At 35.5% G+C, this 288,358-nt stretch overlaps 2 protein-coding genes across 6 annotated transcripts; one reads left to right on the forward strand and one right to left on the reverse strand.

Moving 5' to 3' along the window:
- Window positions 1-4,215: 4,215 nt before the first annotated feature.
- Window positions 4,216-213,208, reverse strand: PHF14 (PHD finger protein 14). Of its 5 annotated transcripts, XR_009533380.1 has the most exons (19): window positions 212,726-213,208; window positions 212,115-212,225; window positions 203,735-204,513; window positions 197,216-197,360; window positions 181,631-181,790; window positions 176,737-176,848; window positions 173,379-173,516; window positions 157,887-158,033; window positions 156,815-157,085; window positions 156,400-156,506; window positions 154,936-155,031; window positions 152,999-153,102; window positions 150,364-150,495; window positions 140,967-141,135; window positions 118,024-118,074; window positions 117,781-117,902; window positions 76,529-76,646; window positions 52,380-52,819; window positions 48,798-48,855 (listed from the first exon to the last, which is right to left on the reverse strand). XR_009533380.1 is itself a non-coding variant. In XM_060108506.1 (18 exons), coding segments are annotated over exons 1-18 (2,838 nt in total). In that variant the 5' UTR covers window positions 212,727-213,208; the 3' UTR covers window positions 4,216-4,281. The 5 variants fall into 5 exon arrangements, 4 of the variants coding, with proteins under 4 accessions (XP_059964489.1, XP_059964491.1, XP_059964490.1 ...); XM_060108506.1 differs by lacking the exons at window positions 48,798-48,855; window positions 52,380-52,819 and adding an exon at window positions 4,216-4,356; XM_060108508.1 differs by lacking the exons at window positions 48,798-48,855; window positions 52,380-52,819; window positions 76,529-76,646 and adding an exon at window positions 84,967-85,601.
- A 24,997-nt stretch (window positions 213,209-238,205) lies between these two features.
- Window positions 238,206-245,484, forward strand: NDUFA4 (NDUFA4 mitochondrial complex associated). The gene is made up of 4 exons (XM_060108418.1): window positions 238,206-238,360; window positions 239,996-240,084; window positions 240,782-240,842; window positions 245,267-245,484. Exons 1-4 carry the CDS (start codon window positions 238,319-238,321, stop codon window positions 245,321-245,323), a joined length of 249 nt encoding a protein of 82 aa, XP_059964401.1. The 5' UTR covers window positions 238,206-238,318; the 3' UTR covers window positions 245,324-245,484.
- Window positions 245,485-288,358: the final 42,874 nt, after the last annotated feature.

Genomic DNA, 288,358 nt, shown 5'->3' on the forward strand with positions numbered 1-288,358 from the left:
ACCTTTTATGTAATACCTCCATTAGAGTTCTATTGGTGCATAAAAATTATCACAAAATTTACAGCTTATAACAACACAATTATTATTTCTGAGTTTCTATAGGCATGAGCCTGATATGGCTTAGCTGAGTTCTTTGTAAGAATTCCAGTTGTGTTATAACCTCACCAACATTTCATTATCAGAGTTTAAAGGATCACCTGTGACTGTCCAGTAGAAATACAATGGAATTTACAAATCCAAGTTTCCTAGGAACCACATTAAAAAAGTGAAAATAGTTGAAGTTTCTTTTAGTAATATATTTTATTTAACCAAATCTATCCAAATGTTACCATTTAAGCTTGTAATCAAAAGTTAAGATATTTTACATTCTTTTTTCATATTAAGTCACCAAAATTGGTTATGTATTTTATTCTTACAGCACATCTCAATTCAAACTAGTTGTATTTCAAGTGCTTAATAGCCATATGGGGCTAGTGGCTGCTGTATTGGACAACACAGACATTTCCATGGGTATACAGTAGTCACTCACTGTGGTTTTAACTTGTATTTTTTCCTGATAACTAAATGATGTCAAGCATGTTTTCATACACTTATTGGCCATTTGTAAATCTTCTTTTGTATAATGTCTGTTCAAATGTCCAGCAACAGGTGGTATATTCACACAATGGTGATTCACAAATTGTGGTATATTCATACAACGAAAAAGTACTCAGTAATAAAAAGGAATAAACTATTGATTAATGAAATAGCCTGGATGAATCTCAAAATATTATGTTGAGTGAAGAAAAGAATACATATGAAATGATTCCATTTGCATGAAATTGTAAAACAGGCAAACTAATCAAGAAAAAAAATAGCAAATCCATTGCTATAGTAGGGGTGTGTGAATGCTTGCAAAACTGCAAAAGAGAACTTTCTGGAGTGATGGAAATGCTTTATATCTTGAAATGCTATAAATGTACCTATGTAGATATGTACATTTATCAAACTTTATTGAACTGCTAATTCAAAATAGGTGCATGTTGTTGTATGTAAGTTATACTCCAATAAAACTGATTTAAAGAGTAAAAACAACATATGTTAGTACCTGCTATGTAATTTGCAGGCCCAGTGCAATGTAAAACTGTGGGATCCCTTATTCAAAAAGTATTAAGAATTTTAAGACAGTGACAGCAGAGGGAGTTTGTTATGATTCCCCGGTGATAGACAGTGCATGGTATATAGTAAGGTTCCAGTACAATTTTGTTGGATGAACTTAAGAACGTGGGCATTTTAGTGCACAGCAACTTCCTTTCAAGGACAGCATTAACACCTCTTCCTACTTCTGCTGTGTGTTCCACAGACTGAGGAGAGAGTAGAATTCTGTATAGTTTTTTTTTTAATGATATATGTAAGTATGATAGAGACAAATACTGATTAAAAGTTGTTTTACTTTTAAATTCTTTGAAAATGTGAAGAAGTATAGCTCAATAACTAACATGAAGAAAATACAATTCAGTTGAGTGGGTGGAAATTATACAGGCATCATGAAGTATAAAGAAGTTTTGTCTTTCAGGTATTCTATATTGTTAGTTACAGGCTGACTTAGCTGTAACTAACTAAGCTAGTTACTTAGCTAACTTACCCAGTATGGGTCAGGAAACAAGCTAGGTAATGGGGATGTAGAGATAAAACACGTATATATAACTGTGTAGTGGTTTGTCTTCTTTAGAAATCAACTGTTAGATCATATTCTAATTGTTAATGTTTCTAAGTATCCTAAATATATATAATCCACATTGCCATAAACATTTCATTGGGACTTCACTCTAGTGTTCCTTAACATAACTGGAATTGTTACAACAGAGGCATTTGGACTTATTTAAATAAATTATGGACTGAATGTGCCCCTCCCCCCATCCTCACCTCTGCCAGTTCTCACATGTTGAAGCTCTGGGTCCCAGTATAGCTGTATTTGGAGTAAGGAAGTACTTAAGGTTAAATGAGGTCATGAAGTTGGGAGTCCTGATCCGATAGGATTAGTGTCTTTATACAAAGAGACCAGAGAGCTCACCTGTCCTCTTTCTGTGTGTACTCACCTAGGAAAGACCATGTGAGGATGAAGCAAGGCCACCATCTGCAAGCCAGGAAGAGAGTCCTCACCAGAACCCAGAACCTGCTGAATCCTGATCTGGGACTTCCAGCCTCCAGAAATGTGAAAAAATACATTTCTGCTTTTGAAGCCAACCAGCCTGAGGTATTTTGTTACGGCAACCTGAGCTAATACAATATGTTATACTCTATAAAAAACTACATAATATGCAAAATTTTATTCAAAGTGACCAGCGTAGTCATATAATGTGGGCAATCTTTTAGCACTATAACAAGATTTATGTGTATATACTTAGACATAAGTATATAAACCCTAAAAATTTGATAAATTCATATGGCAGATTTTCCCTAAAGGAAATTTACAGTGATTTACTTTATTACTCATTGTCCATAAACCAAGGGATACATAAATATTTAAAAATATTTCTAAAAAGGAAAACTAGAGTTTTACATGATTAAAGGTATCACAAATATAAATATTTAAAATGCCTGTTGGGTGGCTGGGTGTCCCTGTTCTTCTCATACTCAACAACTTATTTTAGAAATGAAAGTATTAAGAGATGAGATGACAGCACACTAGTAACTACATCAACAGTCTACTGAAAAATATGGCCAAAAAGTTACTGAAAAATTGTAGAGGAGCAGTAAGATGCTTTTACACTTGTTCCATCATAACTCAACGTAGAAAAGATAAAGCAGGATTTTCATGTTTTAGGGGAGCTGGAATAGTAGTTAATTATTTCACTTAAGCCAAAGTTTTCAAATTAAGCATGGCTAAGAATTTAGGGAAGAAAAATAATTAAAGGGGAGGTAGCAGGTGGTAAATAAGGTGCTAACAAGAAAGACTATGTTTTTGGGGAAGATAGTGAATTGAAAGAGGTATGACATTAATAGGTAGTTCACAATAATTAAATGTGATATTCTGGGGTGACACTGCTTGGGTTTGAAGTTTTGCTCTGCCAATTACACGCTACATAACCTTGGTTAATTTATTTTCCCTAAGTCTCAGATTGATCGTTGGTAACATGAAGAAAAGTAATAACTATCTTATATGCTAATAGGGATGATTAGTGGTATAAAGCATACTGTTTAGCACAGTACCTACAACATAGTATATGTAATAGATTTTAATGATGATATGAATCATGTGTTATTGTTTCTTTTCAAATGTGACGCCGCTAATGTAACTCCAATCTAAGTGAATATGGGTATTTTGAAATAGAGTAATATCTATTCCAAAAAATAGAAAAAAAAAAAGGGGAAAAAGTCAGATTAATCTTTGTATTTGTTTATTGCACAGGCCCTCCTCAGACTCTGACATGCCTACTCAGGCTTTTCTTTGGCTCAAACTCTGCTTCAAAATTCATCCAGGGAGTCTAATCTGTGGGATATAGCCGTTTTCCTGATATCCACAGTTACATTATTTGAGGCTATACATCAATGAATTTTCTATCTTGCCTACTTGCAGTTTTCCCCATTTCAGCCTACTGTATCATAGCTGCCAGCCTGTCCCACTGTCACACCTTTACTGAGCTCCTGAGATGCTTGTGATAAAACTATGGCTCCAGGCTAAGTATACAGATTTCATTCTCACAGGGAAGAAGTGTATGCTGGCATTCTCTTATAAGCCTTCCAAAGTTCTGCTTCTCATTTTAAGAAATTCTGCTTCTCATTTTAAGAAACTCTGCTTTAAATAACCAAAGACATCTCCAAAAACATTGGCAGAAATCAGAAAATGGTATTTAATCTTGTGGCAGAGGTTGGTTTTCAGTGTTTTCACATGCAAGCATTTCCTGTTCATTTTTGAACTATGTTGGACTTTTATATTAATTGGAATTCTGTTAAGGTCCTTGAAGAAGACAACAGAGGCTTGTAAGGGGAAAAGACTTTCAGTTTTTTTTTTTTTAAGTCATCCACATGTGTTAACACTTGGGTAACAGATAAAATTCTGTCTCTTATTCTCACGTTTCAGTAAAGAATTAAAAAAATATTCTAACGGTCTAACTTTTATATAAAAGTTTAAATCGCTCTTAAAAAATACAAATTCCAAACGCATGTTCCTATTTCATTTTCAATGACTTTATTGAGAACATTTTGCAAATTAGATTTTACAATTTAACATTTTACAATTAGAAATTTCATCTGCTACTACATAAGTTGCAAACCTTTCAAAACACTACAGAAAATCCTTTATTTCTTTGGATTTTTCTGTTCCATGTTGAGCTCCTGAGATGTATTTTTTCTTTCAGCTTCATTTTCATCTTCCTGTGAAATAAATTTTAGAAAACATTAAAATATAAACTTCAGGGCATTTTATCACCTATACTTAATACACTTTAACTTCATTTCTCTGAAGAATTAACTATCATGACTCCAGTAATCGTAGGGGAAAGGCTATAAACAAAATGGCACAATTATGCAACATTTAAACATTAACATTCACAGTGGGTGCTGTTTTATACTACACAGTGACTAAAAATTTCTGTATGTTTTTAAAAACAACTTATTTTATCAATGACCTAAGAATTACTTTTGAAAACACCTGCTACTAAAAAGTGTCATTTTTAGGGGGTCAATCAGATATTTTTACTTCACTATTTGATAAAAAACAGTAAATTTAACTTCTGAGACATTTTATGTATCCAGCATGGCATTTTGGTCTCACCCAGAATACTTTCTTGACAGGTCTGCCAATTTTCCAATTACTTGCACCACCATGTTATCTGAAGACCAGTCAGTACTAAAATAGGAAACTCTAAAATGGGCACATGAGGCGACAAAATGCTTATATTCTTCTACAGTTTCGATTCTAAGTGGTGGCCTCATAATTCATAGCAGGTTCCTGTGGAACATGGTGAATAAATAAAGTGACATCATAATGTCTGCTTCCATAGGAATGAAGTGTATCTTGTGTTCAATATTAAACGGTGACCTCCAAAGTATAAATAATGAGAATCTGGAAAAATATTTCATCTTACATTTTATAACCCATCTCATCATATATGTTCCTTCAACAACACCTAATGCTTTCCTAATATTTCTGATAGGCCTTTCATTTTTATTAATGGAAGTACAAAACACTGTCTAACTCTTTACTGAGTTAATTAAAGTATGAGTAGCTTAATTTCTTAAGTATCTCTGGACAGCAGTAATAACATCAATATCACTACACATCACCCTGCGTCTCTGTATAAAAACCAAATTCAATTAAATTATTATTAAGCTTTGCTTAGTAAACTGACTTTATTAAGTAAATGCAAATCAAGGTATATATATATATATATATATATAAAACAAATATATATTTGTTATATATATGTTAACGTTATATATATAAAACATATATATATTTATATATATATTATGTTTATACATAACATATATATGTTAAATGTTTTATATATATATATATATATATATAACAAATATATATATATTTGTTTTCCACGAAAAACCACACCCTTGCCCATAAACATTAAGGTGGAGAAAGCTTCCTTTATATACACTGTCTCTAAATTTCAACAGCACCTGTGATTTAGCCTTTGTCAACACCAGGAAAGCAGAGAAATTATCAATCAACCTGAATCATTACAGATATGTTGGCTGCAAGGAATGGGGTTTCTGACTATCAATTTTGGCAACGTAATTTTAATATATTTATCTAAGCATAATAGCCACTGTGTGCTGTTTAATTTTTTTTCCAATTTGTCTCTACTGAATAGAGATATTATGTTCAATTGACTCTTGAAAATCTATTAATGAACAGGTAGTTTCCACTTTAAGAGTCTAAGATAAGAGTCCCTAGAGATTACACTTTAATTACAACCCAATAAAAAGCAAATCCTATTCCACACTTTCCACTGTTGTCTTCTGTCAGTGAAACACTGACAGAAAGTGTTAAAACAGCAGGTAAAAGTGGCAAGAAATTTTTGTTAGGTAGCACTTAATTTGTTTATATGTTGTTCAAGGCAGGGCTTTATCTTCTTTATCTTATATTCCTACCACCTAATAGGGCACATTTAGTATATGGGGGGGTCCAATAAATGTTTCCTGAACTATGTGAAACAGTGGAATAAAAAATGAGTAAAAGAGAGGTCTGGGGCTTCCCTGGTGGCGCAGTGGTTGAGAGTCCGCCTGGCGATGCAGGGGACACAGGTTCGTGCCCCGGTCCGGGAAGATCCCACATGCCGTGGAGCGGCTGGGCCCGTGAGCCATGGCTGCTGAGCCTGCGCGTCGGGAGCCTGTGCTCCGCAACGGGAGAGGCCACAACAGTGAGAGACCCGTGTACCGCAAAAAGAAAAAAAAAAAAAAGAGAGAGGTCTGTAATTTGGAAAAGCATAATATCCTTCCTTATCCAGTAGTTACACTTCTGAATTTACTAAAACATTATTGAAAACAGAAATAAGCAAAAATATTTGAAACATCATAAGCCAAAATCACCCTTATCAAATTCATATTCTTTAATTTTTGAGAAAAAGTGGAGGCTTTATCATGTGGACAGTCTGCTAAGTTCCCACAGCAATATGACTTACTGGTTTAACAAGCTTGGTTACCCTGATGATCCTGAGTACTAGGAAGTATCTATAATATTTACTTTCATAATTAACTAACATTCTTCATATAATGTCAGTCTTTTTGTTGTTGAATTTTTCTTAGTAATAAAGTATAGTTAATAAATGCATGTCTAATACTGCTTCCTGTTCAGGACAGGTACAAAAGTTTATGCAGAGAAAATGTCTTAAAATATCTTGCCTTTCTATGCCTTTAAACTATTTGTGTAAGTTAACAAGATACAATCTCTTTCTTCCTTTGTATAAGAAGAATAGCTGTGATCTGGATACAGAAGAGGATTATGGAGGGGCAGAGAAGGCATTTAATCCACTGCTAGAGTCCAACACATCGTAATTGCTATGGTATAATATCATCAAAATAATAACAGCCAAAGACTTTAACCATTGTAAATAAAACACTGGAATTTAGATATATTAAAGCTCCAGAAAGGATTTAAGTTGCTTTGTTTTTTTCTTTTTGTTTTTTTGGAAGTGCTAATTTGTGTTTCTAAGTTTACTCATCAATTTTTTTTAACATCTTTATTGGAGTATAATTGCTTTACAATGGTGTGTTAGTTTCTGCTTTATAACAAAGTGAATCAGCTATACATATACATATATCCCCATATCCACTCCCTCTTGCGTCTCCCTCCCACCCCTCTAGGTGGTCACAAAGCACCGAGCTGATCTCCCTGTGCTATGCAGCTGCTTCCCACTAGCTATCTATATTACATTTGGTAGTGTATATATGTCCATGCCACTCTCTCACTTCGTCCCAGCTTACCCTTCCCCATCCCCGTGTCCTCAAGCCCATTCTCTATAGACATCAATTTTTTTTTTTTTTTTTTTTTTTTTTTTTTTTTTGCAGTACCCGGGCCTCTCACTGTTGTGGCCTCTCCCGTCGCGGAGCACAGGCTCCAGACGCACAGGCTCAGCGGCCATGGCTCACGGGCCCAGCCGCTCCGTGGCATGTGGGATCCTCCCGGACCCGGGCACGAACCCGTGTCCCCTGCATTGGCAGGCGGACTCTCAACCACTGCGCCACCAGGGAAGCCCTAGACATCAATTTTTATAAGAACTTTATAACAGTTCAAGATTAATAAAATCGTTAAAATAGCTCAGGCAGCAAATCAAATATCATTCACAAGTGAATGCATAATGAATGAAACTGCAAAGAAAGGAAATTTTTTTACCAAAGTATTTCTTCACTACTGGATATTAAAGGCAGGCAAAATTTTCTTCTGATAGATGGTAGGTTTTTGTCACTCTTTGCTAAGATAAGACATCTGTTTTTTTCCCAGTGAAAGAAGACCCTTGCTACACGGATCATTTTCTTAGTGACAGCCCTGACAAGTTTGACATTTGTTTCATGAAGTGTTCTGAAGCAGCCAACAAGAAAATGTACCCTTTGGGGCTGCTGGAAAGCAGACAGGTTTACCTCTTAATGTTTAAGCTTGTTAATTTATACTCCAGAAAACATGTTGATTATAGCACCCTTGCAGATCTGCTAGTTACATGTGGAATTTCAGGAATACGCACATAACAATAACGCTCATAATGCCAAATAGTTAAATGTGGCTCCTTGGCCTTCCTGCTCTTTGTACACTGACAGCATTGTTGTAGTGAGGAGAATGAAAATTTCTAAGCACACATGGACCATGTAATTATGGGCTAATGCTCCAGGTGGCAACATGAGACTAAAAGAGTTATTATAACAGAGAAGTAAGTAAAAATACTGCCATTTTTATCTAAACTAGATTCATTTTACCACCAAATAAAACCCACAAGAGTCTGTTTAAATACTACTCAGCTTGCAGCATCAATCTGTAAGAGAAGGCCCTCTATTTTCCCTTATTTACAAATTTGACTCATAACAGTTCAAAGAATTGATGTCAATTAATAAAACCTATCCACTCCTGCTTTTCCCTTCTCTTGAGGTAACCAACTCCAAACAAAGAGCAATTATTTTAGCAGCTGGAATTTCTACTGCTCAGGTAATATTTGGACTCAAATTAGTCTATGAATACAGATGACTCTGTATTTACCCTACAGACTGTCAAGTTTTAAATTATTTCTTTTAAAGGTTGGATTATACAAAGGGACAAACTTTCCCCATTATTTCATTATATCTTTAAAGATGACTTTATGAGTACCTTTAGAGTGGAGAAATCTGTCAAACACTACCTTAGCCAAATGATGAAGGTTAACATTACCAGTAATACATATTAACATTAACTCTTCGGTAAGATGCACTAAAAAGGGCACATTAATCCTGGTCTGTGGTATCCTTCCCAATAATGCATGATCCTAATTCTAGTAAGGAGAAAACATCAGATAAACACTCTATAAAATAATTGAACAGTAGAAGATAATAATACTACAGGAAGCTGGATGAAGGGCAAATGGGAATTATCTGTGCTATTTTTGTAGCTTTTTGTAAGTTTAAAATTATTTCAAAATAAAAAGATTTAAAAAAACAACAGAAATGACTACTTAATGAAAGATTTCTAAATTCAAAGTAAGTATGATGTATGCACAAAGATTTTATGTGGAAGAAAATTCAAGGTAACTGTCACCTCTACATTAAAAATACACAGCTAAAGTAAACTGCTTTCCATTTTTCTATTTAAAATTCCTTAAGTACCTCAAATGTTTATAATGGTGATGCTATTAATTTTTATTTTCTTGTCTGTGCTTCCATGCATTTATCTTACATCTCTACTCTGAGCACAGATTACTTTCACAATTAGAAAACATAAGCTTTATTTCCAGAAATAAGTAAGCATAATGGGAGTCTGTTTTCAAAGAGAATGGTGTCAGTTGTTTTTACTTTACAGAATTTGCTATTCACAGCAGACAAAAACACATGGTGGTATAAACAGTAAAATAAAGTAAGAAGGTACAACTAAGTACTAACTTAAAATATTTCTATTTTCTTATGATATTTTCTTTAGATTTTAAATATTCCTTTAATCAGAGAAAAGTTACTGTAATTGGATTCAAATTAATAGTTGAAATTATCTGTATGCTTTAATAATGGTCCTTTTAAAACTGTAGTATATACACAGCTTTTGGTGAAAAATATGAAGACACACTTAACCTGTTCTGTTAGTTGTAGACTAAGTATAGAAAAGCAATATATAATATATTGTTCTGATCTGAGGTCAAAAACCACTCTCTTTTATTCATTTAAAACATATATCAGAGGGACTTCCCTGGTGGCACAGCGGTTAGGAATCCACCTGGACACGGGTTCGAGCCCTGGTCCAGGAAGATCCCACATGCCGCAAAGCAACTAAGCCCATCAGCCACGACTCCTGAGCCTGTGCTCTAGAGCCGGCGAGCCACAACTACTGAGCCTGCGTGCTACAACTACTGAAGCCTGTGTGCCTAGAGCCTGTGCTCCACAACAAGAGAAGCCACCGCGATGAGAAGCACGCGTACCGCAATGAAGAGTAGCCCCTGTTCGCTGCAATTAGAGAAAGCCCACGCACAGCAACAAAGACCCAACACAGCCAAAAATAAATAAATAAAATAAACTTTAAAAAAAACGATACCAGATATAACTCTCAATAGCATTTAAGATTGTGCTTTTAGGGCCTCCCTGGTGGCGCAGTGGTTGAGAGTCCGCCTGCCGATGCAGGGGATACGGGTTCGTGCCCCGGTCTGGGAGGATCCCATATGCTGCGGAGCGGCTGGGCCCGTGAGCCATGGCCGCTGGGCCTGCGCATCCGGAGCCTGTGCTCCGCAACGGGAGAGGCCACAACAGTGAGAGGCCCACATACCGCAAAAAGAAAAAAAAAAAAAAAAAAGATTGTGCTTTTAATACAGAAAATATGCTAGTGCTGCAAAATAAGGAAAAAATTTTTCTTAATACCTGGAAAAATACGATAATGAAAATGTTTTAGGAAAAAATGAGCATGTTGCATGCTTCAGACTAAAATTAATTAGAGTTTTTAACATTTTACAATTCCACTCTAATTCTTTAAATGGTGCATTTACTTCATAGTAATAAACACTTGGATCATTAAGTAAAGTGCAAAATGTGTGTGATGTGCTACATTTAACAACCTTTGGCCCTTTTTTCTGTACTTCTGTATTCAGTTTTCCAATGCACTGAATAAGCAATTGAAGACCACAATTAAATTTCCTGATGCTGCATATTTGAGATTCTTATTTCATTTAATACAAAAGGCAATTAATCTACCATTTTACAACTGAATCTCAACTTCAGTGGGCCATGAGAGATGCTGAAATGAACTTACAAGAAATGCTTAATTAAATTCACAGTAAAAACCATAAGAAGTTCTTATGACAGAAGTTGCATATTTAATTAGAAAGTCTAGGACGTTCCTGGTGGTGCAGTGGTTAAGAATCCACTTGCCAGTGCAGGGGACAAGGGTTCAAGGGTTGATCCCACAAGAGCAACTAAGCTCGTGTGCCACAACTACTGAGCCTGAGCTCTAGAGCCTGCGAGCCACAACTACTGAGCCCACGTGCCACAACTACTGAAGCCCACGCTCCTAGAGGCTGTGCTCCACAACAAGAGAAGCCACTGCAATGAGAAGCCTGAGTACCTCAACGAATAGTAGTCCCCACTCGCTGCAACTAGAGAAAGCCCGTGCGCAGCAATGAAGACCCAACACAGCCAAAAATAAATAAACAAAAGATACATTTAAAAAAAAAGTCTAGGGCTACATTGTAAAATTAAAGTAACCTGGGATGTTCTTAGTAAACCTAGCTCAAACACGTAAGTCATTAAACAAAATGGAGCTATTTTGTAAATTTCTACCTTTTTTCTCTACTTAGTGACTCAAATGATAGTTAATCAAAGAAATATCCCATTACCTAATATTACAGAATCATGGCCTTTTATTTTAATAGCAAGTAGATAGATAAAAGGACAGTAATATATTTCTAATTTCACATATGAGTATATATGAATAATTCTATTTCATTTGTTGAGCAATCATCTCTCAATTTGTGATTCTGGAGCAGATCTAGTAAAGTAGGTTTGCTTTTCTAAGTCTTTAGTTCCTCCTGTTACTTTTTACTTCTTTGTGGTGGCTTTTGGTGGCATGGAAATGGGACAGTTAAAAATAAGACTTTGGATTTCCCATGTATGATTTCAGATCAAGAGAGAATCTCTATGACCTGGGAAGGAAGGCCCTAAGGATTGGTACAGTCATCTAGGGAGGGCATATTTATAGGAAAGGAAAGGAAGAACAGTGAGTGCAAGGTAAGAGTCCGGCAAAATAGGATTAGAAAAAAGAAAATGAATGATGGATGGTAAGTGTGAGTTAGGTTAGACACTTAATGAGCATAAACCTAATTCTATAAGCTTATATCTTCTCATAAACATGAAGAAAAGCGTAACTTTCATAATATGAATTTTTAGGTATTTAAGATACATTTAAGATGGTGCTAACCTGCTGGCGCTAAGAATACCATCACACTCTTTTCTTCTCTGACAGATGAGTTCCTGTATAAGGCTTATGTTTGATAACCCCTGTGGAACTTATGATCTTAAAGATAAAAATATTTTCCTTCTCTGGCAGACTATCTAATATCTAGGAAATAAGAATAGAGGTGTATGCTGGAAATGAACATTAGAGGCCCCTAACTTTCCTTCATCTGTAACACTTTGGTTTAAAAGATATTACTTGCTTTTGATGAAATGTACAGTGTGGGGAATATAGTCAATAACTATGTAACATCTTTGTATGCTAACATACGTAACCAGGCTTATCATGGTGATCACCTTGAAATATACAGAAATACTGAATGTTATGTAACAGGAACTAACAGTATTGGACGTCAATTAAATTTCAAAAACAAATAAACTCATAGAAAAAGAGATCAGATTTGGGTTGGGGGTGGGGTGAGGAGAAGTGAATGGGGAGGAAACTGGATGAAGGTAGTCAAAAGGTACAAACTTCCACTTATAAGATAAATAAGCACTAGGGATGTAATGTACAACATGATAACTATAATTAACACTGTATGTTATATATGCAAGCTGTTAAGAGAGTAAATCATAAGAGTTCTCATCACAAGAAAAAATTTTTTTCTCTATTTCTTTAACTTTGTGCATATATGAGATGATAGACGTTCACTTAAACTTGTGATAATCACTTCACGATGTATATAAATCAAATCATTTTGCTGTATACCTTAAACATATAGAGTGCTGTATGTCAATTATATCTCAAACTGGAAGAAAAAATGCTACCTGCTTTTGAAGTTGGTGGGTAGTCAGTACTGACTATAGAGAAAAATTAACAAAACCCCTCAAATTCTATAAGGGGGCAATATAAGTATATTTTCAAATGAGAATAGCACAAGTCCAATGTATATGAATTAAAAGATTATGGTATATTAAGAAATAACATTTAAAGAGGCTCTTTAGAAAATATTTTTGCATAAATCATCTATTATTCACTAAATGTAACATTTCAAAAATCCTAAATGTACTAATATTTGAAGACAATACATATGAACCTCTACTTTTCCCACAGGTACTCAAGGAGAATAGACATTTCTAAATTTATGTTGTTTTATTTTTTGTTCTAAACATACACATACAGGTTTAAATTCCCAGGAGTTAAAAAAATTCCATCAAGCAAAAATGAGGCAAAAATAAAGTCTAAAAATGTTTAAGATATGCAAGCTCACCAGTCAAATTATAGTTCCATAGCTAAGAAATTTCTAGGTTGTATAAAAATCAGTGATTGGCTCATTAAAATTTCCAGTCATACATGCACTGTTTTATGACTAGAAATTATTCAGCAATAACTGAGTTCATTATACAAGCTGGAAAATACTTATATGTAGCATATTTTATTTATTTATTAATATAAGCAATAGCCATTGATACTGGAACTGGCCATTGTGGAAGAAGTGCCCTCTTCAATAGGATGTGATAGCATTTTGTTTATCCTTCACAATACAATGAGGAGTTTAATGCAACATAGATTTAAAAGGCATTTTATATATATTAAAAGAATTTGGGTGGAGGAGATCAAGATGGCGGAGTAGAGGGATGTGGAGCTCACCTCCTCTAACAAATACATCAAAAATACACCTACATGTGGAATAATTCTCACAGAATACGTACTGCAAGGTTGCAGAAGATCTCATACAACCAAAGCTGCTGGAAAGATCCCTACATAACCAGTAAGATGAAGGGAAAAGGGAGAAGAGGAGGAATAGGGACAGGACCTGCACCCCTGGGAACCTCCTTCACCAGCTGGGAAATGTGCTGAAACACACAGGGAGCTTCAGAGGCTGGAGAGTGTGGGAACTGGCCTGCAGCCCACCAGGGTAGAGAGACCAGCACAGCTGGAGACATGCACCTCCTGGTGTGTGCAGTGGCTAGGTGCTGAAACTTGGGCTTCAGCAGACAGACCTAGGGAGAGGAACCAGTTTGGCTGTGGGGAGACAGCCCGAAGGTCCTGGAGTGGGCCTGGGCCACAACAGGGGGCACGCGCAAGATGGAGGGCAGATCTTTCATCGGAGTCACACTATCAACTCAGTAAGGGAGAGGTGTGGATCTGCCATAACAGCCTCATTATCAGTGTGCTCACAGCAGGGCATAGCTTCTGCTACCATGGGTTTTGCAAATTTCGCAGGTGCTCACGTGGAGGCAGGGCTGAAATCTGGACTGATTGATTACTAGCGCTCCTGTAGTGGAGGTGGCCCCTGAGTGCAGCAGCAGCAACAGTGATTTCTGTGGACACACACACCAGGTGACAGGCAGCATCACAGAGTCACACATCCTGGCAGACAGCTCCTGGGGAAGAACACGCAGTGGCTCCTTTCCCAGAGGGAGCACTCCAGTCCCACCTATCTCACACCACAGCTCAGAATTGGATCTGGGGCCTCTACTCCAACAATGGGGGAGTAGACCCTAACCCCAACAGGGCTGTGAGAACCACAGGGCAAAGAGGAGGCCCTGCCCAACATCCAGCACAGGGTCTGGTCACCAAAACACCAAACACACCATCTATCAAGGAGACAAGGGCCAGCACACCCCGAGGAAAGACTTGGCAAGCATCCATACCAAAAACAACCTTGGCACCAACGATACTGGACTCACATGGTCTACACAGGGTCACTCACACATAAAAACAGCCCTTTAAAACTACAGTAGATAACTGTTTCTCCTAAATTCATAAAGTCAGAGAAATATAAGTAAAATGAAAAAGTAGAGGAACTACTGCCAATTTAAAAAACAACAGAATCCCCCTAAATGAACAAACAATGATACAGACCTCACCAGTCTACCAGACCCTGATTTCAAAAAGGAGGTAATAAAAATGCTGAAGGAATTAAGAAAGACTATCAATAGAAATGTAGATCACTGTAACAAGGAACTAGAAACCATAAAGAGGAGCCAATCAAAATTAGACAACTCAATTTCTGAGGTGAAAACTGAGCTAAAGGCAATAAATAGCAAACTAAAGAATGTAGAAGAATGAAATAAGTGATCTGGAAGACAGAATAACAGAAATCACCCAATCAGAACAGCAGACAGACAAATTTAAAAAATAAAAGCAATATATGAGATCTATGGGATAATACAAAGCATGCCAATCTACACATAACAGGAATTCCAGAAGGAGAAGAAAGAGAAAAGGGGATCAAAAATATATTTGAAAAAATTATGGCTGACAACTTCCAAAACCTAAAGAAGGAAACAGATATCCAGGTACAGGAAGCACAGAAGGTCCCAAACAAGATGAACCCAAACAGCCCTACTGTAAGACATATCATAATTAAAGTGGCAAAAGTTAAAGAGAGGATTATAAAGGCAGCAAGAGAAAAACAGTGAGTTACAGTGGAACTTCCATAAGGCAATCAGCTGATTTCTCTACAGAACTTTGCAGGCCCGGAGGGAGTGACAAGATATATTCAAAGTCCTGAAAGGGAAAAGCATGCAACCTAGGATACCTAGATTATCATTTAGAACAGAAGGAGAGATAAACAATTTCTCAGACAAGCAAAAACTAAAAGAATATAGCAATGGTAAACCAATCCTAAAAGAAATATTGAAAGGTCTTCTCTAAATAGAAAAGAAGTAAGAATCTACAGGAAAGGGAAAATCACAACAGGAAAGGCAAATATATAAAAGGACTGAAGATCCCTTAAATAAGCCAGTACAAGAATAAAAAACAATGAAAAAAATTCAGTGAAGGCGATTATAACTACAATGAACAGCAAAAGGATAAACATGAAGACGTAAAATAGGACATCGAAATCACAAAATGTCAGGGAGGGAAGTAAGAAAAGGTAGACCTTTTAGAATGTGTTTGAGTTTATATGACTACCAGTCTAAAGCAAGTAGGTATAGTTATGGGTTAGCATACTTGAAAACCAGGATAACAAATCAAAAATATACAACAGCTTCACAAAAACCAAAAAGAAAGGAACTCTAGCATAATACAAAAGAAAACCATCAAACCACAAAAGGAAAATCAAAAGTAAGACAGGGACAAAGAAAAAATACAAAATCAACTGGAAAACAAGGTTTAAAATGACAAATACATAATCATCAATAAGCACTTTAAATGTCAACTGACTAAATGCTCCAATCAAGAGAGAGAGTGGCAGATTGGATAACAGAACAAGAACCTACAATATGCTGCCTACAAGAGATATACTTTAGGGAAAAAGACACATATAGATTGAAAGTGAGGGGATGGAAAAAAGTATTTCATGCAAATGGAAATGACAAGAAAGCTAAGGTAGCAATAGTCATATCAGACAAAAGAGACTTTAAAATAAAGACTAGGGACTTCCCTGGTGGTGCAGTGGTTAAGAATCTGTCTGCCAATGCAGGGGACATGGGTTTGAGCCCTGGTCCAGGAAGATCCCACATGCCGTGGAGCAACTAAGTCTGTGAGCCACAACTACTGAGCCTGCGCTCTAGAGCCCGTGATCCACAACTACCGAGCCTGTGCGCCACAACTACTGAAGCCCGCACACCCCAGAGCCCATGTGCCACAACTACTGAGCCCCACGCAACAACTACTGAAGCCCGCGTGCTCTAGGGCCTGCATGCCGCAACTACTGTGCCCGCGTGCCTAGACCCCGTGCTCTCCAACAAGAGAAGCCACCACAGTGAGAAGCCTGTGCACCACAAGAAAGAGTAGAACCCACTCAACATAGCTAGAGAAAGCCTGTGCACAGCAACAAAGACCCAACGCAGCCAAAAATAAATAAATTAAAAATAAATAAATAAAACAAAGGCCATAAAGAAAGACAAAGAATGACACTATATAATGATAAAAGATCAATACAAGAAGAGGATATCACACTTGTTAACATATATGCACCCAACAGAGAAGTACCTAAATACATAAAATAAATACTAACAGACATAAAGGGAGAAATTGATGGGAATACAATAATAGTAGGAGACTTTAACACTCTGCTGACATCAATGGACAGATCTTCCAGACAGAAAATCAATAAGGCAACAGAGATCCTAAATGACACAATAAAACAGTTAGACTTAGTTGATATCTACAGGACATTACATCCAAAAAAACCAGAATACACATTCTTTTCAAGTGCATATGGAACATTCTCTAGGATACACCACATACTAGGCCACAAAACAAACCTCCACAAATTTAAAAGGATAGAAATTATTTCAAGCATCTTTTCTGACCATAGTGGAATGAAAATAGAAATCAATCACAGAAAGAGAAATGAGAACAAAAAATGATTACATGGAGACCAAACAACACGCTGCTAAAAAACCAGTGGGCCAACGATGGAATTTAAAAAATACCTCAACATAAATGACAATAAAAACACAACCATACAAAATCAATGGGACACAGCAAAATAAGTTCTAAGAAGGAAGTTCATAGAAATACAGGTCTTTCAGAAAATAAGAAAAATCCCAAATAAACAACCTAAACTACTACCTAAAAGAATTAGAAAAAGAAGAACAAACAAAATCTACAGTCAGCGGAAGGAAGGAAATAATAAAGAGAGGAAATAAATAAAATAGAGATTAAAAAAATAGAAATCAATAAAACCAAGAACTGGTTCTTTGAAAGGATAAAATCAACAAACCTCTGGCTAGGCTCATCAAGAAGAAAAGAGAGAAGACCCAAATTAATAATTGAAGGAAGAGAAATAACAATAATGCATAAATATTGATAAAAATCATAAGAAAATATTATAAACAGTTACATGCCAACAAAATGGACAACACAGAAGGAATGGACAAGTTTCTAGAAACATACAGTCTGACAAAACTGAATCAAGGAGAAACATAATTTGAATAGACCAATCACTAGAAGTAAAATACAATCTGTAATTTTTTTTTGAAGTCCCTGCAAATAAAAGTCCAGGACTGGATGGCTTCACTGGGGAGTTCTACCAAACATACAAAGAAGAACTTACACTTCTTAAACTTCTTTAACTCCTCCTTAAACTCTTCCAAAAGACTGAAGAGGAGGGAACACTCCCAAAGTCATTCTATGAAGCCACCATCAGCCTGATACCAAAAAGACAGACACTAAGTAAAGAAAATTACAGGCCAATATCTTTGATGAATATAGATGCAAAAATTCTCAACAAAATATTAGCAAACTGAATCCAACAATTCATAAAAAGAATCATACACCATGATCAAGTTGGATTCATTCTAGGGTCACAAAGATGGTTCAACATACACAAATCAGTCAATGTGATACACCACATCAACAAAAGACACAAACCACATGATCATCTCAATAGATGGCAGAAAAAGCATACGATAAAATTCAACATCCATTCATGATAAAAACTCTTGCCAAACTGGGTATAGAGGGAACATATCTCAACACAATAAAAGCCATTTGTGACAAACCCACAGCCAACATAATACTCAATGGTGAAAAGCTGAATGCCTTCCCACTAAATTCTGGGACAAGACAAGGACACCCACTCTCACCACTTCTATTCAACATAGTATTGGAAGTCCTAGCCACAGCAATCAGACAAGAAAAAGAAATAAAAGGTATCTAAATCAAAAGGGAAGAGGTAAAATTGTCATTATATGCAGATGATATGATACTCTATGTAGAAAACCCTAAAGACTCCACACAAAAACTATTAGAAGTGATAGATGAATTCAACAAGGTAGCAGGATACAAGATTAGTATACAGAAATCTGTTGCATTTCTTTGCATTAACAATGAAATATCAGAAAGAGAAAGTAAAAAAAAAAGTCCTGTTCAAAATTGCATTAAAAACAAACAAAGAAAACCTAGGGATAAACCTGACCAAGCTGGTGAAAGACTTATACTCTGAGAACTATAAAACATTGATAAAAGAAATCAAAGATGATTCAAGGAAATGGAAAGATATCCCATGCTCTTGGATTGGAAGAATTAATATAGTTAAAATGGCCATATTACCCAAAGCAATCTACAGGTTTAATGTTATCCCTATCAATTTACCCATGACATTTTTCACAGAACTAAACAAATAATTGTAATATTTATATGCAATCACTAAAGACCCAGAATTGCCAAAGCAATTCTGAGAGGAAAGAACAAAGCTGGAGGTATAACCCTTCCAGACTTCAGATAATACTATAGAGCTACAGTAATCAAAACAGCATGGTACTGGCACAAAAACAGACATATGGATCAATGGAGCAAATTAGAGAGCCCAGAAATAAATGAATGGTCAATTAATCTTCAACAAAGGAGGCAAAATATATAATGGAGAAAAGACAGTTTCTTCAGCAAGTGGTGTTGGGAAAGCTAGACAACCACATGTTAATCAATGAAGTTAGAACACTCCCTCACACCATGCACAAAATTAAACTCAAAGTGGCTTAAAGACTTAAATATAAGACATGATACCATAAAACTAGAAGACAACAAAGGCAAAATATTCTCTGACATAAATGGTAGCAATAAATCAGTCTCCCAAGGCAAAAGAAATAAAAGCAAAGATAAACAAATGGGCCCTAATCAAACTTGTAAGCTTTTGCACAGCAAAGCAAACCATAAACAAAATGAAAAGACAACCTATGGACTGGGAGAAAATATTTGCAAAAGATGTGACTGACAAGGGCTTAATTTCCAAAATATACAAACAGCTCATACAACTCAATAAAAAAAAACCAAACCACAAACAACCCAATCAAAAAATGGGCAGAAGACCTAAATAGACATTTCTCCAAAGAAGATATACAGATGACCAATAGGCACATGAAAAGATGCTCAACATCGCTAATTATTAGAGAAATGCAAATCAAAACTACAATGAGGTATCATCTTACACTGCTCAGAATGGCCGTCATGAAAAAGTCTACAAATAACAAATGCTGTACAGGGTTTGGAGAAAAGGGAACACTCCTACGCTGTTGGTGGGAATATAAATTGGTGCAGCCACTAAGGAAAATGGTATGTGTCCCTTAAAAAACTAAAAATAGAGTTACTGTATGATCCAGCAATCCCACTCCTGTGCACATATCCAGAAAAGACAAAAACTCTAATTTGAAAAGATATATGCACCCCAGTGTTCACTGCAGCAGTATTTACAATAGCCAAGACACAGAAGCAACCTTAGTGTCCAACAGATGAATGCATAAAGAAGAAGTGTATATATATATATATATATATATATATATATATATATATATATATATATATATATATATACAATGAAATATTACTCATCCACAAAAAAAAGAATAAATAATGCCCTTTGCAGCAACAGGGGTGGACCTAGAGATTATCATACTAAGTGAAGGCAGACTGAGAAAGACAAATACCATATGATATCACTTATATGTGGAATCTAAAAAATAAAACAAATGAACTTATTTACAAAACAGAAGCAGACTCGTAGACAGAGAAAACAAACTTATGGTTACCAAAAGGGAAGGGGGCATGGGGAAGATAAATTAGGAGTATGGGATTAACAGATACACACTATCGTATGTAAAATAAACAATAAGGATTTACTGTATACCATAGGGAACTATATTCAGTATCTTTTAATAACCTATAATGGAAAAGTATTAAAAAAAGAATATATTGTATGTATGTGTGTGTGTGTGTATAAACAAATCACTTTGCTGTACACCTGAAACTAACACAATAATGTAAATCAATTATATTTCAATTAAACAAAATTTTTTTTGGCTTAGTCAAGCCCTACAGTTAAATTTTACCCAAACTAACTTCTATATTGCCATTAGAAAAAGCATAATCTTTGGCCATTTTAATTAATGCCATAATAAAAAATATGAGAAAATGCGGAAATTTTATATTTCCTTTGCTGAGTTTTGACGTTCTAAACAAAGGACAGTTATAGCTCATATGTATCAAATCACTGTCAAAGAAATAAACAGAATTTACATAAATGGTAATATCACAATCTTAGTGCTACTTTAGAGAAGAGGTAGAAGACATTCAAAAATTGAAAGGTAACACAAACTCCCTTAATGAAAATGATGTTATTTATGTAACTTGATGTTTAGGTTTGATAACTGTCCTATTACATAAGATGTTACTATAAGCAGAAGCTGGGTGCTTCATACTCTCCATACAATTTTTGCAATGCTTTTAAAATCAAAGTTATCTCAACACAAAAAGTAAAACCAGACAAGCAAACAATGAGCTTTGTTAGATGATTTAGAAATAAGTATACTTATGTTTTAAATACTATAAAGTTTCCCACCAAAATAGTATGCAGAGGTAATCAGAGATATGAATGGCAGAGTTTTGGCATTTCTGTGATATGGACAGCTCATTACAGATTCCACAATATAAATCAGTATTTACTGCTCACTAGTAAAATCACAGTCATTCAGTAATACTGAGTGATGTTTCACACATGAAACTCATTGCCGTGTTTTGTGGATTCATGAGGTTTAAGAACCATTAGAACCAGATTCAACTGTTATGGTAAATAATTTCCTCATTTTAGAAGAGTCTGGAATACATTTCATCCCTTGACTCATATTAAACATTTTATCTTTTTAAGATAATCTTAACTCTTGAAATAAATTCTATTCCTATAATCTTTCCTTTCTTCCTCCTGCAAAAATTTATTGAATAATGATTGTGTGTCGGACACTGGGAAAGGTATTGGAAATAACAAAGATGAATGAAATGTCTTGCTGCCTAGAGGAGCCCGTGTTCCAATGTGGAAGACAGGGAGGCACAGAATTACAGTGCAATGGAGAAAGTATATTATAAAGTCTATCAGGCATAAAATGTTAAGAGAAAAAAACTAAACCATGACAATACATAAGGAGAGTTTTTTTTTTAATGATTGATATTCTAGAGTTCGGGTATGGCATCGAAATAATATACCGTCCTTCATTCTCAAAGAGTGGTATTGTGAATCTTTAAAATAAATACCTCTCAATGTAACTTATACTGACTGCTCTTTTATTAAGATTAACTTAACATCAAAGGACTATATCTTTGAGAAGTAAACTTATGTTTAGAAAGTGAATTTTAAAAACTTTACTCACAAGTGAACAGATTAAGTTGCCTCAAATATCTCTATTTCAAGTTGAATGCTATTTTCCCTAGAGTGAATCCATTAATCTTCACAGTTTTATTGGAAATTAATAGCTCATTAGACATCCAAGTAACACATTTCTTATGGCACATTAATTTTTCATGGGTGACAAAAAGTAGATTTTGCTTCAAGAAAAATTAAAAATAGTATTTTAGAAAATTCCACACAAGAAAATTTCTCTAATAGTTGTATTTCATGATCAGTGTCAAACCTAACAGCCACATTTCCACATCTTGAATTCACAGATAACCATATAAACACTATTTTGCTTTTTAAAGAAAAATATTAAATGTTTTAAACTCCTTGTTTTAAACTGTTACCATAATGAAAACCATGAACTGCTATGTTCTTAAATGATTCCAAAAAGTAGACCATGTGGCAAGTACCAAATCACTTATAAAGCCTGCCTGAAAATGTACTTAACTAATGTTTTCTATGACCAGTGAGTTATTCTGTAAGTATAAAGTGTTTCTCAATAGTCCATGATCTAGGCTATACAACATTAGAAAAAATGTTTCATACAATGACATTTTAAAACCCTATTTGAAAAGAGCATTCAGAGAGCTACAGAAGCCATTTACATTCTTCCCTGACTATAAACTATGTGTCAGGTATTGTGATAGGTGCTAAACAGAAAAAAAGCTGATATATAAGAGACAGACTCCCAGCATTATGGAGCTTGTAATCTGTGTCCAAAACAATAGGTTACTCGAGCAGCTATGTAACTGCAATTATGATATGTTCAATGAAAGTATAGTGCTATGAGGGTTTTACTAGAAGGACCTAAGAATTTCATAGAAGCTCCTCCCCCTCCAGAAAATGACAGATACATTGAGACCTGAAGAATAAGAAGGAGCGGCAAACCTAAAGTCAGCACACAGATAACATCAGAAGACAAAGAAAATGTCCTTATTCACCTTATAACCATCTAATATTCTCAATTCTGAATCTACAAGGTATGAAATATTTAAAAAGTAGTTGTGCTTTCTACTACTTGCAGTTAAAGCATTCTTACCAATACAACATTGGCATCTTTCTTAATTTTCTTCTCCTAGTTCTCTGAATTTTCCCCGCATCTTTTATTTCTTTTAACTTCTTTTCATCCCTGTCTTTAGAACTCTGTTACTGTTATCTGGAGATGGCTCTAAAGGGCTTCAAATGCCTCTATTTTATGATGACTCTCCAATTTATATCTTCAGCCTGGTGTATATTCCATGCTTTAAACTTGTATGTCCACTGCTACTTGATGTCTTCACTGAACTTTAAATAGGCACCTCAAACATACCATGTACAAAGCCAAACTTGATTCCTCTTCCTAACCACTGCCAACCTCCCCAAACAGCCTTATACCTCTCTTGGTCTATAATTTACCCAACTGCTCAAATGCAAACTCTAGGAGTCATTCCTTGATTCTTTTCTTTCTCTCACACCCCACAGCCAACTCCTGTTGTCTCTATCACCACAGAGTATCTAAAATCTGTCTAGTGCTTTCCATCTCCATTGTTACCATCTTAGTCCATGCTATCATATTTCTTGCCTGGATCACTTTAGTAGCTTCCTAATCAGCCTTCTTGCTTCCATTTCATAGTTGTACAACCTATTGTCCATATAGTAGGCAGCAATTTTTGTAACACACAGAGAAAATCACATCCCACCTTTGCTTGAAACCCTCCAATAGCACTGTGTTTAAAGTAGAATCCAAACTCCTGCCATGGCCTATAAAGTCCTATTATCATCTGGCCCCTTCCACGTTTCTGGCTTCACCTTGGACAGTTCTCCAACTTGCTTAAGCAGCTCCAAACATGCTGGTCTTCCTTCTGATTCCTGAACAAATAGCACTAGCTCTTTCCTCTGCCTTTAATTTTATATGTCTAGGTTTTTTTTTTGTTTTTTGTTTTTGTTATACGGTCTTAATCAGTGAGTTCTCTGACTTCATGCATGGAACCTGCCCTTCCTCCAGATCATTCCTCATAACATTTATCACAATGAAATGATCATTTACTTACTTATATATCATCTGTCTTCCTTCACTAGAGTGGAAGCTCCATGATAGCAGATTTTCTCTGTCTTGTGTATTCTTACCCAAAGTATGTATGTGAGCACAGTGGAGAGTGTATATACATTAGGCCTCAGACAAATCTATCTGAATCCTGTTTTGGCACTTACTATTGGTGTGACCTTGGGAAAGTCACATGACCTCTCAGTCTCAGTTTCCTTACCTGTAAAATGTAAAAAAAATTAAAAACTAACCTCAAAAAACAGCCTTTGGGGATTAGAAGTACGATTATGCATGCAAATTATACTAGTAAAATGTTTACATTTACTAGTAAAATGTGTTACACAGTAGGTGCTCAAAACAATGGTAGCTATTATATTATAGAATTTAAAATACATTTCCAAAAACCAGGGTCGAAAGTTGAGCTCAGATGTACATGGTTGGAGAAAGTGCTTTTTCTTTTTACCAGGATAAAAATGATCAGTTTTGTTTCCTTTTCTAACTACAGTTTTAGTATTTCAATACAAATGGTAATTATAATGTTAAGAATTACTTAAACTTATAGGGAGACACAAGAGGGAAGAGATATGGGAACATATGTATATGTATAACTGATTCACTTTGTTATAAAGCAGAAATTAACACACCATTGTAAAGCAATTATACTCCAATAAAGATGTTAAAAAAAGAATTACTTAAACTTATAATATAGAAATGTTTTCTACTGTTTATTAACCTACAAATATGTGAATGTCTACTATGTGCCAGGTTCTGTTCTAGGAGACGGAGAAACAAGTGGTAAACAACAGCATGTCTTTGTCCTCAGAGATCTTAAACTTCAACAGGAAAGAGACAATAAACTGTTAACAGATCAATAATTTCATATTTTGATGTAGTAGAAAAAACAACGGAAAGGAATACAATGTGTGGGAGCACAGTTTTCCTTAGACAAGGTAGTGAGGGAAGTTCCTCTACTAGAGAGGTGACATTCAGGCTGAGACGTGAATGATTTGAAAGAGCCAGTCAGGTACTAATCTGTGAGAAGAGACTGTCCAGGCATAGGAAACAAGGGCAAAGGGCCCTATAGTACAAATGAGCTCAGTATGTATGACCACCAGTATATCTGGCAGGAGGCAATGTTAGGTTGCCTTTGTAAGCCACACTGGTTATTCCACTTACAGTGAGAAGCCACTGAAGGGTTTAATACTACTAATATGATTTTGAGCTTTAAGCTTATTTTAGTTGCTATACAGAAAAGGAAGGGTAGAGGTTATAGGTAAGAATGAAAATAGGGAAATAAGGCAGAAGACAACTGCAACAGTATAAATCAGAAATGACAGTGGTGTGGAGCACTGCAGTAGTGGTGGGAATGGAAAGATGTATGACATGGTTCTGAGTCAGGACAGGCTGCGAGGTAGAAATTGGGGGATAAAAAAAAGAGTAATTAGGAATTATTCCTGTTTGGGGCACACAAAAATGGTAGTAGTGAGTTAGGAAAGACTAAGAGAGAAGCAAGTTGTGATGGGAGTGAGAGTGAGGAAGGATCAGGAAAAAAAATTCTAGTTCAGCAACATTAAGCTTGAGACAATCTTTAGCTATCCAATGGGAATGTCAGGCAAACATCAGGATACATGAATTTAGATATTGAGGGAAGAGTTCAGGGCTACTAATAGAAATCTGGAAGTCCCCAACTTATAGATGAGACTATATGCATTCATCTAGGGAATGGCATACAGAGAAGAAAAGGGTCCAAGGACTACGCCATGATAATAAAACTTGGGTACAGGTGGAGAATTCAGCTAAGAAGACTGAGAAAGAGTTCCCATTTATGTAGGAAGAATATTAGGGGACTCTGAGGGTCATAGAAACCAAGATAAGAAAATGCTTCAAGGAAGAGGGAATGGTCAACATTGTCAAATGATGTTGAGAGGTCAGATGAGATTCAGGACAGGCATGACTACTGAGAAAGAGATAGCAAGTGATCTTAACAAGAGCTATTTTAATGGAGTAGTAGGGATCAAAGGCTGGCTGAAATAGTTAAAGAGGGAGATGCCATTTTGCACTTTGTTCTTCCTCTTTAATTTCAAGAACAAAGATGTAATGACTGGGGCTATAGCAGCCATCTTTGAACTATGATGGAAAAACCAAAAGAATCATGATAAAATTACTCCTGGTAGCCTGGGTTGCTGACAATACTATTTCTTTGGGCTTTCTGTTATGTGTTATATTTTATATCTCTACATTAATCAAACCTTTCCTGCAGCATAAAAATATCCCTTCCCTAAAAATAATATATGATATGTTTTCTCTCCTGGTCTCTAAGACTTTCAGTCTGAATAAAAAACAAAAAACAACTGCAGCACTGATTTGCACTAACAGTGAGTCTACTGCCTTTACTGTAAAAAGAATACCTTTTCAGTATCTCCTTTTAGGTTTGCATGTCCTAGTTATGCTGGAAATGAACATATGGAGCTGAATGTAGGTATGAAAGGAAAACTTTCACATGTAGCAGAGTTCTATAAATGCTTTTAAAAACAAGTGCAGATGTATTCCTTTATACCTTCAACCATAAACAGTCAAATCAGAATGATCTTTCCAACTTCAACTGAGTACTTTGAAAATTAACTACATGACTGTAATTAGGAGGTATATAATATTTTTGTACTCTTTCACTTATTTTTTAATAAACATTTCCAATTTTAGAGGAAAAAAGAGAAAATGGAGGTACTGAGTATAGACAACTATTTAGAGGTTTTGCTGAGTACAGAAATGGGCAATAACTGGAGAAGGGATGAGGTGAAGTTCTCCAAAAGATTGGGAAATGTTAAAACATGTCAAAGGAAATTAAGAAATTCTTCTTGAAGGAACTAAGATATTTTCTATCTGATATTCCTCTGGTACTAGTTTCAAATATAAAGTCTTAGATCATACCAAAATTATTTGCTTTCAAAATATAATTCTGTAACATGTAAATAAATATTCTGTTATAGGAATTCTCATATTTTAATTGTTAAGTACTAGAAACTGTGTCATAAACATACTGTCATAAGCCTAGATTTTCCAATGAAACATTCTAAATTAACACTAGAATTGATTTAATATAGTTAATAATAATTCATAATAAAGAATTTAGTCTCAACACATGCAAGAGCCTGTTTGCCATTGGTTTTTAAAAATTTTTTTCTTATGAAATATGCTTTTATATTTTCCCTAGTGGTACTATCATATATCTATAACACGTTAGTTTTCACTTTCATTAGACTATTTCATGATGATAAAAACAAAGCACATGATTATTTGATTAGAAAAACAGTCCTTTAATTGTTTGATTAAATTAATTATATTAATACAAAATTTTCTTTACAAAATGCTACAAAACTGTGCTGCTTTAGGCAAATGGCAGTGTTAAAACTGGATAAAATACTTCCATAAATTATAACAAGTGAATCAGCAACTTTTTATAGTATTATATATTTCATATATAATACAAATTGTAAGTTTATATATTTATATAAATATTTATAAAATATACTTATTATACTATGTTATTTTACAATATATATTATATACTATGTATATTTTATATATTTGTATCAAAAATAATTTAGAAATGCTAAATTCTTTTCTGCTCATAGTGAAGTAATTGCCTTGTAGACATTTTGGAAGTTAGCTCATTTTCAGTTTATTTAAGTTTGTAGAAATGACAATGATGCACAGTGGTTTTAAAATAATATGCATTTTTCAGATATGAAGGTATATGCACATAAGAATTGTTTTTCCTTCTAGATCCTCACTGAAATGGCCAATGGAATTTTAAAAACATGAGACACAGAGAGAGAGAGAGGGAAGGAGGGAAGGAAGGAGGGAAGGAGGGAAAGAGGGAAGAAGGGGATGTAAGTAAAAACATACACCTATAATAGTAGTGGAACTGAGGGAAGATTCCTACCACTTTCTAAAAATATCAAGAATATTTGCTGGGACCCATCAAACCAGGTTATTTCCACTGCTCCTGGTTTTAACAGTATCTTGAGTTCTTCCATAGTTTTCATCTCATTTGTCTATATTCTCTTTTAGACTATAAGCATCAAGAGGAAGGGGTTATGTCCTTTCATGGATACCACGGTACTCCCAACAACTATTACTGGGCCCTACACTTACAAGAGGCTCAGTAAATATTTGTAAAATGAAGGCAAGAAGAAACGCTAAAAAGAAATACATCAATATGCCAACAGTGGTAATCCCTGGGAAGTAGATTATGACTTTTGTTTTCTTTATCAATTTCTCTGCATTTTTCAAATTATCTATAATGAACATGTATTAGTTGCATAATGTGAACAAAATAATTAATACATTTAAAAACACAGTTCAAAGTAATTTTTCACTTAATTCCTTACACAATAGATATGCAAAATGAAAAAAGTAATTAAAATAAATTAATGCTACAGTTATTTATAGAAAACATTTATGCTAAATGAAGTTTATATATTTTATTTGTAAATTACTGTAACACACCGTCTTCAAAAAATTATCTAAGGATGTATTTTAGTATATAGACCCTAGTTCAATAAAATTTTGTTCTTCATTAGGAAAAGGCAATACCAAGTCAAAGTCAGGAAATGTAATCTGAAGTCACAAAGCATGTGAAATATTTCTAATGTAACTAACACCTTTTAATGTCTAATTTTTAAGTAATGCAGATTAAGTGTTATATAGCTTGTCCCTATCCTAAACAAATATTTAACTACAAAAAAACAGATAAGCAGCAATAGATAAGCAGCTAGCAGTACTAAATTACAGGGCTACATCGTGTGTATGAGCAGAAAAGAAAATTCTAGATTTTTCAAACAGATAACTTCTTTGACATTAGCCCACTAGCCATTAAGTCATTAATGTCTTATCACTGTATATCTATGAAGAATAATAATTTGGTTTTGAGAACTTAAAAGTAGAAAACTATTAATATAAGAACTATTTCACTTTTTTGTAGTTTTTGCATTTTAGGAATTTTTTGATGATCTTGTATAGTGAACATGTGACTAAAACAAAACCTTACCATTATTTTTTCCCTATCAAACATAACAGGATCTTCTTTAAGCTAGGTTTGTGATGACAGGTTGAGCTTCTCATACTATTTTTAATAAAATACTGCTTCCTTACTTTAATATAGGGAAGATACATTTTCAAGAAGGAAAATGCTGATGTTATCTTGGTTATAAGCTTGCTGCTGAAATGATTTAGATAGTTTTCTCTTCCATACAATATCAGTATAAGGCCTTACTTTTCAAGAAATGAATTATAGCTGATACTTCAAATCTCTTTTATCTGTACCTCTTAGTTGAGAAAAATGAGAAAACATAAATATTTATTCTATATAAACAGAATAGACGCAAGATGTAGATAAAAATGATCCATTATGGAACAGTGAATAATTGCTATTTGTATCACCATTCGAAGAGAAAAGGGCATCAAGTATTTCTACCAGGTTTAAATCTGAGGATACCTAAAGTTACTGAGAAAATAAAAAATCTGTAATTTTATGTGTTTGGGATAATGTGTTTGTGGTTCATGATTTTGCATTGATAATAAATTTAACATTGTTCTCTATAGCATACTTCGGAGGAAACTCAGTAAAACTTTGCTTTAATTGAGAAGCATCTGTAGCGGCAAACGAACCACAACCCGCAACAAAAACAAGTTTAAGAAATCCTAATGTAAAAATAATAAACAGTGAAGCTATTTAAGTAAATTATTCCTTTACTTTGCCATTTCTGATATCTAGATATTCAAAAGGTAACCACCAAAAAATGTGCAGGCAAATTCTCATACTCTGATAATTTGAGGAAAATATGCTAGCATTTTTTTTCTTTCATGAAGCAGTAGTTTTACACATTTGGAGAGACTACATGGAAAGGAGAAGGCACTATTAAGTAGAAACAGCAATACCATTAATAAAGTGACATAAGCATAAAAGCTTATAGGTGCTAGAAATAATTTTAAACTAGGTTTTAAAGAATGAAACACAAAAATACCTATAATCAGAGATTCACATACTACACTGATGCAAAATGAAGCTGATAATTTCAAAGAATGAAATCTGTACCTTGATTAAACCTCCTGGAAAAACTGTGTATCAAATTATGCTCTTGATGAAATTCAGACTATTATATAACACAATGCATGGAAAATATTTTAAAAACTTATTTTATATCAAAATGATAATATTTTTGTTTTGTCTACATATGCCAAACATTATAAGCTCAATTAGATAATTATGGAAGGTACATAATACTTAAGAATTATATAGGTGCTGTAAGATATTTAACCACAAACGTAAATAAACAAGCACTGGACATTAGTACTATATAGGAGAAAGACCAAAGGACTTGGAGACAGAAAGTCAAAGTCCTCATTGATGGCCCTGCCACTTATCATGGGTCTTCGACAATTCATTCACAAACCTCTTGGAACTCTAGATTTATTTTTTTTTAACATCTTTATTGGAGTAAAATTGCTTTACAATGGTGTGTTAGTTTCTGCTTTATAACAAAGTGAATCAGTTATACATATACATATGTTCCCATATCTCTTCCGTCTTGCGTCTCCCTCCCTCGCACCGTCCTACCACCCATCAAGGTGGTCACAAAGCACCGCACTGATCTCCCTGTGCTATGCAGCTGCTTCCCATTAGCTATCTGTTTTACATTTGGTAGTGTATATATGTCCATGCCACTCTCTCACTTTGTAACCGCTTACCCTTCCCCCTCCCCATATCCTCAATTCCATTCTCTAGTAAGTCTGTGTCTTTACTGCCATCTTATACCTAGGTTCTTCATGACCTTTTTTTTTTTTCTTAGATTCCATATATATGTGTTAGCATACGGTATTTATATTTCTCTTTCTGACTTACTTCACTCTGTATGACAGACTCTAGGTCCATCCACCTCATTACAAATAGCTCAATTTCATTTCTTTTTATGGCTGAGTAATATTCCATTGTATATATGTGCCACATCTTCTTTATCCATTCATCCGATGATGGACACTTAGGTTGTTTCCATCTCCGGGCTATTGTAAATAGGGCTGCTATGAACATTTTGGTACATGTCTCTTTTTGAATTATGGTTTTCTCAGGGTATATGCCCAGTAGTGGGATTGCTGGGTCATATGGTAGTTCTATTTGTAGTTTTTTAAGGAACCTCCATACCGTTCTCCATAGTGGCTGTACCCATTCACATTCCCACCAGCAGTGCAAGAGTGTTCCCTTTTTTCCACACCCTCTCCAGCATTTATTGTTTCTAGATTTTTTGATGATGGCCATTCTGACCAGTGTGAGATGATATCTCATTGTAGTTTTGATTTGCATTTCTCTAATGATTAATGATGTTCAGCATTCTTTCATATGTTTGTTGGCAATCTGTATATCTTCTTTGGAGAAATGTCTATTTAGGTCTTCTGCCCATTTTTGGACTGCATTCTTTTGTTTTTTTGTTACTGAGCTGCATGAGCTGTTTTAAGTCTTGGAGATTTTGTCAGCCTTTGTCAGTTGCTTCATTTACAAATATTTTCTCCCATTCTGAGGGTTGTCTTTTGGTCTTGTTTATGGTTTCCTTTGCTGTGCAAAAGCTTTTAAGTTTCATTAGGTCCCATTTGTTTATTTTTCTTTTTATTTCCATTTCTCTAGGAGATGGGTCAAAAAGGATCTTGCTGTGATTAATGTCATAGAGTGTTCTGCCTATGTTTTCCTCTAAGATTTTGATAGTGTCTGGACTTAAATTTAGGGCCTTAATCCAGTTTGGGTTTATTTTTTGTGTATGGTGTTACGGAGTGTTCTAATTCCATACTTTTACATGTAGCTGTCCAGTTTTCTCAGCACCACTTATTAAAGAGGCTGTCTTTTCTCCACTGTATATTCTTGCCTCCTTTGGTGACCATATGTGCGTGGGTTTATCTCAGGGCTTTCTATCCTGTTCCATTGATCTATATTTCTGTTTTTGTGCCAGTACCATACTGCCCTGATTACTGTAGGTTTGTAGTATAGTTGGAAGTCAGGGAGCCTGATTCCTCCTGCTCCATTTTTCTTTCTCAAGATTACTTTGGCTATTCGGGGTCTTTTGTGTTTCCATACAAATTGTGAAATTTTTTGTTCTAGTTCTGTGAAAAATGCCAGTGGTAGTTTGACAGGGATTGCATTGAATCTGTAGATTGCTTTGGGTAGTAGAGTCATTTTCAGAATGTTGATTCTTCCAATCCAAGAACATGGTATATCTCTCCATCTATTTGTATTTTTTTTTTTTTTTTTTTTTGCAGTAGGCAGGCCTCTCACTGTTGGGGCCTCTCCTGTTGCGGAGCACAGGCTCTGGACATGCAGGCTCCGCAACATGTGGGATCTTCCCAGACCAGGGCACAAACCTGTGTCCCCTGCATCGGCAGGTGGACTCTCAACCACTGCACCACCAGGGAAGCCCTATTTGCATCATCTTTAACTTCTTTCATCAGTGTCTTATAATTTTCTGCTTATAGCTCTTTTGTCTCCTTTGGTAGGTTTATTCCTAGATATTTTATTCTTTTTGTTGCAATGGTAAATGGGAGTGTTTTCTTAATTTCACTTTCAGATTTTTCATCATTAGTGTATAGGAATGCCAGAGATTTCTGTGCATTAATTTTGTATCCTGCTACTTTACCGAATTCATTGATTAGCTCTAGTAGTTTTCTGGTAGCATCTTTAGGATTCTCTATGTAGAGTATCATGTCATCTGCAAACAATGACAGCTTTACTTCTTCTTTTCCAATTTGGATTCCTTTTATTTCTTTTTCTTCTCTGATTGCTGTGGCTAAAACTTCCAAAACTATGTTGAATAATAGTGGTGAGAGTGGGCAACCTTGTCTTGTTCCTGATCTTAGTGGAAATGGTTTCAGTTTTTCACCATTGAGGATGATGCAGCCTGTAGGTTTGACATATATGGCCTTTATTATGTTGAGGAAAGTGCCCTCTATGCCTACTTTCTGCAGGGTTTTTATAATAAATAGGTGATGAATTTTGTCGAAAGCTTTCTCTGAATCTATTGAGATGATCATATGGTTTTTCTCCTTCAACTTGTTAATACAGTGTATCACGTTGACTGATTTGCATATATTGAAGAATCCTTGCATTCCTGGAATAAACTCCACTTGATCATGGTGTATGATCCTTTTAATCTGCTGTTGAATTCTGTTTGCTAGTATTTTGTTGAGGATTTTTGCATCTATGTTCATCATTGATATTGGCCTGTAGTTTTCTTTCTTTGTGACCTCTTTGTCTGGTTTTGGCATCAGGGTGATGGTGGCCTTGTAGAATGAGTTTGGTACTGTTTCTCCCTCTGCTATATTTTGGAAGAGTTTGAGAAGGATAGGTGTTAGCTCTTCTCTAAATGTTTGATAGAATTTGCCTGTGAATCCGTCTGGTCCTGGGCTTTTGTTTGTTGGAAAATTTTTAATCACAGTTTCAATTTCAGTGCTTGTGACTGGTCTGTTCATATTTTCTATTTCTTCTTGGTTCAGTCTCGGCAGGTTGTGCATTTGTAAGAATTTGTCCATTTCTTCCAGGTTGTCCATTTTATTGGCATAGAGTTGCTTGTAGTAATCTCTCATGATCCTTTGTATTTCTGCAGTGTCAGTTGTGACTTCTCCTTTTTCATTTCTAATTCTGTTGATTTGAATCTTCCACTTTTTCTTGATGAGTCTGGCTAATGGTTTATCAATTTTGTTTATCTTCTCAAAAAACCAGTCTTGGGCCTCCCTGGTGGCGCAAGTGGTTGAGAGTCCGCCTGCCGATGCAGGGGATACGGGTTCGTGCCCCGGTCTGGGAGGATCCCATATGCCGCGGAGCGGCTGGGCCCGTGAGCCATGGCCGCTGAGCCTGCGCGTCCGGAGCCTGCGCGTCCGGAGCCTGTGCTCCGCAACGGGGGAGGCCACAACAGTGAGAGGCCCGCATACCGCAAAAAAACAACAACAAAAAAACAACAACCAGTCTTTAGTTTTATTGATCTTTGCTATCATTTCCTTCATTTCATTTATTTCTGATCTGATCTTTATGATTTCTTTCCTTCTGCTAACTTTAGGGGATTTTTGTTCTTCTTTCTCTAATTGCTTTAGGTGCCAGGTTAGGTTGTTTATTTCAGATGTTTCCTGTTTCTTAAGGTAGGATTGTATTGCTATATACTTCCCTCTTAGAACTGCTTTTGTTGCATCCCATAGCTTTTGGGTTGTCGTGTCTCCATTGTCATTTGTTTCTAGGTATTTTTTGATTTCCTCTTTGATTTCTTCAGTGCTCACTTCGTTATTAAGTAGTGTATTGTTTAGCCTCCATGTGTTTGTATTTTTTACAAATCTTTTCCTGTAATTGATATCTAGTGTCATAGCGGTATGGTCAGAAAAGTTACTTGGTACGATTTCAATTTTCTTAAATTTACCAAGGCTTGATTTGTGACCCAAGATATGATCTATCCTGGAGAATGTTCTATAAGCACTTGAGAAAAATGTGTATTCTGTTGTTTTTGAATGGAATGTCCTATAAATATCAATTAAATCCATCTTGTTTAATGTATCATTTAATGCTTGTGTTTCCGTATTTATTTTCATTTTAGATAATCTGTCCATTGTTGAAAGTGGGGTGTTAAAGTCCCCTACTATGATTGTGTTACTGTCAGTTTCCCCTTTTATGGCTTTATCATTTGCCTTATGTATTGAGGTGCTGCTATGTTGGGTGCATAAATATCTACAATTGTTATATCTTCTTGGATTAATCCCTTGATCATCATGTAGTGTCCTTTTTGTCTATTGTAATAGTCTTTATTTTAAAGTCTATTTTGTCTGATATGAGAATTGCTACTCCAGCTTTCTTCTGATTTCCATTTGCATGGAATATCTTTTTCCATCCCCTCACTTTCAGTCTGTATGTGTCCCTAGGTCTGAAGTGGGTCTCTTGTACACAGCATATATATGGGTCTTGTTTTTGTATCCATTCAGCCAGTCTGTGTCTTTTGGTGGGAACATTTAATCCATTTACATTTAAGTTAATTATCGATATGTATGTTCCTATTCCCATTTTCTTAATTGTTTAGGGTTTGTTATTGTAGGTCTTTTTCTTCTCTTGTGTTTCTTGCCTAGAGAAGTCTCTTTAGCATCTGTTGTAAAGCTGGTTTGGTGGCGCTGCACTCTCTCAGCTTTTGCTTGTCTGTGAAGGTTTTAATTTCTCCATCAAATCTGAATGAGATCCTTGCTGGGTACAGTAATCTTGGTTGTAGGTTTTTCTCCTTCATCACTTTAAATATGTCCTGCCACTCCCTTCTGGCTTGCAGACTTTCTGCTGAAATATCAGCTGTTAACCTTATGGGGATTCCCTTGTGTGTTATTTGTTGGTTTTCCCTTGCTGGTTTTAATATGTTTTCTTTGTATTTAATTTTTGATAGTTTGATTAATATGTGTCTTGGCGTGTTTCTCCTTGGATTTATCCTGTATGGGACACTCTGTGCTTCCTGGACTTGATTAACTATTTCCTTTCCCATATTAGGGAAGTTTTCAACTATAATCTCTTCAAATATTTTCTCAGTCCCTTTCTTTTTCTCTTCTTCTTGTGGGACCCCTATAATTCGAATGTTGGTGCATTTAATGTTGTCCCAGAGGTCTCTGAGACTGTCCTTACTTCTTTTCATTCTTTTTTCTTTATTCTGCTCTGCAGTAGTTACTTCCACTATTTTATCCTCCAGGTCACTTATCCGTTCTCCTGCCTCAGTTATTCTGCTATTGATCCCTTCTGGTGTATTTTTAATTTCATTTATTCTGTTGTTCATCGTTGCTTGTTTCCTCTGTAGTTCTTCTAGTTCCTTGTTAAATGTTTCTTGCATTTTCTCTATTCTATTTCCAAGATTTTGGATCATCTTTACTATCATTATTCTGAATTCTCTTTCAGGTAGACTGCCTATTTCCTCTTCATTTGTTAGGTCTGGTGGGTTTTTACATTGCTCCTTCATCTGCTGTTTTTCTCTCTTCTCATTTTGCTTATCTTACTGTGTTTGGGGTCTCCTTTTTGCAGGCTGCATGTTTGTAGTTCCTGTTGTTTTTGGTGTCTGTCCTCAGTGGCTAATGTTGGTTCAGTGGGTTTTGTAGGTTTCCTGGTGGAGGGAACTACTGCCTGTGTTCTGGTGGATGAGGCTGGATCTTGTCTTTCTGGTGGGCAGGTCCACGTCAGGTGGTGTGTCTGGGGTGTCTGTGGCCTTATTATGATTTTAGGCAGCCTCTCTGCTAATGAGTGGTGTTGTGTTCCTGTCTTGCTAGTTGTTTGGCATAGGGTGTCCAGCACTGTAGCTTGCTGGTCATTGAGTGAAGCTGGGTGTTGGTGTTGTGATGGAGATCTCTGGGAGATTTTCGCCATTTGATATTACGTGGAGCTGAGAGGTCTCTTGTGGACTAGTGTCCTAGAGTTGGCTCTCCCACCTCAGTGGCACAGCCCTGATGCCTGGCTGGAGCACCAATATCCTGTCCTCCACATGGCTCAGATTAAAAGGGAGAAAAGAAAGAAATGAAAGAAAAGAAAAGAAGATAAAATAAAGATAAAATATAATAAAGTTATTAAAATAAAAAAAATTATTAAGAAAAAACATTTTTAAGTAAAAAAAAAAAAAACGGACGGACAGAACCCTAGAACAAATGGTGAAAGCAAAGCTATACAGAAAAAATCTCACACAGAAGCATACACATACACACTCACAAAAAGAAGAAAAGGGGAAAAAATAGTCTATCTTGCTCCCAAAGTCCACCTCCTCAATTTGGGATGATTTGTTGTCTATTCAAGTATTCCACAGATGCAGGGTACATCAAGTTGATTGCGGAGATTTAATCCGCTGCTCCTGAGGCTGCTGGGAGAAACTTCCCTTTCTCCTCTTTGTTTGCACAGCTCCTGGTGTTTAGCTTTGGATTTGGCCCTGCCTCTGCGTGTACGTCGCCTGAGGGCGTCTGTTCTTCGCTCAGACAGGATGGGGTTAAAGGAGCAGCTGCTTCGTGGGCTGTGGCTCACTCAGGCCGGGGGGAGGGAGGGGTACGGATGCAGGGTGAGCCTGCAGTGGCAGAGGCCACCGTGACTTTGCACCAGCCTGAGGCGCATCGTGCGTTCTCCCAGGGAAGTTGTCCCTGGATCAGGGGACCCTGGCAGTGTCGGGCTGCACAGGCTCGCAGCAGTGGAGGTGGGGATAGTGACCTGGGCTCGCACACAGGCTTCTTGGTGGCTGCAACAGCAGGCTTAGCATCTCATGCCCATCTCTGGGGTCCGCGCTGATAGACGCGGCTCACGCCCGTCTCTGGAGCTCCTTTAAGCAGCGCTCTTAATCCCCTCTCCTTAATCAATGTGATACACCATATTAACAAACTGAAGGAGAAAAACCATATGATCATCTCAATAGATGCAGAGAAAGCTTTTGACAAAATTCAACACCCATTTATGATAAAAACCCTGCAGAAAGTAGGCATAGAGGGAACTTTCCTCAACATAATAAAGGCCATATATGACAAACCCACAGCTAGCATCGTCCTCAATGGTGAAAAACTGAAACCATTTCCACTAAGATCAGGAACAAGACAAGGTTGCCCTCTCACCACTCTTATTCAACATAGTTTTGGAAGTTTTAGCCACAGCAATCAGAGAAGAAAAGGAAATAAAAGGAATCCAAATGGGAAAAGAAGAAGTAAAGCTGTCACTGTTTGCAGATGACATGATACTCTACATAGAGAATCCTAAAGATGCTACCAGAAAACTACTAGAGCTAATCAATGAATTTGGTAAAGTTGCAGGATACAAAATTAATGCACAGAAATCTCTGGCATTCCTATATACTAATGATGAAAAATCTGAAAGTGAAATCAAGGAAACACTCCCATTTACCATTGCAACAAAAAGAATAAAATATCTAGGAATAAACCTACCTAAGGAGACAAAAGACCTGTATGCAGAAAATTATAAGACACTGATGAAAGAAATTAAAGACGATACAAATAGATGGAGAGATGTACCATGTTCTTGGATTGGAAGAATCAACATTGTGAAAATGACTCTACTACCCAAAGCAATCTACAGATTCAATGCAATACCTATCAAACTACCAATGGCATTTTTCACAGAACTAGAACAAAAAATTTCACAATTTGTATGGAAACACAAAAGACCCCGAATAGCCAAAGCAATCTTGAGAACGAAAAACGGAGCTGGAGGAATCAGGCTCCCTGACTTCAGACTATACTACAAAGCTACAGTAATCAAGACAGTATGGTGTGGCACAAAAACAGAAAGATAGATCAATGGAACAGGATAGAAAGCCCAGAGATAAACCCACGGACATATGGTCACCTTATCTTTGATAAAGGAGGCAGGAATGTACAGTGGAGAAAGGACAGTCTCTTCAATAAGTGGTGCTGGGAAAACTGGACAGGGACATGTAAAAGTATGAGATTAGATCACTCCCTAACACCATACACAAAAATTAGCTCAAAATGGATTAAAGACCTAAATGTAAGGCCAGACACTATCAAACTCCTAGAGGAAAACATATGCAGAACACTCTATGACATAAATCACAGCAAGATCCTTTTTGACCCACCTCCTAGAGAAATGGAAATAAAGACAAAAATAAACACATGGGACCTAATGAAACTTCAAAGCTTTTGCACAGCAAAGGAAACCATAAACAAGACGAAAAGACAACCCTCAGAATGGGAGAAAATATTTGCAAATGAAGCAACTGACAAAGGATTAATCTCCAAAATTTATAGGCAGCTCATGCAGCTCAATAGCAAAAAAACAAACAACCCAATCCAAAAATGGGCAGAAGACCTAAATAGACATTTCTCCACAGAAGATATACAGACAGCCAACAAACACATGAAAGGATGCTTAACATCTTTACTCATTAGAGAAATGCAAATCAAAACTACAATGAGATATCATCTCACACTGGTCAGAATGGCCATCATCAAAAAATCTAGAAACAATAAATGCTGGAGAGGGTGTGGAAAAAAGGGAACACTCTTGCACTGCTGGTGGGAATGTGAATGGGTACAGCCACTATGGAGAACGGTATGGAGGTTCCTTAAAAAACTACAAATAGAACTACCATATGACCCAGCAATCCCACTACTGGGCATATACCCTGAGAAAACCATAATTCAAAAAGAGACATGTACCAAAATGTTCATAGCAGCCCTATTTACAATAGCCCGGAGATGGAAACAACCTAAGTGTCCATCATCGGATGAATGGATAAAGAAGATGTGGCACATATATACAATGGAATATTACTCAGCCATAAAAAGAAATGAAATTGAGCTATTTGTAATGAGGTGGATGGACCTAGAGTCTGTCATACAGAGTGAAGTAAGTCAGAAAGAGAAAGACAAATACTGTATGCTGACACATATATATGGAATTTAAGAAAAAAATGTCATCAAGAACATAGGGGTAAGACAGGAATAAAGACACAGACCTACTAGAGCATGGACTTGAGGATATGGGGAGGGGGAAGGGTAAGCTGTGACAAAGTGAAAGAGCGGCATGGACATCTATACACTACCAAACGTAAGGTAGATAGCTAGTGGGAAGCAGCTGCATAGCACAGGGAGATCAGCTCGGTTCTTTGTGACCGCCTGGAGGGGTGGGATAGGGAGGGTGGGAGGGAGACGCAAAAGGGAGGGGATATGGGAACATATGTATATGTATAACTGATTAAATTTGTAAAAAAAAAAAAAAAAAAAAATCCCCTCTCCTTGTGCACCAGGAAACAAAGAGGGAAGAAAAAGTCTCTTGCCTCTTCGGCAAGTCCAGACTTTTTCCCGCACTCCCTCCTGGCTAGCCGTGGTGCACTAACCCCTTCAGGCTGTGTTCGCACTGCCAACCACAGTCCTCTCCCTGCGATCCAACCGAAGCCCAAGCCTCAGCTCCCAGCCCCCGCCCACCCCGACGTGTGAGCAGACAAGCCTCTCGGGCTAGTGAGTGCAGGTCGGCACCGATCCTCTGTGCGGGAATGTCTCCACTTTGCCCTCCGCACCCCTGTTGCTGCGCTCTCCTCCGCAGCTCCGAAGCTTTCCCCCTCTGCCACCCGCAGTCTCTGCCCGCAAAGGGGCTTCCTAGTGTGTGGAAACCTTTCCTCCTTCACAGCTCCCTCCCACTGGTGCAGGTCCCATCCCTATTCTTTTGTCTCTGTTTTTTCTTTTGCCCTACCCAGGTACGTGGGGGAGTTTCTTGCCTTTTGGGAGGTCTGAGGTCTCCTGCCAGCATTCAGTAGGTGTTCTATAGGAGCAGTTCCACCTGTAGATGTATTTCTGATGTATCTGTGGGAAGGAAGGTGATCTCCACGTCTTACTCTTGAGCCATCTTCCTAAAACCTGTCTAGATTTCTTAAGTAGTGATAACCTTGAGGGAAAAAAGGTCTAAGGGAATTTGACCAGTTGAGCTGTAACTTTACAAAGTCACTTCTAGATTTAAATTCTAAGATTCCACTATTTTAAATGAATGAGAAGTAAACCATTATGAATAAGACTCAAGGTGAAACTCGTATTTTCCGCAAATAACCTTGGGGAACCAATTCTCTCCCTCGGTAAGTGCTTTATAATTCTAATAAACTGAATTTTTAAGGCAGACATTACTTTTTTAGGTAAGCCTGAGCACATCTGCAGTTATCTACTGACCTCTTTTATTAGCAATAATTTAATATCATATGAAATTCAACACTAAGAGCCTGAGTTAAAATTTGAGATGCTAGAAAATAAGTATTCACATAATCCTCTGTTGAAAAAACCATGAAATAGTACTATTTCCATATATGATTCCATCTTAATCTAGAAACCACAAGCTATAAGTCTATAATCAAATTTATACATGATCCTATTTTTCTCAATATTTTTTGACAACTATTATATAAAGAGCTTCTCTAAGTTCTTAGGCATCTCTTATCCTTTGGGTTATGAAAAATCAAACACACATGCAACAAAATAGTTTGCTTTTGCTCACAAATCTGGATAAAAATAACACGGGATTAATAACAATAGTAATGATTATAATAATAATAATCACGATGGTATTTGTGACAATTTATAGAGAATTTAATGGGCCAGTAATTATGCTAGGCATTCTACATATGCTATTCTCTGATGTTCAGAACTTGCCTACACAGTATTACCTTTACTTTACTGATGAGTAAATACAAACTCAGAAGGCTTAAGGAATTTGCCCCAGAGTGGCAAAGCTACTAAGTGGAGGAGCAGATATTCAAATCCAGGTCTATCTAATTATAAACCTGATGTTCCACAGGCATATTTTACTTAAGTTCAATTTTACAAAAACTGACATATAAAAAAAGAGATTTAACTCACAGATAATAAACAAAAGAAAACAATATTGGCTTCTTGACATTTTTATGAGAAGACTGACTGTATACAAGAGATGTTTCCCAGGAATTGAACATTTCTCAGTGTCAGTAAGTACTTGGGAACAATTTCAGATAATGCCAAAATCTGCAGTGTACTGCCATTTTACCAGCACGAAGCCTTTCATTTTATCATAAAGTACAGAAATATCAATCCTATTATATGAAGCTCTTTCAAATCATATAATTTAAAGCTTTTTGCTTGAACTCTTAGTTTCTTTAAATACTTCTACATAGAATATTCTTGTAGTTTGTCCACTGCATGGTTAAAAAAAAAAGGAAATTTACTAATCTATAGCTCATCCTTGCTGAACAATGAAAGATCACAACATAAAAGCTTGAAAAATATCTACACAAAATTAAGAATGTAAGCAAAATATTACTTCCTCCTAGATTATATTTTCTTCTGTATCTGTATTCATATACATAGACACCTAGCAAAAATATAGGCCTGTATATGTCAGGATCTACTGTAACAGCTCTAGTCTAGATGAAATGTGGGTTTAGTGAGTTTAGTGAGTTGTTTTAAAAGTGAAATTTAATTAAAAAAATAAAATCAGGTACATCACACATAGTAAGGATAACAAGGTAAGTTTTGTTTTAGTGTAGAGTGTGTATATATATGTACAGGGTGTGTGTATGATAGAGCCTTGTAAAGAGTAGGGGGTGTGTGAAGGGCTATGTGTAGAGCTGTACGTAGGAACATCTGTAGGAATGTGTGTGGGGGTGTGTACAGGGGTATGAGAAGGTTGATGTATGTTTATAATCATGTATATGAATGTGTGTAGGGTCCTCATAAGCCAGGTTATCCCCACACACAGACAGGTATCTAGAAGTCAATGTGTGGACTTGCTGATCACAATGATGCATTAGTACATTATTAGGAATAGTACATTAAGTTATATCCTATGGAAAATGTTACTCAATTCTCATCAATTCTGTTTTGATTTACTATACCTTTTGTACCTTAAAAGGTTCAAAAAATTATTTGTCATATATTTCATTTTTTGTAATTCATTTTTCATTTCTTTTGGAAACAAAGCTAAATGCCTGGCATGCTCCAGACATTTGTGTTTTAACATTTCAAATTACCTATACTTAGGGTTAGTTTAAAATAGATACATTCTTCATTTAAATTTACTACAACCTTGTAAAATCCTTTAAATTTGATTTCAAGCCAAAGGCTGATGATTTCTCTTTGTCTTTAATTTCCTCTGAATGTGAAGTTCATAAGAGGGTGACAATTAGTTAACTTCATTAGGCTAAGTTGATCATGTTCTCCCCTAGGTCAATATGTAAAGTTACTCAAATACAGAGCAGAGCTTAAAAAATTAATCTTCCTATACAATGAAAATAATACTAAATCATTATTAAACACCTCAATATCAGAAGAAATAAGTGAGTATACATTGAAATAAATACAGTGACTAAAAGGTTAAATATGGGTAAATGCTCAATTTTTAATAACAGTAACAACACAAATTACTTAAACAATTTCTCTTAGTATAACTCATTAATAAATCTGTAATTTTAAAATAAATGAATTCTTTGCTAGGGACAAATTTTGCTTTAAATTACTCAAAACTAAAAAATACTTAGAAATGAATGACAACGAAAATATGATGACCCAAAACCTATGGGACAGAGCAAAAGCAGTTCAAAGAGGGAAGTTTATAGCAATTCAAACTCACCCCAAGAAACAAGAAAAATATCAAACAATCTAACCTTACACCTAAAGCAACTAGAGAAAGAAGAACAAAGAAAACCCAAAGTCAGTAGAAGGAAAGAAATCATAAATATCAGAGCAGAAATAAATGAAACAGAAATGACGAAAACAATAGCAAAGATCAATAAAACTAAAAGTTGGTTATTTGAGAAGATAAACAAAATTGATAAACCCTTAGCCAGTCTCATCAAGAAAAAAAGGGAGAGGACGCAAATCAATAAAATTAGAAATGAAAAAGGAGAAATCACAACTGACACCACAGAAATACAAAGGATTATAAGAGACGACTACAAACAACTATATGCCAATAAAATGGACAAGCATGAAGAAATGGAAAAATTCTTGGAAAGGTACAATTTTCCAAGACAGAACCAGTGAGAATTAGAAAATATAAACAGACCTATCACAAGTAACGAAATTGAAACTGTAATTAAAAATCTTCAACAAACAAAAGTCCAGGACCAGATGGCTTCACAGGTGAATTCTATCAAACATTTAGAGAAAAGCTAATACTGATCCTTCTCAAACTCTTCCAAAAATTGCAGAGGGAGGAACACTCCAAATTCGTTCTATGAAGCCACCATCACCCTGATGCCAAAACCAGAAAAAGATATCACAAGAAAAGAAAATTATAGACCAATATCTCTGATGAACATAGATGCAAAAATCCTGAATAAAATACTAGCTAACAGAATCCAACAACATATTAAAAGTATCATACACCATGATCAAGTGGCATTTATCCCAGGAATGCAAGGATTCTTCAGTATACGCAAATCAATCAATGTGATACACCATATTAACAAATTACAGAATAAAAACCACATGATTGGGCTTCCCTGGTGGCGCAGTGGTTGAGAGTCCGCCTGCCGATGCAGGAGACACGGGTTCATGCCCCAGTCTGGGAAGATCCCACGTGCCATGGAGCGGCTGGGCCCGTGAGCCATGGCCACTGGACCTGCGCGTCCGGAGCCTGTGCTCCGCAGCGGGAGAGGCCACAACAGTGAGAGGCCTGCGTACCGCAAAAAAAAAAAAAAAACACATGATTATCTCAATAGATGCAGAAAAAGCTTTTGACAAAATTCAACACCCATTTATGGTAAAAACTCTCCAAAAAATCGGCACAGAGGGAACCTACCTCAACATAATAAAGTCCATATAGGAGAAACCTGCAGCAAACATCACAGTCAATGGTGAAAAACTGAAAGCATTTCCACTAAGATCAGGAATAAGACAGGGATGTCCACTCTCACCACTCTTATTCAACATAGTTTTGGAAGTCTTAGCCATGGCAAGCAGAGAAAAAAAGAAATAAAAGGCATACAAATTGGAAAAGAAGAAGTAAAACTGTGACTGTCTGCAGATGACATAATACTACACATAGAAAATCCTAAAGATGCCACCAGAAAACTACTAGAACTAATGAATGAATTTGGTAAGGTTTCAGGATACGAAATTAATGCACAGAAATCTCTGGCATTCCTATATACTAACAACGAAAAATCAGAAAGAGAAATTAAACAATCCCATTTACCACTGCAACAAAAAGAATGAAATACCTAGGAATAAACCTAACTACGGAGGTGAAAGACCTGTACCCAGAAAACTATAAAACACTGATGAAGGAAATCAAAGATGACATAAACAGATGGAGAGTATACCATGTTCTTGGATTGGAAGAATCAATATTGTGAAAATGACTATACTACCCAAAGCAATCTACAGATTCCATGCAATCCCTATCAAATTACCAATGGCATTCTTCACAGAATTAGAACCAAAAATTTTGCAATTTGTATGGAAACACAAAAGACCCTGAATAGCCAAAGCAATCTTGAGGAAAAAAAATGGAGCTAAAGGAATCAGGCTCCCCGACTTCAAACTATACTACAAAGCTACAGTAATCCAGACAGTATGGTCCTGGCACAAAAACAGAAATATAGATCAATGGAACAGGATAGAAAGCCCAGAGATAAACCCATGCACATATGGTCACATAATTTATGACAAAGGAGGCAAGAACATACAATGGAAAAGACAGCCTTTCGATAAGTGGTGCTGGGAAACTAGACAGTTATGTGTAAAGAATGAAATTAGAACACTACCTGACACCATACACAAAAATAAACTCCAAATGGATTAAAGACCTAAATATAAGACCAGACACTATAAAACTTTTAGAGGAAAACACAGGAAGGACACTCTTGAACATAAACCACAGCAAGATCTTTTTTGATCCACCTCCTAGAGTAATGAAAATAAAAACAAAAATAAACAAATGGGACCTAATGAAACTTAAAAGCTTTTGCACAGCAAAGGAAACCATAAACAAGACGAAAAGACAACCCTCAGAATGGGAGAAAATATTTGCAAATGAAACAACTGACAAAGGATTAATCTCCAAAATATGCAAACAGCTCATGGAGCTCAATATCAAAAAACAAACAACCTAATTAAAAAATGGGTGGAAGACCTAAACAGACATTTCACCAAGGAAGACACACAGATGGCCAAGAGGCACATGAAAAGATGCTCAACATCATTAATTATCAGAGAAATGCAAATCAAGTACAATGAGATATCACTTCAGAGCAGTCAGAATGGCCATTATCAAAAAATCTAGAAACAATAAATGCTGGAAAGGGTGTGGTGAAAAGGTAACCCTCGTGCACTGTTGGTGGGAATGTAAATTGATACATCCACTATGGAAAACAGTATGGAGATTCCTTAAAAAACTAAAAATAGAACTACCATATGACCCAGCAATCCCACTACTGGGCATATACCCTGAGAAAACCATAATTCAAAAAGAGATATGTACCACAATGTTCACTGCAGCACTATTTACAATAGCCAGGACGGGGAAGCAACCTAAATGTGCATCGACAGATGAACGGATTAAGAAGATGTGGCACATATATACAGTGGAATATTACTCAGCCATAAAAAAACGAAATTGAGTTATTTGTAGTGAGGTGGATGGACCTAGAGTCTGTCATACAGAGTGAAGTCAGAAAGAGAAAAACAAATACCATGTGCTAAAGGATACATATGGCATCTAAAATAAATGGTACTGATGAACGCAGTGGCAGGGCAGAAATAAAGACAGACATAGAGAAAGGAGATGAGGACACAGGGGTATGGGGAAGGGGAAGCTGGGGCAAAGTGAGAGTAGCATCGACATATATACACTACCAAATATAAAATAGATAGCTAGTGGCAAGCAGCCACATAGCACAGGGAGATCAGCTTGGTGCTTTGCAACGACCTAGAGGGGTGGGATAGGGAGGGTGGGAGGGAGGCTCAAGAGGTAGGGGATATTATGATATATGTATGCATATGGCTGATTCAGTTTGTTGTACAACAGAAACTAACACAGCATTATGAAGCAATTATACTCCAATAAAGATGTATAAAAAAATAAATGAAATAAATCAATTCTTTGCCAGGGACAAAATTTGCTTTAAATTAACTCAAAACTAATGGCTTTCTATTGTTAATTCCAGTGAGGCTGAAAGAACCTATCTAAAAAAACTTTCTGCTGTAAAACAAAATTTTTCTTATATATAAATATTTTGAATATAAAAGCAACAATAATACTTTTTCACAGATATTCCTGCTCCCTGAATTTTTTGTAATAAGAATATCTTCAAGCCTTTGGCTTCATTAGATTTTTTAACTCATATGTGGGAAAAATAAAATATTTGTTCTAAAAACAACATTCTCCTCAGGCTATAAAAGCAGGAAAAATATTACAACCATATGTTTCTGTTTGGATTACCAGGGCTCCAAAATCACTTGTTACATGGGCTCCAAATTCACTTAAAAAGGAGTACAATTTTTGAAAAGAAAGTTTTTATATTTTATGGCTCAAGTCAAGGAGTTAACGTTTTAGTGACAGTGAACCAAATGAAAATGGAGCTTGTATCTAAAAAATAGAAATCTTCAAGTTGTAAAAATAACAAAATATTAGTAGTGGTTATTCCCTGAATGATTTTTATTTTCATCTTTATATATTATTCTATAATAAGCACGTATGCTTATAACTTTCAAAAAAGTAATTAAAATTATGACCATTTACCATAGACAATATAATTAGTCTAAACAAAATCTTTTCATTTTAATACCTAAATATCTAGACAAGTTACACTGAAGAAACAAAAAATTTCTCAGTCTCATATATCTAACCTTACATTTATATCTATTCATTGACTTTTTTAGCTTTGATATATAAAACATTTGCAATATACAGTGTGATTCACATGGTTACTAATGGTAAACGCACTTCAACACTTTCTAGGATCCTATAATAATGGAATATAGCAAAAGATATGCCCATCCTCCACTGTTGTCTTGTTTTTTAAGGAAAAAATAACCATGCAAAAGATTTAAACATTAAAAAGGAAAATGTAATCCGTGTTTCACTTGTGAATGCTGACATGAAATTTCTGAGAATCAGGCTTCATACATAGTGCAGAATACTTTACTATCGTAGTTGTATTATTTGTGGGTCACAAGTGAATAAATATGCTAGAATAAAGAGAGCAAAAACAGCCCACAAAGGCAAAAGGACTAATCCTGATTTTTCAGCCCAAATAAAAATGAAGAGCCCTCACTCCTTCCAGCTTGCACCTTGAAAAAGATTATTTGTATTTAAAATGCCGACAGAGAACTATTTAGCAGCAGCATTGCCACTGCGGAATACAATATATTTGACGCTATGGAAGTCACAACAGCTGCTAACTGTACTCAGCCTCACACTGACCTTAATATGTCATGAAAAATGAAGGACTTTACAATATAAGAAATGCAAATAGAACTGATTTTACAAAGAAAGGACAAGAAGCTAGGTTTGAAATAAGACGGTGGGCAATTTAAACTGTTGTCAACAGTGTTACTTATGTGAAGCAAAAGATTACCAATTATTTTTTCCACCATCCCCCCACCTCTGTTTTTTTAATACCCGTTGACTTTAACAAGACAGGTCTGAATGTATCATGAGTTAATTCTTTTTTTTTTTTTTTTTTTTTTTTTTTTTTCATTTTTGCGGTATGTGGGCCTCTCACTGTTGTGGCCTCTCCCGTTGCGGAGCACAGGCTCCGGATGCGCAGGCCCAGCGGCCATGGCTCACGGGCCCAGCCGCTCCGCGGCATATGGGATCCTCCCAGACCGGGGCACGAACCCGTATCCCCTGCATCGGCAGGCGGACTCTCAACCACTGCGCCACCAGGGAGGCCCTCATGAGTTAATTCTTTATCAGTTTTCATATATCATCCTTTACCTTGGCCAGCTGAAAATTATGCAAGCTATAAATTAGCTTTAAACAAGCTCTGAATCAGGCTAGAACTGGTTTTTGAATTAAAGAGCCTTCAGTATATTACAAGGTGCTGTCATTTTATTACCTCAATCAATTCGGTGTGGCCTGAGGTGGAAGGAAATGAATACTGTCTTCATTTGCAATGGGTTTATCTCTTACAGCAGGCTCTGGAAACGTAACTGCAGCAATGAATTGAAAGCTAAAGTTACACTTAACATTACCAATGCAGGAAATTGTTGCTCCTTAACAAAATTGGAGTTTCAAAGGAAAAAAAGATGTCTCTATACTGTGAAAAATATACAAAAAAATAACACTTGATTAAAATTAAATTTTAGAGAATACTGAAGAAAAATAGTTAAAGCCAACATTCTATTAAAATAATTTTAAATGGTCCTCAGATAAAAAAAAAACAATGGATGTGCTATTCTCAGTGTTTCAGAAATACTAGACATAAATGTATATTTCATCGTTATCTTAGTGAAAACTATTTCATTTCTTTTTCCTGTGCAACTAAATAGAAAAGTGAATTAGGTATTAGTCAGGTTCATTGTCATTGTTACTAGACTCTAAACCACTGATAAAAGAGCCAAAAAAAAAAAAAAAGTCCTAACGAGTAGGTATTATTTATTGCTGTCTCCATTTTAAAGTGAGCAAATGAGGTACAGAGACATTAAGTCACTTGCCCAAATTTACAGTTACCTAGACAATTTGATTCCAAGCCTATTCTTTTTTTTTATTAGTTTCTGCTTTATAACAAAGTGAATCAGTCATACATATACATCTGTTCCCACATCCCTTCCCTCATGCATCTCCCTCCCTCCCACCCTCCCCATCCCACCCCTATTCTTAAAGAAGACTATTTGACTATGAGTACAGGGACACCAAGTACATCTAAGATACGAAGTTTTCAGGAAACTGTCTGTACCAGAAGTAGTAATGAGGGAGAATAAAATCAAGTTCAGAGACTTAGAAGAGTATGTCAAGTGAAGACAGAGGTGGGTTCCAGTGACAATAGACAAACCAGCACGTTTATGTGCAAGTACTCATATAACACGCATATAACACAAGAATGCGTTCAGTCTTTGACAAAGTTTAATCAGAGGACTATGTGTTGCTCTACCTAATCAACCACTGTGTACCCTTCCATAGTTTGAGTTTACTGATGATTTGCAAAATGATTTTAGACATCTATATTTTAGCACTAAACTTGTTTGAAATTACTGAACAGATTTAATGACAATATAAAATAATTTCTGAAGTGCTCGGTGATAGATTAATAAATGACTGTAAAAAGAGCACTAACTGGCACTAACCTAGTCATTGCTCTGACATTAACTAGCTGTGTAAACCTGAGATTAACAAGAGGTTACTTCTGTGAGTCTTACTTCCCTTAACTGTAAAATAAAGCACTTTGACCAGATAATATTTTTCAAATTATTTAATGCTACAAGTGGTAGTAAAATCAATTTAGTGGAGACTGATCAGCATTTTTTAATGTAAAAAGAAAAGAACAAAAATTATCAGCATGCTTTTTATTCTGTAAAATCTTTAGGTTATATGTAGCAAACTATATAAAATAAATCTCTGACTGAAAAAGCTTGTGAATCACTGGTCTAAATAATGTCTCCTCTCCTAACCCCTAACAACCTCTAAAGGGCAAACAGAACTTCAGTTGTTACAAATTCATGGTATAATATTTGTAACCCTTTATGATATGGTCTCCATCTAACCTCCCAACCACTTGCTTTGCATTAAAAACATATTAGCTGAAAAGACTACATTTTCTCCATTGAATTGCCTTTACTCCTTTGCCAAAGATTGGGTTATTACATATACATGGGTCTGTTTCTGGGCTGTCTATTCTGTTCCACTGATCTATGTCTATTCTTTGCCTATACCACACTGCCTTGGTTACTGTAGCTTTATAGTAAGTCTTGAAGTCAGATAGTTTCAGTCCTCCAACTTTGTTCTTCTTCAATACTGTCTTAGCTATTCAAGGACTTACATCCTTCCATATAAACTTTAGATCTGTTTGTCAATGTCAACAAAATAACTTGCTAGGAATCTGACTGGGTTTGCACTGAATCTATTGTTGAAGTTGGGAAGAACTGTCATCTTGAGAGTATCAAGTAAAGTCTTTCTATCTATGTACATGGAACATTTCTCCATTTGATTTTGATTTCTTTCTCAATTTGATATTGATTTATTTCTTTGCAGTTTTCCCCATATGGATCTTGTACATGTTTTGTTAGATTTATATATAAGTATATGATTTTTTTTTGGTGCTAAGGAAATTGGTATTGTGCTTTTAATTTCAAATTCCAATTGTTCATTGCTGGATATAAAAAAGTAATTGACTTTTGAATATTAAAAATTGTATGTATATGTATAGCTGATTCACTTTGTTATACAGCAGAAACTAACACACCATTGTAAAGCAATTATACTCCAATAAACATGTTAAGAAAAAAAATTGGCATTGGTACACTTGGACATCCATGTGAAAAAAAGAAAAAAAAAAGAGTCTACATACTGATCTTATACTTTTCACAAAAATTAACTCAAAATGGTTCAGAAACCTAAATGTAAAATGCAAAACTATAAAGTTCCTAGAAGAAACAAGAGAAGATCTAGCTGACCATGGATTTGACCATGACTTTTTAGATACAACAAAAGAACCACCCATGAGAGGAAAAAAAATTAAGTTGAACTTCATTAAAATTAAAAACTTCTGAAACAGAAGCAACCTAAATGTCTATCAATGGATGAAGGGATAAAGAAGATGTGGCACATATATATATATGTGCCACATCTTCTTTACATACATATATATATACACACACATACTTGGCCATAAAAAAGAATGAAACCCTGGGACTTCCCTGGCGGTCCAGTGGTTAGGACTCTGTGCTTCCAATGTAGAGGGCACGGGTTCAACCCCTTGTTGGGGAAAACTAGGATCCCACATACCATGCATGGCGCAGCCAAAAAAAAAAAGAATGAGATCCTGCCATTTGTGACAATATGGACGGACCTTGAAGGTATTACTCTAGATGGAGAAAGACAAAAACTCTACCATTTCACTCATATGTGTAATCTTAAAAAAAAAACAAAAACAAATGAACAAACAAAATAAAACAAATTCACAGATACAGAGATCTGTATCAGATATGACAAAGGACGGGCATCCAAAATATACAAAGAACTCTTAAAATTCAACAATAAGAAAACCAAATTAAGAAATTGGCAAAAGATCTGAGGAGACAGCTCACCAAAAAAGATATATAAATAGAAAATGAGCATATGAAAAGATGCTCAACATCATACGTTGCAAGGGAACTGCAAATTAAAACAATAATGAGCTATCACTACACATCTATTAGAATTGCTAAAAGCCAAAACACTGACAACACTAAATGCTGACAAGGATGTGGAGTAACAGGAACTCTCACTTATTGCTGGTGGGAATGCAGAATGGTACAGTTACTTTGGAAGACAGTTTGGCAGCTTCTTACAAAACATACTTTTACCATATGATCCAATAACCATGCTCCTTGGTTCTTCCCAAATGAGTTTATGTCCACATAGAAACCTGTACATGTATGTTTATAGCAGCTTTATTCAGAATTGCCAAAACTTGGAAGCAACCAAGATTGTTGTATTATACAACAAACTAATTGTACTCATACATTTTCTCTCTCACCTTCAATAGGTGAATGGATAAATCAACTGTGGTGCATCCAAACATACTGTATGGTTCCAACTATATGACATTCTGGAAAAAGCAAAACTAAGAAAACAGTAAAAAGATCTGTGGTTGCCAGGGGTTTGGGAAAGGGAGGGAGGAGTAAATAGGTGGAGCATAGTGGATTTTTAGGGCAATCAAACTATTCTGCATGATACTGTAATGATGGATATAATTATACATATGTCAACACCTACAGAATGTACAACACCAAGAGTTAACCCTAAAGTAAACTATGGACTTGGGGTGGTAATGATGTGTCAGTGCAGGTTCATCAATGGTAACAAATGTAACACTGAGGTGCGGGATGTCACAAGTGGGGGAGGTTGGCTGTGCATCTGTGGGAACAGGTGATACATGGAAATTCTCTGTACGGTCCACTCAATTTTGCTGTGAACCTAAAATGTAAAGGAAAAAAAAATGAAAGAAAGAAAGAAATGAGCTATCAAGCCATGAAAAAACATGGAGAAAAATGTGTATTACTAAGTAAAAGAAGCCAATGTGAAAAGGCTACGTACTATGTAATTCCAACTATATGACATTCTGGAAAAGGCAAAAGTATGGAGACAGTAAAAAGATCTGTGACTGCCAGGAGTTTAGGGGGGAGGGAAGGAGGGGCAAATAGGTGGAACACAGGGGATTTTTAGGCAGTGAAACTATCCTCTATGATACTGTAATGGTAGATATATGCTGTCACACATTTTTCAAAACCCACAGAATATACAACATAAAGAGTGAATCCTAATGTAAACTGTGGACATTAGTTAGTAATAATGTATTAATTGTCTCATTAATTGTAACAAATGTACCACACTAATGCAAGATGTTACTAACAGGGGAAACTATTACTATAGCTTCATATATTACAGGGGTGGGCGCAGGAATGAGGGGGCATATGGGGAACTCTGTACTTTCCACTCAATTTTTCTGTAAACCTAAAACTGCTCCAAAAAAGTCTATTAAAAGAAACAAAAAGAAAAAAATTAAACATATTAGCATTTATTATTAGTATAATCACTGCTTTTCAAATTATTATGCAGTTTCCCCAATACAAATTGTACACATACTCTCTTCAAGGATTCCCCCTATGCTGCTTCAAACACCGGAAAGGCCTCTAAAATATGGTAGCACATGGTAGCATTATACTTTCCTGGCCTCTGAACATTAGGTATAACTATATAATTTGTATGGAGTTAAATGTGTCAATTTCCAGATACTATTTTAAAAGCCATTTTATAATTTGCCTTATTTCCTGCTACAGTGCCTTGGACCACAGATGTTGAAATAAAACTGCCATCAGCTTTGGTCCTCAAGTGACTGTGATGTACAGAGTTGCTCTGTCAACCTGTATTGACATGTTACTTGCGTGAGAAATCAACTTGTGTTAGTTCACTGAAAATCTTGGATTTTTTGTGTGTGCTGCTTAACCTAGCCTATCCTGACTTACATTCCTATCAAATCTAACCTAATTTTCATAATTCCATTCAGATGTCACATTATCCACAATCTTTTTGATTCTTGGATCTGAAAGCAATGTTTCTAGTCTTCTAATTCCCAGTAGTTTATCTGTACCTTCTAATGGCATTTAACACTTTAAATCTTGTATTAACACTTTAAATCCTATAATTATATCCATACATGCCTTATCTATCCTATAGAACATAATTTTTTAAGGGTCAGATTTATGTCTGATTATTTTAGTACATCTCAAGCACCTAGTAGAGTATGTGGCATACCTTTTGAATACTACACAGATTTTTTGCAGTAAAATGAGGTTCCTATTGCAGATTATATTGGTAGGTCCATCAAGAAAAAGAAAATATCTGTATAAATAAAAGTTACTGTTTCTTATCAAATATTGTTTCTCATCAAATGTGCACAAAATATGAAATAGACATTTTATTTCAGATTAGTTTTAAACTCTTAGACAACCACAGTGTTCTTCATTCTGGAGGAGACAGTTTCTTTTTAATTTAAAACTATATCTCTATTCCAAGGAAATTTACTATAATCAATAGGTACTTTTAAATGTTAACAGAAATTCTGACTGATCTAGACAGAAACAATTCTAAGAAAGGATATTATTTTAAACTTGCTGAATAGATATTCTCCTATGTCTCTTATTGTAGGTCTTTTCAGCATATTTGGGTCATGGCTGGCAGAAATTTATGTTTCAGACATCCATCTGTTGTTCACCAAACAGCCTTGGGCATCTAAGGCAAAAACTAGAAGCTGTACCACTTCTACTGCCATTCAGCGAAATGAAAGTTTAAAAAATAATTTCAGGGCTTCCCTGGTGGCACAGTGGTTGAGAGTCCGCCTGCCAATGCAGGGGACATGGGTTCGTGCCCCGGTCCGGGAAGATCCCACATGCCGCGGAGCGGCTGGGCCCGTGAGCCATGCCCGCTGAGCCTGTGCGTACGGAGCCTGTGCTCCGCAACGGGAGAGGCCACAACAGTGAGAGGCCCGTGTACCGCAAAAAAAAAAAAAAAAAAAAAAAAAATAATAATAATAATAATTTCAATCACAACAAATAGGAAACAGGCTAGCAGTGAAGAACTACCAGGAGCAATTTTAAATCTATCTCTGAAAAAATTATGTGCAACATTCAGTTTTCTTGTCTTCAAGGAATTATGAAAAATATTCTTCTGTCATAAGAGTTTGCAATCTAGTTGGTAAAAAGAGCCTAGACATAAAAAGATGAACAACAATACAAAGAAACATCTACCAAATGTCAAATGAACAGTCTAGCAAAATGCAAAAGGATTTTAGCATAGTCCTACAGATTGCTGGGAAAACTAGGTTTTAAGCTGAGCATTCAATTAAACAAACAAACAAGCATGACACCCTGATGATATCTGTAAAAGGGAGAGGAAAGGAAGGAGGGAGGCAGGGAGAGAGACAGAGACAGAGGAAGACCTATCTGGAATATTAGCATGGGGCCAGATTATAGATGGCCTTGAAAGTCAGTGATAAAACTCTGATGTCTGTCTTATAGTAGTGGACAATGAAGAGCTCCTTCTTTGAGTTTTCTAACCTGGAAGGACATGTGAAAAGTGATCTTTCAAAAAGACTGATTTGGAAAACTCTGTAGGAGGGCTTAATGAGAATAGAAACTTAGATTCTGAAGAGAAAGATTTTGGGAATAAAGAACAAAAGTAAGTGATATATTTTTTTCTTCTGAGAAAAGAAATGAGATGGAGGTATTTTGAAAGTAACAAAGGTTGAAGTAGGAAAAGTAACAAGGACTATTTCTAAGGTTGGGAGGAGATAAGATAAGGATATGGCCCCTTTTTTCTCAGTGGAGACGGTCATCTAGAAAAAACGAGGATGCTGTAAATACAACTGAGACTTGAGGTATGTGGCAAATATCTGAAGTAACTGCTCTAAGAAATCTGATCCAGGAGCTCATAAAAGACAGCAATGAGCCTTGGTTTAACTTAGGAGGCATAAAATTTGTAGTGAACCTAAGTCCATGAATTCCTCCAGTTGTTTCTAGTCAGAAGGAAAAAAAAATTTGAGATGAAACAACACAGTGGATCCAGAGAAAGTTGAGGAATTATAATAGAGGGCTGTAATGTTTTTTAAAAGTATCCATTAAAATGCCAAATCATAGCTTAAAAGGGGGGAGGGAGGTAAAATCAGGAAGAAGATGATGTCCTGGCATCTTGAGGAAGTGGTGGAAAGTATCTGAAAAGTGGAAGAACTAAGAAAAAAGATGATCTGAGTCACGATGATTGGGTATTTGACATTTTCACAGTAAAGGACTACTGGGTAGGTGACATTCTACCTCTCATAAACAGTCTAAAATTTCTTTTTTAAAAGATATACACTGATAAAATACTTCAGAAAATATTTTCTTCAAAGCCTCACACACACAAAGATTGGTCTGGTAATTCATCAAAGGAGAAAGAAGCCTGAAGAATGAGGAAATGTGAGACTGAAGAGGATTTCTTTAAAAGAGGTACTCTAGAGGAAGTCCCTATATAAGAGAGTCTTTCTGAAAAGTATTCAAAGTGTTTGTCCCCTAGGAGTTTCAGGGACACAGAGACTGGTTGGAGAGCCTTCTGAAGAGTACTCAGAGAACTTGGCCTCTAGGAGTTTTGAGGGACACAGAGTTGAGCTCGTGATGCATGTATATAGTTGAGCAGCAAAGATGCAGGGGGAATGACTGCTCTTCTGAGCTTACAGGGCAAGGGGTTGCATGTGCTTATGTTAAGACCAATGAGAAAGACACATGAAAGAGAGCAAGACTCTGTTGTATAGAAAGGGATCTGGGCCAAAGAGGACAGCCTAGTGGGAGTGGGCTGATGCCAATCAGAGAGGAGCCAAAAGGGACTTACGTTAAAAAAATGAGTTACAGGCAACCCACAATAGAACACATCTCTCACTTCAAGGAAACAGCAGGTAGGAAAGCCCTAGCGATGAGAAATCACTAAAAACCCACAGAAGGAAGCAGGGACAAGAGTCAAACTGCAGTATGTGCCCCTTGCAAACTATAGATTTCCCAGTTTGAAGCAGGTCTGAGCTGGTGAGAGGAGAAGCTTTGAACTGGTTGAGAGACTGAAACCTTGATATTAAATTGGACTAGATTTTTGATATTGAAAAAGAAGACTATTAATACCTCAGAAGACTGGAAAACCCATGAGTCACTCAAAAAAAGAAAATCCATCAGAGCTTGTTTAAAGGCACAGGGATGGAAGAATTAAGTTGCTTTCTATGTGCATCTTGTCTTGAATTCAGGAACAAAATTTACTTAGATTGGAATAAAAAAGGAAAATTAGTCTTTTTAAAATAGTAGTCTGGGACTTCCCTGGTGGTCCAGCAGTTAAGACTCCGTGCTCCCAATGCAGGGGGCCCAGGTTACATCCCTGGTCAGGGAAGTAGATCTGGCATGTGGTCTCTTCCACAATTAAGAGCCCACGTGCCACAACTAAAAGAGCCCGCGTGCCGCAACTAAGGATCTGTGTCCGTGTGCAACTAAGACCCGGCACAGTCAAATAAATGAATAAATGAATGAATGAATGAATGAATGAATAAATAAATAAACAAACAAACAAATAAATAAATAAATCTTATTTAAAAAACAGTAATCTGGATAGTCCTTAAAGCATTTAATATAGAGAACAGATAAGACCATTTCTATTGTCTCCTTTTATTTAAATTAATTTTGTTTAAAGGTGTCAGTTTCAGACTGCAGGATTTTTTTTTCCCCTCAAATTGCCGTGGTGAGTTTTTAAAAAAGGCAACTAATTGTATTTGGCCCTATTAGGAAGGTTCCTATCTTAGGGAAGCTTTTTACTGATGAAGGAACACAAATACACTTGATAAATATACAGAATGTCATGTTTCCAAATGCTGCTTTCATTAAGTCTGGGAAAAATGAGGAGGGGAGAAAGAGTAGGAAAGGAGAAAATGTGGGGATTTGGGAACAGCTAAATCATGAAGAAAGAAAGTTTATCTCATAGAAAAAATTAGATTCATGAGTAGTAGAACTCAAAAAGAAGCACTCAAAAAGAAATGGAGGATAAGATGGTAGCTAATATAGTATTTATGCTGTAAATAGGTTAAAGCTTCTACATTGTCATTAAATGTCACAGGGAAAGGGTAGGAAAATGTCTAAATTATATACCTTTGCTTTCTTTAAAAGAAAAAAGAAAGTTTTCTAAAAATATCTACTTCATTCACAATCCTAAGATGACATGAAGTGGGGAAAAACTGATTAATGATAACTAAACTAATGACTGGATGCTGGAATAAAGTTTGAATTGAGGTATTAAGTAATGATTTTTTGTTGGTGTGTGTATGTTGAAACCACTGCATTAAAATAAGAAAATAATGCTGAAACATCCCATGTTCATGACTTGCTTTAGACTATATATCTATGCTTTGGATCTGGTTCACAAGTATCTGCTAATCTACATTTAAAAAACTGATTTTAGAAACAGAATTTACAGAATACCATTTGTCTTTAGAAGCTGAGAAAATAGTCCAGTCCCTCAGGAACACAAAAGTGAACTGATAAAATGCTTTGATGAAGTTTGAACTTTTCAAAGTGATTCTTAAAAAATTTAACCTCTATAAGCATACTCTAAAGAGTTTTCAAACCAGCGAAGCAGATAATCATTTGTAGCCATTACTGAAGGTACATTTAACAAAAAACCAACTTAACTTCAATGACGATATAACACTACAACATAAACCTTTAAGAAACCTTCAGAGAAAACATTAAAATAGATTGCATCTTAGGTGACCAGAGTTTAAATTTAGCATATGAATATTGTCCAGAGGAAAAAAGAGAACAATATATTAAAGCTAGCTAAAATAATTTGTAGAAGTCTGAAATCACAAAAGAACGTAGATGGCTGAGCTAGGTCACAGGTGGAAATACGGTAGAATAAAAACAGTTACATATATGGATCTTTATCTGTCAAGGAGGAGGGACACATTTTTTTTAACTTTTTTACAGGTGAGGTAATAATTTCATACTCTTTGGTTAACAAAAGAATTAACAAAAGAACTAACCCAAATGAATCTAAACTGCATGATAATTAGTATCTGATCCATTGACAGACAAGGTATTATTTTTGAATAAGAGGATTTTTTACTGCAAAATAATGCTAATACTGAAAAAATATACAAAATCTTCCAGCTTATACATAAAGTGGCTGACACTGCACAAATCAGAATATTCTTAAACTATCTTTGCAAAGAGATTGAATATGGTTGGTTTTAGTTTCTTTTTACAGTACAGGTTTTCAAAGCTTCACAACTCATCACAAACATTAGACAGTAATATTCGACTCAGCTAAAATACAATGCTTAATACCTAGTTAAAAAAAAATTCACTTCTAGATCCCTTTCCCTCACCTCCCTCCAAGTGCAACAGATTAGATTCTGCTGGGTCCACATAAATCATCTATGTTGTCAAGCAGCAGCTCCCTAAGCACAGACACATACTTCACTGAATTTTATAAAGAAAGGGCCTTGAGGAGTTATAGTCTATCTTTTAATACCTTACAGTAGGATCATCCTTAATCGACTCATTTAAGAATTACCTCCAGGCTTTAGTCTCCTATTCATTAAAAAGACCAAAATAGATCCCACTTAACAATAAAAGTATTTTTCCTTTTCCTATTACTAGTAGTGTTTATTTATAATAGAAAAATTATCTACATGAGTTTCTACATGATGAAAATCTAAAATGGCTTCAGGACAAAAACTAATTTGAGAAGCTCTTGCAACAAGGAATAGAGAATACCTATTTTGATATATGAAAAGTTTCTAAAATACAGGCTCTTGAATCAGGCAGATATGGGTTTGCATCACTGTTGTACCACTTACTAGCTGTGTAATGTTGAACTTCTTTGAACCTCATTTTCTTTAATCCACAGAGAGATGAAAAACAGTAACTACCATAAAGACTATGGTGAGGATTAAATGAGATTATACATTTTAAGTGCTTAGATAATACTAGGCACATAGAGGTACTCAATAAATGTTAATTACTAATATTATTACTAGTAGTGAGGCAGGAGACAGATGGGCCCCAGGCTGAACAGCTGGAGTTTCTCCCCTGTGGACAGATACTCCAAAACAGCAGGAGCGAGAGAAGAGCTGAGCCCTGCCCAGATAACAGATAAAAGACCACATATTCCTCATTCTCGAAGTCAAGGAGACGTTCCCAACTACACATGCACAGAAAGGCTCCTCAAAGGTCTAAAGGGATGGGGGCGTCACCTCATAGTAAGTGATGTCAGGCTACCCATAGGCCTCTTCACTGGAATCCATCTTGGCTAAGAGATGCGCATGCACACATGGGAGGTTCCTGACATATACCAAATACGGACTCAGAACCAGGCAAATCAAGATGATTGGCCAAAGGAAACCCAGAAGAAATGCCCCATAAAAGTGATTCAAACTACCATGAGGGTGCGACTCACTCCCTCTGAGCCCACCCATGTGTCTATCCACATGTACCCTTTTTCCTCCTAATAAACACTTTACTTGCTTCACTACTTTCCAACTCTGTGTGGAAATTCATTTCTACACAGCTGATGCGCCAGGGCCTGGTCCGTGGCCACTGGTCTAGTGGCTAGGATTCAGCGCTCTCACTGCCGTGGCTTGACTTCAATCTCTGTCTGGGAACGAAAATCCTGCTTCAAGCCGCTGCTGCAGGCCAAGGCCAACTGAGATCAGTAGGGTACTTTCTTATTTTTAAAATGTTCATTTTTTTGACCCAGAAATTACACTGAGAGTATATCTGAGCAAAAGAATATTGTATAGTACTTAAAAATCTCATTAGAAAAGAGTATTTAACACAATGGAAAATTGTCATATAATGCAGTTATATGAAAAAAAGGTATGTAACAGAATGTATAATATAATTGCAATTTTTAGAGAGTAGGTTGAGATAGAATATACCACTAAAATATGAGCAGAAATATAAATACATTTGGGTGCTATAATTGCAGGTAATTTTAAATATTTTTCTTTATGTTTTTAAAATTTTCCAAATATTCTACAATAACCATGTATTCCATTTCTAAGAAATTAAAAAACATGTAATTTCTAAGAAATTAAAAACATGTAATGTATGTAATTTTTTTCTGACTTCAAATTTCTCCAGAAAAGTAGAGTCAGAGAAAAGAAAAAAGGAGAAAAAAAGAGTACGAAGCATTTTTTAAAGCAATATTTTATATAAAGGATATTAGTTTTATTACACTAAAAATTTGCTATTCTGAAGTATTACTCTCTAGCTTTAAACAAAACTCAAATAGAGTCTGACACCTGTTATATCAATTTAATCATATCTCCACACGAATATCTCCCTTGGAAATCATGTTGTAATGTATTTTCCTAGTTAAGCAAATACTATTTAAGTTTTATAATAAAAGGATACTATTAGATAGTGGAAAGGGCCAACTAAAACTTATTAGTAAATTTATCACTACATTATGTCTTAATTATTAAAGGATAATATTTTAAAAGGCAGAAAGTCTCTCTCTTGATGAACATGAACTCAGAGAAAGTAGATGGATCATTTAATCTTAAGTCCCAGGTTTTCCTGTAGCAAAACTGGTACGGTAGTGAGCAGGTATGGATGCTGTCACCTGCAGAGTGAGAAGAGACTGAAAACAGGCCAAAGAAGTTTATCAAAAAAACCAAAAAAAAAACAGTCTGCTAAGAAGGGAGAAAACCAGGAAGAGAACAGGTTCAATGAAGGCAAGGAAGGAGTTTATAAGAAGGAAGACGTTACCAACAGTATCAACAGCCACACCGAAGTAGAAAAAAAGATGAAGCTGAGTAACTGAAGAAGATTGATGGGGACAAACTGAATCTATAGCTCAGAGAAGATCCTTGAGCTGTTGCTGGACAATTCCAGAACTTGGAAAGAAGAAAGGGAATATAGGATATCAGCAATCCAGAAATGCTATGGTACTGAACCTGAATCACAGGTCACCGACCTACCTTGAACCTGCCTGTGGGGTTGAAAAAAGTCCTATTAGAGAAGAGTAAAGTCTGAGAGTGAATGATATTCTGTAGTTACAATAAGTGAATACTTCAGTTAGAGACAAAACTATATGTAAGGAATTTAACAGAGATTAGGGTCACAGAAGTGGTTCTTTAATGTTAATAAGCATAATTGTCACCTGTGGTGCTTATAATAATGCTGATTCCTGGGAACCATTCCAGAGATACTAATTTAGCAGATCTTCATGGGCCTTCCAAACTGCCTACTTAACAGAACTACTCTGGACGATCCTAGTGCAGGTGGTATGTAGACTATACTTTGAGGAGAAATCACAGAAATTTGGGCTATGTAGATTGACAAGTGATGAAAATCTCAAACTATGATGTAAATCAGAAGATCAAAAAATTATTTTGATAAATAAAGCACAAGAAGAAATAAAGTGGTGTTCACCTAACCTATTAAAGTTAGTTACAGGTAGTTCATACGGTCCTGTCAAAATAAGAACTGAAGCTAACAATTTAACATAGAACAGAACTGGACTAAGCTGGGGCTATGGGGCAGTGGGAGGATAGTGTGAACCACAGTCTTATAATCTGCTTTACTTAGCATTTTACCAGCAGAAAATATGTTAAGAACAGCATATCTGATATTCCCAGAAAGGGATATTCCACTTTTAAAGTAACATAAAGATAAACAAATAGAGAAATTTATATGTTATGATTAAGGAAGTACATTATTAATGGTTTCTTCCACTGGGAATCAAGGGAGCAGGTGGCAGACAGAGAGAGGTATGGGGTGTAAAGATAGGGTTCTAAAGAATTTACATGTATAAATCACTACCTTTTAACTCTTACATATAAAGCACATATTGAGATTCTACATTTTTAAAAGAAAGACATTAGTAGAATCTGAGAATGAGTACAAATTTCCTTATTAAGAATGAGGATTTCTCTTGGCACAAATGCTTGTAAGACAGACTGAAGGCACATAATCATTTTATGACATTCTGAATGTATTAATACAGTATGCCCTAAGAGCTAATTACCTTAATTTCCAGATTCCACAGGAATGTAAAAGTACTAACCCGTAACTTCCCACATTTCCATCCTTAAAAGTATTCAAATGTTTATACAATAAAAGGATGTATTGCTTATATATATGCCTGTTCTCTAAAAGCTATTCATTAGGCTTGATGAATCTTCTGTTATCAAAAACTGTATACACATTGACAAAGTGAATTCATAAGTTATCTCAAAGCTGTCTTTTGTGGTTCATTACTTTTAAATTTTATTAACTTTTTATTTTCATTTCAGTTTCAAGTTTATAGTTTTCATGACCTTGACACAGAAATAATACCCCTCCTGTCTATGGGAAATTTCTTTGATATTTCTTCACCTATTAAAATATATCTGCAGTTAAAAACAAGTTTCCCTAAAAGGGAACTTTTGCCTGTATCAGTTATGTCTTTTCCTATTAGTCAATACTTGGTAGAGCCAGTGGTTTAAATATAATAGTAAACCTTTACTTTCTAAATATCATTCCTTCTACTTACAAAATAAACACATTAGTATATGATGAGTGCGATTCACAGAGCACCATAATTCTATATTTAATGCCAAATAGTCATTGTCATCAATATAAAAAATACCAACTATTTGCTAATGTTATACAATAAATTTAGAAGAAATACCTTATAGAATAGTATATAATTTTAAAAGTTTGGAGAGCTATAAGTGCCTTAGTTTAAAAATAGATTAAATATAAAAATAGCTTTCAATGCCTCTTAAACTCTAGCAAGAAATTAAAACAAATGGACCTTTTCATGAATGAAAAAGTTAGACATGACCTTACTCTATTTAGTGTGAAACTCTGAAAGAGATAAGAACGATTTTTACTTGGTATGTGTGAAGATAAAAAATAAAACACAGAAAACTGTTCTTCAGATTCCTTTTAAAAAACATTTTTTACATTTGAAAAATCAGAACATTATCACTGATTTTGAACTCTCCTCTCTGTGGCTAAAATTACTGCTTATTTATTTTTTTAATTAATTAATTTGTTTTTTAATTTTTTTGTCTGTGTTGTGTCTTAGTTGTTGCGCGTGGGCTTTCTCTAGTTGTGGTGAATGGGGGCTACTCTTTGTTGCACTGTGCGGGCTTCTCATTGTCATGGCTTCTCTTGTTGTGGAGCACGGGCTCTAGGCACGCAGGCTTCAGTGGTTGTTGCTCGCTGGCTCAGTTGCTCTGCCGCCGCATGTGGGATCTTCCCGGGCCAGAGCTCGAACCCGTGTCCCCTGCACTGGCAGGCAGATTCTTAACCACTGCGCCACCAGGGAAGCCCAATGATTGCTTATTTTTAAGAATAAGAAGATGTGTCATTTACTGAGTGCCTCTATTATTCTAAATATTGCCATTAAACCTTTCACAAATGAGCAACCTGAAACTCACTGAAGTGAAGCAACTTGCTGAAAGTCACAAACATTGTAAATGATTAATATCTGAACTCAGTTTGCTTCTTTTTCAAAGCTCATAAAGCTCTTTCCTCTACATCACACTGCATACTTTGACTTTCTGTGCATTTAAAATTACTCAATATTCTTACTCAACAATGCCTCAGATTATAACTCCATAAATTTAATGGCAAATTTTTATGGAAAAAAGAAATATTATTACAAAGAAATAAACTACTTATAGATACACATCCTAATTTGAGAGATGTCAAAAAATGAGTGTCTTAAAATGTAACACAGGGCTTCCCTGGTGGTGCAGTGGTTGAGAGTCCACCTGCCGATGCAGGGGACACGAGTTCGTGCCCCGGTCCGGGAGGATCCCACATGCCGCGGAGCGGCTGGGCCCGTGAGCCATGGCCGCTGAGCCTGTGCGTCCAGAGCCTGTGCTCCGCAACGGGAGAGGCCACAACGGTGAGAGGCCCACATACCGCAAAAAATAAAAAATGAAAATAACATAGCATAACACACTAACTCCTAATCTGTAGTTTCTTATTAACCTTGACAAGATTCTATCAGAAAATCAAGACTAGAATGCTTAAATATATTTGATTTCCAAACTCAATTTCATTAACTGAGTTCATACTTCTAATTTTCTTACCTTAGATTTAAAGAAGTCTAAGTTTTAGCAAAAGGGTACTTCTTAAACCACAATACATAGGTCAGAAAGACAATTTTTTAAGAGATAAGTAATTCTACAAAATGATGAAATAGTAAAACTAAATGTTAAAATTAGAAGTAACTATCTAACTGTATCTACATCTAGAATACATGAACTCTCACTCTGTTTTTTGAAGCTAGGATTTAAGTCATTCCTATCATTCAGGTGTTACTTTCACAACTCTGGGAATGGGCTCGCTTAATTCAACTAAGACCATCTCTGCAATGAACAATGTCTCTCACACTCACATTACATAGGAATACTAAAAATATGTTTACATAAATAATATATTCTACATTCCTTCTTGGTATATTATATAACCCAAAATTAGTACGTCAAATGTTGGGTTAATAAGGTAAAAATATTCTTATTAACTTTTTAAAAGCTGTAATGAAATATCCTACAGCTTAGCCATCAGGTTTTTAGTAGGTAACATTTTCTCCAAAATAAAAGTAAAAAGATAAATTTTTTAAACCAAAGGATAGTATGAAGTTAGTGAGCTCTAAAAGGTAGTCCTATATATGGCACCCTACGGTACTTTGATTATTTATCTCAGTTATGATTCAGTTTCTCATCATATGGTATTCCACAGCATGGTTTACAGCACGCTATGTAAACACATCAAGCCCACATGCCATCTGAATTAGAAAATGGCTTGTTTTTCCCAGTTTGTAGAAAGTGTAACTTAAAAGATGATGTAGTCTTTCCAATTTTTCAAAATATTAATACAGAAAACATCTGTATAATTTTAGAGGTTCTAATCATTTTCTTTCTCTATAATTATGCTGAGATATATAACAATGGATGTCATAAACACTAACAAATTTTATCTGGAGGAAAGAAATCCTGTTTTTGAAAAGATTCTTAAGGAATACCTGACCATGACTTATTGCAGTATACCAGTGTGCTTAATGTGTATTGCACAGTTCCCATGAAAATTACCCTAGGTTAAAGAACTAACAGATCAGTGTAGATTCCAATTCTGTTATAAAGAATAACCATAAACAATCTGTTTTGTTGAAAATTGCGACTTGGTGAAAATATTACCTAGAGACAGGGTTCAGAAACATGACTAGGACAATCAAGTAAACAACTTTTTTGAGCAGGCAATAATGACAAATAAAAAGTTCAGTTCAGTACATAAAGGTTCAATTTAAACAAATAACACTATTTTTTTTTAAAGCACAGTAGCATCTATAGTTAGTAGAACTGTTAATGGCTATTACTTTTTACTGAATTCACAAAACACTGTGACTAGTCTCAAAGTACAGCACTCTATTAGAAATTAAGACTTAAAAGACATTTATACAAACAATTTTGCCTGCCAGGAAAAATGCTAGCGTAACCAGCAACAGCCAGACTTGGCCTAGAATAAGATACAAGATCACGTGGAAGTGTTTGGGTTTTATACCACACACTAGCAAAGATGAAATCTAGAGTTTAAATATTTAACTATAGCCATCATCAAGGATAACCACACCATAGTTTTAATTCTCAGACTTTTCATAAGTCTACAAACTACCAAAGATTTTCCTATGGGATTCTAATTTAGGATACTGTATAAACAACTCTTCTCCAGACTTTACATAACTGTATCAGTAAAAAGGCAAATCAAAAAACTCAGTAAAGCTTGATAAAACATATTGTTATAACCTCTAATGTCACACAGGTCCTAGAAGAATACTGAATTAAGACAGTTAAGTGGTATAAGTTTTACCTGGAAATGACTTATCTGTCAACTGTGCTAAATTAGAAACTTAAAATCTAACCTAATGCCAGATAAAATCCCAGAGGTCAAATGAATAGTTAAAATATTAAAAAGTCCTTTTTTATGGGTCAGTTATATGATTCAAATTTAAAACAACTTTAAAGGATAATTCATTTTATATTTTTCATAAATCTTCATAATACATAAAACTCACACATTTAATTTCCAGTATCACCAGGTTCAATTAAATGTGCTTGTTTAATGTATTGTGGCAAGATACTCCTTGGAGAGATTGTTCTGTTCAGTTTTTAAAGAGGCAAATTCTCAATGACTATTTTGCTCGATAGTAAATATTTATATATGTCATTTGACACAAGCATTTCAGTTACAGAATTCTAGTTGCTCGATGCAAAAAAAATTGGAAAAATAGAACAAAAATTTAAAAAAATCATACTTCCCTACTCAGGGATTTCTAATACAAATGATTATCAAAAAGTACCACACTTGCCTGATCTGGTGTGTCATGCATTTGTAGTGCCAGAAAATCTTCCGTAAGAATTTAGATGAGATTTTTATGCATATGAAGTCAACTTATTACCACTCAAAAAGAGTACTATACTAGAAAGATCAAATAAGAGTGAACCAAATGGAGGTCTCCAAGTTAAGATAGCTCATCTTGTAGTATTCAGACAATGACCTGTCATGTACACCTTTTGGCTTTTCACAAAACAGAACGTGAACAGGGATGAAACGCTAGAATCGTAACTGGCACAGTCACTGTAAAATATATGATGTGTATTTAAATTCTCAGTGGTACCTGTGAATATATATCACTTGGATGATGTCCTTTTAAAAGAAATATTTATAGTAATACCTGTTCATTTAACCATGCCCAAAGAAGTTATCTTCATTTGGGGTGTTTCAGTACACAGAAGATGCTGAGATCTATATCAAGTATACCCTAGAAAAAAGAGAATAGTGAACTGTGCCCTATATTAATACAGAAAAAGAGGGAGAGGGCTCAGATCAATAAAATTAGAAACAAAAAAGAAGTTACAATGGACAACAGAGAAAGATAAAGGATCATAAAAGACTACTACAAGCAACTATATGCTAATAAAATGGACAAATTCTTAGAAAGGTACAATCTCCCAAGACTGAACCAGGAAGAAATAGAAAATATGAACAGACCAATCACAAGTACTGAAATTGAAACCAGGATTAAAAAACTCCCAACAAACAAAAGTCCAGGACTAGATGGTTTCACTGACAAATTCTATCAAACATTTAGAGAAGAGTTAATGCCTATGCTTCTCAAACTATTCCAAAAAAATCTCAGAGGAAGGAACACTCCCAAACTAATTCTATGAGGCCACCACCACCCTGATACCAAAACCAGAAAAAGATACCACACACACACAAAAAGAAAATTACAGGCCAATATCACTGATGAACGTAGATGCAAAAATCCTCAACAAAATACTAGCAAACCAAATCCAACAATACATTAAAAGGATCATACACCATAATCAAGTGGGATTTATCCCAGGGATGCAATGATTTGTCAATGTCTGCAAATCAATCAGTGTGATATACCACATCAACAAACTTAAGAAAACCACATGACCATCTCAATAAATGCAGAAAAATCTGACAAAATTCAACACCGATTTAGGATAAAAACTCTCCAGGAAGTGGGCATAGAGGAAACATACCTCAGCGTAATAAAGGCCATATACGACAAACTACAGCTTAACATCATACTCAACAGTGAGAAGTTGAAAGCAGTTTCTCTAAGATCAGGAACAAGACAAGGATTTCCACTCTTGCCACTTTTATTCAACATAGTTTTGGAAGTCCTAGCTATGGCAATCAGAGAAGAAAAAGAAATAAAGGGAATCCAAATTGGAAAAGAAGAAGTAAAACCGTCACTGACTGCAGATGACATGACACTATACACAGAAAATCCTAAAGATGCTACCAGAAAACTACTAGAGCTCATCAATGAATTTGGTACAGTTGCAGGATACAAAATTAACACACAGAAATCTGTTGCATTTCTACACACTAACAACAAAAGATCAGAAAGAGTAATTAAAGAAACAATCCCATTTACAGTCACATCAAAAAATAAAATAGCTAAGAATAAACCTACCAAAGGAAGCAAAAGATCTGTACTACGAAAACTATAAGATGCTGATGAAAGAAATCAAAGATGACACAAACAGATGGAAAGATATACTGTGTTCTTGGATTGGAAGAATCATTACTACCAAAATGGCTATACTACCCAAGGCAATCTACAGATTCAGTGCAATCCCTATCAAATTACCAATGGCATTTTTCACAAAACTAGAACAAAAAAAATTTTACAATTTGTATGGAAACACAAAAGACACCAAAGGGACAAGGCAATCTTCAGAAAGAAAAATGGAGCTAGTGGAATCTGGCTACCTGACTGCAGACTATACTACAAAGCTACAGTCATCAAAACAGTATGGTACTGGCACAAAAACAGAAATATAGGTCAATGGAACAGGATAGAAAGCCCAGAAGTAAACCCATGCACCTATGGTCAGTTAATCTAAGACAAAGGAGGCAAGACTATACAATGGAGAAAAAACAGCCTTTTCAATAAGTGGTGCTGGGAAAATTGGAGAGCTACATGTAAAAAAATGAAATTATAATATTCTTTAATACCATACACAAAAATAAACTCCAAATGCATTAAAGACCTAAATGTAAGACCAGATGCTACAAAACTCTTAGAGGATAATATAGGCAGACACTCTTTGACATAAATCACAGCAATATCTTTTTTGATCTGTCTCTCCTAGAGTAAGGGAAATAAAAATGAAAATAAACAAATAGAACCTAATCAAACTCAAATCTTTTGCACATCAGGAAACCATAAACAAAACAAAAAGACAACCCACAGAATGGGAGAAAATATTTGCAAACAATGAGACTGACAAGGGATTAATCTCCAAAATTTACAAACAGTTCATGCAGCTGAGTATCAAAAAAACAACTCAATCAAAATAACAGGCAGAATACGTAAATAGACACCTCTCCAAGAAAACATATACACATGGCCACTAGGCACATGAAGAGATGCTCAACATCACTAATTATTAGAGAAATGCACATCAAAACTACAATGACGTACCAACGCACACTAGTCAGAATGGCCATCATTTAAAGTCTACAAATAACAGGGACTTCCCTGGTGGTGAAGTGGTTAAGAATCACCTGCCAATGCAGGGGACATGGGTTCAAGCCTTGGTCTGGGAAGATCTCACATGCCGCGGAGCAACTAAGCCCGTGTGCCACAGCTACTGAGGCTGCACTCTAGAGCCCATGAGCCACAACTACTGAGCCCACGTGCCACAACTACTGAAGCCCGCACGCCTACAGCCCATGGTCTGCAACGAGAAGCCACTGCAATGAGAAGCTTGCTCACCGCAACAAAGAGTGGCCCCCACCTGCCACAACTAGAGAAAGCCCACATACAGAAACGAAGACCCAATGCAGCCAAAAACAAACAAATAAATAAATTTATTTTTAAAAAAGTCTACAAATAACGAATGCTGGAGTAGGTGTGGAGAAAAGGGAACCCTCCTACACTGTTGGTAGGAATGTAAATTGGTACAACCTCTATGGAAAACAGTATGGAGGTTCCTCAGAAAACTAAAAATAGAATTGCCGTATGATCCAGAAATCTCACTCCTGGGCATATATCCAGACAAAACTATAATTCAGAAAGATACATGCGCCCCAATGTTCATTGCTGCACTATTTACGATAGCGAAGAAATGGAAGCAACCTAAATGTCCATCAACAGAGGAATGGATAAAGAAGATGTGGTGCATATATTCAATGGAATATTACTAAGCCATTAAAAAGAATGAAATAATGCCACTTGCAGCAACATGGATGGACCTGGAGATTATTGTACTAAGTGAAGTAAGTCAGACAGAGAAAGACAAATATCATATGATATCACTTATATGCAAAATCTAAAAAAAATGATACAAACAAACTTATTTACAAAATAGAAACAGACTCAGAGAATGGACTTATGGTTACCAGGGGGGAAGGGCTGGGGGAAGGGATAGTTAGGGACTTTGGAATTGACATGTACACACTGCTATATTTAAAATAGGCAACCAACAAGGACCTACTGTATAGCACAGGGAACTCTGCTCAATACTCTGTAATAACCTCAATGGGCAAAGAATTTTTAAAAGAATAAATACATGTATATGAATAACTGAATTACTTTGTCCTACACCTGAAACTAACACAACATTGTTTATCAACTCTACTCTAAAATAAAATAAAAATTTAAAACAAATACAATATTAAGTCTATATCTTATATATAAGTATACAACATAATTTTAAAGTATCAGTTTGTTGAAATTTGCCTTGGGTTATATGCCTTGTGTATATTTGTTTTAAAATTGCAAAAACATTAATTTTTAGCTTAAAAACTTTTTTAATAACTGAACAATTTGTAAAATACATAAAACAATGGTTCTTATTCCTGATCGCTCATTAAAATAATTTTAGAAGCTTGTAAAAAATAAAAATGTCTGTCTTCGATCCCTCTCTCTCCCCTCCTTCCTGAATAATTCAATCTAAAAGCCATCAGGTTATGGCAAGCAAAGAAGGTGTCCATGCAGCAGGGGAATGGAGGGTGATAGGAGATTAGTTTTACATCAGGGGATTAATCTTATAATATATATCAAGGATAATGGGAGCCAGTTTTCAGTGAGGGAGTTATAAACATGAAAAGGGAAAAAACCAGAATGGTTTCCAATATCTATGAAGACAAAGAAAAGTAAATGTGTATGTCTATGAATGTACATACGTACATTTAGTCCTTGGCTATGTCTACTGAGAAGACCTAAGAGAAGCAACATCCCAGTAACAATGAGCACATCTAGTACCATGATCTTAGTTTCTAAATACCATTTTCAACTAAAAGGGAAGCAGAGCTCCTTGGAGAAATCACTGGTTCCAGGAGTAGGGAAAGGGAAAGAACAAGTTGAGCCTAGAACACCTTTAGTAAGGAAGCACTCAAAGATTTCTGGGATCATATGAAAAGAACACAGAAGCCAGCCTGAAGTGGCTCTCATTAGCCAAATTTGAGACAATTCAAACATCAAAATAAATAATGATAATAACCAATATAACCCACTGAAAACAGAAAATGAAAGTCTGATAAGGAATAGGATATTTACACAGTCTCAAGGTTCTTCCCTACAAATTACTTATTAATTAGAAAGGGGAAGAGAATGGAGAAGACTTGCAGAGAATTCCTCAGTCAAGTGATTAAAGTTAACATCACCATTTATGGTTCATATTGAAATCATGTGTCACCTGATAGAATGCATACTGCATCATATCTGTGGTATTTTTATCAGAGATGTACAAAATAAATCTAACCACAAGAAAAGATCATAAAAATGCAAAGTAAAAGACATTCTACAAAATAACTGCCCTGTAATCTTCAAAAGTGGCAATGAAATGACAGTCAAGGAAAGCCTAAGGGACTTTCCAGATTAAAGACTGAAGAAACATAAAAATTAAATGCAACGAATGATTCTGTATTGGATCATTTTGCTATTAAGGACGTTACTGGGTCAAATAGCAAAACGTGAATGAGGTCTGAGGATTAGACGGTAACAGTGTATCAATGTTAATTTCCTGATTTTGTCAGTTATATTCTGGATATGTAGGAGGATGAGAAAACACTGACAGATGTAAAGCAGTAGTGTGTCAAAAAGACTTTCAGGAAAATTACTCTAGTAGCAGTGTGGGACTATGATCTCCAAACACTGTTGTTGACGTACCCCAATACTAAAATATTTTAAATACATACCTTAATAAGTATATATGTGTGAAGTTATATACTTATTCTACAGCAGTAACCTGTTACATTAGAAAACACACTCAGACATAGAAATTAAAATGGGATGCTGTATAGAATTAGTTTAATTAGTCATCTTGTCTATCTCCTGAGGTACAAACTTCATTTTGAAGAAACCTAGTGAAGAGAATGGATAAAAGAGGAGATGAGTCTGGTAGACTTATTTAGATAGCCTCTAAAATAGGAGGAACTGATAGAATGAGGAAAAGGTGAGGCACCGAATCAAGGCAGTAACGGTGGAGAAAAGGAGCAAAGAGTAAACCGGAGAAATATTTAAGGAAGAACACTTTTACAGGACTCAGCAAGTGATTTTCTATTTGGGACAGGATGAAGAAGACTTGAAGATGATTCCAGGTATTTGGCTTGAGAGAATGGATGAAAGCAAAGATGAAAGAAAAAATAAAAGATGGGTGAGGTGGAGGAGAAAGAATAAAATACATTGCTTTTCCAGGCATACTGCATTCATTTGTAACAGTATTTTCACAACACAGTAAAGAGCAAGAGAAAAAAACCTAATGCATGGTGATCAGTAGCAATGAACTAGCCCCACTGAATAAAAACATAGCACACTGTCTTGGATAGCTGCTGCCTTAGTCAAGTATCTTTGAAGCATAGCCTATGGGAGAAAGTATATTTTGTGCATGTGTTTGTATGTGTGTAGATTTGTGTCTCCGTGTGTGTATATATCTGAATCCATGTAGCTGGTCATTTTTCATGAAACCTAAAGTGACTACCTAGGTTTATGAAGGATTGATAAGGCAGAGAAAGTCTTATCATGCCATACTTTGTGGGTCTGGGTAGAATAAATGTCATTCTATATACAAATATTGAATCATTATGTTGTATATCTGAAACTAACATAATAAGTCAATTATATCTCAATTAAAAAATCATTCTACTGTTAGCTAAATTGTTATGAAATAAATATCATTCATTATCATTAATTATATATTATTAATTTAATATAGTATATTTTATCTTTCATGAGCTAAAGCTTAATATGGACTGAGATATGATGAATCTTGTTAGACTTTTGTGGAATTTCTATACTTTCTATAATTAAAAGCAACAGGCAGGATTAGCGACAGATTTTTGCTCTCATAAAGGTTACAGCAAAAAAACCCATTACTTGAAAGACAAAGTCATATATCAATACATTATGCTGCTCAGAGTATACATGGCAATATTTTAGAGTTTCCCCTGATATGCAAAATTTGGAGACAATGTCAACACTTAAATAATATTTAAAGTGCAATGCATTTTCAAGTACATTTTCAACTACACACCCATACCATATATAATCTAAAATTCTAAGCAAAATAAATAATTTATTACTTGGGAATCAAATTTTTATAATAAAAGTTAAGACTTCTTGGACTTAATAATCCTGACTACCATAAAGAAAGAAAGTTGGATACATATTTTATGGCTATAACGATTTTATATTCACTTTTCCCCACCTAAATTTATTGGCAACTGATTCCTTTCTCCTGGCAATAACTATTTCTACCTTAGCTTTCCATACTCTTAAAATAAATAAACATGGCAAATATACTTAGTATTACCTAAAAAATACCATTCCACCAAAACAAACAGAGCAGAATGAAGGACAAGCAAAATATATGAACTTTTATTGTGGATTTCTTTTAGGCCCCAAGATGATACTAATTTTCTTGACTCAGGTATTAATAATATACTGCTTTCTGAATTTAAAAGCTTCTGCAGCAATTTACTGAATTATAAAGCATGACATTATCTACCAATGTTTTCTTCTTGGGACCCAATACTAGCAAACACCTTACAAGAGAAAATGTAAACAGAAATTTACTTGTCAGGTATAAAGTTTTCAAAGTGAGCAAAACAGAGTTGATGTAACACAAGTATTCAAGGGAATGAATTAATTTTCCTTAACTTTCAGCTTAACTATTATATTAAGCTTAATTTTTCATTGGAAAAAAGTAGAAGTATGTAATATTCATCTTGATATGATAAAAATACAAATCCATTTCACTGCTGTAATCCTTACAATAAACTGCTGTGACATTCGTCAGTTAGATACCATATTTGGATATTTTAAAAGTCTTGGCTGTTTATATCTGGGATTCATTCAATCACAAGTCAAACAGAGTACAGCTAATACAATGCAACTTTTCTAGCAATGTGCCTTCCTAATGGATTTCCATTCTGAGTCCAAAGATCTTATTCTCTGGTAGACAGGGAAAAGCAAAATACAAGAACATCTCAATGGCTACTGGCATGCACCTACTGAACTTACAAAATATTCATTTTGTATATTCGCAACATATGTGAAATGTCCTCTTGCATTTTCAATGTTCATTAACAAAATTACTATATAACTTAACAAAGGCACTCTGCAGTTAATACAATGCTACATATTTACAGTAGTATAAAACCTTTTCAAAACAATGTACACAAAAAGGCTTATTTATAAAATGCAATAAATCTTTTTTCAAAAATTGCTCTCCTAATTGCTTTTTGAGGGTAGAAGAAAAACCCAAACAAAAAACACACTTAGAAAAATTATATTATACCATAAAGAGTCCCATAAAACAACTATTTAAAATCTATAGTACACCATTATTTTTTTCTTATTTAAATACAGTTTCTGGAAAACATTTTTTAATTATGTAATAAAACTTTTTGATATTAAATATGCTCCCTCTTAAATCTGGGTCTTAATAAAATAACTGTAAAATAATTCTTGATATTGTGTAGTTTAAAACCTTGAGCAAAAATGCTTGATTATTAAATAAAATGCATAAGATTCTATATTAATCATTATACAAATTTGTAAAATTTTTAATAAATTTGGTTATTTAAAAAAACCTTTAAATAGCTTTTTTTTTCCTATAGCCAAATGCTTTTCTGCAGCTTTTAATAAATAAATGTTTACAGATGGCTTCTGTGGTAAGCTGGAATAAATCATTTTAACTGATAAAAAGAATTTTTTTGATTCCATGATCAGACAGGAATTCAGTATCAATTTTAATTCACTCTAGGAAAAACAAATGCACTTAAGTGGCATTTAGGAGAGATGGCTTGAGGTCCATAATACAATAGACAGTTAACTTCTGTTGTCTATTTAAAGAAGAATAATTTGATTAACCCACAGGTGATCATATTATCTTAGTTCAAATATATTTAATATTTCTGTCAAATAAGTCAAAGCATCAGGGGTCCAGCTATTTACTCACACACTTAAAAAAAGCATATAATAATCTTAAAATGTCGATTGTCACAATTTAAGGTTATAATATTGATATTCAAAAGATTTCAATAGTTTATTATTGAAGATTAACTACGAAACAACCTTATTAGATATTTCATCCTTTCTACTTATCTAAAATAATTACCAGAAAAAATTTTTAGGATATAAAAACTAGTTTTCTCAAAGAGCAAACCTTATAGAACATTCACAATATACCTACTATATCTTAAGATGAGTCGTCTGTAAAATTAAATTGGATTTTATTGGTTATTCCCTAGGGGTGGTAAATTAGCAGAGGGTGACTTCTTTGACTACTAGAGAACTATTTAACATGCTACAGTAATATAGAGAATACACAAAACAGCTAAAATATTTCATAGAGAAAATTTATATAATTCAGTAGAGCTCTTACTCCTTAATTTAAGGGCAATAAAATCATCAAGGCAATATATTCTTAATATATTGCATAGAGTAAATTGTTGGTCCTTCATATTCCAATTCTCTTTAAAGTTAGGAAGCTGTTGGTGAGATACAGAAAAGCTATCAAAATAAAGAGAAACAACACTTTTTCTTATAAGTTTCTCCCCTTACCTTAGAAGATGAAGAATCACACTCCTGACATATCCATCCATAGCCTGTTTGTTTAGGAGACTTTTTCAAAGGAGGATCCAAACAACCAAAATGGTAGCACAGTCTACATTCATCACACCTGCAGGGTAAACAGATTTATACTATATTTAAATAATATTAAAAAACACTTTTTTCAGAGAAAAACAGCAAGCTACTGTATATTTCAACTGTAACACTGTTAATTCTATCCTTAGCTGACAAGATTATTAAATTAACATTTATGAAAAAGACAATCTAAACCTGAAATAAATGCTTTAAGAAAAAAATACCAAAACAATAAAATAAACAAAACAAATATCATTCAGAACATTTTGATAGTAGAAATGTTAACAGCATAGGAATAAATTTATGTGTATAACCCTATGTGTTCAAAACTAACAAACATTAACATTTTCAATTTTGAACTTCAATAATAATCACTTGCCCATTAGATGGTTTTAAAACTAATATGATACATATAACTCAAGATTATGAATTCAATCTAATATATTGTGATTATTTAAAAAAAGTTTTAAATCTAATGAATTCTACTAGGCTACACTAAGCTTAATTCTGTACAATTGATATACCTCATCACTCTCTTTCTCTAAGTTAAGGTAGATTGTAAATAAAATTTCTAATGTGTATAGCATGCTAACAATCTACAGCAAATAAAAACCATTCTAATAAGTTTATTTTCTAAAATATAAATTTTCTCAAAAATTTACCTGTCACTTTCAGTGCAATTGGTTTTTCAAAGTACCTCCTAGTACATTATAAAGCTTATTAACAAATGTTTTGATAGTGTCTTTGCCACCTATGATGTACAAAATCTAAGAAAACTATCATACCTATTCTTCGTTTCAGACAATCTCATCCTGCTGACAATGAAGAAAGATCTGTATTATTTCAATGTTTTTTAAAAAGAATTTTGCATCAGTTGGAATAACAAGACCAAAATTTAACAACAAATAACAAAGATGTATACATTTTATAGAAAGGGTTATATTCCTCTTATTCTTTGTGCTCTGTTTTTGTAAGTTAAAAAAAAATACTTTCTCCAAACCAATCTGTCACATTCTCTTTATATATAGTTACTCTTACTGATTTAAACCTAAAAAGTTGAGGAATCCATAACTAAGAAAGCAAGGAGGGTATTTTATAGGACATATATTACTTAAAGTACAAAATTACTCTTAAATAACTTTTATTAGAAAAAAGGAGAAGGAATTATTGTGATAAACAACATGCAAAGAAAAGCAATTTATTTTCACAATAAAGGGAACTATGAATCTACATTTATAGTAAAAATTTCATGTCATTCTATAAAACCCAATCTCCCAAAGACCCATTTCAGAAATCAAAAGTTTCAGAAAGTTTAGCAACTTAGCTAAGTTATTCAGGTATAAAGAAGTTTAAAACACAATCATATGTCTTAAGTTTAGGCACTCCTTCCTCTACAACTTCCTTCTCATAGACCAAATAAACTTATGTACTTTTCCAAAAACCTTCACTTAGACTCAAGAGATGGACTTGAATAAAAATGTTTACTATAATAATTCTAGCTATACAAAAAATCAAATCAAATAGTAATAACAAACAGTACTGTGCCAATATTATAAATAAACCATCCAAAATATATTTAAAAGCACTTAAAATGTTTAAATACCTGTTGTTCTAGTATTAAGAAAAAATAATAGATAATATATAGCTAACATCAAACATTACATAAAACTAAATGGCAAGCCCACAAAATTTTGTTCTTCTCAATTCAACTTATTTACCCTTCAATAGTTAAAATTCCAATTACATTAAACACATAGAGGACCCTTCAGCATATAAGCATTTATGAGTTATGAGAAGGTTGAGATTTCTAGTTAGCTGAGGGCGTATTCCTTCAAGCATGGAAAATAGTATTTCAGTCATCTTTAATGGGAAATTTAAAGAGAATCACATTCTTTGCTTCATCAAGAAAATCCATTAAATATAATTTACTCTATCTTTATCATTCCAGGGTCACAAGTATGAGTAATAGATGCTGCTACATGTCTAACAGTGTGACAGCCTTTTGTGTTTGGACATAAGTATCATCAGTCTGCTGTTCTGTTTGAATTCTTGTATTCAACTTTTATAGGTCCTCCTCACTTGCTTAAAAAATATCAGTCACTACTTTCTGATATTGTCAGTGTCATCTGTCTAAGCAGCATTTCTCCGACAATAATTCACTGTGGATGCAGAAACCAGATCACTGGACTTAAGACTATGCAAATTGACAGTTTATAAAAACATGAAAATGAGGACTACTAAGTACATGGACTCAATTTGGGTTAACTATAGTCTTTTTTGCTTAACTTAGGGTTTTTAAGCAAGTTTAGATTGCCAATAATCTGGGCTTTTGGTGAGTGAAGAGTTATAGTATTAATGCTTTCCTAGTTCATATCAAATTACACCCTAATTACTGCATATTTACAAGTCTGTGCCATAATAACTTGCAAATTATGGTTTCTAGTGTACAACTAGAGTCAAACACTATGATGAATATAAAGGTAGATCATAATTCATTACCTTTTACCTTCATGTACTAAGGTGGTTCTTGCTGGTGTGTGTGTGTGTGTGTGTGTGTGTGTGTATTATGTATATGTACATATATATATTTCAAGCTAATAAATTAAGAACAAGTTTGCTACATTGATATAGTTCAAATTTGTAGCTGATTTCAATTAATTGTAAACTCAAGTTATCTTTCAGCTCAATAATAAATGCAAAAGGGAAAAGAAAGACTTTATATGCTAGATTTGTTAGAAGGTAATGTTGAAGTATATGCCATTTGGAAGTGACTTAATCCTTACTGATTCCTTCATTAGTGACACTTTTTAGAATGACTTAGTCTACACATGGAACTCATGTATTAGTGATGGGTTCCAGAGAAAAGGAAGAATCTGCTTGTTAGAATCTGGGGTGATATGGGAGTTCTCTCAAGTTATAGCTCACTCAGTGGTAAATAAAAACTGTAATTCCCAGACTAAGTAGCAAAAAGGAGTAGTTAATACACTTAGGAACTGCCAAAATCCAGGAGAGGAAAAAACAAAAACAAAAAGAAATAACCCAATCTTGAAATCAATAACTGTTAATAAACAAACATATAAATATTAGCCTTTTCTAAAAATGACTAAAATTATTTCCATGTGGAAAAAATATAGTTGTTTCTACACTAAAATATTTAATTGAATAAATCTATAGCTTCATGTGCTGGTAACAAAAATATCCTGAGTGATACAAGGGAACTCCAGCAGAGTTTGCAAGAATTAATTCACCATAGACAAATGTAAGGGATGCCATTAAGAACCCTAGAGATCAAAGAACAATTTAGATGGTAAAAACAGTGAATTATTTATTTCATGCACACACACACCATTTTGTAAACTTTAGCAAATTTTGTCAGCCAACATATTATGGCTAAGTTACAAATATAGATCATTTTAAAACTCAAAAATCAGAAGCTCATAAGGATCTGCAATCATTCTGCTACCTAAAAGCTGAAATAGAGTTGAAGTAGTTATTGATCAAATTATTATTTATGACCTCTACCATCTACTTCTTACATATACTTGGAAACACGTAATTACAACACATAATATAGTACATATTTAATGTATCAAAATAATAAATCTTGTGCAAAAGCAGTCATTGACCCACAAAAGCAGTGATATAACACAATATACTTTATTAAATAACACAAATGTCTACGTAATAAAAACAGACTATTATACCAATAGCACATATATTAAATAGGAAGACAATGTCTTAAAATATTAAAAGATAATATAAAACTAACCTATAAAGATACACTATGCTTTTTAATAAAATGCAAACTGGATGCTTAAAGAGTATCCTCTAAACATCTAATAAAACTGTACACATTAACATATTATGGGACATTCTAAAATTACAATTGTAAGTGAGATAAGATAAATCCCATTTATAAGAAAAGGAAACCTCATTGTTTAATTAGATTCTTACTAAATACAACTTCCTAGGAATCAGATTCATAATGGATACAGATGCCAACAATAAAGCAGCTATATGTATATGGTCTTTTACACATTCATTTAACAAAATGCAGTGACCAAATAAACATAGTTCTATATGTATTTAAAATACTTACTTAGATATGGTTAAGTATAGCACCCTAGACATAGAATAGGAAGAAAATGATTTATGTTCATATGTCCTATGATCCATGGGAGCAATCAGTCATGTGTTTATCTGATTACTGAGAATATGCACACAAGTAAAAAGAGACAACTTATTTATTTCTGTCTACACCTAAGAGACAGGCCAGTGTTCCAAAGGGTTTCTTAAATTCCCTTAATTTCCAATTGATAATTTCACTAGAAGAGTACACTAAATAACTACTTTTCAAAACTAACCAAAAAAAGTATACCTCCTATATATATAATTTATAGCCAGATGATCGGCTAAATTTCAGGAAGAAGAGAAATCCATAACATGAGACTTGAAAAGTAATGTACATGTTTTATGACCAGGTTGATCCATAATCATAGCTATTTTTTATGTCAATGAACATTTGATTTAGGTCCCTTCCAAGTCTATATAGAGTAAAATAAAGAACCAACCTTGAAAATATATACTGTTACATCCATTCAATTAAAAAAAAAACTCACAAATAAATATCAAGAGAATTGATGGGTTGGATTTTCTTACTTTTTCATCATTTCTACGCAAAAATTCCATAGAAGAATGACCAAAAGAATTGGTCTTAATATTACTTACATAAAATCTTACTAGCAACTGAAACACCCACACAAATGTATTAACCAGTAGTGACAGACTCTTTCATTGAACAGTAGCCAATTATTTCAATTATTCCTTTTAACAGATGGAGAAAATGCAGGTTTGTGGCCAATGAGTTAAATCACTTTTAAAATAATACAAGCTTGCACAAAATTCTGCATTCTACCAATATTAGAATAACATTTAATATCAATAAAGGCAAACTTTATTCCTTTTTACAACACTTTTAGTGCAAATCACCTATATGAGCATTTTCTAAAAAATTAGAAAATGTCTTTTATATGATATTTCACAAATAAAGGCTAATGTGGAGGTCTTGAACATATTTTCATTAATGTCACTATAGACTTTCATCACATGCAATAATGAATGAATGAGTGGTAGGAAAGACAAAAATATTCTTTAAAGTATATTAACTGGAAAAAATATTTGGATAATTATTGAAATCCAAATTCATGTTTAATGATCACTTAAATAATGGGATCAATGCAGTTAGCTACATCTGCAGTAGTCAAGTTACAAGATTAAAAGTGAAAGGCAAAACTAAAACATGAAATAAAAGAATTCATACAAAAATACACAATAAGGTCAAGTACCTCTTCACAGCATGAGAGAATGATTAGACATTTTCATACCTGAAACACATCTGCTTTGTTCTTTAATAAAATGATCTCCATCTGCTCATGCCCTTGGAAATTTTTCAGCAGTACAACCTGCTGTGCTCAAACCCCACATAACTTTGTATTTCCCTGCTCATAATTAACTAATTATTCTCTAATCAATAGTGTAGATCTTGATTTTACAATGTAAATCAGAAAAATGAGATAATGGCTGGGGGTCAGTCTCATTTTATTCACAAAGCCCAGCATGAACATCCAGTTTCATTATATCTTATGTACCTGAACAGCAGTGAATCTTACAGCAGGCCTGCAGAAAGTCTTAAGACTGTGTACTGGGAGAAAGAGGTCTATATGTTTATTAAAAAAAAAAAAGTATTTGCAAAGCATGTCTATCTCAGAAATATTTTTAATTGCAATCCTTAGTATTATGTAAATTGATAAAGTGTTGACTGGGTAGGAAAAAATTTCTGCCTTCATATGCCATGCAACTCTAAAGCTGAGTCTCTTAAACAAGTTTTAATTGTCAAAATGATTTCAGAAAATTTAAAGAAAAATTAGTAATGTTAGTATTCCATTCTGCTACAGAGTCCTTCTGAATTCCTTGAATAGATTTTGGTGAAATATTAATAAAATAATAAAATATTCCCATACTGAGAATCAAGTAAAACAGTGGTAAGTTTTGTCAAATAAAAAACATTAAGTGTTTAAAAAGAGTGATCTATTAAGTAATAGGATGTAAAAACAGGGAAATAGGATAATGAGTATGAATATCCTTATTATTTATTGGTCAGTGATCTATTTTTAACATTATAATTGTAAAATCAGATAAACACTCAAGAAACATATGAATAACAATGATATATAAATGATAAATAAATTTCATTTACAAACAAAATGGATAAAGGTTAAGGCTAAATTTTTGTTTTCATGTTAAACATAATCCTAATTTCAAATCTTTTCCTAACAAAGGAATTAGTGAATTATGGACAAAGGCTATGTTCCTTGATTAATTTCTGTGCCTAAAATAGTGCTGTCTCCAAAATAGGTATAAAATAAACACCTGTTTTACTAAATTTATGTATAATAAAGAAGTTATACTCTATGTGCTATAAACTACTATAATCTCTTTTACCTAGAAACAAATATTTTTGAAAATTTAAGGGCCCTTTTAACAAGATTAAAGCCACATTCAATCAATCAGTGTCATCCACAACACCATGATTCTTTTAAAAATATTATATACAAATGGTGCTCAAAGGATGTCCCTGGCCAGCTTCAGCATCACTTGGGAACTTTTAGAGATGCAGATTTTCAGGCCTTATCCCAGACCCACTTAATCAGAAACTGCAGGGAGAAGTAAAGGGAGTCAAATGAGGAGGAAAATAAGGAGGGGAGTAGGTGAGTGATCTGCTTGTAAACAAATCCTTGATTCTGATGTACTATAAAGCTTGAGAACCACTGCTATATACTGCCATGTCGTTCTTCTTGTAGTTCAGAGTTACTTAGTTTACTTCTTGATATTTCAGTGTTTTTTTTCTTTCCCTATCATGCGACAAATAACCATCATTTACCTGTCGGACTGTTTTCTCTTATACATGTATGTAAAATATGAACTATTTAGTGTATATTCTCTTGATATACACATTAGTATCTCCTTTGAATAACAATTGGACCAATTACAGAAAAGGGTTAATTTTGTACCATGGAAATATGAGAGTGTCTACGAGATTATTAGGAGAAAGTGTTTCATTCTACTCTCTTCAAAAGTTCTACTCCAAATACACATCTGCAGGACCAATGATCTTATGAATATTATGTGGTTTATATTCGTGATGTGTGACAAAGATTCTTAGGGCTAGCACCAAATATGGAACCATATATCCACCACTGAAGAGTAAGATGGAGAATGATGATAATATGGTATTCTAAATAGAACCAGGTGGAAAGGACTTAGATTAATAGTGTCACCAAAACCACAAGGTTTAATGATTTTTCAAAAAAAATCTAAAATAAAATGACCACTAGTAATATCTTACCATATATCAAAGGAGAGTCAGGTCCAAATGCACTAGCATATTCTTTTTTAACGAAATGGCAATCTGACATTTTTCTTAAAATCAGCTGGAGTTCAGCAATAGTAATAACTACCAACTTTTTCTTAAGCTTATGCAGGGATAAATAATGAGTTCTTTTTCTAAAAAAAAAAGCCTACTGGTTTTGCTACAGGTTATTAATATTTTTCCTCCAATGTTAGAAGGTCTTTCAATAAGTTAATAATCTCAGTTTATACATATTTTATATACATACTGCTTTTATTAAATATCCAATAATATGGTTCCTTAGTATAACTAAAGATTACTAGCATACAGCAACTTTATATTTACACTTGCTTTTAATTATCTAGAACATTTCCTACTCTATTCCTAATGTTTGAACTATTTTCAATGCCACTATACCTGAAAAGATATCCCAAACCACATTTATAAATCAGGAAATTCCAAGAGACATGTTGACAATTTACATGTATATATGTATTTCAATTTCAGCAAAGAGTCTCTTCTAAATCAGTTCAAGATGAAGTGATGAAATATTCAACATATTTCTGTCGTTGATTTAAAACTGGTTCATTAAAGCTTGAAGACCAAATTTTAATTCTGTAAACCTTTGGAAAGATACAAATGTTGATGAAGATCTTTCAGTTGGCAGGTTGTATAGTCAAAAGCTTTGTATCTCTCTCCTTATTTTGTAACCTCATACTTAAGGTTGAGAAAAATAAAATTATACTGAACAGAGAAAGTTCGTATTAAATCAATAAAGAGTGAATATATTTGGTTATAACTAAAAAATATCTAGAGATCAACACAGATATATTCTTATTTACAAGCTTAAAATCTGAAGTTGTAAAAACTGCATGCTACTAATATTAGTGCTTTCACACTAGAACTAATGAGTCAAAACTAGAATGGCATACGCTTTCACAAGTCTTTCACTTTTGCTGAATATTATAAATAGAAGTAACATTTAATATAGTCTACAGTTGTTTCCCAATGCAGCATTTCATATATGAATATATGTATTAAGTTGGATGAAACAGAATAGCAGACTAATGGAATGCATTGTCTTTCTTGTTTGTTACTAGATTTGTTCAACAACGAGTAGCACATTGCATGTAAGTCCCACAGGCTTCTGTAACTCTTAAGTAAGTCCAAATACTGTATATCATTTGCCAAAGAAGCAAGAGGGGAAGACATTACTTAATAGGACAATTTTGACAAGACATTATCTAGTATTTTTCAACAATGCACATATCAAATGTTTCTGATTAGTGCAAAAAAAAAAAGTTGAAGAAGAAAAAAAGGAGAAAAAAATCCACACAGGCAAATTAACTGCCTTGTCAGTCCAAGTAACAAACCAATCAATTACATTCTATCCAAACCTGACAAGCAAAGGCAACTTTTTGCAGTGATAAGCTTATGGGAAAGACAAGATAGCTGTTCTCCTTTACTTTATATACTCTATTGAGAGTGTTATCCACATTTTTAAAATCACACTTATAAAAGAGGTTTCCAGGATTGCCTCCGAGGATGAGCTGTGGCAGAGTTGGGTCTCATGAAGGGTATCTACACAGTAAAGTGATAAGAAAAGAACATTAACATTTAAAGATCACAGAAGCTCTGCACTATGTCTTATGAAACACACTAACAATACCATAGTAGATTCAAATAACATATGATCTGGTCCAAAGAGACAGGTGCCCTAAACCTAAATGCCATGATCTTGTAAAGGTTCTTACTAGTTGAAATGGAACTATTTCATCGTTTGAAACACTGAGTTGCCTCTTCTATTATTATTACTTTTAGTTGTCACAATAAATCTATCTTAGTAAAACAAAAAAGAAAATATAAAAATGATGAGGGGTTTGTATTTATATAAGCAAACATGTAATTTGATTAATAGATGTTTTAAATAATAGCAGTTTGCTATTTTTTCATCAAATATGGCAATTTAAAATGCTTGAGAAAGCATGCAATATACTGAAAACAAGCACACCTAATCAGTACATTACAGGAGTGGTTCTACTCAAGTACAGAGTCTCAGGGAGGAAATGTTCAGATGATTCTTATTCCCTGGGCCTATACTGCCTTCCTTTTTTAAAAGACTATATTGGAAACGTTTGGTTACAATTATGAAAAGTATATCCCTAGCTAGCTATTTTAGTAGATTTGTGCAACAAAAGTGACAGAGAATACACCTCACTGTAAAGACCTGGTCATTGATTATAAAACACTAATTTTGGCCAAATTTTCAAGTCATTCACTTGCATTTATTTTTCAAATCTTTCTTTAGTGTTTCTTGTATTTATTTCCCTACCAACGCATTTTCAGAGGAGAAATTTTAGATGCCTAGTGATGAGCAGTAACTTTCTTTTTGATTGTGGAAAACAAAATTTTATCATTTCCTTCAGATATTTACATCTGTGTAGATGAGGTTAAATTACCAACTAGTCACACATCATAGAAAAAGTTCATTTCAATATTTAAGTATTAGAGAGATGTGTTTAATGCTTCTAAGTTCTACTGAGAAAAAGAAAGTGAAAAGTGGCACAATCACAGATAAATAAAGCACTACTATGCCATCGATGAGCTACCATGCCAAACTGAATAACCTCCAAAGAAAGGAAAAATAAAACTGTACAAGAAAAAAAGAATATAACGTGAAACATAGTTTTCAGAGAAATGTACTTATCAACATATGAGAAGTAAACAGAAAGAACAGAATTCCCTCGTTGAGTAACAAGGAAATAGATAGGAAGAGCTGAATTCCCTTGTTAAATAGTCACATGTGCTAACTTTTCTCAGTGCTTCAGGTTCCAAGTGATGAAATTTAAGCACATTCTAAATCTGATATTCTGAGAAGTGCTTTGCCTGCAGGTTAAGCACTACTAGATAAGCAAAATGAAAAAGGAAGCAACCACATCATTTACCACAGAAGTACATTTAAGTTTTAATTACATGCACAAACGATAGAGAGTAGCAGACAACCCAAAGATTTATTTGTAGTTAACACTGATAGGAATTTAAATATATATTGGGTTGGCCAAAAAATTCGTTCGGTTTTAAGTAAATATAAAAGGCATTTTTCATTTTCACCAAGAATTTTATCGAACGATTCACTAACTGAATGAACTTTTTGGCCAATCCAATAGATACATTAGATGTCACAGAAATCTGCTTTAAATTCTAATTAAATCTAAATTTAACTTTGAAAAAAACTAAAAAGCTATAACTAGTATTCTTCCATCCTAAAATTTCACTTAATATTCAGAGTAAGCATGACTTGTCTTGGCTGCTACCTTCTTAGGACAAAAGACTACTATGTGGTCTTTTATATCAGAGTTCATGTCTTGGCTTTGTATTTATTCCATATGCTTCTAATAAGCTTACTTACAAATTAATGTAGAAAAAAGGGAATTAACTATTTTCAAAGGGCTTCCCTGATGCAAGCACCAATGGTCTGTTATCCTGTATAGTTGGATGCCTACCAAGAAGAAGCACCTACTTTTGCCCCAATGAAGTCAAATATGCTAAAGGAGCATAGTTTGGTGAGCAGTATGCCTAATGATTAGAGCATCAGCAACACAGTCAAGATTGCCTAGACTCAAAACTCTAATTCTACCACTTCCTAGTTGTATGATCTTGAACAAGTAATACTTCTCAATTTCCTCACTCATAAGATAGGGATAAAATCAATATCTGTGTAATGGAGTTTCCTTGAGGATTACATGAGATCAACTACAGAAAGCATTAGCACATTGGCCCTTAATAAGCACTCTATAAATCTCAGCAACTAATATGAACAACAGTAAATTTATCAAACACTAGTAGTATTTACTGGAAGGAAAAAACTGTATTCTAATATATAACAATTTATATAACACAATTTCAATATATAATTGGAATAATTTCTATTTCATGATGCTTAGTGCCTCTGTACCTCAGCTACCTAATCTCCAAAATGGAGATGGCCATACCTCAGAGGACTGTTGTTAAAAACTGAATGAGATAATACACTTAGAAAGCAGAGAATAGAGCCTGGGATATAGTAAGCATCTAACACTAGCATTATTTTAATTTCCAGTTCATACAGACTTTTAACATGTCTATGGGGTTCAATTAAAATGTTAAAAATAGGGGCTTCCCTGGTGGCGCAGTGGTTGAGAGTCCGCCTGCCGATGCGGGGGACGCGGGTTTGTGCCCCGATCCCGGAAGATCCCACATGCCGCGGAGCGGCTGGGCCCGCGAGCCATGGCCGCGGAGCCTGTGTGTCCGGGGCCTGTGCTCCGCAACGGGAGAGGCCACAGCAGTGAGAGGCCCGCGTACAGCAAAAAAAAAAAAAAAAAATGTTAAAAATATGAGATTCTTATACATTATTACCTAGATATCAAAATCCATCATCAGCTCCAAAATTTATATCCCATCTTATCTACAAATTCTAATTCCATTAATATGTCTATTTTATATGCCTGAAACTATAAAAAACCAACACAAATCAAAACCTTGTTATAGGAGGAACAGATGAAACAGGATGTTTCAAAAAAAAAAAAGAAAAAAACCCCCAGAAAACAATATAGTTGGTTTCTAATACTAGAAGCTGGATTATGCTTGTTTTATATGATTCCAAGGATTGAAATTATTAAGAAGAGATATGTTAGCTCACTTGGAGAAAGAAATTGCCAGTGGTCAGAGCTGCCTCAAGAGGGAATGGGTTACTTATACACTTCTATCCCTGGCAGTAGCTTTTCCCCTGTGGCTTAGTAGTGATACTGAGCAGATGATTCAAGTGTCAAAGAATAGTGAGATCTTTTTCAGAACTGTATAGTATTAATACTTGTTTTGAAATTGCTTTGAGTTACAAAAGTTACAAAATCTGGGAAAAAATTGAGGTTGATGCCTTCATTTTATAGATGAGAAAATGACTATAATGGTAACTTAATTCAAGGTCATTCATCTAGCCAATAGCAGAACTATGGGTGGAGTCCCAGTCTTTCTTAACAATAGATAATCCCTTTTGTGTAAGTTAACAAGTTAACAGTATTACCACATTGCAATAGAAAATGAGTTTGAAATTACAAAAAATAAATTTTACTGAAAAATAAATGAGTAAAATGAGAAATATTTCATTGCTATATATGCTAGAAATTATGATGTTTACTACTCTAAAACTGCATACTCCAGAAATACCACACTTCACTATGTAATTAATGGTTACCATGTTCAGGCTTCTGTTTTCTTTAAATACAATTTACTTGTCTATAATGCACTTATTTAAAAAAAAAATTAAAAAATTCAAACACTGATAATGTAACATAAAAATATTTATAAATCACACTAAGTTACTTAAAGGTTTAATGTTTTAATATAGATATGAAAATCAAAGAATGTCATACATTGAATATTAAATGTGTGAGGCAGGTTAGCTATTCCACATGTCTAACAAATCGTCAAATCAACTTAATTATAAAGGAAAAAAATATACTGAATAAACATTTTCTTTTCAATCCAAATTTTATCAGAATACCACCTTAATAAGAAAGATTCAGTGGCAGCTTGTCTACTTTCATTATCCAAATATAAATATTTTGAATATTAAACATCTCTTTCCCAATTTTTACTAATAGAAAAGCATTCTTACAATGTAACTTTTAAGTTGTTTCCTTCACAAGACCCAGTTTATTTTCTAATTTCCTCTTTAGAATCTAATCTCTTCATGATGTACAATACAGCATCAATTTAGTTCTAAAGACATTAACTAAAATCATTGATCACTGCTTTTTATAAAGCCAGGTCTAGGGCATAAAGGGAACACTCTTAGTGTTAGGGATGGCCAATAACTCCTAAGAACAGTGGTATAAAGCATTTAATTTTAAATTTTAGACTCTTTTACCCTGAATGGTTCAGTAAATATTCAAGACAGCCTTGGAATAATTGTATTTGGAGAATACAGAACAGCTAGGCTCAATAGAAAATGAAGAAGCAGGAGAATGCATGGCCTGCTCTGAAAGTTAGGGAGGATTCTGGTAGAATTTCTTCAATGACTGGAGTTCGGGTTTAGGCCATTTAATCAGGCAAGAGAAAAACCCAGAAGGTTGGAGGAATCAAGATACATTAGAGCTACAGAAAGCAGTTATACTCTAGCAATAAAAAATGTGGACAGCCAAGGCAAACAGAGTGGGATCCGAGGAGGCCTAATCAGAAGTGAGAAACATAGAAAGAAGGCAAGAGGAAACATTGAAGCAGCTAAGGTGTACAGAATAACATTGTAGAGAACAGTGTAGACACTGAGAAAGGTCTTAAGTAAGCTGAAAAAATGGAAAAAAAAGAAATGGAGATCAAGAAATGTTATGATGGAAATGGTTCCCCAATTACTCTGATATTTTTAGTTTTCAAATAATGCATAGCAGGTATATTTTTTAAAATTTTTGAACAAAATTATTTAAATTATATGAATAAAAGTAAATATACTAAGATGCTATAAGATCATAGCAATTCAAACTTTTTTAATATTTTTGATTTTTTGTAAGCATATTTTTATAACAAAATTTTTAAAATATACATGAAAATTTCACTTACCTGCCTTTAAATTTTAATTGACTTTATTTTTTAGAAGTTTTAGATTTACAGAAAAATTGAGCAGCTATAAAAAGATTCACATACACTGCCCCACCCCCTCCCCCCAACACATCTCCCTTTAAATTTAAATTTAAATGTTAAAGTCTTCATTTTCACATCATGGTGCCTTTGATAGATCAGGGGTACTGAAATTTTAAGGCAAAGAATGCCAGAAAGACAGAAATAGAGGAAGAGACAAATATGCCAAGATCTGGGAGTGTTCACTTTACTGATTCTTATTCAGTGTGATGATATTGAAAAAGTTGCTGAGTTAGATGCAATGGGGATAAACAATGAACTTGAGAATGTGAAAGAAAGGGAGACTTTCAGATGAGGACTAAGCTAGCTTTAACTCTGCCTCTGCCAAACTCTACTCCACAGATTTAGAACCTACTGATTCAGAATCTCCGAGAATAGTTTTATGATTGTTGTTGTTTGTAATTCTTCCTATGGGTAACTTGCATCTCTAGCCAAGCTGAGAACCACTATCTTAAAGCTTCAGCTAAAGGGCTTCTGGAACAAAGCAGTGGTTCTCAGAGTATGGTCCCCGAATCATCAGAATGAGCAACAGTTGAGAATTTATTACAAATATAAATTCTTGGGCACCACCCCAGAGCGTCCAAAGCAGAAATTCTGTGGTTTAATAAGCCTTTCAGGTGATTTCAATGTACCCTAAAGATTAAGAGCCTTAATTTAAAGCAGACTAAATTCAGCTGGTGTGAAGAAATCGCAAAGAAAGAGGCATAGAAACAAAAGCTAAAAAAAATAAAGGGAAGTAGGAGACAAATTACAAATATTCCACAACTTTACTTAAGGTGGACCAGTTGACATTCAACTAAGCAGAGACAAGTATTATTTATACACATAGATACTTTGGTCACCAAAACAAAGCTTTAAAAAAACCCCACAGAATATTAAACAATCTCATCTTGAGGATCTCCTATGAGATAATTCAATTTCTCTGGACTCAGCCTGTGGTCCAACTAAACCAAGGACATCTACCCAATTCTTTCAGTTCCTCTGTTCTTATGGAACATGATTCCTTACCAGACCTTCAGAGACACAGAGACACAGTCATTTACTTAAAGTAAAGGTAGGAAAATTAGGATTGGATACTTGAGTTGTACAGAACAGATCTGTAACAGTTACTAGATCTATTTCCAGGGTTTGGATTCCTCTCTGTATTTATAAACACGTAACTTTAAATGCATTCTGAAAATTTCTAATTCAACAACTCCTAAAAAGAAACCTCACAATTCCCTATGATGTCATTTACCTATTGTATTTCTCTCCAAAAAATAAATATAGCCACTAATCTTTCTGTTATTGGTACCACCATTCTTTCAAATTAGTTATCTTAAAGTCGGATAGTTTGGTTTAACACTCCCCTTTCTTCCTTGCCTCCTCATTTTCGCTAATTATCTGCTGTAACTTCTAGCGTGAACTTACGTCTCCTGAATCTATTGAATCCTTTCCATTTATTTTTCCATCAGTCTAAGATCTAGGCCCCCAAACTGGTCTATCTCCAGCTGCCCATTCATTCATCACACAGGCCACCACAATATCAATCTCCTAAAGGACTATTCTCCCTATTATCTTTTACCTTCAGTGAATCCCCATACTCCAAGGATCCCATGTTATTTCTTTATTCATATTCATTCATTCTCTTGAAGGATTTGGTACCTCCCATCTCAATCTTCTGAAACCTGCTCATACATACTTCAAGATGCAACTCAAATGTCTCCTTGGTTTACATAAGATTTCTCCCTCATCCTTTTAGGAATATTCCCATCATCCTCTAAATTCTTATGTCTCATATACCTTCCATATAACAGTTTGATGGATGAATAAATAAATGAATTTTAATATCCTTAATAAATATTAAATAATTTAGAAAATAAATTTGATGAGAATAAACATAGGAATCTTATTTTTAAAAAAATAGAGGGAAAATAGATTCCATACTTTCTTTACAAATGAAAGCGTCAAAAGCACAGTCAAATAAATTTTTGGTCAGAGTGCTCAAGGCTCTCACTACATGAAACTCAACTTTCCTTTTAAAAAGATCTACATTTACAGGTCATGTCACAACAAGGTTCTTGATATAATCAAGCAATTTTTCAATTCTTTAATAATTGACACCAATGAGTAAACTGACAAAAGAAATGGGTCTGGAAGATTCCAGTCACTTAAAAAGAAAGTCATTGACTGATATAATTTCACTTGGATGTGACTGAACCCCACTTATTTAGTCTTTCCTAGGCCTATCTTCCTTGTGCAGCTGTGTCCATCTGATTTACTGAGCGCTTACAGGGAGTGCCTAACAATTTCACTCAAAGCAGAAGTCCTCCTCCACTTGCTATTATTTGGAGAGAAAGTACTTAAAGAGTTACTTTTATGTAGTTCAATGTATCAAAACTGGCTAAATCACACTTAGGGCCCTTCATGTATTATCATTGTATCAAAAAATGACATATACACACACAGAATACATGAACAATATTATACTAAAGTCAAATCATACAGTTGTTTAATAGTATAGTCATGAGGTAATTTTTCTCAAACTTGCCTAAGTATTTTAGGAATTAGACATACATTAAGTACCTCATTAAAAAATGTTTCCAGAGTTCTGAATTTCAACTCTTAAAGAAACTATGGAGTATTCAGATAAGGTTCAGAGGAAAACTATAAAGAATTATGTAACTGATAGAGTATCTATGAAAGAAAGGCTGTAGAAACTGGGTTATTCATTTCTTTTTTCCAAATTTCTTTCTTTACTTTCATTCACCAAAGAATTAAAGGGTGTAATAAAACAGACTTTGGTTAAATGACAACATACCCTTGCCTAGCATAGAATTAAATATCATAATAACCAATTTGGGTAAATGAGAAAAGGTATTGTTTTGGCAAGGGAACAAAGATCACAAGAACCTTTTCTCTTTCTTTTAAATATGCAGGGTTTTAAAATGAAAAAAAAATCCTATTTAACAGTAAATGAATCTTTTGAAAATTCTGGCAATTTTCAGAAGACTCTGGTAATTATTTCACTTACTGTGTTCTAGTTTCTAACTCTAGTTCTATTAACTAATAAAGTCAGTGTAAATCAAAATTGTAGTTGATAAAGATAAAAAAAAACAAGATGAAAACAATCTAATTCCTTTTTTTGGCCGCACTGCACGGCTTGAGGGATCTTAGTTCCCCAACCATGGATTGAACTCTGGCCACGGCAGTGAAAGCACCAAGTCCTAACCACTGCACTGCCAGGAAATTCCCCCAAATCTAATTTGTATCTTCAAGTACTACACGTTAAGAAGTGAAGTATAAAGGGAGCAATGTTATGTATATTTTATGTATATATATGTGTGTGTTTATATATATTTATATATAAAAGAAGTTATTTTTATTTACCAGTATAAAAAGAGGCTTAATGAGACTGAAAAGTTTGCCCACAGATAACATGTCTGTTTGATATCAATAAACCACACATGGTTACCAAAAATTATTTTCAGGGATTTAAGACAGCCAAACAACATCAGAACAAGAAGAAATAGGAAATTTATAAAGTGAGCAATTTTATATATGGGATATACTACTACTACTATAATGGGTGCAGAATTTAAAAAGATGTGACTGTGAAGATTAAAGGTCAAGCAATGTATGAAGAATTAAGTTTTTTGTACCATTTCCACTCAAGTGACCAGACTAAATGTCACAGAATAAAAGTAGCTACTGTCACAAAAGGGAAATGTGGAAACCCAATGACATACAGTGACATGACACTGCAAAAGGTTTAGTTATTTCCAGTATTTAAACAATGAAAAGACTTGTGCAGTTAATCCAGAGGAGCTATATTCTCTAAAACTAAAATGACAATTAAAATGATGAACAGTCCAGATACTAGAGTAAAAGTGTTAAAAAGTACAAACATTTCATTAAAACTAATAATACTGTTAATAGGGCATGTAAGGACACAATTGTGCACTATAATAGTCTCTTTAAAAAGAGTAGGATTATTGTAAGGACTTAATAACACAGAACCTATAGAAACAGTATGATAATGAATGCTGAAGTCAAGAGGTCTGGGTTCTAAACCTAATTCACACTAACCAAGTGATCTTCTACAAACTATATCCAAAGAATTATGGAAAGTTTTTAGTATGCCAAATTTTATCCCAGCACTTGAGGTATAAAGTATAACTCTTCATTAAATTCACAGTCTGATGGAGGGGTCAAGTGAACAAAAGTATAAGACTCTGAATAGGAGAGATTCAATAAACTAGTAAGTATTATTAGCATAGAGGCCTATATAAACTGCCAATGAAGCATATCAGGTAGACAGACTATCTTGCTTGATGAGTAGGAGAGAGCAGGTTAAGGAAAGGATTAACAAAACAAAACAAAAAAAGATTAACAAAGAATTAAAGCAAGTGTTAAAAGGTAAGTAGGAATTTATCAGGGAGAGAATATGTGGGGTAAAATTTGAGGCAGAAGGAAAGTACAGAGGAATTTTTAAAAAGAGTATGTCAGAAAATCCACATAGTTTGGTAGGTTGGAGTAAAGAGTACTTATTGGATAAAAGTGACAGGGAACACCTCTTCTACTGTACTGTTATGAAAAGAGGAGAGGGAAGGGTGGTAGAAGAGAGACGCCTATGGATATCAATAAGGTTATATGTAAGTTACAGGTTCCATGTCAGAAAGTTTAGGCATTTCTGTCTGATGGCTTCTGTTTTCTATTGTGAAGCAGGAGATGAGGTCATTTGTTAAATATGAAGAAGAGAAGAGGTGATGAAATAAGGAGCATGAGAAGAATGGAAATAGGTGCTGTCAGGAATGAAAGTTCAAGTTTCACATCAAAAAACAAAAACAAACAAACAAAAAAAGGTAAAGAAAGAACCACAGTGTCTTTTATTGCTATAGAGTTACCCCAGAAGCCAAATTAGAAATTCTCAACCTGTTAATAATTTTCTTTCAGATTAAAATGGAAAGGAAATCCAGACTGTTAAAATTATAAAACAAAGTACAGTCTTATTTCCTCTACTCTGACTAAAATTAGATCATGACCTAGTCAGATCTAACTTAACTGACTCTGCATTGCCCAAGCAGTTAAAATTAGCAAAAACTAATGGTAAACATACATATTTTCAGATTAAAGATAATTCAGATTTCAATGAAGTAGGTACTATCCTTAGAAACACAAGAGGAATATTAAGGTTAATAAAACTCATTTAAGAGTTTAAATATATCTTAAACAATACAGCCATGAAGAAAAAAATGAACTGAATTACTACACAAATTATAATAAAACAAAGTATGACAAAAACTACCATCCCAATCTATTGGGTGGGCCAAAAGTTTCATTTGTTTTTTTCCATAAGATGGCTCTAGTAGCACTTAGTTGTTTTTAACTTCATTCGAAACAATTTTGTTAGAGTGTATGTGGCCGCTGTCATATCAGCGTGCATTTAAAAAAAAGACATCAAAATTGGTGAATTTTTGTGTAGCCATTTTAACGTTGAGGATGGAAGAAAAAAAACAACATTTTCAGTATATTATGCTTTATTATTTCAAGAAAGGTAAAAATGCAACTAAAACACAAAACAATATTTGTGCATTGTAGGGAGAAGGTGCTGTGACTGATTGAATGTGTCAAAAGTAGTTTGTGAAGTTTCGTGCTGGAGATTTCTCGCTGGACGATGCTCCATGGTCAGGTAGATCAGTTGAAGTTGACAGTGTTCAAATTGAGACATTAATTGAGAACAATCAACGTTATACCATGCAGGAGATAGCAGACACACTCAAAATATCCAAATCAAGCACTGAAAATCATTTGTACCAGCTTGGTTATGTTCATCACTTTGATGTTTGGGCTGCACATAAGTTAAACGAAAAAAACCTTCTTGACCATAGTTCCACATGCGATTCTCTACTTAAACGTAATGAAAACGTTCCGTTTTTAAAACAAATTGTGATAGGCAATGAAAAGTGGATACTGTACGATAATGTGGAATGGAAGAGATCGTGGGGCAAGCAAAATGAACCACCACCAACCACAACAAAGGCCGGTCTTCATCCAAAGAAGGTGATGTTGTGTATATATGCTGGGAGTGGAAGGGAGTCCTCTATTATGAGCTCCTTCTGGAAAACCAAAGGATTAATTCCAACAAGTACCACTCCCAATCAGACCAACTGAAAGCAGCACTTGACGAAAAGCGTCCAGAATTAGTCAACAGAAAACGCATAATCTTCCAGCAGGATAACACAAGACCACATGCTTCTTTGATGACCAGGCAAAAACTGTTACAGCTTGGCTGGGAAGTTCTGATTCATCCACCATATTCACCAGACATTGCACCTTCAGATTTCCATTTATTTAGGTCTGTACAAAATTCTCTTAATGGAAAATTTTCGATTCCCTGGAAGACTGTAAAAGGCACCTGGAACAGTTCTTTGCTCAAAAAGATAAAAAGTTTTGGGAAGATGGAATTATGAAGTTGCCTGAAAAATGGCAGAAGGTAGTGGAACAAAAGGGTGAATATGCTGGTCAATGAAGTTCCTGGCGAAAATGAAAAATGTGTCTTTTATTTTTACTTTAAAAACCGAAGGCACTTTTTGGCCAACCCAATAAATAAGGCTTTGATATTTTGTACATAAAAATAACGTAACTAAGCCAAGTTACCACTAATATCTGATGACTGTTACTCTAAAATATTAAATACGAATGACTTTAATTAAAATCTGTAGATTCTCTATTCTCTACAGTTATGTAAAGGGCATACTATGCCATAAGCATGGAGCCTGGAACTGGGAATATTAAAATTAACTTAATTATTAAGATATGGTACTTATACATTAAGAATCATGGGTGGAACAAGAAATATAGACTAAATATAAATGACTGAGAAGCCCTCATTCCAGAGAAAAACAGGCGATCATTTTAGATAAGAGCAAGTTAAAGTTAAAGCAAGATGGCATGAAACTAATAGGAAAGTTTTAGGAAGGAGAACTAGGTTCTCTGGAGCTGTGAATAACTGAAATGAAGATAAAAAGACTGAGGTCAGGTTTGGAGGGCCTTAGAAGCCATGTTTTAAACTCTGGATTACCTTATAAGAAATGAGGAGCTTCTGGACAAATTTAAGTACAACATGAACAAATTCTTTATACAACTAGATGGAGACTGGTGACATTCAAACTAGTAAAGATGCTGGTTACTGTAACAGACTAAGAGGGAGTTAATGAAGGCATATAACTTCTATTTCTATTCATTTAATCCTCACAGCAATTCTATGAGATAGGAGCGATTACTATTCCCAGTTTATAAATGAGGAAACTAAGGCACAGAGAGAATATAACTAACTCAAAGTCAAAACTAATAACTATTGGCTGAGGATTTGAACCCAAATAATTTGGTTCCCAAATACAACTATTTGAACCACAGTTTTGCCACTGATAAGAACTAGAATAAAACACTGAAACTATGAAAACCAAAAGTTTTAAGAAGGAACGTTGGTCACCAATGTTAAATGCTGAAATGAGACCAAATATGAAGAGTACATAGAAAATTAAAGGGCCATTGAATTTAGCAATTCAGAATTTGCCAGTGACTTCTTCAATGAAAACAATAATTTTTGCCTCTGTAATCAACCACCAAACATATATTCAACTTCCTCAAGGTCCAATCACCAAACATGTATTCAACTTCCTCAAGGTCTGAAACATCATACAAAAGGTTACAACATTGACAAGTAGCTTCAACATGCTTGAAAATTTGCATTCTCAATACTTAAAAATTAAGAAAATACAGTCTCTGTAAAACAAATTATGTTTTTAAATCAACAGAAGAATTTGACATATACTAGTAAAGCAAAATAACAGTTTTATATTATGCTACTGCAAAAATGTAAAATAAAAAATTATTTTTAAATGACATAGTAACTCAGATCTTTAAAAATATTTCAAGCAAAACTGCATAAAGATCATCTAAAGGGCAAAGACAAATAATATGCACTGCCTGCCTAAATAACGTATGAGATATTAGTTGGTTATGTCATAATAACACATTGTATTAGTTTTTTTAGACATAAATAACAAATAAAAATTAAAATTTCAATTTTGCAAAAAGTACCATTAGCAAGCAAAGTACACATACAAACACACACACAAAATACCTGAAAGAAAAGATCTGCAACTTATACAAAGATATGTGATAAACTCATTTTTAAAAAAGAGAAAACATCTCAATAAATAAAGAGGCACAGGATGTGGAAAGACAACACATGGATGAGAAATTCCAGATGGCTAGTCAATATATGAATAAACACTCAACCTCACAGGCAGTCACAAAATAAAATCAAAATGTCAATTTCTACCCACCAGACTGTCAAAAACTTATGCAATAACATCCTCACACAATCATGTCTATTGGGAAATGAAATAACAGTATCCATTAAAATGTAAAACATGCATATACTTCGGTCTAGCAAACTCAGTTTGGGATAGAAATCAAACAGAAAAAAACCCCATGAATTTCCACTTATAGGGAAATACTACAATTAATTATGGTACATCCACATTATTTTGTAGCTATTTAAAAGACTGGCTTAATTCTATATTTACTGAAAAAGTCCATTATGTGTGCTCAAGTTAAAAAAAAAGAACAAAACAAATTTCAGAGTAAAGCCTACAAAAGCTATAAAAGGGAGAGAGGGAGGAGGCCAGCCAATGGGCCCTGAATTTTTTGTTTGCACATAGAAGAAAGAAGTATGGATGATTATACACTAAACTATGTCTGTTATCCCAAATGGACAGGGTTTTGAGTAAGTAGGGTGAAAATAACATTCCTCTATACACTTATTATTTGATTACAAACAACACATATTGCTTTGGTACTTAAAAAACAATCTGATAAATTAATAAGTGCATTCTAAATCCAGTATGACAGTATCTCCGAAATAAAAGGCTATCTGTATATGCAAAACATTTGTTTTACTAATGGTTTTTATTTTTTTCCAGAATATATGTGTATTGTATGTGTGTATATATTTTCTTCCTGAACATGTTGAAGTTTTGTAATTATTTTTAACTACATTTTTAGCAAATAGTAATAGCTATGTAAATAGCATCTTATAAAGTATCTTTTTATATCTTACTTATGTAATGTTACAATCTCCCAAAACAACCATAAATTGTGCTATTTTAGGCCAAATAATTCTGCACAGATCTCTGCTTGAATCTACCTACTGCCATAAAAGGACTTCCCATCTTACTGAGTATGCTTACAAAGTCTCTTTTCTCTTCTGGAATGTCTTGCTCCATTCTTCCCTACTTGCTTAAACCTACCCATTATTTTACAACTTCATTGGTTTTATTGCTTACCACTGTTTTGTTTTTTGTTTTTTGTTTTTTTTCCCAATTATCTTTCCGGTAATCCTATACTGAGTTCCCATTACATGAGAATTTTCAGAAAACACATTATTTCTATGTAACAAATATCTGTGGCTTTCTGGTCCTGATGATGGAGAGAGTGGGTGGGTGGTGGGACCGGGGGAGGAAGTGAAGGAGGAGAAAGGAAGAAGGAAGAGGGAAGGAGGGTGAGAGGGAGGGGAAGAAAGGAAAAAAGGGAGAAAGAGAAAAAGGAAAAGAAAGAAAAATAAAGGTATTTGTTCAGTAAGGTATACTTTAATTATATCACTAACAAGCCCCTAAGTCACTTTTAGTTGAAAACATATATCCACACTGCATATTGTTCTGATTACTTCTTTTGATCTAGGTAACAGTTTGAAGATAAAGAATTGTTGAACTCAATGTAAACCCTTCCATTTTGTGACATTTGGAAGAAAGAGCAGCAGAATTAAAGCATGTCAGGAAACTAAATATAATGGACGCTTATATTAAATATAATGGACGCTTAACAGAGTTCATAAAGAGCAACAGTCTCCTGTTTAAAAAGTTGGTCAGCTGGGAAAAAGGGCATACTGAGTGAGAAATTCCAAGTCAAATTTCCATTTCTTTGGTTGAAATTGCACCTTTTATGAATATTCTTATAATCCTGGGGGTTGGGGGGGACCAAAGTAGTGTTTAGTCAAACACTATCTGATGTATCTTTTTTTCAAAAGTGAGATTTTAAGAAATATGTATTTGCAAAATAAATTCCCAAGTTTTTGTTTTTGTTTTTTAAATAATTGTATGGCTAGGTCCATATCCAGGCACTCCATATTAACATTAAAACAGAAAGTCCAGGGGCTTCCCTGGTGGCGCAGTGGTTGAGAGTCTGCCTGCTAATGCAGGGGACGCGGGTTCGAGCCCTGGTCTGGGAGGATCCCACATGCCACGGAGCAGCTAGGCCTGTGAGCCATGACTGCTGAGCCTGCGCGTCTGGAGCCTGTGCTCCGCAACAAGAGAGGCCGCGATAGTGAGAGGCCCGCGCACCGCGATGAAGAGTGGTCCCCGCTTGCCACAACTAGAGAAGGCCCTCGCACAGAAACTAAGACCCAACACAGCAAAAATAAATAAATTAATTAAAAAAAAAAAAAAAACAGAAAGTCCAATGCTGCAAGTTTTACAAAATATATTTTGGCAAGTTTCTTTCTCTTTCTCAGCATGTTTTCATAGGTGCAAAAAAGCTTTGTACTACTTTTGCGTGGGACAACTTTATGACTTCATTCCCAATAGAAATGTGTCCTCTCAAAGTTAATAGGCATTGATCTTTTAGACCAGTGATATCCGTACTTTGTTTCTCTGTAAAATCAGCTCTAGTAATATACATCTAAAGTGACAATAAAAAGTAGGACACTTTCTGGGTTACATGAAATACGTGCAGTCTATGTAATTACTGAACAAAGCTTTCCTATTTATTGACATGTCATTTCTGATCAAGAGTTACTAGGAAGACAAAAGAAGAGGGGAGAACAATGGAGGAAAAAAATTAACTTTAAAGAACAAACAACATTGTTTTAAAGATATAATAAAAATAAATGATTTGTCTATCACAGTTAACATAAAATGTTAAGGGGTAAAAGCCATGTTCCTAAAACAAATTTAACTTATTTATTTTGAAAACAGATTCCTGTAATAGAATTCAGTGCTTGGTCACTCTTCCCCTACATTCCTATCCTAAACTTTGGTTTCTTTTTAATGAAAAAAAGGAGTCAGCAAAACAAAATGCCACCATTAAATCATTCTGCAACATTTTGTGTCAAAAATGTAATGGGAAATGCACACATCAAGGGAAAGGTTACTTTTCTGCCAGAACATCTTTTCACTTGGTTCATAGCTCATCCTTCTACATAACCGTGCAGGCACTACTGATGGTTTTCTCTCTCAGTTTAATGTGGCATTTGAAGGATTATGGCATTTTCAGGAAACCACAGTGCAGTGATTTTAGTGGTTATCTGACCGAAAGTGATACTGTGACTTAGAATAACTGTGCTGTTTATGTGCAATGATAAAAGTCAGCTACCAAGTCATTTCACAATGTCAACCTAATTCTTGATTGTGTATTTTCTTACAGGAGGTCAGTCTAGAAAGTGAGGCCAGAATTGGAGAAAACTCTTTTTAAATGGGAGCCTGCTGTATACAGGTATACTATATTTAACTTTAAATCCTATTAACTGCATTGTAATAGGAAGAGCTAATTCAGAAACTGATAATATTAATTCCTTCCAGTTTAGGACAAATGTAATTGCTTCTTGAAACTGTTTCACAAAAAGGATTAAAATGAAGAATTAAAAGAAAAATTAAGAATTAAAATGAAAAGGAACCATACACCATACATGTAAACCTATTAGGAGCCTTAAAGCTACAGTAAATATGAGATATGCTATAAATATTCAGATAGCATGTTATTTTTATCTACAAATATGTTTTAGTCTATTTAAAAGCTGAATCTATAATATTTTGCTTTACAGAGTTAAGAAGAAAACAAAAAACTTTTCAGATTGAAAGAAAATATTTTCTACTATAAACCATTCCTCACAAACATACATCTCAATTAGTAAAAAAAATGAAAAGTGGCTGCCTTATAATTAACTCATATGTTTCTGGTAGGCTATGACCTATAAAGTATATAACTGAATTAAAATTAAAAAATAGGGCTTCCCTGGTGGCACAGTGGTTGAGAGTCCGCCTGCCGATGCAGGGGACACGGGTTCGTGCCCCAGTCTGGGAAGATCCCACATGCCGCGGAGCAGCTGGGCCCGTGAGCCATGGCCACTGAGCCTGCGCGTCCGGAGCCTGTGTTCCACAACGGGAGAGGCCACAGCAGTGAGAGGCCCGCGTACCACCAAAAAAAAATAAAATAAAATTAAAAAAATAAAAAATATATTATGGGTTAATACAATAAAAAATAGCACTGTTGGTGGGAGGTTTATGCTGTAAATTATTCAGAATCCCAGAATTTCTTTCTCTTTTCTTCATTCCTATGGTATAATAAAATCATAGAATGTGAAAATTAAAAAGGATTTTCAAATCAATCTAATACACTGCTCATTTTATGAATGAGACAACTGGTTCCCAGAAAAGTTATCTGCATCCTCATGGTTGACACGGTCTTCAACCTCCCAATTTTAGCCCTATACCTTCCCCACCATTTTTCCTAGTTAGTTACCTAATTAAGTTGTCAAGTGAGGTTCATTTTTTGAGGCTATTAAGATAAATACTAAATGCACTACCACAAAAAAAAAAAAAAGAGAGAAACTGTCCTTAATAAGAAAATTATATTCTTGGTTTTCCTAATTAACAACCTCTCCATATAGGTCAACAACATTAAGTAGAAAAGTAGAGTTATACTAACGACACATACCACATCTAAAGAATAAGTGAATCAGGTTAAATGAGGGAAAAAATGAGGCTTGAAATCTTCTCATTTTTCTTGAATCGTAAAAGAGATAGAAATATGAAAGCATTGTTCAAATACAACAATGTTATAACACACACACACACACACACACACACACACGTTTTAAAACCTGAACAAGATCACCCTAAGGTTATATAATTCTGAGGTTATGTATTTCTTGAGATTTAAGTCTCTGTTTCACGAATGCTGAAGAAGGAATCGACCTGGTGCAAAACTTCTCAACTAAGGAACAAACTGACATTTATTTTATGAAGATTCTGAAATAACAATGTTCTTATTTGCTAATAAGCTCACTAAATTTCAAAGGACTGCAATTCTTTGTCTATTATCTTGTATTGTTCTACTCATTTAAATTACCTCTTTTCTCAAAACAAAACAAAACCCTCAGATCACAAGTAATCAAGAGGCTGACTATCTGTGAGGTATATCTATTCTCCAAATTTAATCTACCAAACGTAATTACACTGTGCTGTCATCTTTCCCCCCCCACCCCAACAACTGCTGGTTAATGCAAATACTCACCTCTCTAAAATTTCACATCATTGTGCCTATATACTCAGATTTCTTCACCTATAATTAGGGCGATGTGTGTTGTTCTTCAAGACAGTGGGACTACAAAAGCATTCAGTAAATAGATGATCACAATTAAAATTACTTGTGACCAAAAAGGTAAAAATATAGATGGCATCACAGATCTTCACAAACAGCAATTTCAGTTAATATATATGGTATTATGCATGTATCATATGTGTGAATTAAGTATGTACACACATGCCATTTAATATGTGTGTATATATAACATAAATACAATGTAAATATATTATATTCATTCATATACATGAATGAATATAATATTCATATACCCTTCAATCTTCAAGTTATTTGTAAAAGATGTAACTTGCACCTAAAAAAGGACAGAGTATATTTTGTTAAAAGCAGATGTCCCAGGGACTTCCCTGGTGGTCTGGTGGTAAAGAATCTGCCTTCCAATGTAGGGGACTTGGGTTCGATCCCCGGTCAGGGAACTAAGATCCCACATGCCACGGGGCAACTAAGCCCGTGTGCCACAAACTACAGAGCCCACGCACTCTGTAGCCCACGCACCACAACTAGAGAGAAGCCCATCCACGCACCACAACTAGCGAGAAGCCCGCGCGCCGCAATGAACAGCCCGCGCTGCAGTGAAAGATCCCGCATGCCTCAACTAAGACCCAACACAGCCGAAAACAAAATAAAGAAAAAAACCCCAAAAAAACAAAAAACACAAATGTCCCAGAGATAAACATCTACAAAGGTCAGATTTATTATGAGTGCTATGATCCTCATTTAATATAAATACAAATAAAGGATAATTTAATAACATCTAAAGTTAAAAAGGAAAAGTAGTTATTTAAATAAGTCATTTTAATATCAAAGAAAATCAAATAGCATAGTTAGAAGAATAAAGATTATAGCACTGCAATCTCAACGAACATCAAATAGTCTTGAAAACCATAATATAAACAGAACATTAGATATGATCTTGAAAAAGATGTCATCATTTAGCCTGAAACAAATACATTTAACAAAGGCAAGTTTTATTCTACCAGGGAGCTGAAATGTAAATTTATGTTGAGACTGTATAGGTTAAGAGCATAGGCTCTGGAGCCAGACTACCTGAATTTGAGTATCAGTTTCACTACTTTCTTTTGGGAAGTTATTTAAGCTCTCTATGCCTTAGTTTCCCCAACAATTCAAAGGAGATAATACTACTGCTCACCTAACAGGGAAGCTGTAAGGATTAAATGATTCAAAATGTATACATGAGGTACCTGACCCACAGTAAGCATTATCTAAATGGTTTATTACAGCTGTCATTTGCATATATAGGGCATTTACAATTCCCTAACACTTGTGCCAAGCCACTTACTTGTATTTATCTCAATTAATCCTCCACCAATCTATGGGTTAGGTACTACTGATTATGGTTATTTTACAGATAAAGAAACTAAGCCACAGGGAACATAAAGGCAGAGTTCACAAATAACAGAAACAGGTTTCAAACCCAGCGGAGTGGCTATAAATCCCCAATTAATCATTCATTATATAAAACTCTCTCCCAAAATGTAGAAAGACTTTAAAGTTTAATAACATTTAGGCTCTTCACATAAATTTAGCAGGCTTGTTTTAAAAACATCCAATGTAAAATACCAAGCTGAAGAAGGAATAAAATGGAATAATTTGTTCACATTTCAAGACTCACTTTAATTAGAAATATCTCTTTAATTAGAAATTCCTTTGTTAAAGAAAAAACATATTCAGTGACAGTTGTTCAAGATGGTATGGCAGGCTTTATTTAGGACCATCATGATAGATTTAAGAACCACTGCAATGGGATTTTATATTGGGGGAGAAAGATTGGGCTCAACTCTGAATACAGTACGGGCAAGTGGGAATTTATAGCCAAAGAACACAGTGGGGATCAGTGGATAGAAAATTAGTAAGCGGAAACATCAGGGCTAAGGGGGGTTCTGGCTAAACTGACCTAAAAGGATTTTTGCTTAAGATAGGGCAAAGTATCAGAATGGTAGAGGATGTGGAACCTGATCAGATATCTAGGGTGATCCGATATCAAGGGTGGGGGGTTCTGGTTAAAGTAACTTAGCAGGGTTCTCACTAACACTGGACTTTATAAGGAAGTATACAGATGAGCTTAGGAGAAAGTTCAGTAATGTGACTAAAGTTTCATCTAGAAAAGAATCTTTGTTGCCTTTAGTGCATTAAATTTTTTTGAAAAAAAAACCCCAAAACCAGAAACATGTATAAGAATAATATTAAGATGAAAAAAAAAAGGATCAGGAAAGGAATAGGCTATGAGGAACCAGAGACAAGAGAACATTTGCCATGGTTGTCTGGGGCTGGGGTGGAAGCTAGGATTGAAAGTGTAGAGGCACAGCCCTTTTTGAGGTGATGGAATTGCTCTAAAATAGGATTGTAGTGATAGCTGAACACTTCTATAAATTTATTAAAAATTACTACAGTCTACACTTAAAATGGCTGAATTTGTATGGTATGAAAATGAGATCTCAATATAGTTATTTGCTCTTTATCAAAGGAAGTACGCTTTATCAAAGGAAATGACTTCCACTCCTCTCTAGCTAAATGAGAGAAAGGACAACAAGAATGGCTTCCACTCTAAGAGACTTGATCATTAATCATATTCTACACAGTTACAGAATACTCTAGCAAGATTCTGAAAGTAGGTGTTTACAGGAGAGCTGTGACGGAATGTAAACACATAGGCAGTATTTATTTGGGAATTTGGAACATCACATAACCTTTGAATATCAGAGCTAGTGTGTTAGACCTCAGAGATGATATAGTCTGGTATCTTCTCCAGTAAAATAAGAAAACTGAGATCCATAGAGATTAAGTGACTTGCCAGCACTGGCAAGTGACAAGCTTGGACTAACTGAGATCTCCTACTCTGAGTGAAGTAATCGCAGTCAATCAGAAACCATTATTTACCACTCTTTTTTGCTGTTGTTTGCAATATATATATACTATTTTTAAGTTTGTTTTTAATAATTAAAAATGAAAAAACCAATCAATTTGGACTTAAAGAAATGTCTCTGCCCTCAAAAAGATTACATACTATTTCAGTGTATAAAGCTGCAATGCATACAGATTTAGCAATGCATCGGTAAATAATTTAATAAGCATTTATTCTGAATTACCTTCTTGTGCCATATTGTGTAAGACTATGAAAATCATCATGACTGAATAGAAGGCCTGACCTAATCTAGTGAAAAAAGTAAAAATTCATAGACAATTTGCAAGCAAGTGGATAACAGCATGATGTGCAATTTTATGTGGGTCCCAAGGGCAATCAAAGTAAGAAAAAGATCATTATGGGATCATGTAAGTCTGGAAGGATACATGAAAGAAGTAAATATTGACCTAGTCTTAGAAGGAAGAAGAGAATACGATCCGAAATATTACAGGAAGCTGGAAAGTCTCAAGCAAATAGTTGTAGTGCACATTCAAAATAAAAGCAAGACTAAAGAAAAGAAGCAACTTCCAACTGAAATGAAATGAATAAATTGCTTGAAAAAACACAGCTTACCAAAACTAACATAAGACAAAAGAAAAAATTTCAATAGCTCTATTACCTATTTTAAAAATTGAATTAATTACCAAAAACGTCCCAACAAAGAAACTCTGGTCCAGATGGTTTCATTGAGGAATTCAATGAAAACTCAATGAAGAAATAAAATCAATCAATAAATGCTTTTAAAAAAAAACAGAATACTTCGTAACACCTTTTAGAAGGCCAATATAACCTGATAACAAAACCTGATAAAGACTTAAGAAATTAAAAGAATAATACTTTCGTGAATAGAGACACAAAACCCTTATCAAAATATTAGCAAATGAAATCCCCCCCAAAAAATACACATATAAAAGAGGCAATACCTCACGACCTGGAGGGGTTTATCCCAGGACTGTAAGGCTGATCCAACTTTTGGGGCCTCTTTCCGTGGGGGATGGAAAAGCCAGACTGAAAGACTGCTTGTGCACCTATGCCAAGATCTCCTCATTGAGGGGTCTTAAAGACACTTTGCTCCACTGACTCAGTACTGTTCTACTGCCTACCACTTCTCCTTTTCCTCCCCTCCAGCCCCTGGGTCCATTAAACAGCAAGGACCTTCTGTCCAGGCTGCCTCAGTAGTGACCTTAATGCCCCCCACCTCCCCATTTTGGCACCGATCCACTAGACCCTTATCAGTGGGGGGAAATAGAACATTCCGGGAACCAGCAACCTTTCCTGTTTGGCCTCTTGCTTATACTACAGCAACAAATTAATAATTTTAATTTTAACTTTCAGCTTGGCTTGTGATCCTAATTGACTATCTCAACTCCTGGTAGCTCTCAACACTTGCATAAACAGTTAAAAGAAATTGTATTTTATTCTTATACAATAGCATCAAAAAACATTAAATACTTAGGAATACATATAATAACAGACATACAAGACTTCTACAATGAAAACTACAAAAACATCCAATGAGAAAAAATAATGGATATTTGAAAATCTGAATAAATGTAGAAATATACCTAGTTCATGGATGAGAAAACAATACTGTTAAGATGTTAATGTTCCCCCAAATTCATCCATGTATTCAACACAAAGCTAATCAAAATCCCAGTAGGCTTCTTTTGAAAAATTTTGGTTAAATATACATAAAATTTACCATTTTAACCATTTTTAAGTGTATATTTCTGAAGCATTAAGTATTTTCACACTGTTGTGCAACCATCACCACCAACCATCTCCAGAACTTTTTCATTTTACCCAACTGAAACTCTGTACCCATTAAACACTAACTCCCCAGTCACCCTGCTCCTGGCAACCACCATTCTATTTTCTTTCTCTATGAACTTGACTAAGTATCCCATATTAAGTAGAATCATACAATATTTGTTCTTTTATGACTGGCTTATTTCACTCAGCATAAGGTCTCCAACGTTCATCCATGTTATAGCATGTGTCAGAATTTCCTTCCTTTTTATGGTTGAATAATACCCCACTGTACGCATATACCACATTTTGTTTATCCATCCATCCATTGATGGACACTTGGGTTGCTTCCACCATTCGGCTACTGCCAATAATGCTGCCATGAATATGAATGTACAGTATCTCTTTAAGTCCCTGCTTTCAATTCTTTTGGGTATACACTCAGAAATGAAATTCCTTCTTCTCCACATCCTCCCCAAAACTTGTTATTTTTCTATTTTTGTTTGTTTGTTTGTTTAATAACAGCCATTCTAATGGGTCTGAAGCAGTATCTCATTGTGGTTTTGATTTGAGTTACACTAATGATTAATGTTTAGCATCTTTTCATGTGCTTATTACTCGTTTGTATATCTTCTTTGGAGAAATGTCTATTCAAGTCCTTTGCTCATTTTTAATCAGGTTTTTTCATTATAGCTGTGGATGATTTCTTGTGCTTTTTATACTCTTGATATCAATACCTCATCAGATATATGATTTGCAAATATCTCTCCCATTTTATGGGTTGCCTTTTCACTCTGTTGATAGATTCTTTTGATACACAAACATTTTTAATTTTGAATGAAGTCCAACTTATATATTTTTGTTGTTGCTGTTGCTGCCTGTGCTTTTTTGGTATTATACACAGACTTTCTTCTTTTTAATGAAAATAAAAAGCTCTTTCTAACACTCATATGAAAATGCAAAGGATCCAGAAAAACAAAAGAGCTTACCATAAGGCCTCAAGAATCAAGACAACTGGTACTGGCACTGGCACAGAAATAAGTACATACCTTGATGAAACACAACACAAAGTCTAGAAATCGACCCTCATTTAAAAAGTCGATTGATATTTAACAGTGGAACCAAAGCAACTTAATGTGGAAAGGCAAGCGTTTTCAACAAATGGTGCTGGAAAACTGGAAACCCACATGGGATAATAAACAAACCTTCCTTAACTCTACCTGAGACCATAAAAATTAATTTCAGATGAATCACGTATCTCGATATAAAAGATAAATCATAAAGCTTCTAGAAGAAAACAAAGGAGATAATTTTTGTGACCTGGACCTAGGCCAAGACTTCTTAGATAGGAAACAAGAGCAATAATCATAAACTGGACTTAGTAAAATTAGTAACTTCTGCTCTTTAACACCATTAAGAAAATGAATAGGCAGGCCACAGATAAGGAGCATATGTTTGAAAAACATGCATTTGTAAAAAGCTTAAATCCAGAACATATTAAAAGCTCCTATAACTCAATACTAAACATACAACCCAATTTTTTTTTAAATGAGCAAAAGAATTAGTTCACAAAGGAAGACATACAAATAGCCAGTGAGCATATGAAAATGTGCTCAACATCATTATACATCAGGGTAATGCAACTAAAACCACAGTGGGATTCCCTCACACACTCAATAAAATGGCAGACATCAAATAAATACTAAACATGCCATTTATATGAAACTCTACAGGAGTCAACTTGTAAGGGAAAAAAATAGAAAAGTGGTTGCCTTTGAGAAGAGGGACTGACCAGGAAAGGGCACAGCTTTTGGGGAGTGATGAAAATGTTCTATATTTTGATAGAAATGGGGGTTACATGAGTGCATGCTTTTGTTAAAATTCACTAATTTATTCACTTAACATTTAGGCATTTCATTGTATGTAACTTTTACCACACACACACACCCAAACAACTACTGAACTTAGATTTACTTTTTTGCTGTGGTTTGGGTTGGCAATTCTGAAACTACTTCCTATATATTCTAAGCTTGAGCAAATAGGAAAATATTTTGTCCTGAGACCTAAATCGGACAAGACAATTTATAAATACATTTTAATAATTGAAAAAAATATTTCCATGAAACTGTTTAAGCTTGTTTCATCATTAATTCAGAATTTACAACTTTTGGGAAGTTGAATTATTGTTTCTCTAAGTAGTTTACACAGTCTGGATTTAAAAACACTGAAACAAAGCACATGTAATTATGTTTCTAAGTAGATACAGCCATTTTTGTTACTTGATTTTTAATATTTTATCTATACCGAAATTACTAAGATATTTCGTCAAAATACCTATTTAAAAAAACATATCAGGAAAGGTGATACATTATGAAACTTTAAATAGTTGTAATATTTGTATTTTTTTCCTACTTATCTTTGACAAAAAAAAAAGAAAACTATCTTTTGTTTATTAATGCTCAGGCTGATTTCTTCACACATTCTAACATTACTCATATATTAAATATTGGCATTCTTAGAGAGTTTTACTTCTGGTATTAAGCTGATTCAATTAACTAGTTTTTTTTAAGTTAATACAGTTAAATGATCTGGTTTTCAAAAACTATAATAAACTTTCAAAACTAAAGTAGACCTGATAATTTATTGTTTTTAAATCAAAAATCTTAAAAATAAACTGTTAAACAAAATGAAAATTTAGAAATATTGTCTCAAAATAGGGACATAATTATGTTAAACCCTCCAGAATGTGACAGAAATAGGTGTTTGAATTTTATTGAATTTCAATTTTACTTAAGCATTAGATGATGTTATTGTTTGGTATTCATATCAGAATTTCCTTGAAAAGCTGTTTCTATAAACTATTTCTTATAATGCTTATTTAAAAAATAACGTAAATGTAAAAGTTTTTTAAACAGTTAAAAAACTAAGAAAACAAAGTATCAGGTCATAATTAGATTCCTTTGTTTAAATTTTCAAATAATTCCTAATGCTTCATCAGCTTGTATTTAGAATGCTACACTTATCTTCCTTTTTTTTTTTTTTTTTTTTTGCGGTACGCGGGCCTCTCACTGCTGTGACCTCTCCCGTTGTGGAGCACAGGCTCCAGACGCGCAGGCTCAGTGGCCATGGCTCATGGGCCCAGCCGCTCCGCAGCATGTGGGATCTTCCCGGACCGGGGCACGAACACGTGTCCCCTGCATCGGCAGGGGGACTCAACCACTGCGCCACCAGGGAAGCCCTATCTTCCCTTTTGATGTGAACCCTGTTAAAAGAATTAGGCAGCATATTTCCTCAGGCTATGGGTTACAAGAAGTCTATATGCTTTCTGAGACATTTTGATATGCTACTTTATCTTTGCCTTGTATATTAAATCTATTTTTAGATTAGATTTTTATTTTAAATCTATTTTATATTAAAAATAAAAATTAGGAAGATTTAATATCTGGCCAATGATTCCTTAACGCAACCTCCTATGAAGTATGTAAGTCACTAACCACCATGGGGAGGCGCCCCTTGCTCAGTGACTTCGAGTAAGAACATGGGAGCTGTAAAGATAAGTAAAACAGAGACCTTGCCTTTAAGATGGTCATACTTTCAAGAGAGAAAAGCCAAGTGAAACATATTCCAGAGCTAACAGCAGTGAAACCTGAAGAAAGGCATATCACAGAGGACATCAGGGTGACAGGAGGGGATATATTTTACCACACATAATTGAAAGAAATATTAGAAATCTAAGCTTTGGAAACAATCCTTTAGAATACAGTAATTTGTACTATACCAATCACTGACTCAGGGTTACAAGACAAAACAAAACAAAAACCTAAAACCTATCCTTGAAATTGTTGGTAGAAGTAAGGAAAAGAAACAGAAGATTAGCCAGAAATGTCTTTGTGCAGGAAATGTTTTTAATAATTTGAAATTTATTAGATGACAAATCATTTTTAAATTTCTATTTGTTTCTAAGTTCTAATTTATAAGTATCCAAATAATATACATTTGCACCATCACTTTACAATCATTTGATATTCCTACATGAATAAGCAAATTTTACCATTTAGAGTGATTATTATGTGCTAAACTGCATAAGAAACAGTAAGCTGGTAAGTGTATAATCAAAATAAAATAAATCATTCTATTTGTTTTAAGCAACCTATCAAATGCAATCTTAATTGTTTTAAAAGAAATGAAACTAGGTTTCATTTTTTTAAAGTAATTTAAAACAATCTATTTAAAGCGATCTTATGTTCTGTGAACATAGTAACTAAAGTTACAACTAAACCTTGCTCTGTTGATCTAATCAAATCTCTGGGGGAAAACACCCCTTACTATGACCCAGGCAATCTATAAGCATCCATACCAGTGAGAACAGGAAACATAATTAAAAATTTAAAAATCTGATTTATCAAAGAGACTAATATTTGAAATAAAAATCTGATAAATATGAATCTGTGCTGGTGCTCCTAATAACTTATGATACCATCAAATTCGGTTTTCGGGAAGGCACTCAGAAGCTAGATGTTTAAATTGTGAAATAAATAAAAATGCTAACAACATTGTTAACAGACCAAACAAACATCCTAACCTTGTAACCAAAATGGTTCAGTATCTATATAACTTGCCATATCTTCAAATAAGGAAGAGAACACAGCAAACATTTAATGGTGTAGACTTAGCTATAAAAGTAAAATAGCTTCATAGATCATTTCCTACCTTCACTGCTTCTAAGTAATGACCACAATACAAGATAAAAATTAAAGATGCTATTTAAGAGGACCAATGGATTTTAAGGTTCTTAGTTTTAGGAGACCTTTTTGCTCCCTCCTATCTCCCATTAAGTAATAAAATGTGTCACAATGAGTTTACACAGTTAAGATAAAATTTGAGGCCTAAAAGTTTGGTCTTATTCCTAATTTGATAGTTTAATAAAAACTTATAGAGAAGAAAAGCCTACCTACCTCTAAAATCTATCTTTTGAAAATTAAATATGTTCAAAAAGAAGAATCATTTCTATTGCCACATGAGTATATCAACTAATCTCAACTCTGTGATTCCTAGTTCTTTACCTAATACACAGAAAAAACTCATCCACTATTCTTCAGTGACATGAAAGTAATCCTCCTTTATTAAGCCTTTTAAACGTCTTCATCAAATAGTTACACTGAGTGACCAGTTTGTTCTAGGAATAAATTATAATAGTAAAAGTTTTTTTTTATTAATTCAGCAAATAATAATCAGTCACTACTTATGTGGCATAGTCATTCATTTACCAAGCATTTACTGAGCATTAAATGTCCCAGGAACTGTGGAAGCAAAACCAAGTAAGATATCACTAAGGGCTCAAAACTATCTCCAACAATGAACATCCACAGCAAGGAGATAAATACCCGCAAAGACCTCAAAATTCCAATACAGTTTCAATTTGGCCTTCAGCATTTAATTGCACTAAATAACATAAAGGAATATATTTTCAACTGGAAACTTTGCAGACAAATTTTAATTAAGTTTAAAAAGTAGATGGCAAAAAAAGGAAGTGCTATTTTTTTTAAAATCCATATGATACTGTAAACCATCTTTCTCTTTAACACCTTGTGGTAACTTTCATATTTCCCATGTTAAGCAGAAATAGTTTATTAGTCTAATCATTTTAGGGAACGTGTTTCAACAAATTCAAAATTTTTGTCCTCCATATTGCAGGAATAATTAAATACAAAAACATGCACATTCTCTGAAAAGTAAAAAATATGCACTTATATTATTACTGTATCATATTTACCAACTGGAACCCTTATTTCAGAGCCCACATATATGTATTCTTTTTTTTTTTTTTTTTTTTTGTGGTACGGGGGCCTCTCACTGTTGTGGCCTCTCCCGTTGCGGAGCACAGGCTCCGGACGCGCAGGCTCAACGGCCATGGCTCACGGGCCCAGCTGTTCCGCGGCATGTGGGATCTTCCTGAACCGGGGCACGAACCCGTGTCCCCTGCATCGGCAGGCGGACTCTCAACCACTGCACCATGAGGGAAGCCCTGTATTCTTTAAATTACTAAGTAATACCACTGCCCTACTATTTCATAGAGAATTACTCACAAAGCCTGCAATGGAGCATAGTACAATTCTGATCATGTACAACAGAGGGAAAAACTAAGACCCAGAAATACTAAATTACTTGCCAAAGGCCTGAGAAAAACTTAAAGACAAAACAGAAATAACATTTGGAACCTATTTTTACAGTTAACTGATAAATTGAATGCAATTTCCTAGTGATATTAAAAAATTATACATGTAAATTAGCGTATACATATATACAAATAACTGAAAAAGAAAGGAAAAAAATGGAAAGAACTTTTTTATACAGCCTGAATTACATAGAGAAGTGTGGTTTCAAAATCAAAACTGCTAAACTGCTGATTCTAAAGAGTCATGTACATTAGTTCAAAGGAACTTGAGAGAATACAGTAAATTCAATAAAAGATTAGTAAATTAAATTATGATCCAAGAAGTTTAATTTTATAAGAGAACTTAATAGACATACATAGTAAATATAATGATCAAGCACTGAAATATATCTTTAGGGAAAACAAAGTGTAATTTAAAATGTCTTAAAATAAAGTTAAAAATAGCATGTATTTAACATAATATTTAAGATGCAACTTAATCATAAAAGTGTGGGCTTTGGGGGCAGATTTGCAAAAATGATGGTGCCAATTACTAAATAAAAGAGATGTTAAGGGAAATGGCAGATATTAGCTTATAAGAGTACCTTTTTAAACACATGAAATTCTACATAAAATTCTTCTTTATCCCAAGAGCAATGTGCTTAAACTGAATGTGTATATATGTGTGTGTGTGTGTGTGTGTGTGTGTATATTTAAAGAACAATCATATTATAACCATAAAACACTTGATGGCACTGCTTTATATCCAGCTTGTTTTATCCTCAGAAACGTTATTAATATACAATATTTATAAAACATTTAATTCCCTCTTCATAACCTCTTTAAAACCTTTGCATAAAATCTGTGATGTTATCTTCTTAACAAGGCAAAACCAAGGAAAAAGACTTTGTATATCCATCATTTCTAGAGTAACAAAAATATCTTTACCTTTCACGAGACTTTCACAAAAATCCCAGACACTGGAATGTTATAATAATGCAATTAAGGATGAAAATTTTATAACAGGAACTAATTAAATGAGGAAAGTATAATATTAATTAAAAATCTTATCAAGAATCAAAGAAAGATGATACCTATTTTTTTAAAAAACAACTATATAATACAATGTCTTGGAGATGCTCTTGTATTAAGTGGCTTTAAAAATAAAATTTTATTTATTTCCTAGGTTCTTTCTTTCAAATACATGACCAAAAAAATAAAATAAAAACCTGGCAAATACATATAGGGCCTATAGCAACAAGGCCTGAATCAAGCTACTATCTTAAAAAAATAAATTAGAGGTAGATATTTACATAGGTTTAAGTAATTAAAGAGTATAACCAGGTCTCTTAAGTTTTTAACTAGTGTTTCAAAATGATCATGCCCTATAATGCCACCCTCAACCTCCATGGGAATTTTCTTCTAGACTGAATTTTTGTTCATTACCTAAGATTGTTTTTACAATTTTTTCTTTTGTTTATTTTTGTTGTTTTATGTACTCCACTCTGTTATGCTTATGCTTTCTTTTTTTACATAAATCAGAAAATTATGTTGCAGTCAGAATTATTCATGTATATCTTCTGACATTAGAACTAATTTACCTTAAACTTAAAATTTGAGTTTAACCTCCAGGAGAGCTCTCATGATATTCTACATAAACTACTTCAAAAACCAGTGGCCTAATATGATAGACTTTCTCAACTTTGTTGAAGCACTTTGTATTTCTTTACCGGAATTTTTACTTTCTCATTACCTTTCTCAGTGACGTTATAAAAACCTCATGAAATTGAAAACCAGGTGCCTTTACTTGAGGAATTAAAACAAACAAAATATACTTTTAATGACAAATAAATGACATCATTTTGGAAGCAAATATTTAAAATCCTGTAACAGTACTAATACGCATTTTATCAACTTACTCTTTTTGAAACATTTAATTTCTGTGCCATGAGTTAGTTTAATAGGGCTTTATCAAAAGACAATTTTTGAAGGAAATCAGAAAGCGTTCCTGTAACATACTAAAAGATTCTTTGTGTCACTGTCCTTTGAAAGAGGATACCTCTTTTATTTAGATGAGGTCTCCTTTTGATCACCCCCCAACTCCTTCATCTCACCCAGGGCTTTGAGCAATTTCTTCATCTCAGCAAGAGAGGCAAATGGCTAAAATTAGCAGTCTCTGGACCCTCAGGAATAGCCACTGCGCCATATCAGCTGAGATTCCTGATTAGAATTATGTCTGATTTAAAAAAAAAAAAAGTAACAAAACAAAACCAAGAAGCAAAGAAGAAAACCAAACAAAAAACAAAAAATGTCTATCTAGGCCATCTTTTCACCTTTCTTTATTTCATAAGAGAGAAGCATTTAACACATTGTTTTGAAAAATGATAAGGAAGTGCTAACGAAGTTTTTGTCAAGAAAAAGTATCTGTCATCATTCTCTCTAATAAACTTCAACTTTTATAATATGCTAACAGAACTTAGTAATTTTATTGTTTTATGAGATAAAACATAATAATCTTAGCACAAAGGGTTTGGATCAAATTATGTATTTTTGTGGCCTCTATATGTAGAGCATGGTCAACTTCTCTTGTCAATGGGAAATTAATTCTCTTTTGTTCAAAATCCAGATAATCACTCTTAGTTACATCTAAATCCAGAGAATAACCATGTGTGGCAGGTTACTAAGTGGATGAAATCTGTTTCTGAAGTACTGTTTCCACTAAATAAGACTTTAAGAAAGGCCCTATGCTGTTATTTGTTTTCCCCATTATATCTGTGATGAGAAAATGATGAAGATGGAGCCTTAATCCCCCAAAGACAAGGTCTCAGCATCCAGCTTACCTGACAAGGTTTTCATTGTCTCCAGTTCCCTTGCAAGTTGCACATTCAGTTCGCAAATCCTCAGCCTTGGGCTTCTTTTGTAACACAGACTGCCTTTGTCTCCTCTCTCTAGGAACTCTCTCCTGCCACACAAGGGAGGATGAAACAAAACATAAAATCAGGATATGAGGAAAACAGAAATAATTTTAAGCCAGAAAGTTTCTCAAATTTAGATTGTGTAAAATATGCTTAACTTATTCCAACCTCATGTTTTTCTTCCTCAGGAATGAAGCTTCGTTTTCGTCCTCTGGTTCTCTAAAAAAAACAAAAAAAGAAAGAAAAAAAAAGAAAAATCCACAAAAATATCTAATGTTTAATTAATAATAAAAATAAATTTTCTCTGTTAAATGTTACTGCTTCAGTTAAGCACTTGGAAAATCAGCATTTCTAATTAATGCTGTACTGCTCTATTGCACTTTATTACAATTTATGTCAGAGGAAATAAACTCAAGACAAATTAATACACTCTACAGTGACAGTGTTTTACTGTTAAATAACACAGGCATCTGATAAGAAAAATAAGTTCTACAAAATTAGCTTGAAGATTTCTGAACACCTCATACACATCACAAAATGATGATTTATGCAGAACATTTAAATTTTCATAACTTACACGACTTCTAGAGCTAAAATGCTAAACCTGGACTCACATCTATTGTATGCCTCTGTGTGTGTGCATGCGTGCACAAACATGTTTGAAATAACATAAACAATCTTTAACAGCTGTAAAAAAGTGGGAGGCAAAGGTATCAGATGTCTCCCAATCCTAGTTAAAATAAAACTAACTAAAAAAATCATGGTATAAGTGACTCAAGCTTATTTACTTAAAATTATGTCCTGTACTTCAGAACACATTTCCCATTTGAAAGATGACATCCATATGTTTGAAAGTAATATAAGTACAATAGGATTTTCAGCCAATATGTTAAAAATCTCCACCCATGTAGCACAGCCTCTGGAGGTTTATAATCCCCATGTGAAGATCACTGCTCTTTAGAGAGACTGGAAGAAAAAGGAGGCACCATTCCCCAAAATTACTTTACCTGACTGTTGAGATCAAAGATCATTCCCACGTTAGAGTAGGTACCAAATAATTCTAAAGAGAATTGCTGTCCAATATAAAAAACATTAATGTTTTTCTAAATTACTGTCATTTCAATTCTCTACAATACCGAGTCACTTGTTATTCAGTACCCAGGCTAACTGCACTCTGTTTAATCTGCCCCTAGATAACCAAGAGTTGACTAAATTAACCTTTCAAAATAAGTAAATTTATAGACTACATATTCGTTTACATTTATATTGCCAATCAGTATGTTTTAATTACATTATGGAAGAAATAAGGAAGAAAAAGTAAAACTATACCTAGGAAAAGGTTTTAAATGCAGGCCCTACATCTGTTCTTACTTCCAAAGAATTAGTACTAAGCCTTGCTCCTCAAAATATCAATCATGGTTCATAAGCACTGGCATCCCCAGGGAGTTAGAAATGAAGAATCTCATGCCCAGAGCAACATACTGAATTAGAACCTGCCATTTAAAAAGATCCCCAAGTAAGTCATACACACATTAAAGTTTGAAAACAGCCCTTAATATTCGCAACACTTCTCCAAGTCCTAATTAAAACCTTATGGCTAGCCCTTTGTATAATCATCTTTCCCCTCTGTGACGCTCCTTTCCTCGTGCTTCAATTTCTGTCCTCCAGTGCAATTTATCCCAAAACTGGTAAGGACCATGTCATATTCATCTTTCTAGACTCAAACTTAATACAATACATATTACATAAAAGTTCAATAAATTTGTTTTAATAAAATAAATAATAAGTGTTTCGATTGAAACTCACAGATGAACACACTAGATAATACAAATGATAAAACAACTGACAAAAAGGGTAAATTATTGTTCCCTTCTCTGGTAATCTATTTTCAATTTGCATAATTTATGCATATAGCCATCCATTTCAAAAAGGTGATCAAAATTAATAACCAATATCAAAGGGAAAATATTGAAATTACTTATCTTAATTCTATAAACATCTAAAGAATGCTCAAAAGGCCTTCACACATTTCCATATTTCTCTTCATTCAACCCATCTTTTGTTGAGTCATCGTTTTTGAATCATCTAATCACTGAATTAATTTTTGAAGTATATGTGTGAATGCTCCAAGTTCATGTTTTCAATTCTTTTGAAGATATATAATTATTTACCATTTCTGATTAATACTTTAAATCTCTGAACATCTGGTTTGATTCCATCAATTGGAAGTTCTTCAAACCCATACTGCAGTTAGCATCAAAAAGCATAATGCCACAGAATGATCCTATCACACAATGACAGTTACATACCTCAGCATTTATAAATTCCTTTTTATTATATTTTATTAAAGTAATATTTTCAAATGAATAAACATATATATAATTATCTAAAACAGTCATTTTAAATGTATGCATCAATATTACAAAAAGGTAATCATTGATGTATTCCTGCAGTAATTTTAAATAACTAAACATAAGCAACATAAACAAATTCTAGCCAGAAAACCAGAGTTGTTACAAGCAATACGAAATTACAGCATCTTAGAGCTCTGAGATAAGCAGTCCAGGGAAATGACTTGATGATCACACAGCTGATAACTGACAGAGGTAAACTTCAACCCAGGTCTCTCAACTCTCAATTCAGTGATTTTTCTTGCATGACAAATCCAAGATTAATAATTTAATCCCAAGTAGAGATGAGCAGATTATCATAAGAAAGCAAATCTCTTATTCTCACTTGAATATGTAAATAAACTGTAATACCATGAGGCGTAAATGAAGAGTTTTTATATTTTGAAACAATGAGACAATTTACCCAATGGAGAGGAGACCTCAATACCTCAAACTGACACTATATTCTATCCAATTTGGTACCTTATACATACAATGACAAACATGATCCATTACCGAAATAACTTGCAGCAAGCCTTAGCATTTATCACACAACTAGTATTTCCATAAATTGAAAATAAGAGGATTTAATCCAAACACAGTGTTTCACAATATCAAGTTCCCCAACCAAGAAAATGCTGAGAGTTGTGGGGTTTTTTTTCTAGTTTTAATGAAGTGGCAGCAACTGTAACTGTTATACCTGCCTACAATCATAACAGATAAGATATCTTAAACATGGTATCCCTGAATGTATCAGAAAATATAAGGGGAGTTAAAAAGAGGGAGAAACAATGGAAAAAAGAAAAAAAAAAATGCTTGGCTCATCCAACAAATTTCAATAATCAAATAATAATTTCAATAATAAAAGAGCTTGCCCCATCTTACATGTACAGAAGTATTTGTAACCAGGTTGTCATTTCATGGTATACATTGAGGCTGACACTATTTTAGAAACAAGATAAATAAAGCAGAAGGGAGAACACAGGGTGTAGAAGAAGGAAAAACATTATTTAACAAGTATGTGCTTTAGAACTTAACACAGATAAATTATCTAGACATTCCAAATGATTGAAGGTATATTTCCAAACTGTGCTTCCTTTTGCAATTATTAAACTGTTAAAAGTAAATGAAAGTTTGAAAATCATTCCAAATCTTGACACATTCCTATTTTTTTCTTCTTTGTTAATTTTTAAGAACTTTATTTTCTTAGGGAACACTGACATTCTGAGCTGCTTAGATCATCTGGCTCTTTATCTGTCTTTGGTACATTTACTTGAAAACAGGATGTGATAAAATCATCCACAAAGAGTGGCATGATATTAGAGACAATGTATCTAAGTTAGGAAAGAATAAAACATTTTTAACTATAGGCATCATTTTAATAGCTTATTCATCTGAAACAAATAATTAAATGTTTCAATAACTTCACTCATTTGGACTAGAAAACATGCAACAAATTTTAATTAATTGTTTAGAGCTGGGTTGTTTTCATTTACAATTAAGTCAGATGCATGATGATTTTTCCAAGGTTAGAATGATTCATTTCACAAATGAACTAAACTTAAAACTAGAAGACAGTGTCTCAGCATCTTTGACATCACTAAGATGGATTTCACATATTCATTTGTACACTGATTTCTCTAAATTCAACACTTATTTTTTTGATGACAAATCAATATTTATACAAGTGACAATAAATAAGCCATACATGGTTAGATGAAACATAAAGATACCCTTCTAGGGCTTCCCTGGTGGCGCAGTGGTTGAGAGTCCACCTGCCGATGCAGGGGACGCGGGTTCGTGCCCCGGTCTGGGAAGATCCCACATGCCACAGAGTGGCTGGGACCGTGAGCCATGGCCGCTGAGGCTGCGCGTCTGGAGCCTGTGCTCCGCAACGGGAGAGCCCACAACAGTGAGAGGCCCGCATACCGCAAAAAAAAAAAAAAAAAGATACCCTTCTACGTAATTTATATATAAAAAGAGAAAATGCTTATTTATGAGAAAATTCCAAATTCAATGTTAATTAGGACAATAGTCAAACCTTGAAAACCTGTCAAGCTAAAATATCTTCAGATTTATGCTGAGGAATAAATGTTGGGGCTGTCTGGCAGCTGTTCAAAATGCTTCAATGAAATATATACAGTATATATATTTCCTTAAAATATAAGTATTTGTTTTCCAATTATAAAACTATATTGAAAACAATCATATATTAAAGCTAATAAAATATTCAAAAGAAAAATGTTATATATATAAACAAAGTGTGAACAAAAGCACCACCTGTTTCCGTTGGGCTATCGGCATACAACAGATGGAATGGTGATCCCCCAAAATGAATGTTTTCCCTTCTTGTCAGTTGGCTGTAGAGTTTATTTTTATCTAATCTAATTTATATTAACAAGGTTAGGAAAACAGGTGGAAAATAAAAAGAATATCATGATCTAATTGGATTAACACTATAAATTAAAATAACCACAAGCCTAAAAATATAAAAGATACATCCTACGTAATAAATGTTTCTATAAAACTCTTCTCATAGATAACGGTATATTCAAAATAAGTAAAATCCTGAAGCTCTGCCTCGTCCTTGTTCCCTTTATTCCATGCTCCTGGAAATAAATAAAAATGATGAATTTCCAAGAGGCAAAAAGCATAGGAGCCTTTGGGTTCTGAATACGATTACTTGACCTAAGGATACCCACAGTGGATCTCTTCCAAGTGAGCCAAAGTGACTTAGGTATGGTTTAGTTCACCACAAAAATTTTTGCTAGGGTTTCTTCTAAGGTTCTGTGACAGACACAGGTTACATAATCTGTTTAGTACTTCAGATCTCACCTTGGGTCTGATAATAAACTCAATAATAACTCTGATATCTAAAGCCCCCATGTATAACCCTTTCTTCCCAGAACTGCATTAATTTAATCAAAACAATTAGTATAAAGATAACAAGTAAATTAAGACATGGGCATCATGAATGCCTAGTACACTTTAGCATTTCAATAGGGCTGAATCTAAATGTTTCTATATTTCTACTGAACTAGCATCTAAAAAATATTTTTAAAACAAACATAATGAGGGCTTCCCTGGTGGCGCAGTGATTGAGAGTCCGTCTGCCGATGCAGGAGACACAGGTTTGTGCCCCGGTCCAGGAGGATCCCACATGCCACGGAGCGGCTGGGCCCGTGAGCCATGGCCGCTGAGTCTGCGTGTCCGGAGCCTGTGCTCCACAACGGGAGAGGCCACAACAGTGAGAGGCCCGCGTACCGCAAAAAAAAAAAAAAAAAAAAAAAACATAATGAAAGCAGACTCTAGGATATTTGATTATCTCTCAAATGAAGACTGCACTTTAACAGGCTGTTGATTTATACTGTTAAATAAAATGGAAAATAGATTAACGATGTGTTTAAGTCTATTTCCAAAATAATGATCTATAAGAAAAGGTGCATCCTGAAAAACAATATGGTTTCAGACAAAGCTGCTAAAAAGTACTTTGACTTTTTACCGCATTTATCTTCCCAAAAAAGGAGAGATACAAAACAATATAAAAATGTATGAGACAGGAAGAAAGATCTGACAACTTCAAAGAGAGTAGAAGATGATACACTGTGTAAAAGACTATGGAAAGATAGGCTCAACAAGTCCCTTTGGCACTTGTATAAAAGGTGAAAAGTCACTAGATGACACAGAGTGAAAAGAAAACGAAAAGAAAATCTGAAAGCTTTCAAGTTACCTTAAAGTTATTAGAAAATATGCCAAAAAGTACAAAGGTCAATTTTAAAGTAACTTCAAAGGGAACATTAAGCTAATTTATATTTTCTTCAAAAGTAATTTCCTTCTCTAAAAGCAAGTGAAAAGTTTCTACATTTAAAAAAAAAATGCAGAGAAAATGTCTAACAAGGTACTTAAAGAGAAGTATCCCAGGCTACCTTTAGAGTAATTCTATAGTTTCACCAATGAAATATGATTAATATACAAGGAGAAAGGGACTAATTCCCTTCCTAACTATAAAGGGCCAGAAAAAAAGACTCTTTCAAAGTACACTGTCTTCAGATGCATAGCCACAGTGGAAGAGAAAAGAACTCATTTGTGAAATACAAACTAAGTATCTCCTGTGGTAGGTAATGAACATATAGTGGTGAACAGGACAGCTCCTGTCCACCAGGGTTCAGGTCCATGAGTCTACAGATACCAAACAAATAATTAAATGGATAATGATTTATAAATATTGTAAGTGCAACTAAAGTGAAGGATAAAAACAGTCACGTACTGCTCAAATCTTTCAAAATCTCACTATAATCAAAACTGTTCTTAAATTTAAGAATCAGACAAAATTTTAATGCCCTTAATAATGATATAAAACTACATTCACCTTAAAGATGCGTATGGAGAAAATGCCTAACAAATTGGAAAAAAAATTCTCAAAGGAACACACTTACGTGTGACTCTAGCAACCCTCAGGCAGGAATGGAAAAAGAAAGAGTTCAGATTGGTAAGAGGATAAAAGAATCAAGGACAGTAGCAAAAGCATTACTAAAATAACTGAACATAGGATCCAGAAAAGATACTGGAACTCTAAGTGAAGGCATGAGGTACCTAGATAACCAGGCTGCTGAGTAACTGTGAAAATAAAGATGGCTATTGGACTAGAAATGTAAAGAAGAAACCCACAACATACTGAGGTCAAATGAATTTAATCATGGTTATTTCACACGCATCTTAAAATTAAAATCAAATATTATTTCATGTAATACTCTCTACCCAATGCAGAAAACTCTTCCAAAAATATCCCTGATAGTCATATAGCCTCAATTATTCTGGATAACAAGGAAGCATGTTCCATATGACACAGTTCTAATTGTTGGTCCCAGTTTTACTATCTGAACTTATCCTAGCATTCATGTAACAGAAGTTTAAATATTTAAAGATAAATGACCAGGTCTTTGTTATGTAAGGAGTCTCTGTTTATTCATTTATTAAACTAATAAACATACCAAAAAAACATAATTACACTGTGACAAGGGCAGCAAAATAAAATAGTGTTATGTGTACAATGTTTCAATTAATTACTCCTCAGAGTGCTTTTCTAGAACTTCATCATAGTATCACATTAGGTTTTGCTTTCTTAGTTCATATGAGCTAAAATTAAGGGATGATGGCAATAATGACAGAGGATTAATTAAGGCTTTACAACAGATCTACAATCTCTGTCATTTTTCATTTGTTAAAGAGTCCAATTAGAACATCATTTTTGCACTATGTAACATAGCATAGATAGCAGAAAGGGAAAAGGGCCTGCACCATTTTTTTTTACAATATCAACAGTACCATTAGCCAACAAAGAAATGCATATCAAAACCACAGTGAGGGCTTCCCTGGTGGCTCAGTGGTTGAGAGTCCACCTGCCAATGAAGGGGACACGGGTTTGTGCCCCGGTCCGGGAAGATCCCACATGCCGCGGAGCAGCTGGGCCCATGAGCCATGGCCGCTGAGCCTGCGCGTCTGGAGCCTGTGCTCCGCAACGGGAGAGGCCACAACAGTGAGAGCCCCGCGTACCGCAAAAAAAAAAAAAAAAACCCACAGTGATACAACACAAGTGTTGCTGGGCTAAAATCAAGGTGTTGGCAGGCTGCATTCCTTTCTGGAGGCTCTAGGAAGAGAATCAGTTTGCTTGGTTATTCCATCTCCTAGAGATTGCCAACATTCCGTGGTCCAAGACCCCCTTCTTCCATCTTTAAAGGCAGGGATGCTGTATATCTCAGACCCATTGTTTGTAGTCACATCTCCCTCTTACTTACCAGTCAGGGAAGGTCCTCGCCTTTTAGGTCCGCATGTAATTAGATTGAGCCCACATAATACTGCTTAATCTTCCCATCTCAAGGTCCATAACTTTACTCATACCTGCAAAGCCCCTTCTGCCATGTAAGGTAACACATAAACAGGTTCTGGGGATTAGGACACGGATATCTTTGCGGGGGGGGCATTATTCTGCCTACAACACTCAACACTGTGGAAATCAAATGTATACACTAAATGAATTTATTAAAGCTATCATCCTATAGATGGAAATGGGGCATTTAACAGTAGTAACACTTGAAAAACAAAATCCCTAAGTATATTACAATCACACAAACTTGCATAGGTAAGAAATAAAATGCTACTTTGGGTTAAACTTCAATAACATAAAAGTATAAGGATTTCACTCCCTCCCTATGCAGTCAAGAGATTACCCTTTTCCCATAGTACACAGGAGGCATATCCTCTGGAGAAAAAGAACCAGAAAGACTCTGTACAAGGGTTTAAAAGGCACAGAGAAGGGAGCAATGAGGTAGCAAACAGAAACCAGGAAGCTTAAATCCAATTCTGCTTTCTAAACCATGAGACCCTTAGCCCCTTTCTTCTCACCTGTCCAGGAGTCTGACAGTCAAAATTATACCTATCAGTTAGGAGACGAGAGAATACTTCTACTGAATTATTGTGGAAAAAACCTACAGATACTGACATTAAGGAGGTTCCCAAAGAAAAAAACCCCTGATCATAAAATCACCCTACAGGGAAAACAATGGGTTTATCAGCCCTACACAAACTTAATTACCTTTTTTAGAACAAAATAGGAGTGGACATCCAAAGATCCTTAGGCATCTGATAGCATCAACATGAAAGAGATGAACGTGAATAGAAATAATGAAACCACAGGAAACACAGACGATGCACGATACAGAAAAAAATTTTGAAAATATAATATTCATAAAGATATAAAAGAAGTCTTTGCAATCATGAAATAAGAACATCTGCTATTAAAAGAAACAGTGAAAGTACATACTCATCCTAACTCAGAAAGAGAAAATCCTAAGAGTTTCAATAGAAGGGGAATAAAAAGTTAGAAATGCAGAAAGCAATACTGGAAGCCAGGAGTCAGTCAAGTGATGCTTTAAAAAAATATGTAGTATTTTATACACAGCCAAATAACTAATAAAATATAAGAAATTAAAAAAATTTTTAGACATGTAACATCTCAAAAAATGTACCTCTCATTAATCTTTACTCAATAAGTCATTGAAAGCATTGCCCCATCAAGATCAGGGACTAAATGAAAAAAGAAACTGAAACGCAAGCAACAGGAAATTCCACCTACCAAAGATTAAAAGGAATTCCCAGGATGATGATGAAATAAAGTTCAAGGATAACATAAAAAACCCAATCCACATTAGAGCTGGAGGAGAGAGGGCTCAGAGAAATTATCTAAGAAATTATCTGACATGTCTGACCATATGGTAAACTGTCTATCAGAGATATTTTACAAGGTAGTTGAAGGCTATGAGAAGACTCAGTCTTAGATTCAAAGAAGCTAAACAAATTGAAAATACAATGAAGGGCAAATGGTTTATTTTTAAAACTATTCATTCCTTTCTTTAAAAATAAACTGAGGGGCTTCCCCGGTGGCGCGGTGGTTGAGAGTCCGCCTGCCGATGCAGGGGACGCGGGTTCGTGCCCCGGTCCGGGAGGATCCCACATGCCGTGGAGCGGCTGGGCCCGTGAGCCATGGCCGCTGAGCCTGCGCGTCCGGAGCCTGTGCTCCACAACGGGAGAGGCCGCAGCAGTGAGAGGCCCGCGTACCGCAAAAAAAAATAAAAAAAAAAAAAAATAAAAATAAACTGAATGAATGAGGATCATCAAAACTTAATTAGTGAGACAGTCTGACTGTATTCTTTCCTTCAGAATCTGCCTCACTCCTGCCTACCCAGCCTTAGACCAGTAATAGAGTAAAAAGTGTGCTATTGTTTAAAAGTTCATAAAGTGTTCAGAGAGCACGGCTCTGTTATTCTTAAACAATATTTTATCTTTGGGAAGTTTCTATCATGAAAAAAATGGGCTAAGCCAATCAAATGTCACTTGTAAATGAAGCAAAAGGAAAATTTCAAAAAAATAAAATCTTGAAAATAAGGTGCCCTGCAGTATATACATCTGGTGGCTCACTTGATCACAAGTGTTTCTTGTAATCATTCATATGATTTTTTCAGAAGACTATGATTATAATAAAGGTAAATGCCAAAAAGGGAAAAAATAAAGGTTACCAACCAATGTGATCTTTAAAAATAAAACAAAACTAAAAACCCTAAAGTAAAGTAAAATAAAATCACAAAGTATTACCATTTCACGTTGCATGCGGGATCTTAGTTCCCCAACCGGGGACCGAACCCACGCCCCCTACAACGGAAATGCGGAGTCTTAAACCACTGGACTGCCAGGGAAGCCCCTATACCTCACATTTGTAACAGATTTTCCACAAGAATGCCAGGACAAACTACTATATCAAAAAATGGGAAAGGACTTGAATAAGCTTTTCTCCAAAGGAAATATACAAATGGCCAATAAACACATGAAAAGATGCTCAACATTATTAGTCATTAGGGAAATGCAAACCAAAACTAAGAGATACAACATCACACCCATTAGGATACCTATTATCAACAAATTAAAAAATTTTTTTTAAAGTGTTGGCAAGAATATGGAGAAGGCTTCCCTGGTGGCACAGTGGTTGACAGTCTGCCTGCCGATGCAGGGGACAAGGGTTCGTGCCCCGGTCCGGGAAGATCCCACATGCCGCGGAGTGGCTGGGCCCGTGAGCCATGGCCGCTGAGCCTGTGAGTCCGGAGCCTGTGCTCCGCAACGGGAGAGGCCACAACAGTGAGAGGCCCGCGTACCGCAAAAAAAAAACAATATGGAGAAATTAGAACCCTTGTGTAGTGCTGGTGATACTGTAAAATGGTGTAGCTGCTGTGGAAAACAGTTTGGTAGTCACTCAAAGAGTATAACATAGAATTACCATATGATCCAGCAATTATACTCTTATGTTTATAGCCAAAAGAACTGAAAGCAGGAACTCAAACAGGTGTTTGTATACCCCATGCTCATAGCAGCATTACTGACAAAAGTCAAGAGGTGGAAGCAACCCAAGTGTTCACCAACAGATGAATGGACAAACAAAATGTGGTATAGACATACAAAGAAATATAATTCAGCCTTAAAAAGGAATGAAATTCTGACACATGCTACAACATGGATGAAGCTTGAGAATATTATGCTAAGTGAAATAAGCCAGTCAGTTACATGAGGTATGCAGAAAAGGCAAACTGAGATAGATAGAAAGTAGAATGGTGGTTGCAAGAGGCTGGGCATAAGAAGGAATAGGGAACTATTGTTTAATGGGTATGGTGTTTCTGTTTGGGATGATGAAAAAGTTCTGGAAGTGGATGGTGGTGATGGTTGCACAACCCTGTGAATGTACATAATGCCTCTGAACTGTACATTTTAAATGATTAAAGTGATAAAATAAATACATAAATAAATTAAAACCCTGAAGTGTAATTACAAAGTATTACCGTTTCCAGATTATTTGAATATCGATGTGTATATTTTAACCCTCCCATAAACAGTCTTAGGGATAAAAAATGAATACAATTGTGAAATTTAGAAAGAGACTTTCAGTTCTAGAAAAGATTGCAGATCATCTAATTTATTTTATAAATGAGGATACTGAGCGCAAACAGGGTAAGTTAAATTACTTATCCAAGGCCACATACAGGGTTATTGCCAGAGTATGGACTAGAATTCTAATTTATCATGTGCTAGTCCAGGTACTTTCCACCACACACTAGGCTATCTTACAGGTTTTGATGCTGTCTAAAACACTCAAGAATTTGATTTTGTACCATTTATCTTTTACAGGGAATAATGCTACAAAAAAATTGTCCTAGAGAGGAAAATACCATTACATTTTAAATGGTTGATTATTTTCTCAAGCATAATTAGAAGTCATATCCATATATATTTCTAATTAAATAAATATGAGAAAGTTATTTAAGTTTAAAAAAAACACTTCAATCAATCAATATACTAATGATCAAAATTTCCTTAACACAATAAAAATTTAAAGAGAAATGAGCTATCCTAAAAATTGTTCACACCTATTTATCTGAAAAAACTGAATGAATGAAATATTAAGTGATTTTTTGCTGAAGGTGCTCTAAGTCATTAATCATCAATAACCTTAATTGATAAGTGAATCTGTACTAACACTAAGCTATTAAGATTTGATCCAATTAACTTCTTTAAAATTTTGCCAAGTTACTAATGTAAGAAGCTGTTGCCAGCCATCAAGATGCCTATCATAAAAACATATTGTAAGAAAGACAAATACGGGTGCTAGATGATATCTAAATGTTGTTCAAAATTTTTACACTAAATTTTATGCTAAAGGCTCCAATGCTTTTACAGGTGTTCAGCTTGCTGTTACTTTAAAAATTTCAGCTTCTTAATACAAAGGTTTGGGGCAGTGGAAAATAAAGACTTTCTCAGCCAGTAGAATACTTTCCTACTAGTATTAATAGTCAACTTCTAGTTTTGTTGCTCACCTCAGTCTTCTGTCTTTCCTCTTCCATTTCAGTTATGCTACCTCTAGGGTAATTTAATGTACCTCTCATATGGACACTCTACCTTCTAGTTTATATTACATTATTTGAGGGTCAACTTTCTATCACCATAATTCTTTGAGGACATAGACCATGTCTTCATTTTAGTGTTCTATTCAGCATCTACTGCCCAGTGCCTTACCTCGTTAGTTGCTCAATAGGTGTACACTGAAAAAATTAACCTGATCCATGGTTCAAGAGTAGGACAAGGAGTCACAAAAGACCAGAGAGTATGGAAAGACGTGGATTCCCATGCAGGCAATTTTTACTGCTCAACTATTAAACTCAGGAATAAATATAAAGCACTCACACAAAAGATAATTACCTACAATTTTGACAATTGTGAAGAAAATATAACATCAATTCATGCTTCTATACATTATAAACAGAAGTTCATCTTAAAGTACTGTCTTCCCTTCACTGGACTCTGAAGGTTTACCCAAGAGGACAAAATAAAGATCAAACCACTGAGGCTGAGAATTGTTTTGTATGCATTACAAGTCACTACCCTCTAAGTGATGTGAGATAAAGCTGAAAATTAGCAAAATCAGGGGAGATGAAATAAATACAGAATTACTGGGATCCATAAAGGTGTAAAAAACAAAGCAATTAAGTCTTAAAACTAGAATACTATAACATCATAAAACAGACTGTGTGATACTAGACAGTGAATACATCACATATCACTAAAACAGCAACCTACAACGTCAGTGGTATTACAAGTTGTTCTGGCTTGATGCCAGAGAAACAAACTGGAAAAGTGGAAGGAAAAAGATACTATTTTAAACTAGTAGAAAGTACTATAATAAAAATTCATAGTTGAAAGATTAGAACCACATAACATTTTAAGAAGTTCGAGAAAAAATATTTTATCTAATATAGGAATCAAAGGAAAACACTATATATGAAGTATGGTCATTTTACATTTAAAGGTGGGCTAGGTATATAAAACTAATACCTATAAAAAGGCTTTCATGTAGGAGAAGTAAAGCATTCTTCCAGAGCAGAAGAAGCTGAATTATATTATGATAAATGAGATCCCAGTTCCCAAAACATTTTCATTCCTACAATAAATGAAAACTATATTTAAAAATTATCCCTGGGCTTCCATGGTGGCGCAGTGGTTGAGAGTCCGCCTGCCGATGCAGGGGACACGGGTTCGTGCCCCGATCCCGGAAGATCCCACATGCCGCGGAGCGGCTGGGCCCGCGAGCCATGGCCGCGGAGCCTGTGTGTCCGGAGCCTGTGCTCCGCAACGGGAGAGGCCACAGCAGTGAGAGGCCCGCGTACAGCAAAAAAAAAAAAAAAAAAAAATTATCCCCAATTATTATTATTGGCTAATGCAGAAGTTAAAACCATTAGAGAAAACTGCTAGCTTTCTCCAGAATGTATAATTAGACATATGACAGTTATTATTTTATAAAGTGGTATTATACTATTTATACTGAATATATGGATCCAAAGCATAGGCTCAACCACTAAAAAATAAATAAATTACATCAAAGCCAACTTCTGAAATATACATTGGCAATGGATAGTATAAATTGTAGGAATTCTGGAAGAAAGAAGTGCTTAATGTAATCAAAATAAAAGGGGCTCTCTTTGTCAAAATCTCTAATGAGAAAAGCCCTATATTCATTTGTGTAGCTTTTATAAATAAGAGGAACAGAGGAAGAGAGTCATTGGGTTAACAAGGCTGACATCTATCACAAGAACCTTTATCTTTTAAGATTCTCTACTTCTCTCATGCTTCCTTTTAATTAACTAAAAAAAGAAAGAAATGAAAAGAAATACAAGGGTGAGAAAAAACCTGTGACTCACCTGTAAATCAACGGCAAACACTTTGAGGGCTCCACTGGATATTCAGCAAGCTAGGGAAGGACTTAAACTTCTCTCTCTTTTAAATACTGCTAAGCCTGTAAAAAGCCCACTTTCACCCTCTTTGGCCTACACTGAGGCTATCTTCTTGGTACTTTATAACTCTTCAGGTCACTGTCTGTATTTATGCTGTCAGTGATTCATATAACCGTTTTATTAAGAACTTCATGCTTGCCTTGCAGAGGGCTCAGAGCTGGGAGAATATGGATGAAGAAGACGGTATCACAGTCCTCTAAGAGGAAAGGAAAGGGGGCAGGAGTGGAGGTGGGGAAAGGAGTCTGGAAATGTTGCTTTTTAGGGCACCCACCGTGTGCCGAGTAAGCACTACATTAAAAGCACTTTTTAAGCTGCAGTTAGTTACTATGCTAGATTGTCTGTGGTCAATCTGGCACACACCCCCACCCCCACCAACCTTGCTTACTCTGTCTAAGGGTGGAAACCACATTCCCCACAGTCCCCCTTCCCTGGAGAGTTCCAAGTCTGTAACCTCATATTTGAAGCAGATAAGTAAAGTGAAGGCCATTTTTTCTCAGGAGGTCATGGGAGTCAGATGCTTGGCTTTCTCAGATGCTGTAGCCTTGCTGACCTTTCCATCAGCTCCGACTTCACAGTCCTGGCAGGCTTTGCAGACTTCCCCACAAACTCTCACTTTTCTACCCACTCACCAGTGATGTTCAGGCTGAGGTCTTCACTGTCAAGTTCTCTGACCTAATATCATATCAGCTCCTACCACCTGCTTGGTGCTTCAGGATAGATATTTCATTGACAGTTTCTCTGATGTTCAGTAGAGCTCCTCTGACCTATGGTGACAGCCTTCTTGATATCCACGCCCTAAGCTATGCCAACAATAGTATAAGGCCATAATTCTCCATAGAGTGACTTCCATTTTCCTGACCAAACCCTTAGTCACTAAGCTGCTGGAAGCATGAAGATACTGTGACTCTAGCCCAAGAAATACCAGGAACAACTACTAGTAATCTTGTCTAGAAAGGCAGCCTAAAAAGGTAGTTAAAGTATAGGCTCAGGAGCTAGCTAAATTTGATTCCTGTCTCTACCACTTCGAAGCTGTATGTCCTTATTAGATAGGTTACTTAAACTCTCTGCCTCAGTTTCTCATTTGTAAATGGCAATGATATTAGTTACTGCTTCATAGGGTAGCTAGGACAACTGAATAAATATAAAATACACAGTAAATAACAGGTAAAGGTTAAATAGAATTATGCTTTTCAACACTTTTTCTTCTTTAGACTTAGTCCTCCTATTTGTACCCAGTAATAAAAGAGAATAATGGCTACTGAGATGCTTAAATACTGGAGATGGGATATTTGTGAGCCAATCTAAGAAGATGTTACAAAGTCTTATCTCTGGAGCAAGAAACAACATGTGAAGAATTTTCTAAAACCAGGTCGTTCCTCTTTTATTTATTAATACTTGAATATTTCTATGTTTTTTGAACTGTCTCCATACTACTTTTCCATATGGCTCATTCTTTAATTTTTTTCTTATTTTTTTGACAGATATACCTATAGAAATGTCAGATAATCAAAGTTTAAAATATGTGCCTTCATAATAAAGATAGATTCAAGGCATGTGAATTGGGTTGGAGAAGGGGAATGTTGGGAGAAAAGTTAAAGAAAACTTTAATTCTATTTTTAATTTATTAGAACAAAAAGTATTCACATATTACTTTTATAGTTAAAACTTAATTTAAAAATAATTCTAACATTCAGGATGATAAATTTCAAAAACATTGATAACTAACAATTAAATATGATAACATTAAAGTTTGAAACAGAGAGAATCTCCATGTTTGTTTAAGAAGGGTATTTTCTGAAAGTATACTATTTTCATTCTTACACAGATAAATAGCTCTTTTAACCCATTTAAAAAAAAACACTAAATCTTTAGTGCTATAATTTTTTCAAACAACTTTTCTGGCTAATCTTTTTATGATCTTTGGGTAAAAATAATGTAGGCGAAAAAAGTAACACCAAGACTATTCACTTTGAAAAGCATCTATATCTTATTAAATCAACTGTCTCAAAATATGCTGTATTCCTTCAGAAACCTATAAATCCTTATTAAGGAAATCAGAGTAGAATGAAATAAAAAATGCCTTTCCTCAGTATCCAAATAATAAAAATATAGTAAGGTTTAACAAAGTGTTCTACTCCCGTTGCACACTTTGGCCATGATAAATGGCAACTGCCTCTCAGCAGGAAAAAGTGGATGCCATTTTTCTAACAGCAGCCTTGTTTGGCACAAAAGCGGCACTGGAGCACAGAGACTGAGTCTATGGGCTCATCTCTCTTAACACTGATCAAACCAAGTGAAACAATCAAAAAGATATTTGTTGCTTAATCAAAAAACCCTGAGATGCGGTAAGCCAAATGTTTTAGGTAGATTTGGAGAGACTAGTTAGGAAAGAAAAAAAATAGTAAAGAAAACCACTATGTACTTCTCCAACTTCACTCGCAATGCAGAGCATACACTCTTTTTTCCCACAGCAGGTTTCACAGTACTCAATTTAGTGGGGAAAAAAGCAAACCAAAATAGAGAACAGCAAAACAAACATATACTGGCAGTTCATACATACACATGCTGTCAGTGTACTATTGATTTGCTGCTTCTAATTTTTTTCTTTTCTTTTTGTTTGATCTTTTTAAATACCAATTTCCTCAAGGTAAAATAACCTTCAAACATTTTATTAACTTCTACACTATTACTCTGTAACTGACAAGATTAATGCCAATGCACTTGCACAAGCTTGAAAAGGAAAATTGTTCACACCTAAATGAAAGTACAAAGAAAAGGAGTGTTAAATGTAATATTTAATGTGAATGAACTCAGTTACATGAGTTAGTAAGTGGATATATGCCTGGCTTCCCACAGATAACACTATGGTATGGAACGACACATGACCATTTTGGTATCAGATTAGAATATCACATTCCCAACTATGCTATCTAATGATCAAATGGGGTTTTTTTGTTTTTTTGTGGGGTTTTTTTGCGGTACATGGGCCTCTCCCTGTTGTGGCCTCTCCCGTTGCGGAGCACAGGCTCCGGACGTGCAGGCTCAGCGGCCATGGCTCACGGGCCCAGCCGCTCTGCGGCATGTGGGATCTTCCAGGACCGGGGCACGAACCTGTGTCCCCTGCATCGTCAGGCGGACTCTCAACCACTGCGCCACCAGGGAAGCCCTTGATCAAATGTTTTTATAACTACTCCATTTGTACCTCAATTAAATGCTCTTCTACAGACCTCAGAAAAGACACTAGTTCTTAATTCAGGCTGTCTGGGTTCAATTCCTATTTCACTTACTATCTGTAAGATCACAGGTAAATTACTTAAGGTTTCTGTGCCTCAGATTCATTTTGAGTAATATAGGAGTTATGATAGTTAAAAGTAACTTATTTTTTTAAAGAGGGAGTAGGGTGGAGGATTACTACAGTATCTGATATATGATCAATCCTCAGCAAATGTTAGGTATTATTATTATTAAACCATCTTATATAAAAGTAAACTAGGGCTTCCCTGGTGGCGCAGTGGTTGAGAGTCCGCCTGCCGATGCAGGGGACGCGGGTTCGTGCCCCGATCCCGGAAGATCCCACATGCCGCGGAGCGGCTGGGCCCGCGAGCCATGGCCGCGGAGCCTGTGTGTCCGGAGCCTGTGCTCCGCAACGGGAGAGGCCACGGCAGTGAGAGGCCCGCGTACAGCAAAAAAAAAAAAAAAAAAGTAAACTAATTCCCCACATCCACTTCTGACTTACCTACCTTTGAAAAATGTAATGAAGTAAAATACACAAAGGTCAAATAATAGGAAGAAATACAGAATAATAAAATGGTTGGATTTATCAGCAATATAGATTAAAAAGATGTTAAATTAATAGTAGTAATATAGCAGGATTTACTCAAATATTCCAACACGTGAATCCCTTCCTTCTCCCTTTCACTCCCTTACTACCACCATGATGTTAACTTTAAACATAAAGATATAAAGTATAAAAGGAGAGAAAGTAATAACAGATGGTAAGAAAAGATATTCAATAAAAATGGAACTTCAATCTATAGTAGCTCTGATCATTTTTTGTTTTTGATGATTCTTGGACAATCCCACAGAGACAGACTTCAAAAAAACAGATTAAAGCGCTATATATACTTAATTATACTCCAAAGTCTGAATTTTTAAAAATAAAATTATTCTAACAGAATATCAATTCATATATTGCACAAGATAGATTTCTGAAACAAGATGAAATCATTTTTACTAGCATGAAATAACCCCAAACTACTTTTCTAAAAACTGTGCTATCACTATAACCCAAGGGAACATAACAAACTTAACAGAAATAGAAAGTTTTAGAACAGATGATCATTTCAACAGTTTTACTGAGTGAGATATTACTTTGAAATGAGAACCTGGAGTTTAAGTTCTGTCATGAATCCCCTATGTCACAAGGGTAAAATTTTCTTGAGAATTCTGATAGAATACCATGACTACTGCGAAATGAACTATATTTTGATGAATAATGGCAGGAAAAACAAAAAACTAACAAAAGCAAAAATACTATTAGAAAGAATTTAAGGATGAAATATCCCAAAATGTTAACATATGTACTAAAATAAAACGTGTAAGTAGGAAGATACTAGGAACAACAATTAAAAACTTAACAAAGGGAGAGATAAATCAATTATTTATCGTGAAAGGTACTTGGTTAGACAAATTATTATTAGGCAGTAATATACTTGAATTCCCATAATTAACAGAGTGCTAAGAAAAGAAACTTTAAAATGTTAATACAACTCAAACAAAAATGACCAATAAAAAATTAAGGTAGGGGCTTTCCTGGTGGCACAGTGGTAGACAGTCTGCCTGCCGATGCAGGGGACACGGGTTTGTGCCCTGGTCTGGGAAGATCCCACATGCCGCGGAGCGGCTGGGCCCGTGAGCCATGGCTGCTAAGCCTGCGCGTCTGGAACCTGTGCTCCGCAATGGGAGAGGCCACAACAGTGAGAGGCCCGCGTACCGCAAAAAAAAAAAAAAAAAATTTAAGGTAGGGACTTCCCTCATGGTGCAGTGGTTAAGAATCCACCTGCCAATGCAAGGGACACGGGTTTGAGCTCTGGTCCGGGAAGATCCCACATGCTGCGGAGCAACTAAGCCTATGTGCCACAACTACTGAGCCTGCGCTCTGGAGCCTGCGAGCCACAACTACTGAGCCTGCGAGCCACAATTACTGAAGCCCACGCGCCTAGAGCCTGTGCTCTGCAAAAAGAAAAGGCACTGCAGTGAGAAGCCTGTGCACTGCAACGAAGAGTAAACCCCGCTCACTGCAACTAGAGAAAGCCCGCGGGCAGCAACGAAGACCCAGTGCACCCAAAACAATAAATAAATAAATAAATAAATTTAATAAAATAAGGTAACAATAGAAACTCAGCCAAGATCAAGATCAAGAGACTGATCATTCTCTTCTACATCTCTCAATTCTTAAGTTCCTCGATCTGTTACCTGACCAACTGAATATGCTCATCACAAGTTTTCTGAACTGCTGTACAGACTGACGGAGCAAAGGCAGAGAAGAATGAAAAGAGTAAGAGTAATAATCATAAATGTTATCCAGAGAGTTACTTTCAGACTTTAGTCTGCATAAGACTAACACCTAAGATATCTGCTTAGGTCAACCCCCTAATTCTAATTCATTAGCTCTAGGATGAATCCAAAGTCTACATTTCAACAAACACCCCAGGTGATCCTGATGCAAGGAATCTGTGGCCTCTAGAATACCATTTCCAAAGATGGTACCTTATGGTGATCTATGCCACAATAAAATATTGTCTTGAAAAAAAGTGCTCTTTGATAAAATAAGTTAGGAAAAAGGATAAATAAGGAAAAGTAATCATTTTTCTAAACATTAGTATTTCTCAAAGCTTCAATATGCATTTGAATTCCCCCCAAAGAAAAAATAACCATACTATATTTCCTAAAATTACTGCGTATATAATCCTTTCTCATCTTTTACCTACCAACATCTACAAGAAGACTAAAACTTTAACACAAGAAAACAAGAGACAAAGAATAAGATGAGGGCCTCCCTGGTGGCGCAGTGGTTAAGAGTCCGCCTGCCGATGCAGGGGATACGGGTTCGTGCCCCGGTCTGGGAGGATCCCATATGCCGCGGAGCGGCTGGGCCCGTGAGCCATGGCCGCTGGGCCTGCGCGTCCGGAGCCTGTGCTCCGCAACGGGAGAGGCCACAACAGTGAGAGGCCCGCATACCGCAAAAAGAAAAAAAAAAAAAAAAAAAAAAAGAATAAGATGAGAGGAATTGCACTAAATTAGAAAATTTAACAGCTTCCTTGTAATTCTAAGCTGGAAAAGCAGACAGGTAAATTAGAAAAAAAAAAAAAACAGAATCCTCATTTATCTTAAGTAATACTAAACTATGGGCACATAAATATCACTATAATATGTACAAAATTCCCCTCTATATGATAACTCCAAAGTTAAAAATGATAATACTGTTCCTAAGGATTTCTTTAAACAATAAAGAAACTAGAAAAAATGTTTCATAAGAGGATAATTTTGTAGACAGACATAAGAAGAAGTCTTTCTCTAAGATTTTAAGAATAGCTTCAGATAGTAGCAACAAACAGTTATAGAAAATATTTTAGAAATAGAAACAAACAGGCTTACTTAAAGAAGGAAAATTCTCTCTAGTTCATCTGTAAACAAAATATATTTGTGAAGTCTAAAAAATGTTTTAAACTAGTGGAAACTATAGATAAAACTATTTCAAGTTGATCAATTTAGAGCACTCAAAATTAACTACTTCAATTATCTAAAAGATAAAAATTCCCAGATTTGCCTCTTTGATTTCAAATGAGTCCGTAACACAAAACTGAATGAAATAATCTAAGTGATTTCTCTTAAACAAAATCTTTTAAGTGATTATATTGTAATAAAGACGGTTACTACAGATTAAAAAAAACTTTTGAGAGAACTGTTAGTTTAAGGAAAAAAAATTAAGACTCTCTAAAACCAAACAGATAAAACAAATGAATGATGATAACTAACCCTAAAAACATATTTACATCTCCCTCAGGGGAAGGCTGATTTTTTAATTGTGCCTGCCTTGGCTCAAGGTAAGAAGGTGAAAAATGTCTCCCCTTAGAATTCATAACTGCAAGCCACCCCTCATGGGTTTGGAGTAGAAATTAACACTACTCATGTAATGGAAGAGACACACATGCTAAACTTTTATTTAAAATGGTCTTAGGTTGGTTGGTAGAGCTCCCAGGCACCTGGTAATAACTCTGACCTCAAAGAATTTTCAATGAGAAATAGGCTAACAACCTGATGGAAAAGCTGAATAAGACTTGCACATACATATCCTAGAAGAGGAAATACAACCGACCAAAAATATACAAATACATGCTCTAAGTCATCTAAGTGTTGAGGGAAATGCAAAATAAAATGTCCATGTACTATTTTACATGTATCACACTGGAAAGCATTAAAACATTGGACAAAACATGTTTGGGAGCAAAACTTATACCACTTATTCATTACTGGTGTAAGTGTAAACTGGTTTGGAAAATATTGGAATTACCTAGCAAAACTGAAGATGCAGATATCCTATAACTAAGCAAATCCATGCCTTGCTATATACCCTAACTCCCTGTTACCATGCTGCAGGAGACATTCAGAAAGATATTTAAAAATGAGTTGTTTATAAAAGTAAAAAGATGGAGACAACAAAACTGCCAAACTATAGAACAAATGATAAATTAATAATGATCTATTGTTTCAATAAAAAACTACATATTAGTGAAAATAAATGAACTACAGTTACACAGATCAGCATGTGTGAATCAAATCAAGATAATGTTGGTCAAAGTATCAAATAACAGGAAAAAAAGTCTGACTCCATTTATACAAAGTTCAAACTCTGAAAAACTATGCATTATTTATGAATACATATATACATACATATCAATATGTATAAAAAAAGGAGTGAATGAGAAATACAAAGTTGAAGAACGTGGTGACCTCTGGGCTAGATGGATGGTGAAGTGAGTACTGAGGGATTCAAAGGTGACTTCAAAGGCCTTGGTAATATTCTATTTTTGAAGTGGGTTTGAGAACACAATGGGCCTTCATTATTATTATGCTTTATGTTGAATATAAAAACTGTACATTCTCATGTATGATTGGTATATTTCATAATATGAAATAAACTTTTAAGAATAACCAATAGCAATATACATGTATCTTTCATTGGCTACTGAGTATATGTTTACCCTTTGTCTTTCTCACCCCTTAAATTTTGACCTCAGAATTTTGTAATGGCTATGATAACTAGGGAATAAATTACCGTGTTTCTTATTGGAATCTTCTTGGGTTCTGGAGGCATATCCTGTGGAACAAATTTCACTGGTTCCTTAATCTGCCTCCTTGATCGTTTGGTCCCATCTGGTAAGGTTTCCATGGCCATGTCCGCTTCCATGTCACTGCTCCCTGCCTGGTCACATTCCGAACACTGCCTACATAAAGAAAAAAATATAAGTTCATACATTTATTTTTACCTTCCAGCATTAGCTATGTTTTCTATAAATACAAAATTCAGATATATGTTTAGAATATATGAAAATATACACAGGAACATGTGACCATAGGGTATACAATGACTATACATACAGAAAAGCACATACATTCTTGTAAGAGAAACAACAATAAGTATAATGCATCAAGCAATTCCATGTATCCCATAAGTATAATAAAAACACATGTAATACTGCTACATGTTTAAGTGAACCAACAAAAGAGGCCCAGTACTGATTAAAAAGATAGTTTCCATTAGGAAATCATGATTTTTCCTTAAGTGACATACACTGTGACACCAGAAAATCAAAGTATTCATTGACCCTGACTCTACGTCTTGTCACAGCTATAATATCCTTGAATCTTAATTAATGGCAAGCTGTGCTGAATATACCAACTAAGGAAGTTCTGTAAAAACAGACTCTAAGAAGTGCTGAACAAAAATAAATGGATCATTTTGGTTGGTGGCCTATACTATGTATAAAAGAAAAAATATAAATTTATTTATGAAAAGAATGTATTAAAGTAGCATTTTTAGGGCTTCCCTGGTGGCACAGTGGTTAAGAATCTGCCTGCCAATGCAGGGGACACGGGTTCATGCCCTGGTCCGGGAAGATGCCACATGCCACAGAGCAGCTAGGCCTGTGAGCTACAACTACGGAGCCTGCAAGCCACAGCTACCGAGCCCGTGTGCCACGACTACCAAAGCCCGCACACCTCAAGCCCGTGCTCCACAACAAGAGAAGCCACCGCAATGAGAAGCCCGCACACCACAACTAAGAGCAGCCCCCGCTCGCCGCAACTAGAGAAAGCCCGTGCAGCAACGAAGACCCAACACAGACAAAAATAAATAAATAAGTTAATTAATTAATTAACTTTAAAAAGTAGCGTTTTTAAAAATATGGGGCGGGGGGAAGATGGCAGAATAGAAAGCAATAGAAATCTGAATCTCAACCTAGACAACAATTACATTAGCAGAATCTGTCTGACTTATCTATTTTGGAACTCTGGAGTCTACTGAAGGCTTGCAACTTCCAGGGAAAGGCTGGCACAAGTAAATTACAGTTAATTTTGGTCAATTTCAGCTCTTAGTACAGTAGCAGCTACCTATCCCCCATCCTAAGCCACATGGCAGGCAGCTGTGCACATGTTCCTGCAGCAGCATGTCACAGCTTTCAGGAGCCAGGTTGGACAAAATGAACCCTGTCCTCCAAATATTGGGGATATGTGCTCTGATCACTAATTGCTGCTTCTCATCATGTGATGGCAGACAAAGAGGTGGGTGACCCCTCCTATTATTCCAAACCCCACCCGTTGGTCCAAAGTGACTTCCAGGACTTAGCAGACTGGTACCCTTTACCCCCCACCTTCATTTTTCTTTTTCCCCTTTTGGGAACCAGACATTAAAGACTAGGACCTTCCAAAGAAAATGCATATATGGGAAAAAATTTTAAATGACCACACTTGCCCAGGGAAAGGCTCAGAAAAGACATGAGAAAACCGTAAGTTTACACTTCAGGCTGTTACCCAGAACAAAGACAGCCCGCTACAATAAAAAGAAACAAGCAAAAAAATAAATAAAACACAGCAAGCCCTGCGGATGGAGGAGAACCTCATTTCCAGGAAAATGGACATCTCATTTCCATTATTTCCATTGTTTCCCCTCTGTTTCTCATTTTGTAACTATAATCTTTGTCAGTACATTCTCCAACTTCTCATGCTCATTCTCACCCCCACCAAAAGTAATACATTTAGGTGACAAAGAAACTTGCTTTAGAGCACTCAGATAATAGAAATGTTATGCTCTGAAAACCACAAAACACTGAACTCAGAAAAATCTAAACAAAATGTAACTGCCAAAGCAGAACTTTATCTATTCCTATTTCAAGACAACTGCCACATGATACTTGCAGTACAAAAAGCCAACACAGATAAAAACACTACCTGCAACTCTTTCAGCAATCTTTTAAACTCTATAGACCTCATCTTTTTTTTTTGTTTTTTTTTTTGTTTTTTTTGACATGGACCATTTCTAAAGTCTTTATTGAATTTGTTACAATATTGTTTCGGGGGGGGTTGTTTTTTGTTTTTTTGACATGGACCATTTCTAAAGTCTTTATTGAATTTGTTACAATATTGTTTCTGTTTTTTGTTTTGGTTTTTTGGCCACAAGGTATATGGGATCTTAGCTCCCTGACCAGGGATCGAACCTGCCCCTGCATTGGAAGGTGAAGTCTTAACCACTGGACTGCCAGGGAAGTCCCTATAGTCCTAATCTTATAAATAGCCTTTAAGATATGAAAAAGCATCTCTGCTACATTAACCGGTACACAAGATCCTAAGAAATAATAACTGAGGATAAAGCCATGGCCTGTCCAATTCCATGGAATTACATATATTTGGGGTAAAGTCATAATTATCTTTCATAATATCAAAACACATACCTGGCTTCTTTTAGTAATCCACTAAAAAATAAATTAATTTAAAAAATAGAAAAAAAAATAATCCACTAAGCTGCTGTTATCTATGAATTAAGCTAAACTCACCTTAATCCTGTATATTTTTACTTAATATATTCTATTAGGGAAGAGAATCTATAAAATCTATAATTCCTATGCATAGTACTAAAGATAACCTTAAGTAATCAAAAAATTCCATTAATTAAAAATGGATTTTTAAAGTATAAATAATGAAAATTCAGGTAAGAAATTTATGCCAAAGCACTACCTTCATACTGAAATACTAAGAGATTTTCCTCAATTTGCTGTACCTTCTTGATCCCCAGCACCCTACACTACAACTTATGTTCAGAATAATTACGTAAGGAGGTTTTTAAAATCTTAATTACTAAAGAAAAATAATTTTTATTGTATAATGCTAAAACAAGGAAGAATACTAATTTAATCTATAGAAAATTTAATTTGCATAAGGCAAAGAAAAAAAGACTTTATGAATTTTTAAACATAATAAATCCAGTAACACTGTATTTCCCAAATATTATAAATAATTTATGATTTACTCTTTTTCCTTTATAAATTACCTCTTTCGGTCTTCAAAGATTTCACATCATAGTTTTTTTTTTTCTTATTTCTAAGCCTTTTCCCATGCTTTCCCCACTTTTTAGAGGGAAATCTTCAAAGGTGCCTATAGAAAACTACATCAGGGAAATACAAATCAAAACTACAATGAGATATCACCTCAAACCTGTTAGAATGACTGTCATAAAAAAGACAAGGGATAACAAGTGCTGCTGAGGATATGGAAAAAAGGGAAACCTCATGCACTGTTGGGAATATAAACTGGTACAGCCACTCTGAAAAGCAGTGTGGAGATTCCTCAAAAAATTAAAAATGGAACTATCGTATGAGCAATTTCACTTCTGGGTATTTATCCAAAGCAAATGAAATCACTATCTTGAAAAGATATCTGCACTCCCATGTTCACTGCATCATTATTTACATTAGCCAAGGCATGGAAACAACCTGTGTCCATCAACAGATAAACGGATAAAGAAAATGTGGTCTATATATACAATAGAGTATTATTCAGCCATAATAAAGAAGAAAATCCTGGCATTTGCAACAACATGGATGGACCTTGAGGACATTATGTTAAATGAAATAAGTCAAAGGCAAATACTGTATAATCTCACTTATATGTGAAATATTAAAAACAAAAACAAACTCACAGAGAATGGACAGGTGGTTGCCAGAGGCAAGTGGAGGGGGTGGGCAAAATGAGTAAAGGTGGGCAAAAGGGACAGACTTCCAGTTACAAAATAAATACGTCCTGAGATGTAATGTACAGCACGGTGACTACAGTTAATAATACTACACTGTATGTTTGAAAGTTGCTAAGAAAGTAGATCTTAAAAGTTCTCATCACAAGAAAAAAAAATTTGGTGATGGATGTCAACTAAACTTATTGTGGTAATTACTTCACAATATATCTATATCAAATCATTATGCTGTACACCTAAAACTAATAAAATGTTAAATGTCAATTATATCTCAATTTTAAAAAAAGAGTTAATGGGAGAAAGGGAAGACAAATTATGAAGACAAACATGGGAAAAAACTACTTGCAAAATCCTTCACAGAAAGGTTTGTGCTACATATTTTCTTTTTGTCTTAAAATAATAAATAAAAGTATATCCAGAGAATAAAAGGATAAAAGAAAAAACGATTTTATGAATTTTTAAACGTAATAAATCTAGTAACGCTCTATTTCCCAAATATTATAAATACTTTATGATTTATTTTTTTCCTTTACAAATTACCTCTTTCAGTCTTCAAAGATTTCACACCACAGTTTTTTTCATGGATGGACCTTGAGAACATTATGCTGAGTAATATTTTTTAAGTAATATTACTCAATTCTGTCAAGTAATACTCTTCATAATATTCTTTCAATAATTAGAAAACGCAAGACAAATTCTGATCAGATGGGTGGTGGAAACATAAGATTAGTACCCCAAAATTAAAATAAGTATTTACTATTTGAACTACTCTAACGAATCAAACCCTTACTATTTATTTATACCTTACCAGGCTTGTCTTAGAAAGAATGTAAGGTAGTGTTCAAAATTATATATTTAAAAAAACAAAACAAGATAACATAAACTAAAAGTGAAACAAAATACATCTCAAACACTGGGAGTAGGTACAAACAAAACAGAGCCTAGATTACACCTTTACTAGTCCCTCTACCCCCTGCCAAATGCCTCACCCACCTAATATTCTTCTTCATCTGATTTGCCCACCTCTAATCTAACCTAAGAAGTCCTTGGGTCTTCCCCTCTCCTCCTCCTGGTCAGCTCAGCATTACTGGAGAAAAATCAATTAATCACACTTACTAAACAAATTCACTGAACATTCTTGCTATATAGCTTCAGTAAGTCAGTTATCTCTGATTTTTTTTTCCCACAGTACCTGGTGCAAACTATTTCCTCTCTTCTCAAGCCCCTATTATCATCCCAGGTCCTTTCCCTCTCAACAGACTACTTCTATTTCACTGAAAAGTCTATCTAACATGCACTCACTCAAGTTCCCTATTCTCCACCAATAAATTACTTCTGTAGCTTTAACCATCTCTTCTTTCCTGTCACATGTCTTAACTCAGTCCAGCATAGCGCTGTGAACTATTGTGGAATGGACCAAACAGAAAGCATCCAGATCTAGAACTAGTGTCTTCAGGAAAGCAGTGCTGATATTGGAAGAAAGACCTAGATAGAATAGTCCAGCTTAGACTGGACTATTTGCTTAGAATAGTTGACTGGACTATTGACTGGATTAGTTGCTTAGAATAGTCTATCAAGCAGAATATGGTATTTGAGGGCCTCCCTGGTGGCGCAAGTGGTTGAGAGTCCGCCTGCCGATGCAGGGGATACGGGTTCGTGCCCCGGTCTGGGAGGATCCCATATGCCGCGGAGCGGCTGGGCCCGTGAGCCATGGCCGCTGGGCCTGCGCGTCCGGAGCCTGTGCTCCGCAACGGGGGAGGCCACAACAGTGAGAGGCCCGCATACCGCAAAAAAAAAAAAAAGAATATGGTATTTGAGAAGTAAAGCAACATACTGCATAGTAATTCTAGCTGGCAGCAAACATAAGGGGGATATAGCAGTAAGGGTGTTAACACAGGCTTGTATAGCATAAAGACAGCAAGAGCAGAAACTGGTGACATCAGAAATGTATACCAGTGGGCTCTGTAGAAATTTAAGCCCGAAACTAGGGTTTAGTCATGAAATAAGGATCCAGTAACAGGACCTCCTTCCCTAAGTAAAAGACTGAAAACTAAGGTAGAGATTAAAGCAGAAATTAGGCAACGGTGTGATGGTAAATATGGGCAAAAATCCTAACTTGTAGCTTTTGCCAATTTCTGTGGTAGGAATACTCCTACCTGTGGTCAATTTCAAGGTATCATGCACAGAATGGGGAAAAGATGTAGTAGCACACCATTACACAGTTTTTCTAACATATATATACAATAGATTTAAATAAACTAAAAAGCATAGTTAATGGTAAAGTATGTAGGAGGTGAAGTGTTTTTTTAGTATTTATTATTTTTAATATAATTTCAAAAATAAACTGGAAATGTTAAAAAGCAAAAAGTAAAAACTGCCTCCCACATTTGAGAGCACTGAAGAAAAAATATTCTCCAAAAATTATTCCAAAAGTAATACATCCAATTAATTGCTAAGCAAAGCTAAGTTGACTTTAGAGGCCAAAGGAAATTTGATCACTAGAAGCTACAAGATAGTGAAGACTTCACTTTGCTGCAATATTAGCTTCTACTTTTACTTTAAGACATTGCAACTAATGCATAGAACCCTAAGTAATTTAGGTTCTCTGGGGGGAGCTTTCACTAAAACATCCTAGGCTATGCACTTTCATCTGATATTCTTCCAGAAACTCTTACACACTGGAAAACAAAGCTCTGCAAGCACAGTGGGATTAGACAAATTAATAACCTCATTTAAGAAGAGAAATGCATATCTACACTTCCAAGATCATGACAAAGCTTCCTGGCCCTGGAGACTACCAAACTGGCTTTCAATTTAGAAACCCACATAGGATGTTTATTAACACTGCTGGCATTCTAATAAGTGACAGCAAGTCTCCCTTAAATTCTGGTTTCAAAAGCACACACGTATCAAAAGTAATACATTCCACTATATTTGAAAAAGAGTTGATCAGTATGACTGGCTCAAGACAAACTGATAAAAGAACACTATGAAAAAGCAATCATGTGAAAATGGTGAAAGAATGTGTGAGCTTCTTAATAAAATGAACAGAGGTAGGTTTATGAAATAAAACAATGAGGTCAGAAAACTTGCTTTAATGTGTTTGAAGAATACACACTTTTTTGTACAGATTACCATTTAAAACTCTGGGGTCCAGTCTTTTCTAAAACTAGAATTTGTATAAAGTTTGTATAAAAAGAATAGTCATGTTCATTCCAAAGCTTTCTGTGGCCTATATTCTTCCTGTATGGAATCAATCTATTAGAATTTGCACATCTGTCTCTTCCTTGGACTAAAATTAAGAATAAAACTTATAAATATCATAAGCTTTTATCAAACATCTGTAGTGATTCAACATGCCTAAGTTAATGAAAAAAATAATTCAGAAACATATGTCAAATGTTTCTAGATTTGCAAAGAATGGCTGAACTTAAATATACAACTAGCACAAATGACATGTACCAGAAGTAAAGCCTTCGGTGACACTAATTTAGAAATAAAATACTAAATTACAAATAAAAGCATGAATATGGAGGCAAATTCTTGATAAATTCATTCAATTTCAAAACAAAATTAAAGCATTTAAAAAAATTTATAATAAAGAGAATTATAAACAGAATTCATCCTTTAAGAAACCATTGCTAAGATACCAAAATAGCCTCAATTCATTTATCAAAAAACTGCTACATCTTTATTCATATAATGCTATAATAAATATTTATGTCTGAAATGTTCTCACAAAAAAATGGTAACTATGTGAGGTGATGACTATGCTAATTAGCTTGATTGTGGTGATTATTTCATAAGGTATACATATATATATCAAATCATTAAGTTGTAAACCTTAAAACTACACAATTTTTTTAAACATCTTTATTGGAATATAATTGCTTTACAATGGTATGTTAGTTTCTGCTTTATAACAAAGTGCATCAGTTATATATATACATATGTTCCCGTATCTCTTCCCTCTTGCGTCTCCCTCCCTGCCACCCTTCCCATCCCACCCGTCTAGGTGGTCACAAGGCACCAAGCTGATCTCCCTGTGCTATGCGGCTCCTTCCCACTAGCTATCTATTTTACGTTTGGTAGTGTATATATGTCCATGCCATTCTCTCACTTTGTCCCAGCTTACCCTTCTCCCTCCCCGTATCCTCAAGTCTATTCTCTAGTAGGTCTGCATCTATATTCCCATCTTGTCCCTAGGTTCTTCATGACCATTTTTTTTTTTAGATTCCACATATATGTGTTAGCATACGGTATTTGTTTTTCTCTTTCTGACTTACTTCACTCTGTATCACAGACTCTAGGTCCATCCACCTCACTACAAATAATTCAATTTCGTTTCTTTTTATGGCTGAGTAATCTCCCATTGTATATATGTGCCACATCTTCTTTATCCATTCATCTGTTGATGGACACTTAGGTTGCTTCCATGTCCTGGCTATTGTAAATAGAGCTGCAATGAACATTTTGGTACATGTCTCTTTTTGAATTATGGTTTTCTCAGGGTATATGCCCAGTAGTGGGATTGCTGGGTCATATGGTAGTTCTATTTTTAGTTTTCTAAGGAACCTCCATACTGTTCTCCATAGTGGCTGTACCAATTCACATTCCCACCAACAGGGCAAGAGGGTCCCCTTTTCTCCATACCCTCTCCAGCATTTATTGTTTCTAGATTTTTTGATGATGGCCATTCTGACCGGTGTGAGATGATATCTCATTGTAGCTTTCATTTGCATTTCTCTAATGATTAATGATGTTGAGCATTCTTTTTTTTTTTTTTTTTTTTTGCGTTACACAGGCCTCTCACTGTTGTGGCCTCTCCCGTTGCGGAGCACAGGCTGCGGACGCGCAGGCTCAGCGGCCATGGCTCACGGGCCCAGCCGCTCCGCGGCATGTGGGATCTTCCCGGACCGGGGGACGAACCCGTGTCCCCTGCATCGGCAGGCGGACTCTCAACCACTGTGCCACCAGGGAAGCCCGTTGAGCATTCTTTCATGTGTTTGTTGGCAATCTCTATATCTTCTTTGGAGAAATGTCTGTTTAGGTCTTCTGCCCATTTTTTGATTGGGTTCTTTGTTTTTTTGATATTGAGCTGCATGAGCTGCTTGTATATTTTGGAGATTAATCCTTTGTCAATTGATTCATTTGCAAACGTTTTCTCCATTCTGAGGGTTGTCTTTTGGTCTTGTTTATGGTTTCCTTTGCTGTGCAAAAGCTTTTAAGTTTCATTAGGTCCCATTTGTTTATTTTTAAAACTACACAATTTTTAACTGTCAATTATATTTCATAAAATTGGAAAAAATTATAAAAATATCAATTAAAAACTTACTGAAAACTTTATATGAAGCAATATGATATAACACTTACACTGTTGAAACTATGAGCAAAGCAGTTCTAACATCTAAATCCTCTCCATTTTACTTACCAATAACTGTTTTTGGTCTTTCTTGGCATCCTTGTAAGAGGAGGGTCCAGACATCCAAGATGGTAATGGAGTTTACAGGTATCACACAATAAAAGAAGATGCTGATCATGGTTCTTCTTACAAATTCCACAACTTTGAATAAAGGCAGCAAATAAAGGATTAGAATAATAATCATCATAGTGAACAGTTAACTTATAGCATATTTTTAAAATTTCAAAATTTCACCATAGTAACTTTTCTTTTATTGAAATCAAATATTTTTTCATAACATGTCTTTTTATAATGTCAATAACTATTAGTTCTATATACTTTTGAGAATGTAGAAAAATAGCCTGGATCTAGTATCAATTTAAATATTGCTGGTGTCATACTTTTCAGAAGGTCATATGTTAGATACTTATGTTAACGTTGTCTTTATCTTAATTTTAATTATCACTTTAAAACCCATTTAACATTAGACCAATTTTTTTCTAGAAACAAATTATTAAACAAAAAAATCTTTCAATTTTCTACGTCTCTAAAACTACAAAAGAAGTTACTTTACAAACAAAATTCTGTTTATTTTCTACCATTAATTATAAATCTTTCAAAGAAACTTCAACATGTAAATAAGCTACATATATAAGTCTCTTTACAAAATCAGACTTTGAGTCTTAAAATTATATCAATTGATTATTTATTATAAAGAATGGGAAGTTTTACTATTGTTGTTACTGTTATGTTACATTATGTTATGTTATTTATTTACTATATGGACCATTTTTTAAGTCTTTATTGAATTTGTTACAATATTGCTTCCAGTTTTTTTTGTTTGTTTGTTTTGTTTTTATGTTTTGGTTTTTTGGCCACGAGATATGTGGGATCTTAGCTCCCCAACAAGGGATCGAACCCACACCCTCTGTGCTGGAAGGCGAAGTCTTAACCACTGGACCACCAGGAAAGTCCCTGTTACTGTTATTTTACATTTTTGTTTGTTCTTAAGAAATCCAACTTTTCTTGTGCAGAAGGACAAGTTAACTACTCCTGACAGCACAAACATCATGACCTAAAAATCTAGGGTATATTTATAGTAAGAATGTGAAGGTTGAGGAAAATGTTTTTGAGAACCTAAAAGAGCTATATATATACAGAAACAGCAACGATGTTTGAATTTTTAAATAATCCTAGAAAAAAAGATTACATACACACATATACAACAATGACAACAACGACCCGTACTGGGTCTCAAAGTTGCTCAGAGTAAAAATGGACAATTACTTAAAGTATATTCTGAAATAAAAATGAACTGTAGTGATAAAAAGTCAGGAGCATAAGTGATATGCCTGATGGTTCCAAATGAAGCAATTTTATTTGGAAAAGCTACGCTGAGAATGTGCTAGTCTTCATAAAGTACACTAAAACACTAGTGGGCTTCCACAGTTCAAGGAAGTTATCTGCTATTACCTATGGAGAGAGCCTCCAACCAAGAAGAGAAAATAATTATAGAGATTGATATTGTTGCTATTGCTGCTATTTCTAAGAAAGGAAGAGGTTGTGGGGAGAATATTTATAAATTTACATAAGCATATATACTTGTGTATGTAAATAGATAGATTTGTGTATGTACACACACACACAAACATATACTAGGATCTTCTAGACTTTTCTCAATATCATCAGTTACATGGAAAAAATAGTGAGATCCAAACCTACTGAAGTATGGAAAGAAGTCTTAATAACTATGTAAAATTGCTATAATGGTGAATACTGTAAAATACTGAGCCAAGAACAAAAATATTTGGGAGAATGAAATTATTACAACTGAGCCAAGAGAGAAAAAAATGTAGACAGATTCAAATCTAAAACTTATCTTCATTATCCACCACTGTGCAAAGGCAGTAATTCAAGCTATATTATAATACCCATCACTACCTAAAAACACATGTAAACCTCTAAAACTCATTCAAGTAAAATAAAATATAAATGTCCACTTATCTAACATATCATTTTAACTATTTAAGAAAATAATCATCTACATTATTTAAAGTCACTTTCCAATTCCCCAGAGGACAGTTCATTTCCATGGAGCATATGCACACATAGACCCAGTTACTTAAAGGATACAAAAAGTGATTTAGCTTGCTATTAAAAGAGGAGCAAAATCTATTCTATCATCATTCAATCTGGAAAGCATATCTGATGGTTTTAATAAAATGAACTTCAAATGCATTTAACTTAAATTCCAATATAAACATAATTCATTCGCAAATATCTGAAGCATCTTGTTACTAAAAAGTATTAGTTTAAAAATACACAAGGGCTTCCCTGGTGGCACAGTGGTTAAGAACCCGCCTGCCAATGCAGGGGACATGGGTTCAAGCCCTGGTCAGGGAGGACCCCACATGCTGCAGAGCAGCTACGCCTGGGGACCACAACTACTGAGCCTGCGCTCTAGAGCCCGCGAGCCACAACTACTGAGCCCGTGTGCCACAACTACTGAAGCCCATGCACCTAGAGCCCGTGCTCAACAAGAGAGGCCACCGCAATGAGAGGCCCACGCACAGCAGCCAAGACCCAATGCAGCCAAAAATAAATAATATTTTTAAAAATGAAAAAAAAATACATAATATTAATCTATCATAATTTCATTACTTGCCTATAAAGTACTGCAGGAAGAGTAGATGTCTTTTGTGTGCCTCCTTCTTTTTTACTTGGTTTTCTCTCCTTGGGTGCTCGCAAAATTGCCGGTATGTTCAACTTCTATTGATTTGAACAAACGCAGTTTATTTTGTTTTAAAGAAAAAATATAAAGCAACTTTCCTCTATGCACCGCTCAAGTCAACTAATATGCTAGGACTGTAAGGGGGAAATCTTTTACAAGCTTTTACATTGGCCAAAAGGGACTAAAATGAGTTTTTGTCTCAGTCACTGCCGTTAGAAGCCTATAATAACATACTTTCATCGATTTTCAGTGGACCACTAAAACATTATGAAAATTAAACTTTTACTTTAGCTTTAAAAATGAAAGACAAGGACAAGAATTTAAGAACTTAAAAAAAAAAAGTACACTTGACAAAAAGAATATTGAGGCCGTTTATTTTCCTCAACATCCCAGCTACACTGGTGCTCCAAAGGTTAATTAGAAAAATTATCTTATTGGACCAAACTCTCCAAAAGCGAAGTAGATTCTCTTTGGGTTTCTACTAATCAGTAGTATGCTGGCTTCCCAGACAGCAACCATCTATCAAAGTCATTTCTCAGTGGCCCGGTGGGCTGGCATCTGTTTAACCAACTGGAAAAAAGTGTCCTGCAAGTGGTACAAATGAATTCTACTTCTGCTGTGTATTTTACATTTGCACAAGGAAATGCATGCACTTCTGTTACAAGTGATTTAATAAGTGAAAATGCTCTCTTATTGTAGATAATGTTTTATACTAAATAGGAAATTCTTATGAGACAAACTTGCAAACCAAGTCAAAAGATAATGCTAGCTTGCCAAATAAACTAATAATAGGCTTGCATTCAATATTAACTTATCTAAATATAAAACACCATAATCTTCCAAAAATTCATCAACCTATCAATAGAAACAAAGGTCAATTATCCATACGTGACTATTCATTCTCACCTTTTATATTATGTTATTCATTATAATATAAGCCATATACACCTTGTTCACAAAAGCAGCATCTTCAAAGCCAGCATGGCACAATACATATCAGTATGCATTACCTTCTAAAATATGTCTACACAAATTGTTTAATGAATTTGCCTCTTTGTAAACCTTTAAAACAAGTACAATGAAAAATATCTGTTTTTTGAAAACCTTCCTTCACAAACAAAACTATTTTCATAGTGAAAGGACCACAGTGAGTCTCCATCATCCTTAAAAAAATAACTGAAATTATTCAAATGAATTCTTAATTTAAGAATTATATACACAGTACCAAAAAAAAGCATTCAAAGAAATCCATTTGGCAATGATTCTTCTTTTCAATACCAAGAACTATAAAAAGCTAAATATGTTCAAGGATAAAGTTAATTTTTTTCATAACTACAATAACAGTTACTGAAGGAGAAAAACTACACTTTAACATTAAAGTTTCAAAAACCATTTCTTATGCAGTTCAAAACCAAATCAACATGAAAATAAATCTCTCTAGTCTTCTGTTTAAATTTTACACACTCCCCCAGTCCAAAAAAAAAAAAACTAATTATATCACAAGAACAGGACAGAAGAAATGTGGCAAGGAATCTAAAACCGCTACATTAGAGACAGAAGAATATGGTAGAAGTAACTCATGCTTCAAATCTTAGCTTCATCACAAACAACAGGTCAATCAGTTAGAGCAAATGAAAAAATCTGCAAACCAGATAGCTGTTAAAACAACCAAGTTAAGCTACAAGTTCTCAGAAGGCAGCTTCCAAAGCTCTAGATGTACTTCAGGCAGGAATCATTATCCCAGAGGATTAGTTGGCCCTGATTAAACTGAATTCTTTAGTTAGTGAAGCGACAGTTGTATTAGAGTTCTGATCTTTGAAATCATATAGAGAGCAAGAAGAGAAAGAGATAGCAACTGGAAAGAAACTAACCTGCCCTGTGATTCTGCCTAGTAAGGCCCATATTCCTTGTCCTTCACTTCGAAGTTTTCCATTCAGGTTTTGTAGTTCTTCTAAAGATTCACACAGCTACAATGTAAATAATTCAAATTAGTAAACCATTAAAATATACAGTAAAATATGCTAAAATGTAAATAATTTATTAATAAATGCCCCAAAATATCTATATTTATAGTCCATATATTTTTAACACATTCAAGTACAATACACTGAAAAATGAGGGTCTCCAATTATCTAAGCAGCACCAACAAAATGTAAGCATTTTGTTTTATGTTACCATTTTTACTAATGATAATAATGATGCCTACATTTATATATTCTATTATAGTATACTATATAATTTCAGAAACATTCTGCTAATTAATCCTTATGAGTCTATCAAGATGCACTCCCACCATTTTCCCAATGAGAAAACTAAGGATCACAAGGTTTTTGTGACTTAGCCAAAATCATAAAACTAGCAAGAATCCTTAGGTCTTTTAAATTGAATCCCAGTACTCTTTTCAATACAGTATGGCTGATTATTGGAAATTTACTTCCTAGAAATTTTTTTTTTTTTTTTTTGGCGGTACGCGGGCCTCTCACTTTTGTGGCCTCTCCTGTTGCGGGGCACAGGCTCCGGACGCGCAGGCTCAGCGGCCATGGCTCACAGGCCCAGCCGCTCTGCGGCATGTGGGATCTTCCCGGACCGGGGCATGAACCCGTGTCCCCTGCAACAGCAGGCAGACTATAAACAACTGCGCCACCAGGGAAGACCCCTACAAATTTTTTTATCACTTAAAATATTATTTATCAATAAGTCAATCCTGGTTTTATATGCTCATGTTACTTATTACCTAAAATTTAGTCGCAACTTGGTTTTACATATTTCTTTTTGAACTTCCTCATCTTTAGAATGAAGGGGTAGAGGGAAATTTAAATTAGGAGTTGCTTTTTTTTTTAATCAAAAGTAACAAAACAATTCAAGAAAAAAAACAGTAATTTCAAAATAAGTTTTAAAGTTTTCTACAACTCAGAGAGAGAAGTTCCATAGTACAGTGGTTAGGAATAAGGAATGGAGTCAGACTGCTGGGCCTCAAACCCCAACTCTATGACTTGACTACCTATGTGAGCCTGGGCAAATTACTTCCCCTGTTCAGGACTCAGTTTACTCCTCTGAAAATGAGAGCAGTAATCCTAATCCATATTATAAAGCTGAAATGAGAATTAAATGAGCTAATACAAGTAAAAGTGCTCAAAATTGTGCCTGGCACATAGAAAGTACTTAGTAAGTGTTAATGATGGTAATGAAAATAATGAGGGGTCGGAATTGTAGGCAAGTTGTAAGAACTCCAGAGGAATTTCAAAATAAAACATAAATAAAAATGTTATAAAATCAGAAAAGAAATCATCAATAAGATGTAATATATTATGTTGTTTGTTTTATAGCCAACTTACCTTATTATATTCCACATGAAGCTTTTCTTGTTCATTCTCTAATTTATCCTTTATATTCTTTTGTTCAGCCATATTTTCTTGAATTTGAATCATGCGCATATTTCTCTCTATTTAAATTAAATATCCAATTTTACTTTAGTAGAAAATAAAAGGTGATATACAAAATACACAAAGGAAGAAGCTAACCATAGGGATGATCACATGGATAAATCTACATTATTCAAAACACTTTTAACTCTATTCACAAATTAACTTAGCATTTTACAGCAACCCACAACTTATTAGGAAAATAAACATGCTTTTACTTGATATATGTAACATTGCTAGTAAATTTCTAAAAATTGACAGCATATCAAAATCTCCATCGGCAAATTGTCATCAATGAAAACGTGCATGCATCAGTGTCTATACTGACCAAAATAATAATTCACAAAATCAGCAGTGAGAGCAGGTTGCTTATGTTTTCTCCTTCCATCCACACTAGAACTAGTATCTGAATTGTCCACTGGGAAGATATCTGTACTGATCCCCATCAGTTCTGCTTTCCGCATAAGTTTACGAATGGCCGAAGCACTGCTAGTGAGTGGTCTGGGCAATTTTTCCCTTGGAACCCAGGCCTGGGGTCTGGTGGATCGAGCTAGTTCTGCTTTGGCACGATATTGCTGAAGCCGGGCATTGATCCTTGCCTATAAAAGAAATGTATACAAATTTTAAAAGATATTAAAATAGAACATACTCCTTATGATTTTTACTTCCACATTTAGAAAAGGTAAAGATAACCAGAATTTCACATATCAAGGCAAATTATATCTATCCACAGTCCTTAAGGTATACTGTATAATTCTTGGGCAATAATAAACCAGGTCTACCCCTAGTAACAACTGTCCTAGTCTATGATCAGAATTGTCAAAAACTAATATGATTAAGCTGAAGTTTCTCTTCTCAACTAGCCTTGCACTAGTCTCCATAAATGTACTTAATTTACATAAAAATACATTTTATATGATGGGCAAACTAATCAAATTCTTTGCATAAAAGAACATTAGAACAGACTGAAAAAAGATGTGGTCAACATATTGCACTGATAGAATAATTTCCTCTAAGCCACATTCTTTAATGTACTGGAAGCATGCTTTACAAATGACTGCTTTGTTGACTAGGTGACGAGTAATATATTCAACCACAAACTATACTCACCATTTATCTTAATGACAAGCCACTTCCTAGGTAACTAACTAAATTTCACAATTATACTTCACATGTCATTGGCAAACACATGAGATCTGAAATTTATAACCTTGATTTTTTTTTTGTTTTTTTGGCCATGCTGCGTGGCTTGTGGGATCTTAGTTCCCTGACCAGGGATCAAACCCAGGCCCTCAGCAGTGAGAGCGCGGAGTCCTAACCACTGGACCGCCAGGGAATTCCCTGAAATCTATAACCTTGAAAGAAAAAAACATGAGTTTTGGCATGAATCCCATCCATACCTGTGCTTCTGGTGACAGTTGCTTCTCTCTTTCTTGTAAAGACATTTTACAATAGGATTGTAGAGCCAAGTAGTTTTTTCTCTTCCACTTTCTGTCTAACCTATCTGCATGTTGCTTACAATAAGCAAAAAATGGATCTGCTATATCCTATATCAAAAAACAGGGGAGAAAAAGTAAACATTTTTACTTCAAAGGGTCATAAAAAAAACAATAATAGATAATATTTCCTTTTTGAAGAATATCCCACAGTGTTGGTTATTCCTAAAATAAATTACAAAAGTAATATTTATACATAATGATAAAAATTGCTGCTTTAGAAACTTAATCCTATATATCAAGTTCAAATTAGCAATTTTTTTTTAAAGGGCCTTGTGGATTTAAAAATACTGAAATCAAATCTTAGGTATTACCATTTATTTATATTTGTTACCTAAAAAATAATCACGGTTTAAAACAAATAAGGTTTCAATAATCTTAGGTAGAAACAATCATTAAATATTAAAGTTATGCATATAGATTAATATTATAAAACAACAGTATATCTAGAAAATACAGGACTAGCCAACACAAATAAGTAGGGCACTTCTAATTGACTAGAAATGCACAGGCAGATTCCACCTGGGACAAAAATGGATTAAGAAGGTCAGGCCTTGTCCATAAAACATTTTAGATATTCCCTTTAACTCTTCATGAAACCCTAAAATCTCAGATGGAAACGCAGCTCTCTCACAGTCATATTTCATGATACTACCTTAATGGGTACATTTTTTATTCATAAATAGTAGGGTACCAAAAATAAAAGAAATCTACTATCAAAAATAGAAATAAATTGTAAATATGTAGCCAAAAAAAGTAATGTGCAATGTGATTGCCAGCAAAGTAACAGGCAGTTCATTCTTTAGGTCTGTCCCAAAGAGAAAAATAAAGATAAGCTATCCATATAGGTTTTTATCTAAGTTATGTTAAAGGGTCTCTTAGTAAGGTGGGGTTTTACAGCCCAAAGAGAAATGATGACACTAAGAAAAGAAGAAACAAATGAGAAAGTACAAAAAGAGAAATCATCGTAATAAAACTAAAGTGTCCTTGACATTAAAAAAAAAAAGCATATGATGCAGTTCTGTAGTGTGATATCCAAAGATGTCACAATATAGCACCGTGAACACTGTGATCACAGAATTTTGAAATATAAAAACCTGGAGATAAATCCTGGCTCCACCATTTACTGATTTTTGTGGCTTTAAACAAGTTGTGAAACATCTCTGGGTCTCTGTTAACTCATTAGTAAAACAGATTTAATAATAACTACTTCATATAGGTACACAATACAAAAACATGGGCAGAAGATTGCATTAAAACGTGCACACACACATACACACACAGTTGCTTTCTCATAACATACTCCATATCCTGGTCACAGAATAGGCTAATGGAAATAAAGAACACATTGAAGCACAGTCAAAATGATCTGGAGAACTATTCTACTGTTTTAAAGTAGTAGGTAAGGTTGAAATTGACTTATCAGAGATAGGATTCATGCTTCCATAGATGAGTTAAGCATTAGGACCTAGACTCTGACTCGCTAATAGACCAGTCATCTCTGGTCAAAAAGGGGACTAGGTAGCCCAAGTAATTTTTTTGTTTGTTTTCGTTATTTGGGATTGGGGGACAATAAACCCTAAGTCTAAGGGTAGAATGACCAAGGGATTAACCTTGTTTAGACAGTGGGACAGATATACCAAGCAAATATTAACTGTGACAGAAACCACTGTCTTCTAATATCTATCCTCCCCTTCTTCTCCTTAGTACTAGAATCTTCTGAGTTTCTACTGGGTACTTGACGACCTTGCCAGAAAATCTCTGCTCCAGACTCTCAGCATCTGGATATGGGTATGTGATAAGTTCCAGCCAATGAGGTTTGTGAAATTTCCTAACCATACCTTTGAAAGGAAACTGCCTACTCTTAACCTTTTCTTCCTTCCTTCCAATGGGGTGGAACCCAGTCAAGGTGTGATAAACCATCTCTGACCATGTAAGAAAGTGCAACAGACTAAGGGAAGATGAAGCAACAAGTAAGAAGGCACCTGGTCCCTGGAACCAAACTCCCCCAATATCAAATCAGTCTGGAATGTAGAAAGAATTCAACTTCTTCTTTGTTTAAGTCATTGGCTATTTGGTTTTGTTAAACCATTCAAAATAGTGTCCTAATTAATGCATTGGTTGACTTGGAATATCCCTTCAACTTGCCTAGAGAAACTTTCAAGATCCTACTCCCAATGGAAAATAGAAAGGGAAAAACATTTTTCTGAATATCTACCATGTACCAGGCACAGGTGCCTTTTTTCATACTATCTCATTTATCCTTTAACACTACCACATGAGGTGGGTTCTATTATTTTAATATCAATTTTATGGATAGAAAACTGAAAACAAGAGAGGTTAAGTTGCTGACCCAAGATCCACTGCTAGAAAGTTAAGATCTGTCTTTTTCAACCACTACCTGTCATCAGATTTACTTATGGACGTTTCCAAACAGAAATGACAAAAGCCCAACTCTGGAGATTGTGATTCAGTAGGTCTAAGGCAAAGAGTTTTAAACGTGAATGCCTTGAGAAAAGTACCAGTAAACGTGAATGTGCAAAGGGGCCTAAAAGACGCTGGAAGATTATAAGACAAAAGTAATGATGGGGTTGGGGAGGTGGGGGGATGCAGGGTAAAGGTGGGGACTATGAGCAATGTGACAAAGTGGAATTCCCCTCAAGGTTGTCTTTTTTTTTTTTTTTTTTTTTTTTTGCGGTACGCAGGCCTCTCACCGTTGCAGAGCACAGGCTCTGGATGCGCAGGCTCAGCGGCCATGGCTCACGGGCCCAGCCGCTCCGTGGCATGTGGGATCCTCCCGGACCGGGGCACGAACCCGTGTCCCCTGCATCGGCAGGTGGACTCTCAACCACTGTGCCACCAGGGAAGCCCCAAGGTTGTCTTTTTATAGCACTATTCTTATCAAAAGAATGTATCCACAGGTCTAGTTTAGGCTGTGGACCTCTGGATTGCATGATTTGTTCTAGAATCTTAAAAGAAAAACTTTTTTTAAACGAAGCTCCCTGAGTAATACTGATACAGCAGATCAAAGGAGTATAAACTGAAAGAAACTACTGGGAGTCTTGTACACTGAGAACAAACTGGCACTTGTAAAAAGTGTATTTTTAAGAAAGTAGGGATGCTTTATTGGTACCTTAATAAAACTGAAGTGTTTACTGAAATCCTATAATGAGTTAGGAGCATATCGTATTTACCTTCTCAGTTACAACACCATCAATGTTCTTATCCACCCCACCTCAGCCATTTAACTGCCATGACTGGACCTAGATTCTGTACTCTTTCCATAATTCAATGCCTAAAATATCATTCTCTGAGCATCATCTTTTTAGAGGCCTCTCCCGCTGCGGAGCACAGGCTCCGGACGCACAGGCCCAGTGGCCATGGCCCATGGGCCCAGCCGCTCCGCGGCATGTGGGATCCTCCCGGACCGGGGCACGAACCCGCGTCCCCTGCATCTGCAAGCGGACTCTCAACCACTGCGCCACCAGGGAAGCCCTCTGAGCATCATCTTTTATCCTTCCTGATCACTCTCTCTAAGACTCAAACAAGTTTCTAACACCTTTCAGGTCTCCAATGTACGGACTTTCTGTCTTCTGACTGTCCTAGAGCCCATGCACATGACTGCCCTCTTTACCTGATTATTTCATGGTCCATCAATTAATTACTTCTTTGCATGGCGCATCAATTCGCTTGTTCCTCTCTTCCTCAACTAGCTTCGCCTGACAAACCTAAGGCACAGGTAAATCCAGCTCTTCCCCTATTTTGTACCTGTACCTGAGCATCTGAACACATTCTCAAATTAATCTGTATTCCATTTTTGTAGATAATTATTGAATAGCTTTATCTCTCTGTCAAACCTGCAATATCTCCTCCCTATTCCTAACTTGCAGATGATGACCTTATTTGTTTATTTCACTGGAGAGGGTCTCAAAGAGAAGAGAAAAGCAACAAAACAAAAACTTCCACAACCTCGAATCACTACATACCTCAACCTATCTGCATGTCTACACATATCCTCTGACTAATCTCCTGTTACTATGGATAAACTGCCCAATGTTCCTCTCTAAGGTTAACCTTCAGTTGTGATAATATCCCACCCTGTCTTCCCTCCAGGAATTCTCTCTCTCTTACACATTTTCTTCTCTCCACTGGCATGCTAAACATACTGTAATATCCTTTAAAAATACTTAAAAGACCTTCCTTGGGCTCCCATTTGTTGTTCCACTTCTAAGCTCCTCTTAAAAGGAAAAATCTAAAGCCCTGTCCATATTAGCTATCTTCAATTCTATTCCATTCCTAAGTTTTCATTGTCTACTCCCAACCACTCCAATAGCTCCTGTCGAGTGAAAAATGACCTTCATTTTGCCAATTCCAATGGTCATTTCTCAGTCTTAATCTTACTCCTTTGACACAATTTGCTCACTCCCTCTTTGAAACACTTCTTTGAAATGCCTCTCTTAGTTCTATTTTTTACCTCACTGATCACTCCTCCTCAGTCTCCTTAGTAGATTCCTCCTTATTTTCCCAAATTTGAGTGCTGTTGAATGCTGAGGTAGCCCTATGACTGCCATCAGACCTCTTCCCATCTCCTTCTACTCTTATAACCTAGATAATTTCATCTAGTCATCCCACCATAAATACTATCTATACCCTGACAGCTCCCAAATTTATATCTGTAGCCTTGACTGCTTCCCTAAACTTCAGACTCTGATAGCTAACAACCTACCTGATCTCTCCACTTACATGTCTAATAGGCATTTTGAACTCAACATGTCCAAAACTGTCCTCAGTTTCCTTTTCTCCTTCAACAGATCTGCTCTTCCTTCAGTCTTCTCCACCTCAGTAAACCACAACTCCATTCTGCTAGAAGCTCAGGCCAGAAAGAAGTCACCCTTTTTACCCTCTCTTTCTGTTACATTCCACAATCCTTCAGCAAATACCTATAAAATTTGTCATTTCTCATTACCTCCATCCTAAAACCTGTTACAGTAAAAGTTCTAACTGGTCTCCCTGCTTTCACCCTTGCCTCCCTACTGCCTGTACTCAATACAGTTATCAGGGCAGTCCTTTTAAACATCAGTTGGTTCATATGTACTCTATGCAACTCTTATGGTCTTCCATCTCACTCAGAGTGTAAATCCAAAGTCATTCCCATATCTTTCCAGGCCCCACATGAAGTAGCTCCCTGCTACCCCTATGACCTCCTCCTCTCCTCTTACCAAACCCCAGCCCCTAACTCTGTACCAGGCTTACCAGTCTTCTTCTTGGTCCTCAAACCAAGCATGTTCCTACCTCAGAGCCTCTATTTCTGTTCCCCCTGCCTGTAATGCTCTCCTCTCAAATAAACATATGCTCCCTACAATTTTCCTTACATATTTCCATAAAATGTCACCTTATTAGAGAGCCCTTCTCTGATCTCCCCATATAAAGCATTGCCCTACCTCCCTTACTCCCTAAATACTTTATCCTGCTTTATATTTCTTCACAATACTTATCACAATATTTTTTTTGCTAACTTTTTCACTCTCTGTCAGAGGAGAGCCCACCTGCCACTAAAATGTAAGCTACCTTAAGAGCACAGTTTGTTTTGTTCACTGTTATCTCTACAGGGTCTATAGCAGCAGTCCCCAACCTTTTTGGCACCAGTGGCCGGTTTCATGGAAGACAATTTTTCCACAGACCGGGGGTGGGGTGGGGTGGGGTGGGGTGAGGGGTGTGATGGCTCAGGCGGTAACACAAGCGATGGGGAGCAGCAGATGAAGCTTCACTCGCTCGCTGTTCACCTCCTGCTGGGCGGCCCAGGTCCTAACAGGCCACGGACCAGTACTGGTCTGCGGCCTGGGGGTTGGGGACCCCTGGTCCATAGCAATGCCTAATACACAGTAGGTCAATATATCTGTTGAATAAATACAATGAATGAATGACAGTAAAAACATTAATTTGTAATCCTTAGATAGTTCAAAGGTAAGAGACAGATAGGTCAAGAATGTCCAGCTGAAGTTTCTGATTCTTCCAGGGAACCTTCTTTCTGTATTTACACCACTTCTTGTCCATACTAGGCACCTGTGACATCTTTTACTGCCATCTTGTAAGACTGTTGAACATTTTATTGTGTTTACTATCTATTCCCACCTAGGTTGATACTGTGACTTAAAGCTATTTTTATGCTCCCTGACAAACTCCTCCACCTCATACTAGAGTTTAGTGTCTTGCACATATGCACATGCCCTCAATCATGGTTGACTGATTTCACAGAGTACTATGAAGCTTTGTTTGAATATAAATCTCACTGTTTGCTAAACGAAGTTTAGGTCACCCCTTAACACAACTGAGTTTCAGAACGTGAATCCAATAAGGACTTACTCCTTATGGTCATGTTCTACAAATACTTGCTGAGTTACAATTCTGTCAGCCCTCAGCTGCAGTGCCTTTGCAGACATTATATGATTAACTTGTTTAACATACAGCTGTAATTTATTTTTTAAAGAGTCTTGTACTCAAATCTGAAACTCCCAGATGATGAAGACCAAAGAATAAAAACAATAAATCTGAGCAAGATTTCTTAATTTCTTATTCTAGTGCTTGAAATTTCTAAGACTTTTTACAGATGAAAATTTTAAATGCAAATTCAATGCCCAAATGCCTAGTGTCTAGATACCAAGAGAGAAAAATTAATTTGACAATGTACATATTTTGTCCTTTATATATTTCTGAACCATAAACAAAACTATGTCTATAGCTGTTTAGTATTTCTTCCTATAAAAACTGAAAGTAACCTACTTAGCTTTATTGATATCTTGTATTTGGGTTCTATCTAAGAATCTGTATTCAACTTGATCTCATTTTTGAAGGTATATTTTTCCCATTTGGCATTTATCACTTTTTCATTTTCCACTTTTATGACTTAAGTATTTTATCAATTCTTAAAACACTCATACACACTGTATGCAAAATATGGCTGTCTAAAACCAAGGTGAACTAAGTTTACATTAAGTCTTTTTATGTATTTAAATTATATTTATTTTCAAATATATAGCAGTTTCTTTATCCATCATTAAAATATTATCTTTACCTTTACCTTTTATATAAAAAATTAATACTAATCTAGCTAACAGAAAAATAGGCTTTGTACAGGAAAGCAAAATTATCCTTTGGCATCAGATTCCACAAAAGCATTAAAAGGTATTAACTATTTATGTTAAGCTGATTAAAATCTGACATTACTTCTTTCTAGCATGAAAATATATATAATTTAATGATTATATAATACTTTAAAGTATCCAAATCTACTCTTCATTTTTTAACCATATGTGTTAAAACACAGAGAGTAAACCTATGTTAATTTATTCTGCAGCTAAAGCTCAACTTATCCAATATCAGTTTATCTAGGAAAGTCCTAATACTCTGCTCTGCCCATATTTAAGAATTACCCATCTGCATTTATTATTATATTTTATATTTCCTTACACTTAGTTGGACCATTCCAAATTCACTATTTTCAACTGTGGTTTATAATACAGATAAAAATATGGTCTTATGGTAGATATTCAATTTAAACACTGATACATAACTCATAAAGTTAATTCAAAAATAATGATATAAACTCTTTATTAAAAACAAGACTGGTGTGTTTTTATCCTATATGTTATTTATCATTTATATTATTCAAAAAGGATTTGAGGTGGCTCGTTAAAATATTCAAAGTATAAGATAATTTTAATTAAGTTTTAATTATTAATTTTAAAAACTAAGTAAGGAGTGTGTGCGTATGTGTGTGTGTAGAAGGTGAGAGTGAATAATGGAATGAGGGGAAAAAAGAGGTAGGAAAAAATAAGAGGAAGCCCAGACATACAGAGTATCCCTCAAAGCTCTGTGTAAGATTATAGAACTAACTTGGGGCTGTGATGATAAAAGATAAAGCCAGTACTATTCAGTCTATGGAATTATTTTTTCAGTGTAGAATGTTGTTTTCTTTCCTTGAGTAACAGATGCTAAAGCCATACTAATGTTTGGAGTTTAGACAGGTGATCTCTTTTGACATAAAATGTACCATAAATGAAAAACAACAATAATCTTGACTAAACAATGTTCTGATTTATTAAACTGAATTCCCTTAAAAAACACAAAGTAATTGAGCCAGTATTAACTTGACCCCCCCTCTGATTGGGGTAAAAAGCCAATGAGAACAAAAAAGCCTTGGAAAGGAAGGACTACTGAGAAGCCAAGTCCACTGTGATGAGGGAGGCTGGAAGGAGAGGGTATGACACTATTAAAAGGCAAAGACCAGGAAATAGATCAGATCCAGAGAAAAGAAGGCCCAGAATATTAGAATTCTTCTACTCTGAAGCAAAGAAGGGAAAAACGGGAAAGGTGACATTTTTACTTGTTTTTTTTTAATTCAAAACACCTGATTCTTCTTTTCCTTCTTTTAATAGCTGATATAAAGACGTCTTCATTTGTTCTAGGTATGAGCTACAGTGAATGGAAATAAACTGACAACTTCTTAGGCTAGTTGTAGCAAACTGTTAGTTGCTGACCCCCCACCCCCACCCCCCCCAGTCATCCCCTTCCAACATATTCCTTTTTTGTAAAATCCATTTTCTTTGACAGAAACTAAAAATGTCAGGTTTCACCTTCCCAACTTATCTCATTGCTAACGATGGCCATAATGACTGTTTCAATACATGACATGATGGGAAAATCTAGTGGCGTGAACATATGAGAAAATTTTTCATTCCTAATAATAAGAGAACCCTTTCCCTTCCCTTTGGCTTTGAATTCTATAATGAAAGAACACAGTGCTAAGAGCTATTCCAGCAATGTTGAGAGCATGAGACAACAAGGTTAGGAACTAAAAAGAAAAACATGTTGATGCTGGTGGGAGAGAAGGATAAAATAAGACTTCATCATTTAGCTGCTGAAACAACCCCAGAACTACTTATGTTTATGCCTCCTGTCATATGAGATAGTTAATAACTACTTAGGCTATTGCAGTTAAGTATTCTATTACTTGCTGCCAAAAGCCTAGGTAAGATACAACATCAAGAAGATGAACAACCACAGCATTTATCTTTTTTTTTGTGTGTGTGTGTGATATGCGGGCCTCTCACTGTTGTGGCCTCTCCCGTTGCGGAGCATAGGCTCCCGACGTGCAGGCTCAGCAGCCATGGCTCACGGGCCCAGCCGCTCCGCGGCATGTGGGATCTTCCCAGACCGGGGCACGAACCCGTGTCCCCTGCATCGGCAGGCGGACTCTCAACCACTGCACCACCAGGGAAGCCCAACACAGCATTTATCTTAAAGGCCACATGTACATTGGGAGTAGACTCCAAATGTGGCTCTGAAACTTCCAGAAAATTAAAGAAGTTATTAATACAATCAGTTACATAATTCACAATATCACAAACCAATTAGTTACATAATTCACAATATCACAAACCAATTAGTAAGCAAACACACTGCTATACCTACTATTGAGAACTGAGAGAAAGAATACTGTGCTGAGAAATAGGCTCATCAACATTCCCAGTTAATACAAAAGAAAAAAATCAGTAAGGCTTTCAACAACAACAACAATGTTAAAAGCACACATCAGCAAAAGGAATAATAGTAAGAATCAAAATAATTTTGTCCAGGTATGTAAGCATCTAATAATATGGCTTACATAGAATGTTTAGAGGAGTTGATATTCTGTATATATTCCAAATAAATCATATTTCTTACAAATTTCAAATAAAGGTTAAATAAGATTCTTAGAAAAGTACCAAAGTGAAAGTGATCTATTTGCTAACACACGCTTTAACAGGTAACTGAGCTGGGGTAGCAGTGAACATCAACTTATGCAAACCAAAGAGATAAAGAGACACGTGTATGTAAGAGATAAAGTTATTCCAATACCACAAGAAAATGTGCCAAGGAAATATTCTCAGTCCATGCCCGTAGATAAATAGGAAATCAAAACAAGGAAAAATGGTAAATCAAATATGCAAGGCACTATACTTAAAATGATGGTTTGAAAACTAATTTTACCCTAGAATTCATTTTTAAATAAAATCTTTTTAAAAAAAAAGACCTTAAATGCTAAAAAGCTGACCAAATAAAAGCTGAATGACAGAGAGATCTTGTCCCTCAACTTGTATTCTAAGCACTGAGGATACAGTGAAAAATAAAAAAGAACAAAAAATCCTGTCCTCATGAATCTATATCCTAATGAAAGTGACAGACAATAAACAAGATAAAGAAGAACCATATATATTATCACACACCATGATCAACTGGGACTCATTCCAAAGATGCAAGGATTTTTCAATATCTGCAAATCAATCAATGTGACACACCACATTAACAAATTGAAAAATAAAAACCATATGACCAGGACTTCCCTGGTGGTGCAGTGGTTAAGAATCGGCTTGCCAAAGCAGGGGACACAGGTTCAAGCCCCGGTCTGGGAAGATCCCACATGCCGTGAAGTAACTAAACCCGCGAGCCACAACTGCTGAGCCTGCATGCTACAACTACTGAAGCCCACGTGCTTAGAGCCCATGCTCCACAACAAGAGAAGCCACCGCAATGAGAAGCCTGTGCACCGCAACAAATGAAGAGCAGCCCCCGTTCACTGCAACTAGAAAAAGCCCAGGTGCAGCATAGACCCAACGCAGCCAAAAATAAATAATAAATAAATTTATTTTTAAAAACCCATATGATCATCTAAATAGATGCAGAAAAGGCTTTTGACAAAATTCAACATCTATTTATGATAAAAACTCCTCAGAAAGTGGGCACAGAAGGAACGTACCTCAACATAATAAAGGCCATATATGACAAATCCACAGCTAACATCATACTCAGTGGTGAAAAGCTGAAAGCATTTCCTCTGAGATCAGAAACAAGATAAGATGTCCACTCTTAGCACTTTTTTTTTTTTTTTTTTTGCGGTACGCGGGCCTGTCACTATTGTGGCCTCTCCCGTTGCGAAGCACAGGCTCCGGATGCGCAGGCTCAGCGGCCATGGCTCACGGGCCCGGCCGCTCCGCGGCATGTGGGATCTTCCCAGACCGGGGCACGAACCCATGTCCCCTGCATCGACAGGCGGACTCTCAACCACTGCGCCACCAAGGAAGCCCCACTCTTAGCATTTTTATTCTACATGGTTTTGGAAGTTTTAGCCACAGCAATCACAGAAGAAAGAGAAATAAAGGGAATCCAAATTGGAAAAGAAGAAGCAAAACTGTCACTGTCTGCAGATGACATGATGTTATACATAGAAAATCCAAAAGACACTACCAGAAAACTACTAGAGCTATATTAGATAGTGGTTAGGTATTTTTAAAAGGGAAGAATAAAGCAGGAAAGGGGAATAGAAAGTGTCATGGGAGGGAGAGGGTTGTAACTTTAGACCAGTGCGTAGTAGACATGGAATGAGGACCCGAAAAAAGTGAGGGAATGAGCCATGTGAGGGAAGAGCAGCCCATGCAGAGAAACAAGTACAGAGGCCTAGAGTAGGAGCTCACCTGGTCATTCATTAAAGGAGCAGCAAGTAGGCCAATGAGGCTGAATGAAGGGAAATGATGAAGTCAGAGAGGTAATGTGAAGCCAGATCACAGAGAATCTTATAAATCAGCAGAGAAACTGGCCTCTAGTCTGAATCAGAAAGAAAGCCACTGAAGGGTTTTGAGCAAAGGAGTGACCCGATCTGACTTAGATTTTAATGGGATAATACTAGCTGCTACTGAAAATGTCCCCTATTCTCTGGAAAAGGATGGGCAAACTATGACCTGAAAGCCAAATCTGGCGCTGCCTGTTTTTGGAAATACAGTTTTATTTGAACACAGCCATGTTCATTTGTTTATGTATTGTCTATGGCTGTTTTCATAATCAATGGCAAAGTTAAATAGTTACACACAAACCATAGGCCCACAAAGCCCAACATATTTACATCTGGCTCTTTGTAGTAAAAAATTGCCACCCTCTGCTCTAGCAAGGCAAGGGTAGAAAGAGTTAGGAGGTTGTTATATTAATCCAGGTGACAAAAGATGACAGACTAGGATAGCAGCAATGAATGTGGTAAGAAGAATTTGGACATATACTAGATATACTTTGAAGACAGGATATGCTAATGGATTAGACATGGAGTGAGAGAGAAAGTGATCTCAGTAACTCTCATAGAGTTCATCCAGAATAATTTTTAAAATAATGCCTAACAGCCACATAAAGGTATCACTGAAGATCTGATATAAAATGTCTAACTTCAAGTAACATAACTTCTTGATGAATTCATTTAAAAAGTTTTTGATCCACCACAAGCCATTCCTATCCATCCTGGTTCTTCTAGCAATATTAAGGCATCAGTTCAACAGCTAAAGATCTAATTTGAGCCTTTGAAATTTAATCCATGAATGATTTCAATGCATTATCAAAGGCTGTGGGAAAAAATTGATAAATTATCTTACATGTTTCAAAGAGAATTTTCTACATGGTAACAAATTATAACAATGTTCACAGTACCAAAATCATACTTTATCATACTACCATACTACCATATGGTTTAAATGAAATATAAGTAACCTTAAGTCTAACTATATGATGTGAACCATAATAATATAAGTTTCAGTCATAATTGAGCCTGTGCTATAGTTCAGTTTTAATAATAAGATATGTTATAACATGGTTAAATATTCTAAATAATCTAGAATTTTCACAAAGTGGATCAAAAAGAATAGAAACTTCAAATGCATTCTCACCAGTAAGACAAAGTACTATGTCAGAAGACTATAAAAAAAACATGAAAATATGCTACGGTATATGATGTCATTGGATGAAACTGAGGTACTTATTCTCTTTTTCAACCTTTCTTTTACTGCCTATATAAAACAGCCATTAAGAAGTAAGAAATCTGGGCTTCCCTGGTGGCATAGTGGTTGAGAGTCCACCTGATGATGCAGGGGACACGGGTTCGTGCCCTGGTCCGGGAGGATCCCACATGCTGTGGAGTGGCTGGGCCTGTGAGCCATGGCCGCTGGGCCTGCGCATCCGGAGCCTGTGCTCCGCAGCAAGAGAAGCCACAACGGTGAGAGGCCCACGTACCACAAAAAAAAAAAAAAAAAAAGAAGAAGAAATTCAACTTAATAAACCAGTCTTTAAAAAAGAAATAAAAAATGCTTTCTAGAATGTCATAAAACTGAAACAGAAGACAAGGTGTACCCACAAAGAGTAGATCTATTTTAGTTTAAAATTTGTTTTTTAATCAAATATACATTACATAAATCTTAATCTACAGAAGTACAACCATGAGAAGTAGCCAAGAACTTCAATTTAACAGAATGCTTACTGTCAAGAGCAAACCTCACTGATACTGATTCATGCAAAGTCTTGGGTTTTAAAACACTGTTCAGAAATCTTTATGATTTTCCAATTCTATAAACTGTTTATAAGAGGAAACCATAAACATATGTAAATATGCTTTAAATCATTTCCCCAAAAAGAGTTCATTTAACAAGACAGCAAATGGGAAGAAAAGTCATTATTCCAGAATCCAGGATTCCTACCTAATCAATCAAGGGAGGGAGCAAGGTAAGGAAAAAGCCTCAGGCCTACTTTCCACATCCAGATCTATTTAACTTTCCCTGTAAATTTCTCCAGATTAGCCCACAGATATAGACATAGAGACCACAGACTACAAACTATTTATTTAGTGTAATATTGTGTTTTGTTTGTTTCAATTCAATTTGAATGCCTTTAGTGTGGGGATACACTCTTTAAATCACTATAGACCCCATTATACTCCACTGTCCCATACATGGCTACTTCACACATTTTCATTAATTAAATGGCTACTGTCTACCAAAAATAATGATGGATGGTGCTATACAAAGAGATCCAAACTACCATAGCATAAAAGGCAAAGCTCTCTCTACAAGTTCTAAAAAAAATGGCTACAAAGGAACCCTTCTGGTGGCAAAACTCAAAGTTTGCCAGTAGAGTAATACCTTAACCTATGGATTCCCTGATCCAGCTGTTCACTGAGATTTATCTGATCTTGAGTCTTACTTGTATTGTCTCTCTGAACTTTTGCCCACCATCTTGAGTTATAACCATGACTAATCCACACAACCCTATTTTATAATTGTACCTCTATGAGTACCACACAGCTGTGAAAATGCTCAGTGTTCATTTAGTGCCCTTCTTCAATTAAAGTACAACTCATCAGAATCAGAGACTGACACAAAAACAGATTTATGTACCCAAAATATAATTTCAATAGGATCCCTATATTGATAAAATATATCCTTCAAAATTTGCTCAACAAATTTTCTTCATCAGATTATCTTTTTTACTTGTTTCCTGTCTATGAAATAAATGGAATAAGATGAAAGCCCAACATAAAAAACCTATTTTTACATGACACTGAAAATTTACCCAATAAAAGATGGAACATAACATATATACATAACAATATATCCCAAATATAAAGTAAGAATTACAGAATACTCAATTACCTGCCTATATAAAGTGCTTAAAGAATCAACAAAATTTGCTCTCAGGACTCCTTACAGTATTAAAATATTCTGAAGACACCAAAGAGCTTATGTGAGTTATATTTATAGACAGCATATTAGAAGTTAAAATTGAGTAATTTTTAAAATAACAATAAGGCCATTACATGTTAACAAAAATAACATTTTTATGAAAAATACTATAACTTACACACAAAAAAATTTAGTGAGAAGAGTGGCACTGTTTTACATTTTTACAAACCTCTTTAATATCTCGATAGTGGACATTAAAAGAAGATAGCTATATAATCTCTAGAAATCTCCACTATTACATGTGAGAATATTAGGAGCAAAAAAAGTATATACTATTTTAATACTGTTATGAAGACAGTTTTAACCTCAAAGACCTTGAAAGAATATTAAAGAGTCCCGAATACATACTATGAAAGCAACTGATTGCTTAATCTAAATTTCTGGTAGGAAAATTTTAGAATTAAAAATAATTGTAAAGAAATAGAAATGCAAATACTGAAGACTGAAGACAGGGTAATGATTTTATTTAAAGAGTAACAGAGCAAGGTTATTACTCAAATATAATTTCAGATTCTCATATAAAATATGCTGACATTATAATGCTTTAAAACACCTTAAATTATGTTTCATTTTATCTGTCAGATTTCACTATAAGATTTTTAACATGTTTTCTAAATGTCTGGCTAGGTTTAAGACTGAAGAAACTCATATATATTGTTTACTCTTAAAGTTTTAGATCTGTGACCTAGACAAAGATTTTAAGAATAAACTCGTAAATTTATTTTATGATGCATACCTGTTTGTAGGAAAAAATGGAGTCATGAGAAGTTTCATGAACATATTCACCAACTACGGATTTAAATCAACCTACCTCCTCTGCTGCTGCCTCTGAAAGCAGACCTTCCTTCTGAGCGCAGGTCACATGGAAATAGGCTCTGCACATCCCTGCATCACAGCTAATGCAAACTCCAGTTCTAGCAAAACGAGGGTCTTCACAGAAGCTACACTCCTACAACAGAATAACAGGAGAAGTCTCAGAGCAAAAATATTTCCAGAACAGAAACTGCATTCTCATACAAAGCATCTACAAAATACAAATAGTGAACCAACAGTATATCAATACAAACAATAACTATAGGCAAGTATTTATATGAAAAAAGTAATTCTCTATATAGTTCTAAAAAAACAAAATTCCACTGATACAGTAATGAGGATAATAATAATTAATATCATTTGAGGGCTTACCGTGTGCTAGGCACTATTCTAAGCACTTTATAAATATTAATAAATATAATCATTTGACACTGCATTCCACAATAATATGTGGAAGAGGTACTATATTTCCATTTCACATATGAGAAAATTTTACACATGAGAAAACTGAGGTAAAGACAGTTTTCAAACCAGGATAATCTTACTTTAAGTTCATGCTCTTAACCATTAAGCTACACTGATTTGAACAATGTAATACTATTTGGAAAAATTAAGGAAAATAAATAAGAAGCCAGAGAAAATTCACTGAAAGATCTAGGCATTGCAACCAAAGATATAATGCATTTTAAAAATATATTTAAGAGAATTAAAAGTAATCTTAAGTAAACAATTTTGTGAAATTGGTAGTAATACACAATATAGCCAATTATTTACATTCTTTCTGTATACAAAGGGAAAACCTGTAAAACTAAAGGCATAAGCTGTTGAAATTACCCCAAATGCCACCGCTCCGATTTATTTTTTTATACTTTTAACTAAGCCACAGAGAGAGAAAAAGAAAAACCTAGTCTCAAAATATACACTACTCTGGTAATAGGAACCTTCACAAAAAAACCTGCTAAATTGTGAAAGACTGCCAGTAGACAATTAAGGAAGAACTGCTTAATAAATGTATTCTACGTAAATTAAATGAGAGAAACATTTTTTTAAAAAACTAAAAAGTTTCAATAGGCACTAAAAACATCATATTAATACTATAACAGTTAGTGAGTACCTACTTGGTATACAGCACCAAACTGATACATCAGCAATGAATAAAAATAGCAGGAACAGGACTCTGGGTACAGATGTAAAAACATTCCCAACACCTGACACTACTGCCTAATTATGGGTCTTTTTCCACCAACAGCAGTATATGTATGGTAAAAATTCCAGCAAATAGTAATCTAAACATGAAACCAAAAAATTGAGAAAGAGAGAGAAAGAAAAGAGATAGAAGGAGAGGGGGTCAGAGAGGGAGAAATGGAGAAATTAAACTATTTAAAGGATGTCAATACTATGAACAGAATCAAATTGTTTAGGATAGTCCCCTGAGTAATTTAATGTAGTATGATGAAATTGGGCAAGGGATTTCAGAGTGAACACAAAGAAAAAATTTCCAACAACAAAGTCTCATAAGACAATACAACAATCTAATAAAGAAAATAGAATCTTCCTCAATTGCTCGAATCATTTAAAATGCAAGGGAACGGGCTTCCCTGGTGGCACAGTGGCTGAGAATCAGCCTGCCAATGCAGGGGACACGGGTTCAAGCCCTGGTCTGGGAAGATCCCACATGCCACGGATCAATTAAGCCCATGTGCCACAACTACTGAGCCTGTGCTCTAGAGCTTGGGAGCCACAACTACTGAAGCCCGCGTGCAAGAGAAGCCACCGCAATGAGAAGCCTGTGTGCCCAATGAAGAGTAGCCCATGCTCGCCGCAACTAGAGAAAGCCCACACACAGCAACGAAGACCCAACGCAGCCAAAAATAAATAAATAAATTTAAAAATAGGTAAATAAATAAAATGCTAGGGAACTAAGCAACTGAGAACACAGGGGAGAAAGTAACCAGGAGGAGGAAATGGATAGACTATGTGATCTAGAGAGCTATCCCAGATATAATTCACAGCACTGGTTTTGATTTTGCAGATGAGCTAGAGAGTATGTAATTTTTTGACTCCATGTCCCAGTAATACTTCAAAACAAAAGCAGGTGATAATGAAAATAATCAGCTGATAATTATACATTTAATGACTCTCCTTTTCAGTCCAGAGGTCACTGCTGGTCTCAGTTATATGAAGTAATATCTGGTTACTGTTCTTTAATTGCTTCTAGATTTATATTTATGGTAAAAACATGTGCTTATTGAAAAAGATGGAAGCTACTCCCTTCTAGGCTCTGTGCTTATGAATTATGAAACTGCCCTCAAAAGGTAGTAACTTCCATTTCCAACACTGGTGGACCTGGTAATTTGTATTACTCCTACTCAACTAGAAAATGTGGACAAATTATTTTGTTAATTATAGTTTAAAGGCATTTAAGAGAGGTAACAAGACAGTGTACAATTACTTGAGCACCAGGAAAGTAAGTTCAATACTAGGGCCTGGAAGCTTTATCTAATTCTGGAGAGGGAAGCTGCAACCTCCCAAACTAAAGCACAGATTATTCGAGGTTAGAAGGTGACGGGTGGGGATAGTGTTTAAAGCCCAAATAGGATATTCTGGATATAACAGCAGAAACTGTGAAATTTTAAAAATTTCCAATCAGAATTTTCCAACAATCTGTAAGTTTCCCACCCCACCTTTAATATGTTACTAATGCTCTTCAAGAGTCTTCCTTCCCAATTGCCCAATACATAGTAATGGAAAGAGAAGGTATCATTGCCTAATTAGTTCTAGTATTCCGAAGATGTTTTCAATAACTATATACTTAAGTTTAAATTCATAAGTGGGTAATCTTAGCACTTATAATCCTAAAACTCAGTCATAATTAAAAATCTATTTATAAACTATGGAGGCTGAGAATCATTTGCTAGTAAAAAAAAATTTTTTTTGTTGGCCTTCTGCAATGGAAGCAAAATAATGGATGCTTCTTGTACTCTTTTCATAATTTTAATAAATTCCATTTCAAAAGTAAAGTCAGAAATTAAGCTTGTATTTGATCCAACTGATTAAAAATAAAGATGCAGTCTGAGAATTCATTATGCACTAAGCAGTGTGCTAAATACGAGGAAAACAGCAGTAGCATTAACTACCATTTCACCCCACAAGTTATACAAATATATAGAAGAATTTATACATTATTGTCTCTCTGGGAAAATTACTATCAATACTAAATGATTTAGTGCTAACTGCTCTCCAATAGCACAATTAGTAATAAGCATTTCTGTAGTCAACAATGATATTAGTAAAAAGTCATGTAAACTAACAAGTAAAAACTTTCTCTTAGACAATCAAAAAACACTTTGTCTTACCTTGGCACCATATTTGGAATAGTTCATTTCTGTTAGTGTTACTGGTCGCAATTTGTCGATATCTCCAAAGGCTACACCAGGAACATACAGGGCACAAACAATGTGAACCCATCTATAAGGAGAAAAGATATGATTTTGCTATCAGACCTTTGGAAAAAATGCCCACAGGAAAATAAATGTAAAATTATGTGTCATCTCAAATAACTACTCCAAGAATTTTATGAGCAGATTTCAAAATCTCAGACACACAACTAAAGAATATGGAACACCTATACAATGATATCATTTATAGAAAAAGGCACTGCAATAAGCGCTACTTTTCCAGCAGCTTAGCCAAAGGTGAGAGTTAACATCTATAACTGCCTTTCACTTAAAATTCATCGCACTTTGCACTTATCTGTTATTCTTAAATATTTGCACAAGACCACTATTCAAATGAAACATCATCTTCATATGCATAAAAAGGTATTCACATTCATTATTTTAAGCACTCTGAGAATTAAGGATCCTAATTTAAGACTTATGAAGTTACTCTGCATAAATCACATAAAATTGCTCTTTCCTGTTACTTTTTTCTAAAAGCTACTAGATAATCCTTAAGGACATATTTTAAAACAATTTTTGGTGTGCATCTTAACTTTCTTTCTTCCCAGGTTGAAACTGATTGCTAGAAGACTGTACAGAACAGTTGTAATAATATAAGAAAGTCATATTTTATTCAACTTATCTGTTCACCATACAACCTATGTACTAAAACGTATGTGCCCCACATATATTTTTTGAAGTCTGAATGATGTTACAACACTAAACAAAGAATGTACAGTTTCAGTATACTAAACAGAAGAAATAAATAGGAGTTGATTCTAATTCCATTTTTTAAAAACTGCTCTGAACATTTTAAAAATATATTAGGCACCCTGTTTGCTTACAAAGAAAACACAGGATCACTAGATTTTGAAATGTGAACAGATCTATATCACTTCTGCAAGACACAGGGTAAAAATGAGAAGGCAAATATCTCTTAACCTTGTGAAAATATTAACAACAAATTTTGCTTTATCACAGCTTGAGAGGCTATCATTGCTACATGGTTCTGTTTTGTGATGCATTATGAGTTTTAAAGAAATAAGACTAAGAATCACTTTATAGATGTACTGGGGAAAATAGTTACAAATCTTTAAAAATTATCTTTTTTATGGGAAGAAACTCCAAGGTTTTGAGATTTTCTTGATAAAATGTTTTAATCCAACCTCCCAAATGCATCCTGTGGAGTTCAATACAAAGAAACACATCTTCAACAAGCAGCTGCTTTCTCAATTTAATTTGCACAGTTTTCTCATGCTCCACTGGTGTGTTAAATGCTGCTGTACTCTGTACAAGTTCATCTTTGATAAACCCAACAGCTGGCTGCTTGCTTCCTACTGACCTTCTTAAAAGGTTTTAGTACAAGTCACACAAGTACTACAGATTTAAACTGCCATTTCAGTGTGATTGGCACACAAGTGTATTATTTCCCCCAACCACTCATGTGAGGATGCCAACTTGACTCTTTTTTAAAATACATATCAAACAGCTGAGACAATTTTGGTCCTTTTTAATATATGTTGTATATAGTTTTTTGTTCATTTGTTTAGCCGCACATACTTTAGAACCTTGTAATTAAGACAAACTGAGAAATCAAAAAGGAATAATTTTCAATTTTCCTTGTTACTTTACCATCCATTCTGCTTGGAGTTATGAAGACAGATGTTGATTAGGGACAGGAGCAGAAAACAAGCATCCCATAAATCCACCAAAAAACAAAGAGTCAGAATTGTCATTCTAGCATAGAAGCTATTAATAGATTCTTTTAAATTTACATATTTTAATAAAGTAAACTAAGTAGAAAGCTACTTCTCAAAAAACTCATTTCAGAATGGGAACGATATTCATCAATCAAATTTGATTTTGAAATGTCTTGTATTTGTAGTACCTTTATAATATATTTAAAAATTCACTTCCAGGATGTTATTTTCATTCCTTCATTTACTCATTCAGTAATTAATTACTAAGTGTCTACTAGGAACGGAGCACCATGTAGGCAGTTTAGAAGTTACAATGATGTATGTGAAATGTTTGCAGCATAGGGTGTGGTACCCTATTATATTAAAGTATGTCTAATACTTCCTATAATCAGGTTTTTAATACCATTAACACAGGATAAAACACTCTCCCTAAGAAAAAAAATAAAAATTTAATGATAAGAAGGTGTTGATGGTCTTCTCACATTAAACCACATCATCTTCTATTGTAGAATTTGTGGCTCCCGTCAGAAACAGAGGGGGGAAAGACTAATTAGACTACGTAATCGAAGTCAATTTCAAAATCTTTTTCATTCTTTCCATGCATTGTTCTTTCTTTTCATCTGTTTTGCATCTTAGCTAGAATACTAAATAGCTTGTCAAATTTCTTGGCTTTTTTTGCCTTGATTCAACTAGTACTACATCCTTCAAACTATATCAAGACCTGTAATTTCCACACTAGCCTACAGGTGAGTGTGAACATCAACACAAATAAAATGTTCAAACAGTATAAAAAAAACTTGCCAGGCTGCGCCATGAAGGGAGGTGTCTACATACATGTAAGATCCACAGAAGTCAATACAAATATCTCTCAGTAAAACTAAATGGTTAAAGAGGCCTCCCTTTTCTTCATTCAGAAAAACTTTCCAAGTTATTCTGTGGACTATGTATTAGTACATATTATATATTAGTGTGATAAGAGAGCTACTTTATAGTTGCTTTTCAATAGAAATTTCAAATTATTGATGAGAAAAAAGGTAAAATAAGTGCTTTTTCCTAAAACGAAGCTCTGTGTTTTCCAAAGCTGCCATACTTATTCACAACAATTTATCACCATAAATTTCAAATCTCAGGACTAAAGAGTTACTAAAAAAGAATTTATGCAGTTGGTATTCTATGATTACCTTAAGTAAGTAGAATAATATTGGTAATAAAAATCACTAGTAGTAGCAGTAGCAGAACTAAGGAGATATTTATTAAACACTTACTACACTCCAGAAACTACACTGTTTACAGAAATCATCTCATTTAATTCTCTCAAAAGTGCTAGGAAACTGAGGCATAAAATGGTTAAATCTAAAATCATAGTTAGTAAGAAAAGACAAGAATTCAAATATAGGCAGTCCAACCTGAAAGTACACGTTTTTAATGTTGTATTAAATTCCCTAATTCTAGGCCAAAGTCACTCCAAACGTAAAATAATGCTTATGTCCATGATACAGACCAGTCTCAAGTCAATACATCAAATAATTTGTTACATATTTATTTTATTTTGGGGATGGGCAATGACAGACACGAGGTAAGATTTTTAGTCATTTTTCCTAAACATCAACACAGGGTTCTCTAAGATTCCACGGTAGACCCTATGCAATCCCAACAATCTTGTATGGCAATACTTCTCAAGGGCCTGTCTGCCAATTGAGGTAAAAATGAGAAAAATAAGAAAAATATTTTTTACTTTACTAAAAAAAATTTATTAAATTTAAAAGACTGTCCTTTATTTTGGGATAAAATGTATCCTATCCTTTTCAAGATGTTAAAATATGAAAAATAATGGTGATAATTTGTACAAGTTATTTTGTTATTCTTGTTAAAATATTAAATGTTTAGTAAAAATACTGAAATATAAGTATGTGGCAAAATAAAAAATTGAGCACCCCCTCTTACATGGGGGAGGAGGGTAAGTAGTGATCCATAAAATATAAAAGGTTAGGAACTACTCTTATATATCAGTCACCCATCCCAGTTGGTAGTCTCCTTAAAAAAAACCATGAAAGATGCCAACACTATGATGATGACAACTGCTCAAATGTGGTAATAAAGATGAGTGTGAGTACAGTGAAAAGAACATAGGTCTTTGTGCCAGTTATCAATTTACTGCCTCTCAGCTCAAATCCACCCTTCAATATCTGCTTTGCAACAATGGACAGAATCCCTTCAGCATTTCTCCTTTACAGTGAGCATCATATCGTACTAAGCTCTCTCAGTAGGGAGAGGTAGAAGGCACTGTCAGAAGAAGGGGCTTCTCTGCAGGATGGGAAGAGGACATCCGCCAGTGCTCTGCCCCACCACATGCATCGTCCCTCAGTGACCCTGCAGGCCCAGGCTGGAGATCGCTTTTCTGTGGGCCTCTCAACACAGACACCATACACTCCAGGCTTCGAACCACGGCCCAGACACCCACTTGCCAAGGACTGTAGACTCGGTAGTGACCCAGGCAAACCAGCCAACTTCTCCGCCATCCAGTAGGCTGGAACTACACTTTCTCTAACAAGGCCTGAACCCCAGCCTTGGGAAAGGTGTCTTCATTCCAAGTTTGTCATTCCCTGGATACTCTCCCTCAGCCCTACGGTATTATTCTTTAGAGTTCTTTTATATCTTATGGTTACTGTTTATCATAGCTTAGTAATTCTTTACAGTAAACATCCCCTTTTAAAATCACTGTATGGGTTCCGTTTCCTGATATACGCTTGAAGTCAAACAGATCTGAGTTCATATTTAACTATGGACTTGTTCAAATTAAAACTATGTAATGATCTGAGCCTCAGGTACTACCTATAAAATAGGAAACTTTACCATCTCTCTTATCATATGGTCATTACTAAGATTAAATGGGATTATGGGCTATAAAGGCAAATGCAGATCCTCAATAAATGATCTTTTCTCCTCCCTGCCCTGATCTGTAGCCTCCTGTCCATTTACTCTATGCCAAAAAGACACAAAGAAGCAATCAAATGAAAGTGTGTAACTCAGAAAATCATAAATAGAAAAATAGTCAGAAGCATACTCATTATAAAGCAGGCATATTAACCCAACAGAATTATGACATCAACCTTCCAGCATCTGTCTCCTTGAAAATTCCATCCTGATTGGGACATAGTTCACAGCTAGGGGAAACACCACATTTACAGGCATCACAAAACCAAGGTTCAGTGGAGTTTTCAGAAGCTGAACTCATAATAGAGTCACTCTCTCCATCAACTCCATAACAACCTAAAAGAAAAAAAGAGTATGATTAAATAGAGTTTATTTTTTAAACTCACATTTATAAAGTTACAAAAGAAAAAGGGAAAGGAAGTAGAGAAAAATTCTGAAAAATTAATGGTTTATAAGAATGATATTAAAGTCAAAACACAGAAGTGAAATCATTTTATAAAAATATTTTTTCACCTACCATAGTATATGCAATGAAATAAATAACTCTTGAAGATAGTTTTAGACCTACTGGAAAGCATTACAGAAGGGGGAAATTTTATGGTTCTTTAAAATTTTTTTTAATTAAAAAATACATAAAAATATGCGTTTTCATTAAAAAGAAATCAGAACTATTTAGTCTAGGAACTATTAATTAGTAAATATTTTTGAGCTGCCTTTGTACTGAACACTTATATATAAAAGACCATGATCATGCAGAACATACGAACAAAAAGCCTCTGATCTAATTTTGGAGGTGGCAGATTAAAACACAAATTCACACAACCACAAATGCAAAGTTAGTATTAGTAAAAGGAAAATAATACAGAAACACGCACACACATAAATTAAGGCTATAGAACAATTTGAATATTTCAGACTAGAGTTAGACAAGTGAGTTCTATTCACAGCTGAGCCAACCTAGAGCTATACAAGGTATCTGATCTTTTTTTTTTTTTCTTTTCTCTTTTTTAAAAAAAAAATTTTTTTTTGCTTTATAACAATGATCTTTTTAAACATTTATAATTCTTCTATCTTCTGTAAAAATGTACCCATAGCTGAAATGAATGAAAGAAGAGAATACTCTTTTTCCTCTTTTCATTCACTGATAACTCGATATTCTGAGGGTTAAATTATTTAAGCAGCTAATGTGATTTAAATAATTTTAAATATCCTCATGAACATACCAAACAAAGAAGATAATGTAGCATAGTTCTTTACATTTTAGAGTAGGACATCAACTATTATTGATGGCTTGTAATAAAGAGTACCTCCCTGGTGACTACAATAGTCATGACTCCTAAACTGTTTTCTTTTACCTAAATAGTGCTAGATACACCACAAACTTCATATTATCTAACTCTCTTTTTCCAGAAAGGAAGACACTGCCCTAATGACAAAACATACTTAAGAAAAATAATTTAATGTATATGTAATAATTAAATAGATTACAACCTTATTCTAGTTCCAATGTATGCCCCATCATCTTTAGGCTTGGGCATTTCTCTGATATCCTAAGACACATTTATTTCCTGTCAAGATAGGTCACTTCTACATATAGCCTATAATCAACCTTCCCAGGATACTTTTCACCAGGTTTATTCTAAGAAGGTAGTCTTAGTGCCAAATTTGAAAGGGCACTAAGTACCCAAATTACCCTTCAATAAACTGAAGCCATTAAACAAAAACCACTATGAGAAACATATATAAGTAACAAGCATCTCTCAAAAGAATTCACCACGTAGGTAAGTTTATATGCATCCAATGTAAGATCATGTGATTACTGAAACTGGTTATACACTACACAGACAACAGGAGCCTGTTGAAAACCATCTTCTCATAACCACTAAAGACATCCAAGTTAAAACAAATAAATAAGTATGTAAATAAATACTGAGTTGAACAAATCACCCAGAAAGAAAAAGAACCATACACATTAATAAATAATTTTAAACTACCAAAATTAATTTACTAAATGTTATTAATAGGTCAACAGTCATGCATAAGTATTTTATTCACACAGTAGTACCACTCCATATAGATTATAATTAAAATATCCTAGTAGGCAGAAAACTAAAAAGTTGTTTGCAACTATGACTTACATAAGCTGCCTCATGCAAATCCCTTAATTAATTGTCAAGCTTATGTTATTCAAAGGTTTTATAATGGTGAACCTTAACATAATCTGAAAAGTCATATGAAAGAATGCCAGAGAAAAGATTTTAAAGGAGCTAGACTATCATGTACAAGATCAGAAAAGGAATCAAAATATTAATTTCTTTAATATCATTAAATTGTGCTTGGTAATAATTATCAACTTCATCACTTCTGTTTAGATATACATTTTTAATATGATAAATTATAAAATGAAAAAGGAATAAAATTTTCTTCTGGGAGTAGTTATTATTAACCATCACCAATAGAAGAATATTCTTCAGTAAAGGCAACAGTAAGCAAAACATTATATTCAAAAAAATCATAAAACAATAAAAACAGTCAATTTGATTTCTCAAAAGGTTATGCAATACTACAAAGAGAAAAGTCTATTTTCTTTACAAAATAATATTCCTTTGAGGCAAATTCTTTCATTTGTATTCACACAAAGTCCCAAGATAATAAAATCCCCAAGTGACTATCCATTTTATTCATCTCATTCACCAATATCAAGGTAAATCACAGCAGTTCACTCTTTTAGAATAAAGCAGTTTCAATTCTGATTTTTAAAGAATATACCACACACCTGACAAACACCTGCATAATGATCAAACCACCTACAATCAACCTGAGAAGTGATTTCTGAGGGTCTCTCCTGGGAAATTCCTACTTTGTAACCTAGAAGACTGGTATTATATAAGCACAAAGAACAATCAGCAAGTGGGTAAGTATTTCTTCTTCAGCTTCACTGCCCTTGAAAAATAATCCACACTGTGTTATTACCTTTACAGAGTTCTTTACTTGCCACTTTCCCCTCCCACTTTTCCCCTATTTCTCTGCCATACCTGTTGGGTTTACTGAGCTCTAGACCAAAGTTCTAGCATTTATATCCACTCTAATCCATTTTAATGACTAAATACATTTTTAAATATTTTTTTCCTCCATAGATAAAAGAATTTAAACTACCATAAAACAAGGTTTATTCTCTTCTACCTATCTAATTTTGAGTAAAAGATGCAAAAAGTACACTTTCAATATGATTACAGAAAAAAAGCCTTTTTTTATATGGGTAAACATATAAAATAAAAAATTTATAGATATATAAAACCTATTTCATATAGGTTTTTCATGTTTTTAAATGGGTAAACAGAGAAAACATTGTTCTATGGCTGTCTAACAATCAACCCCTGGGTAGTACATGCAACTTATAAAATCATATTTAATGCAAAATAATATAAAATGTGCTTACAATTGTTTTGAGTTATACAAGAATACGTATAATCCAAATCAGTGGAAATATTCCCATTCAGCCTGGCATGGGAGACCAAAAGACCTACAGTCTTCTACTTTCTAGCTATGTAACTGTAGACAAACCACATCTCTGAGGCTGAGTTACCTCATCTGCAGTAAGTATTTAACATCTATTCTAACTATCTCTCAGTATAGAAAACAAAAAAACAGGACAAAAAATTTTCCATTTTAAAATTTAAAACATTTTTCCGTACTTAACATCCTATCACTAGACCTCTGATTACAAAACCCACTAAAATAAAAGATTTTAAATTGAGTAATATTGTTGTTTACGAGAAAAGAACTTATAACATGCATGATACCTGTCACAAATATATCCTAAAGCATAAAAGAGCGGAAGTGCCTGCTCACATATAAAGTCCAAATGGTTATAACTTGAACATACTTTACTACCCAGTAAATACTCATAAGAATATATTTTTGCATATGCTAAGAAATAAAAATAGTCTAGGGCTAGGCTAACAGCAGACTGAAAAATAAACAAATGGGGAAAAACATCTTAGTAGACCTTATTTAATGCATTGCTGGCAAGTGTGCTACCTAATGCTCTGTCATGTACTATGACATGTAGGTGACATTTTTCTTCAGACACAGTACAATCAAAACATCAGGATAACTGACATCACAGTCAGGGGTACCCTACTATTACAAGTCAGTTACAAGATCTTGTCACAAAGGTGCTTATACTAAGTGACAAGCTGCAAAGAAAAGAAATTCATCTACATTTAGATGAAATAAGTACTCTGAAAAATAGACAGTTATACATTTAATAAACACATTTGGAAAACTATCTTTCAGCAAAATCTCAACTTAAAAACTTACCTAGGGCTTCCCTGGTGGCTCAGTGGTTAAGAATCCGCCTGCCAATGCAGGGGACACGGGTTCGAACCCTGGTGCAGTAAGATTCCACATGCCGTGGAGCAAATAAGCCCGTGCGCCACAACTACTGAGCCTGCGCTCTAGAGCCCGAGCCACAACTACGGAGACTGCATGCTGCAACTACTGAAACCTGCGCACCTAGAGCCCGTGCTCCGCAACAAGAGAAGCCACTGCAGTGAGAAGCCTGTGCACTGCAATGAAGAGTAGCCCCCACTCGCCACAACTAGAGAAAGCCCGCGCACAGCAAGAAAGACACAACAAGCCAAATATAAAATTAATTAATTAATTAATTAAAGAAAAAACTTACCTAAATTATAATTACTTAAGTCATAAGTATTTTTTTAAAAGGGAAAAAAGAAAAATAAATGATAAAGGAAATACACAAAAGCACTAACTATGGTTGTCTGGATATTAGGACTGTTAAAAATGTTTTATCTTCTCTCTGTTCTATAGTTCCCACATTTTATTTACTATTCGTGCAATATATTATAAAGGAGAATTAGCTTTCTCTAAAATAAAACATTTAATAAGTTCATGTTTAACCATGAAATGTTTAAGGAAAAGTTGTATGGCCGACTTACAATATGAAAGTCTGTCACTTAGGTACCTGATTTAAAACCAAAACCAAAAACATAAAACCTAGCAACACTAGTTTCCTATTATGCCTTAGAAAATTTCACTTCTTCTGAATTCATTAATTTTAGAAAAAAATTCATTTTGGAACTTTAAAAGTATCAGAGAAATATCTACATATGTGTATAAAAATGAACATTCTGAACAGTGAAAAATATTACAAAGTTAAAAGGTACAGGACAGGGTGGAAAAAGTATTCGCCAAGGATGAAAACTATTTGTAACACATATAGCTAACAAAGGATTAACATTAAAAAGAAAATTCCAAGAAGTCAATGAGAAAAAGACAAGAAATGACAAGAGAAATATATAGAAAGTAACAGAAAAAAAGGAAAAAAGAAAATAGCCAGATACCAAACTTAAATACAAATAAACTGAACACATAATTAAGAGATAGTCTCCAAAATATTTTTTAAATTTATTAATATGCAGTGTTGCAGAGTTATCAAGTAGTTTGTACACTGTTGGTAAGAACACAAATAAATAGTCTTTTTGAAGGGCAATCTGGCAAAGTTTGTTAAAAGTTTAAATGCACTTACCTTTTGATTCATTCTAGGAATCTATCCCACAGAAATTATTACATGTATATGACATATTTGTTAGCACTATATGTAAGCGAAAAACTACAAACAAAAAAAGTAAATACATTATAGTTGAACCATTCTGTAGCTAACTACATACCATTAAAAAATAATAATAAAATATCCATATGTACTCATATGAAAAGAATCTCAAGATTAAGAGATGAGTGAGTAAAATAAAGAGATGAGTGAAATAAAGTGAGTTATAGGGGAGGAAAATTCCATGGAATTTATCATATTTATTTACTTATTGCAGGGCAGGGACTGTGCAAATATGCATATGCATATGTGCACACGTGCATGTAAGTAAGAACCTGACGAAAGGGGCTTTTCACTGGTCAAATCTGGACAATCTAAGCATCACAAAGAGTAATGAGGTTATAGATGATAATGTGTGAGACCACAGCAATACTGAAAAGGATAGAAGGGAAGAAGTTCTCTACAAAATAAACTCTGCCTGATAAATGTAGAAGGAATGATAGAATTAGAAAATCCCCACCCTTCTGAGACTGAACCAGAAAGAAATAGAAAATATAAACAGACCAATCACAAGCACTGGAATTGAACTGTGATTAAAAATCTTCCAACAAACAGAAGTCCAAGACCAGATGGCTTCACAGGTGAATTCTATCAAACATTTAGAGAAGAGCTAACACCTATCCTTCTCAAACTCTTCCAAAATATAGCAGAGGGAGGAACACTCCTAAACCCATTCTATGAGGCCACCATCACCCTGATACCAAAACCAGACAAAGATGTCACAAAGAAAACTACAAGCCAGTATCACTGATGAACGTAGATGCAAAAATCCTCAACAAAATACTAGCAAACTGAAACCAACAGCACATTAAAAGCATCATACAGCAAGGTCAAGTGGGGTTTATCCCAGGAATGCAAGGATTCCTCAATATACGCAAATCAATCAATGTAATAAACCATATTAACAAACTAAAGGAGAAAAACCATATGATCATCTCAATAGACGCAGAAAAAGTTTTTGACAAAATTCAACACCCATTTATGATAAAAACCCTCCAGAAAGTAGGCACAGAGGGAACTTACCTCCACATAATAAAGGCCATATATGATAAACCCAGAGCCAATATCATCCTCAACGGTGAAAAACTGAAACCATTTCCACTAACATCAGGAACAAGACAAGGCTGCCCACTCTCACCACTATTATTCAACATTGTTTTGGAAATTTTAGCCACAGCAATCAGAGAAGAAAAAGAAATAAAAGGAATCCAAATCAGAAAAGAAGTGAAGCTGTCACTGTTTGCAGATGACATGATACTATACATAGAGAATCCTAAAGATGCTACCAGAAATCTACTAGAGCTAATCAATGAATTTGGTGAAGTAGCAGGATACAAAATTAATGCACAGAAATCTCTTGCATTCTTATACACTAATGTTGAAAAATCTGAAACTGAAATTTATGAAACACTCCCATTTACCATTGCAAGAAAAAGAATAAAATATCTAGGAATAAACCTACCTAAGGAGAGAAAAGACCTGTATGCAGAACACTAGAAGACACTGATGAAAGAAATTAAAGATGATACAAACAGATGGAGAGATATACCACGTTCTTGGATTGGAAGAATCAACATTCTGAAAATGGCTATACTACCCAAAGCAATCTACAGATTCAATGCAATGCCTGTCAAACTACCACTGGCATTTTTCACAGAACTAGAACAAAAAATTTCACAATTTGTATGGAAACACAAAGGACCCCGAAGAGCCAGAGCAATCTTGAGAAAGAAAAACAGTGCTGGAGGAATCAGGCTCCCTGACTTCAGACTGTACTACAAAGCTACAGTAATCAAGACAGTATGGTACTGGCACAAAAACAGAAATATAGATCAATGGAACAGGATAGAAAGCCCAGAGAAAAATCAACACACATATGGTCACATTATTTTTGATAAAGGAGGCAAGAATATACAATGGAGAAAAGACAGCCTCTTCAATAAATGCTACTGGGAAAACTGGACAGCTACATGTAAAAGAATGAAATTAGAACACTCCATAACACCATACACAAAAATAAACTCAAAATGTAAGGCCAGACACTATAAAACTCTTAGAGGAAAACATAGGCAGAACACTCTATGACATAAATCACAGCAAGATCCTTTTTGACCCACCTCCTAGAGAAATGGAAATAAAAACAAAAATAAACAAATGGGACCTAATGAAACTTAAAAAGCTTTTGCACAGCAAAGGAAACCATAAACAAGATGAAAAGACAACCCTCAGAATGGGAGAAAATACTTGCAAATGAAGCAACTGACAAAGTATTAATCTCCAAAATTTACAAGCAGCTCATGCAGTTCAATATAAAAAAAAAAAAAACCAATCCAAAAATGGGCAGAAGACCTAAACAGACATTTCTCCAAAGAAGATATAGAGATTGCCAACAAACACATGAAAGAATGCTCAACATCATTAATCATTAGAGAAATGTAAATCAAAACTACAATGAGATATCATCTCACACCGGTCAGAATGGCCATCATCAAAAAATCTTGGAGAAAAGGGAACCCTCTTGCACTGTTGGTGGGAATGTAAATTGATACAGCCACTATGGAGAACAGTATGGAAGTTCCTTAAAAAACTAAAAGTAGAACTGCCATACAACCCAACAATGCCACTACTGGGCATATACCCTGAGAAAACCATAATTCAAAAAGAGTCACGTACCACAATGTTCATTGCAGCTCTATTTATAATAGCCAGGACATGGAAGCAACCTAAGTGTCCATCAACAGATGAATGGATAAAGAAGATGTGGCACATATATACAATGAAATATTACTCAGCCATAAAAAGAAACGAAATTGAGTTATTTGCAGTGAGGTGGATGGACCTAGAGTCTGTGATACAGAGTGAAGTAAGTCAGAAAGAGAAAAACAAATACCGTATGCTAACACATATATATGGAATCTAAAAAAAAAAAAAACAGGGTCATGAAGAACCTAGGGGCAGGATGGGAATAAAGACACAGAACTACTTGAGAATGGACTTGAGGACATGGGGGCGGGGGAAGGGTAAGCTGGGAAGTGAGAGAGTGGCATGGACATATATACACTACCAAATGTAAAACCGACAGCTAGTGGAAAGCAGCCACATAGCACAGGGAGATCAGCTCGGTGCCTTGTGACCATCTAGAGGGGTGGGTTAGGGAGGGTGGGAGGGAGGGAGACGCAAGAGGGAAGAGATATGGGGATATATGTATATGTATAACTGATTCACTTTGTTGTAAAGCAGAAACTAACACACCATTGTAAAGCAATTATACTCCAATAAAGATGTTTAAAAAATAAAATAAAACAGAAAATAAGATGATATCATGGAGGTAAGTAATAAATAAATAAATTAATAAATAAATAATTTTTTTAAACTAAAATAATTAAGTAGTGATAAAAGCTCCTATTTGGATAAACAACTGAAGGATTGAAACTACTTCTGAGAGGCTGCTGACCGTGTTTTAGAGAAGGAAGACAAAATTAAAAGCTAAAAAGGAGTAAGAACATGGTCCACCTAGAAAAAAGACAAAAAACAAAAAAACTACATTATTTGGACCAGGTCATACATCATTACTTATCTTTTCAACCCAAGTTCCAATTAATATGGGGTGGCAACAGTGCATAACAGTATCAGTAAGACTTGACCCAAAACTGCTCCAGGATATATATATGCTGATCAGGCTGCACATTACTGTACTGAGGATTATTGTTACTTTTCCTCAAAAGAGAAATTCAACCATGTAACCAAAGATTATTAAGCAGGGTTTGATGTGTTTTTTTTTCTTTTTCTATTTAGTAGACAAGACTGCTACACAGCTAGTTTAAGATGAAAAAGTCTTCACAGATCTACTAATCAACACAATTTCTTAGTGATGCCATCCAAATGCTACTAAAAAAACTTAAATGGAAAAGTCAGGAGTATATCCATATCAAAACAACCCCTTCTCAAACAAATAGTGATATCTGGTAAGGAATCTTTTGGACTAGTAGTCAAATAAAAATGAACTACAGGAAATTACATTAAAAAGGATCCCAAATACCATATTTGGTATGTTTACTAACAAACAGGGAATAACAATTTTATTAGAATACCATATTAATCATAACTTTAATTCATTGGATTTATGAATATATACATTGATGTTTAATAACACTTCTCCCTTAAACTGAAACAGATCATTTAAAATCTCCAAAACTAGGAATCTTTCAAGATATTAGCTCTAATACTACTACTAAGAAAGAAAGAAAAGCTACTAAGAAAGTGAGAAAGAGAATTATATAATCACAATCATACAACAGAAACCCCAAAATTAATGAGAGAAAGGGAAAATTATTTATACTAAAGGAAGAAAGTAGTAACGATAAAATAAAAAACTCAAGATTTATTTTTTACTTTGATTTACAATTTGCATGTTTAACTTTGAATGTATCTGAAGTTCACAGAATTAACAATACTCCCAACAAAGCAATTATACTACAACATAAAGATTCAGTTTCTGAATAGAGGAACTACTCAGTTTCTCTATTTACTGTTTTACCTATTTATTTTTTCCACATATTAGCTTGCTCTCAAAAAGCTTATAAAGCATCACACTCAGGAGTATTAATTTCCCTTTCCATGTCTTCCCTTCTTCCTTCTCTCATAATAAAAATAGTTCCCCTATTCTAATGAGTTAGTCTTGGGAGAAAAATGAGCAATCATTAGCAAATGCCCAAATGCCATCAGAGCCACTTAAATGAATAACACAAGAAAAAATGCTACATGACTTTATAAACACAACTTGCTTTTGACCTAAATGAAATTACCACTCAGTTTGATAATCTTCTTTGTCTGCCTTGACTCAGAAAGATTTTTTGGTTGTTTCTAAAAAATCAAAGCTTCCTTAGAAAGAAAGTAGATTTGCCATTATTGAGACTATTCATCTGAAGCACAAGTATCATTATGAACTTTTAATAGCTCTAGACACATCAGGAGAACTAATGGGGTGTCCTTCCAGAAATCTACATTCATTTAAACAAGAATCTATTGGGAGAGAACTCATACTAAGAATCCAAGAGGTACAAGACTAAATCAAAGACACAGACAATGTTGGTGAGGATACAGAGAAAAGGGAACCCTCATACACTGTTGGTGGGATTGTAAATTGATGCAGCCACTATGGAAAACAGTATGGACGTTCCTTAAAAAACTAAAAATAGAACTACCATATGAACCAGAAATTCCACTGCTGGGTATATATGCAAAGAAAACAGAAACACTAATTCGAAAAGATACATGCACCCCAATGTTCATAGCACCATTATTTACAATAGCCAAGATATGGAAGCAACCTAAGTGTACATCAACAGAAGAATGGATAAAGAAGATCTGGTATACACAATTGAATATTACTCAGCCATTAAAAAGAATGAAATTCTGCCACTTGCAACAATGTGGATGGACCTAGAGAGTAAATATTATGCTTAGGCAAATAAGTCAGCCAGAAAAGGACAAGTACCTATGTTATCACTTATATGTGGAATCTAAAAAAATAAAACAGCAAACGTATGGAACAAAACAAAAACAGACTCAATATATAGAAAACAAACTAGCAGTTACCAGTGGGGAGAGGGAAGGGAGGAGGAGCAAGATAAGGGTAGGAGATGAAGAGATACAAACTACTATGTATGAAATAAATAAGTAACAAGGATACATTGTACAGCACATGGAAATACAGCCATTATTTTGTAATAACTTTAAATGGAGTAAAATCTATAAAAATACTGAATCACTACTTCATACATCTTAAATTAATATAATATTATAAATCCACTATACTTCAATAAATAAATAAATAAGACAAGAGGTCAGAGGGGAGGGTTCATTCTGATTTGTACATGGTACTAGTCCCCAGGAGACTCAGGCCTGAGTCCAAAATGAAGGACCTATAGTACAATAAAACAGTTGCTTTACTACCATAGCTGTGGGACATTGAGACCGCATGGCCGTAGCAGCCTGCCTACCAGCAGCAAGACACAGTCAAACACTTCTAGGGACCAGGCAACTATCAAAAATGAGCAAGGGATTTGAAAGACAGTGGTAAACTGAAGACTGTAGGCTTCACTAGCAGGAGGCAGCCCTATTCAGCTCCAGAGGATTGTTGCCATAAGCGAGTGAAAACCTACTGCTGTTAGAACTTCAAGAGAACGAATTCCAGAATGTGCAAAATAAAATCTCCCAGTTTTTAAATGTTAGCAATCAATTCAATTTCTTAAAACCATTGTGCAAGCCTTAAAAATCACATCCATGGTCAAACCTATGACCTATGAAGCAATCTCCATAGTGCCCTCAGCATGATGAAAAGTCAACAACACTAATAGTACTGGTCATGCCTGCATCACACATCAGCAATGACAGTCATGAATACAAGCAATGGTAACATACTTGTGACCATCAGTGGTGATCAATACAACAATGGCAGCACAGCTGCTGCTTTTGATGTTCAACTATTCTGTAACTCCTCCAAGAAATCTGAACCACTCCTGGAGGAAAAAAAAAAATGCGTACATACAACCATGTTGACTGGTCTCAATTCATATTCATTACTAATCTAAAGTGGTCCCTTATTGCTATCTGGTAATGATATATACATATAATATACACATGTGAATACATTTATGTATGTATACACACACACACAATATTAAGTACTGTGTTATTTCCCCAAATAACTATTTTACACCAACGTCTCACTCCTCAAATCTCCAACACTCTGCTAATGACTGCTTCCTACTTCACTGAAAAAATAAGAAGCATTCGAAAAATAACTTCCACGTGCTCTGACCACCACATCTAACATCCTACCTACATCTGTATCCATATATTTTCTTTTCCCTCCAGTTACTATGGCTACCTTTATCTATTAAATCTCTCCACTTGGTACTGGATCCCATCCTCTCTAGCCTTGTACTCAAAGCCCTTGCTCCACCAACTGTTCCCCTTTCTCTCCTTACATCATCAATTGTCAACTTTCTCTTTCCACTGGTCACTTCCATCAGCACACTAACATGCCAGATAATCTCTGCATCTGTGGTAGGCAGCCTCTAAGATGGCCCACAGTGTTAACATTCTTGGAATGTCCCCTCCTACATTTGACTAGCATTGGTCTGTGTGAACAACAGAATATGGCAGAAATGATAGTACATAGTCTGTTAACTAATTTCATATCTTTCCCCTTGCTTTTATGTATTTTATATTTATTTAATAAACCATGTGATACAAACATTTTGTCCGTAACCCTTTTTTTCCCATGACCTTTGGAATGGCTTGCCTGCTAGTGTATTGGGGGTCTACGGTTGCATTAGAGTAATTTCCCACAAGACAGGTTTTCATCTTACTCTAAAAACAGTATTTGAGAGCTACCTTCTCTTTTGAAACATCTTCCTTACTTAACCTCCAGGTCACTACTTAAGGTTCCTCTCCTATCTCACTGGCAATGTGTTCCCCATCTCCCCTGATGTGCTAGGACCACTTTACTACTCCCTAGATAGCACATCCAGGCTCACAGGTTTTTTTGTTTGTTTGTTTGTTTGTTTTTTTGTTTTGTTTTTTTTTTTGCTGTACGCGGGCCTCTCACTGCTGTGGCCTCTCCCGTTGCGGAGCACAGGCTCCGGACACACAGGCCCCGCGGCCATGGCTCGCGGGCCCAGCCGCTCCACGGCATGTGGGATCCTCCGGGATCGGGGCACGAACCCGTATCCCCTGCATCGGCAGGCGGACTCTCAACCACTGCGCCACCAGGGAGGCCCCAGGCTCACAGTTTTAAATAACATCTGCAGACTGATGAGTCCCAAATTTATCTTGCCAGCCCCTATATGTTACCTAAAAACCTATTCCTCTCTTGGATCATTGCTATGGTCTCCTAAATGGTCTCCCTGATTCCCACTTTAGACCCACTTCAGTCTACTCTCAACCCAGCAGTCAGAGTGATCCTTCCAAAACATAAATGAAATCATATTAATCCTCTGCTCAAAACTCATGTCGGTCTTCCCAGATCCATCACAGTAAAATCTGAAACCTATGACTTCCAAGGCCTCATCTGGCTTGCCCCCAGCTCTGCCTCCACCACTAATCAGCTCACTCACTCAGTTCTAGCCACACTAACCTTCATGTCATTATACAAACACTCCGAACACGTTTCCACTTCAACATCTTTACTCACTACTCCCTCATTCTGGAGTGCTCTTTCCCCAAATATTCACACAGTTTGCTCACTCACATCCTTCAGGTCAATGCCCAAACATCACCGTAACAGAGAGGATTTTCTGCGTAAGCTTTTATAAATACAAACTTCCACCGACCCACTCAACCACCCCCATTCGTAGCACTCCCAATATTCCTTTTCCTGATTTATTTTTCTCCATAGTCCAGACCACCACCTGATACATATTTATTGTTTTATGTTTTCATTCCTGTCTCTCTTACTATACTTTAAGCTCCATGAGGTCAGCAGTGTCTATATTGTTTATTTTACATGCCTAAAACCAACAGAATGCCTAGCACACAGAAGGTACTAAACAAACATTACTGAAAAAAATAAATGAATGAATAACAGTAATAGGAGACATTCCCACAGTGAGTCTTAGCAGCAAGGGAGGGGAGCTTCACATGAAGGCAAGAGGACTGGTTAAAGAAGCACAGGCCCCACAGGTCTCACAAGTCCAGCAGACACCCAGAACTATTTGGGAGAAGGGCTATAATACCAGAAAGGCCAGTAAGAAAAGGCCATAGAAACACTGTTTTGCAGTAGTCATGGCCCTGATAAGAAAAAGTGAACTGATAGGAAAAAAGAATAACTTTACCACAGAGAAACCTGGAAGATACCCTCTCAACCAAGTGATCAAAATAACATCACCAGTAACTGGACAAATAAACATACATGCATGCTTCCTAATATAATACATTGCCAGCACAACATAACTTCTGTGGCACCCCTGCCAAAAGCACATAACCTGAACCTAATCATGAGAAAACATAAGAAAACCCCAATATTGAGGCCATTCTATAAAAGAACTGGCCTGTATTCTTCAAAAATGCCAATGGCATGAAACACAAAAGACTCAAAATATGTTCTAGATTAAAGGAAACTACACAGACATGACAACTGAATGCAATTCATAATCCTGGATTTTATTTTGCTAGAATCAACATTATTGGGATGATTGGCAAAATGTGAATATAATCAGTAGATTATAGTATTCTATCAATGCTGATTGCCTGACTTTGATAATTATGTGATTGTGTAAAAGAATGCCCTTGTTCTTTGTTCTTAAAAAATATACATTGAGGTATTAGGGGTAGAGCTGAACATTCTGTCTACAATTTACCCTCAGAGAGGTGAGGAAAAAATTATTATATGAGAGAAGATAAAACAAATATAGCAAAATGTCACCATCCTGGAAATCTGAGTGACAAGTATATGGAAATTCTATTACTCATAACTTTTCTATAAGTCAGAAATTATTTCAAAATAAAAAATTTTAAATAAAGTACAACAAAAAAGTTACATAAAAAAGGTTCAAAATTCATAATCAGGAAAAATATTTTCAACATATTACAACATATTATATGTAATATGTAATTACACATTACATATAAAAATATGTTCAACATATTTCAACATATTCAGATTTTAACAGATGAACTCTACAAATTCTCCTTTCAAGTTCAAAATTTTAAAGTGTAACTAGTAAAGAAGAAACTATAATACCACTAGACTTTAACAATAACTTTTTAAATAATACATTCTACTAGACTAACATACTAGATGTTTTCCTATATCTAAATTTCAGTTAAAAACTAGAAATAATGCCATGATGGAAAATATCATAACAATGACCTTCAAAGAAATACTGATTTCCATACAGTAATAATCTATTTTAATTTTTTAAAACACATTTTAAATGAACATAATCTGAAAAATAACACCCATTATACTTTGAAAATTCAGTATGTCTTATTTCAGTTCAAATATCATAAAATATTACAGGAAAACCTTAGTATAGTACATATGTAAAGTAGCTGATATTACTTATATAAATGCAGTATAAACCAGCCATTTCTAAAAGGAAACAAAACAAAGCAAAATTACCTTCATGGACTGTAATGCCACAATTGTCACACTGAATTATTTCATCAGCATCCTCACTATTATCTCCAAGACAAACACAGCAAATCAGAATATGGTCCATTTTTTGAGAACTCCAGTTTTGACTCTTCTCAAGAATCAGCGAGTCCTAATATTAAAATATCAGAAAATCACATATTTAAAAGGTAATTTTAATAAATAAAATTCACACCTTAAATCATTTTATGCATTTCCAAAATTATGCTGCATACTCCATTATTTTAGTAATTTCAAAGTATGCTACGTTTGAGAAGTGAATCTCTTTGTCAAAGGACCCTCTAAGCACCCTCTCTCTAATTTTTCACTTCTCTGCAAGTCCCATATTCTCTCTCCTCTAGGAAATATAAAACCAAGCTTATAACCAACAACCCTTCATCTGCTTTGCCATTCTGGATATAGTCTGACCCCTGAAACTACAAGAAAGGAAAAATTAACCCACAAGTAATTACTAACCCTATATATGGGTTTTAAAAGTATAAGACATGTTTCCTACACTTAGGAAGCTTATAATCTTATCTTGGGGAGACAAGACACACACATATTAAACAGTAAAAAAAATCAAGATAACGTATAAGCAAATATGTATGTGATGGCATATTACAGACTATACTCCTGGGAATATACTGTGCTGGGGAATCCAGAATTTCCAGGGTCATCAAACAACTGGATGACAGATCCATGAAAGCCTGCATAGGAAATCTGTGTATACAGGTACAGAAAACCATCTAAAAAAGAATCCAGATTGACTGATTGCTAGAAGAGTCAAAGTACTCTATTAGGTTTATGTCAAGAAATATCTAGTGAAAACTGGTAATAAAGACACCTAGTTAATTGTAATATAAAAGGAGAAAGGAAGATGTATTAATGAATATAAAAAAATAAAGGGAAGAGTGTGCTGCATTTAATTTATAAACCTTTGGCATTATGAATTTAAACTTTAAATGACAAATTAACATGATGATGATTCCTGTCATATTTAACACACTGGGCTCAGCATTACATATAATAAAAGATGGTACTTGAGTCTATATATTTTCATTTAAGAACCTAACCATATTCAGAAACAAATTAGTTCCATATCACACATTAACTATATTGTTTCATATTAACATTTTTATATTTCTATATTCTTTTAAACTGACCAATATTCAAAAGTAACCTTTAGAGTCATTTCAATAGCAATTTGTAAATAACATTTGAAAGACACGTGACTGTCACAATAACATTCTTTCAATATATTTTCTGTGTAATAAATCTAAACTTGCAGTTGATCTAAAAAACAAATCAAAAAGAATGCAAAAGTTAACAAGGAGGCATCATTTCTCTTGAGAATTCTAGTACTTTAAAATTTTGTATTTTGCTCCTTTTTGTTATAAAACCAAAGTATCAATAGTTTGGGGCTTTGGACATGGCTAGCAAATAAAGATTAAAACTTCCTAAAAAGAAAACTCATATTTTAAAGTACTTTAGTACAGTGAGCAAAACAAAAAAATCTGCCCAGATTTTCATCCCATTAGCAATGCTTCAAATGTAACAGCATTTGCCTTAAAGTCAAATGTTCTTGGGTTTCATTCTCAGCTCTCATTTAACAGCTATCGAACCTCAAAGCTGTAGTTTTCTCATCTGTAAAATGGGATGATAAAAATAATACCTACCTCATCAGGTTGTTGTGAGACTTAACAAGATAATGTATGGCAAGAATGTTCCTGAGACATACTAGGTACTCAATAAATGTTCATTCCCATTCTCCTTTCCTCTGTACTTCTTTGTAGGTGGTCCAAAAAGAGAAACATGAGCTGACCATTTATTACACTGGGGAATCTCCCTTGGAACCCCAAAAGAAAGGTCATAAGCCTCAATGAACACTGGTACTTTAAATATTTTCCCATGGTAAGTCCAAAAAATTTTTTTCTTAAAGTACCGCATCTAGGTTAAAAAAAAAAATCACAGACCAGAAAAAGATCTAGCAAACAACCAGAGTTTGATGACTGAGAGGCTACTCATGTTTATGGGCTCTGCCAATATTTTCCTGGTGGAACTACAACTATTAATCAGCCCTTGAAAAAAAAGGTTTACCCATGTGGGAAACAAGTAAATGTCTATGGATCAGAAAAACTGGCATCAACAGATAGTTCTATTCCATTATTTTCCTATTTGGCCATTTTGCTCAGAAAAACAGTAAATGTCTAAATTATCTTTATTCCATTTTCTCTCTACACATATTATCATTTAGAGGCAGAGAAAACAAAATTAACTGGCAATTTTGACCCTCTGATCCCCATCATTTGAGACTCTTACTAGACATTAAATACAAACAGATAGAAATGGGGATAACTAGAGTCCTACAATATTACCCTAACCAAATGGCTGACAATGTTTCAATGGGAAAATCTAAACAATACATCCTCTTAAAAAGTTATCTAGGTTGTCTTCAATAGATCAAACATGGCTTGAAGTGCACTTCTGCTCAGAATACGAAAGTCAATTTAGTATCAATTTTTAATAGCGTATTTCTGAAGACATATCATTTTTCAAGTTTCTGGAGAAAATATTTAAGCTAAAGTTTTTACCACAAAATACATCATTTGAAAATATGATTTTTACATAAAAATGGAATTTGGGAAAATGGGTTTTGAATGGCACATCTAGGATATAACTTTAATATTATGGAATAATTTAATGGACTCTAATGGTAATTATTAAGATTAAATGGGACACTATAGTAATAAATCAATGACTCCTTATTGTAAATTATTTCATTTTTCTCCTTGGGATTTAAAATTTACACCAAAAATGATTCTGCCCAATGTTTTTTTATCAGCTCTCAAATATGTTTAGTGTTCATTTATATATATATTCCACAAAGATTATTATAAATAACATATACAGCAGGGTAAATTCTAACTAAGCTATATGTGTGTTTAATAGGAGGAAATTCCAGCACCCTTCATATAAAACCAGAATTCAAAGAATCCTATTGCTCTGAAAATGAGAAAAAATTATTATACCAAGTTTGACCCACAGTTCTTCCTAGAAGTTTTTAAAGAAGGTTAAATTTTCAAGAATCTCAAGTAATTTTTGTACAATGTTACAAATTGATTTCTTTTTAGGCTTTAGAGAAGTTTATTTTATTTTGAAATATGTAAAAAGACAAATGATTAATAAGTCAGAAGCCCCCAAAAGAAATGGCTATTTAAAAATTTTGGCAAAATGTTTACATTTTAATTAGTAAAATTCAGATGACAATTGCTATTTCTTCACATGGCAAGACATCTAATCTATTTAACATTATGAAAAAAAAAAACAAAAAACTTCCACCTGAAAATTTATACTGAGATGATTTTCTATCATATACTAATTCTCATTCAAAGCTCTAGTTTCAAAGTCCTGAAAATGGGAACCATTATCTGAAAATACTATACAGCCCTCCCCAAAAAATTTATTTCAGAAAACTAAAGGCAAGATAGCCTTGGTGAATCTCAAAAACTTCAAGATAAAAGTTTGAAAAAGACATGTAACCATATTCCAACGGGATTGTTTTAGATAGCACTAAAATGCCATAATGCCACTGACAAAGGTATATGCCCATGTGAAGAAAATGCAGGCTATCAAATGCCCAAATCTAGAACAGTAGTTCCCAAAGCATGGTCTGAGGAACTCTCTTCCAGGGGATCCAAAAGGTAAATAATAAGGATATTTGCCTTTTCACTCTCTCTCATGGGTGTATGGTGAAGATTTCCAGAAGTTACATGACACGGGACGGTGTCATCAATCTAATAAATTTTGTGTTTCTATACATCTCATTTTTTTAAATTTCTGAGTTTTAATTGGAAATGGCAAATATCAAAAGATATAACCTATATGAATAATAATCGGGGTCCTCAATTTTTAAGACTATAAAGGTGTCCTGAACCAAATAGTTTGAGAACCACTGCTCTAGAACATTTCAAGGCCTACAGCATAGACATGGTAAGACCATTAAGAGCCAATAATTATAAAAGGCCTCCACTCAAGAAAAAAATGTCAAATTCCCCTAAGAAATTTCAAAATTCTGAAAGTTCCTGGGCATCATTTACATGATACCCAACACTATATCCCTACAAAAGCACCTGACATAGCACCCAAGAAAAAATTTCCTGCTTATAGACTAAATACAATTCTATTATGTATTCTAAAACCACATTTTCAGCTATCTTTATTACAAAGTAGTATTTGAAAACAAATTAAAAGCATAGAAAAATAAAACTTCAAATATAATCAAATATATACATATTAACTAATGAACACTTGGCAAGGTATCACTACCTAAAATAACCAGGAAGATTAAAATACAAACATTGGCCAGAAGACAACAAGGATTACCTTTAGTCATCTTTTCTACAAAATCAAGATTATAAGAGCAGGAAATTTAGAAATATAAAATATTTTCGATTAGTTCTTTCTTAAAATTTAATATCTAATTTAAGTGACATTTATATAGGACTAGAATCATCAAAAATTATTGAAAAGTTTGAATAATAGTCTTGGAAAAAAACAGTTATCAAGCTTTCAGGTAGAATATTATTGAGGGGAAATTAACCTTATATAAATTCTTCTACATTTCTGCATAGGGTAGAGCATAAGGAAAATTAACATAAATTAACACAAAAGGAATTAATTTAGTTACTATAAGAAGAAACTTCTTGACAACTGTACAAGGCACTTATCCAAGAAATGCCCTGGAATCTCATTCCTTTCGGACAATTAACGTAAATAAATAAAGTCCCATTATTTACTAAAATCTCTTCTGTTTAGTAGGAAAAAAACTAGACAGCACATGTGGCCTTTAAATGCATCATAAAGGATAGCCTACAATCTCTTAAGCAATTTGTTATGTATTACAGATTATTAACAAATGGATAATTTGTATACATTTTACATGGCAAATTTCTAGACATATGCAGGTGTTCCCCCACACCTTAGCATAAATCTAATCCATACTGCCTCTATCCTAGCCAGCCTCCTTTTATGAATGTCGGGCTAATAAAAATGAAGAACGTGATACTGCAGAAGGTATACTTAGTCAGTAGATACAGGTTAGTATTAAATGCTATAAAATAAACTGGATACATGTTTAAATCAAGTATGAACAATTAGATTTTCCATACTTCTGTTTCCTTAAATTGGAAATATCGAACTGTCTGTGCTACATCATTATGAATACTATACTATATTCCAAATGACGATTTTCCTTTACCTAAAGATAGGAATTAGGCAAGCACTGGAATCAGGCAATGTTCTTCTTAAGAAAATGGGCAACCTGGAAGTTAACCAACATTTACAATGTAAAATATAAACTGCTTCTTCTCTACTGACATATAACACCTCTCAATCTGCTATATATTATTTTGGTAAAGCACCAAATTTTTAAATGAAACTTAAAATAGAAAATCACTGCTATGTAAAATTTGTAAACAGAAGAAATGTTAAAGAATAAAGCATAGAAGGAAAATCTTTCTACCAATTTAACCTATTTCAACAATATGAAAAAACAAAAAAATAAGTGCTTGTTAAAGAAGTGAATTTTTAAGACTATAAACACATTAATGGCATGACAGACTTACTATAGTTCTACATGTGATGTAACAGGTACATCTACATGTAAGACGACAACTCAATCTTTCTTTTGAAGAAAAACATATACATAAACACACAGACAAAGAGACACAAATGTGTTTGACTGAAGAGTCTTGAATGTTGCATCTTGGGCCCAATGGATAAACCTAACTTTCAGTAGTAGAACTTCAAGTGGAAGAACTGAGTCATTACTGTAGTTTTATGATAGTAATGTTTGTTTTAGGATAAGAAATGTTTGTTTGTTTTCATTTCTTTGTAGAGAGAACTTATTCACTAAAAATATGTAAATATATAGTTTGTATTTACTCCCATACATCTAAAGCAAAGATCTGGTGACTATTCAGATGGGTGCTACAACTGAAAAAGGAATTAACCTTTAAAATGAATCTCTAAAAGCCTGAGACAATCATTAAGCTGTTTGTTGCCCCGCTCAAAAGTATTCTAAAAGTCTAAATTTTTATGCGGATATGGATGTAACTAAGTTGAAAGAAAGGTGACCTTTGTTTTCATAATCCACTCAGCACCATTCAGCAGTCCTATGAACAATGGAGTGAGAGGATAGGAAAGGGAAAGGAAAACTCTACTATTTCCCAAGGGTATGGACATATAAATATTTCTCTAAGTATAGAGACTGAGCTCCTTGAGGACGGTGATTGTGAGCTCCTTGAGGACGGTGACAAACAGCAGATACTCAATAAAGGCGGGCTGACCAAATGAATAAATGTTACAGTTAGGGTGCTCACTCACTACCACAGCTGTCTATAACAGGATTTTAAGGAAGCCACTTAATATAATGGGTAGAATGGTTTAGAGAAGAATTCCCTTTTCCCCAGACAAACAGATATCATAAAAATTGGGTTGATCTACCTCATTACTCTTGCTCTGAGATAGTGTCAGGCTATCATTGGTCAGTTCCTCATCATCAGCACTGTTTCTGCTAAGAACTTTACTCTTCTTCTTCTTGCAACCCCCTTCACTGGCAGGGCTGCTATGATCTTCATCATTGCCTTCATCATTCTCATCCTCATCACTCCCACTTCCCTCATCTTCATCATCCTCATTGTCTCCATCACTTCCTTCCTTCTGAGATGCAGATCTTCCCTTTCTTTTTACTACAGTGGGTCGCCAATCATTGTCATCTTCACTATCATAGTCATCCATGTCATTCAGCTCTTCCATGGATACAAAATCCAAAAGTGGTCGGTTGCGACGAAGGTTCCACTTTTTTGGCTCACTGACTTGTTCCTCTGTAGTTGTTGTAGTGGGGACTGAAGGAGATGTGTTAGCAGCAGGAGGACTTGTGGCTGGTGTGGTGGAAGCAGCAGAAGCAGCCACGTTATCAGATGTTGTTGCTTTTCCTTTATCCTTCTCTCTCTCCTTCTCTTTATCTTTTTCTTTCTCCTTCTCTTTTTCCTTTTTCTTTCTAGGCCTCTCTCCATTCTCTTCTTCCTCCTTCTTTTCCACTTTAATTAACTGTTTTTCTGATGATAGTATTTCTTCCTCTGCAGAATTTTTAAGTTGCTCTTCTTTTACTTTAATATCTTCATTCAGTTCTTCCTCTAAAATATTTTCTTCAGAATCACTACAGGAACCTTCTCCACTGTCCTTTGAAGGATCTTCACTTCCATTACCACTCCCTTCAGAATCTGTTGAAAATATGAGAAAAAAAAAACCACACATATGTATATACATACACACACACACACACAACGCTGACACAAATGAAACCACCAAAATTTGTGAATAACTTGCAAAACAATATAAACAAATTTAAGTCAAAGAATGGTAGACGTTCCCAACCTGATTAAATAATAAATCAGTGAAGCTGGAATAATGGTTCTAGTTCAATACAGCACTAATGAAGATGAATATATGTAACTCTAAATTAAAATATGCTTTAAAACGAGGACCACTATTTTGTGTCATACATCTCACGCTATACTTGGTACCCTAGAGGCAATTTTTTTCTAAAAGTAAATGTGCTTCTTTTTAAATTGAGCACTTGATTTTAACTTTATGATAATGTAATACATACCAAATTGTTCTTCTCTTACATCTTTCTTTTATAAATTATATGGACTTACATGCATTGAGTCACATTCAGAACAAGAAATATATGACCCAAAAACTTTGTTCCATTTATCTCACTCTTTACTCAGCAAAAATGAACATAGATATTTATGACAGTCAATTTGTACCACATCCCTAATATACCAATCAATTTTAGGATCACCAAATACACAAGTGAAAAACAGACAATAGCAATGGCACAGAAAATGGAAGTTGCAAGATAAGTTATCAATTTTTCTGATTATTAGGATACTGTTCATATCAATAAAAGAGTTATATAAACTTCCAAAAATTCTAGGCAGTAACTACTACAGACCCTAGAATGAAAGAGATTAATGCATTTTTTAAAAACCTAATCCATCTCGGAAACGAGCAAGCACAGTAGTCACTAAAAAGATAGGCTGAGGACGTTAAAGAGTTCATGCAGGACCATAAGTTTTCTAGCAAGTGCCTTCCATTCCTGTCTAGGGCAGCTCAGGCCCTCTTAGACCAACACTACTCAGTAACATTCTAATCCTCTTTACACATAATCAAATAAATAAAAATCTAAAATATTTGTGGAGAGGGTTATTGGTGGAAGGGGAGCAGGAGGAAGTGGGAAACAAACCAGTCACAGTCAAGTTGTAGCCAACATCAGTAGTAAAATCTGTAGGGTGATGAATATTTTGCACCTATAACCAAGATAAGGGTAATAATAAAATGGTGAAAAAAATTCATGTTTCCATACCATTTTAATTTCTGTTAACTCAACCAGTGTTAGCCTCTATAATTACCTGGGTATTCAAAGTAAAAAAAAGTTGTCTGTAATTAGTATCTGGTTTCTAAAATATCTCAAAAATCCTTTACAAATGGCTGATGAAAAAAATCCTGCAAGTTAAATCACATAAAAAATAAAGACTAACATTTAGTGGATGTTGACTGAACCTATAAAATCACTGTCAATCTCAAGATTATCAAACAGGTGCCTACATCTTATTCAGGACTGTTGTGACAAAACACTCTCATCTTGAACAATCTTGTAAAGGACACAAGAGCAATATCATGTAGGCCAACCATCCCTTATCTGAATTTTGGAGCCACACATGTTACAGAATTTAGATTTTTTTCAGATTTTAGAAAGGTAGCATGGTGTATGCACAATATATTAAACTAACACCTCCAGTGAGGTCTATGGTACTGTACGGTAATCAAATACATTACATCTGCAGTGAAAAGTATGAATATTTACAAGTATGATAAGTAAACGCTACAAATAAACTCCTATCAGTTCCAGTCTGGTTTTACCGTCAAATAAATTCATGCCAAACTTAGGAAACATCTTTGGATTTGTGAGCTTCTTAAATTTCCAAAAGAGCATGGACCCAATGTCACTTACAAATAGGGGACTTATTTTCAGTCCAACAGCTCTACAAATTATTAGGAAAAGAAGTGATTTTTTTTATACCACTCACAACAATTAAATCCAACCTACCAAGAAACATACCCCTGGTAAAAAATAATAGTTCCTAGATATTTTTAGATAAGGATATAGTAATAAGCAGAGTTGACCAAATGCTTCTAAGGCAAAGATAGATCCTTGTGCTCACCGACTAAAGCAAGCAATGCTATAATTAACAGCCCTGGGAGATGGAGAAAAGGAACTTTTCTTCTGGATTAACCTTGTAGAATTTTTTCTTAAGTAACTAAAAAGTACTCCTAATAATTTTCACCAATAAAAACATAACAGTAGATATAAAAGAATGATCAAGTGGGGCACAAACGTGGGCTCCTGATCAAAACTGAGACCAATCCAACTTTGCTATTACTTGTAAATTTTACAGAATGTCAAGAATTTCTGCAATTTTGTTTTGGTTGTTGTTGCCAATGCCAATCGATTATTTTAAAAGTACAGGGAAACTGATACTCTTTGATTCTGATTTTGTTTTGTTATCATGCCCAAATAGAAAGCAGAATTTTAAAAAGATTTAAATGCTTTATATTTGTTAACATTATTAGAAGAATGTGAGATTTTTCCACGAATTAAATCCTAGTAGCTTACCCAACCCTTCATTCTCCAAATATATCACATTATCCATACTCCAACTGCTGGGATCAGGAATATATCAAAGTTTATCTTTCTTTGATTTCTGAAAAATAACTTCTTCAACTGATTAGTCATAAGTTCTTTTTGGTACATACGCACTTGAGGGATAGAGATAAACAATATTTAGTTATGGCATTACTTAGTAATAATGACAATGAGAAAATCACTGTCCTTGGCTGTCTATAATTCTATTTTTGTAGGCTGTAATGAAAAATTTCCCATTCCTACCAATTCAAACAACGTTTCAAATCCATCACTCCTACAACCTTAAATAAAAGAAAAAAGTAATAACAGACTAGAGAAATAAACCAGATATTTCAAATACAGCTATCTTAGACATAAGAACAGAGTTAATTCTAAGTCTACAATAAAAATGTTTACATTAGAAGAAAAATCTTTAAAATGGAAATCCCTACCTCCTATTCAGTTAAATAAAAGGTAATCTTTCTCAAACACAATATATCAGGGCTTCCCTGGTGGCCCAGTGGTTGAGAGTCCACCTGCCAAGGCCACAACAGTGAGGGGTCCCGCGTACAGCAAAAAAAAAAAAAAAAAACAACACAACACAATATATCAAAACCTCTCTAAGCAATAGCTATTTCAGCTAACAGGCAGTTAAATATTTTACAGTTACAGAGAGATTAGAAACCAACCTTCAAGAATCCCTTCACAATATTCAATGCTTAAGTTTCCCCCATGATAAATATTAAATAATAAAATTAATTCAGAGTTTTATGTTAACTTTGCAATATAAAAAATCATCTTTGTTCATCAACCTTAATTATTTAACTATTCTGTTTATTGATCTGGTGCAACAGTAATTAGGATTCTAAATATATATAACAGATAACAGACAGATCATCAGTCTACTATTCAGTTATCATCTTGGAAACATTTTTAACTCATCTAGTATATCTCTTTCTAAAAAGCCAATCAGTCAACACAACTCATCTACTTCTGACTCCAGTTCCAGCTGTGTCATTTTACATTTTCTTAGAGATCTAGACCAGTGCTTCTCAAGTGGGTACAATTTTTCCCACAGAAAACATCTGGCAATGTCTAGAGACAGTGGTTGCCACAAAAGGGCAGGATTACGGTAGGGGTTAGGTACAGTAAATGCTACTGGCATTGAGTAGGTAGAAGACAGAGATGCTGCTAAACATCCTCCAATACAAAAGACAAGCTTTCACAACAAAGATTTAACCAACTCAAAATGCCAATATTGCTGAGATTGAGAAACACTGGTCTAGCATGTAAGACCTCAATTTGACCTCATTCTACTTCCCCAGGCTCATCTCTTCTACTATGCTTTTACTCGAAACCTGATCTCCATGTATAAACGATATTTTCCATCCTCCACATTTTTAACATCTAATGTTTCCCCTACCTAGGCTGCTTCTCTTTCAGTTCCTAGTTCAAGTCTCATCTCCTCAAAGAATCATTGTAAATCCAGTCTCAAGTAGCCCCATCTCCTTTGAAAGACTTGAACTACACAAGTGATTGATCATGCCTTATAACATCTATCTGCTATTTCACTTAATTATTCTAACATTTTCATTATTTCTTTGTGAATTCACCATACATCCAGCAAAGTGCTTTTAAACAAAGCTACAGTTGGTCAATGAACATATCTTGATCCACTTAGCCAAAGGCAGTTAAGCACAAAATACTACCAAGGCAAACTCTCAGCCTGACTCTTCCAGTTAAATTGTTTTCTGGCAATTTGGACCAACTAAACTATGGCTCAAGATCTAAAATTAGCCATCTTACTTTGGCTAGGGGGCTGGGAAGACACAGCACTGCTATTTTGTCTTGTTTAATAAAAGTAATATATGCACTTATTTTCATAATCATTCATTATGTAGATTACTAAATGTAATCAATCCTATCTTAAATGTCTCCTATCCTATACCCAATCTTAAGTCCAAGTCTCAAATATAACCACTTTAACTAGGCCAAACCATAAAACTGCCAATAATCAACTGTCTTAGACCTATAAAGCTGATAATTTCATATGGTAGCAGCTCACTTTTCTACATACAGTTCTTCTGGTGGTTACCACCATAACTCTAATACACTTACACACTGTTTTAGGACAAATTTGAAAATGTATTTATTGACTGTCCTCAATCAAAAATGAGAAATTTAGCCCTACATTCACATTAAAGATAAAAGAAAAGATGATCAATTTTCAGTTCACAATTTTCTAAAGGTAGAACCTGATAATTATTAACTGTTTATAATCACCTGCCAATCTTATTGGCAGGTCATTTTTGAATAATATTTATCTTTCTCTATGTTATTATCTGAGAAGCACAAAAATAAAATTATGTCTATCAGCAAGGGTGATAACTTTTCAGAAATGTCTATATTTATTCTTATTTATTTATTTATTTATTTATTTACTTTTTGACTGCACTCTGCAGCATGTAGGATCTTAGTTCCCCAACCAGGGATGGAACCCACACCCCCTGCACCGGAAGCTCAGAGTCTTAACCACTGGACCGCCAGGGAAGTCCCTCTATATTTATTCTTAAAGCCAAACAGAAATATGAAGTTTTGTCGTCAGAATTTCAGAATTCAAAATGAAAATCAGAAGAAACTGATGCACAGAATCAGTTAAAAATTGAGGGCCACCAATCTAACCATTTTAACATTAAGTCTGAAGGAAGTCAGTAGTTCATTGAGTTAGTCATGTCTACAGATTGTTCTGAAAGAAGCTATGATCAGAAAGATTATTATTAGCTATCATTAAAGATTATTATTTAGCTATTATTTCTCCACCTCCAGTTTAATCACCTATTACTAAATAGGGTTGGGATCCCACAACTTCAGCATGTTTGGAAAATAGTGATAAGTCTTAATGTCTTATTTCCTGTAAGAGTACAACTGTCTTACGCAGAGACGAGAAAGGATTCAAACAGGAGACACTGGTAATCTAGAGTAAGCCAACATCTCAGCTATGGGAGAAAACAATGCACCTTAACCAAGAGTGTAAAATACGACTCAATTTCTACTAATACCTATTTCAAACAAAATCATTTTCTACTAAACTCTCAGTTATGATAACATATCAAGAACTACACAAATAAATTTGTGACCTTTGGGGCCCAGGAAGTAAATTATAAGTATAGCAGACTAGGTAACAGAAAGTATACATTTTTGAGTGCTTTTAGGAGATTCAAAAAAAAATCATCAACCTAACAAAACTCATTCTACCACTGTCACAAGTAACAGATAATTCCCATCAACCATGATTAAGCTTTAACAAGGTCAGGAGTTTCTAATTTGCTTGATACCAAAAATTACTTTGAGAAAGCAATTTGTATCATTAGATTGTTTTAACCCTTGTAAAGGGAAGTGATACATGTCAATAAACAAAAAAAGAAAAATTATATACAAAGTCAGGATTTTCATAAAAATAATTATGGAATACTTAAAGAAATTAAGCTTTGGAGTTTTTCCCTAATGGTATTCAAACTAAGTCATAACTTCTGAAACCTAACTATTTTTGTCAGTTTACAATCTCAACCATGACAAAACAAAGCTACATTCTAGCCAAGAATATTCTTTTCTGCCAAGGTTTTCACCAAGAGCACTAAAATAGGTTTGAATTTTACTTCCTTTACCTTCTCTTTCTTTCCCTTCTTTGGAAGTACCAAACAACAGTAAACGAAATGGGAGATGAAAGAGCTGAGAAATAAAGTTTTAAAAAAATTGATCAAGGTAAACTTAACAACTTTTGATTGCTGGAAGTAACCTCAATTAGTCACCTTGATACAGTAAGCAAGTAGTTTCAATTTAAGATTACACCTATCTACTTTTAGGATCTAAGCAATAAAAAGATTCTAAATGTTGGGAGTCAAAAGAACTGGATTAGATCCATTTAGGCCTAAGTGGCCTCATACAAATTCCTTAAACTCAGTGCCCCTGTTATCTGTCAAATAATATCTCCTCCATGGAGTTACTGTAAAAATTAAATGAGATTGTGGAAACAAAAAGTTCTCGGTAAATCACAATGCAAATTCTGCTTGCTGATGCCATTAAAAGTAAAATAGTAACAAAACACAACCAAATTTCATCCCTTCCTACCATACCGAACAGAAAAAAAAAGAAAAGAAAAAGAAAAACCAGAGGAAAGGAGGGAGATATGACTAAGCATCAAAAATTCTCTGGAAGAATATTTTAAAACTGTTAAAAAGATAAAACTGAAAGGGCTCTAATTTCTCACTTTATTTAAATTTCTGTCAAAAGGGACAGAATTTTTATTGTTCATGTATTTGTATTTTTCACATAAAATATTTAAACATAATTTGTATTTCTCAGATTCCTGCAATGAAAACTTTATATGTATATATGTGTGCATGTGTGTGAGTTACAATGAACAGAAGATAAAAGGAAAACCACACTTTTCTGTTTTTCAATTTTGTACCATGTGAATATACGACTCAAAGAAGTTTATTGTTCTTAAAATCACAAAATATAACAAGCAAGCACGCACACTTTGTACCTCATATTTTTAAAAGACCCAATCCACAAGATCCAGCACCTACCAAAGTACAACTTTTTTTGGTCAATTCTATTCTGGTAAAGGAGCTAACAGACAAAAAGCAAAACTCCCCTCAAGAGGATGCCAAGTGATCTGAAAAGAGAAGAACTCTGTTCCTGGGCTGTTCATGGCTCATGTTATTCTCAGGATGTCACTCCACTTCAGGATATCTCTAGACTTTTTTCCCCTCTGTCCATAAAATAAGCATGAATATATTTTAAAATAAAGAACAGAGAAAACACTTTTGCATCTTTGTATCTTTTTGTTTGTTTTTTAATAAGGTATAATTGATTTACAGTATTACTGTATCTTTGGAATAAGGCCTTCTCTGATAATTATCTGAGTAAATATCAAAAAAACAGAAGCAGTGACAGTATCTAGTGATAGGATCTTAGGGAAAGGTGGGAAATAAACAGACAAAATAAAGTTTATGTGCTTTAACTTTATATTGGCATTTTAATTAAACGGATTATTTTTAAGAAAAGTCTGAAAATCAGCTCAACTGCAGAAAGCTGGGGAAAGGGAAGCAAGAAGGAAACATTTACCTGAAGCATCTCCAACTTTAAAATCACTGTCATCTGAACTATCATAATCGAGAGCTTCTAGCAGAGAAGCTGCCAAAGGCTTCACCTGCCTCCTCTTGGAGCTGCGATCCACTGTTAAGAGAAAAACATTACACCGTCATTCACAATCACGCCAAGCACGGGGGAGAGCTGTGGTACTGAGGGAAGGTACAGATGACCTCGTGCAGGTGGTGCAAATCTGTCTTAATTCAGTTCTCAGCAAAAGGTGTGGGGGAAGGTTGGGGTGGGAACACTGGCTGGGGAGGGCCGGGCATTTCCACGGGCAGCTCCAGACCCGAGGTGCAGCAAAGACGAACCCAGGCCGACCAAAATCGAAACTGGCCCTCTTGAACATCTTGCTTCTGAAACTCGCTTGTAATCCCTCACTTAGACATCGTTAACAGTCAACAGAAAATGCAAAGCCCAGGGAATATGAAAAGCTATTTCATTCCCACGGACCGTGGAGGGGGAGCGTCCACGAAGGGTCCAGCTTCCCGCAGGACACTCCCACCCCCGCCCTGCTCCAGCCGGCCCTGACTTCTAGAAGGGCTGAAATGGACCTGTCGCCCCGCGGACGCCTCCGACACACTTACTAAGGAATCCGAGGTGGTCGTTTGGAGTAGACCTAGGGAGAGGCTGCGAGAGCCCAGGCAGCGCCGAGGTCGAGGACTGAGACCAAGGAAACGAGTCCAAAAGATGCTATTAAAAATAGGCGGCGCCGCGGACCAGACCGGGGCGCCCCAGGTGCAGCCCCGCGGTTCCCCTCCCGCCCCCCGGCCCCTGGTCCTCGTAGAACCGACCCCGGCCGCTAGCGCGCCTTCCTTTGGCGCTTCCCCGGCCAAAGGCGCCCTCCGGCCCAGGCAGCGCGGCTAACCCGGCAGCCCTGGGGAGTTAACGTCCCCTGTTAAAACTCTTAGAAAAAAAAATAAACGAAAGAAAAACTTTATTAGCCTGCAACAAAAGCAACAAAAGACTCAGAATTTACACAACTCGAGGCCGGTTGCATAAAACAATAGGGAAAGCAACGACCCGGATACAGCTCTGAAGGGAAGGAAGTGAAAACACCAAGCAGAGAGCGGCCCTAACAGCAGCAGGGGCCGAGGGCGCGTGCGCCAGCCTCACCTCCGCTCTCCCTCAGGGAGGAGGAGCCGAACGGAGACGGAAGGAACCGAACGGAAGCCGAGAGGGAGCCAAGAGGAGCCGAGCAGTGCGAGGGCGGAGTAGAGAGTTCTAGACTCTCGGCCAGTAAGTCGCTGAGGCCCGGCCCTCAGTCCAAATCCGTGGAAGGCCAATTTTTGTGTCTGACAAGACGGAGAAGGATGTGTGTCCCCATGAATGTGGAATAGTGCCTTGCATACATTTAGATAATTTATTTTATAAGGTGAATTTTTAAATCCATAAAAATAGGAGAGTATGTACAATCGGATGTCAGTCCTTCAACAGTTTCAAACGCCACGTTTATTCACATACAGGTTAATTATTTTTAAAAAACAATGTTAAAATGTTAGAATCTGAGCAGTATTAATACTTTTTAAATGTTTATATATCAAGGATAGAGGAAGATTTGAATGAAGCCGATTCAATTGATCCATTTATTCCCCAGATATACACTGAGTGGTAATGTTTGTAACATGGGGAAATACCGTGTCACAAAGGACTGTAAATGAAATATATAGGAATCAAATCATACATTGCAGTAGTGGAGCTTATTCTTTAAAGAAAACGTGTTGGCGGGCCTCCCTGGTGGCGCAGTGGTTGAGAGTCCGCCTGCCGATGCAGGGGATTACGGGTTCGTGCCCCGGTCTGGGAGGATCCCATATGCCGCGGAGCGGCTGGGCCCGTGAGCCATGGCCGCTGGGCCTGCGCATCCGGAGCCTGTGCTCCGCAACGGGAGAGGCCACAACAGTGAGAGGCCCGCATACCACAAAAAGAAAAAAAAAAGAAAACGTGTTGAATTCTTTTGTAAACTGGAATTAAATTTTATAACATTAAATTTGAAAAATTAGTAAATACCTATGTAGTACAAGTCATGGGATGATTACATACAGGCTGAACCTTCAGCAAGAAAGTTTTTATCTTTTCCCTGCCAGAGCTTAAGGTACAGTTGAGGATACAAAGAAGTCAGTGAGCAATTGCTATCTATTGTGAAAAGGACTGCCAGAGAAAAAGTACACATGCTAAGTCTTCCTGGAGAAAGTTATATTTAGATCCAGACATAGTGTCTGAACTGGCTGGAGAAGGGAGAAAAAGAGACAGAGGTTCCAGACCAAAGAAAGGACATGTGCAAATGACCAGGACGAAAAGAGTATGACTAGTCAGATTCCCTGAAAGCTGGACTACCTCTAATGCCTCAGGATATTCCACCACAATAGTAGTTACCGCAACCTCCTATTTCTGTGTTCCTAATCACTGCTAAAAATGCAGTCTCTCTGACCCTCCAATCTCTCTGAACCTTTAGTTCCTTGACCCAAACTACCACTGCTATGTACCTGCTCAAATCTTTCTATCGTGCTGAGGAAACTTCCATTCCAAAAATTTAAAACCTTAGTAAATCCTTTTCCCTTTCAATGATAGTTCTTGTACCTCCTTGTATAAAGTGGAAAGTCACCCTGCAGCCCCCTCAGATGGAAGCCACTCATTTTCTCAACATCCAAATGTGGCATCTGGTCCTTAATGTTCCCCACTGCCTTTCAGATCTGTTATTTCTCCAGTCAAAAGCCTAGCAACTTAAATATTTAAACAACTCCACTCCAGGAACTTCATTTCCATTCTACATGCTTCAAACATTAACCATACTATGGATTGTTTAATCCCTGAAATTATAAAACCAAACATTCCTCTCTCTGACAACCTCCTACATACATTGGGAGGAATTATTCTGAATTATTTAAAAGGGAAAAGAGAGATTTCTAAAGCTAGCATTCAAGTTTCTATAAGAGAAAATCTTAGAAGTAGATTTTCTCAATGAAAATACATAAACCATTTAATTTTATAAATACTGCTTAATTGTTCTCTAAAAACAGGCTGTATTAACATATATTACCACCAAGAGTTCATGAGAATTCTCTCCAATTTTCCAAACTCCTCATCATTGACTATTAGCAATCATTCTTTTAACTTTTGAAGTAATTTTAGATTTATTGAAGTACACAAAGATAATACTGAGTTTCTGTATATTCGCCCAGCTTCCACTAATGTCAACATCTTGCATAACCCTGGAACATTTACAAAACTATTGGTTTTTATTTATTAATATTAGTACAATATTATTAAGTAAAATTCTAATTTCACTAGTTTTTCCACTAACATCCTTTTTCTGTTCCAAGATCCAATTCAGGGGACTATATTGCATTTATATTGACAACTTTTTTAAACTTTGCAATCCATGTGTTAAAAAGGAAAAAAAAAAGGAATGAACGAAGGGAGGGGGGAGAGGGAAGGGGAAGGGGAGAGGAAAGGGAAGGAAAGAAGGAAGGAAGGAAAGAAAAAAAGAAAGAAAGGATTTTAAAATAGCTAATTGCTTTTTTGATGTGCATTTAATAAATATGGAAGAGACTGACAGTTGTCTCTCTGTACCTTTTATTCCTTTCTTCTTCAAAAATGAAAGCCCTAAGTCTTCCCTGGTGGCGCAGTGGTTGAGAGTCCTCCTGCCGATGCAGGGAACACGGGTTCGTGCCCCGGTCCAGGAAGATCCCACATGCCACGGAGCGGCTGGGCCCGTGAGCCATGGCCGCTGAGCCTGCGCGTCTCAGCCTGTGCCATGGCCGCTGAGCCTGTGCGTCTGGAGCCTGTGCTCCGCAAAGGGAGATGCCACAACAGTGAGAGGCCCGCGTACTGAAAAAAAAAAAAAAAGCCCTAAATTTTAAATAGGCACAAGCTTTCCAAGAATAAAGACTTCATTTCATAACTTGAAGTTATGTGCAGTTATGTCATTATGTTCTGGCTAATGCAATGTTAGCAGAAGAGGTATGTGCAACTTCCAGGAAATGGCATTAAGTTTTTCCCCCCTTTTCTAGTTCCTTTTTTTTTTCTTGCCTAACTCCCCTTGCTAGAACATCCAGTATGCTATTGAACAAAAGTAGGGAGAGTTGACTTCCTTGTTTTGTTCTGATCTTAGGAGGAAAGTTTACAGGTTTTTGAGAAAACTTACATATATAAGAATATGTTATAGGTGTACAGCATTATAATTTGACATGAGTATACACTTCAAAGTGATCGCCACCACAAGCTTAGTTACCATCCATCACCATACAGTTGACCCCCTTCACCCATTTCACCCACTCCCCAACCTCTTCCCCTCTGGTAACAACTAATCTGTTCTCTGTATACATGAGTTTGTTTTTGTTTAATTTTGTTTGTTCATTTGTTTTGTTTTGTTTTTCAGATTACACATATTAGTGAAATTATATGGTATTTGTCTTTCTCTGTCTGGCTCATTTCACTTAGTATAATACCCACAAGGTCCATCTGTGTTGTCTCAAATGGCAGGATTTCATTTTTTTAATGGCTGAGTAGTATTTCTTTGTGTGTGTGTGTGTGTGTGTGTGTGTGTGTGTGTGTGTGTGTGTGTGTGTGTGTGTGTGTATATATATATATATATATATATATAGTTGATCCCTGAGCAACTCAGAGGTTAGGGGCACTGACCGCCCCACCCTTGCAATCAAAATATGAGTACTGCTATCTCTACCTCAAAAACAAAGGAGTGGATAAATGACTCACCCAAGGGCAGGAGGCAGAAACAGTTTGGATAGAATCAGGACTTAAACTTTAGATCTTTTGATTCCACATATTGTGATCTCTAATTGAATACAAACTTTTCCCCACACTTAAAGATCTCTAAAAAGAAAATATAGGTACTATATTTATTGAAAAAAATCTGAGTAGCAGTAAACCTGTACGGTTCAAACCCGTGTTGTTCAAGGATCGATTGTATACCACAATTTCTTTATCCATTTATCAATAAATGGACACTTAGGTTACTTCCAATCTTGGCTATTGTAAATAATGCTGCAATGAATACAGGGGTACATATATCTTTTGTCAATCAGTATTTTCATGTTCTTTGAATAAATACACAGAAATGGAATAGTTGGGTCATATGATAGTTCTATTTTTAATTTTTTGAGGAATTGCCGTACTGACCCTTTCTCTCTCTCTCTTACTTCTGGGACCCCTATAGTGTGAATGTTATTTTGCTTGATGATGTCCCAAAGGCTTCTTAAGATATCTTCACTTTTTAAAATTCTTTTCTCATTTTGCTGCTCTGTCTGGGTGAGCCCATTACTTTGTCTCCAGTTCACTGATTCACTCCTCTACCTCATTGTCTGCCATTGAACCCCTCTAGTGTATTTTTCAGTTCAATTATAACTTCCGTTTGGTACTTTCTTATATTTTCTATCATCTCCTTGTTGAAGTTCTTGCTGTGTTCACCCATTCTTCTTATGAGCTTGGTAAGCATTTTTATGCCCATTACTTTAAACTCTTTATCAGGTGGATTGCTTACCTCAATCTTGTTGAGTTCATTTTCTGAGGGTTTGTCTTGTGCTTTCAATTGGGACATATTCCTCTGTTTCCTCATTTTGTCTAATTCTCTGCGTTCATTTCTTTGTGTTAGGTAAATCAGCTACCTTTTTCAGTCTTAAGAGAGTGGCCTTATGTAGGAGATGCCCTGTTGGGCTCAGAAGCACAATCCCTCCCAGCCAACAGAGCCAGGTGCTCCAGGGGTGTCTCCTATGTGGGCTGCTTGTGCCGTCCTGTTGTGGTGATGCCATGACTGCCACAGAGTGCTCGTGGGCAAAGCTACCGCCAAGCCAAGGAACAGGGCTGGGCAGGGCTCTCAGTGGGGTTTGACCCCTGGTGCTGACAGTTAAAGGGAGAGTAGTTTCAAAATGGTGCCTGCCAGTGCTGGCGAGATTGCAAAAATGGCTCCTGCCAGTGTCTCAGTCCCTGGGGAATGTCCCAACTGGTTCCTCCTTCTCTGGTAGATACTCCAATATTACTAAATGTATCCCCTTTATCTATGGTCCATGCACTTTTTAATCTGGTGTTTTTGTGCTAGTTTTTGGGTCAGTTGAGCCTACACATGGGCCCTCTAAGAGCAGGTTTTCCATTCTCTCCATAAAGCCATAAAACTATAAAGTTTTATAGTTTTCCTGGATGTGTTCTCCCCGCTCCCTGTTGGCTTTCAAAGCTAGGTGTTTGAGGGCTCATCTCTCCTGTGCAGGATCTAAGGGTTGGGATGCCTGATGTGGAGCTCAAATCCCTTGCTCCTCAGGGAAAAGATTTGTAACTTTATAATCCCTCCTGATTATGGATCACCACGGCTCAGGTGTAATTATTTTTTCCCTTGGTGATACCGTATTTCTGCCTCTCCTATGCATCTTAATGCTGTCCTTTTACCCTTTCTTGTGTAGGTTCTGTTCATCCAGTTTTTAGGTCCCTTTAAGAGGGAATTAGTCCATATGTAGTTCTAGATTTGTTGTGTCCATGGGAGGAGGTGAGTTCAGTATCTTCCTACACTGCCATCTTGAATTCTCTCTCTGGAAAGCTTTCAGTCTTTCACTATTTATTCATATTTAGCTGTGGGTTTTCACAGGTGCCCTTTATCAGGTAGAGGAACTTCTTTTCTGTTTCTAGGTTGTTGATTGTTTTTATATGAAACAGTTTTGAGTTTTATTAAACTCTCTTTCTGTGTCTATTGAGATGATCATATGTTTTTGCACTTTGTTTTTCAATACGGTACAATAATACAGTGTGATTTTCATATCTTGAACTAAACTTGCATTACTTGTTTAAATTCCTCTTACTCATGGTGAATATGTTACTGGTTTCAGTTTTGCTAGTATTTTATTGACGATTTTTGCATCTATATTCATAAGAGATATTGCATTACTTAATATTACTTTTATGTCAGATAAAGAATTTTTATTGTTTATTAACTGCTATTATATCATCTATAAATTTTTTGTACATCTTGAAAGCACACATGATAAATTTGTTCATTCTTAGAAAATTTTGAGTCTTGTAATAATCTGCTATCTTCTTAAAATATTTTTATTATATAATCCATCATGTTTCTTTTTTTGTTCTACATTAAAATTCGAGGTATTCATGCATTAGTCCACATATTTTAAGAATAATTACTTCCTAATAGCTGCAACCACCAACAGTCTTAATAGAGTGTTTTGCCAAAGAATACTCTTAATATTCGCAATTCTGTTCAATGAAGCAAGCCTAATGTGATTGTACAAGCGTCATCAACAATAATTATAAAAAGGAGATTCATATTTAGAAATGGCCCTTCAAGCTACTCCTACAAAATGTAGTGACATAAACAGCAAACTGTTGTTGTAGACACTTGCTATAGGAAAAAGAAACATAAATAAGAAACAACAAACAAACAGTCTGGAGAACTGAATTTGAGTCAGAGCTTTGCCACTGAATTTCTGTGTCTTTAGAAAGTCAACTTGAATTCTTTGAGCTTCTGATTCTTCATTTAGTATCTGGAGACGATAATAATAGCCTCTCTCGTTAAATAAAATTTTTGAGAAGTAAATGACAAAGTAACTTATCTCCATAATTACTCCAGGAAAATGGAGGAAAAAATCCAAGAAATAGGAGGGCATGCAATGTAAAACATGATGTAAAAAGGAAAGGAAAATAAAAGTTACAATTAAATGTGAATAATTATTGATAATAAAAGTGTGGGTTTTAATACAATTAATAAGCAAGGGTAAGTAAAATAGAAGAGTCATAATTCAAAATGATTATAATAAAATCCAGGATATTTGGAGATAAAGAGATGGGGTGCTCGGTGGAAGTAAAACAAGAGAAATGAAAAAAAAATTGAATTGTATTATCGGGTTTGAGTGAGAAGCTGTAGATCCTGATTAGGTTTTTAAGCAGCCAGAAAAGTAGAAATCAGTTTGTTATAAACCTAAGGATAATAGGTCTGGCTCACAAAGGGTAACTGAACATGTCAGTTACCTTTCTACCCTCCCCAAATTTCGCTGAAATCACAGAAGAGGTATAAAAATAGAAATAAAGCCATAAAAGCATAATACTGCTATAAATCTTAGAAGAGTGTCACAAGCAAACTTTTGAGGGCTAGAAAAGAATGTTGACAGTTATGGAGGCAGGCTCAGATTGCCAACAAAACCCACCTGATTAAAAAGTGAATAATCTCATCCAGGTGAAATAGATGAGTTACTGAAATGAGTTTTTTCCAGTAAAGTCTCTGCATAACGCTCAGATGAGAGATAATGTGGGCTGTGAGAAGAGCTAAGACTTGGATTATAGGCTGGGTGATTCCTAAGAAGGAAAAAAAGCCACATAGCAATCCATTTTCAGAGGAGCTGAAAATAGTGTTTCTCCCCAGTATATAATTTGAAGTTCAGTTTTATTAAGTGAGAAGTCTGATTACAGAAATTACCAGAGTGGGCACCAAGTTTATAGGAGAAAGAAGGATAATGGATGCAGTGTCATGAACTGCCACAAGGAATAGGAAGATCCAGCATATAAAACTACTCATAAACCACAAAGTAGAGCCTACTCACATGCTCCCTCCCTACATCACTGATCTTTTCCCCACACACAACAACCATCAGAGCAAGGACATCTACAAACAGAACTTGCATTCATTATCTGCCAGATGAACGGGACTTCTTATTTAGGCAACATATATAAATTCTGTCTACCAAAACCACATTATGTATACAGACATATAGGCAACCAAGAATCAATAAACATTTAAGTAAAACTACCAACATGAGAGGTTTTAAATTTTAAAAAAAACCTTTAAGACAATTATATAATTCATCTATATCAGGTCTCTTATGTACATCATGAGATTTAGAAGGTGAAAAGAAGACAGAGACCACCTTCTTTTAGCTGTAGCAGCAGCAAAACAAGATCTGTCATCTATGAAAATAGAATCTACGTTCTGGCATCTACTCACCAGTTTCAAAGGTATAAATAAGGTCATGGTGGAGAACCAGATCTGGAAAAGGTTAGCAGCAACAGCTGCACTTTGTTTTCTGACTTCTAGATCTCAGCTACAGTTGTATGATCTTGAAACTAAAAGCCTCTTTGGATCACTGACTTTCACTCTTTCAGCTTTTCTAATGATTTTGTATGTACCAAGTTTCTTTTCAGAATAAAGTACTTAGAGTGGTTTCCATTTCTTCTACTAAAATCTTGTTTGACACAGTACTTGCTACAGAAAGGTGTTCAGAAAATAAATCAATTTCTCAACAATGGGAATTAAAGATTTATTAATTGACTTGGTGTGTGTCAAAAATCAGTGACAACTTCATGACCAGTGGAAAATAAGATACAGATGCAGTGGTAGAACAGTTACTTACAGTATGAAATGTGATCACCTGGAATAAGGTGGCTGTTGAAGGCAAGCCTTTGGTAACAAGTACTTGCTATGACAGAAGGAAAATTTTCATTTTATTAGGATTAAAATAAGAAATACTGACTTGGGCTGGAGCAGGCAGCTAGCCAAACAAATGGCTGTCATTTGTGATCTCTTAAGGCAGGGGTCCCCAACCTTTTTGGCACTAGGGACCTGTTTCGTGGAAGACAGTTTTTCCCCAGCTTGGGGGAGGGTATGGTTCAGGCAGCAATGCGAGCAATGGGGGGAATGGTTCAGACAGTAAGGTGAACTATGGGGAGCGATGGGGAGCGGCAGATGAAGCTTTGCTCCCTTGCGCACCGCTCACCTCCTGCTGTGCGGCCTGGTTCCTAAAAGGCCCAACCCGATACTGGTCTGAGGCCTGGGGGTTGGGGACCCCTGCCTTAAGGGTATTCCCTGTAGAGAGTCCATGGATCATTTTATCTTGTGATAATTAATATTTTCAGAGATATTCAGGAGAAAACAATATTGATGAAGTACAAAAAGATAGTGCTGAAATATCTGATCTTCAAGAGAATCCTAAGTGCTTCCACAGCGAAAAGACAGAATATCTACAAAGGAACAGAAGTCAGGTTTGAATCAGAATTCTCAACTGCAACTTTGGATGACTGGGAACTTCTAAAATTACTTCACTGTTTCCTAATAAAGGGTTCATTGATAATCACTCTTTTCAAATAATATAAAATATACTGACTACAGAATTTCCCCCAAGGCAGCAAGGATCTGCTCTAGTATTACGGAGTAAAAACTTTTCACATATATAAAAAATGAATAATAATGAAATTTTTTAATTAATTAATTTTTCATAGATAATATGTACACACAGTAAAAAAAAATTTAATGCACGAAAAATTATGAAAATTATCTTTGTGCCCTAGTCAGTTAGTCATCTCTCTAGACATAACGAGATTAACTTTTTTTAAAAAGGTGCTTACCTAGAGGGGTGGGATAGGGCGGATGGGAGGGAGGCTCAGGAGGGAGGGGATATGGGGACATATGTATGCATATGGCTGATTCACTTTGGTGTACAACACAAACTAACACAGTATTCCGAAGCAATTATACTCCAATAAAGATCTATTTAAAAAAAAGGTGCTTAGCTCCGGACTGAGTTTTTATAATAGCTTTATTGAGATACAATTCACATACCATAAAATCCACCCTTTCATGGGGTAAAATTCACGGTTCTTAGCATATTCAAAAGTTGTACAATCATCACCACTATCTAACTCTAGAACATTTATAACATCACCACAGAAAGATAGCCCAAACCCATTCTCAGTTACTCCTTGTTTCCTTATTTCTAGACCCTGGCAATCACTAACCTACTTTCTGTCTCTTGAGATTTGCCTATTCCAGACTTTTCATACAAATGATCTTATGTGTCTGGCTTCTTTTACCTAGCATAGTGTTTTCTTGTTGTTCATAGTGTTTTCAATGTTTCATCCACACTGTAACACAGCTTGTTTTTAAACTAACAATGATACTGTGAAATGTTATCAGTATTTGTTCTGCATGGAGAAAAGATGAAAGTGAGAGGTATTTCAATATTTGCTATAATAGCTGTGTATTAGATCTCTTACACAAGCCGAGATATTTAATTATGCTTTGGTGCATATGAATGGCAGTCTTAGGGGCTGAGTTTCACAAGGGGCAAGTCCCAAGAAAGCAAAGCAGATGGGCAAAGACAGCATCAGTGATGCAACATCATAAAGTGTACGATATTGTATGTTAGACAAATAAGGTTAGTTAGAGACAGAAGGTTTCATATCATCAACTCAAAAGGTGGTGAAGCTTTCAAAGAAACAAGAATATGTAAATGATACCTTCTGTTCTTTTTAATCCATCAGGTCTTTAAGTGACAGAACATAAGAAAACTCCCTAACACTGTTCTAAATCTACACAACTCAGTTAAAAAAAACTTTTACTGGAAAATATTGGAGGAAAGCGAAAAATAAACATACAGATGAAAGGATCAAGAAACAAAACGCCCTATAAACACCATCCATGCCAAGACCAAAAAAGCCTCTCTTGAGCCCCCTCAATTAATATCCTTTGCAGCCTATAAATATAGTCATTTTCTTGAGTCTAACACTATTTTTTCAAATTTTATGTACATGGACTCATACAGTATATATTGTTTTGTTTCTGGTTTCTTTGACTAATATTTTTTGTGAGGATCATCCATGTTGCTGTGTGTATTTGTAGTTCATTTGCATTGTGGAAGCACATGCTTGAATGTACCACAATCTATTTTGCATTTACCCTTGATAAACATTTTGGCTCTTTCCTGTTTATGCTATTATAGATAATGATTCTATACGTATTCTTGTTCATGTCTCGGTACACATAAGCACACATTTCTGTTGGATTTATATCTCAAAGTGAAATTAGTGGGTCATATAGTATTCAAATATTAAACTTCAGTGAAAAAGTCAAACAGATTTTCGAAGTATAAAACCAATTTATACTCTCATCAGCAATGTATTTAGGTGTGGTTTTCTTTTTCTTCTACATGGTACTTGAAGAGAGTCTTAAGTCTTTAGTTTGATATATTACATCAGACTTGGAATAACCTTTGTTATCATAGCTCCAAATATTTTTCTTCTCTATTCTCCTAGTCTTTTCCAAGACTTCAATTTCATACATATTGGGCATTATCTTGCACCGTCTTCATTTTTCTCAGCCTTATATCTTTCCTCTTGCATTTTGCTATAAGTAGCAAGGAGAAACAAGGCTGTACCTTCATCACTTTGCTTGGAAATCTCCTCAGCTAAATATCCAAGTTCACTATTTACAAGGTCTACTTCACACCCAACAATAGAACAGAATTCAGTCAAATTGTCTGCCACTGATAACAAAGATCACCTTTCCACCAATGTACAATAACATGTTCTCTTTCTACAGCCTCACCAGAAGCACCTTTAATGTTCATATTTCTACCAATGTTCTGTTCATGACAATACATGCGTTCTCCAAGATGATAGAAACTTTCTCTACTGTGCTCCTCACTTCCATCTGACCTCTTACCAGAACTGCCTTTGATATCCATATTTCTACCAACTTTCTCTTCAACGCATTGTAGGCTTTTTTTATCACGTACTTCAAAATTCTTCCAGCCTCTACCCATTACCCAATTCCAAAGACATTTCCTCATTTTTAGGCATCTGTTACAACAGCACCTCACTTCTGGTACCAAAATCTGTATTAGTTTTCAAGGACTGCAAGTGTAAATTGGGTGGCTTACAATAAAGAGAATTTATTTTCTTACAGTTCTGGAGTTCAGAGGTCTGAAATCGAGGTGTTAACAGGGCCATATTTCCTCCAGAGGCTCTAGGAGAGAAAATTTCCCTGCCTTTTCCATTTCCTAGTGACTCCTGGTGTTCCTGTGCTTATTGGTAGCATAAATCCAATCTGTCTCCATATTCACATGGCCTTCTTTCTGTGCCTCTATGTCTGTGTGTCCCTTCCTCTACTTATAAGGATACCAAACATTGAACTTAGTGCCCACCCTAATCCAATATGACCTTACTTTAACTAATTACATCTTCAAAGAGCCTATTCCCGAGTAAGTTCACATTCTGAGGTTCCAGGTGTTCACGAATTTTTAGTGGACACTATTCAACCCACTATATTCTTCAATGTTTTTGAACAGAAAAATATAGTCTGCATTGTCTGAATAAACTAATCTGCCAATCTTGGAAGTTCAAGCTGTGAACAGTTTTAAATATATTTATTTATTTATTTATTTATTTATTTATTTATTTTATTTTTGGCTGTGTCAGGTCTTAGTTGTGGTGCACAGGCTTCTCTCTAGTTGTGGTGCATGGGCTCCAGAGCACGTGGGCTCCAGAGCACATGGGCTCTGTTGTTGTGGCACACGGGCTTCTCTCTAGTTCTGGCATGTGGACTCTCTCGTTGTGGTGCATGGGCTTAGTTGCCTCGCAGCATGTGGGATCTTAGTTCCCCAACCAGGGATGGAACCCATGTCCCCTGCATTGGAAGGCGGATTTTTAACCATTGGACCACCAGGGAAGTCCCTGTGAACAGTTTTTAAGATCAAGTAATTTTAACCCATAATGTTTTACTAGGGACCCACGTTTTGAGGAATTTGATATTTCTTTAATAAAATTGCTGTAATTAGTCTGGTGGGGGTTAAAGAAAGCATGGGTGGATGATTCTTGTCAAGTTTTATTATGAGGTTAATGCTTTATAAATATGGAAGATTCTTTTTTTCAATGTTATGGTTACATTTAATAGGAATTATCTATCCCTTGAAGGTTCCGTAGTTGTTCTGAACAGCTATGCATATGAATGTTTGTGTCTCCTGCAAATTCATATGTTGAAGCTCTGACTCCCAATATGCCAGTATTTGTAAATGCGGCCCTTGGGACATAATTAGGTTTAGAAAGGTAATGAGGGTGGAGTCCCCATGATGGAATTACTGTCGTTATAAGCATAAGAAGAGAGGCCAGAGCTCTCTCTTTTCACTATGTGAGGACACAGTGAAAAGTCCCCCATCTGCAAGCCTAAAAGATGGTTCTCACCAAAAACACAATCTGCTGGCACCTTGATCTTGGACTGGAGAATGCTTCTGTATCCACTGCTGTTATTAGAGACCATCAAAAGCAGTTTGCTTTCTGTTGATTAGTAATACACTCTGACTGTCTTACCTCAGGGATATATCAACTTGGCAGCCCTCCTGCAGTGTCCTTGTGTCTTTTTTCCCACAAGAAATCATGCTGGCCAGTTACACTGATGGTATCATATTGAACTGATCTAGTAAAAATGAAATAACACCTACTCTAACATATTGATAATTGTAGGCTAGATTGTAGGAAGTAAACATGATCCAAAAATCATATTTCTGCCACCTCAGTGAAATTTCGTGGGTTCCAGTGGTCTGGGACATGTCAAGATAGCCTTTCAAAGTGAGGGATCTGTTACTGCATTTGCTTCCTCTTATCACACAAATGCATAATACTATGTGGGTCTCTTTAGATTTTGGAGGCAACATTTACCTCATCTGGGTGTTATTCTGACCCATTTACTGAGTAGCCTGAAGAGCTGCTAGTTTTTGGCAGGGCTCTGCAACAGGTCTCAGTTGCCATGCAAATTGCTGTTCAACTGAGATGTACTGATATAACCTAGTCAATCTGCACTAGAAATGAAATAGAATCTGTAAGAAAAAAAAAAAAATCCTTGCAAACAAAAGTCTAGGACTCGATGGCTTCTCTGGGCAATTCTACCAAACATACAAAGAAGAAATTATACTGATCCTTCTCAAACTCTTCCAAAAAAGGAGGGAACATTCCCAAAGTCATTCTATGAAGCCACCATTACCCAGATACAAAAACCAGACAAAGACACTACCAAAAAAAAATTACAGGACAATGTTTTTGATGAATATAGATGCAAAAATCCTCCACAAAATTTTAGCAAACTGAATCCAACAACACATAAAAAGGGGAATACACCATGATCAAGTTGGATTCACCCCAGGGTCAAAAGGATGGTTCAACATACGCAAGTCAATCAATGTGATACACCACATCAACAAAAGAAAAGACAAAACCACGTGATCATCTCAATAGATGCAGAAAAAGCATTTGATAAAATTCAACATTGATTCTTGATAAAAACTCTCACCAAAGTGTGTATAGAGGGATCATATCTCAAAGTAATAAAAGCAATTTATGACAAACCCACAGCCAATGTAATACTCAATGGTGAAAAACTGAAAGCCTTCCTGCTAAAATCTGGACCAAGACAAGGATGCCCACTCTCATCACTTCTACGAAACATAGTATCGGAAGTCCTAGCCACAGCAATCAAACAAGAAAAAGAAATAAAATGTATCCAAATCGGGAAGGAAGAGGTAAAACCGTCATTATATGCAGATGTCATGACACTCTGTATAGAAAACCCTGAAGACGCCACACAAAAACTATTAGAACAGCTAAATGAATTCAGCAAGGTAGCAGGATAGAAGATTAATATACGGAAATCTGTTGCATTTCTTTATACTTACAATGAAATACCAAAAAGAGAAAGTAAAAAAAAAAAAAGCCCTTTTAAAATGGTATCAATAAGTGGTGCTGGGAAAACTGGACAGCTACATGTAAAAGAATGAAATTAGAACACTCCCTAACACCATACACAAAAATAAACTCAAATGGATTAAAGACCTAAATGTAAGGCCAGACACTATCAAACTCTTAGAGGAAAACATAGGCAGAACACTTTGACATAAATCACAGCAAGATCCTTTTTGACCCACCTCCTAGAGAAATGGAAATAAAAACAAAAATAAACAAATGGGACCTAATGAAACTTAAAAAGCTTTTGCACAGCAAAGGAAACCATAAACAAGATGAAAAGACAACCCTCAGAATGGGAGAAAATAGTTGCAAATGAAGCAACTGACAAAGTATTAATCTCCAAAATTTACAAGCAGCTCATGCAGCTCAATATCAAGAAAACAAACAACCCAATCCAAAAATGGGCAGAAGACCTAAATAGACATTTCTCCAAAGAAGATATACAGATTGTCAACAAACACATGAAAGAATGCTCAACATCATTAATCATTAGAGAAATGTAAATCAAAACTACAATGAGGTATCACCTCACACCAGTCAGAATGGCCATCATCAAAAATCTACAAACAATAAATGCTGGAGAGGGTGTGGAGAAAAGGGAACCCTCTTGCACTGTTGGTGGGAATGTAAATTGACACAGCCACTATGGAAACATTATGGAGCTTCCTTAAAAAACTAAAAATAGAAATACCATATGACCCAGCAATCCCACTACTGGGCATATACCCTGAGAAAACCATAATTCAAAAAGTCATTTACACAATGTTCATTGCAGCACTATTTACAATAGCCAGGACATGGAAGCAACCTAATTATCCATCGACAGATGAATGGATAAAGAAGATGGGGCACATATATACAATGGAACATTACTCAGCCATAAAAAGAAATGAACTTGAGTTGTTTGTAGTGAGGTGGATGGACCAAGAGTCTGTCATACAGAGTGAAGTAAGTCAGAAAGAGAAAAACAAATATCATATGCTAACACATATATATGGAATCTAAAAAAAAAAAAAGGTTCTAAAGAACCTAGGGGCAGGACAGGAATAAAGACACAGATATAGAGAATGGACTTGAGGACATGGGAAAGGGAAGGGTAAGCTGGGATGAAGTGAGAGAGTGGCATGGACTTCTATATACTACCAAATGTAAAATAGATAGCTAGTGGGAAGCAGCCACATAGCTCAGGGAGATCAGCTCGGTGCTTTGTGACCACCTAGAGGGGTAGGATAGGGAGGGTGGGAGGGAGGTTCAAGAGGGAGGGGATATGGGGATATATGTATGTGTATAGCTGATTCACTTTGTTATAAAGCAGAAACTAACACACTGTAGTAAAGCAATTATACTCGAATAAAGATGTTAAAAAAAAATACTTAGGAGTAAACCTGACCAAGAAGGTGAAAAACTTACATGCAGACTATAAAAGATTAATAAAGGAAACTGAAGATGATTCAAAGAAATGGAAAGATATCCCATGCTTTTGGATGGGAAGAATTAACACAGTTAAAATGGCCATACTACCCAAAGCAATCTACAGATTTAATGTAATCCCTATCAAATTACCCATGACATTTTTCACATAACTAGAACAAATAATCCTAAAATTTATATGGAATCACAAAAGACCCAGAATTACCAAAGCAATCCTGAGGAAAAAGAACAAAGCTGGAGGCATAACCCTCCCAGCCTTTAGAAAATACTGCAAAGCTACAGCAACCAAAACAGCATGGTACTGGCACAAAAACAGACATATAGATGAGTGGAACAGAATAGAGAGCCCAGAAATAAACCCACACATCTATGGTCAATTAATCTTTGAAAAATGAGGCAAGAATACACAATGGAGAAAAGACAGTCTCTTCAGCAGGTGGTGCTGGGAAAGCTGGATAGCTGCATGTAAATCAATGAAGTTAGAACACTCCCTCACACCATACACAAAAATAAACTCAAAGTGGCTTAAAAACTTAAACATAAGACATGACACCATAAAACTCCTAGAAGAGAACATAGGCAAAACATTCTCTGACATAAATCGTAGCAATGTTTTCTTAGGTCAGTCTCCCAAGGCAAAAGAAATAAAAGAAAAATAAGCAAATAGGCCCTAATCAAACTTGTAAGCTTTTGCACAGCAAAGGAAACCATAAACAAAATGAAAAGACAGCCTACAGACTGGGAGAAAATATTTGCAAATGATGCAACCGACAAGGGCTTAAGTTCAAAATACACAAACAGCTCATACAACTCAGTATCAAAAAAGCAAACAACCCTATCAAAAATTGGGCAGAAGAATGGGTTTCCCTGGTGGCTCAGTGGTTAAGAAGCCACCTGCCAATGCAGGGGACATGGGTTCGAGCCCTGGTCTGGGAAGATCCCACATGCCGCAGAGCAACTAAGCCCATGTGTCACAACTACTGAGCCTGCACTCTAAAGCCCACTGAGCCACAACTACTAAGCCCGCATGCCACAACTACTGAAGCCCATGCACATAGAGCCCATGCTCTGCAACAAGAGAAGCCACTGCGGTGAGAAGCCCACACACTGCAACGAAGAGCAGCCCCCGCTTGCCACAACTAGAGAAAGCCCGCGTGCAGCAACGAAGACCCAACGCAGCCAAAAATAAATAAATAAAATAAATAATTTTTTAAAAAATGGGCAGAAGACCTAAATAGACATTTCTCCAAAGAAGACATACAATTGGCCAACAAGCACATGAAAAGATGCTCAACATTGCTAATTATTAGAGAAATGCAAATCAAAACTACCATGAGGTATCACCTCACACTGGTCAGAATGGCCATAATGAAAAAGTCTACAAATAACAAATGCTGTACAAGGTTTGCAGAAAAGGGAACGTTCCTGCACTGTTGGTGAGAATGTAAACTGGTATAGCCACTATGGAAAACAGTATGGAAGTTCCTTAAAAAAATTAAAAGTAGAGTTATCGTATTATCCAGCAATCCCACTCCTGGGCATTTATCCAGAGAAAGCTCTAATTTGAAACAATACATGCACCCCAATGTTCACAGCAGCACTATTTACAATAGACAAGACATGGAAGCAACCTAAGTGTCCATCAACAGAAGAATGGATAAAGAGGAAGTGGTATATATATATATATATATATATATATATATATAAATATATATATATATATATATATATATATATATATAATAGAATATTACTCAGCCATAAAAAAGAATGATGCCATTTGCAGGAACATGGATGGATCTAGAGATTATCATACTAAGTGAATGAAGTAAGTCAGACAAAGATAAGTATCATATGATATCACTTATATGTGGAATCTAAAAAACTGGTACAAATTAACTTACTTACAAAACAGAAACAGACTCACAGACATGGAAAACAAACTTATGGTTATCAAAGTGGAAAGAGGGGGAGGGATAAATTAGGAGTTTAGGATTAGCAGATACAAACTTCTATACATAAAATAGATAAATAACAAGGTCCTACTGTATATCACAGGGAACTATATTCAATACCTTTTAATAAGCTATAATGGAAAAGAATATGAAAAAGAATACATATATATATATTTGGTCATACACATATATAACTGAATCACTGTAAACTGTACACCAGAAACTAACACAACATTGTAAAACAACTATACTTCAATAATAAAAATAACCTAGCAGATCTGTTGGTACTTGAAGCAAATTACCATGTTACCTGAGTTATCCATCATGAACTGGGTTTTGTCTGACCAACAAAGATGTAAGACTGAATATGCAGAGCAGCATTGCATCAACAAATGGAAACTAGATGAGTTTGAGCTGGTCTTGAAGGTATAAGTAAATTGCATGAGTAACTGTTACAGATGCCTACGTTTATCTCCTGCCATAATGCTCCCTCCCCTCTCAGCCTGCACTTGTGGTTACATAGAGCACTCTCTCTGACCAGTTAACTGAGGAAGAAATATTTGAGCCTGTTTTACAGATGTTTCTGTATGAAATGCTGTCAGTATCAAATAGAGAGCTGTAGCACTTTAGTTCCACTCTGGATTAACCCTGAAGGACAGTAGTGAAAGATAATATGGGAGTGGCTCTTATTATTTTCCCTAATAATCCACTAGTGAAATTCTGACCACCCCTGCAACTGTAGCTTTGCTGGTCTAGAAGCCTTAGTTTCAAGAAAAGAATGCTTCTGTCAGGGAGTAGGGCAATGATTCCATTAAACTGGAAGTTGAAACTGCCTCCTGGTCACTTGGGGCTCTTCATTCCAGTCAATCAACAGCCATATGGGAGGTTACTCTATTAGCTTGGGTAACTGACTTTGATTAGCAAGGGGAAATTGGGATACTACAACTCAATGAGGGTAAGGAGGAGTAAGTATGTCAGAAATGCAGGAGATCTCCTGGGGTAGCTCTTAGTATTCCAGTTCTTGCCAAATTCCTCCTTCAGTTTCTATACTCCTAAACTAGGTTTATGTCTAGTTCTGTGACCAAGGGCTCTAGTGACTTTGGCAGGATACCCACATCATTGAAGTTGAGAGCCTGGGGGCAATGAGAGACCAATGTGGTCTCTCTGTCCTCATGGGTCCCACCCATCCCCATAGGTTCTAATGTGTCTTTGCTTCTGTGCCTCATGTCCTCCTCCTTTCTTGACTACCTTTCCCGCTAACTTCAAGATGCAATAAGAAACAGTGCTCCCACAATTGCATAATGTCAATTCCTTATAATAAATCCCTCATTATACATGCATATATCCTAGAATCTCTGTTTCTCTGGTTGAACCCTGGTGGATATATCTGCCTACATTTCTAACTCGTTCTAGCTTTTCTGTTCTGACTTCTCCTTCTTGGCCTGGTCCTCATTTTGTTAGTATTCTCTAGACTTTCATCACTGATCCTCTTCTTTCCTTACACTTTCCTTCTTACACATTCTTTGTAGCCAAGCTCATCAATTCCCATAACTCTCACATACGTGACCTTTCCTTTTATGTTATACCTCTAGACCAAACTTTTCTCTTGAGCTCAAGAATAATATTTCTGCCAGGCTTCAGAGCATCTCTGATTGGATATTTCATAGATATCCTAGACCCAACATTTCCAAAACTGAATTCATATTCCTAACCTTGGTTAGGACACTATACACCAAGTAATCTAAGCTGTGTATCAGTGCTTATTGTAGCACTTATCCTAAAGCTTTGTAATAATTATACTCCCGGCCCCGCTAGACTACAAGGTGTTGAAGAAAGACAGCACTGTGTTATTTTTATCCTAAGCACTTAGCATGATGAACAATACATAGTAGGCACTTAATATATGTTTAATGAATGAATATATGAATGAACAAATGACTGAAAGAATGGATTCACAGAAAAGATAGAAATTGCAGAGAGATAATAAATGGCAACACAGAAGAATAGAACATAGTTATTTTCAAAAAGCTATAATTTAAAGATCTACGTGTATGGCATAATTTTCCAAAAATTGTAAATACACAGTTTTCCCAAAATATTATTTAACCAGAAGTTTTCAGTGAAAAGAAGTACAACAATTTTAAATTGCTAGAGTTTCTTTACTTTTTACTATTTATTGAATTTTGTACATAAAATGCTTCAGGTATTTAATTTAAACTGATGACAGTATGTGAGGCTTTGAGATTTATAACAGTGCAAGTAAACTTTCACAGAACAAACTATGTTTTCATTTTTCTTATAGAAATTTTATAATTAAATACAGTTTATACTAAGCAACCACAATACTAGTGGAAGAACATTTTTATTTTTAGATTAAGTATAGCTACAGAATCTTTATTAATAAGCGAAGGTATAATTTGTATTTGTGTTATCAGAAAAACAACTCTGGTTGTCAATTTATCTGCTAGAAAAATAATTAAATGCCTAAATGCAAACAGAGTAAAAACTATAAGATTCTGCTTTCAATTTGCATTAATATAGTCGCACTCCATGGCTCACTTATCAAATTTTTCTTCTCTAAGAATAAAGCTATTTCTTTTCTGTCACACATTAATAACATATAATTACTATACCTTCCAGAATTTTCTGGGCTTGAATCTTCAGAGAAACCATGCAAGAGAAATAATTTTTGGGGGGTGCTATTGATATACTGCCTAGATTTTTTAGATTTATTCACTGAACAACTTGCGTTTAATTTGAACAATTGATATTTTGGATTTTTAAATTGTTCACAAAATTAAATCAAACAAAGGAACAAGAAATCTAGAGGGCACGTGTCTTCAGAGTGGAATGGTAAAAAAACAGCTCCAATTCATTGATTAAGACAGTATGCCCCGTAGTTGTTTTATCCTGTGTTTAGATATAAAACTTATGAATCTTCACTGCCTAAAAGATAAAGTTCCAAATAAACTTCTCAAAAATCTGGGTGAACCTTTTCCATTTCATTTTCTATAACTCCTCCTTATGCAACGTAAGCTCCCTCACACTGAACTCATCTCAATTCCTTATACACATGATGCACTTACACTATGAACTTTTATTTCTTCTGCCTTGTTCAGGCTATATCATCTATAGGGAAGCAAATCTCCCTCTTTTTTTTTTTTCTCTAACTTTCTAGATGCTCCATTCTCTATCATTATAACTTGCAAATGGATCAATTATTTTCTGAGTCCTTCTTTTTATTGTACTACTTTGTCAACTGTTGCAAATAGCAACTGACACATGTTCCTAACATACACTTTGCCTGCCATTTCACTGAAAGCTCTGAGTTCATCAGGGATGTTAACTGCCTTCTAATTAATTGAGAATTTTTTCACGAAATGTTCCAGCACTGCATAATATAGATTGCCATCTTTCTAGCCTCTGGTAGTAGTTACCTCGTCTCACATTGTTGGGTCCTGAATCCAATGTCATATATTTTAGGATTTTTATCATGATAGTACACCACCACACTTTCAGTGCCAAATTCTGTATTAGTCACAGTAGGCTAGGCTATGCTGCAGTAGCAAACTACTCTCAAATCTGGTGACTTGCAACAATAACGGTTTGTTTTTCGTTCTCAGTACATGACCACTGTAGGTCAGCAACATATCTGCTCCAAGTAGTTTTCAGCCTGACACAGAAGGCTCTATCTACAACATTGCTGATCTTGTAGCAGAGAGAAAAGACAGAACATGGCATTTGTTGGCTCTTAAAGCTTCTGCCTGTGCATGACACAGGCTACTTTTCATATCTCATTTGCGAATAAAGCAAGTCATCTCATCAAGTCTGACATTAATGAGGCAAGTAAGTGATATCCCCTTCCAGGGAGAGGCAGCAGGTATTTGTACACAATATAATCTACCACACATACCAATCCTACTTCTAAAGCTAAAGTTTGTTTTTAGAATATGTATATTCTACTATGGCTTCTTTTTCCAGACTGTCACTTCTAATCTTCCAACCTCTGCTTAAAATATTGCTCACAGACTCCCCTAACTTTAATGTGCAAAATTTAAACTTACAATTGGACATTTTGGTTAATCTTTAATGCAACTTAGGGAATTCCCTGGCGGTCCAGTGGTTAGGACACCATGCTTCCACTGCTGGAGGGCCGGGTTCAATCACTGGTCAGGGAACTAAGATCCCCCAAGCCACGTGGCCAAAAAAAAAATTTTTTTTAACGAAATTTATATTCTCTAACCCTGCTTTGTTAACAATTCCAAAGGCATCACTTGACTACCTATATTATTGTTACTTCTAGAAACTAGGTCAATGACAAAAGAGTAAGCCACTGGATTTTACTTTCTTATTAACAGTGGCATTCTTGTGTGCCTACTTATTACCAAGTGTTATCATTAAAAATAAAATATTGCAAGGAGAGGTCTTCTGCTTCTAATTTCTTTAACGAAAGCCTACCTACACTTATTGCTATTAGGCTTCTGTGTTCACTTCTAAGTATCTTCCGTGATTTTTGTGCTGGTATTTTCTTTTAACATAACCATACTCCTTACCATAGTTTATAAGGTCAATGTCAGAGAGACCTTTATAACCTCTCTGATCTCATTTTGTTATGGGTCAGCCACACTGGCCTCCTTTGAGCATTTTATTTATTTATTATTTTTTAAAATCTCAAAACCATTTTTCTTGACAGTTGGAATATTCTTCCCTCAGATCTTCAGCAGTTTACCTCCTTCTTTTCATTTAGGTTTCAGCTTAAATATTACCTTCTCAGAGGAACCTTCCATGTCTACTCTCACTAAAGTAAATTTCTTTCCTCCACTCCCCCATGTCCTTCTCTCTCATTATTGTATTTTATTGGTTTGTTACACTCTAAAATTATCTTAATTGTTTGTTTATGGTTTGTCTTCCTAACCAGCATGTAAACTCCATTAGGGAGGAACAATTTTTTCGTTCACTGCTGTCTCCCTAGTTAGAACAGTGCCAGATGCAGAGTAGGTACTTAATAAAGATTTACTGAATGAATGAAAAAGACACCAGTCTTCATAAGCTTCATGACATGTCATCTTAATAATCACCATTTATTATTTTTTTCCTACCTCGTTGGCCATAACTCCTCTCCTAAGCATTGCATATTGGCATTCCCCAACTCCACGTCCTTTGTCTCTCTTGTCACTCAACCTTCTCTCCCTAAACAATCTCATTCAGTCACATGACTTCGTTTCCTATTAATAAAATGAGTCCTAGGGAATTCCCTGGTGGTCCAGTGGTTAGGACTCCACACTCTCACTGCTGAGGGCCCGGGTTCAATCCCTGGTTGGGGAACTAAGATCTCACAAGACGCATGGTGGGCTTAAATAAATAAGTAAATAAATAAATAGAGTCCTAAATGTATTCTTCTAGTTTATGTGTCTCTTCTGCCCTACAGAAGTGCACTTGGATTTTACATAAATACGTATCCATCATTCTCTATTGTTTCTTATCTCAATAATAGTCATCAAAATCCACACAGCCAGAACTGAACCTCTGAAACTATCCTGGACTCCCCCATCTTCCCATTCCCCTATGTCTGACCAATCACCAAGTCTTGGTGCTACCTCCTAAATATCCCTGGAATCTTTTCGTCATCATCACATCCCCTATACTAGTCCAAGCTACCATTATCTCACAGGGACTACTGTAATGGCCCCTTAACCAGTCCCTCCCCTTTCATGTTTATCTCCTCGAATTCATTCTTCATAGACAAAGCAATCATTTAAAACCACAACATCTTGCTTTTGCTTAACTCCCTAATTCTCTCAGCATAAAACCTATGCTGTGTATATGACCATTAGTCCAGCAGATCTGATTCCCGCCTTACTCTCCAAGTTCCAACCATACGTAGATCTCCTTCAGCTTCTCAAAAAGTCTCTTTAGTTTCAGACCGTCACACCTATTACCTCTCTTCTGTATATCTACATCCTTCCTTTCACTTGGTTAACGTCTACTCCTCCTTCAGGTCTAACATTACTTTTTCAGAGGTGACTTTTCCTATTCTTTCCAGGCCCAATTACTTGTGTGATCATTTGATTGATGCTTTAAGTTACGTATGGGGTTGGAGGGGGTTCAGAGTGTCCACTAAAGCCTGTCCCAGGGAAGACTTTCGGGTTAAAAAACAAAAACAAACAGATAAATGACAATTGTATTGGGGTACAGGAAAATATTATGTGTAGCGACACGACCAATAAAAACATATTTTTAGAATGCAATTTCAGGCCCGGGGAGAGGATAGTGGCAATGTCGCAAAGGTCTTTGCAGCGTTGAACACTTAAACGAGGATCAGGAACTGTTTATACATCACACTGACAGGACAACTGCCATCTTTAAGTCATTTACTAGTTTCTAATTTCTGCCCGTAAACGACAGTCAAGGGCAGGAAGCAACTGCAGTATTTTTATTTTATTTTATTTATTATTATTATTATTTTTTTTTTTTTGCGGTACGCGGGCCTCTTACTGTTGTGGCCTCTCCCGTTGCGGAGCACAGGCTCTGGACGCGCAGGTTCAGCGGCCATGGCTCACGGGCCCAGCCGCTCCGCGGCATGTGGGTTCTTCCCGGACTGGGGCACGAACCCGTGTTCCCTGCATCGGCAGGCGGACTCTCAACCACAGCGCCACCAGGGAAGCCCAGCTGCAGTATTTTTAAACCGCAGTCGCTGACCTCAGCGGCTAGAGACTTGACCTTCCCTCCAAACGCCCGGCGTTCAGCTGCCAAAGGCGCCTCGCAGCTCCCTCAGCGGCAGTCTCAGCAGCCGGCGCGCGACCCACACGCGCGCCCCCAGCGTCTCGGCGCGCGGATCCGGCTCTCGGAAGGTTCGCAAAAGGACCCGGCTCTCAGAGAGCGAGGCCCGTGCGTCCGCCTGTCCGCCCCCTCTTTAAACACGGGGCCTACCGAGAAAGTGCCTGTGTAGTCAATCGAAAGATTCTACTTTTGACGCAAAAAATTACCCATCAGAAGTATGAATAGCATAGGAATGAGAATGTTTCACTTTGTAGTTGAACGCTGTTGGTTTGAACAGGTTAGGCGGGCGCGAGAGCTGCTGGATCAAAGCAGGCACTGTTTAGGACAGCTGCATCCGGGCCCTCCTGTCGCAAGCCGTCCTCAGAGACAGGGGTCCTTCAGGTAGGAGGTGCTGGGTGACTTTGGACGTCCGCCCTTCCTCGGCGCGAGGACTGTTTAGTCCCGGGCTTTGCACGTTTGTCGTTCTCTTCGTCTGGCCTCGAGGCTTCTGTCGCAGCCATGATCCGCCAGATCATCGGTCAGGCCAAGAAGCATCCTAGCGTAAGTTCTTAAACCCTTTCCCAGTGTTTTCACTTGTGCATCCTGTGTCGGGTTGCGGCTGCCTCAGTCCCCTGGGAGCTTTCTCCTTCGCAGCCTTTTACCGTTCCTCGGGGCTGGACCCTGTCTCACTTTGTCCTGTTCTGCTGGTTGCCCCAGGACCTTGAGCTTTGACCTTCCACGCCTAGCATTGCGGGGTTTGGCCTGGCACACGGAAGGTGAGGGACGCTCTCGAGGAAAATAAAATGTTGAAACTGTGTGGTGGGCGCGCGTCCTCTTGCAGGTTGGTCGGACCAAGAGGGATAGTTGTGCGCTGTGTGGGTTAAAGACCAGGAAAGGTCAGGCACCCTATTTGTTGTGCTGTTTAGAGTCTCGTATTCACTGCATTGCACCATGAGGCTTTGAGGCAAATATGAGGATCTCTGATCTTGGAATGCTCAGTTTGTCTGGACGTCTTGATATTTGGGAGGATTTTTGTAGTGCGGAGTTTAATCGCAGTTGAGTTCTTTTGTATCTCACATTTCCCCCTGCATATCAACGTGCTGTGGCCCTAAAAATCAGTTAGTCAGTATTTAATTTTTATCTTAAACCCAGTTGCCTAAAGACGCATTAAGCGTCGGTAGCACTACGTTTTCAGAGATTATGCGTAAAACCGGTATTTATAATAGGTATGTTTCTGTTTGCTCATTCACACTCTTTTAACAGAATTTTTATTTTTCGTAACGTCTGTATCGAAGCAAGCTTAAGTAATTTGCCAAGAGCTTGTTTTTCAAGCCTTGAGATGAAAGAAACTGGGAAATTTAATGGGAGTGATGTATAAATATTAAGTGAAGAAAGCGATATATTTTCTGGGAAATTTTAAAATTTGAATGTAACTTTTTCCACATTTAAACCAGAATTATCTTTACATCCTTTGGAAATTACATTTCTTTCTTTTGAATGTAGTTATAAGAAATCTTACCTCAATATGAGGTCTATCTTTTTTCAAATTTTAAGACAAGATTAAAAAGACGGTTTGAAGAGAAGGTGAAACTATAGAGATAGAATGCAGATTAGTGGTTGCCTGAGGCTGGGTGTGGGGATGGGGAGTGACTGCAGTGGCCATGAGAGATTCTTGGGGTGATGGGAATGTTCTAAAATTGTATCGTGGGATGGTTGTACAACTTCGTAAATTTACTACAAATCATTGGTGGTTTCATACTTGAAATTAATGAATTTTATGGCATGTAAATTAAACCTCAATAAAGCTGTTAAAGTTTTTTAAAAACATAAAATAGGGCTACCCTGGTGGCGCAGTGGTTGAGAGTCCGCCTGCCGATGCGGGGGACACGGGTTCGTGCCCCGGTCCGGGAAGATCCCATATGCCGCGGAGCGGCTGGGCCCGTGAGCCATGGCCGCTGAACCTGCGCGTCCAGAGCCTGTGCTCCGCAACGGGAGGGGCCACAACAGTGAGAGGCCCGCGTACCGCAAAAAAAAAAAAAATAATAATTAAAAATAAATAAATAAATAAATAAAGAGGTGGCTTGAGACTTGGAAATCAATGTGTAGAAACTCCTGTAGTTTTTCTGTTTATTTTTATCAGTATGTAGGTATTTGAAGATGACTCTTGATTCTTGTCTGTTTTGTTTTTGGTTCCAGTTGATCCCCCTCTTCATATTTATTGGAGCGGGAGGTAGTGGAGCAGCGCTGTATGTTTTGCGCCTGGCATTGTTCAATCCAGATGTCAGGTAAGTGCTTGAAAATGTTCAGAACTTTGATTGTTTATCAAACTGATTCAGGAGCCACAGCCTTTCTAGGGAGGCAGCATCAAGTAGTAGAAAGAACCTGAAATTTGTTGGCATCCAGTAAGTTCAGATCCCGGTTCTACTGTTGTCATTTACTTTTTCTGGTTCATGAAATTACCTAAATTTCTCTGAGTCTCATTTTCTCATTGGTTGAGTAGAACTGCTAATACCTATTTTGTAATGTGAGGATCGAGATAATAACTTTTATAAAACAGTCAGGGTTGCTGGTATGTTTAAGTGTTTTTTGCCTGTTTTGCACAATAGGGAATGCTTCTTTTTGAAGTTGTAAAAGAACAGGCATGGAAAAGGTTTCATTGTTTTTCTTTTCTACGCAGTTTTCTATATATCACTTCATTGATGAAATAGAAAACACTAGTAAAAGCCAAATGTAAAGTTTTTTGTAACAGGGATAGGGACAAGGACAACTGCCCCAAGAGGCTCTGTGTTGTACCTTTTTCTAATTGGTTATGTGAGATTGCTTATTATGAATCCTATCTCTCAACTCCATAATGAAAATAACACCGTCCTTCACCTTATAGGAAGTGGGGTTAATCTATTTGAAATGTTAGCTTCTTGAGTACAAGACTGTTTTAAAAAGTGTTTTATTACTCTAACAGTTATAGTGTTTTATTTCTTTTAGTTGGGACAAAAAGAATAACCCAGAACCCTGGAACAAACTGGGTCCCAATGATCAGTACAAGGTAAGCTACAAAATTGCTTCAAAATTGCTGGAAAGTGTATTTTAATAAACTTTGTCATGGGGTATGTTCTTTTTGAAATTGGATCTGCAAGTAAAATTCTGTTATAATGAACTTAGAAGAATTGCTAGATTGTTCTGTGAAATTAGAATGGCATATTTTTCTAATAAATATTTTTTCTAAGGATTTTATTCACAGGCTTTAGACTCTGTATGTGAAATGAAGATAATGTTCAATTCTACTAATTCGACTAAGAAAAAAAAGAGTATAGTTCTTGTTTAATATTTTCTTTGCTCTTGGGTAGTGTAGTGCAGTGGTTCTCAAACCTCAGTGTACATAGGCATCTTCTTCAGCTCCATCCCCAGAGATTCTGATTCAGTTGATCTGTTGCGGAGGCTGAGAATTTGCATTTCTAATAAGGTTTCAGATGATGTTGATGCTGTTGGTCCATGGACCACACTTTGAGTAGCACTAATCTTGTGGCTGGTTTGGTTGGCTGTTCTTCTTGGTATGGTTGACATATTTCAGCTGAGAATTAGTAGGAAGAAATGAAAATCAGTTGAAACTTATATTTTACCATAAACCTTCTAGATACACTTTTTAACATCTTTCTGGAAAACTGGTTTGTGAAACTACTCTTCCGAAGAATGACTTCATGGACTGAGGCCATTTACTTTTTTTAATTTGTTTTATTGATACATGATTGACGTGCAATGTTGTATAAGCTCGAGGTGTACAACTTATTGTTTGATGCATTTATGTATTACACTATGATTACTACGGTAGTGTTAGGTAACACCTTTATCATGTTACATAATTATCACATTTTTGTGTTGAGAACAATTAAGAGATCGTTCCTTAGCAACTTAGAAGTTTATAATAAAGTATTGTTGACTATAATCACTATATTGTATATTAAATATCCAGAACTTCTTGATCTAGTAGTTGCAAGTTTGTACGTTTAACATCTCCCTAATTCCCCAACACCCCCCACCCCGCCCCGCCCCGTAGCCACCATTCTACTTTCTGTTTCTACAAGTTCAGGTTTTTTAGATTCCATTTAAGTGATATCATACAGTATTTGTCTTTCTCTGTCTCACTTATCTCACTTAGCATAATGCCCTTAAGGTCCATCCATGTGGTTGAAAATCTGAGACCATTGATTCCCCAAACACAGCTTTACTTACCTGTAAAATTTTTGCATACAAAGAAAAAATCCTTGCAATGTCAAAAAGGGTAGGGGGCAGCTTTATTAGGGTATGATTCACATACCATACAATTTACCTATTTACAGTATGTAACTTGCCATGAATTTTCCATTATACCAGGCTGCTTCATAAAAAAATAGCAGTTTCTTTGAGCACTCTCAAGAAGAGGTGTCTTGACCGAGGAGAGTTCAGGACCCCTTAGCAGATATACCTCCTTGATGGAGATGGATGCTGTCATTACTGATGACAACAACTTTTAAGATAACTGTCACCTTTTACAGATTGCAAGCTTTCCACTCAACCTTCTGATTATAATTTGGCTTCCAAATCTCTAAACAGATCTTGCTACAAGAAACAAACAAAAATGCACTGGTGAAGCTGAAGTGAACCATCTTAATCTGTGTCACATTTTGACTCAAAAAATGATACACAGGCATCCTGTTTTTTCTCTCCTATAAATTTTAGTCCATTCTGGAGAAAATGATTCCACATCCAATAAACTTTAAAAAAGAAAAGAAAACAAAAAAAAACAGGCCTTAGTCCTTCCACCAAAGAGCATATTGGAGTCTCTGCGTATGTAGTTCAGAAAGCTCCTCAGGTGATTATGATAATGAAGCTAATTCTCATGTTCTGGAACATGAAAATACCTGCCAGTATGAGGCCATGTGAGCTGGAAATGGAACGTTGCTGCAACAAAAAACTAATGTGTGTGGCATAGATTGGGCTGTGAATAGCTAAGATACTGGTATTAGAGCCTGGAAAAATGAATCATGTAATGGCAAAATATTTGATAAGGTGTCACCTGCTATAACTTGGAAAGAAGACCATGTGCCTAAAGAGTTTGTTATACAAAAGATTTTTGGAAAACAGAATGTTTGTGGACCGTTGCTGGCTCTACTTGCCAAGAGATGAGTTTAGAAGAATTGGGACATTTGCAAGCAGAAATAAAAGGGAACCAAGTCCAGAAGCTTGTGAGCCTGGAGTGGATGATGCCTACTACTGCTTCTAGACTAGAAGACTAGTAGACTAGATTATTCTTTCTCTATCATTCACTTTCCCTCACCTAAGATAATTTTTTTTTCTGGCCCATTAACATCAGATTTGGCCATGTGACTTGCTCTGGCAAATCAAGTGAGGGGAAGTGCTATCTGCCACTTCTGAGCCAGTGTGTAGTTCCCCCATTGTTCTTTTCCATCTGTCATGAGACCAAATTGACAGTTAAGGGCTACTCATTCAGCCCAGGATTAGAATGAAGAGAACACAGGGCAGTCAGCTTACAAATGGCATATAATGTGAATGAAAAATAGACCTTTCTTGTAAGCCGCTAAGATTTGGTGGTTATTTTTTGCTACTTCACAATCTAGCAGAAGCTAACTAATACAAACAAGAGAGGGGACTAAAATAGGATTTAAGCATTAAAGGCCTAGCAACACATCATCTGAATAAAATGCCCCAAAGCCAAGATCAGAATATGTTGTGCCTTCCCAGCTATTGTTACAAAAACCTTAAAGGTAGCCACCATTAAATTGAGAAAAGGAATGTGGACATGGAAGCTGAAAAATAAATCAGATTTGAAAATTACTTCAACGGAGTATTTTGATACTGGCACATGGAACCGAATAAAAGCAAATACATCAGAAACCTGCTTAGTTTTGAGAAAATTAGCAGAGGTTCTGTGACCTTTCCACTCTGCTTGGGTGTAGGGGCTTGATCCTGCTTCTGGCAAGTCATATAACTTAATCTTCAGTGTCTTCTTTTATAAAGTAAGAATGAGTAAGGTTGTGATAATTAAGATAAACATAAAGCATTCTGCCTGCAGTGCCTGGGATCTATTAGAAGAGTCCAACAAATATTTATTTCTTAAAATATAACCTGCAGTTCCTTTTATAAATATTCCCTTTAGTATTTTTTTAATATGTTAGAGATGATACAGTTAGTTTCTTTTTAAGTCTCATTGTCCAGTTCAGTTGCTTCATAGGAGAACACTGTCAGAACAAAAAATACTGCTTTATGACTGATTCATACTTTTATGTTTATAAAGTTTATAAAAGTCTGTGTACGTATCTTAAGGATAAGCTTCACAACCTGGGAATTTTTCTTTTTTTAAAAGTCAAATAAAATAAGAAATTTTCAATTAGAGATAAAGAAGTTAGGGTATGTTTGGAGAAATAAAGGAAAGGGTTTCAAGAAATAACGGGCACAGATTTATGAGCTTCTTGCTTAAAAACTGAAGAAAATGATGATAATTCTGCAGTTTTGGTTCTTTTGGAGTTAAATAATGTAGTCTCCAAGTAATTATAGCACAACCTCTTCAGTGTTCTTTGGCACAAGAATGAGTAAACTCAAGATTATAGCTTTGTTTGGGCTTATGTACAAATCCTAATGTTTCCTCAGTAGGAATGCTAGAGCAGTATCAAATATAAATCATTTTTTTTTTAAAGTGTTGAGAGTTAGAGGCAGTTTTTTAAAGTAATGATAGTAAGATATATTTCTAAAATTAATTTAAGTTGAATATAAGGAAATTTATGGAAATTACAAAGTTTGCAAAATACAGTATTATTTAAAAGCAGAAATACTGCACTGTTTAAAAGCTTTTTTACCAAAGGTGGTCAGGTATGAATTTGATTTTGATGCATTCTGGGTTAGGAAATTAAGGAAACGTCTAAGTGAGAGAGAGAAAATGGACAGAAAAGCCATCAAAGCAGGCCAATTTGTATCTAAAAATTATGGAAACAAACACACAACAAAGTATTACTTTATATTACTAGCCAATCTTTATTGCTATAAATCTTTCCCATCTAAATTATAGCCCTTTCCTAACCAAATAGGGATGATAACTGGTATTTCTCTATTCTGTTGGAGAGTCAGCTGTGTACGTAGTGAAGATGGAAGTAAAAACATAAGAATTGGAAGTATATATCAGAAGAAATTCATAATTATTCACCTTGAAATAGAAGAATTTTTTTATAGGTTCTACCAGATTATACTAGCACTGCTCTTCTGAGGAAGATTGAATATTTTTACCTTACCAAAACCATTATTAAAGAACTGGAATTTTAATGTCTTTGTTTGAATGACTTTTGTATTGTTAAATATTCCTAATACAAAATTAATGTCTGTAATTGTTACTATAGAAAGCTGAATAAAAATAATCTTAAACTTCTATACCATCTTTGTGTATTTGATTGATTATCTAAAATATCTTTTTTCTTTTCCAAGTTCTACTCAGTGAATGTAGATTACAGCAAACTGAAGAAAGAAGGTCCAGACTTCTAAATGAAATGTTTCACTATAAAGCCGCTTAGAATGAAGGTCTTCCAGAAGCCATCCGCACAATTTTCCACTTAACCAGGAAATATTTCCCCTCTAAATGCACAAAATCATGTTGGTGTATTGTGATGGGGTTTACACTGATTAATAAATAGTTTGAAACTTGATGTGTGTCACTATTTAATGCCGAAACTCTACTTTGAATTTTATAACTTAGGGTATAGGAAATAAACTATTAGAATTTAAGGAGTTTCTTGAATTTCTGTGTATTCGTGTAATTTGAAAATAAGACTTTAAACTGCTCTAATAAAACACTTTTATTTTGTGTGTAGGCCATTGGTAACACTAGGGCATATTTAAGAACTGGAACTGGAAATCAAATGTAGATTGGCAAGATTATTCAAGCATCTTTGGCATGGGCAAAATGAAAACCTCTAGATTTCTGTTACTGGCTGATGTCGAAGTATGTGCAGTTGTTAATGCTGGTTTTTACCATGGCATTCTCTTTGCTGAAGATTTTTAAGGTTGTTAGTCGCTGTGGTCTGGCTGGGGATTGTAGTTGGATCTGAGTCCATCACTACTAACCATGGAACTAGTGGCCAAGAAGAGCTCTTGAGAACTGCTGAGTCTTGGCAGGTTTTTAAAGGCTAGAAAGTATGTTCGTAGCAATTTTGAGTGAGAGTTAACTTTTTAAGAATGGGCTGTGGAATTGGAATTTGGTAAGAGAAAATGTTTGGGTGTATACTGATGTTACCTGTTACATAGCTCTGACCTTTTAGCTGGATCTCAAATGATCAAACGAGCAGAATATTTCAATGGTTCAGTGGTGGCTAATCAAGAATTAACCATGTCATATATCAGGTTTCCACATAGGTATATGTAAATCATGACATTATAGAAACGAGTTTAGTGAGACAATTTTGGATTTTAATATATAGGTATAATAAATCTTTGTGTTTACAAAGTAATAGCACATTTTACATGTCAGGAACTGAATTAAATTATGTGGATTATATCAAATACTTATTTTTTTTCAAAAACAGTAAGGAAACCAAGACTTGGATTAAATTATTCAAGTTCATTCTGTTAGTCAGATGTGGATATAGTCGTCCCTTGGTATCTGGGAGATCTGTTCCAGGACACCCATCCCCTTCCTACCCCCGCAGACATCAAAATCCACAGATGGCTCAAGTTCCTTATATAAAATGGCATAGTGCAGTCAGCCTTCTGTATCCATGAATGCAGAACCCATGGATGTGGAGGGCCAACTGTATTTGAACCCAGGTTGTCTTGAATGTAGAGTGCATTTCAGTTACTTGACTGTCCATACTTTTAAGCTCCTGTGTCTCGGATAATTTCAATCCGCAGAGCAGAGTTTCTCAGCCTCGCCACTGCTGACTTTCTGAGTCAGACCATTTGTTGTAGTGGCCTGTCCTGTGCATTTTTATTTTAGCATAGTTAGCAGCATCCTTGTCCTCTGCCATTATATGCCAGTGGCACTCCCCCTCTCCAGGTTGTGAAAACCAAGAATGCATGTAGACATTGCCAGATGTTTCCTAGTGGGCAAAACTGTCTCATTCCCACCCATGTTGGGAACCACTCTGGATGCTTTGGCACAAATCACCTCAAAGTTTAAAAATGTGTATAAAACTACACATTAGTTACAAATAGCTAAGAAATTGAAAGACACATTTTATTAAGCAGTTCTGAATAAATGCATTAAGAAATTAGTAATAGCATTTTCTACTATTGAAGACAATTGTATGGATCTTTTAAGATTCTTAAACTTTAAGTAAGCTCTTTGTGTTCAGTATTCCTGGACTTTCCCACATAAAACTGAATGTAAAATTTGGCATGAGAGACAATATGTCTTGAAGAAACTATTACATCCAATTACTGCTATTCAGGAAGCTGCAATGGCAGTGGAAGTTGACTGTCACTTAGGACTGCATCAGATATCAATGCTGCCAGGAAAGATAATGTGCTCTTTTTTTTTATTTTTCCTTAAATGAATTTGTTTAAAATTATGCTTTTACTGTGCTGCTTATTTAAATATACAGCAGACTGCTTTGTCAGTTCCTCAGCTTAATGAGGTCACTAGGCAGAGCTACATTTAAATACAGATCTTGCCTTGGGTAACATTTATGTATATTTGAAAAATTGCAGTTTTGGGAATTGACAAGTGCTTCCCAGTAGGTACTTGAAACAAGAGCCAAGCAAAAATTATACTGAATTTTGCTTCTTTCAAGTTTATTAGCCCACCCTGATCAGGTTTTATCCTTTCCATTCAACTAAAAATGCTTCTGTTTAGGGCATCAGTGACCTCTGTGTTTCTAAATTCAAAAGGTAATTATCATTGCTCACTTTGACCTAATAGTAACAGTTGATCCAGCTCCTTGAAATATTTTCTCCCTTCACTCTCTAGAACAGCATGCTGTGTCTGTGTTTTCTTTTTTACATCGTTGGCTTTTCTACTTAGTCTCTTGGTGATACACCTTCACTTAGTGTCGGAGTGCCCCAAAGGAAAAACACTTTGGACCTTTTCACTATTTGAACTCTCTTTATCCAGTCTCATGTCTTCAAATACTACGCTTTGGCTGTCCAAAGTAATTTTTCAGATTAACATGTCCAGTTTGAACTTGTGAACTTCTCAGTTCCCACATCCGCAATCTTCATTCCTTCTGTTTTCATTATGTCAGTTTATAGGCACACCATCCTTCCAGTAGTTCAGGCTGAAATCCTCGGAGTCTTCATTAACTCTTTAACACCTCATATCCATATATTGATTACATTTGCTCTAACTTAAGAATAATGCCCAGAATCTCACTATTTTCAACACACAATTCCCCTACTGTCACCTTGGTCCTAAGCCATTGTCATCTAACCTGGAATATTAAAATAACCTCTCAGCTGGTCTCCCTGTCTACAGTCTGTTCTCAGCACAGCAGTCAAACTGATCTTTAATACAAAACTCAAAGTGATCTTTATTCCTTTGTTCAAAACCCCCAACATTTCCCTATTTTACTCAAAAAAAGCTAGGTACTTTAAAAAAAGAAAACGTTCTGACTTTCTACTATTTTCCATTTTGCTCCTACACCAGCAAGTGGATATCCTAGATCCTCTACATGCCTCAGGGCTTTGCATTTGCCCTTTCCTGGCTTGGGATTCTGTTCCCCAAATATTGGCATGGCTTGCTCTCTCACTTTTTTCTTGTCTTTGCTCCAGTGCCTTTTTAATGAGGCTTTCCCTGTCCAAAATTTCACACCTACTGCATTCTCATCACTTTTTATCTCCTTTCCCTTCTTTGTTTTCATCTCAGTACTTATTACTGTCTAATATGTTACATAATTAGCTTATTTTGTTTTATATATCTCCCTCCACTAAAATATAAGCTCTATGATGACAAGAATTTTTGCTGTTTTGTTTGTTTGTTTTGTTTGATGTATCCTCAACACCTAGAATGGGACCAGGCACATAGTTGGTGTTCAAGAGATATTTATAAAAGACCAGTTCATCGAGTGTCTAGAGTGGCTAATCATAAGTGGCTACAAGTGGCTTGATGGAGGCAGAGAATCAGAATTGGAGATTATGGAACGCCTTTAGCAAAAGGGCTCTGAGCTTTACTTCACCCCTCCCCCCCAGTGGATAATTTTTTAATAGATCTTTTAAATTTCCAACTAGAGCATTATGTTGGTACTAAAACAACATCTCCTATCCGGGTATTTGAAGCCTGTTTTCTTATTTCATAACATTTCAGTCAGGATGAATGTGAATGAAGGAAGAATCAGGTACAAGCACAAATAAAACCAGATATGTCCTCCTTTTATTAACAACAGCAAAATGTTTCCTAGAATCCACATACCGTAGTCACCATTGCCAAAAAATATCCATTTTCTTTTTTCGCATTTTTTCTTTTGTTTCCAATTGTCAAAGCAATGCATGCTCAGCATGATTAAAATAATTCACAGGAAACATTTTTATATATCCAAGGCTTACTTTTAGTGGTATAAGAAGATATGTTAGAATGCTACTCTGTAACCCCTTATTCAAAAATGCTTAAATATGGCATGCAGGAACCTTGTTATCTTAACAAATAGCAGTTGCTGCATAGAAAAACAGAACCTCTAAATTTGAAATTTAAATTTCAAGTCCAGTAAAACTATACATAGAAATTATATATACATTCATTACTCTTTGGTATTTCCCACTGTAGCAGTTTGTTCCTTTCCTCTAAGGTGGTTGGTAGAATTCATCTTTGGAGGAAATCTCCACCTTTCTTGGTTAGGTAGAAGGTAAAGAAAAAAGACAAGAGAAAGGGTTATAAGAAGGCATCTCATATCAGGATGAAACGAACTATAATTTTTTTCCTTTATGTTATTTCCTTTTTTTTATTTCTTTTTTTTATTAGTTTCTGCTTTATAACAAAGTGAATCAGTCATACATATACATCTGTTCCCACATCCCTTCCCTCTTGTGTCTCCCTCCCTCCCTCCCTCCCTATCCCACCCCTCCAGGCGGTCACAAAGCACCGAGCTGATCTCCCTGTGCTATGCGGCTGCTTCCCACTATCTATCTACCTTACGTTTGGTACTGTATATGAAACGAACTATAATTGATAACATTATTGAGCCATGCACGATATGTATTCCTTCATTTACTACTAATTACAACATTGTAAGGCAGACTTATTACTCTACCACCACCCCCTGCCACTTTTTTAGACAAATGGGGAAACCAAAGCATAATAATATGCCCAAGGTCAAACTTAACTAGGAAGTAGTGGAGCCAGGCTTTGAATCCAGACAATTTGACTTGAAGTTCATTCCCTGAACCCTCTAGACCTGTCTCATAAGGTTGTCTTTAGAATTAAATAAGATAATATATGTAAGAGGCTTAATGTATCTCCTGCCAGAATAAGTATTACTTAAATATTAGCTATTATATTTATAAAGCCTGGAATTCATTTCTTTCTCTCTTTCCATCAGAAACTTTAATGGGAGACTTCTAAAAGCCATATTATATAAAACTTAAAGGAAAGAAAAGGACTGTTTAGTAAAAGCTTATCCAACTACCAACAATCTGACCAAATAACTCTTTACTGCAAATATCACTGATTTCAACATGTAGACAAGGTGACCCCCTTTTATACCAGAACTGTAAGTCTAAGAAGTGTGATTTATGTTTCTCCGTAGGTTTGCTCAAGCAATGCCTGCCCACATAGCGTGCCATAATAATGTTCCACCCTCTCTGATTTGCATTATGACTCAGTGAATTAAAATCTTGATATGTAGGTCATCTCTCCTTGGTTGAAAATGATGCTGAGTTAATCCATGCCTGATATTGAAAGAATTTTTTGATTCTCTTTGAATGATAAATAGCATCTGGAAAAATTTATCTCAGGTCTCTTTCCCAGCTATTGTTTTTTAATCTTAAAAGGCAACAGCTTGTATGCTCTATAATAAGCTTTTCTGTTTGTTTCTAACCAAATCTTTTCTAAGAGAAGAGTTAATACTTCACAAGATTTTCAGACTCCATATTAATCCATCCTAAATGAAGATACTTTGCAAACTTAATTTGTTTAGACTGGTCAAAGAGTAATTTATCCTTCCTTGTTATATAGTATATTTCACCATCTTAAATTACAAAGCAATTTTGTTAGAAGAATCCTGTTAAATTGCTAAATTGTTAAATTAAATCTTATAATTTTTACAAGGGGCTTGCCTCATATTCCCTCATGATTACTTCTAGCTGTCATGTGCAGGTAAATGTTTAACAACCGGCTCTCCAGGGGGAAAAGTCCTGATTTTAAGCATTTGCCAGTTTCTGTGATTGGCAGTTTAATGCCTTCCCCTAGAGTAGTCTACCTCCTAATCCCTGGAACCTGAGAATATATTCAGTTATATATTCAAAGGAGAAAGAAGGTTTCACATGAAATTAATGTTGCTAATCAACTGACCTTAAAATAGGGACATTATCCTGGATTATTCAGGGTCCAGTGTAATCAGAAGAATCCTTAAAAGTGAAAGAGGGAGACTGAAGAGGAAAGTCAAAGGGAGGTGTGACTATAAAAGAATGGCCAAAGAAATGCACTGTTACTGGCTTTAAAGATGGAGAAAGGAGGCCATGAGCCAAGGAATGTGGGAAGCCTCTAGAAGCTGGAAAATCTACAGATGTGGATTCTATTAGAGGTTCCAGAAAGGAATTCAGCCCAATGAGACCTGTGACAGGCTTCTACATAACTGTAAGATAGAAATTTGTGTTGTTTTAAGCCACTAAATTCACGGTGATTTGTTATAGCAGCAATGGGAAAACTAATACATCCACTGCGGCAGAGTTTAAGGTACCATCTTGTTTTTATTGATCAAAGGTTGGAAAAAGATGAAAAGAATTAGCTCTTGAGAGCTGATGTGAACTGACTTCAGCACATCACTGAGTAGACTCAAATAAGAAAAGTTTTGTTCATTTTCTCCTTATATTTCATAGTAGAATAATAAATGCAACAAAAAATGACTAATTGAAAACCTTATACTATCATTAAGCTATTCCCTAGTATTTACTTTTCTTGTGTCGTTGTTGTTGTTGTTGTTTTTTCCTCTTAGGACCTAAGGCAGCTGGAAGGTAGGAAGTGGGAAGCAACTAGGGAGGGGAAAGAAAATGAGATGAGGTCATCATGTTGAACAACTCCTGAGGGGGACTACAGTACAAATGATGTCCCATTTAGTTGAACAACATGAAGTCCTTAACATAGTTTTAGATTTTTACACAAATATGAAAACTGCTGCTCTTTTATACAGTGTTTCTTTTAAATTGTTCACTAGAAACTAAGTCAAAAATCAGCATCATGTAGAAAAAAGAGAATGGGGTTTGAATCATGTAGAACTTGGTCTTAGTCACTGTCCAGCCAAAGAACCAAAAAGAAATTCAAGAGATCAAAAACACCATAACAGAAATGAAGAATGCCTTTGATGGGCTCTATGTAGACTGGACAGAGCTGAGGAAAAAAATCTCTGAGCTAGAGGATATGTCAGTAGAATCATTGGAAACTGGAAAGCAAAAGGAACGAAGACTGTAAAAAACAACAATACCCAAGGACTGTGGGACAACTACACACATACATGTGATGGAAATAGAAGGAGAAGATAGCAAGGAGCAGAAGAAATACTTGAATAGTAATGACTCAGAATTTGCCAAAATTACTGTCATAAACTAGCTCACAGATTCACAAAGCTTGAGGACACTGAGCAGATAAATGCCAAAAAACCACCCCTAGGCATATCGTTTTCAAACTACAGAAAGTTAAAGATTAAAAAAATCCTTAAAGAAGTCAGAGAAAAAACAATTACTTATAGAGGAACAGAGGTAAGAATTACATTTGTCTTCCCCTTGGAAACCACGCAAGCAAGAGAGTGGAGTGAAATATTTTAAATGTTTTGAGGAAAAAAACATGTACCACCCTAGAATTCTGTGCCCTGCAAAATTATCATTCAAAAGCAAAAGAGAAGTAATGACTTTCTCAAATAAAAATGGATGGAATTTGTTGCCAGTAGATCTGCCTTGCAAGAAACGTTAAAAAGTTCTTTAAGATAAGGGAAATAATATAGGTCGGAAACTCAGATTTACTTAAAGGAAAGGGAGAATGTGGAAGAAGGAATAAGTGAAGGTAAAATAAAAATTTTAATTTTTCTTCATAATTTATCTAATAGTAACAGTTTGTTCAAAATAATAACAATGTAATGTATTTCATTATATGCTATGGATTCAATGCAGTCGCAATCAAAATCTTGGTTATTTTGTGGATATCAACAAACTGATACTAAAGTTTTCATGGAGACGCAAAAGAGTCAGAATAGTCAAAACAATATTGAAGGAGAAGAACAAGGTTGGAAAACTGACAGTACCCAGCTTCAAGGCTTACTATTGATGGAAAACCACAGTAACCAAGTGTGTTACTGGAAAAGAATAGACAAATAGATTAATGAAATAGAATAGAGAATCCATAAAAAATGGTACAGCCACATTGGGAAACAGCTTGATGGGTTTCTTATATAACTAAACATACTGTTACTATAGGAGCCAGTAACTTCTCTCCTTAATATTTACCCAGAAGAATTGTAAATCTGTGCCCACAGAAAAGCTGTACATGGATATTTATAGCAGCTGTATTATTAATTGTCAAAACTTGGAAGAAACCAAGAAGCCCTTCAGTAGGTGAATGGATAAATAAAGTGTGGTACATCCAACAACTGAATATTATTCAGCACTAAAAAGATATGAGCTATCAAGCCATGAAAAGACATGGAGGAATCTTAAATACATATTACTAAGTGAAAGAAGCCAATCTAAAATACTCCATACTGTATGAGTCCAATTATATGACACTCTGGAAAAGGCAAAAGTATGGAGACAGTAAAAAGTTCAGTAGTTGCCAGGGATTAGGGTAGGGGGTGGGGAAGGGATAAGGAAGTGGAATACAGAGGATTTTTAAGGCACTGAAAATACTCTGCTTGGTACCATAATGATGGATACATGTCATTACACATTTGTCCACACCCACAGAATGAATACCAAGCATGAGCCATAATGTAAACTATGGACTTTGGATGATTGTGATGTGTCAGTTTAGGTTCATCAACTGTAACAAATGTACCATTTTGCTGGGGGATGTTGATAACGGAGGTGTGGGTTTATGCATGTTTGGGGGCAGGAGCTCTATGGGAAATCTCTGCATCTTCCCCTCAGTTTTTCTTTGAACCTAAATCTGCTCTTAAAAAAATAAAATCTTAATTAAAATGAAGAGAAGAAAAGAAAGGAAGGTTAAAAAATTCCAGACGGTGACGTTCAGCCAATCTGCAATTCTTTTCCCCTTTGCACCTCTCATTACACATGGCCATGGACTTTATGACAGCTACAAAACTTGATGAGTAAATCTACTTCCGCATTCCACACATCTTGAGTGCTGCACTGAGGTTTTCTTTGTATCCATGAGAACAGAGTCTGTGTCTGTTTTGCTTATCATTGTATCTCCAGGGCCTGACAGTGTCTGCACTTAATAGACCTGCAAGTATTCGTTTATTGAATATATAGAACATAATGTGATTGCAGAGGCTTTTGATTTATAGACATTTTCTGAGTGATAGTGTAACTTAATTTGTAGATGATAGCTGAATTTTGAATGAATGTTTAGAAGTGAAAACTCAAGTGTTCATAGGTTATTAAAATGAAAATAAAATGCAGTAAGATGTTTTTTATAAACACCCAAGCTTTCATATATGAAACAGCAATAAAATAGCTATTGAAAAACCCTAATTACTGACAGTTTACTATGTAGACACCTTATATGATGTTTCTAGATGGAAGCTACTAATTTGAATTACTCTAGAAAAATAATGTGTAGAGGCATTTTTAGTTTATCATTATAATATGGTGATACTCCCCCTCTATTTTACTAGAATCCCACAGTGCCTAACAATCATGAATAAATTTATAGACTTGTTTTCCATATTGAAGCAAAATGACTATGAGCATGAAATGCCCATTTCTTTTAGTTTCCTTACTGCAGGCAAATGAAACAAAGGGCCTAATGGATAGTGAGAATAAATTACTCCATGGAGAAATAAGCACTAGATGCCTATTATTAATTTTTAGGTGCATAAACAAGGAAACAAAATAGATCATATTACTGGTCAATATTGGTACAAAATATAATTTTAATTCTAGTTTTGTACTTGATATTCAAATAAGTATAATTTTTGAGTTCAGCTAAATGTTGCCAGGAGAAGAAAATGAGTTTGGTATTTGCTGGCATATCAATTTGTAAACATGATCACAGATCACAAACAATTGCAAGAAATACAGTGCTATTTATATTTTAGATTGCAGTGAGAATTAGTTTGCTGGAAAGAAAACAGAAATACATTTTAGCTAATATATACTGCTTCTTAAAAGCACAAACCTAATATAATGCTGTGTTAGGAAAGAAATGCTTAGAAAGTAAAGAACATGGAGAAACATTGAGAAATCAGATTGCTAGGAATAAAAAGTAAAGCTTAAGGAATTAGGAGGATTAATTTTGCTCTTGCTTTCTGTAATGGATAGGGAGGGGAGAGAAGGGAGCTCTTGCTTAAATGTGCAAGGCTGTTTACATGGGTTATCTCACTTTTTATCCTCACATCAGTCCAATTGGGCTGGCATTATTATACTCATTTCCATATAGAAAAAAAATAAAGTTCAGGGAGGCTGGTTGAATAAGTGATTCAAAGTCACACCTACCACCTTATAAGAGCAGGCATTCAGATCTAGATCTACATAGCTCTAAAATCCATTCTCTTTGCATCATGCCTCTTCTGTGGCAGGACTTCTCTTTATTTTCAGCTATGCTTATCAGGGAGTGCCAATAATTTTGAGTCTTGATGCCACTGACAAAATGATCTGGCATTACAAGTCCACAACCTGGTGGGAATGGCTTAAATTTGCCTTAACTGTAGCTTGCTCTTTTCATTGCCTTCGGGTATTTTTATTCCAATGTTAACAGATGAAGAAACTGGAGTAGTGAAGTTAAGTAAGTTATGGTAACACAGAACACAAATTGCTGAAGTGGGGTTTGAAACCAGGAATGGTAACTCCAGAGCACACACACTTAACCATTGTGTTAAAATGCCAGGGCTCATGGAGGAGGAGATACAGTCCTTTCTCCCTACCACAGATTTCATTATCTCCTGGAGATTTATGCTGCTTGTGGGAAGGTGGCTGAGGATAAGGAGGTGAAGTGGGGAGCGGAGTGGAAAGAGAAGAGAACTCAAATGCAGTTCTTTAATTACTCACTCTGGTGGTTGCTTCATGGCTCATACCTTCTTTTGATACATGTTGTGGGAGGCATGAAAACAAAAGGCATATTTGGATGGTGATAAACAGGGATATAAGCTGTAAAGTTTATAGCATGAGGGGCGCAAGCTGGCGGTCAGAGATAGGATCGAAATGTGTGTTGAAGACAGATCAAGAAAGGAAGAAAAGGTAAAGTTTGATTTTATATGGTAGTTGAAGAGGAGCATTTATGATGGACACAATCAGAGGTTTGCTTTTGGGAGATTAATCTGGCATAGCTGTACATGGAGAATTTGAGAGAGGAGACATTGGAATCAGAAAGCCCAACTGAAAAGCTATTTAAAAAATAATTTACACTACATGTATTTATTTAGGAAATATTACTTGTTTATTTATTTATTATTAGGGAAATATTACTTGTTAAAACAGAAAAATCCCCATCTTAGTCATCTCAGGCTGCCATAACAAAATACCATAGATTGGGTGGCTTAAACAACAGCAATTTATTTTCTCACAGTTCTGGAGGCTGGAAACCTGCAATTAAGATGCCTGCATGGGTTGGTTTCTGGTGTGAACACTTCCTGGTGTGTTGCCTTCTCTCTATGTTATCACATGGCTGAGGGAGAGACAGCAAACTCTCTGGTGTCTCTTTATGAGGCCACTGATGCCATCATGAGCCCCACCCCCATGACCTCATCTAACCCTAATTACCTCCCAAAAGCCCTATCTCAAATGCTATCACACTGGCGTTCAGAGCTTCAACATATACATTTTGGGGGAATATAAACATTCAGTCCATAATACCCCAAATGTTCATGGCTTAACACAATAGAATTTAGTGAAGTCCAACCTGTGTTCCTTGGCAGGAAGTTTTCAATATGGGTCATGTTCAAAGTTGTGATTGATCCTTGCATGATACATAGTAGTTTCTACATCAGGGAGTGATGTGTAGTTATTTCTAAGCTAGCTCTGAATATAGCTCCTCTTGATCTAGAGTCTTATGAATTACAAGATGAACTCTCTGCATACTCAATATATAATATATAATCATATAGGATATAGGATAACCCCAATAAACATGCCCATTCAGAAAGAAGATGAATGGGAACACATAGCAGTCTCTGGTCCATTAAAATTCTGAAATCTCTCCATGTTATAAGGGTCCTCTACCCTAGGGATAGGAAATGTCCCTTAATTGGGTAATTCTACTTTCTGGAAGGTGCTGCTCAGTCTATTGTTCTCTGTGTGTCTCAGGTCTTCCCTTTTGAAGAGTATTCCTTTCCAGTATTCCTCTTGGTCTCACCTAAAATGAACGTTGGAGAATATGCCCTCCCTACAGGCTGAGTAGCTTTTTTTCTACCCTGCTTTCTGTCTGAGGAAGGTTGGAGGCCAGGGTTTGTTCTAAACCTCAGAAAGTCTCAGATATTTCTAGTCTAGGCTCATGATTTATTTGACAGAATAATGTTCTTGTCAACTTAATAGGCATTTAATCTGATTCCAGTTACTTTTATTTGCCTATCACACACCTGTAGTTCTTTTCTAGACATACTTAGATTTTCTGTATATCTTTTCCTTCTTATCATCTGCTTCTTCTCTGTTACTCTCACTCTCATCTTATTATGATCTCTTGGTGTTTCACCTTAATTGGAGTACCTTGGACTTAATCAGTCTTTGGTGGCAGAAGCATACCCTTAATTTTTTGCCTTGGGTCATTTTGACCAACTGAAAGCATATACTGGGTGTCAAGTCAATTTATTCACAAACCTTAGCTTTCATCTTTGCCAGAGACTCAGTTTTAATCAGTTTTAATTCTCTGCTTTATCTTTTACTATTCAGGTTTGAGGAGAGTTACCTCTGTCAACCCTATAAATCACCAAATTTGTACATTCTTTCTAAATTGTATATTTCTGCTTATTACCAACCAGTTCTTTTCATGAGCTTCTCATTTTCTTGTGATACCTCATTGAATGTAGGCAACACCAACTAGAACATGTTGCTAAACTTCTTTCTAACCTTTTCCTTTAGGATCACAAGTTCATCAGCTATATAATCTTCCATCTAAGTTATTTCAGGTGGAAGGTCTGTCAGATGTTTTGCCATGGCATAGTATTGGACAACCATATTTTCAGCCTTTGAAAAGAGTTTCCTCATTACCTGTTGCCTGAACCCAGTGCCACATTTGTTAGGTTTTATTGTATGGCAGCATCTCACTGGTAGGTACTAATTTCTGCATTTTTCAGGATAGGCCAGATTATGATATATAAACAAAGACTCCCATATCTCAGTGGCTTACTAAACAATTTATTTTTCTTTCATGCTACATGCTTAGTGTGGGTTGGGTAACAGGTTTTGTTCATAGTAATCACTAAGGAATCAAGGCTAGTGGAGGTTTCATGTAAACACTTTCTTCCAAAATCACAGGGTGACCAAGCCATTCTCATTTGTCTGGATCTTTCCCAGACTTAGCACTGAAAACCCTGCTTCCCATGAACCCAGTCAAACCAGAGCAGTTTGTCTGGTATTGTTGTGATCTTGAATCTCGAAGTCCTGTGTACCAGGAAATCCCTCAGTTCTGGGGAAATTGGGGTGGTTGGTCACCCAACACAGTCATTACAGTAGTGGGAAGGAAATGTCATGCTTAAGGCATCCACCTAATAATGACACCTGCAACTTCTCCTTCCTCTCATTGGTTAGTGTTAAGTCAGTCGGATGACATTGCCTAAAATCAAGGTGGGCAAAGAAGAGCAATTGACCATGTGTCTGTAAGACAGAGTCAGAAATATTTAGTGAACAGCACAAAGAACTACCACACTAGTTCTGTGCCCAGGAAGAAGACAAAAGGGATTGATAAGCATCTGGTCAGATCATAGCATATAAAAGAGATTGTGGTGGTTTAAGATATTAAAAGATATGAAAAGTTGTACAAATAAAATCAATTTAGAAATGATAAAAGCAGATGTTTAGAAGGAAACCCAGAAAATAAATCAGATCCAAAAGATAACAGATCTGCTGCTGAACTATAAATTTAGCAGCAAGTACCTTCTTGGTTCAAGTTAGTATATATACATATGCATGTGGTGGTGGAAATAATACATGTATAATTTTAAGGTCAGTTATTCTCTGAGAGTGAAATTTTGTAGAATATACAGGCAATGAATGCAAATCAGCCACCTGTGAAAATTGCTCTTTCTGAGCTCTGCAAATGTGAGAATGAACTAAGAATTTCTAAGGCTATCAGTTACTAGAGTATAAGTTCAGAATAGTATTCAATCATTTATTCATCTATCAATTTATTCAATATTTACTGAGGGACAAAAACTTTGATAGAGACTAAGGATGTAGACATAAATGCCCCTCTTCTTATTGGAAGAGATAGATGAACAGGTAAATATGTCAGTTATAGATTGTGATAAGTACAATGAGGGGAATAAACAGGATGACAAGATAGAGAACAAAAAGAGGGCAAAGAAGAGGTAGGAAGAATTTTGAATTAGATCATAATGGAGTTTCTCTCTGAGGAAGTCATATAGCTGAAACCTAAAGGGTAGGAATGAGCTGCTAAGAGAAGAGCTGGAATAGCTTTACAGCCGCAAGTGTTAGCAAGTGCAAAGACACTGAGGCTTCAAAGAGGAACCAAATAAAGCCCACATGGCAAGAATGTAGCCATGGGAAAATTGGCACAAAAAGAGGTGGAAGGGCTTCCCTGGTGGTGCAGTGGTTGAGAGTCCGCCTGCCTATGCAGGGGACACGGGTTCGTGCCCCGGTCCGGGAAGATCCCACATGCTGCGGAGCGGCTGGGCCCGTGAGCCATGGCTGCTGGGCCTGCGCGTCCGGAGCCTGTGCTCTGCAACGGGAGAGGCCACAGCAGTGAGAGGCCCGCGTACCCCCCCCCCAAAAAAAAAGAGGTGTAAGAGGAGGCAAGAGCCAGGCCAGGGTAAGGTGTTTGGACTTTATTCTGATAATAGAATAGAAAGATTTTTATTCAGTAAGTGATATGATCTGCTTTTTGTTTTACAAAGAATAATCTGATTACCATTTGGAGGATGGATGGAAGAGGGCAAGAGCAAAGGCAAGGAGACTAGTTAGAAGACACTTTTAACAATCTTGGTGAGACCTAGTGGACTCTTGATTAGGGTGGTGGCAATGGAGGTGGAGAGAAGAGGATGGATTTTAGATATAAAGTGGAACTAGCAGCAGTGGGACTTGATGATGGATGTAAGGGGGGAAAGAAAGAGAAGGATCAAGGATGACTCTTTAGTTTTTGGCTTGAGCAACCTAATGTGTGGATGTACCCTTTAGTGACCTATGAAAAACTTGGAAAGAAACAGTGTCTGTGGAAAAATCAAGAATTCTGCTTGGACAGATAATTTACTTGCTGGACATCCAAGTGGGTGTGTCAAGTAAGCACTTGGATATGTGTTTCTGGAGACCTGGAGAGATACACATTTATGAGACATCAACATATTGATGGTATTGTAAGGTCAGGTAGTGGTTAAGAAAAAATAGGGAGAATGTGCAGATACAGAAGAGAAGAAGTCCTGTGCCAATCTGGAAGTACTCCAGCATTTAGAGATTCTGTGGAGACAGAGGAACAGGAAAGGAGATTGAGAAGATGCAACTCAGTGAGACATAGTGTAGTATAATGGACACCGATGGAGGAGACTGTTTTAAGAAGGAGTAGTGGTGGTGGTGAATTGTGCTATTGCTGCTGAAATGTTCAATAATAAAAAAAACAAAACAACCATCAAATTTGGCAACATGCAGACTGCAAGAGCAATCTCTATGGAATAGGTTGAGGAATGAGTGTAAAATGAGGAAATGGAGACAGTGAGTGTAGATAAAATCTCCAGGCATAAGCTAATCATATCAAATATAAACAGCTGTAATATAATTAAATTGCAACTTAATATACTCCAGTAAATAAAAAATTTACCAGTTCATAATTATATTACTTATCTCTAGGTGGAAATTAATTAACAGAAGGTGATAGTGAGTGCAGAACCTAGAAAAGGGAGGCCAAAGTCCAGGAATCTACCGATTAGTCCAACAGGCTCAGAGGGAGAGTGATGATGAACCTGGAGATAATTGCTTTCATCACTATAAGGATGGCTTTGGTGAAGAGCAAGGACAATTCTTCATATTTCACTATTGTCTGATCAAAAATTTCCCCAAGACTATTTATCTCTCTTCACTTTGATTTCTTGCCTCCCAAACAACCTTCTCACTAATAGTTCTGTGTTCCAAAGTAACTGATACCAGAGAGAAGGGAAAAAGAAACAGAGAGGAGTTTTGATGGAAGGCTGAATGGATAGAAGGATTCATTTTGGAGATGAGAGTTTTCGGTTTTTGTCTTTTCCTAAGAAGCAAGTAAAGATGATAGGATGCAATCAGACACAGCAAAATATGTAGTAATGGACCAAGTGTGGAGCTTGGGCTGCCATAACAGGGTACGACAGACTGGATGGCTTAGACAACAGAAATATATTTTATCACACTTCTGGAGGTTGGAAATCCAAGATCAAGGTGCCGATAAATTCAGTTTCTGGTGATACCTCTTTTCCTGGCTTGCAGACTGCTTTTTCCCTGTGTCCTCACATGACCTTTCTTGTGTGTGTGTGTGCGCGCACGTGCACAGAGAGAGATTTCTGATGTCTTTTCCCCTTCTTATAAGAACACCAGTCCTATCAGATTAGGGTCCCACCCTTATGACCTCATATAACCTTCATTACCTAAAGGCCCTGTCTTCAAATACAGTCACTTTGGGAGTTTGGGCAATATGAATTAGCATATGAATTAGCATATGAATTTGAGGGGAAGACTATTCAGTTCATAACAGATGGTTTTGCTCTTCTCAGAAAAGGAGGATGCATTTCCTATTGACTTTATGTAATAAAAATGGAAAGATTATGTACCCATACTACAGTTTGATTCCATTCTAAAGCAAGACATAGCAGCCTGGGATTGGGAATTCGTATAAATGCCAGAGGTTAAACAGGATTGGGAATTGGATTAGTAGACATAAACAAGAATGTCTGAGAGAGTGGGGGTAGATGTGGGGAGGAGAAAATATTGTTAATGATGGCATCCTCAAAATGGTGGGCCATTGGATTTAAACTAATGCTTTCCTAACTCTTTTCATGTCATGGCAGGAAAATGACATAGAAATGACAATTTTTGTGGCATTTGCAGGCATCTTTATAGGTCTTGGTGGAAAAAATTTTGTACTATCAGTTTTACCTTTTAGTAACATACACTTAATGAGAATAATGAATAGCATATACTACAGAAGATATTACTGTTGAATTTGTCTGCAATCTTAAATAAAATCCTTTAAAATGTTTTAATGGAAAACTTCCATTTGTTTTCTGAGCATATTTTATATTGTTTTCTGAGCATATCACCTTTTTTTTTTTTTTAACCAGTTACGGCAGTTTATCATAAAGTTAAACACACACTTAGCATATGACCAGTAATTTTGTTCCTAGGTGTCATGCAAGAGACATGAAAAGTTATGCCCACATAAAAACCTATATGCAATGTTTATGACAACTTTATAATCACCAAAGATGGAAGCAATCCAAATGTCCATCAATTGATGAATAGATAAACCAATTGTGGAATATCTATACAATGAAACGCCACTCAGCAATAAAAAGGAACAAACTGTTGATACATGGAACAACATAGATAAATCTCACTATTTCGTAAAGTGAAAGAAGCCAGACTCAAAAGTCCACAGAGCATATCATTTTTAATATCAGGATTTTCCCCCTAGAATAGCCATGAGCAATTACTGATCAAGACTTTTAAGTGATCATCCATTTAAATTCCTGATAGTCATTATTGATGAAACAAATAAATATATAATAAAAAATTAAAACAAAATTTTAGTACAAAATTTTATAGGAATTGAAATCAGTTCCAAAAATGATTTTTAAAAAGCTTTTTTCTTTTTTTTTCATTGACAAATGTAATGGTGGACTTTTTCTAAGATAGTGGAAAAAGATTTCAAATCCAATTAAGCTTTTCCAGACCAAGCATTTAAATGCGTATGCATTGTTAGAAGAATCATCGTGTAGTTAGCTTGGTGGCTGCTGAAAGGACAAATTAACCATGATTTGTTTATGATGACAGATTTGGGGATGTAGTCTCCAGCTGTGCCTGCCCTGTGTTCTGCCTGACCTCCTCACCCCAACATTCTGGAGCGTGGACTGTATTACTTGGTTGCCTGGAACACAAACTCCTTCAACAGCTTCCCGGTTCACTTGTGGGGAATGGGCAGTGACTGAATGCTGAAGCAGATTTTGAGGATGTCCAAGCAATAGAACAAACACATCCTTGTCCACACTCATCACTGTATGACAAAATGGGAGGCACAAAGGGTTACTCATCATTTTTTGTGGGCAGCACTTGGGTTGCTCCCTGAGGAGCCCCAGAGGAGGCTGCTATCTGCCAGAGGTTACCAAGTGGGGCTGTAGTCGATCCAGGCTGCACCGTGCCTCCCCAAGGTTAAAGAGAGCATCATTTCCGGGAACTCTGTTTAAGTTTTGTAAAGAGGCGACTCAAATCAGAAGAGGGATGATGGTTTCAAGGAACTAGGAGAAGTTGTAATAAGGAAAAAGAGCAGGATCTTTTACGCAGAGTTTAAATTCTGAAAACCCTATCCATTTTCTTTTTTTCCCCATTTTGTCTATCATATAAAAACACAACATGCCATAGCACAGGGAGATCAGCTCGGTTCTTTGTGACTGCCTGGAGGGGTGGGATAGGGAGGGTGGGAGGGAGACGCAAAAAGGAGGGGATATGGGAACATATGTATATGTATAACTGATTAAATTTGTAAAATAAAAAAAATTTAAAAAAAGAAAATAAAAAAAAAGAAAAAAAAAACAAACACAACTTGCCATATTTATTTAGAGCAGTGGATTATCCAACTCTATCCTTTTTGAATACTAGCACCAAGAAATATTTTATAGGAAAACATAATTATGTTTGATCAAGGAATAAAACCAAATTTGCTTACTTTTCTTAACAACCTATTATAGATAAGTTATCTGTGAATTTGTGTCAATCTTCTTGAATATACTACAATACTCTTCTAGTATTTTTAAACAGCTTTATTGAGATATGATTCACATACCATATAATTCACCCCTGTAAAGTGTACAATTTCATGATTTTTCAGATGCTCACAGATATGTGCAACTATCACCACATTCAATTTTAGAACATTTTCTTCACCTCAAAAAGAAACTCTGTAACCTTTAGCTCTTACCATCCTACTCCCACATAACTTTCCTAGCCCTAAGCAACCATTGATCTAACTTCTGCCTCTATAGATTGCCTATTCTGGTCTTTTGTATGAATGGAATCATTTGATATGGAGACTTTTGTGACTGACTTCTTTCACTTAATGTAATGTTTTTTAAGATTCATCTAAACTGTACTATATATCAGTAATTCATTTCTTTTTATGGCCAAGTAATATTTCATTGTATGAATATACCATACTTTGTTTCTCCATTTGTCCACTGATTGATATTTGGGTTTTTCCCCCCATATTTTGGCTATTATGAATAATGCTGCTATAAATATTCTTTTTTTTTTTTTTTTTTTTTTTTTTTTGGCGGTACACGGGCCTCTCACTGTTGTGGCCTCTCCTGTTGCGGAGCACAGGCTCCGGACACGCAGGCTCAGTGGCCATGGCTCACGGGCCCAGCTGCTCCACGGCATGTGGGATCCTCCCGGACCAGGGCACGAACCCGTGTCCCCTGCATCGGCAGGCGGACTCTCAACCACCGCACCACCAGGGAAGCCCTATAAATATTCTTATACAAGTTTTTGCATGGGCATATATTTTCATGTCTCTTGAGTGTATATCTAGAAGTGGAATTGCTGGGTCATGTGGTAACTCTATGTTTAATTGTTTGAGGAACTACCAGAATGTTTTCCAAAGTGGCTGCATCATTTTATACTCTCATCAAAAGTGTGTCAATGCTCTGATTTCACTACATCCTCATCAGCTCCTGTTATTATCTGACTCATTAATTCTAGCCATCATAGTGGGTGTGAAGTCGGATCTCATTGTGGTTTTGATTTGCTCCTTCCTGTTGACTAATGATATTTAGAGTCTTTTCATGTGCTTACTGGCTACTTGTATACCTTCCTTAGAGAAAGGACCATTTAAAAAATTCTTTGCCCACTCTCCAGAAAGTGGGCATAGAGGGAACCTACCTCAACATAATAAAGGCCAATGTGACAAACCCACAGCCAACATCATTCTCAATGGTGAAAAAATGAAACCATTTCCTCTAAGATCAGGAGCAAGACAAGGTTGCCCACTCTCACTGCTACTATGCAACATAGTTTTGGAAGTTGTAGCCACAGCAATCAGAGAAGAAAAAGAAATAAAAGGAATTCAAATCAGAAAAGAAGAAGTAAAACTGTCACTGTTTGCAGATGACATGATACTATACATAGAGAATCCTGAAGATGCTACCAGAAAACTACTAGAGCTATTCAATGAATTTGGTAAAGTAGCAGGATACAAAATTAATGCACAGAAATCTCTTCCATTCCTATACACTAACGACGAAAAATCTGAAAGAGAAATTAAGGAAACAATCCCATTTATCATTTCAATAGAAGGAATAAAATACCTAGGAATAAACCTTCCTAAGGGGACCAAAGACCTGTATGCAGAAAACTATAAGACACTGATGAAAGAAATTAAAGACTATACAAACAGATGGAGAGATATACCATGTTCTTGGATTGGAAGAATCAACATTGTCAAAATGACTATACTACCCAAAGCAATCTACAGATTCAGTACAATCCCTATCAAGCTACCAATGACATTTTTCACAGAATTAGAACAAAAAAATTTACAATTTGTATGGATACACAAAGACCCCGAATAGCCAAAGCAATCTTGAGAAAGAAAAATGGAGCTGGAGGAATCAGGCTCCCTGACTTCAGACTATACTACAAAGCTACAGTAATCAAGACAATATGGTACTGGCACAAAAACAGAAATATAGATCAATGGAACAGGATAGAAAGCCCAGAGATAAACCCACACACATATGGTCACCTTATCTTTGACAAAGGAGGCAAGAATATACAGTGGAGAAAAGACCGCATCTTCAATAAATGCTGCTGGGAAAACTGGACAGCTACATGTAAAAGAATGAAATTAGAACACTTCCTAACACCATACACAAAAATAAACTGAAAATGGATTAAAGACCTAAATGTAAGGCCAGACACTATCAAACTCTTAGAGGAAAACATAGGCAGAACACTCTATGACAGAAATCACAGCAAGATCCTTTTTGACCCTCCTCCTAGAGAAATGGAAATAAAAACAAACAAATGGGACCTAATGAAATTTAAAAGCTTTTGCACAGCAAAGGAAACCATAAACAAGATGAAAAGACAACCCTCAGAATGGGAAAAAACATTTACATACGAAGCAACTGACAAAGGTTTAATCTCCAAAATATACAAGCAGCTTATGCAGCTCAATATCAAAAAAACAAACAACCCAATCCAAAAATGGGCAGAAGACCTAAACAGACATTTCTCCAAAGAAGATATACAGATTGACAACAAACACATGAAAGGATGCTCAATGTCATTAATCATTAGAGAAATGCAAATCAAAACTACAATGAGGTATCACCTCACACCAGTCAGAATGGCCATCATCAAAAAATCTACAAATAATAAATGCTGGAGTGAGTGTGGAGAAAAGGGAAGCCTCTTGCACTGTTGGTGGGAATGTAAAGTGATACAGACACTATGGAGAACAGTATGGGGGTTCCTTAAAAAACTAAAAATAGAACTACCATATGACCCAGCAAGCCCACTACTGGGCATAGACCCTGAGAAAACCATAATTCAAAAAGAGTCATGTACCACACTGTTTATTGCAGCACTGTTTACAATAGCCAGGACATGGAAGCAACCTAAGTGTCCACTGACAGATGAATGGATAAAGAAGATGTGGCACATGTATACAATGGAATATTACTCAGCCATAAAAAGAAACGAAACTGAATTATTTGTAGTGAAGTGGATGGACCTAGAATCTGTCATACAGGGAGAAATAAGTCAGAAAGAGAAAAACACCGTATGCTAACATATATATGGAATCTAAAAAAAAAAAAATGGTTCTGAAGAACCTAGGGGCAGGACAGGAATAAAGACGCAGATGTAGAGAATGGACTTGAGGACATGGGGAGGGGGAAGGGTAAGCTGGGACGAAGTGAGAGAGTGGCATGGACATATATACACTATCAAATGTAAAATAGATAGATAGATAGTGAGAAGCAGCTGCATAGCACAGGGAGATGAGCTCGGTGCTTTGTTACCACCTAGAGGGGTGGGATAGAGAGGGTGGGAGGGAGATGCAAGAGGGAGGGGATATGCAGATATTTGTTTATATATAGCTGATTCACTTTGTTACAAAGCAGCAACTAACACAACATTGTAAAGCAATTATACTCCAATAAAGATGTTAAAAAAAAAAGCGGGAGAGAGAGAGACATGTACCACAGTGTTCATTGCAGCACTGTTTATAATAGCCAGGACATGGAAGCAACCTAAGTGTCCATCGACAGTTAAATGGATAAAGAAGATGTGGCACATATATACAATGGAATATTACTTTGCCATAAAAAGAAACAAAATTGAGTTATTTGTAGAGTAGCATTGATATATATACACTACTAAACGTCAAATAGATTGCTAGTGGGAAGCTGCTGCATAACACAGGGAGATCAGCTCAGTACTTTGTGATCACCTAGAGGGGTGGGATGGGGGGGAATGGGTGGGTGGGTGGGAGGCGCAAGAGGGAGGGGATATGGGGATATATGTTTATGTATAGCTGAGTCACTTTGTTATACAGCAGAAACTAACACAACATTGTAAAGCAATTATACTCCAATAAAGATGTTAAAAAAATTCTTTGTCCATTTTGAAAATTGGGTTATTTGTCTTTTTTAAAATGAGTTGTAAGAATTCTTTATATAACCTAGATGTAAGTTCCTTATTAGATATATGATTTACAAGTATTTTCTCTTATTGTGTGTGTTCTTCTTACTTTTTTGACGGTGTCTTTTGAAGCACAGACATTTTTAATTTTAATGAAGTCAAATTTATCTATTTTTTCTTTTGTTGCTCATGATTTTAGTGACATATCTAAGAATTCTTTGCCAAATCCTATGTTTCCTATGAGTTTTATAGTTTTAGCTTTTACATTTAGGTCTTTGATCCATTTTGAATTAAGTTTGGTATCTGTCGTTAGGTAAGGATGTTTTGATCACCTCCTATTTACCCAGCTGATGAGGGAGGTATCACCTATCATAGATAGTATGAGATGGCTGAACAAATGATATCCAGCACTAGACAGATGAAATCAAATAGATGTTTTTTAATCAATCATACTTGCAGCCCCAGGGAGGGACACAGCATATCATACAGGGTCACATGGGGGTTGCGCTTTAGAATAGTAGTAATAAATAGAGGCTGTGGATGTCAGATTTCGTAGCATCCAGAGGATGAGGTGATCCCTGGTTCCCATGGGAGGTCATTGGTTTGTTTGTGATTGGCTTGTTTGAATTTCAAGTTCTGGCAGAGAGATAAAACCCATTAGACTGAGGACTGAGTGGGTTGCAGCTGGTGCAGCTGATAGAGGAACTAGTCAGATGGGAAGCCTTTCCTGCTGGGTGGGGGGCATATCTCACAAGAGCAAGGAATCTCATGCTTAGGACTTTGGGGCCCTGTGAGGCTCAAAGAAGCCAGTGCAGCACAGGAAATGTTAGACTTAAAATACAAAGAAAACAACTTCAGTTTTTTTGTATGTAACCATCCAGTTGTTACCAACCAGCACCGTTTGTTGAAAAGATTATTCCTTTCCCATTGAATGATGTTGGCACTCTTGTCAAAAATCAGTTGACCCATAGATGTATATGTTTAATTCTCAATTTTCAATTCTATTCCATTGATCTATAAGTCTATTTTTTCCTGGTACCACACTGTCTTGATTTCCATTGCTTTGTATTACATTTGGAAATTGGGAAGTGTGAGTCTTTCTACTTTTTCTTCTTTTCCAGAATTGATTTGGCTAAGTAGCTAATATGTTTTGGAGATTATATTGGAATCGTAAAAGTGGGCTGAGATCCATGTAGAAGAAGAACATAACTATTATAGACTGAGGAAGGGTTTGCTTCTATCCTATAAATCTTCCTCTTCAAGAGAGTGACAGCTGTAAAAAGGAAGTACATAGAATGATAGAGAAAAATCCTTCTGTTAGACAGAATTAGCCCTGGGTGATGAGGTACTGATGAAGCGGGAGATGTCCAAACAATATAGCCATGTAAATTGAATTAATTTTCCATGTAAATTGAATTAATTGTAATAGGTAAGAGAGTGATTAGTTCTAGTCATTAACTGTTTCCAGATACCGTTAGGATTGCACTTTCCTGTACCTGGAGGTGACTTGCACTGAATAATGAAATGTGAACAGAAGTGATCCAAGTCACTTCTAGGTAGAAGCTGTAAAAGCCTGTGACCCTGTGTGATGACAACCCCAGCTGACACCCTTACCCCCACCCCTGGCCCACCAGCTGATCTGCAATAGATTATATGAGAGTATTTTTGTTATTGCTGAACAACTTATCCTGTCCTGACTGTACAAAAGCCATTGGTTTGGCAGTTCATGGAAACTTTTTTTGAAAATCTGAATATATAAAGTAGGTTGATCAAATCTTTACCACAAGCTTAACTGCTCCTCCAAAAAGGGCTAACTTCTAGTAGATAATAAAGGCACAGTTGAAATAACATTGCATTGAACCTGTGGGCTGTAGCTGCTGAGGTATCTACCTACCATCATCACATCATCAATCAGTGTAAGCTTTCCTGCCATTAGCTGAGTTTGGCATAAGCCAGAAGACTTGAAACTCAAGACTAGGTCCGAGTATTGGAGATGTTTTGCTTCCTCCAACTTTAGAGTTAAATGAATTAGGAGCAACTGGTTCTAGTTTTACAGAACCAGATTTAATATGAGACTTGTTAACCATGTCAACTGAAAAAGAGAAAAGAGCAGCCCATGTAATGCTTTTTTTTTAACATTTTAATGAGATTTGAATACAAATATATACATATCATATAATTAAGTTACATTGTTAACTTCTTTAGCATTTTATTAAAATAATGTTTATATCTGATACTTCATATAGAACAAAAATTCCACTATACTTACTATGTAAATTAGCCCCCAAACAATTAGTTTGTTATCTTTAGCTATAAACAGATATGACAAATTCAAGCTGATTTGGGAAGTTATTTAATCAGAGACAAAATGTGTGCAAATGAAAATGAAATGTCATATCTTACAAATCAATTTTGAGCTGAAATAATATAATTTCTACATACAATTTGAGCTTCCCATAAATATTAACAATGCAAAGTCAAAGCTACATCTTTACCTTTATATCACACTTTGATATTTTTCAAGGATATGCTAGTGTGAGTTACAGAAAATGAGACTCCATGTATAAAATTTACCAGAATGAAACTTAGAAGGAAAAAAATACAAGTTATATATTTTCCTTCAATTAGGTTTATTGCATATTTATATTTAACATATGGATTTTACATTTAAATTACACTTACAAAAAATAAAAGCTAATATTTATATGTTCCTCACCATGTGCTGACCTTGTGCTAAGTGTTTTATGTATTTTTTTATCTTTACAATTAGTCTATAAGGTAGACACTATCATTATCATACCAGTTTTATAATAAAGAAATAGACACTTAGAAAGGTTAAATAACCTGCCCGTGATTATACTGCTAATAAGTGGTGAAGCTGGAATGAATCCTTGTCTTTCTGACTATAAGACTCATATTCTTATAAGACTTATGCTATAATACTCCTGCTGCCTCCCATAATATTTTCATATTAATTTAACTAAATTCTGGAGAGCTGTATGACTAATAAAGAAAATACAAATAAAGTAAAAACATTTCAGATTCATACTGCTTTTTCAAATGGAAATTTTATATGGCTTTTTCCAGTGTACATTTAAAAATCTCAATAGATGATTTAACAAGATGTCTTTACTTAAATTTTCTCTAAGAATGTTGAAAAGTTTGATAAGATTAGTAGAAGAAGAGAAAACAATTAACTGTCCATTCAAGCCCAGAAACTCTTTTTTGTTTTTTTAAATCTGGCTTGAAAAAGAGGTAACTTGAATTGATTTAGAAGCAGACTTCAAACTGTTTCTTTTTTTAAATTAATTTATTAGTTCTTTATTTTATGGAAGTATAGTTGATTTACAATATTATATTAGTTTCAGGTGTACAACATAGTGATTCAATATTTTTGTAGGTTATACTCCATTTAAATTTATTATAAAATATTGGCTATATTCCCTGTGCTGTACAATATATCCTTGTAGCTTATTTTTATTCATACTAGTTTGTACCTCTTTATCCCCTACCCTTATCTTGTCCATGCCCCCTTTCCTCTCCCACTGATGTCCACTAGTTTGATCTCTATATCTATGAGTCAGAAGCATACTGTTTCTTTGTTCTGGAAAAAAAACTGCTGTGGGCCATTTTGTTACACAAAACTACCAAGGAAATTTGAGGAGTTTGGGAATCTCTGGCTGTAAGGAGCTAAACTGTCCTTATAGTGAATCAATGTTTGTCCATGAGTAGGCATATCTGCATTTCTGCAGAAAGTGTTTCCTTTCGAGAAGAGATTCTTTTTCTATGTATGTCATTAAGCAGAGCTGTGCCTGCTAACTGGCTTGCTGAGATTGTGTACTTGCTTTAGCCCCAGCTCACAGGCAATCTGCACCTGAGGACAGGAAAAGTCAATTCATTGGACAAATACCTATAGAACATCATCTATGGATCAGACACTGTGGAAGGTGCTAGAATACAGAAGGAAAAGTAATACAAAAATCCATATAGTCTATATTCTAGTAGAAGAAGGCAGATAACAACAATAAGTAAAAATGTATATCAGATGTTGATAAGTGCTCTGGAGAAAAATAAAGTGGAGTGGGGAGTGGGGAATGTGTTGAACGGATTCACAATGTTATTTATTTATTTAGAAATTACTTTAAACTTAGAGAAAAAACAAAAATACTACAAGAAACTACTGTTTTTGCAAACCATTTCATAGTAAGTGGCTATCACTCCTGACTACTTTGCTACAAACAAAGATGTTCTGCTATACAACCATAATACAGCCATCACAATCAGGATATTAGCAGTGATCCTTTACTGCCATCTCATCCCATTTCATCAGTTGTCCCAGTAATGTTCTTTATACAATAGGACCCTATCCAGGATCACGTATTACATTTAGTTGTCATGTCTTTTTAATGCCCTTCAATCAAAAACAGTTTTTTATCAGTGGGGGAATCCTTTCACAATATATATGTATATCAAACCATCACATTGCACACGTTAAATATCTTACAATTTTATTTGTCAATTATACTTCAGTAAAGCTGGGGAAAAACCCTAGTTTTTCAGTGTTTCTTTGACTTTCAATCTTGTCACTTGTGAAGATTACTGGCCAAACATTTTGTAGAATGTCATGTATATGGGTATATCTGATGGTTCCTCATGGTTAGATGCCAATTATACATGTAAGAGTGCCACGTAAGTAAAGTTGTGTTCTTATTTCATCCTGTCAAGTGATAGGTGATTTCAATTTGTCTCATAATTGGTAATGTTAACTTTGATCACTTCACTAAGAAGACATCTGTGAGGCAATCTCCACTGTAAAGTTACTCTTTTTCCTTTTGTAATTATAAAAGCATTTTATGGGGAGGTATTTTGAGAGTACATAAATATCCCATTTTGCACCAATTTTCATCCAATAGATTTAGCATCTGTTGATATTTCTTGGTTGATTATTACTATGATGGTCCATGACTTTCATTATATTTATTGGTTATTCTATTGATACTATAGAAAAAATCTTTTTCTTCTCTGCATTTATTTATTATTTTAAAACTTTATATCAGGATGAATTCATGAATTTTGTTTTATTCAGCGAGTTATAATTTTTAGCATTATTATTAAATTTCTTGCTCAAATTTTCCCAGATTTGGCCTGTGGGGGATCCTTTCAAGCTGGCACCTGTGTCATATTGACAAAACCTCTTCTTTGAGAACTTCCTTTCTCTCTAGCATATAAGATGCTTCAGGCTTATCTTGTAATTTCTCTGCCTAGCTCTGTAATCAGCAACTTTCAAAGATCCCTGGACCTCATAAGTGGGTAATGACACTGGATATTTGGAAACTAAGATCTGAGTGCTAGGTATGCTTGTGGCTAGTAAGGTATTGCTGATCCCAGATCTTTTTAGTGGACAGAGCTGGGGTTATATGTATGATTATACACATGTATACATAATACTTATACATACATATTTACATACACATTTATTTCTATATCTGTATATACTGAAAGCATGAGTTAACATTAGCTTCCAGCTCCAGTCCAACACCACAGTTCATTTTAGTTTTATCCCTTTCCATATTTGTAACCCCCTTCTCCCCCTGGGAGAAACTTGGCTGCCTTACCTTTAACATATTTATGTGTTAGATCAATCCTCTCTGAGTAGAACCAATCTCCGGATGCTGCTACCAACCTCCTTCCTCATGGCTGAACTCTTCACTCTCCACCCATCTTTTCCTTTTAAGACTTTGACATCTGACTTCAGGCTTCCTCTGCCAGTGGCCCCTGCACTGATGTCCTCCTCACCTCATGGATTCCTACACAATGCACAGGTTTGCTGCCCTTCAACCCCACTCTGCATGAATGTTTACCTTTCTGGGCTTTGGAGTAAATTATTAGGAAGGCAGGAAGAATACAAGTTTGCCATTTTCAATAGAGTGGTCAGGAAACACCTTGCTAAGAAGATCAGATTTGAGGGAAGGTCTGAAGTTGGTGAGGGAGTGGGTCGTGTGGGTTTTTGGACAAGAGTTTTCCAGGCAGAAGTAGTAACATGTGCAAAGGCCCTGAGGCACAAAGGTGCCCTGTGAGTCCAAGGCAAGGAGGCCACCATCACTGGAGCACAGTGAGCAAAGGAGAGAGTAGTAGTCAGAGAAGTATCGGGGGCCAGAGTAGTCAGAGAAGTATCAGGGGGCCAGACTCTGTAGGGCTTTGTAGACCATTGTACAGTCTTGGCTTTTCTCTAAGTGAGATGGAGTGCCATAGGAGGATTTTGAGCAATGGACTAATGTAATTTGACTTTGGCGTTAAAAGATGACATTGGTTCCTATGTTGAGAATAGATTGTGTGTATGTGTGTGGTGATGAGGGGTGGAGGGAGACGGAAGTTGAAAGCAAGGAGAACAGCTAAAATACTCCTAGAATGATCAGAAGAGAAATTAGCTGTGGAGGTGGTGATAAGTGGCCAGATTCTGGATACATTTTGAAGGCAGAGCTGATGGGATTTGCGATGGGTTAGATATAGAGCTTAGTATGAAAGATATATAGATAACAAATACTTAAGTACTGAAATGTAAGCTTAAGGAAGTCAGGGATTTTTTTTTTTTTTTTTGGTCAGTTTTGCTCACTGTTGTATCCCCAATTCCTAGAACAATACCTGGTATATATCAAATATTTAACAAGTAGTTGTTGAATAGTTGAATGAAAAAAGTAAAAAGTAGAGAGGAATCTGAGTTTTTATATTTTTTGGGGAATTTACATCTTTTCCTTTAATGGCGGGTGTAGAAATTACCACTGAAAAATATTAGGAAACCTATATTTAGTCAACTGATAAAATGTGAGGTGAGTACAATGAAAAGGACTCAAGAAGGCCAATAAAAATATACTTTTAAATATTTACTGTTACCAAAACAAGGAATACTGAAAGGTTATGACTATGTTCAGTGGTTCTTCACTTCAGGGTATCGGTACTCACTTGCTCTGCTTATGTGAATTCTTGTGCATATGTGTGAGTGGTAAGAAATTTACCACCTACAAGGAGGAAGAACCAAAATTTGAGTAGGATTTTGCTTAAAAGAATTAAATACGAGCAAATGTGATTATTTTTATTATAACAGGGTCTCCCTTTTTTTGAACTAGAGAAAAGCAGATTTGCAGCAAGTATGCTGGAAAATGTACACAGCCTGCAGTCTATCTCTTTTATCCCACACCCATAGTGTTAATTGGTACACAGTTTCTAGAAGGATATTGACAGTATATATATTGGAAATCTTAAACATATTTGTGATAGTTGACACCACAATTCCCACTCCGTATCCCCCTTAGCGTTGTTTATGTGCATGGATTGGCCTACTTCACCAGCCTGGTTACACAAAGTGTCACATTTAGTTTAAAAAATTTACATAATTCACATACATTTCTCACACTTCTGCATGCTCAAAGCAGTAGAACATCTGGTCACTCACTTTTGAAGTTGCTCCCATATAAGTTGTTGAAAAATTTAGTAGGTTTAATTGGCCAAAAGGGATTGTCTTTCCCAGGGATTCTCTAGGCAGAAAGACAGCAAAAGAATGTGACTAACCCTCTGGTTTATCTTGCCACTGTAACATTTTATTCCACCACACTAATACTATCCATGTCCTTGGCTATGATAATGGCATTATCACTATGATAACTGGCACAGGCCACAGTAGTTCCATTCGGAGATCTTACTCTCTTACTTAGTCTTACAGTCAGGCATGAGTGACCCACTATTTAGTACCCACAGATGCAGATTTTATATAATTAAATTATTATAATATAAATTATTATAATTTATATATTATAAAATGTTACACATGCTTATAGATAATACAAAAACTAACAACCAACTAACATTTCAGACCATTTCTTTTCTTTCTCTATTATTGGGATCTTACTGTAATTCTTTTTTTAATGTTCAGCTATTGCACCTTAATATTATATTATTTTTCTAAACTTTTGGGGTTTTTTAAAACATAATTTTTAATAGTCACAAAATATACCATTGTAATTACATGTTACCAAAATTTATTCAAATAAACCCTGATTGTTGGACATTTAGGTCATTTTTGTCACTTTTTCCTTTTGATCTGTTCCTATGTTGTGATTTCAGTTGAGCAGGTGAAGGGATTAAAGAATTGGACTCTTGAAAGGAACCATTGATGGGCGTCAGAGTTGGGCAAATGAATTGAGGTGTAAAAGAATCTGTTGCATGTATAGACATGGTCATTAGCCCCATTATAGCCCTAACTTTAAAATCATGTTCTGACTCAGGCCTGGAGGTGGAGGAGTCACAGAATAGTGGCACCAATTACATGTCACAATTTTTTTTTCAGGTTGTATTTACATGATGCTGAAACAACCTATTGAGTAATTAAATTCAACAAAAGTATGACATTCTTGTTTCAAATCGTGCCATGCTACTAATGGCTACTAGAGGGCAGCAGAAGCCAGGAACTGGCAGGAAAAGCAATAGCATGAATAGGCTGAAGAGGCCCAGGCCTCTGGTTCCCTCTGGGGAACCATCTGTTCAGGGTTGAGACAGAAGATTGGGTTCAAGGAGTCTGCAATAAGGTCTTTTCAGTTACTTGAGAAGGCAACAAAATAAAGGAATAACAAGAGTGTTAAAAGGATTAGGTACTTAACAGACTTACCTTAAACCTTTTGGAGGATTGAAACAAACAAATGGAGACTAGCAAGAATCACCAAGTTTAAGCCAAAAGCCATGGGTTACCAGGTTATTCATTCGATGGAGAGGGTAGACTTAAAGCTGTGGTAAGATTTGAAGTGAGTGTATCAGGAAAGCAAGATGTCTGTACAGAACTGGTGATGTCAGAGGGCTATGACAACATGACATCATCTGAGCAGACCCTCCATAGAAGAGCCCACATGAGAGGGCAGCAACTGAGCAAATGTTAAGGCATAAGAACCTTGGGAGGTTTGGAAGCTATAGAAAGAGGTAACATTTTAGTAAAACAGTTTCTAACTTATGGTAGTAGAAAGAACATTGGGCAGGAGTCCTGAGAGCTGGATTTAAAGTCTATCCACTAACTAGTTATATGACTGTGAACATGTGATTTACATTTCTTGGGCTTCTGGTTTATCATGGACAAATTGGGGGGTTGGACTGGGTGAATTCTAAGATACCTAAGATATCTGAAATTCTAGGAGCGAATTGATTGGTGATTATTCATCAAAACTATCACCCAGTTACACTGTGTAGGTAGAGTGAGATAACAGTCCAGCATCCATCTTTCCTTAGTCTCTACAAACTGTCTTCATGACTAGTTGATGTTTCATACTGTGTACTCATGTAAGAGGAAGAAAGAACAAGGTTTCCCAGAATTTGATGATCCTGGTTTTTTTTTTTTTTTTTTTTTTTTGCGGTATGCGGGCCTCTCACTGTTGTGGCCTCTCCCGTTGCGGAGCACAGGATCGGGACGCGCAGGCTCAGCGGCAATGGCTCACGGGCCCAGCCGCTCCGTGGCATGTGGGATCTTCGTCATGTGGGATCTTCCTGGACCGGGGCACGAACCCGTGTCCCCTGCATCGGCAGGCAGACTCTGAACCACTGCGCCACCAAGGAAGCCCGATGATCCTGTTTTAAATACACTGGTGTGTGCCTTTGGGAAATCTTAAAAAAAAAAAAAAACCAGAAAAACAAAAAAAAACTAAAAGAATGCACAAAAACTCACTCTTGCAGTTCAAACTCTTTAGTTGTTGACACTTTGAGTTAGAGTTAGGATGACTTTAAAGGATCTTCAGGATATTTTAGACTTTTCTAGTCAGAGCTTACATTTTTGAATTCTAAAGTACTAGATAATGATAAACACATTGTCAAAATGTTCGTTTCCTTAACTATCACTGTAGGATTACAAACAATTTTTTATTTTCAAATTTCTTTTAAATTTATTTGTAACCTTATTTTAAAGTGGAAGTTATTGCTGCTTGAACTTTATAAGTTTATGAAAGAGTTTAATAGGTAAATAAGTCTGAGGAAGCTGTTTTATAGTTATTACACTACAAACGTTTTTTGAAAACCACCTCTTGTGAGTAGACATGGAAGAATGTAGAATATAGACATTTAAAAATTTCAAACAACTTTAAGTCTGCTTTAAATAAAATCTGATCTGCTTTTTCATCTAACTTATACAAAGAATTCAAAAATCTTATTAAAAATGATGCATAGTCATATTGATTTTTAAAGCAGGAAGATATCATAGGGTTGTCTGGTACAAGTGGTTCTCGACCTTTTTACTGCCAAAGGCTCCTTTAATTAATTTTTCTCCAGTGACTCAACATTTTGAAATATTTTGTCTATTTTTCCTCACCAAAAGCACTCCTTAAATGATAATTAGGTTTTTCATTTTAAATTAATCTGAACACATACAACTGCTGATCTCTTTAGCGTGAGTTCAGCAATAACACCATCCTGAGATGATGAATTTCTACCACTTAAAAAAATTCTAGTATTTAGTGCAGACTTACTGTGAGAAAATACACTAATTCTATTATAGTTTTCAGATTTTGAAAATAGCTCCAGGACTCTAGTGGACCCTGGGGAACTATTACTTTTCCCTACCTCTCTCAGTTTACAGATAAGTAACTCAATCATTTGTTTAGAGTTATGCTTATACAAGTGCGGTGCTCTATCTACAATATTGGGTGTTCCCTCTTCTTTAGGAGTTTATGGTAATGAATGCAGTAAAGTTTATACTTCTCACAAAAAAGTGAATCTAGAAACTTGGGTTCGTTGATTTTTTTCTCTGTTTTTTGTTTTTCCTTAGATGACATTTAAACTGAAGAAATCTAAGTTTAAGGGGCATCTCAGGTAGCAGATTTAAGGAACTAAATTCTGGATATTTCCTGGAATATAAGTTCCAAGATATTGTCCTTTACTGTTGTTTTCTTTTTGGAATCCTTCAAGAATAAGAGTTGAGAGATTATTTTGTTTTAGCAGCCTGTTGATGTGACTGTCATTTCATTACTTAACATTTATTAGATACTAACTTTACAACATAGAAAATCTTTAAATTCTGACTCCATAGAAGGCAAATAGTAACACTGCGCTTGTGTGTGTGTATTTGTGTTTGTATTTTCTGATTACAGGAGCAGCCTTCCTACTCCTGCCCATAAACATGTATCACATGTATGGTTTTCAAGAAGTGAGAATGAAGAGTATTTTGAGTACTCCTGAAACACCAAAGTATAGGTTACCTATACCTTCCACTCATGAAACTATCTCTAGCTCTTTCTTTCCCTCCATATATATAGCCAAAGCTATCTCTTGCCATTCGCTACCATGATGCCTAGAAGTCCCATATCAACCTTTTTTTTTAAATAAAAATATGCAAAAATGTCATCTTGGAGGGTTAAGACAATAATTTATTTTCAGCATAACCAAGTCAACATGAACTATTTTTTTAACCAACAGAGAATAGGGATGAGAAAATTTGGAAATTTGGAAGAGTGGTAAGATGAAGGACAATGGAACTTAGAATGCTCAAGTGACAGGCAATGACAGCCAGAGTTGAAATCAAAGAATAAATGAATTTTGTCTTATTCATAATTTTAAGTTAGTAATATACAGAGAATTCATGTTTGGAGGAAAATCAAGCTTTTAAAAACATATTTGAAAATGCCATATTTTTGTACCTGTTTTTGATACTAATCTAACATAGGGACCCTCACTGCTAGACCTTGCTTTTAATATGCAGTCATCACTAGAGTAAAATGAAAATTATACATATATTTAAAGATAAACAATTAAAAAACTACTCCAGTCTTATACATGAAAAAACTCATAGTATTTGTATTTTATATTTGCATTCAGAGAATATTTAGAGAAGGCCATCTTTAGAAACAGAATTAAATAATTTGACTAAAAACATTTAGAACTCTTCAATGGCAACAATTAAAAAAAAAAAACAAAACACTTAGAACTCCTTGGGAACAGACCATTGCAGGGTTTTATAGAATCTTGTGGCTCATACTTGCATGGTTCATTAGTGACAAAACTCTGGCCTAGAGTCAAGTTTCCCTGCTTCTCTCTTTTTTTAAAAAATAAATTTATTTATGTATTTATTTATTTATTTAGGCTGCATTGGGTCTTCGTTGCTGTGTGCGGGCTTTCTCTAGTTGTGGCGAGCGGGCTCTACTGTTCGTTGTAGGTTGCAGAACATGGGCTCTAGGCGAGCGAGCTCCGTAGTTGTGGCTTGTGGCCTCTAGAGCACAGGCTCAGTAGTTGTGGCTCACAGGCTTAGTTGCTCCGCAGCATGTGGGATCGTCCCAGACCAGGGATCAAACCCGTGTCCCCTGCATCGGCAGGTGGATTCTTAACCACTGCACCACCAGGGAAGTCCCTCCTCCTCCTCTTGAGATACTCAATTCACAAAGCAGGGCCTCCGAGGAACTGAAAATAAACCTAAATTTAAAATGTTTTAGTTTCTCTGTTTAGTAATAACAGGTACCACTTTTCATCAAAGTCCTGTCATGAGCCAGGTGTTTACATGGATCGACTGCAATCTTTACAGCCACCCTATAAGGTGGTGATAGCTAACATTGAGAGGTAGAATAGCACAGAGGTTAAGAGCACTGGTTCTCTGTCACATAGAATAGTGCCTGGTACCTGTCTGGATTCGAGTTGCACACTTTGCTTAATGGCTGAGCGACCTCCATTTCTTCATCTTTACGATCTAGATAAGTAGTACCTATCCCATAGTGTTGCTGTAAGTGAGAAAAAGGAGAGCAACACCTGAGAGCCAGGAGCTGGCCCATTTCTATCAGCTAGGGCTTGGTGTTCTAGTAGCTGGCTTGATACTGCAGCTAGGCTGTGGCGTTTGCTGAACATAAACAAGTTCATTGACCATCAACAGCAGACAAGGCCACTCTGTGATTGTGATGAATCAAGAGAAAAACAAGACTACTCTATAATCATGTCTGAATACAGACAAAAACAAGAACATTGCCCAAACCACAAAAATAACCAAGTATCCCCCTTTCCTAGCTAAAATGAATGACTATAACTTCTTTACCAATAACAAATCTAGCTTTATTCTTCCTGCCTTCTAGATAAGAATCATTAAGACACCAATTATAGAATTACCTTCACTTTCTGACCATATCAAATACAAAGCAATGTTCTAGTTCTTTGAACTCTCCCTAAATTACTAACACAAGCCTGAATCCTAGTCCTTTCTAACACCCACTTGCTAAGGTGCCCTACAATTCTCCCCAATATAAGGTCTCCCTTATTGTAACAAGTCAATAAACCCAACCTTGTTTGACCAAAGGTGTGTTCCTGCTGGTCCTGGGATAGAGGGCATTGACATGAGGAATGAATGAGTTAATCCATGTAAAAGACTTAAAGTAGTGCTTGGTACCAAGTGATTGTTCAATGAATGTTATCTATATAGTGTTTTATAATTCTGTAGACAATGATATGGAAACTCAGAGAGGGCTCACAGCTGGGAGAAGGTGGTGATGTAATTCCAGTTCAGTTTTATTATGCTCCAGAGCCCATGTTTTCACTACACCACACTACTATGCTTTGATTCATCACCATTGCTCTCCCATCCTTCCTGTTAGGAGGTGCCATTATTGGCCCCTGGAATTCGAATTTTTTCTTGATCTATGTTTAAATAAAAATTCTTTTCCTTTAAGAGGCGTTAAAAATTCAATGGCTAATCCTTTTCGTTTATGTAGTGGCTTGTTAGGTGAAAGACCTTCAGATTTTCTTTCTTTTACTACAGCTTTAGTCTTTTGATCATGGTAAAATTCTTTTTTATCCTTTGAAGTCTCATTGACTGAAAAGACTGTGGTAAAGAATGTTAACTTAGATCTTTTGCAAAATAAGGTAGCTGGAAGAAAAGAATGGCAACAGTCCCAAGCTAGCGCCAGGGTACAGAAGTCAGAAGATGGGAGCCCAAGTATTAGGCTTCAGTGAAACCACCCAGCCAACTGCTAAAGTGATAAGGGAATAATATTAGGGAACCTCAAGGAAAGACAACACTCACAACCAAAGCATGCTTGACCTCCAGAGCTTAAGGTAAAAGAGAAATTAATAATAAACTGGACCATGAATCTAAGTGCCTTTTGCATCCACTCACTTTCTAATTTATTAATCATGGGAATTTCTATGTGTTCTGGGGTGGGTGGAGTGAGGTCTTCTGTATCTATTTGCTTTATGTAAGACCTTCTAATTGAGTTCTTTCCAAACTGTGTTTCTGGAAATGTTGGTATTCTAGGAGATATTAATATGTATTCTGTGAAAGACAGTCTAAGGGTCAGTATTGGGAACTGTTCTAACTGTGTCTACTTGAAGATTCACAGAGGCATATTAAAAGCTCTTAAAAATGCAGTAAAATATCTTTAATTTTATAAGTCAGGCATTTCTCAAATTCATTTAAATTTAAGACTTTTTTCTTAGAACATATTACCACCACCACCACCACCACCATCATCATCATCATCATCATCACAGCTAACACAAAGTGCTTACCATACACTAGATACTGTTCTACGTACTTTGTATATACTAACTCATTGCCTCAACAATTTGGTTATTGCCAGGGATACGGAGGCATAGAGCAGTGCAGTACCCTCCTCAAGGTGACACAGCTAGTAAATCAGTACAGAAATTCCTTTAACTGCTCACGTCTTAGGAGAAAAAGTGACAAGTATTCTTTTGACTTGAGGTAACAAAGAGAAAAGTACTAGATTTATTCAAGTATTCTATCAACATTTGTTGAGAAACTAGTACAGACAAATGCTATTCAAAGTACTGGAGATACAGCATTGAGTAAGACAGACAGTATCCCAATTCTTACGGAGCTTACATTGTAGTGGGAATAAATAGAAAATAACAAGCATATACATAAACAAAAAAACCAGATAGTGGTAAATGTTCTTATGAAAACAAAACAGAGTGGTCTGAGAGTGTGGATTAAGAGTAGCTTAATTATTCTTGAAAATTAATTGCAATACCTTATTAAATAACTTCATGTGACTCCAACTAAAGCAGAATAATCAGTTTAATCATAACCTTTTAATAATAGCCTTACTGATTCATTGATAAGGTGTGTTTTTCCCCATTGGAAAGGTCATCAATTTGGCTTTTATATTCTTAGAGCAGTGTTTCCCAAAATGGGATCAATGAAGTACTTGTTCCTGGGAATTTTAATAGTTGTGTATGTGTGAAAATATTTTTGTGGTCAAAGAAGTTTAAAACAAATTCCTAACTACATCAGTTACCCAGAGCCTCCAATATATCAATACATTTTTTCTGCAAAAAATATAGTGTACAATATTTTAAACTTATTTGACCATGGAAACTTATTTGACCATGGAACCTTCTCTTGTGGCAGTTTCTCATGAGAGTTGTATTGTGTGAAACCCACCTTGGAACGTATTACTTTACAGCTATCTCGCTCTCCTTTTTTTTTTTGCACAGCACATTTGTGTTGCCATAATTATTAAATTCACTTAAAAGAAGTTTTGATCTTTTGCACTGATTTAGAATAATTCCTTATTAAATTCTCCTTTGTTGTTAGGATTCTGAAAAGCCAGGTTTCAGATCTAAGAGAAATAATATTTCAAAGAAAAGTACTATTTTTTCATATTCTGGAATCTTGTTAATTCTGTTTGCTGGCATTTGGGTTAGTGGAATTAGATATTCTGATTTTTCTCCTGTGGCTGCTTACTTTATTATTGTGGTTAAATCTTTCTTGATAAACCTGTGCTACTCTTGGGATCTAGTGGGCACTATGTGTTATGTGCTCTTTCTCTATCAATAAGAAAAAGAGACTGTCCACCTTTCTGTCTCACATGAACAGAACATAAAGAGAAATAAAGTTTTGTCTAAATGTACAGTGAAAAATGTCACCGATATTCCCAGTTCCCAAAGGCAAAAATTATTACCAGTTCCTTATAGATTCTTATATATGTATCACATCCATTTGTAATATTTACACTCACATACAAATATAAAACTTCCCTTTTCGAACACAGGTATAACAAATGTAATAGCACACTGTTCTACCCGCCTTATTCACTTTGCTATTTATTTTGGGAATGTTTCAATGTCAGTTTGTAGAGATCTACATCATTAACAAAAAGAAAAAAGGAGCTAAAACGATTGCAAAGTATTCCACTGTATATATTGTTAAATATATTAAACTTATGTAACTATATTCTACCATATGGATTATTTTATATATATATATAAATTTATTTATTTTTGGCTGCGTTGTGTCTTTGTTGCTGCGCGCGGGCTTTCTCTAGTTGCGATGAGTAGGGCTACTCTTCGTTGCAGTGTGCAGGCTTCTCATTGCGGTGGCTTCTCTTGTTGCGGAGCACGGGCTATACTCACACTGGCTTCAGTAGTTGAGGCTCGCAGGCTCTAGAGCGCAGGCTCAGTAGTTGTGGCACACAGGCTTAGTTGATCCATGGCATGTGGAATCTTCCTGGACCAGGGCTTGAACCTGTGTCCCCTGCATTGGCAGGCGGATTCTTAACCACTGCACCACCAGGGAAGTCCCCACTGTATGGTTTATTATAATTTATTTAACTAGTCTCCATGTCATAGAAATTTGGGAGATTTTAAATTATTGTCTAAAACAAAATAGCTCCTAAATGCTAGTCTTGTGAAAGTGTAAATTTTGCCTTGATGTTATTATTTTAATAACTTTATGGTTTCAAAATTAACATTGTACAATTTGAAAAGATTTTTCACTTGTTATTTGGTTTGGTATAAAAAAGTTTGCAGGTTTCCGGAACACTGAAATTTTAAATCTTGTGCTAAAAACAGCATGCTTTATAAAAACCTAACTGGTTTCCTGTATTAAAATTCTTTCTAATTTTTATCCTTGCTGATATTGTAAGTTTTCATATTCATTACATCATAATATTATCTACATATTTCCACCCCCAAATTCTATTTTAAAAGCTTTTAAGTTTTTCATTTTTGAATTTAAGACCCATGACACTTCTGCATGGATTATTGTTCTGAGGTACAGTACCACTGCATATTTGGTTGACTTCTTTCTATATAAACAAGTCACAAATAATACAAATGAGCTTAGATTGGATCAGATACAATGAGGGTCGAAGAGTGATGGTTGATGCAAACAAGCAGGGTAATTAGTATTGTTCTTGCTGCATGATGAATTATATTATATCATGCATTAAAACAATGGATTGTCCTTCAGGATATCAAAGACTTTGTAGCAAACAACATAATGGGAAGTATACAGTCCTTTATCATTTCAAAAAAGTGAGGCTTACAAATAACAATTTTGAGAATTCTTTTCAAGTTTCAAAGAACATTGTAGTGTCAGCACTGATGAGAATGTATGCACCTTGTCCTTGGTAATGGACAAGCACAGTGTATTTACTGTTCTTTTACTCTGTAGTACTGTTCTGTGATGACACGTAAGCTGTTTTGATCTCTGGGTACTTTAGCTTAAAGTGGACCAGGAACTCTTCTACCCTTGGGGGTGTTAGTAGGATTCTAATGATTCTGTTTGATCTACCATGCTAAACACAAATGAAGTAAATCAGGAGAAATACACATAGTGAGTATATCAAAGAGTTATTTCTACTTCTGGGCATAAGGCAGTTGCTAAGCAACCTGTGTCGGACTTCATGGTCATCTGTTAGGAAGGACACAAAGTCAATGCTCACTCAAGACACATGAGATCGTAAATAAAAAAAGTATTTTGTTGGATTCAAGAAAAAGCTGCTTGGATGAACGTATAATGGTTTCAGGATATGATGCATCTATTTGCAGATGTGTTTAAGGGAACAATTAAATAGGTAAAAAAAGAAAAATTCTACATTCAATCCAAGCAGGCAGGAAGGACAAAGAAAATAGATTTTCTTTGAATTGTTCCTGCTTCCCAGGATCTACCTTCTAAACACTGTGGCTCTCTGTGGGGTGTAATAGCCTTAACAGGCCGTGCTGTGAACCTTCCAACAGCAGGGGAGTCCACAGTGCACCTTTGGAATTTGGAGTTTTATTGATAATAATAAAATTACTTATACTCTTCTTTCACATCTTTCTTCAATATTTTAAGATATGAAGTTTGTAACATAGGAAAGAGTTTTTTCAAAGAAGAGAGGCATGGGATAGGTTTCAGGCTGAATTTAACAAAGTTATCCAAGGAACAAAGTGTGGAAGAATTATGGTTTTTGCTTTGCAGAACCTATATATATGTTCAGTATATAAAAATAACTGATGATTTTTCTTCCATATTTTTTCTAGATAAATATTTTTCTCCTGTTATGAGATTATTGCTTGTCCCATCACAACATTTCATTGCGTGCTGTTTATTAACTTCAAGGCCTCTATATACCATTTACTGGCACCTTGGCCTTAGACAAAGGTTTTTTAAACTCATCTGAGCCTCCAGTTTCTTGAATGTAAAACAGGGCTATAAATAGTCATCTCATAGAATTGTGACAATCTTATGAATTAATAGTTATATAAAATGCCTAGTGGATAGTATGTTTTCATTTTTTGATAATTATTACTACTTATGGCATAGACTATTAGGATAAAGTATTCTAAGTAGGATTATTGCATTTTGTCTAGTAAAAACACAATTTTTTAAATGGGAAAGTACATTAACTCATGTTTTCTCTTGAGATTTATTTTTTTTAGAAATTAATTACATTTAATTAGAACCAAAATAATCATTACATTGAAGTTTAAAAAATATTACATCTGTCTTTGAGTTACAGATTACAGCCCATTTTCTTTTTGGTTCTGCAATAAGTATAAAGTTCCTAAATTTTGTCAGTAAATGAATATTTCTTTCTGTAACATAATTATAATATCTTTAGCATACAGATGATACAAAAAACCTACTACCCATAGGTCCAACCTCTCTCACAGGCTCATAGATTCTCCTTGGAGGCATAGGCCAACATTTTCTTTTAGGAGAAGAATTTTTGCGTTGAATATTGGGAGTCTGTTAAAAATCTGTTAACATTTTTTACAATGATGAGTTCAGTGATACTATAAAGTCAGTTGGGAAGAGCACTGTGATGTTGAGTTAAAAGATCCAGAACCCATCTTTAGGGAGTTGCAGCTCATCTTTTTAGGACTATTTGGGCCTAGGTGTTCTCTCTGTGGCAGTGGAACATTTGTTAATTTATTCAGTAACTATTTTTTGCATGCCTACTATGTGTACTTGGCCCTGTGTGAGAGATGCTGGGAATATAGTGGTGAACAAATTCAAAGTGAACTCTGCCCTCCTGGAACAGTGGGGAAAACAGTAAAGTACTAAGTTCCTTGAAGGAAATGAACAGGGTGTAGGGATAAATAATTGTGCTGCTGGGTTGGGTGAATGAGTTGCAACTATATAAGGGAGGGTGGCCCAGAAAGATCTCTGTGCAGTTGGCATTTAGACTGAAACCATTCAGAACAAAGTTGACCCCCTGGACCTCAGCATTCAGTGTGGGTAGCTACAACAGCTGATGTACTTGTTAATGATTGACCTTTCTTTGTCTCCAGGACTCTTGAGTTTGAATAATACAGCATGGTTTTCCATCAGTAATACAGCATGGTTTTCCATCTACTTTTCCTTTATGAAGGCATTCAGCTTTTATCTTTGTTTTCTGAGACAGCTGTTTCATTTTACTGATAGATGTTATGTCATCCTTTAGCAAGCCAACACTTCTTTCATTTTATGAAGACTGTTTTCTTCTATACATTGTCATTTCAACCCATGTCTTTTCATATAAATTATGAGCTCTTTAAAAATAAACTAAAGTAATCTACTGGTACAGATCAGGGAGGAGCTGTAATCCACATATTAGAATGGGGTTGTTCCATTTTGCAGGTTTGTTTTTCTATATCTTGATTACCAGTTTCTCATAAACAATTGACTATGGCCTAAAAAGAGATTTAGAAGGTCATTTATGTTTTACTACTCACTGCATTTTCATAGAATTTTAAGTCTTTCAAATTATTGTGTTATATATATTTACAGACAAAACTCTGATTTAGCAGCAATAACAAAAGCATCCTTGCATTGGTGGGAGTGGTGTTTTCAATTTGGTTAGCTTTCAAAACACCCATGAGTTGTAACAGTAGGAGCATATTAATCTACACAATTTAAACATTAATAGACTAGCATTCATCTTCTTACATTTATATGATTAAAGCCTAAAGTGCACAATTTCTATTTTAATACAAATCAGTGTCTACATG

Source organism: Mesoplodon densirostris, chromosome 9 (assembly GCF_025265405.1).
Source record: "Mesoplodon densirostris isolate mMesDen1 chromosome 9, mMesDen1 primary haplotype, whole genome shotgun sequence".
Lineage (NCBI taxonomy): Eukaryota > Metazoa > Chordata > Mammalia > Artiodactyla > Ziphiidae > Mesoplodon > Mesoplodon densirostris.

Excerpts from the sequence above, each read along its gene's own strand:
- PHF14 (XM_060108506.1), bottom strand. Across the intron at positions 197,361-203,734 it reads CTCAGAGCAAGAGTAATGAG|GACTCGCTGATTCTTGAGAA; the intron begins GTAGATCAACCC and ends TTTTAATATTAG. Across the intron at positions 155,032-156,399 it reads TTCATGTGGAATATAATAAG|CTGTGTGAATCTTTAGAAGA; the intron begins GTAAGTTGGCTA and ends TTTACATTGTAG.
- NDUFA4 (XM_060108418.1), top strand. The coding sequence starts at position 238,319 with ATGATCCGCCAGATCATCGGTCAGGCCAAGAAGCATCCTAGC. Across the intron at positions 238,361-239,995 it reads AGGCCAAGAAGCATCCTAGC|TTGATCCCCCTCTTCATATT; the intron begins GTAAGTTCTTAA and ends TTTTGGTTCCAG. Across the intron at positions 240,843-245,266 it reads GTCCCAATGATCAGTACAAG|TTCTACTCAGTGAATGTAGA; the intron begins GTAAGCTACAAA and ends TTCTTTTCCAAG.